Genomic DNA, 288,358 nt, shown 5'->3' with positions numbered 1-288,358 from the left:
TTAGTTTCTGTTTGTCCTGGAAGCTTTTTATCTCTGTTTTTATTTTCAATGGCAGCTTAGCTGGATATAATATTCTTTGCTGCATATTTTTCTCATTTAATGCTCTGGGTTACAGACCTCTTGTCCTGAGCTGCTTTCAGGATTTTCTCTTTGTCACTGAGACTTGTAAGTTTTACTATTAGATGATGGGGTATTGACCCATTTTTATTGATTTTGTGGGGGACTCTCTGTGTCTCCTGGATTTTGTTGCTTGTTCCCTTCCCCAAATTAGGGAAATCCCTGCTATAATTTTCTCCAATATACCTTCTACTCCCCCCCTTTTTTCTTCTGGGATCCCAATTATTATAATATTGTTTTGTCTTATGGTATCACTTCTCTCGAATTCTCCCCTCATGGTCCAGTAATTATTTATCTTGCTTTTTCCTCAGCTTCTTTATTCTCCATCTCTTGGTCTTCTATATCACTAATTCTTTCTTCTGATTCATTTAGCCTAACAGTAAGCACCTCCATTTTTTATTGCACCTCACTAATATCTTTTTTGTTTTCAACTTGGTTAGATTTTAGTTCTTTTATTTTTTCAGAAAGGGATTCTCTAGTATATTACATGCTTTTTTTGAGCACAGCTAGCACCTTGATAATCGTCATTCTGAACTCTAGTTCTGACATCTTACTAATGTCCCTAGCCATTACTGCCTCTTGTTTTTTTTTTTTGTTTGTTTGTTTGTTTTTGTGGTGAGTTTTTCTGCTTTGTCATTTTATTCCAATAAGAATAAATGAATGAGAGAACAAAATACTAAAAACGTAGCATCAACCCCAGAAAAATATACACTAACCAAATCAGAAGAGACCCAAAATCGGGAGGAGAAGAAAGGGGGAAAATATATCTAAATTTATACCTACACATATATATATGTGTATATATACTATAATATACAGTATGTAGTATTGTATATTATAATATTATAGAGTATATTTTATAATATAATATATGATATAATAAACATATACATATATTCATATATATATGTATATACGCGTGCATATATATATATATATATATGGGAAAGAATGTGATCAGACTGGAGATTAAACCAAAGCCATGCACTGGATTTATTGTATATTTTGATCTATTAGAAGAAATTATATCCCAAAATTTTAAAGAATAAAAAGAAACCTAAATGTATATAAAAATAAGGTTAAATAGAATGAAGGGATAAAATATGAATATAACAATGAAAATGGAAAAAGATTTTCCAAAAGGTATCGATAGGATAAGAAAGACTAAAATATCTTGGGGAAAAAGCTATGAATTGTATGTGTTGCTTTAGCCTAGCTCAGGAGCTCCACAGTTCTCATTGATTGGTGAGCTTGGTCTTAGCTGTATGTTCTTGCTGATCTTCTGGGTGAAGGGCCTGTTGCCATGATTCTCAAATGTTTGCCCAAGGCAGAATTGCAGTGCCCATGCCAGGGACCAGGCTAAGTAATCTGCTCAGTTTTGATCTTGCGAGCTTTTGTTCCCTGAATGTTTTCCGTAGAGCTTTGGAGGACGGGAATGAAGATGGCAGCCTGGCAATCTCCAGCCCAGAGGAGCTGAGAGCTCGAGGCCCCATTTCTCAGTGCACCCTCAGAGAAAAGCCGTCATTCCCTCCCGTCTCATTGGTCTCCGGCCATGCTCTGAGCTCACCCGGCCTGTGACCAAGCATTTCTATCTCTGGCGCATGGCCCTGTTTGGAGTCTTCAAACCCAGCAGATTCCTGCCACATGCTCCCACTCTTCTCCTCCCTGGAGGAGGAAGGTGAGTCTCCCTGGATCTACTGCTTGTTGGGTCCCTGCCCGAAGAACAGTGGCCCGACTGTGCCTTGGATCAGGGTTTAAGGTAACCCCAAGCTGAGAGCGCACTCCTTGGCCTTGGCTCTGCCTCCGGCTTCCCCGCTCTGGTACCTGTGAGGTCTGCCACACTTAGACACCCCTGTTCTTTCTGTGACCCAGTGGGTCCTGAGATCACAGTGTCCCCACAAAGGTTACACCCCCCCACTTAGCCTCTGGAATAACATCCCTCCATGGAGTGGATTACTATAAGTCCTGATTTTGTGCTCTGCTGCTCTACCAGTTGCTGGGAGCTGGCTCCTCTCCCGTGGTCTATCTTCCTGTGTATTACCTCAGTTTCACTTCTCTGCAAGTCCTACCTTCTGGCAAGTGGTTGATTTTCTGTTCCTAGAATTGCTGCTATTCTTCGATTTCAGTGTTCAGAATGGTTTCATAACTATCTGGCTGAACTCCTGGCACCTGATATTTCGGTCTCCTACTCCACCGCCATCTTGCTCCTCCCCCCATGATTTTTCTTTTTAAATGGTGAATAATATCCTTTATATGTATATTTTCTTTATCCGTTCATTTGTTGGTGAACAGTTGGGTTGTTTCCATACCTTGGCTATTGTGAATAATGCTGCAATGAACATGGGGGTGTAAATATGTCTTCAAGATCTGAATTTCAATTCATTTGCACATATACCCAGAAGTGGGATCATATGGTAGTTCAATTTTTAAGTCCCTCCATACTGTTATCCATAGTGAATGCACCATTCTACATTCCTACCAATAGTGTAAAATATTTTCAAATCCTTGCCAACATATTTTCTTGTTCTTGTTCTTCTCCTTCTCTCCTCCTTTCCCTCTGTCTTCTCCTTCCTCTCCTCCTTCTCCTTCTCTGCCTTTTCATTCTCTCTTCTCCCCCTCCCTCTTCTTCTGATAATAGACATCCCAAGAAGTGTGTGGTGAAATGTTATCCTCATTCTTTTGGTGATTAAAAGGAATGATCCTCATTCCTTTGGTGATTAGCAATGTTGAGTGCCTCTTCTTATACCTGATGGCATTTTTATTTCTTCTTTGAAGAAATGTTTATTCAACTTCTTTGTCCATTTTTAGTTTTTTTTGTTTGTTTGTTTTACTATTGAGTTGTAGTAGATTCTTACACATTTAAGATATTCTTACACATTTAAGATTAAACTCTTACTAGATAGATGGATTGCAATTTTTTCACCTATTCTGTCAGTCACCTTTTCACTTTGTTGATTGTTTCCTTTTGCTGTGCAGAACCTCTTTAATTTGATATAGTCACAGTTGTCTATTTTTAATTTTGTTTCCTGTGCTTTTGGTTTCAAATCCACAAATCATTGCAAAGACCAATGTCAAGAAACTTTCCCCCCATGTTTTTGTCAAGAAGTTTTGGAGTTTCAAATCTTATGTTTGTCTTTAAACCATTTTGAGCTGATTTTTGTATGTGATGTAAGAAAGGGGTCACATTTCATTCTTGTGCATGTGGGCTTCTAATTTTCTCAGCACTATTTTTTGAAGAGATTGTCCTTTCCCCATTGTGTATTCTTGGCACCTTTATCAAAGATCAGTTGACTGTATATGTGTGAATTTATTTCTGGGCTCTCTATTTTGTTCCATTGGTCTATATATCTGTTTTAATCTCAGTATCATACTGTTTTACTCACTGTAGCTTTGTAGTATGTTTTGAAATCAGGAAGTGTGATTCTTCCAGTATTACAGGCCAATATCCATAATGAAATAGATGCAGAATTTCTCAACAAAATTCTAGCAAAACAAATCCAATAGCACAGTAAAAGGGTCACATGGTATCATCAAATAAGATTTATCCGTGGAAAGCAGGATTGTTCAACATAAGGAAATCAGTGATAGACCACATTAATAGAAAGAAGGGTAAAACTTATATCATCATTTCAATAGATGCAGAAAAAGCATTTGACCAAATTTATTACCTTTTCATGATTAAAAAAAGACTAAAAAATTAGGGATGGTAGTAATGTACTTCAATGTAATAAAAGCTATATAAGATAAGCCTACAACTAATATCACACTTAATGAAAAACTGGAAGCTTTCCTTGTAAGATCAGGAGCAAGAGAAGGATTTCTACTCTTGTCACCTTTATTGAACATATTACTGGAAATCCTAGCCAGAGCAATTAGGCAAGAAAAGGAAATAAAGGGTATCTAAATCAGAAAAGAAGAACTAAAATTGTTCCTGTATTCAGATGACGTCATCTTATATATAGAACACCCTAAAGACTCCACAAAAAACTGTTAGAACTAATAAACAAATGCATCAAAATTGCATAACGTATGTTATTAATATATTAAAAATCAACATAAGTTTAGTTGTAGTATTATACACTAAAAATGAACTATCTAAAAAGGAAAGTAAGAAGACATTTTCTTTTACAGCAATATCAAAAGGATAAAATATTTAGAAATAAACTTAACTAAGGAGGTGAAAGACATACATTGAAAACTATAAAATATTGTGAAAGAAATTATGGCAGACACAAATAAATGGGAAGACATCTTGTGTTCCTGGGTTGGAAGAATTAATATTGTTAAAATGCCTGTACTACTCAAAGCCATCTATAGATTCAATGCAATCTCTATAAAAATTTCAATGACCTTTTTTACAGAAATAGAAAAACAATCCTAAAATTCATACACAACCACAAAGGACCCCAAATAGCCAAAGAAATCTTGAGAAAGAAGAACACCAAACTTATATTAAAAAATAGTATACCTTGACCAGTAAGACTTTATTCCAGCATTATAAGGATGGTTCCAAATTAGGATATATTTATTAAAAATTTATCACAACTGTAGTTCAGTGGAAAAAATGTATAATCATATGCCAGAAAGATATTTGCTCAAGTTTAACATCCAGTCCTGCCAAAATTTTGATTAAAATAGAAATAGACAGGTAATTCATGACATTAGCGGTTTTTAAGCAAGGATAATTTGCCACTCAGGAGGTGTTTAACAATGTCTCAATTCATTTTTGATTATCGTGGTGTGGGCAGCAGCACTGTTAGTATCTAGCAGGTACAAGTCAGGATGCCATTAAACATCCTACAATGCACAGGACAGCCCCCTCCCCCTCAACAAAGAATAACCTAGCTCAAAATATCAAGAGTGCCAAGATTGAGCAATCCTTGTTTACATGGATAAAAATAAGCTGTCTGAAATTTACAGCCTATACCATACTTAAAATGGAAAACTTGGAGAAATTCTTGTGATAGTAACAAAACAAAGTCAAATAATTACGTTATTATAATTAAAGTAATAAAAATAATTGTGACATAAATATTGGAATGGTCAAATAAAATTATTGCTATTTTATGATGATATGAAAAACCCTAGGAACATTTTCTAAAATATTCCTATACCATATAAAGGAGTGCATTAAGATGTCCAAGTATAAAACAGATCCAAAATCAATAGATGTTCTATATAATAAACCAGTAATAACAGAGATAAAAGGGAAAGAAAAATACTCTGTACAGATAATAAAAAATGAAATTATCTAAAAGAACCCACACAACTTAAGTAGGCTAGACACATATGAAAGAAATAATAATTTTCTGAGGTTTATGTAAAAAGACTTAAATACAGAGCTCTCCCCAAATTGATTTATAAATAGTTCTATTCTAGAACAGATTTTAAATTACATTTCTTGGGAATTTTACAAAATACATCTAAAGTAAATATGGATGAATTAATATGCTAGAGCAACCAATATTTATCTGCCTGATAGCAAATTGATTTATAAAGCCACAGTGGACAAAAGTGTGATACTGGCTCCAAAACAGTAAGTTAAATAAATGGAGAGAAATGGTGAGTCAAGAAATAAGCCTATCTGTGTTAAAATTTGTGATGTGATTCATATGATTCAGGTGTCATTTTAAGTCAGAGGGGATACATTAAAGAGTGCACAGAGGAATTCCTATTATTAAAAAAAAATCTACCAAGATGATGTAACAGTTGTGCCCTTAAAAATGTAGCATTGGAAAATATAAAACAAAAACAAAAAGAAGTACAAAGATAAAGTGACAAGTCTGCAGTTAAAGTAGGACAAATTTCACACTTTTAAAAGAGGTGATTATTTCAAGTAAACAAAAATAATGACACACAGATTTTAGATTACAGAATGAACACCTAGTACTAATAAACTTACAGAAACCACTCAAACTGATTACTAGATGACAAAGGAAATCTCAGCAAATTATACAAGATAGAGGTCTTATAGGCTTTATTTTCTGACCAAATGAGAAAATAACAATGAAGGGGGAGATGAAATAATTCTCTATACTCATAAATATAAGAACACTTATAAAAAGTCCTATGTTAATAAGGAAATAAAAAGTGGAAATTACCAACTATTTAGATATAAGCAATGGAGCATTAAGTATTAAAACCTGTGAATTGTGGCCAAAGCAGCCATCAGAGGAAAATTTATGAACTTAAATGCATAAATTAGAAAATGAGGGAAATGGAAACAAATGGACCAAGCATAATATTCAGAATCCTAAAAAAAGAACAAAAAAAGAAATCAAATCCCTGGAAAGTAGAAGGAAATAATAAAGATAAAAACTGACACTAAAAAAATAAACAAGAACAAAAAGCCATTAGTATTGATCAATAAAATCTCCTTCAAATTCTATTAAGAAAAAAGAGTATAAATAAACAGCATTATGAATGAGATAAGGACATTTAATTATGGATACAGGGAATTAAATTTTATAAGATACTTTATATTAATAACTTTGGAAAAGTAGATGAAATGCGTGATTTTATAAAAAAATAAATTACCAACATTAGCTCGAGAAGTCATAGAGAAATCTAAATATGCTAATTTCTATTGAAAAGATTTGAAAGCTAGTTAAAGATATACTCTTTTACAGAGAACATCAAATGCAGAGGATTTTACTGTTTAGTTCTTACCATATGTTCAGGAAATAGATAATTCTTATGTTATAAATTGGGAAGATACTCAACTAATTCTATAAACTTAGCGTATTTTTGCTATTAAAATCCTAGCAGAAGTCAATGTATTTAAAAAATTATTTTATGATAAACCAGCATCCATCTCCCAATATTCCTGTACATGAGAAGTGGAAGAGAACTTCCATTATCAAGGTAAAGATATTTTCTGCAAATATATAGCAGTGGTGAAATCATCAGAAATATTTCTGTTCAAAACATAAGAAAAAACATTTCCATATTCAATATTGTATTGGAGGTCCTATCCAATGCTATATAATAAGAAAAAAATTTAAAGGCATGTGAATATTGGAAGGGAAGAGATAGTAGTGCTTTTTTGTTTTGTTTTGTTTTTGTTTTTTGTTTTTTTTTTTGCAGCCAAGTTCTATAGGAAGTACAAGATAATCAATTGAGAAACCATTAGCACTAATAAGAAAGTACTACAAAGTGGCCTAATATAAAATAAACATGTAAAAACCAATTGCTTTTCTACACTGGTATAACAGAGTAATAGAAAAAATTACCCAATTCTCATAGGAATGGAAACTATAGAACTATAAAATATAGAAATAAACATCAGATATTTAAAGTGAATAATAAATAGAAATATGTATATTATTTTTTGGGTGAGAATGCTTAATATTGTGAAGGCATATATTGTCCCCAGATTAATCTATATAAATTCAATGCCCAACATTTTTATGGAACTTGTCAATTACAAAATTCATTTGAAAGACTAAGTGTGTGAGAGAAGCCAAGATAATATAGAAAAAAACATAAGAGGTGTACTTGCCTTATTAAATATCAAGACACACTGTAAAGCTATACTAATTAAAATGTAATGAGATTTGTGGCACCTGGGTTGCTCTGTCAGTTAAGTGTCTGCCCTCAGCTCAGGTCACCATCCCAGGGTCCTGGAATTGAGCCCCGATTTGGGCTCCCTGCTCAGTGGGGAGTCCGCTTCCTCCTCTCTCTTTGTCCTTCCCCTGCTTGTACCTTCTCTCTCTCTTTCTCAAATAAATAAAGTCTTTAAAAAAATGCAATGAGATCAGGGCCAAAGATTTAACTAGAAGAGTGGAATAAGAGTCCAACAACAGATCCCTGTATATATGGATATTCATTTGTGGAAATATTTGCATTTTATAATAGTGAGGGGAAAGACAGACTATTTGATCACTTGTGTGAAAAAAATTAGATACTACTTGGAAAAAATAAAATGATATATTTAATGTTACCTTACCCACTGAAATAAATTCCAGATATATTAAAGAGTTAAAGGTTATACAAAAACAACATGTAGAAATGTACTTAAATGAAAAAAAAGCACATAGGGGCACCTGGGTGGCTCAGTGGGTTAAAGCCTCTGCCTTCGGCTCAGGTCATGATCCCAGGGTCCTGGGATTGAGCCCCGCATCAGGCGCTCTGCTCAGCGGGAGCCTGCTTCCTCCTCTCGCTTTCTGCTTGCCTCTCTGCCTACTTGTGATCTCGGTCTGTCAAATAAATAAATAAAGTCTTTTTTTAAAAAAAGCACATAATATATGAAGAAAAATATCGCAAGTTTATATAGATACAATTAAAGGCTCTTAGACACCATAAACAAATGAAAAAAGAGTATGCTGGTGTAAAATATTTGCAACATTTGTAACAGACAAAGGATTAATATCCAAAATGAATGTAAAAATTTACAAATCAATAAGGAAAAAACCACTAAACCAAAAGGAAAAATATAAAAAGTATAAATAGAAAATTCACAGAAGGGGAACTGAAACGGAGAGTATAAAATGTACTCGTAATGAGTACTAGTAATGAGGGACATTCAAAATGATACACAAGAAGATATTATTTTTCACCCATTATATTGAAAAAAGGACTGATACTATCAACTCTGAGGTTAATAGGAGAGCCAAATATTCTCATGCTTTGCTTGAGTATAAATTGGTCCAGATATTTTGAAGGGCCATTTGGTAATATCTGTTGGCATTAAAAATGCACAGACCACATGACAAAGAAAAACAAAAAGAAACTCATAAAAATGTCTAGGGAATTGTATTTAAGATGTTCATTGCAATCTTGTCAATGATGAAAGGCTGGAAACAACCAAAATATACATTGACAGAAGAGTTAAATGAACTGTGATTAAATTATACTGTATAACAGTTTTTAAAAACTTGAGGTTGATTTATATGGATTAATTAATATGGAAAGACAACCAGGATATATTGATGTTTGGAAAAAAATAGGTTGCAGCTTAATATGTATTATATGATAGGAATCCCTCAAACCCTTTTTAAAAGAAAGTAATGCTGTGAATTTTTTTTACTGATGTGCATATAGGTGCATTGCGAGACAGCCTGGTCTCAAGTTTCTGTTTTTTGTTTTTGTTTTGGTGAAGTGGTAAGCTGGAGATAGCTGTTGAGCATATGTTGTAGCCTATGGAGATGATTATATAAATTAATACACATGAAGCACAGAGCACTGCCTGGCATGTGGCAAACACTGATAAGTGTTAACTATTTTTATTATGGAAAAAACTCTGGATTTCTACACATCAAACTGATAGTAACAGTTTTCTTCTGATGAGAGAATGCAGCTGGAGATTGAATGAATGTCTGGTCAAGGGGAATTTTTGCTTTGTCTGGATTGTTTGATTTTTACAATAAGGATGTATTTCAATATTTTTTTGTGGAATTAAATGGAAATCAGTGGGGGAAAGTAGAAATGGTATTGGGACAATCATTTAATCCTTTGAAAAAATAAAGGTAGAGCCTTCCTGTAAAACTAGGTAGTCTCAGGTGTATTAAAGATTCACTTGCAAAAGTGAAACCACAAAAGGATAGGAACAAAGGCAAATGCTGATGTAACAGTGAGGACAGCCTTTTAAAGCTGACACCAAAATCAGGGAACATAAGGGAAAAGACAGATGTATTAGATGGCATAAAAATAGAAACTGTTTTTCAAATAACATCACAAATGAAATTAAAGATTAAAGAAGTTGTGAAAATAATTTAAAATATACATACCAAATGATAATGCTATCCTTTATTAGTAGCTTTTACACACTAATAAGAAATAGAAAAATGATCAGGGAGAAAAAACACACAGTTACCAAAATTAGAAATGTAAATGGACAATAAATACATGTAAAGATTGCTTAACCCTCATAGTAATAAAGAATAGGCAAAAATTAAAAAATATTATCAGCGCTCAAGGAAATTTGACAAAGATAGTTTCACTCAGTAAGACAGTTTTACAATGAACATTAAATGTCTTAAAAATGTGTATATTCTTTGACCCAGTGAGGCATTTCCTAGCAATTAGTCAGATGAGATTAGCATGAGCACATAGATACATGCACAAAGGTGTTCATTCTGGTATGATTTAAATTAGTAAAAAATTAAAAGTTCCTTAAACACTAATACATTGTTCAATAAAAATGCATATAAAGTATGGAATATTACTCAACTATTAAAAATAATGCTGCTGAGAGGCGCCTGGGTGGCAAGGTCAGTTGAGTGTAGGACTCTAGGTTTCGGCTCTAGTTGTGATCTCAGGGTCACAAGATGAGCCCTACGTTGGGCTCCATGTGGCGTCTGCTTGGGATTCTCTCTCCCTCTCCCCCTGCCCTGCCTGCTTGTGCACTCTCTCTCTCAAATAAATGAATAAATAAATCTTTAAAAAAAATGCTGTTGAAGACTATCTACTGGTATGGAAATATGAGTGTGTAGGTTTTAGGGGGGAAAACCCCCAAGAAACCCCTCTGCATGTAAATACATAGAAAGCTAACCATATGTCTCTGTCTTTATCTCTTTATCTTATATGGATATATATGAGTAAATGCAACTACTCGAAATGAATTGTAGTGTTAAAATGTATTATCTCTGGGCAATGATGACATTTTTCATTCTCGCTGTACATTACATGCTTTACTTATGTTAGTTAAATATCATACCAATACATGAATACATTCTTGTAAAATTGAACATGTTAACAGATGAAACTGATGCCCCTCAGACCAACCCCTCACTCCTCCCCTGTGCCCTTCCTACAGGGATTCAGTTTTTTTCACTGTGGTGCGTGTCCCTCTAGAACTTTTCCTGCCTAAACATCTAGACACTTGTGTTTCCTCCACTTGTTTAGCAGTGAAAACAACTTTGAAAAATTTATTCATATTTGCTCTGAAAATCTTAATTACATTTTTTGTGTGTGTGTCTAGAATGAACTGAGATCTTCTCCTTACTACTTGCTTCCCTACTCCTTTTCTTACTGTTTCCTGCTACCTTCAGCATTGTTATCAATTGAGATTTAAAAAAAAGATTTTGAAGTTTATTTTAGAGAGATAGATAAAGATGGGCGGTCGTGGGGGCGGACAAAGGGAGAGGGACAGAGGCTCTTAAGCAGACTCGTGCTGAGTATGCCTGAGGTGGGGATTGATCTCACCACCCTGAGATTACCATCTGAACCAAAACCAAGAGTCAGCCACTTAACCAAGTGCACTACTCAGGCACCCATCAATTGAGGTTTTATTCCCAGTTTGTCATTTAATTTTCTTTCAATTATCTAGACTCAACTATAAATTTCACTCATTTCTTTGAGCACTATTGTTGACTCCCAAAAGTCTTGGATTCTTTTATTGTTTTTTTTTAATTTTAAAAAAATATATTTTATTTATCTTATTTTCAGCATTCCAAAATACGTTGTTTATGCACCACCCCCAGTGCTCCATGCAATATATGCCCTCCTTAATACCCACCACCAGCCTCACCCCAGCCCCCACCTTGCTGCAGTGCATCTTCATATAATTCTTCCAGGAAGGATTTGTGTGTGATAAACTTTGAATCTTGGAATGACTTAGAACAGTTTTTATTTTGCCTGAATGCTTGCCCGCTATTTTGGCTGGGTATAGGAATGTAAACTCAAGGGGTGCCTGCGTGGCACAGTAGGTTAAGTACCCGATGCTTGATTTTGTTTCGGGTCATGAGCTCAGGGTGGTGAGATCGAGCCCCATATACAACTCTGTGCTCAGTGAGGAGTCTGCTTGCTCAGGGTGGTGAGATCGAGCCCCACATACAACTCTGTGCTCAGCGAGGAGTCTGCTTGTCCCTCTCACTCCCTCACTGTCCCTTCCCCACTCTTTCTCTTAAAGAAATAAAATATTTTAAAAACTGTAAGTCTAATATAATTTTCTCTTAGAAATTTGACAGTACTGCTGTTCAGTATTCTGAGTTGCTGAAAAGAAGTCAGATGCCAGTGAGATCTTTGATCTTTTGCCGGTAACATTCTTTTTTTCTGGAGGTTTTTAGAGTTCTGTCTTTTACTTGATTCTCTGAATTTCACAAAATCTGTAATTTTTTCTTTCATTTTATTTATTTTTTTCAGCATAACAGTATTCATTGTTTTTGCACAACACCCAGTGCTCCATGCAAAACGTGCCCTCCCCATTACCCACCACCTGTTCCCCCAACCTCCCACCCCTGACCCTTCAAAACCCTCAGGTTGTTGTTCAGAGTCCATAGTCTCTTATGGTTCTGTAATTTTAATTACAATTTTTTCCTTTTATTTTGCTGAGTAGTTATGGATCCTTTTGCTCTAAATACTCAGTGTTTTTCTTCAGGTCTTGGACATTTTCATGTATTATTTCTCTCATTTTTTTTCTTCCATTCAATTCTCTGCTTCCTCTGCAGAATTAAATAGATTTTAGAACTTCTGGATCTACCTTCCAAGTTTCTTTCTCATTTGCTTCTGTCCTTCCTTGTCATTTTTGCCTGTGTTTTATTCTGAGAATCAGTAGTCTAGTGCATCCATGTGCTCTCCAATTGCCTATTCTCTATTTAACCCATTTCTAAGTTTTTTCGTTTACATTTTGGCTGTCATATTTTTCTCTGGAAGATCTTAAATTGATTGCTTGAAATAGCCACCTTCATAGTTACTCTGAAGACCTTACTGTTTGTGAATACTTCACTTGAAGTTGATCTCTACTTGTTCTATTAACTCATTTTACACTCTTCTTAGTTTTTTTCTATCTATTGCATTTGGTGTCCCTTATGGATTGGGATAGGTTTCCTCAAATGTTTGGTTGTTTTGGGACGCCTCGTTATTTTTCATAAATAGGATTCTCAGTTAATTTTTCATGTCTTTTAGATGTACAGTTTAATGAATTTTGTCAAGTATAGACAGTTGAGTGAATATCATCACAATCAATGTATGCATGGTTCCTGTAACCCCTCATCACTTCCCATGTTCCTTTGGAGTCATTCTGCTCCCCTACCCTAGCAACCACCAATTTATGTTTCTGTCCCTATGGTTTTGCCTTTCCAGATCGAATCATACAATATGTATCCTTTTGAGTCTGGCTTCATTCACTTAGCACACTGTCTTGAAGCTTTTCTGTCAGATAGAGTAATTCCTTATTTATCTTTTATTTCTTATCTATTTCTTTATCTTTATTCTTTTTTTCAGTAGTTTTTAAAAGTCATTCCAAGATTTGTGCCTTTCCATATAAATTTTAGAATCAGCTTGTCTATGTCTACAAAATTCCCTGCTGATAGCTTGATAGAAATTGCATTAAACCTATAAATCAGTTGGGAGAGAATTGACATCTTTACTATTTTGACTCTTAAAATCCATGAGTGTCATATGTCTTTCCATGTATTTAGGTATTTGATTTTGTTAGCATTTTGTAATTTTAAACATATGCATCATGGACATGTTTTGTTAAGTTCATACCTAAGTGTATCATTTTCCTTCCATTTTATGTGGAATTGTGTTTCCAGTTTTGGTTCTTACATGTTCATTGTTGATCTATAAAAATTCTATTGGTATATATGTCAATCTTTGATCCTGTGATCTTGGCAAACTCACTTATTTCTTGTAGGAATGTTTTTTTTACAGCCTTTGACATTTTCTATGTATATAATTGTATCATTTTCAAATAGAGGTGACTTTGTTTCTTCCTTTCCAAACTGTAGGTTTTCTGTGTCTTTTCATTTCCTTTTGCATTAGTGAGAATTCCCAGTATTATTTTCAGCTGACATGGTGAGAGTGACATCCTGATCTTAGAGAGAAAGCATTCAGTCTTTTGCCACTAAGTTTGATGTTAACTGTATTGTGTTTGTAGGTGCTGTTTATAATTTGAGATAGTTCCTTTCTATTCCTAACTTGGTGAGAATTTTTATCTGAGTGGGTTTTATATTTTGTCATATGTGTTTTCTTTGTCAATTGATAGGCTCATATAATTTTTATTCTTCAGCTTGTTGATGTTGTTGATTACTTTGATTTTTGAATGGTGAACCATTTTGTATATGTCCATCAAATGTCATTTTGTTGTGGTGTATAATTATTTTAATGCAGTGTTAGATTCAATTTTTTAAATGCACTGTTTAGCATTTTTGTGTCAGATTTCATAAGAGATATTAGTCTATAATTAGAGCCTGATGCGGGACTCGATCCCAGGACCCTGAGATCATGACCTGAGCCGAAGGCAGCGGCTTAACCCACTGAGCCACCCAGGCGCCCCTGTAAGTGCTGTTTATAATTTGAGATAGTTCCTTTATATTCCTAACTTGGTGAGAATTTTTATCTGAGTGGGTTTTATATTTTGTCAAATGTGTTTTCTTCGTCAATTGATAGGCTCATATAATTTTTATTCTTCAGCTTGTTGATGTTGTTGATTACTTTGACTGATTTTTGAATGGTGAACCATTTTGTATATGTCCATCAAATGTCATTTTGTTGTGGTGTATGATTATTTTAATGCAGTGTTAGATTCAATTTTTAAAATACACTGTTTAGCATTTTTGGGTCAGATTTCATAAGAGATATTAGTCTATAATTTTCCTTTTCTTCTCTCTTTCTTTTTATCTGATTTTGGTATCAGGGTAATAGTGGCCTTGTAAGATGGGTTTGGAAGTGTTCTCTCTTCCTTTTTTCTGGAGTAGATTGTGTAAAATTTATGTTATTGATGTTAATTATCCTTTGTATCTTTGGTGGAATTCTCCAGTGAAACCATCTGAGTCTGCAGATGGCTTCTTCCTTCCTTTTTTATTTTTATTTTTTGAAAGGAGGAAGATTTTAAAGTATGAACTCAGTTTTTATAATGTTTATAGGTCTATTCACATTATATATTTGATTTCATTGGATTTTGTTCATTGGTGGTTTTTAAGGAATTGATCCATTTTTTTCAGGTGTTGAATTTAGGGAAAAGTCATACATAGTGATCTCATGTTTTCCTTTAACTCCAGTATCTGAAGGGATATTCTTTCTTTCACTTCTGATATTAATGATATGATATGATATTCAGTTTTTTTATTTGTCATTCTTGCTAGAGTTTTATTAATTTTATTAATTTTTCAAAGAACCAACTTTTGCTTCATTGATTTTCTCTGTTGTTTTCCTGTTTCAATTTCATCAATTTCTGCTTTGATATTTATTATTTTTTCCCTTTGCTTGCTTTGGGTTTATTTTACTCTTTTTAAAATTTTTTGAGGCAGAAATTTAGATTTATTGATTTGAGACCTTTCCTCTGTTCTAATGTATGCATTTTCATGCTATAAATTTTCCTCTCAGCACTGCTTTGGCTGCATCTCATATATTTTGATATGCTGTATTTTCATTTTATTCAGTTCTATGTTTTTTAAAATGTATTTTCCTTTGAGGCTTCTTCATTGACCTATAGAATTATTAGAAGTATGTTATTTTAATTTCTAAATGGTTAGAGATTTTCACATTCTTTCTCCTTCCTTCTTTCCTTCTCTGTTTCTTTTTCATTTTTTGATTGCTAATTTGATTCTGTTATGATCAGAAAACATACTTTGTGCAATATAAATTTTTATATATATGGTATTATATATAGTATTTGTTGAGGATTGTTTAATGGCCCTGTTATGTGGTTTTTCTTGGTGAATCTTCCACAAGCCCTTGAAAAATATGTATATTCTGCTGTTGGTGTGTGGAGTATTATATATATGTCAATAAGAACTCATGTTGTTCACATCTTTGCCATCCTTGCTAATTTCCTGTCCAGTAGTTTTGTCAGTTGCTAAGTACATATTGAAGTCCCCAACTGTAATTGTGTATTTATCTATTTCTCTTTTTAGCTCTATCAATTTTTGTTTCATATATTGAAACTTTATTATTTGATATGCACACATTTAGGATTATTTTGTTTTTCTGGTGCGTGGATCCTTTTATCATTTTGTAATGTTCCCCTTTGTCTCTAATAATTTTCTTTGCCCTGAAGTTCACTTTATTGGATAGTAACATAGTCTTTCCTGATTTTTAGAAATTAATGTTTTTATGGTGTATCTTTCTCTATCCTGTTATTTCCAACCTATTTATGTCATTGAATTTGAAGTGCTTGTAAACTGCATATAGGTGGGTCATTATTTTTTAATTCTGTCTCCCAATCTCTGATTTTTGATCAGTTTATTTAAACCATTCATATTTAATCTTGTTGTTGATATACTAAGGCTTAAGCCTGACATTTTATTTTGTTTTGTTTTCTGTTTGTTTACTATTTCTGTTTTTCCATTCTTGCCCTATGAGTTACTTGAACATTATAAAAGATTTGATCTTGATTATAGTGTTTTTGAGTATATCATTTTGTATAACTTTTTTAGTTGTTACTATGGCTATCACAATATCAATATGTAACTTATAATGGTCTACTAATATCAACATTTTATGATTTTGAGTAAAGTGTAGAAACTGTACTTATTTTAGATCCTTCCTTTAAAAAATATCCCCACTTTAAAATATTTTAGAGCAGATGGTGTTATAGTATTTGCTTCAATCATCACACATGATTTAGAACACTCATGAGGAGGACAACCTATTGTATTTATCCATATTTCTACTCTTTCCATTGTTCTTTTTTCCTAGATGTTTTGATATTTCTTCTTTCAGTGTTTCCTTTCTATTAGAAAAACTTCATTTAGTGATTCTTTATGGGTAGGTGTACTAGTGTTAAGTTCTTTTAGTTTTCCTTTGTTTCTTTAATTCCCCTTCTTTCCAAAAGGATAATTTTGTTAGATACAGAATTCTCCGGTGATAATTCTTTTCTTTCAGCTACTTCCTGCTGGTCTCCATGGTTTTAGAGAAGAAATCTAATGTCATTTAATTTGATGTTCTCTTAGATAATGTGTTTTCTCTTGCTGCTTTAACATTTTCCGTCATCTTTGGTTTCAGAAATTTAATTGCAATGGGTCTTAGCATGGATTATTTATTTATTTGTTTATTTATAATTTTATTTATGGACTTTTTTAAGAAGAAAGATTGGGCTGGGGGGAGGGGCAGAGGGAGAGAGAGAATCTTAAGTATTGTCTACGCCCAGCATGGAGCCTTACATGGGGCTTGATCTCCTGATCTGAGCTCACGACCTGAACCAAAATCAAGAGTTGGACACTTAACTGACTGAACCACCCAGGTGCCCCAGCATGGAATTTGTTTTGGAGTAGGGCTTTTATTTTATCTGCTCACCTTTTTCAATTGGTGAGTTTGTATCTTTTGTCAGATCTGGAGAGTTTTCAGCCATATTTCTTTGAAAACTTTTTCAGTCCCACTCTTTCACCTCTTCTGGGACTACGGTGGCACATATTTTTGTATCTTAATTTTGTCTATAGGTCCCTGAATCTCAGTTCATTTTTTTTAGTTGGTTTTGTACCAGTTCTAATCAGGTAATTTCTCTTGGTCTGTACTCATGTTCATTGATTTTATTCTTGGTCATCTCCAATCAACATTGAGCCTATCCAGCTGTTTTTTTTTTTCTATTATTGACTTTTTTAGTTCTATAATTTTCTTTTTTAAAAAATTTTTATTTATTCTTTAAATTTCTTTTCAGTATTCCGGAATTCATTGTTTATGCACCACACCCTGTGCTCCATGCAATACATGCCCTCCACAATACCTACCATCAGGCCCACCCAACCTCCCACCCTCCCTCCCCTCCAAAACCTTCAGATTGTTTTTTTTTTTTTTTTTAACATATTTATTTATTTGACAGAGATCTCAAGTAGGTGGAGAGGCAGGCAGAGAGAGAAAGAGGAGGAAGCAGGCTCCCCACTGAGCAGAGATCCTGATGCGGGGCCCGATCCCAGGACCCTGAGATCATGACCTGAGCCGAAGGCAGAGGTTTAACCCACTGAGCCATCCAGGTGCCCCCACCCTCAGATTGTTTTTTAGAGTTCACAATCTCTCATGGTTCGTCTCCCCCTCCAATTTCCCCCAACTCCCTTCTCCTCTCCATCTCCCCATGTCCTCCATGTTTTTCTTTATGCTCCACAAATAAGCAAAAGCATATGATAATTGACTCTCTCTGCTTGACTTATTTCACTCAGCATAATCTCTTCCAGTCCCATCCATGTTGATACAAAAGTTAGTTCTATAATTTTCATTTAGTTCTTTTTAATAAGTTGTCTCTTTACTGAGATTTTTCTAATTTTTCATTTGTTTCAAGAGAATATTTACTTGCTTATTGAACCAATTCTATGACAGTAGCTTTAAAATCCTTGCTAGTTATCTCCACTATCGATTTATCTCAGAGTTGGCATGCGTTGATTGTCTTTCTTTCATTCAAGTTGTAATTTTTCTGGGTCTTGGTATGATGGGTGACTTCCAATTGTGTTCTGAACATTTTGGCTATTGTGTTAGAAGACTATGGGCCCCATTTAAAATTTTCATTTTAGCAGGCAGTTACCCTGTTTAGGCTTGGCATGCAGGCTCTGGCCTACTTTTGTGGGCTATGGTTCCAATGACAGTCTAATTTTCAGAGCCTCTGTGGTGTTATTTTGATCTGCTTGGTTTATCTCCTCCTACAGAGGCTCCCACTATCCCTGCTGCTTCTGTTTGAATGGGAAGACGCTTCCCCAGGCTGGGACATCTGGTAACTCTTGCTAGGAAACATCTTCCCCGTAGAGAAAGCACACCTTCTAGGATGTGTGCCTGTGTTCCAGGTGCCCCTGCCTGTGGGAGATGGAAAGTGTTTTTAGGGCCATATGATTGTGGTGGCAGAATTTCCTTTGCCAGTGGCCCTCTGAATTCATGGCATCTTTGAGTGAGTGAGGGGACTCATAGGCCATGTGGTGGCAGAGAGCACTTACTGGTCTGGGGCTGTATGTTATGGCGTGATGTCCCATGCCAGGATTCTGCTTGCATACTCTGATTGCATTATCTCTGGGTGGGGGACAGAAGTTTCCAGCTTGGTGCCTCAGTTAATTTTTAATCTTTTTCTGTAGCTTTCCTCCTTGTATTATGGATATGGAGAAGAGCTGGTCTACGCTTCTGGGTGAGGGCTCACCGTCTTGCCTTGCTGGAGGTGGTACTCATGCACATTACCTCTCCAACAGGCTATATTGTCAGTCCAGGATACTGTCTCACATACTGGCCACAGGTAGGAAATTATTGGTGGTGAGTCTGCCTGCTTCTCCTAATGTAGTTCTCAAAAACAGTGCTCTGCAGGTGTTCCAGGGAAACCCCTGGCCCCAAGCTCGGCACATCCCTGGTACCTGGGGTTCTTTTCTGAGTATATGTTTTCTTCTACCAGATCCTATCTTCCATTTATATTTCAGGGAATTCTCATGCCTTCTGATTTACTAAGAATATCCCTTCCTGTACTCAGGGCAGTTTAGAGGATATATACAATATTATATATATTATAAATTTTTCTAAATATTTTGAGAGTAGAAGTTTAGTTCATCATCTTCACAAATCTCTTTACCATCTCCCGTGTTTTCTTAAAATTTTAAAGTAAGTGTGCATTACTTTTATTTATTTATTATTTTTAAAAAGATTTTATTTATTTACTTGACAGAGAGTTCACAAGTAGGCAGAGGCAGGCAGAGAGAGAGGGAAGCAGGCTTCCTCCTGAGCAGAGAGCCCGATGCGGTGCTCCATCCCAGGACCCTGAGATCCATGATCTGAGCTGAAGGCAGAGGCTTAAACCACTGAGCCACCCAAGAGCCCTTGTGCATTACTTTGATAATCAGTAAAACCATGAATATGATTAAAAATATATATTTTTTTCATGAGTGTGTGTTGAATATTGTGCTGGGGGTAAGTGCTCAGACGCCTTGTCTTGGGAGAGATTGTGGGGAGTGAAAATGCGTACTTTTTGGAGAAGGTCTCCCAGTCAGTGGAAAGCCTCTTCACCCTTCTAGGGGTCCAAAGCCAGTACCCCCAGCTGCAGTGCTGGGTTTCGCTGCCACAAGGGCATATTCGACTGTGGAAGGTTGCTCCACGTCCTCACAGGAGGGGCGAATCCTTCCCCTTCTTCAAATTACCAGTGTGTGCAAAATGCTAACACTACACATTTAAGTGACGTATAGATCAGAACAGAATCATAGCTTGATGACATAAATTAAAGTAATTATATTCATTAGCATGATAAAAAATATGCAAACAAATGTTTATTAAATGCAACTATGCATCAACTCCAAAGGCTTTGGCGTTGTTTATGTCTTTGTTGCTCTAGCATTTTGTCAAAGGTGGCCTGTCAGGCTGAACTTAATTGACAGTAATGGCAGTGGGGCAGGATGGGCGGGTGGGGGGATGGAGAGAAGGAGCCAGCCCAGAATATCACTTGCTCCATGAGCACTGGAGGCTTGGGGATTCGCTATCAGGCCTCACTTTCTTTCCCCAACTGGCCCCAGAATAGGCCCTGGGAAAGGGAATGTAAAGTCTCCTTGCATTTCCTGGAGGGAGGGCTGTCTACCTTTTCAGGATATTTGTCACCAGGTGAGCCTGAGGAAGTTCCTAGAAGAGTACAGAGGCACCTTCTCTTACCAATATCTGATATAATACCTGCCCCGAAAAGTTTCCGTTTCCGCAGGGTTGGATGTGTCTTTCCAGCTGGTGGTGACTCTGGCAAGTGAAAGCACGTGCGTGTCCCGGAGCCCCCGGAGATGGGAAGTAGGCTCCTAATCGCGAGGCTGCTGTACGTTTGTGTTGGGTTCTTGCTGGGGAACCTGGCAGGCTGCTCTGATGAGGCATCTTATTTTTGCCAGAAAGCGTGTGAATTATACCCACAAGCACAGTCACAGAAAGAGCCAAGTTCCCTAGCTGGGATGCTCAGGCGTGTTGGGGCACCGTTTTGGCCTTGAGGGCTGATGTATCACAGGTGTGCTTCTGTGTGAGGCCCCTGCTTGTTGCACACGCAGCTAGCAATTATTAGCATTGTTTCCCATACCCAGAGTCGTTGTTTAGAACCCAGCCGGGCTGGGTACGATCGACGAGTCTGCTTGTCTGTCCATCAATCCATTATATTGGGTGTGATGCCAGGCAGAGAATGAGATGTCGAGAAGGGTGGGAGAAGGGTCGAGAAAGGGATGTGGAGGAGGAAGGAGCAAAGAGAGGTGGCCCTGAGCTTTGGATTGGAGCCAGCAGTTGCCCTCTCTGAAGCTGTTTTTCTGCTTCTTCCATCTGTTCCAAGTTCTAGGAGAACCACACTCCCAGGCAGGAGGGTCTGGCCCGGCTCTGGCTGTTGATGGGTTGGGCTATCATTCAGTCTCATCCATTCTTTGTTGAACCAAGTTTATCTCCTGATCAGAAGGGAGCTCTTCTCGTCCCTGGGTGCTGGCTGACATCAGAGTGGCTTTGGAGCAATGGCGACCTCCCGGGTGTCACCGGTGTGGGTCCCTCTGCCTTTTAAAGGGAATGAGAGGCTACGGAGTGGGAAAGTTCTCCTCTCAGGCGCTACACCATTCCGCCCCTCTTTGAAGGGAGTGGAAAGTGGAGATGCTGGAGTTTTTGTGGTCAGGGTCCGTGTGGCGCGAGGAGAAGACGGCCCGGAATGTGTCCAGTGCTACAGGGAGGGAGGCACGGAAAGGTCTGGGTGTTTGGTGGCTGCCCGGGTGCCTCGGGGATGGCCACTGCAAACCCTTTTTTCTCCTTCCCTAAAACAAGGAAGGCTGCGTAATTTATTTCTGTGGGGTGGTTTACGCTGGGAGGGAAAGAACAGATGTTAAGAAAACAAAGGAAGGCACACCACTTTTGTTTCCGAGCCAATGGTGATCAATTCTGTATACTTTACTGCCTTGTCCATGTTTTGGGGATGGATATTTCAGGCCATTTCAATCAAAAGTGGTGCCACTCTAGGCTCTAAACAAAGGCCTAGATTTATTTTTTTTCTGGCAGCACAATCCTCAAAGATTACACTTGCTGCGACATTTTTAGCCACGTCAACATTCCTTAGGAAATACAAATATGGGCATTATTTCATGGAGATGGCACTGGGTAATATAATAAAATGGATTTATTTCATCTTAATTTATTTAAAATGTGCATAGACAGAACTGGGATAAAATCCATGAGATGAAATATCTCGTTTGCATGAATATATTGAAGAATTCAGCCACCTTCTAAGCCAAAAAAAAGAGACAACTTTTTTTTTATCCTCAGAATAATAAGAAGAATAGGTGCTCTTTTTAAAACAAGAAAAATAGAACCTCGACAGAAAGAAGTGATTCATGCCCCACGTCGCTGCGAAGGTGTGAGGGGCGCGTGTAGACAGCCGCCAGCGCTCTGGGGCCAGCAGTCGGGCGAGAAACGAGATTCGTATGGCGGGTTGGAGCGGCGAAGGCAGAGTGGGGAGCTGGAGGGGTTTCCTGGTGTGGCGGTCGGCAGGGGCACAGTGTTAGCCACTGCTGCTCCTGCCTCTGAGTGCTCAACATCAGGGACAGACGCTGGCTGGTCTACATCCTGCCACCGGGGTGGCAGCTCTGCAAGCTTGTCACCACATGCCACCCCACGGCTCCTGCATTCACGAGACTGAACATCCAAGGGTCTGGCGCTCAGTCTGGACCCCAGGGTAGCAGCAACATGACCCAGAAACCATTTACACTCTCTGACCTTTATGTGAGGCAGCAGAAGGTAGAGGCTGAGCTTTATCACCTGTGAGCTGTGTGATCTTGAGCAAATGTCTTAACCTCTCTGGACTCTAGTCTCCTCATTTGCAAAATGCGCTAGAGAGTGGAACCTACCACGAACAATCTTATAAGATTTACAAGAAATGATCATGGCAAGTACTCAGGACTTGTCTGACTTATAATTAACATTTAATGGGTGTAATTTGTAAAAATTTTTTTTATCATTAGATTGGAAATCATTTTTTTTTTTAGATTTTATTTTATTTATTTTAGAAAGAGAGAGAGAATGCAGGGAGAGGGCCATAGGGGAAGGGAGGGAGAGGGACATGCAGACTCCCTGCCGAGGGCAGAGCCAATCCCAGGACACTGAGACCGTGACCTGAGCTGAAATTAAGAGTTGGATGCCTAACCCGCTGAGCCACTTGGGCACCCCTGGAAATAATCTTTTAATCTCACAGGGTAGATTAGTAGTGACTATTACTGTTTGATATTGATCATATTATTGTTTGATGTTAATAACTGCTATTAATTTATTTCTTCTATGCTTATAAACTTCTTGAGGGAAAGCATGACAAACGCTTGCAGGAAGTGTTGGCTCATGCCTCTGGGGTTGAGATTTGTGGGTTTTCAGTCTAGGGAAGGTTTGTGCCTGGGTGCACTCCAGGGGAGGCTGAGTGTGCCCTGAAGACAAGGTCAGTGGTGAATGCCTGGCTTTTCCCGAGAATTCTGAACCTGGCTTTGCCACCTGTGCCCTCAACTCTGAGCACCTGCTCGTCCTTGGGCTAATCTGCTGAGGGCTGCCTTTGGATACAGCACCTGAATGTCGAGTCTTCTCTTGGAAGACCCCTGCCCATGCTTCCCATTCCTCTTTCATATAGTTTCCACCCCGGGCTGGGAAGAAATCCAGGAGCAGCATTTTTAGCTTTTGAAAATGAAGTAAAGATCATAAATATTGGGCCCCCGTTGGATCCACATGTTAGCCAAAGCATTTGTGGGACAAAAATCAATGAAGGGAATTCCCCCAGCTCGGTATTGGGGTTTGGGAATGTTTGAGGGATGGTTGCAAGGCTAGTTGATTCAGAATCCCAGAGTGTCCATAGTCTGGGGAGTCAGAGAGCCTGTGGATTGAGTTCTCCCTGGCACCCACCTCCTCTACTGTTTGTGGGCAAAGCCCGCCGTGCCTGGGAGCAGTCCACATGCTGCCTCCTGGGACAGGTTCCATGCAGGTAATCAGGCCGTCTTCAGATGCCCGGGCTGGGCATGAGCACTGTTGACACAGAGTCCCTCCAACCCCAGGTAGGGAAGGTGGGATTTGACACGCTGACCCTGCTGAGAAGCTGGGGTTGCTCCTCACGGCACAGGTCCCATCAGATCACGGAGACAGCCAGGCCAGGACTCGGAGTGTACACATGGAGAAACTGAGGCCGAGAGAGGATAGAGCCCTGCCCACTCCAGCCTCACAACCGAGGAATGGCAGAGCCTTCTGGTCTGCTGGGGGTAGAAACCAGCAACACCAAGAACAAAGACTGTATTTAAAAAAATAAAAAGTCAAAATTTCCTGTAGTTTTGAGAATTATTATGCCATTCATCATTTGATCTTAGATATTCCATTTTTGCTGGGTCAGGATTTGTGCTTTGAGGCACGGAGTCAGCTTTTGCTAGAACGGAATTGGGCCCCCTCTGTGCGTTTCCCCACCAAAATCGAACCCGACCACAGCTAGGAGGCAAACACAATAAAAAAAAAAGCTAAAATGTTGACCTTGGCATGTGTCCAGGTTTGGGGGATATTTCTGACAGTTTTGGCTGGTGGGACTCCCTCCAGCGTCCAGGCAGGTGGAACTGACTATGGACCGTTTGGTCCCGTCTCATCCACACACTTGGGTGGGATTCTCATCTCCTCATGTTGGATACGAGGCTCTGGGGTTCTCCCCAGGGCATAGTCATGGTGAAGAGTGGGTGCAGATGGGGGGAGCTGGCCTTCCAGGATTATGTTGGCCGGGAAGGGACAGCAGGAGGACCCCTGAGCCACCCGATGAAGCCAGGATAGCTCTTCCAGTGCCTGGAGGCTCCTGAGTGGGCCTGGCTCCTGCTGGCCTGACACCTCCCTCTCCTTACCTTCCGCGGGCACGGTGTCTGCTCTCGGGTGCCAGAGCAGGTGTCTGTCTACCGGGTCCTGTTTGTCAGATGAATCTCCATATGACAAGGCCCCCATCACCTGTATTGGTGTCTCTGAGGAAAGCTTCTGTTGATGCCTATGATGCTGTTTTCCTACTGAGGTGACACGTGGGTGAGGCTTGGGGCTGCGCCAGGCTGCTGATGTGGGGTGATAGTGGGACAGGAGGTCCAGCAACCCAGAAAGTCCAGGGTTCTGGATGTGAATTCCTTGCTGGCTCGGGGTGAGCTGCTGCTAATGGGAGGCCTGCTCCTTTGACCTTGGGGGGCGAGGAGGGGGTACTCCCAAGATACGAGAAATCACAGCATTTTCGGTTCCAATCAGAGCCGCCCTTGGGCTTAGTCTAGTGTATGCTGAGCCGGGGTAGAGATTGGGTGACTATGCAATTCCTTGTGCAGGTCAGGGAACCCCTGGGAGTGAAAGGATATGAAATCAGAACTCCTAAGCGCAAAGGGGGTGTATTGCTAACTAAATGGGGAGTGTCCCTGTCCAACTGGGACATAAGGTTGCCTGGGGACTAGGCAGCTTGGGCACAGCTCAGTTCTTAAATTTGTTCAGTTCTGCTGCCCAGGTGAGTCCTGGTGTCAGCACGAGCATGGAGGGCCTGTGCAAACAGCCTGGGTCAGTGGGATGTGTATACAGGCTCCGAATGGACCAGCCCATGGCTTGTTCTGGGATGAACAGCTTGGGATCCTGTCTTCTGCTGTGTCCAGGGGAGTGGAATGGTGAGTCGGGAACGTGTGCTGGGTTGTTATTGATTTGCTTCCCTTTGACCAACTGCCTTAAGGGTGAGGTCTCACTCTCACCCCTGTAGTGCATGGGCTGGGGGGTCAGGCACTCCTAGGTTTTTATCCTAGCTCTGCCACGTACTGTGACACAGATGAATTTACTTACCTAGCTTCTGTTTTCTCAGCCACTTAATGGGGATGCCAACGGACTTAGAAGGGCTCCAGGGGGCATGATGGCAGTTGTTGTATGTCTAGAAGGAGCTGCTCTATTTTGATACTCGAATGAAATATAATCTATTAGTATTTGTTTTGCTTTATATTTAATTTTAACAAATTTTGGGTAGTTGAAATATGCATGATGTATTATTCATGTAGGATAATACATATGTAATTAACCAAAATATGAATAAATTATATGTGGGTTGGAGTGCATGGCCAAACTTTTTAACCGATTGGTTTGTGTGATCAGAAAAAGCTTGGGGACCTGCTTTATGATTAGGATGGGGCCACCCATCCAGATGAAAGTATCTAAAATTATAGGGAGACATTCATGGGACATGACAAAGCTTGCTCGCTCTTTCTTTCTTTTGTTCATTCATTCATTCATTGATTCAACAGATATTTATTGAGCACCTGCCACATTCTGAGCATTTGAGATGCATTAGTGAATGAAATAAATTAGACAGTGTATTGGAAAGTATAAATCCTGTTTCAGAGAAGCAGGGTTGGGGGAACTGGGAGCTGAGGCGTGTGGTGGAGTGCAGTTTAAAATTGGGTGGTCAAGATGATCCTTATTGGAAAGATGACATTTGAGCAAAGACCGAAGAAGGTGAAGTGTTTGTGTCCCTCTCACCCCAGAGCTGGCTCCTGTCTCAAGTCCTGTGTCAGTTCCCAGATCCTGATCTGCACTTTCCCTGAAATCTCGAACTTTTGTCAGTCAGAGCAGAGTTTCATCAGCACGTCAGTTCTATGAGACCACCACCATGTGCTAGGAGCACAAAAACAGACTTTAGTTAGCATGGAATCATTTTCTAGTTTAAAAAAAAAAAAATCCAACAAATCCGTGTTCTGGTTTTTTGTTCATTGCATTCAGACAGAGAGCAGGATGGTGAGTGTGGCTGATATGATAGACGCTGGGTCCTGAGTTGGTGTCCACCCACATGGTGGACCGGTGGCTTGTTCCCCGAGTGTGGAGAAGCACTTTTGAGGAGTTCATGTCCCCCTCCCATGTATTTTCCCCAGAGCTGACAGCTGTTGGGTGGTGTGGCCCTGAGGAGACTGGCTTTCCCTTGATCGGCTGTCGTGGTCACGCCAGGTGTCTGGAGGGGGCTGAGGCTCTGCATGGGTTTGCTCCCTGGACGTGAAAGAGCTTGGGAAGTAATCTGGACAGCTGGTCTTTACGTTCTCATCTTCACACTTCTGAGTTCTTCCATCTGTGAAAGGGGTTCCGTCTACTTCCTGAAGTTATTGTGGACCTCCAATATGATGGAAGCTTTATAAAATGGAAGTCATCACCGTAAGTCAGTGGTTTCTCTAGCCCCATCTGTGCCCACGCCCCTCTCTTGGCAGCTAGGTCCTGACCATCCCCCTCGAACCGCCTGGGCTACACTCTGTCCTTTGTCCCCCACCAAAAAGATAGAAGCCACAGGTCACAAATGACCTCATCTTCCTACCTCCAACCTGGTATAAAGTACTTGCTTAGGTACCCCCTGCCTCTGGCCTCTGTCTTCCTCCCCCTCCTCTTTAAACTTCTCAAGGAAGGATGCGGCTCGCTCACATTGACTTGACTCCTTCCTCCTCCCAAGCACTCGGTCTGCCTGGCTGTACCAGGTGAGTTTCTAAACTGGCTGAATTAGCTCCTGTATTTTTGAAAGGCTCGTTCTTGTCCTCCTATCTTCCCTACTCATTCCTTTAGTTTTTATCCCCTTAAAAAAGGTAAAAGCTTGTGAAAGCTTACAAAGAATTGTGTACACGAGCTATCTTCATATCTTTACTTCCCACTCTCTCTTTTTTTTTAAACTCCTGAGAACTGGCTCTGTTCCTGCCCCTCCTGGTGGCCACTATGTTGCCACACTTGGAAACTGTCAGCTGGTCGCTTCTAGTTTCTCCCTCCCCCTCCAGCCCCCTCCCTCCTCCTTATCTGAGCCCTGGATTCCCATCTCTAACTGCTTCCCTGGAAACCCCCTTCAGACATCTCCATGAGGCATGTCCAATATTGAAACTCTCTCCTTCTTTTTAAAAGATTTTATTTATTAATTTTAGAGAGAGAGAGAGAGAGAGAGCGCGCCAGCATGAGCAGGGTAGAGGGGCAGAGGGAGAAGGAGAAGCAGACGCCCCACTGAGCAGGGATCTTCCCCCACCCTGCCCCACCCCGCTCCCAATTCCAGGCTCCATCTTAAGACCCTGGGAATCAGGACCTGAGCCAAAGGCAGACGTTTAACTGACGGAGCCACGCAGGTGCTCTCAATCTTTCTTCCCAAATCTTTCCCTCCAGTCTTCCCCACCTTAGAAATGACACCCGTATCTCCCCCAGGGCTCAGTTCCCAAACCTGGTTGTTACTTTTTTTTGTTTTGTTTTGTTTTGTAATTAATTCATTGAGGTGTTATTCCCATAGCATAAAATTAACCATTTTAAAGTGAATCACTCAGCAGCACTTTGTGTTTACCGTGTTGTGGAACCACCACCTCTCTAGCCCCCAAACATTGCCATTCTCCAGAATAAAACTGCATACCCCCCCTGTTCCCTCTCCCAGCCCCTAGCAACTACCAGTCTGACTTTGTCTCTGTGGATTTACCCATCCCGGATATTGCATGTAACTGGGATCACAACCTGTGAACGTTTGTGTCTGGCTTCTTTCACTGAGCCTAGTGTTTCGGGGTTCATCCACTTGGTAGCGGGCATCGGTACTGTGTTCTTTTTTATAGCTGAATGATACTCCATGGGATGGATATGTGCCAATGTGTCTATCCATTTGTCCGTTACCGATGGACGTTTGGGTTGTTTTCACTTTCGGCTGTTGTGACCAGTGCTGCTAGGACCATGCATAGAACATGTCTTTTTCTGAGTTTTCAATGCTTTTGTGTGTATACCAGGAAGAGAAATTGCTGAGTCATAATTCTACCTTGAACTTTTTACAGAGGCTGCGTCATTTCACATCACCACCAGCGACGGACAAGGGTACATATCTTCACTGACCCTCGCCATTTATTTTTTTTTCCATTAAAAAAAATTTTACAAGAGCCGTCATAGTGGGTATGAAGTGGTACCTCATTATGGTTTTGATTTGCATTTCCCTAATACTGTTGAGCATCTTTTTGTGTGCCTGCCGGCCATTCTCAGATCTCCTTTGGAGACACGTGTCTGCAAGTTCTCTGCCGATTTTAAAATTGGGTTGTTTGTCTTTTGGTGTTGAGTTGTAAGGGTTCTTCATATATTCTGGATGCCAGCCCTGATCAGATATATGATTTGCAAATCATATCACTGAAACAGTCACACGTTGTTATTCTTAACCCCCCTCCCCTTCACCAGTGCTGCAGACTCACGCTTTCCCAGCCTGCAGGGTCTCCTTTAAGACATATCTATCCTAGGGTGCCTGCGTGACTCAGTCGGTTAAGTGTTTGCCTCAGCTCAGGTCCTGGGGTTGAGCCTTGCATTGGGCTCTCGGCTCAGCAAGGAGTCTACTTTTCCCTCCAGCCCTTCCCGCTGCTTGCCATCTTTCTGTCTTACACACACGCTCGCTCTCTCTCAAATAAATAAATAAAATCTTTAAAAAAAGAGTCATATCCTAATATAAGTGCCACAGAGACACCTCTCTGCCTCTTCACCATGCAACTTATTACCCCCCCACCCCTTTATTTCTTACTTGGATAATGCTTTTGCATATAATTTGTCTCTTTGCCTCTACTCTTGTCCCTTTATAGCCTGTTCTCTACCCAAATAGCCATAATGATCTCTTCTCCCACCCCAGACTTTATTTCGAGCTGTGTTAGGTTTACAGTAAGATCGGGAGAAAGTTACAGAGATTTCCCATATACTTTCTACCCCTACATGTGCATGGCCTCTAGTATCGACACCACTCACCAGAATGGTATACTTTTCACCAAAGATGAACTACACTGATACCTCACAGTCACCTGAAGTCTATAGCTTACCTTAGATTCACTCTCTGTGTTGTATATATTTTTTGGGCTTGGAAACGTGCATAATGACATGTACCCATCACTGTAGTATCACATAGAATACTGGCACTGCCCTAAAACACCCCCAACCCCCTGCTCCCCCAACCCCCAGCAACCACTGATCTCCTTAGTGTTTTCATGCTTTCTTCCCCCCAAATGTCATATAATTGAAATCACACAGTATATAGTCTTTTCAGATTAGCTTTCTTTCCCCCATTGAGTAAAATGACTTTAAGCTTTCTCCATATCATAGCTTGATGGATCATTGTGTTTTAGCAGTGAATGATGCTTTGTCATACACATGTAACATTCATACAGTTTATTTGTCAACAGTTTATCCATTCACCTGCTGTAGGACATCCTGCTTGCTTCCAAGTTTTGGTAATCATGAATAAAGCTGTTGTGAATATCAGTGTGCGGGTTTTTGGATGGACATATATATTTTTAAAGATTTAATTAATTATTTTTTTAAGAGAGAAAGAGCATGAGTGAGCAGGGTGAGGGGCAGAGGGAGAGAGAGAATCCTGAAGTAGACTCCCTGCTGAGTGGGGAGTCTAATGTGGGGCTCCATCCCAGGACTCTGAGACCATGACCTGAGCTGAAATCAAGAGTTGTCCACTTAACTGATCATCCACTTAACTGCTTGCCCCTCTCAACTCCACCCACCAGGGAGCCTGCCTTAGCACTCCTGGGTGGACACGTTTTCCACTCCTTTGGGTATATATCAAGGAGCATGATTGCGGGATCATATGCCGAGAGTATTTTTAGTTTTGCAAGAAACTACCCAACTGTATTGCAAAGTGGCTATACCATTTTGTTAACCAGCCATAAGTGAGAGTTCCTGATGCTCCACATCAGCATTTGGTGGTGTCAAACATTCTGGGTTGTGGCCCTTCTCATAGACACACACAGGTGTATCTTATCTTAATTTCCATTTGCCCGATGATGTGTGACGTGGAACAGTTTTTACACGCTTATTTCCCATCTGTATCTCTTCTTAAGCCTCTGAGCTATTTTTTAAAACAATTTTATTTATTTATTTGACAGAGAGAGCAGAAGCAAGGGGAGTGGAAAAGGGAGACGCAGGCTTCCCGTAGAGCAGGGAGCCCAATGCAGAGCTCGATCCCAGGACCCCCGGGATCATGACCTGAGCCAAAGGAAGATGCTTAACGAGCCACCCGGGTGCCCCTCTCTGAGCCATTTTAAAATCAGGTTGTTTTCTTACTATTTAGTCCTTTGCATATTTTTGGATAGCAGTGCTTTATCAGATGAGTCTTTTGCAAGTATTTACCTGCAGCCTATGGCTTGTCCTCTCATTCTCTTGACAAGTGTCTTTCCCAGAGCAGAGATTTTTAACTGTAATGAAGTCCAGCTTATCAGTAATTTCTTCAGCATTGTGCCTTTGGTATTTAAAGAGGCATCGCCATCCCAAGGTCATGTATGTTTTCTCCTCCTAATGATTCTTTAAAAATCTAAGTTAGACTCTATCTCAACATTTGCTTTAAACTCCCAGAGCCTTCCTGCTGCATGGAGAATAGGGTTAGAACTCCTTAACGCGTTCCTGCCTTCCTCTCCAGTCCACTGTCTGTGCTTTAGCTATGGTGCCTTTCCTTAGACGCCTTTCCAACACAGGGATTTCTCCCCGCCCTAAAACTTTTGTACACATGCACCCGATGAACCCCACCTTCCCTCTGGTCCTGGCTGACGTGTCACCTCTTCCGAGTGATCTTTCCCACCCACCCATTTAGATTAGACCCCCCCCCTTCATACGTTATCTCAGAAACTGAGTGTTGCTTTCATAGTTTTACAAAATCTTCTGATGCTACCATGTGCCAGGTACTCTGTGCTCACTAGGGCTTTAGGGATTTATGCGTCAGGTAAGTTTCCTGTCTCTGTGTCACTGGCAATCTGGCTCGAGAGACAGATAGTACAAATAAGGGTGTAAGACCTTCATGTGCTGCTTGAAGGAAATAAACAGGATCAACGGTGTCAACTGTGGGAGGGAGGAAGGTGGGGTTTTTGCAGGCATTGGGGTGGGCCCCCAAGGAGGTGACATTTGAGCTGAGAACTGAAATGTGAACAACTAGCTGAGCAAAGGCTAGAAGAAGGGCCTTCCAGAGAGAGGGACCTGTGGCTGTTGCCTGGCGAGGACGCTAGAGGACGAGGACAGAGGGGGCGGCTGCCGTGTGGAGTCAGTCCTGCGTTGTCTTGTGGGCCACGTCTGGTTTTGGCACTGTGCGCCACAGGGGACACTCACCTGCTTCAGCCACCACTGTTCAGCCACCGCTGTGCACCCAGCTCCAAGCAAGTGTCTGGCCCCAGAGTAGGGCTGAATGAATGTCCTTGTTATTAATGAGATTAAGTAAGTCTCCACCCCCCCCAGCCCTCTTTTGTTTACATTATCTATGTGCTTATCGAGGTTTTGCTTTCGGCCCACACCACAGGGACACTTCAGCTCAGCACTGGCTGAATTACAGCAAAGTTTGGTTTGGAACCGTCTGCATTTCATCAGTGAGTCATGGATGTGCCCCCTCTTCCCTGGGGATTGCTGGCTCTACAACAGAAACTTCCCCCTTCAGTTTTCGCTAGGCGTCCTCAGAATCTTCTAGAAGCTCATAACCGATTCCCACGAAAAGCATGAATACTATTTCTGAATCGCAACAGCAAAGGCCCTTCTTTGTCTGAAAGTGGAATCCACCCCGGTTTTGCTGGCTACGGGCACCTGGGGTTGGGAAAAGTTCTGCAGGGCTTACGTCTGTGTGCCCGAGGAGAAGGCTGTGTTTTTTGTATGCAGCAGGATGTCTAGACGGGGCCATCTTTTCTGCATTGGATGTGGAATCTTTGTTAGGCACAGGGGACCCGGGAGAAGCTGGAATCCAAAACAGCTTCAGCGGAGGAGAACCTTGCCAGGGAAGTCTGTTTTGTAATGAGATCTTTATGTCGGCAGGCTCTTTATTAACCCAGGGCCAACCCAGTTTTTTCCCACATGAAATTAATTTATTGGCTGGATTGCGCAGACGTCATTTGGCTCTCACTGCTGGTTCATGAGTGCTGGCCTCTTTTGGAAGAGACGTATTATTTTTAAGAACCAGGGTCTTATGATTCTTCCATGGTGTTTTGCTCTACGGATTCCTTTGGCTTCCTTAAGGAGCTTGTCCTCCTTGGAGTGTGCCTGTGGGTGTGTGTGTGTGCTTGCGTGTGTCTGTGTGAGCCCGTGAGCTGGACGATACCATGCAGGTATAAAGTAGAACTCAAAAGAGGTGGGGGTCTGGGTGCGGCGGGCAGGTGGAGCATGAAGGGATGCTCGGAAATCACAGGTCAGCTGTCTGTGTGGTTATAACCATGCAGATGGGACAGAAGCTCAGTGTATAGTGAAGATGGCGTGCTTAGTGCCAACTGCCTGGACCGAATGCCAGCTCCGCCCCTCACTCTGTGTGTGACCCCATGCACATTACTTCTTCTCTCTGCCTTGATTTTTCTCACTTGCAAAATGGGGGTAATAGAAGTGTCTCAAGTTCACGGGCGGGTTGAATGAGTCAACAGGGTCTGGCCTGTTGTGGGCATCCCGGAAATGTCAGCTCATGCAGTCCTTATGAACTCTCCTTGGTGTTTTTCCTATGATGGGCTATTTATAGTATTTTGTGAGCAAGCCTCTCCCCACCTTCTTCTACCACTTGAGCCAAGTAGGCTTAGATAATGGATATTTATTTACGTTCCATCTGGCTCCTCAACGAGCCATCACGGGATTCTAGGGGGTATGCCTTGCAAGTCTCCACCAGCGTGTGCAGTGTGTGGCCTCCCATTCGACACCCCCACCTCCACCTCCCTCCCAGAACGTCAGATAAGTGGAATCATACAGTAGGTAGCCCGCTGAGTTGACATCTTTCTCTTGGCATGGCGCATTTCAGATTCCCCCATGTTCTCGTGTATCCCAGGACTTGGTTCTTTTTTAATACTGAGCTGTACTCCATCATATGGGTGTTCTACACCCCGTATCTCCATTCACCGGTTAAAGGACATTTGGGTTGTTTCCAATTTTTTGGAGATAGTGCAATAAATTCACTATAAACATTTGGATTCAGGTTTTTACGGGAACATAAATTTCCATTTCTTTAGGATTATATTTTATAAGAAACTGCCTGTTTCCCAAGGTGGCCATAGCATTTCGAACCAGCAGAGGGTGAGAATTCGAGTGGCTCTGCAACCTCACCAGCATTTCGTATTCTTACTCTTGTCCTCCCTCTTTTGCGGGGGGAAGGGGCGCATTTCCGCTAATCTGACAGGGTTGTAGTGATATCCCATTGTTATTTAATTTGCATTTTCCTGATGGCTAATGATGCTGAATATCTTGTTATTTGTCTATCTTCGTTGGTGAAGCACCTGCTAGAAGTTTGGCCCATTTTAAAAAAAATTATTTCTATTAACATATAATGTATTATTTGCCCCAGGGGTACAGGTCTGTGAATCATCAGGCTTACACACTTCACAGCACTCACCATAGCACATACCCTCCCCAATGTCCATCACCCAGCCACCCTATCCCTACCCCCCACCCCCAGCAACCCTCAGTTTGTTTGGTGAGATTAAGAGTCTCTTATGGTTTGTCTCCCTCCCGATCCCATCTTGTTTCATTTTTTCCTTCCCCACCCCCCAAACCCCCCACCCTGCATCTCAAAATCCTCATATCAGGGAGATCATATGATAATTGTCTTTCTTTAATTGACTTACTTAGCTCAGCCTAATACCCTTTAGTTCCATCCACATCATTGCAAATGCCAAGATTTCATTTCTTTTGATGGCTGCCTAGTATTCCATTGTGTGTGTGTGTATGTGTGTGTATATATATATATAGAGAGAGAGAGAGAGAGAGAGAGAAGATGTGGTATATATATATATATATATATATATATATATATATATATTCATCTGTTGATGGATATCTAGGTTCTTTGCATAGTTTGGCTATTGTGGACATTGCTGCTATAAACATTTGGGTGCACGTGCCCCTTCGGATCACTACATTTGTATCTTTAGGGTAAATACCCAGTAGTGTGATTGCTGGATTGTAGGGTAGCTCTATTTTCAACTTTTTGAGGAACCTCCGTGCTGTTTTCCAGAGTGGCTGCACCAGCTTGCATTCCCACCAACAGTGTAGGAGGGTTCCCCTTTCTCTGCATCCTCATCAACATCTCTTGTTTCCTGACTTGTTGATTTTAGCCATTCTGACTGGTGTGAGGTGATATCTCATTGTGGTTTTGATTTGTATTTCCCTGATGCCGAGTGATGTGGAGCACTTTTTCACGTGTCTGCTTTTGGCCCATTTCTTTATTAGGTTGGTTGTTTTCTTATTATTGAGAGTTTGTAACCTGATTGGGGTTTGGGTCCTTCATGGGATATGGGACCTGCAGATATTCTCTCCCCATCTGTGCCTTGTGTTTTTACGCTCTTAACAATGCCTTGTGCAGAGCAGGAGTTTTTAATTTTGCTGACGTCCAACTTATCAATATCTTGTTTCATGGATTGTGTTTCTGATGTCAGTCCACCCGTTTTTAATTTATTTTAATTGTCTTCCTACTCTGGACAGCGTTGGGGTGTGGCTTCCAGGCAGCTGCTGTGCGGGGTGGCCCTGCTCTTCTGCTCCCTCCCCTCAGCGCCCTCACGGCGGTCACCAACCAGCACTCCTGTCCAGAGGAACGTAGGGCCACAAGTGTTGCCTCTCAAGAGCCCTGGTGAAAGGGGTCGTCAGAGAGAAAAGCCACTAAGGATGTCTCCTACAAACACTGGGTCTTTGCCAGGTCACCTGCCTACACCCCCACTTTCTCAAGATGTCTTCATTCCAGAAACTTCATTGCTCTTCCTGGCCCCAGTCTCGGTGGGAGCCCCTACAGTCCACCCTATGGATCTCCCTAACTTTGAATGTCAGGAAACAAGGTTGAACCCCTTATCTCCCCCAAAGGATTTGGAACTTAATGCAAATTTTCTAGGGAGTGGCAATCTTGAAAAAAGCTGCAAAAATCTCTTTCTCCTTCCCTGCAGGATACTGACTATCCACCCATCGCCACATTGCCTGGACAAGAAGGTCGGCTCCGGATGCCTTGCACTCTCTACTCTCAGAAATGGGGCTCCAAGTGTTCAGCTCAATGAACCTCTTACTGGACCCCTGCTCTGCCTGTGCTATGTTGTGCCAGCCTCAAGGAAAGACAGGGTCCTTGGGCATCAGTGGATTCTTTGTTTCCAGCTTTGCCAGAGTGGATCTGGAAGGCATCCATGTATCAGTGCTCAGGGAACCAGAGAGTTCTGGAGCCCCAAGGCTGGGCTATGAAGCATGTCTCTCCCATCTAAGGCAAAGTGGCCATTGCCTCTGTTTCTGCCGCTACTGTAGCAATAATACTCAAATATCCATGGGTCCCTCCAAGACTGCACGTGAGTCAGAACTCTGCAGCTCAATCGATGACTTTTTTCAAGTGGCGGGAGGCATTTTGGGATTGCGCCCCTATCAGTGCCTACACAAAGAAACCTCCTTCTTTGTGTGGTCTTGCCCATGCTGGGACTCCCTCACAGGATGCTTGGGGAGAGGGGTTTGCTTCAGACCTGGAGCATTCTTACCTCCCTCTGAGGCATTTTCTCCTGTTCCAGTCTCCAGAACAACACAGTGACTTGGAGGGGTTGGTAACCTTCAGCTGCACTAATTCCTTCCTTTGGGCATTGAAATTGATTTTCTTCCTTGTGGCATGTAAAGATTCAAAGCGTGCCCCTTGCTCCCTGTCCCAGGAGGGTTCCTCCATCAGCGGCTGAGTCGGGGACCAGGCAAGCGCCCGCCACCCGTGTAGGGGGAGGCCTCCCTGAGCATCTGCCTCGGCTCCTGAGCTCTGTCTGTGTGTCTCTGGGTATGCAAGCTGGCCACATGTTCTGCCAGGTCAGGACGGGCCGGGTTTGCAACGACTCTCTTGCCAGGCCGGATCTTAATAAAGGGGGCCAGTGGCCCTTTATGTTTCGCTGGTACCTTCTTGGAAATTCTGTATTTGTGGTAGCCTCCAGAGAACTCCCCATGGCCTCTCCACCCTGGGCTCCCCAGCAGGGTGAGGGGAGTGGCTGGCAGGTACATGGAGTTATGCCCCTGGGGAATCACTCGCTAGTCTCCATTCCCCACCAGCATCTGACTTAGGATGCCTCCCGATGCCTGTCTTTGCCATCCCCAGCCCTCTGCACTGACCTTCTGGCCTGGCCCTGCCTGTGGCCTGCTGCCCAGACCTGCCCCAGGCCCCACCCTTTCTCTCACAGGGGGACCAGAGGAAATCCAAGGTGCTGGGGGGAACAGGATGGAGGTAATTTAGAGGTGGCGGGTGTGTGTGGCATCTCGGTCCCCATGATACAAAGAGGGCAGCCCCAGCCATTCTTCTGCCCCCATTTGTGCCCCTCCACACCTTTTCCCTCTCTGCTCACAGAGATCTCTCTTCCTGCTCTGTCACGGACGTATTTCCATAAGGCACCTAGGATCCCAGCACTCTCTTGCTTCAGACAGCTTCTTCTTTTCTGGAGCATAAAGCCCAAATACCTTAATGTCCCTTGTCAGTGGGCCCTGGGTTAGGATGACTGTGTTAGGGTCATTTCTGTGTTCTCCAGACACACTGTCCACATGATAGCCACCTCCTTCTGGTTCTTCTTCACTTACTCCTCCTGCTTTCAGCCTCTGGGGCCTGCACTTGGTGGATCCCGCCCCTCTTCCCTTGCCCCTCCAGGTCAGTTCAGGGCTCAACTCCATAGATATTTCCTGCAGGCAGGAGGGACAGCGCCACCCTACCCCCTGGGCTTTCCATGCTGGTGGTAGGACACAGAAAATGAGAAAACAAATAATAAGGATCATATAAGACGGTGAGGCCTGCAGGGTGGAAACATGCAGACTGAGAGGTGTGCAGCAAGGTGACGTTTGAGCTGGGATGAGCCCAGTCCCTTGGTGATCTGGAAGAAGAGGTTCAGAGGCTCCGAGGGGAGCAGAGGCTTGCTGTGTCCCAAGCAGCCCAGGAACAGGGACGAGCCTGGTGCCTCAGGCACTCAGAAGGATGGATGGTTCCAACGCCCTCTGTCCTCTCTTCACCAACATGATCTTCAGCAACAAAGCAAATAATAGTAATGACAGAAAAGACATGGAGACAGTGAAATATCTTTTATTGAACTTCGTATATATAATCATGCCAGAAAAAAAAGTTTATGGGACAAACAAGAAAAATATGTCATAAATGAATCTTATTAAATTACATGAATGTGGAAAAACTTATTCCTACATATTGGTCTGCTGACATAGTAAACAAAAACATTATAGTTTCTCATTTCGAGGCTTGACCCCTGCAGACGTGCCCATGATTTTGCCAACGTTTTTCGTGTGTTCATGTTCGATATTCCCCACAGCTGGATTTGTCCATCTGTCTTCACCCACAGACGGCTGAAGAACACAGCCTTATTAATTCTAATCTCAAAGAGTTTCCTCCACATGAAGCGACGGATATATGAACAGTTGGGAAACGTCTTAAACACAGGGATCATTTGGGCACAGAGTTATAAAAATTCCATTTCAAATGTCTCTTCTGATAGAAAATCACTAAAATGTATCACCAGAAAATTCGTCACCAATTTCTATTTTATTCAGTAGAAACTCAGAGGTTTTCTTTTACGAAAATCAGAGCGACGGTTGAATGACGGTGAACAGGACGTGACTCGCTTTAGATCAAGTGATCGGTTCTTGGTGTGGAAGGATCAAGACTTTCAGGCGTTGCTCTTTTGAGCTTTTCTGGCATTTTTATAGCGGTGGCTTTTGTTATTTCTCCTGGCATTCTCCTGTAAAATTTGCTTCTTTTTCTATTTAATTGTCCATTTCCTTGCCTTTGTTTGCTGCAGTTAATGGCCTTCTGCACCATCTCTGGGCATAGATCTCAAGGAACAGCTTTAATGCTCGATGTTTCTCTGTACATAGTCCAAGACAGGTTTGGGCTGGTGGCAAATATTTTCCTGACCGATTAACCTCATTTATAAATTCGCGTGAGGATAAAACTCCTTAATCGTACCACAGCTGTAAGATGTTATTTTCTCGTTTCTCTTTCAGTTTTCAAACAAATGATCAACAATGGGAAATAATGAATTTCACTCTTAAAGACACTATTCAATTTCCAAAAATCATGTAGGAACTGAAATTTGCACTTATAAAACAAAAGGGTCATACCATGCCGTTCACGTGTTTTAAATCTGAAAAACATATGAACTTCCCAGTGATCATGTAGGAAGACAAAACTGAAGCCACTTAAGTTCTTTTTCTTCGTCGCTGCAATCATGGGGCTATCTCCATTTATTTCGAAGCTACTGTTTAAGTGCAGATTCTGTGTGTGTGTGTGTGTGTCCACAGGACTTGGAGACAGAATCTATGCCCAAAGTGAACCTGCACAACTTTGGACACTACAAACTTACTCTTAAAACACAAGCATATAGGGGCACCTGGGTGACTCAGTGGGTTAAAGCCTCTGCCTTTGGCTCAGGTCATGATCTCAGGGTCCTGGGATCCAGCCCCTTACCGGGCTCTCTGCTCAGCAGGGGGCCTGCTTCCTCCTGTCTCTCTGCCAGCTGCTCTGCCTACTTGTGATCTCTCTCTCTGTCAAATAAATAAATAAAATCATAAAAACAAACAAAACAAAACACAAGCATATAATCAAGTCCATGTGTCTCAGGGACCCCTATATGACCGGGAGTTACTGGAATTAGCCTCCGCATAGAACTCAGTGTGTATTAAAATGTTAAAATGTTAAGTATGTATTAGTTTGAAGTTTGCATATATATTCTTTTTAAAAAATGGTTTTATTTATTTAAATTTCAGAGAGAGAGAGAGAATAAGCAGAGGAAGGAGCAGGCAGGGAGAGAAGCAGGCTCCCCATTGAGCAAGGAGCCTGATGGCGGGACTCGATTCCAGAACTCCAGGATCATGACCTGAGCTGAAGGCCGATGTTTAATCGACTAAGCCCCCCAGGTGCCCCATCTACATATATATTTTTAAAGCTCAAAGTGATGGAAGTAGGCGTTTGGAACAAGACCAACAAAAGATTTTTTAGGGAAAGGAGTATTTTATCACTGACACCATTCAGAACTGCTGGCACATGGTGAGAAAACACTCCCCCACAATGCAACCCCTTTCTGCTTGCATCCATGGCGGCTGGTTTTCCATTGGCAGAATGGCTGGTGTGTTTGGAGAGCAGGTGAATGAGGGGAGGGTAGTGAGAAACGAGACCAAAGGCGCTGGCAAGAGCCAAGAACTGAGAGGGTCTTGCAGGTCATGGCGATGGTGTGTGGCTTTTATCTCGAGCACCATACACTCTTCCAGTGTCAGCTAGACGCCATCCCCCCCCCCCCCCTTGGAACATGAATAAGTCATCAGGAATTTACAAAATCGTGGGATGTCCTTCCTAAGGGCATGCAACATATTTCATGTATCTTTGTAAACCTGGGATTTTTCTCATTGCTTAGGAGAGATTGAATGTATGAAAATAGCCAGGCCGTATATAAACATTGAACTCTGACCCACAGTCTGCAGTGTCCACTTCAGCAAACTCATGCGTTATCTGTAGCAACCAGTTCAGGAAGCCAAACGATAACCCCCAACAACATTTGGCCTCAGGTGCTTAGGATTTGATGAATTACTGACAGCCTACCAAAGTTTCGCCCCTGCTTCTCATTTAGGACCGTATTGGAGAAAGCCACACTTGTACCCATAACCCATCATGCAGAATGCCCCCCTTCTAGCTAGCCCACGTCCAGCTTCTCCATGCCACCAGGCTAAACCCGGAGCCTTCCCTTTTCCCACTGCAAAACTTTCTCACTCACCTGCTTGCCTTTGAGTCTCTGCCAAACACAAGAGGGAATGGCTGACTCCCTTGCTGTCCGTACCAAGCTCTGAATACGTAACTGTGGTATTCTCATTTGGGTGGTTTTCCTTTATTTCCACACCTTACACAATACATGAGTGAATGAATGAGTTATATAGTCTTGCCATTCAGCAGCCAACAAAAGTGATGGGAGAGAGAAGGCTAAGGACAGGGAGATTAACAACTGGGATGGCCAACGACAGACACAGTAGGAGCACGTCTTCCTAAGTCTCTGAGTCTGGTCACCGGCTGCTTCCTCCAGAAGCCTGCTCCTTTGGACACACGGGATCCTACTCTGCAGAGTCAATCCTAACCTGCTCTTCTCACTTACTAGATTGTGAGCATCTCCCCACTTCATAGGAAATTCTTCAAGGATGCAGCTTTTAGATGGTTGCATAGTGTTCCCTGAGGATTGCTTCTGGTTTTAAACAGAGAATTCCGGAGTCAAAGTTAGCACGAAAATTTCAAGTTTTTTCTTACATGCTTCCAGACTTCCCTCCTTAAAAGTTTAGAGAAATTTGCCTTTGTATTCAAAGTGTATGGAGAGTATACAGTTCCTACTTCTTTGCATGCATTTTGTAGTCTTTTCCAATCTTGGTGCATTTTAAAGCCCCAAAGTGTTACATTGTGTGGATTTACATTTCTTTGGTAACTAATGGGCTAAACATCTTTTTTATGCAGTCATTAGTCATTTTATTTGTTTTATTTTTAACCCCCTGAGCCACCCAGGTGCCCCATATTTGTTTTATTTTTAGATAAATTTTCTTGTTCATGTCCTTTCACCTCTGTCATTTTCTGGGCCAATTCCATACAGTTTTAATACCGTGTTTCTATAATTTATTTTAATATCTGATAGGATAAATCACTTATAATTCCCATTTTTTCCCCAGAACATTGATGAGCATTTAACTTTCATGAGGGTTTTGACTGAAATTGCATTATGTTTACAACTCAATTGGAAAAGGGCTATCTTTAGCATCAATACTATCAAAACACAGTCTATTTATCCATTTATCCAGACATTTTTGTTTTGTTAATAGACATGCTTCTGTCTGTTAGTTTATTCTGATGTGTTCAGATTTTCAGTTGTAATGGTGGATGATATTATTTTGTATTATTAATTATGGTTAGTTTTTACCAGTCATGTGGGTAAATAGAAAGGAATATTTAAAAATATTTATCTAGGGGCGCCTGGGTGGCTAAGTGGGTTAAAGCCTCTGCCTTCGGCTCAGGTCATGAGCCCAGGGTCCTGGGATCGAGCCCCACATTGGGCTCTCTGCTCGGCAGGGAGCCTGCTTCCTCCTCTCTCTGCCTGCCTCTCTGCCTACTTGTGATCTCTCTCTGTCTGTCAAATAAATAAAATCTTAAAAAAAAAATTTATCTATTTACAACCGCCATGAGACTGATCTCTCTTAGTTGTTCTAATGTTTCTTTTCAGTTCATTTTCTTGGGTTTTCAAGGCCAACAAATATGTGGAGAAATACTAAGAAATTTGCCTGTATATCTCCAATAGTCATCAATTTCACATTTTGTCTTTGCCTTACTGAATTGCCTGGAACAGATAGAGCATTGCTAATGGCCATCATAAGCACCCTTGTCTCATTTCTCCCTTGGACAGAAATGATGCCAGTTTTCCACTGTCCTGGGTGATACTGACTGTGGTTTGAGGTAGATTCTGTATTGTTTTAAGATCAGATGCATTTATTCCAAATTCGTTGAGTTTTTAGCAAGAGGATATTGACGTCATACCATGCTTTTCCAGCTTCCATCTGTCAGCCTCCATGACTTTGTACAGTATGCGTTGTGGTTTCCCGATTCCATCATTCATTCCGTATGAGCAATTGGCATTTTACTGTAAGGACAAGTATTTTCTTTGCACCTTCTTAATTTAGAAAAAAATATTTATTGATTTATTTATTTCTGTATGGATCCATGGACTCGATTTATTCAGTGGCTTATAGTCTGTTATTATCCTTATATAAACAATATGTTGATACTCATATTGCCTCAGATTTGGCAGTTGGGAGCCCCTCCCATCTGGTTCCTGTCCCCATGACTCTTCAAGCATTTTTTTTTTTTTTTAATTTTGTGGTATTGAAAGACATTGGGTTCATCTTGTTCTTGCTCTGCCCTATTTCTAATTTCAGTTACTTCTCCAAGAAGCTCTGCCTAAAACAAAACAAACAAACAGATATACAATAAACAAATACGGATCCCTCGGTGGTGGTGCTACAGGATGGTTTCCTTTTTGCGGTGGTAGTGAATTAGAATTTTGGAGCCGACTCTGTGAGGTCTAGGTTTGAGCATATGAATACCTATACTGAGTGTAATATACTGAGAAACTCAACTGCCAGTTGAGTTTCTCACTGTGTAGCACATGTGGGAAGGAAGGGATGAGAAGTGTATTGTGTTGTGCTGGATTAGAATGGAAGGAAGCGGATGAATGCATGGTTTTTAATATTATCTATCTATCTACCTTCCTACCTGTCTCTCATCTATCAATTATCTCTCCTATCATCTCTCTATCATCTATCTATATCTATCTGTCATCTATCTACCTACATATTTATCATCTATAGATAGAGAAATAAGTAGTAATGCCTAGGTAATACGTGTGTGTGCCTCTGTGTATGTGTAAGTATATAGATGTGTGTCTGTGTATGATGTGCATGTGTGTTTGTATTTGTGTGTGTTTGTGTGTTTGCATGTTTATGTGTGTGTGGGCATGTGCGCATGTATATGTATGTGTATGTGTGCATGTGTATCTCTGTGTGTATACGTGTGTATTTATGTGTGTGTGTGCACGCATACGCATGTGTGTACGCGTGTGCACATACTTTTTTCCCAGCTGTCTGCCCAGAGGACTTAGAAGCAATGACACACTGGTAACAATGAACATGTCTTAATGCTAAGACCTTTATTTTTAATTATTAATCTCAATTAAATTTTTAAAAAGTTTATCCTTCTTTTGTGTGTTTTATATTATAGGGACATTTTGTAAATGTTCTGCAGCATTTTAAAAACTGCAGTCTGGACAGCAGCGCTATCCAATAGAACTTTCAGGGATGATGGAAATGCGACTTGTCTGCACGATGGTATCCACTAGACACATGAAACGTGGTTCGTTAAGACTGAAGAACTGATTCTTCATTTTCTTTTAGTTAAAGTTTAATTTTAAACAGCTACCCGTGGTTAGGGGAAAGCATATTAGACTTTTGGGTAGAAGGTTTGAAAGTTGTGTATATGCATTCAAGTTTTTTTTTTTTAAAGATTTTATTTATTTATTTGACAGAGACAGAGATCACAAGTAGGCAGAGAGACAGACAGAGAGAGAGGAGGAAGCAGGCTCCCTGCTGAGCAGAGAGCCCGATGTGGGGCTCGATCCCAGGACCCTGAGATCATGACCTGAGCCGAAGGCAGAGGCTTAACCCACTGAGCCACCCAGGCGCCCCTGCATTCAAGTTTTTTAATAAAATGGTTCAAATCCATTTGGTTCAAATGCCATGTTGGATCTTTGGGTATATGGTTTTGCCTCTTCCATACACACACACACATATGCAAGTTTATTAATATCGACCAGTCCTCTCTGTTTTTTGTTTGTCTGTCTGGCAAAGATGGAGAGAAAAATGTTCGCATTGACCATTTTGCTTCAGTCCTTCCTTTGTTAAATATTAATATTATCATCCCTGATTTATTTCTGTGTCTGCATGGTAAGTCTTCGCCCGTCGCCTTATTTGGCATGTAGAAAGAACTCAGTATTTATTTGTAGAATGAATAAATGCATGAATGCATTTTTTAAACTTTCTGGGACGTTTTATTGTAAGTGTGCTCCTTCACAACAGCACAGAACTGGGTTTGTTCGTGACCCAAACCAAGTCTTTTAATAGAGAAATTTAACTCATTTACATTTTCGTGTAAAATTAAAGCATATCCATGTTGTTCCTTCTGGGTAAGGATCCTGGTGATCCTCTTACCTTGAAGGGTTTCATATTCATGCAGCCTAGGGAAGAGGTTTCCTTTTTAATTATCGCTTCTCTCCTCCCTTTTTCCTTTCCTTTTGAACTACTTTTATATCCAGTTTAAGTGTCCTTTTTCTCTTATTTCTTTCTCATTTTTCATTTATTGACCCTTCTGGAGCCCTGGTAATATCTCTTGAGCTGGTCTTCTAATTCTCCGCTTAAAAAAATGTATCAATCATATTTTTCACCCCAAAAGTAATCCCCCACCCCCAGATTTTTCCTTTTAGGACTGCCTCCCATAGTCTCCTCATTGAAATGCTCTCTTGGAAGAACACCTAAAGACTACATTTTTCTCTTGTTCCTTGCACTAACTCTGCCATATAACGTGACATTTGCTCTAATTGCTCAGATGTATGCCTGCATCTTGAATGGCTAAATATTTCCATATGTCTCGTGATTTCTCTCTGTTTTCCCTCCCATCCAGGGGAGGTCAGAGGGTAATCTGACAGGGGATTCTGGAGAAGATGTCAGGGCTCCCGTTTAAATCTGTCAGGCTCTGTGGAAGGGAGGAGGGAAAAGTTTAGATTTACCGTGGGCTTCCTTTGCCAAATTAGCTTTAGGGATCTATAGCCAGAGCCCCCAGGCAGGCCTGTTCACCTCTCTGTTTGTGGTCGGTTGTGTCAGGCTCTGGTTCATGGAAACGGTGCCCCTCTTCACTGTTCGCCGTGATGGCAGAGGTTTAGAACTGTTTAATGACCTTCGCCATCCAGAACGTGTGTGCTTGGACAATACAGGAGAGAAACTGAGTTTAAAAACTAGCAGAGAGGGGCGCCTGGGTGGCTCAGTGGGTTAAAGCCTCTGCCTTTGGCTCAGGTCATGATCCCAGGGTCCTGGGATCGAGCCCCGCATCGGACTCTCTGCTCAGCAGGGAGCCTGCTTCCTCCTCTCTCTCTGCCTGCCTCTCTGCCTACTTGTGATCTCTGTCTGTCAAATAAATAAATAAAATCTTAAAAAAAGAAAGCTAGCAGAGAACCCTCTGGGATTGAAGGTAGCTCTACACAAAGAACTAGATGCCCCCACTGCCCCTGCCTGGCCACCAGCATGTCATGCCCGGATTACCTCCTCTGTGTGGATTGGGGTCATGCTGATTGAACCCAAAGGTGTCCTTTTGTTCCCTTCGCTCTTATTTGTGTCTTAAGTTCATGAAGTTCAAATCTGACAAACTCTGGGGTTGAGGGATACCAAGGCAAAAGGCTGAAGAGTGGTTTGAGTTGGAATATAGAAAGCCGACCTGCCCAAACTAAATTCTCAAAGCACCACGGCCCTTTCTAGGACCCTGTCCAACCTAATCCTGACTTGGGTGGTACAAAGTGGTGAAGGTGACCTTGCACCTCTCTGCCCTCCCACATAGGTAAGGGCGTCCTTGGAACCAGAGGTATTTTGCTTTGAGAAGAGTACCGGGGGTGCCTGGGTGGCTCAGTCAGGTTAAGCCTCTGCCTGTGGCTTAGGTCATGATCCCAGGGTCCTGGGATCAAGTCCTGTGTTGGGATCCCTGCTCTGCAGGGAGTCTGCTTCTCCCTCTGCCCCTCCCCCCATCCGTACTCCCTCTCCCTCCCTCTCTCAAATAAATAATAAAATCTTTAAAAAAAGAGAGTGAGAGAAGAGGTACGGTGGGTTGGAGGGGTGGTGGGGAGAAATGCTGGGTGTGCATCATGGTGATAAGTGACTACAGGCCAGACTCGGCTGGGATACTCCAAGGGCTCTGCTCCTCTCCTCCCAGCATCTGGCTGAGCAGATTTGCCTTCTGAGTCCAAGCCCTGCCCTAGTGACCATGATGCATATATACATCCTTGGGAAAAGAGGGGGGGCTCCGGGGCAGGTCCCAACTCTGCTGTTCGTTAGCAGTGGGATCTGGTCAAACTTCTGAGGTTTGGCTCCTCTCCCATAAGTGGGATAAACATCTCCATTTCAAAGGATCTGCATCATGAAGCTTCTTGCTAGATAGTGAAGGGTACCTGTTGAGTTCTCAATTCATTAACGCACACTGGTCCATGAACGCACATGGAAGAAGAATGGCACCATCGCTAGGATGGCAAGTGCTGGAGTTGGAGTTACCTGGTGTGAAAATTCCTGTTTTTTCCCTCACTGGCTGCAGGTCCTGAGCACACTTGGCCTCTTTGAGTCTTACGTATCTCCTTTGTAAATCAGGGATGAAGTCCTCCCTACTCTGTAGTTCTGGTAACAGCAGTTACATGAGATGTGTGCTTGAACGCCCCAGAACATTGCCTGACACGTAGTAACAATCCTATACAAGGTTGACATTTTATTTTATTTTTTAAAAGATTTTATTTATTTGACAGACAGAGGTCACAGGCAGAGAGGCAGGCAGAGAGAGAGAAAGAGGGAGAGAGGAGGAAGCAGGCTCCTTGCTGAGCAGAGAGCCCAATGCGGGGCTCAATCCCAAGACCCTGAGATCATGACCTGAGCCGAAGGCAGAGGCTTTAACCCACTGAGCCACCCAGGTGCCCCAAGGTCGACATTTTAAATAAATTTTTAAAAACCCCGCAATCCTAGCACTTACACTTTTTGGCATCAGAAGAAGCATTAACACAAATACACAAAGATGTTAATCGCAGAATTGTGGCAGTACAGTCGGAAACACTGGTACAGCCTAAATGTTCATCGTGAACAAACACTGGTGTATCTTTTTACCGGACCCTGTGCAACAGTTTGAAACACTCAGGCAGCTCTCTGTGTGCCAGTGTGGTCACAGCTCCGGGACCTCCCAGTGGCTGAACTTGCAGCCCTGCAGTAACGCACTGAATATGACGATATTCTGTAAGAAAACTGGAGACAGTCTACGTCTCCACACAGCGCTGCCCCCACAGGCACGTGTGAATGCCGGGCACGCAAATCTCTGCTGAAGTGTTCTCTAATCATTTTGAAATTTTGGAAAAATCGTGAGATTCTTAATAGTTGAATCTTTGAACTGCGTTTTGCAAGTGATGGGATGACGGATCATGCACGTGAGTGGGGAGATGTATCAGTAACAGCATGGACCAGGACCTGGAACCAGATTGGCAGTCGTGGTGGCAGCAGCCGTGGTGGGGTGGGGTGGAGGGGGTTCCACCTGGGAACAGAGGTGGGACCTGCCGCACAGAGCAGCTTACCTGTCCATCCCGGGAGCTGGTCCCTGTGGGGTCTGCACAGATACTAGCTTTTTGACCTGAGTGCCAAGATGGGAACTGTGAACGCTCAGGCAGTTATCTCTGTCAGTAAATGACCACAAAATAAAAACATACACGTGGATATTGTGGATGTTACAGTAAAGCATTATGGGAGTTATTAGAAGCTTCAAAGACATCAAAATCTCTGTTTTCATAAATTGTTACTGCATTACAAAGCAAACACCCACAGGCTTGGATTGAAAGATTGTCCCATTTGATGGAAAAGAATACGGCTTTAATATAAGGTTCAGGAGAACCAATTATCAATGAGGGGGGCAAATGTGAAATTAACTTTTCCTAGTAATTGAAGATATAGTGATAGAATGCCTAAACAGGCATTTTGACTTGTATACGAATGATGAAGCTACTTTCAGTTTCTTGTATGACCTCCACAAGTTACAGGAAATGTCAGAGGAAACATTAAAATGCCATTGTATAAATTTACATTGAAAATTAAATTCAGACTTACACAAAACTGATTCTTATGAAGAGTTAAATCTTTTTAGAAAAATTGTTCCGTGGGAATCATCAGCTCTAGATGTACTAAAATTTGTATTTCAAAATAATTTATCAGAAACATATCCCTGTGCTGTCACAGCCTGTAAAATACTCTTCAGAGCGCCACTAACAATTGTATCAGCAGCAAGATCATCCTCAAATTAAAAACGATCAAATATTATTTGCAATGTTGCAGCTGGCAAGGTTGATTGACATCACTTTCGGTTGTGTCAGTTGAAGATGAAGTTGCTAAAAGTATAATTTTTGATGACCTAATAAGTGATGTTGCAGACATTTGCAGAAAAGAGAGCCAGAAAGATCTTACGGTCAATCAAAAGATCATATTAAGAAAGTATTATTTATTGTATTATATAAAATTATGACACCAATTCTTTTTTGCAATTTATAACTTACGTAGTTACTCATGTAATCATTTGCCCCATTACATCTTACAAGTAACAGACATTTCCAAGGGCAAAAAAATGTATTTTATTATCTTCGTGTATCATATCAGGTGGTAAATGATACCTCTGCCATATTACAAGTTGTTATTTGGTTTGAAAACTTTGTTAAAGGGCTGTCTACCAAGTCTCTAATTCTTGTGGGAAGGCACTTTGTGGCTATGCAAATATCCTGTTTTTCACCACACTTCTGCTTGTCTAGTAATTTTAGCATCCATTGCCAATTCTTGCCTGCAACGATTATTACCATGGACCTAAATAACCAATATACTCTTCACAAAAGTAGAAGAAACAATTCTAAGATTTGTGCGGAACCATAAAGACCTCAAAGAGCCAAAGCAATCCTGAGAAAAAAGAACAAAGCTGGAGGCCTCGGGCTTCCTTATTTCGAACTATACTACAAAGTCACAGTAATAAAAACATTATAATACTGGCGCAAGACAGAGACATAGACCAGTGGAACAGAATAGAGAGCCCAGGATGCCCAAACTTGCATATCCAGTCAACTGATAGTAAGGGAACCAAGAACACCCAGTGGCGGACAGGACATTCTCTTCAACAAATGGTGCAGGGGAAACTGGAGAAACACATGTAGAACAATGAAATTGGACACCTACCTTAGCCCACTTACAAAAGCTAACTGAATGGATCAAAGGGTTAAACCTAAGACCTGATACCAGAAAACTCCTAAAAAAAATGTAGGGAAGCTCATTGGAATTGGTTTTGGCAATGATATTTGGACCCAGTGCCAACAGCACAAAAAACAAAAGCAAATATCAACAAACAGGACCACATAAAACTCAGAAGTTTCTGTACAGCAAAAGGAACAGTTAACAAAATGAAGACAACCTATGGAATGGGAGAATATTTTTGCAAACCACGTATCAGATAAAAGGTTAGGTTAAAAAGCATGCAAAAGAACTAAACAGACGGTTTTTCAGGGATGACATCAGAATGGCCAACAGGTACATGAGAAGATGCTCAGTGTCACTCATCATACGGGAACACAAATCAAAACCACAGTAAGATACTACCTCACACCTGTCAGAGTGACTGGGATCAAGAAGACAAGAAACAACAGTGCTGGTGAGGACATGGTGAAAAGGAAACCCATACATTGTTGGTGGGAATATATATTGGCCCAACCACTGTGGAAAACAATATGGAGAAATTAAAGATAGGTCTATTATAGGATCGCAATTCTACTTCGGGATAAATACACAAAGGAAATGAAAACAGGATTTCAATGAGATACACACATTCCCGTGTTAATTGCAGCATTACTTAAAATAGCCAGAATATGGGCATAACCCAAATGCCTAGCAATGGATGAGTGGATAATGTGGTATATATACACAATGGAATATTATTCAGTCATGAGAAAAGAAGCTATTCTGCCATTTGTGACAACCTTCGTGGACCTTGAGCACATTATACTCAGCGAGACAAGTCAGGGAAAGACAACAACCATATGATACCCTTTATACAAAAAAAAAAAATCTGTAAAAAAGAGTAAAATAGTGGTTACTAGGCCCCGGGGGCTTGGGGAATAAGATTGATGGTGTTTAAGGGTATAAGCTTGGATTGAGTAGTAAATAAGCCATAGAGACCTCATGCACAGACCATGCTATCCCGCTCTCTTGAGCTACAATTATGTAACATGATAAATATCGCTACAGTAGCAATCCTGTTTATAATATATAAATGTATCAAAGTAACATACTGTAAGACCTTAAATTCACGCAGTGGTGCATGTCAAATTTATTCAATAAAAAAATAAATAACAACAAAAAATAAGAGCACCTGTATTAAAGATGTTTATGAAAGTGGTACTTGTGGGATACATTGTGAGTTATATCATAGAATGGGAGTGAGAGCTCTTTGGTCATGCTTTTAGAGAAGAGTATATAAACACTTGTAATAAAGTTCGTAAATGTGGTCCCTGCTTGGGATGAATTAAAGTGTGTTTTTAAGTGAGGGATAAAAAAGAACTGTATTACCATGGTGTGTGCTAATGGTGACTTTCTATTTCCATCATTCCTTCTGTACATGTTAACTGAAATTTGTAGTAAGGAAGAGCTGTTCCTATTTGTGTGTTTGTTTTATTTATTTATTATGGATATCAGCATGGGCTTATGGATATATGTTTTATTCTAAGGGTTACGATATATTATTATTATTTATTTTCTTGCTTAAATAGTCCAACCTCCGTTGGGAGCTCCTCCAAGCTGACTTGAGGGCCTTTCCATGTGTCCCCTTTACTTGTGCCCTTTGTAACTCTCTGGCATTACAAAATTTTTCCCTACCCCAACCCTGAGATCTCCTTTCATGCTGCATTTTCAGAGTAAATGCAGAGGAACTCTTTAAAACTCTTAAGATGAACTGGACGTGTCTCACCATGTGCTAACATCAGCACACAGTCTGCTCATTGGGTGGCTGATGGGAGGGGCCTCATGACCACTGGAATCCCAGGGCGTGTGTGGACACAGGTGGGTTATCATTATGGACATGGGTGCTCTTCTTCTTAGCCCTGCCACCAGGAATGGCAAACTACTTTCTGGAGTAGCCCGAATGGAATGGAGAGCTTTTTTTAATTTTTAAAGAATTTTATTTAATTTTTGAGAGAGAGATAGAGAGCGAGCAGCAGGCAGAGGGAGAAGCAGACTCCCTGCTGAGTAGGAAGCCCGATGTGAGACTCGATCCCAGGACCGTGGGATCTTGAACTGAGCCAAAGGCAGACGCTTAACCTACTGAGCCGCCCAGGCATCCCTGGAATGGAGAGATTCTTAAGGGTCTGCTGGGACCTGGAAGCTGGGACTGGGCATTGCCTGTTGGTTTTCCTGACTCTGCCTGAATACCAAGTATGTCCAATTTTAGGGTTTCTCTGACTCTTGGCCCAGCCGGCCCACCTCTGATTTTAAGTAGAACTCTAACTGCCAACAAAGGATCCTCTGCCAGCACCATTTTCCAGAGAAATAAACGCGTTTTGCCAAAAAAGAAATCTCGTTCTCTAAGCAGAGACTTGGAGAATAAAATGTACATATTCCAAATGTTTTTAAATTAAAAGAAAAATATACCCGCCCCCACCTCCCCAAATTATCTTGGGGAGTGGTGGTGGTAGATGGAATTTTGGGAACAAAGTATGTATACTCTTTTCAAGGCACTGACTGTAAATTTCAAGTCTCATTGTTTAGAGTAATAGAACGCTTGTAACGCCTCCTAATTTTATGGTGTCTTATAGATGGGCTGCTTTAGTTTATGGCAAAATTCAACTAAATAGAAAAGAATCGTTTATTCAGAAAACACTTAAAATTTTTCCAATTAAGTGCTTTAAATTTTTAAAATCTTTTAAATTTTGTTAATAAAGGAACTAAACTTTGTTGCCTGGTAGAAACTCCAGCCTCTTTTACATTTCTGGCTATTCCAAGAAGCACACTTTAGAAGCTTAGCTGGTGTCAGAGGAAAGCAAAAGATGTGATTATGTTTTCAATACTTAGAGCCCTTCGTGTGGTTGAGAAGGAGCAGAGGGAGAACGGGGAGAGGAGGAGAGCCCCTCTCCCAACCCTTTGCCCACAGAGGGAGGGGATAAAGGCTGAGCAGAGCCAGGTGTGAGGGTCAAGGTCCGACATCTCAGTGACCAGAATATCTATTTTCTTTTTTTTTTTTTTAAGATTTTATTTATTTATTTGACAGAGATCACAAGTAGGCAGAGGGAGGAAGGGAAGCAGGCTCCCTGCTGAGCAGAGAACCCCATTTGGGGCTCTTTCCCAGGACCCTGGGATCATGACCTGAGCCGAAGGCAAAGGCTTTAACCCACTGAGACACCCAGGCGCCCCCAGAATATCTATTTCCTGTGATATTTGTTAATTGCCTTCATTTGGGGAAAGCCTTCCTTATACTTCCACGTTAGTTGATTTTTTTTTTTTTACCCCCAATTTTGGCCATTTTTACTCAGTCATTCGACAAAAGCCTATTGATTCAGGAGCCATTGGTGTGGTGAGAGCGGGAGGAACCACGGCGATCTGGGCGCCTGAACCCACCTGCCCGGCTGGATTTGTGTGGACCCGAGGGAGAAAGGACAAGCCCAGCTGATTCCTGGCACATCACACAGAGGACATCCCTCTGCTGTATCCACATCCCTATTTGTAGCTCTGCTTGGGAAAGCCGCAAAGACCAGGGCGGAGGAATCGGGGGCTTTTTGTGCTAAAATCTGTCTTTCACCTGCTTAAATTACAATACTGAATAATTATGTATGTGCAAAAACTGTCAAAAGTATACTTACATTTTGCCGTGTGCTAAAATTACTTTTCATTATGACCTATTTGTACATCATTTGAACCAACTATCTCAGCCTGGAAATGTAAATGTGTTTTTGTTTTTGTTCTGCGGGTGAGGTCAGCAGACGCCTGCAATAAATATGATGGCAAGGGTGAAGGTGCCATGATTTACTTAAATCAGGCAATTTCTCCATTAAAGCATCGAAGCCTCAACTCATAAAGACACTCTTTTGTAGATGAACTATAATGTTGCCCCGCATTTGTCATATTAGGTGATTTGAAAGGAAAGAACAATTATAAAAATGAATGTGCTTCTCCGTTGAAGGAAGAGGATCTAGTTTTTGCAGCAGGGGGTGGTTAATTTTCCACAGATAAAAACAGGTTTCACAGCAATTCGATAACTGTAACGTCCTACAATTAAAACATAGGAAGAAAAGGTTCCCCGGCCAAAGCCGACAGTCGTAGGAATGCGTTGTTCGGGACCAGCATTGAAGGTTATGCTGTTCCCCGTAGGAACAACTCCGTTGCCATAAGCTGTGTCGGTGTGTCCCCTGCCCCCCCCACCTCACCCCGTTTCTGAGCTGCTTTCAATTAGTAGGGATTATTAAACTGGAAACATTTTCGCTGCTGCCGAAGCTGCTTTCCTGCGTTATGAGCTGAGCTAGAGGCGTCACAATAAAAGCTGATGGATTGGCAAAGAATGTACTTACAGCAACTGATGCCCTGTGTCATTTTCCATGCACGTCGCCACCTCTCCTGCCCCCTGGATTTCGTGTTTCAGTTCAGAGATTACCTTGGTTTCTCTCTGTCGAACCTTCCGCAGGCTGGAGGCTCTAAACTTCCGTCTCGACTGCCTGCTTCAAGCCTCATCTCCCCCCACCCCGGACCCCAAACGTCCAGAGACCTCCCCCCACCCCACAAATTCCCAGAGGGAAGGTATTAGGTTCCTGTGTTATAGGCCTTTTTCTCTTTGGTGTTTAATTGCCAGCGCGTTAAAAGGACAGCAATGGTACAGCATGGCCGGGGTGGGATCAGGTGTCTGGGTCCTAGTGGAGGGTTGAAAACACTGCAGCCATGTACCTTGAAGCCTCATCTCATCCTCAGTAATCTTCTGTCTTCTCCTGAGCCTTCGAAAAATTTTCTCGGGTGGACCTTTTGTTTCTCCAACTCACTGAACTAATTTTCCAACACATGCTCCGAGTTAGCACCGTGTGAAGCCTTCACGTGTATTTATTGACGAGATGTTATGTGTTTATTTATTTACTATATGCTTACTACACGTTCACTATATATATTTATTTGCTACATATTTATTGACCTTGCATTTATTATACAAATATATGTGCTTGCATATATACATGTATTTAGAGATTACATGATATTTAGATAAAATACATGTTTATGTATTTTTTATGTGTAACATTTAATATGTTTATAGATCTCATTCAGTTCGGGCAACAATACTCCAGTTAGGCATAGTTCATACCCCCTTCCAGAGGAGCAAACTCAGTCTCGTGAGTGGCTGAGGCTGACTTCGAAAGGAGGCAGAACGCTTACCTACCACGTGGCTTCTTTGTCCAAACCGGTGGCTGCTCTCAGCTTCAGATTCCTCCTCTGTCCCAGGAGGGATTTGGAACAGAGCCTCTCTGTTCCTTTCCAGGTTGTTCACTTTTTAAAAATCCACTGGTTTATCCACCATCTGCTGGTTGTGTGCTCACTTGGTGCCTGGCACGTCCCCAGGCTCTGGGGACGGCGGTGCGCTAGTCAGAGCAGCTTCCTCCTCTCTTGGGATGGGGGCTCACGCCCCAGCTCTGACACTTTCTGACCAGTGTGTGAGGTTAAGGGCTATCCCTCCTCTGATTCTCCCATCAGGCTCACGGGCTCCATCCGGAGCAAGTTTGGCCGCCAAGAGAGTGTGGGTCCCGAGTCAGGGCTCGTTTACTGCTGGAGAGAGGATGCTGGGAAGGCACGTGCAACCACTCCGGGGGCAGCTGAGGGTCACCTGCCAGACTGGAATGAATGCCTATGTCCGCCTGGCCACTCACCACGCAAAAGGAAAAAGGAGGTCGGGCTTTTCCACTTTGCATAATTGCTCGAGATGTAAGGGCTCAGCCCATCGGCTGGGTCTTGGCTTCGGTTCCACGAGGCCTGCCTCCAGCCCCCTATGCGCTGGTCCTCGGCAGGCAGGGAGGGGCTGGGGTGGAGGCCTGGAGCAGGAGCCTGGGAGGGGGGCTGTTCCCCTGGAGGCGGGGCCTAGGGCGCGGCGACCACAGTTATTTCTGGATTATGACTCAAAGCACACAACAAGAAGCATTTATTACCTCCCAAGTAGTGCTGGCTCCGTAGTGCTGAATGGAGAGGTGAGCTATGGCAGTTGTTATCTCTTGAACTAACTGCTATTGCGTGTCCCATGACCAGCCGTGGCAGGGTTTTTGTTCCCATGAATGAATGGGCTATAAATCTGTCCGAGTTGACACAAGCAGCGGTACTAGAGGGTGTAAAGAGAAAATGTGCGGGAGAATCTTGTGGTCTTTGCTTGCCTGGAAAATGAGTTCAATAAAATGGAGGTGATCAGTGCTTATTTATAGGGCAGACGGATACATCCAGCATTGGCGCCAGAATCCAACTTCGTGTTTGCTCGTTTGCTCTCCTCTCTGAAACATAACCCCCGCACCGGGGCGGGCGCAGAGCGGCGTGCAGCTCAGCCGCAGAGGAAGAAAAGGGGCTGCCTGGAGAGAAGGAGTGTTTTCCCTGCTTCTGAGATTCAGAAGTCCGTGCTCACCGGCTGCAGGGGCGGGGTTTGGGGCTTTGCAAGGAGCAGGAATGCCGGAGCCCGAGACCCTGAACGGTTCTCTGTTTACATTTCACTTTTGAGGGTGAATGACAGGAAATGGGATAAAATTAATTGCCATTTTTCAGGCCCTCTGAAACAATAAATTCCAGCAACCATAAATTTGGAGCTGGGTTAAGTACTGAAAACAATTTATTGCTAATTTTTCCCTTAATTGCATTCCCAAGAAGAAGGTTTGGTGCTTACTGGAAATTATTATATAAAAATTATTCGTTAGAAAGCACAATGAACTGTAAATCAGAACCTTACCTGAAACAGGGTCAGGGTTCCTCACAATTCATCTGTCCTGGTGAGGGTCTCAGCAAATGGGACGGTCAGGGACAATGTGCCTACTGTCCCCTTGCCCCACCCCCAGTGCAACCTCAAGGAGGTTAGGTGTTGATTCAAGGAGATGCCTCACCTTCTTAAAGTGATAGCGTGACTCACTGTGGAAAGGGAGCAGAGAGGACATAATGGAATCATCCCACACACATGGCCTTCCTGCCTCGTTTAATTTGTTTTGAGGCTCAGGCCAACTGCAGTGGAGGCCAGGGGACAGCCTGAGGCTGTTGGTGGAGAAAGTTGGAAGACTGCAGCCTTGTGTCGAGATCTGTTGGGATGGAGTGCAAATCCATTCCTGTATCTCCTCAGGTACTGATCACTACATGCCAGGTGACTTTCCTCTCCTGGGAAGGGACAAAGCTCTGAACTGGCCCTGGGTGAGAGGGGAAGTGGCTTCTGGAGGCTTCTGGAGGTGATCTGTTCTCTCCCTGGCTCTTTGGAGCAAAGGCATGGCTCTGTAGGGAGGATGGAAGGCTGTCCTGTACCTGCCATGTGGGTTCCTTTGGGATTAGAGGAGGCCAGCGGGCGGAACTCAGCTGCTTGGATCAGTTTTCCTGGTATTTTGCAGGCAAAGAGGCTGATTGATGCGCCTGACCAAACCAGCCAGAGAGAGAGCCTGTGCCTGTGTGGGAGCTCCTGGAAGCCGAAATTGCAATTTTCAAAGCCCTTTGGGGAAGAGCCAGGGGGTGCAGAGAAGGTTTTGTTTTGTAACAAGTACCCATGTCCATGCCAGGGCAACTACAGTGATGATGGTGGGACCCTCCCCCTGTTTGGTGCAGGTGTGGGAGGTTGCTGTGCTACCATTCTTGGGAGGGGAAGGGAGGGCACTTGAGAGGCATGGTACCCAGGACTCTGAGAGTCTTCGCAGGGACGTGGCAAGATGGAGGCAGTGCACACTTTAGGGGATGGAACAATAGTGACTTGTCCTCACTGTACTCAGGACATAGAGCCGCATTCAGTGTGCTGTGCACGGTGAAATTCCTGAAAAGCCCCAGGTCCCTCGAAGCCAGCTGGGAAGCCCTGCATGAGAGAACGACCCCAAGAACCATGTAGCCTATTTTACTCCGGTGCTGGTAAAGAGTGCTGAATGTCTGCCCATCCTAGAATCGCACTCGGTCTAGTAACATGATCTGGGCCTCAGAAGAGCTGAGCCTCCAGCAGAAGGACCGGCAGATTCCAGTCTCCCTTCCGCGCCACCCCAGGTAGGGGCTCACAGATGGGATAGCAGGCCGCAGCATCCCCCCCCCCCACTCGCTCCCCACACCCTGTCTTATGACATGTGTCTATCAAGAAACTCCTGTAAATTCAACAGGCACATACAGTAAGTCCTCTGTAGTAACTGTCTGGCAGGACCAAGGAGAATTTCTCACACCTTGTACTTCCTTCCGTCCTCCTTCCACCACTTTCCTTCAATTTCCATTCCTGCCATGAGCAGATCGCTGAGAAGGAGCTTCTGGCGGCAGTTAGGGTTCAGTGTGGCTCTGGGTATGCTAGACGAGGCCAGTCTGCTCCCTGGGACACCGCAGAGCTGAAGGTGACCTTTTCCCATGGATGCCGTATGTGAGTGTTGGTTTCCTGCCCCAGGGAAGCAGGACACCTGGTCTGGGAGTTGCAGGTACGGGCTAGGCAGTCAGCTTGCGGGGAACTGAGGGCAAAGCACAGAAATAAGGAAAGGGATCCCGCAGACCCTGAGTGGAGAGCAGGGAAGGGGAGGAGGAGGAGGAGGAGGGCTGCTCCCTGGGCTGCTGGGGGCTCAGGCTGGAGGAGAAGCCGGAATGAGCTCACACAGAGGTGGGGTAACATGCAGATTGCTGTAAGTCATTCCGACAGCAAGTGCTGTGGGGGTTTGGCGCGTGTAAAGAACAAAAGCAAAACACTGCTTTCTGAATAGAGGAGGAATACAAATTTATTTTTGAACATTTGAAAATACAGGCAAGTTTCAAGAAGAAAATAAAAGCCGCCTATAATCCCACTACCCAGAGATAAACATTGTTAAATTTTTTATGCATTTCTTTACAGACCCGTGGGCATTTAGATGTATTATTATTTTTTCAGAATTGGGAATCTACTATACATACAGTTTTTATGTCCTGCTTTTTCCCCCTTAACATATTGTAAACATTTCCTATGTCCTTAATGGTTTCCACAAACTTTTTTTTTTTTTTAATTTTAAGAATTCGCAAAATTGCATTTGTAGGATGTGTCAGATCATTTAACTGTTTCCTTCTTGGTTTCTAATTCTTTGACTCTAATTCTTTGATGTTGCTAGGGAGGCTGTGACAATTACCTCCCTGGGTGCCCCTCCGGTCTTATCTGATCCTGAGTTCCCAGGAGAGGAAGTCCCATGTAGGGGAAGGCTCCTTTATTTTGTAAAGCTTGTCCCCAGGGAGGGTTGGTCCTGCGAGAGCTGGGTGGGAGAGGGGCGGCCTCGCTTTTCAAGCAGGAGATGGTCTTTACAGAGCTGCCTGTTTGATAGATGGAAATATTTAAAATTGGGATTTCTCTTATGATTGAGGCTGAATACATTTTCCTATGTCTGTTGCATATGTATATTTCTTCTCCTGTGGATTGTTTGATCGTGTGCCCATTCTTTTTCCTTGAGGAGCGAGTCTTTGAAAGGGCTCTTTCTAGCATAAAGATATCAACTGCTCAGCAGTTAATCATCTGTCTTCTGATGGGGCTGAGAAAGGAGGGACGGGGTGGGGGGTGCTGCGGTTTGAGGCAAGCCTTGAAGACTTGGGGCTGGTTTGGGGCTTGAGATCTGATATGGTCCAAAAGGTACCTGGTGGGTGAGTGATGGGAGGAACAGTGGCAAAACCTGCAATATCACTTTCTGTATTGAAGAGAGTAAGTTGAATGAGCAAGGGCAAAATATTTTTGGTCTTGGTCTCTGCTGAAAATAACATAAAGGGCCACAAGCACTTATTTAAGAGAAGAGGCGTGCCATCAACCTTCACGGAGAGGTAGTCCGTCAAACAGGACAACTCGGCTTCCTTCTGATTTTTCTCCTTGGACTGTCAGCTTGATCAGGGAGGCTGAGGGTTGGGGGTAAAAATGACAAGGCTTAGGACAACTTGTTTTTCACTGTTTGGCCTGTGTGTGTGCGTGTGCGAGAGCACGGAGGAGCGTTGGATCCCACAGCCCAACCGGTCAGACATTTTATGAGGCTGATGCTCTCTTCAATTTTGGGGGGGCAGGTTTGGTATTTCAGCACCCCTCCTCCCCGCCCCCTGCCAGAGCCCCTTTGCCTATGGCCACTGCCCTGTATTTTTTTTATAATTTTTAAAAAAATTTTTATTTTTTTAAAATTTATTTGACAGAGAGAAATCACAACTAGGCAGAGAGGCAGGCAGAGAGAGAGGAGGAAGCAGGCTCCCCGCTGAGCAGAGAGCCCGATGCGGGGCTCGAACCCAGGACCCCGGGATCATGACCCAAGCCGAAGGCAGAGGCCCTAACCCACTGAGCCACCCAGGCGCCCCTGCCCTGTGTTTTTTGTGTTTGCACAGACGTGGAATTGGGAAGTACTTCACTGGCTGGTTCCAAATTTGGGCCAACTCTGCATGGTAGGCTGCTAATGATCACAACAGCATTTCAGAGGGTGTTGGCAAGGCGATAATGCAATTTACATCTCTTTCTTTGATATAGAGTGAGGTGAAGACAAGCTGACTTTTTGGAACCTGATGATCACTGATAATTAGGGAAAACCCTTGAGGGTCACTTTGAACAGTTGTGCCCAAATGGGCACACAGTGAGTCCACCTCTGGAACAATGGGCAAGGCAGACAAATGCCTACTGGTCCCATCCCTTTGGGGTTGGGGTGGGCACAGCCACTCTGCGCTTTATTTTTAGTAAATGTGTGTAGCTAATGTGGCTAGAACCACTGGTGATGTTTCAGGAAATTTATTTAAAATTCAATTTGTACATCGTGACTTTAAGCACTACTTTTGGGGAAGTGTGTTTTGCATTATGCCATATCAGTTCAGGATTATGGACTCCGAGGGAATATGTATAATTTTTATGCACTATGTTTATTGGCACATTTGTGTTAATAGCCAATAAGATGATATTGCCATCTTAATACCTTGCGAGTCTCTGTGACTCTGTGGCTAATGAGTGGGGCCTCTGAGTGCCTGACTGAGGGGAGAAGGAGGCTCTGTGGGCTCCAGGGTGTGGGGAATGATGTTGGAAATCCAGATACTGGCTTGGCAGGTTGTGTCCCTGTAATGCAGAAGAGGAACCTATAACGCAGAGGGGAGATCGGGGCTTAATCAGGGGACAGACCACCAAGGAGGCATTGACATGCTTGTACGGCAAAGTGACCTTCCTTTGGAGAGAGAACACAATCCCAAAGATATTTAGTTCTCAATTAAATAAAGCCACGTGCTCCTGACTTGCTTCCAGCGACCCTTTTGCTCCCGGGAACTGGGATCCTGCTTTTTGCACTGAATTTACGGCTGCTTCTGGACAGATAACAAGAAGTCGGACAGCTGACCCTCCAACTTTGCTCTGGCTCCTTCGTCACTGTGGATTGTGCGTGATGATTTTCCAAGACATACCTCCCATGTTGAATTATTCATGGAAATAGCACTAAGAAACAGTGTAATATGTGTGTGTGCGTGTGTGTGTGTGTGTGTATTCAGCACAAACATCGCATTAGTGCAAACCATGTTCATTTGAAAATTAAAAAAAAAAAAAAAAAGAAAAAGAAAAACCAAAACAGGACATGAGCATTTTCTGCTCCAAGAAGCATATGTTGGTGATGAGGGCTCTGTGTTCTCCTTATAGGAGCCCAATAGCGATTTTGGGTTGCAAGCTGGCCGCAGAAATCCTGGCCTTTATTGGAGCACCGGAGTGGAACACAGCAGTCAAACAGATTATAGGTATTTTTTACCTACATTGCCCAGGTCTTGTTGTGAGTCCCTTTTGTACTGAGCTCGGCCATCTGATTGAATTAAAATGTGGAGAAGTCATCGACAGGCAGCTTCTGTGAAGAAGGGTCAAAGAGTGAAGCTGGTGGGCTGAGTGGCTTCAGAGGCCCCTGTCCCTGGAATGCCACAGTACCCTCTTGGCTAGGACACTGCTTACTTTGTGGCTAACTGGATCAAAGGAACTTAGGTCTCTGTCTAGCCTTTGCTTCTAGGCATTGATCCTTAGGCAAGTAGCACATCCTTATTCTCAATGGTCTTCACATTACCTGTAACACAGGGCTTGGTACCCACTAGGACTTTAGCAAAGATTTGTGGATTTATAGAATCTGGGTAGAGAACGGTAGGAAAATGCCTCCGTAGCCTGGAAGTCAGGAGGGCTGCTCTCCCTCCTCAGGAGTCCAAGGATAACTTCTCTGCCTCAGCTCCCTCCCCAGTCCCCACCCAAAGCAAGATGGTTTGCCCAAGTCCCATCCCTTCTGTGTGCTGTTGTGTTGGAAAGAAAGCCAGTATTACTTCTGTGGAAGGTGACCCCCCCCTTTCAGGGAGAATCTGCATCTTAAAAAAGAAGGCTTGAAGACCAAGCTCTTCCCGCCAAAGGGAGAGGCAGGCAACAGTGATAATTTGAGCAGAAGGTCTAGTCGTATTTGGGGATATTTTGCAAATCCATTCCCACCCCAACATTTAAAAAACGTTCGTCTAATGTTCACTGGGATTTTATGATTTTATTTTGCCACATTTATATCTTGAATCTGCCTGGGCTCCCCCCGCCCCCACTTTTTATGGTGTCAAATATGGGTAAGAACGTATTTTACTTTTTGCAAACAGCCCGTCCAGAATGATTTTGGTTCAGCAGACCATGAAGCCCGCGGTTTCTGCCCTGGTAGTCACTTCTTTCCTCGTTGTGTACAGAGAAGCTGGGATGAAAAGAAATACGGTTAAGAGAAGAAGCCTTGGAGCTGGGTGAGGTCTGGGTTTGAATTCAAAGTACCACACTAATCAGCTGTGTAGTGGGATGATCACCTACCCTCTCTGAGCCTTGGTCTCCTCATCAGGAATTGGGTAACACCCCCTCCCCGGCTGGGGTGAGGCCCGCATGAGGTCATGGGTGTCTGGTGGGCGTCCTTGTACTTGCCCAGCCCAGAGTTCCCAGCGAATGTGGGTTGCTCTTGTTACTAGAGATCCCTTTGCATTTTCATTCAGTTTTGAAAGACCGACTGTAGGACCTGCACTGCCATTTCCCTCAATTGCATTACCTCCTCCAACTTGGCTTCCCTTCCCCTTGCTGGTGCCAGCCATCCAGGCATCAAAGGAACACGAGAAATCAAGAAACTAAGTCATCCAGTCCCTTCCTTCTGGTCCCTCCCTCCATTTCCGGTCTGTCTTGTCATACACGCACGGGGCTCCCCTGCCCCAGGTCACCCCACTCCCCACCACACCTGGAGCTCTGTCCACCTGCTCATTTTGCCAGAACGCCTTTGCCACCTTCTGCGTCCGTTAAATCCTGAGCCATCATGTTGCCTCCTGGAGAAGCCTCCCTTATTTTCCTCCGTTCCTTCCTGACACTTGGTTTCTTTTTTTTTTTTTTTAAGATTTTATTTATTTATTTGACAGACAGAGATCACGAGTAGGCAGAGGCAGGCAGAGAGAGAGGAAGAGAGGCAGACTCCCCACTGAGCAGAGAGCCTGATGTGGGGCTCGATCCCAGGACCCTGGGATCATGACCTGAGCAGAAGGCAGAGGCTTTAACCCACTGAGCCACCCAGGTGCCCCCTGACACTTGGTTTCTGCTTCCCTGATTGCTGTAGCTCCCCCACCGGCTGCAGGTGAGGACCCCCCATGTGGGCCTGGGCCCTTCTCACACCTGAGCGCTGTGCCTGAAACAGGATGTATTGGTTATAAGGGTGAGAATAAGGATGCCTTCCGTTTTTGAGGCCAGTGGATATGGTTGAGCCAAGATTGCATCCTTGGGCTGGCTCGTTGGGACCCTCACTGATGCAGACTCGAGGGGGCGGCTCTCAGCATGGTGGCCCTTGGGGGAACCGCATTCACGCTGCTAATGACGATACATTTAATACCCAGCACTGTGCTCAGCCCGTTCCATGAAACAGCCTTCTTTGTTCCCATTATACAGATGGGACAAATGGGCCAGCAGCTCAAGAGAGAGGAAGAGGAGGAGGAGGGCCAAAGGCTGGGGATGCGGAAAGTGACTGGCACACTTCCCTGCAAATCTCACTGTTCACGGAGTGATTGCAAAGACACGACTGTGTCTTCCGCTTGGCTCTCTGGGTATGTGCCCGTCCTGCATGACTGTGATGCGCAGTGCGAGGGGTCTGCTGCTCTGATGACCAGAGGGAGTGGCCAAAGGGGAGGCGGCACCGGCCACTTTCCCTGTTCCCACGGGCAGCCATCATCTTGCAGACACTCCAGATTTCTCCCTTTTAAAAATTTCCGATTTAATAACCCTACTTAGGTGTTTTTTAGACCCCATAGTGTTTGCAACAACCGTTATGGCTCTATTATGATAATCCAAGAAAGTTACATTACGAAATAAATGCATTTTTAGGTTTTTCCCTGGCAACATAATGTAAGGACCATTCTGCATGTTGGTACTAAAGAATCAAAAACAGTTTAGTCAGTGGATGTGAACACTGTTTCTTGTCATCCAGTTAATGGATCTACTGTAGTATTTGTGTTCCTTCCAGCCCTGCCGCCGTACATCAATGAAAAATTATGTTTTTTTCCTCAGTGCTACAACACCCGTCATCTTTATAGGCAACGCATTCCCCTTCAAGTCGTGCAGTATAAAATGCCTACCATTTCTCGGCCCCTCTCCCTCCCCGTCATTTACCTGGTTCTCGGCAACAGAGGGTCAGCGCCTCCTCTTATTAATGTTCTGTGTAATAGAAATCAGCGTGCCCGTGTTACTCATGTGGGAGCCTCAGCAAACAGCGGCTGTTAGTGTGCAAAGGGCAGACAGGAAGCCTGGCTTTATTTTTTTAACCCTCTTTGTTTACTGGATCCTGGCAGTCAATCACAGCCCCTCCCTGCATTGAAGGCAAGACTGCTTGCCTCCCGGAAACAGCCGCCGGCTGAGGACCCACCTGTAGTCTAGATGGGGCACGCCAGGACACCGGTCTCATTTCGAAGATGCTGACAAAGATCTGGTCTTGCCTCCCTGAAAAGGTTACTCCCCCAATCTCTAAAGGCCCAGGAGAACCTCTTTGGAAGGCAACTTGGCTCTCCAAGGTCCCCTTCTTTTGGGGCCACGTGGGTGGGGATTGCTATGGCCAAGCAAACCCCAGGGGCCCTGCGGTTTCCTCGTCATGTGCTGATCTGTGGTCACCATCCATTCAGAGTGACAAAGCAGGCACCTGCAGGGGCCAGGCGGAGGGCTGGCATCAGGGACATCGGGACATGCCTCTGCTGCCCATGTTGCCAGGGGGGAATGTGACCCAGTCTGTCAGGTCCTCTGCTGGGTTTGCTTAGAAGTGGTAACACAGACTGAAGTACTTAAAAAAAAAAAGTATGACCTTCTCAATTTTCAGTGTTGGGTAAGTAAAGTGAAAGATAATTTGTGTGTGCCAATCCAGGCTGGACCACGGACTGGCTGCCGCTTTTCACTCCCTGACCACCGCTTTTCACTCCCTGACCGCTTCCATCTCCTGGATGTGCTGCGTGACCTCAGTCCAGGCTTCAGGGAAGAGGATGGGGATGACATCGTCCGGACACTGGCTCACCCCACCTGCCTTGCTTGGGTTCTCGTGGCTTGGAGCAGTCTGGGGTTGTGCGCTGCGAAGTGTCCCAGTTCCCCGTAGGAGGGGAGCATTCCCGTGATGTCACCTGGGCACCTTTGTGCCCCTCCAGCTGCACGGTTCAGTTCTGTGCAAACACCTCACTGAGCAGGGGCTTTCCAGACCCAAGCTTTGCCAGGGGCTTGTCAGAGCCTGCGTGAGCCCCAAGCAAGAGACATTTGGAAGTTTGGGAAGGGGACTTTGGGGGAATCTCACTTGACATTCTGTGTACCCCTGCAATTCCTGATAAGGCGCTTTTGGGATTGGGGCCCGGAGTTTGGTTTCTTGGTTTTACTTGACTCTATGGCCGCACGGCTCTCTCCCCAGCCTCTTTGGAAATCCTTAAGGATGGAATGAGGGTTTTCTTCCTTCTTTCTCTATCCTCTGCACCAGTAGACATTTGATTTCAGCTCCTGCTTTTCTAGGGAGGTGTGGACTGGTGAGCTGCTGTCATTAGAGAGAGAGAGGAGAGAGATTAGCCCATCCTGAGCAAGCCAGCTGAGCAAACTGGCAGCACAGCTCCAGGGCGGGAGGCGAGGGATGCCCAGGGAAAGGAGGGCAGGTGGAAACCTCCTGTCCAAGGTCCTGAGAAGAACCCATTGAGCAACATCCCATTTGATTCTCAGGGCTGCAGGCAGCAAACATAACCTATTTTAAAAGCAATATCCTTCTACAGAGAGACGACTAGAATCTGCTGGCACAGTGGCTCCCAGGCTCCCCGAGCCCGTCTCAGGGCTGGTCGGCGCCACCTCTCGGGTGCCGCAAAGTCCGATTCCGCTGCTCTGTCAGCTGTCTTGGACTTGACCCAGAGCAAGAGGGCCTGCGCTGCCAGCCTCCAAGGGACAGTGGCTGCTGTCCTGGAAGCACGTGTGGGCGCCGGAGGGGCTCGGCTGGGCAGTGTGGGCAGTGGGAGGAGCAGGGCATCCATCCGGGTCAAGGAGAGAGACCGATGCTGAGCCCATGGTGTGCTCTGTGCCAGCGAAACCCCAGTGGAGCCCCAGAGCATGGTGGTCTGTCCCATTTCTGCAGCTTCTTCTTCCAAAGGTGATGCAAGTCGCCGCGTCGCCAGGGTGTGCTGAATTGCTCTCTGGTTCTGCGCGGGTGTCAACCCTCGGCGGCTGATGACAGCATGGGGACCTGGCCTGATGTCTTTCTCCGGAACACTGCGCAGCACTGCTGTGCGTTGGCTTGGCCATTACCAGCTCCCAGTGCAATCGCGCAGGACTCACAGAGGGGTCCTCACAGGGAGAGCGCCATCTAGGCCATGGGATGGGATGGCCGTGGGGCTTGGTGCTCAGGCCAGGGCTCTGCCACGCATACGTCCTTGCAATATGGTGGGATTCCTTGGAAACGGTCGTCGTCTTCCTCCCCAGACCTTCCTCTGCTTCTGCCTGTCTGTGTGTGGTCTCCCCTCTTTCAGGGGCCCTTGTGATTTCGGATTCTCCTTCTCTCAGGCACACCCTTGGAACTGCATTGGTTCCATGAGGAAGGGCCTGTCCTTGGTGCCTCTGTCCTCGAGCCCCAGCAGGGCCTGGCTGCCCAGGATGAATTCCTTCCTGAACGGTGGCAGGATGGCACAGGGCTGGGCTGGGTCAGTCTTCAGACATTGGTCCTCTCTTGAAGTCAGCTGGACTCCGGGCCGCCACCACCTTTGGTCATCGTGACCTTGGCCTCTAGGGACTCAAGAGGACAAAATGGCCCCTGCATGAGTGCTGCGCAAGCAGATATTTCGAGGCTCAGGAAGGAGGGATGGGGGAGATGTCACACAACATCCGCCACTCCCCTGGAATTCCTGGAGAGGAGGTGCTCCCGAGCAAGGGCCTGGTGGTTGGGTTTCTAGTCTGCCCGATGGCACGGTCTCACAGCTCTCCTCCCACACTGCGCTCTGTGGGGCCTGAAGGGCAGGAACCAGAGCTCTGTGTTCTGTCACTCCCTCACTTCCTCCTCCCCTCCTGCTCTCCCCTCCTGACCACCAGCCGTCCTCGTCATCCACACTTGTCTTCCTCAGCTGGAAACAGAAGCCGCCACTGCTCTTTCTTCCCCATAGGCAGACGTGTGATGTGGCCCCAGAGGAGGGTCCCATGTCCAGGTGATGCTGTGGGGAGCCTCAGGGCAGGGGTGAACTGGGAACGGCCCCCCACACCTGGCTTGACCTCCAAGAGCCACGCACAGGTGGAGATCGGCCGTCGGTCCTGGGAGAATTGCATGTCGCATGCCTGGCTGGCCCAGCCTGACCCCTTGGTCTGTGCTTTTCCAGACTGGAACTGTCTCTTGCCCCCCAGAGGACCCTGTTCAGCTGAGCGAGGCCTCGGTCAGAGCCACTATAGTGTTTCTGCTTCGTCTCCTGGATGCGGGGTGAGCTGCCTTTCTTGGAAAGTCTCGAGCCAAGTGGAAAGCGCTGTTCTTGGTGGGTTTTTGTTGTTGTTGTTTTCTTTTTCTTTTCTTTCTTTCTTTCTTTTTTTTTCTTGCTGAGGCCTTCTCCAAGCTGAGGAAAAGGGAAGAACTCACTCTCTGCCGCCTGGGAGACATACAGGCGCCCCCTCCCCACTCAGACCATCAAGGCAGCCATGTAGGGACCCTTCCAAGGAGACCAGGGCTGCAGATGCTTGGGCCTGGCAGGAGGGCAGGGGCACTCACTGGCGTAGCTGGGCTGGCGGGGTGGTGGGTGGTTGTGAGGAGTCTTGGCGGGGCGGTCATGAGGTGGGAGGTGTGGTTTAGACCAGACAGGAAACAAGTTTCTTCCCTTTCAGTAGATCTTCTATGTGAAGCCTGGCTCAGCGATCCCACACAAATCCTGCATCCCTGGCTGGGGATCCCAGGTGTCTCCCCGGCTCCGTAAGGGTGAGAACCCTCTCTGGCACCACGGGTAGCAGGATGAGGAGATGTTCTGCACTTTGTGAAGGAAGGCGAGCCTCCCGGTGTGGTCTGTCATCAGAAGGTCCTTGCCCTGCCACGGCCATGGAAGTGGTATACTCTTGAGTTCTTGTCCTACTTGGTTTAGAGGCATCCACCGACCTGTCCGCCTGCCCATCGATCCACTTCCATTCATCCACCCATCTGCCCGCCAGTCTACCCATCCGGCAGCCCACCCATCCGCCCATCTGTCATCCACTTCCATCTGTCCATCCATCCGCCCACCAAGACTGGAGAGAGGGCAGTTGGAGGGTTCTTGAGTGGATCAGAGAGGTGACACCCTGAGCGCACCCTTCCCGGGCAAGCTTTTGGGTTAGCCGGGGAAAACTTTGCCCAACTTAATGAGAGCAGCAAACAAAGTTGCAGGGCTGAGTGATTGGTATGCATTGTTTTGTTTCTTTCATTAATTCCTGCTGCCATTCGGGATGCAGGGATGAACAATAGCAGGGCCCTGTTCGGATCAATACCAGATTGCTGATAGTGCCTATCTGCTCTTGGAGCAGATTATTTGATAAATGGCGCGGTCCATATGTTTTGACAGGTGTTCGCCGTACAGCCCAGCCTGAGCTGGTTTGCTGGAGCCCCATCCCAGGAAGCCAGGAGAGCAAAGAGGATATTTCCTTTTGGGTACAAACTCATATAGAAATTGTTGCTTTTAAGCTATAGATAATGAATCTCTAGCAAGAGAGGGAGGGAGGAAGGTCAGGAGGGACCTGGGTTTTACCTCCCCCATAAATTGCTTCCCCCACACCTTGGGGTTTACTGGGTCCTGGCTGTGATAGGGAAGAGTGGGAGGGGTTCTATTTGGATGGCAAGGCAGCCCCCCACGGGATGACTGGGTTACAGGTGGGTGAAGCTACTGGTCTGAGGAGCCATTTGTTGATGGACCCTTGAGGGAGCCCTGATGGTTGGAACCAGGGCCCAAAGCGGGTGGTGCTAGTCCTGGGTGGGATTTTAAGGAGGAACAAGGGACAGACAGAGCAGTGGTGCAAGGCAAGGAGCAGCCAGGGCTCAGGTGAGCTCTGCTGATGGACGGTTGTCACATCTCGTGGCTCTGCACGGGCATGGCGGTAGACACCCTCTTTCTTTCTCTTTTTCTTTGTTAAATTATATTTATTTATTTGAGAGAGAACAAGCAGGGGGAGCAGCAGGCACAGGGAGAAGCAGGCTCCCCACTGAGCAAGGAGCCCAATGTGGGACTCGATCCCAGGACCATGGGATGGTGACCCGAGCTGAAGGCTGGTGCTTATCTGACTGAACCACCCAGGTGTCCCAGACACCCTCTTTCCATTTCTCCTGTATCCAGTTGAACTGGCTTCCTCTTGTCCTCTGCATAATGGGCACACGCTTCGTGTCACACAGGTGTCAGGCTCTGTGATTTGTCCCCTGCTTCCCCCATCTTTCTCATCATCCTCGTCCGGGGCTGGCCGCGCAGAGTGAGCGAAGGAGGGACCTAAGGGGCCCCTTGGACCAAATTCTGGTGTATGGACAGGAACAAGGTGGGCAGGGCCACACCTGGATGTTGGAGAAGCACCTGGAACTCAGAGCCGCCTTGGAGAAAAAGGAGGGCATTGTATATGGGGTACTGAGGAAAATGAAGTATTCCCACAACATTACTGTGTCTGAGCCTCCTGGGTGTTCCTGTGAGGTGAGCTGAACTTTCCACCTGCCCCAATTAACAGAAGGGAATTCGAGGCCCCTGCTTTGCAACCAGCAGGGATGAGGCTCCGTGAGCCTGTCCCTGCCCACCCTTCTTCCGGGGTGAGCAGCGGCTCATGGACAGCAGTGGGGTGTGTGTGTGTGTGTGTGTGTGTGTGTGTGTGTGTGTGTGTGCGCGCGTGCGCGCCAGTGATGGACACTGCCTTCTTGGCTGCCCTGAAATCCAACCCCCCCCCAAAAAAGGGGGGAACCCAGAGGCCCCTGTGGAGCCGTCCTTCCTGTAGTGCCGAATCCTTTTCCAAGGACTTATTGCTGAACGAGAGGCAATTACATGGGGAATGGTGACCCTCCTCTCACAGAGAATGTTGGGGAGGCAGGGGTTATGATATATGGGATGTCAGGCGTTATATTTTAGACTTTGCTTTTAAAAATCTCTAACAACCTCCTAAGGAATGATTTGACATCCTTAAGTTCAACACCGGGCACAAATAAAGCTTATGGCAAAATTAACATAAATCATTAGCATTAATCATGCAGGATTATTGATAGCCGTATGCAGGCATGTATCACAATCCTGGCCGGGGATTCGGGTCGGGCGATATTTCTTCCAGCTGTCCCGGCCAGCCTCGCTGCGTATGGCGGTGGCGGAGGCTTTCTTTTCTAATTTTCCTCCTCAGCTTGAGCTGTCAGAGACACCCTTGTTCCCATTCCCTTCTCCTCACGCTGGGCCGCTAACTTCATCGCCTCGTTCTCCCTTGTCCGCTCTCTCGTTTTTAGAAACCAGAATTCTCGTCAGGGTCAGAATCCATCAACGTCCGTGGCTGTCACCCACCACATGACTAGTGGAAGCAAAATAGCTGGGTGACAATTAGCCATGGGTGGCCTACATAGATCAGTTTCAATTTGGTAACCTTCACTTTTACTTACACATTCATCTCCGGAGCTCAGCAATGCGCCACCCCCCACCACCCCATGGGGGCTGGTGGGCTTGCACCTCACCACCAGGAGGAGGACGTGTGTGCCCTCACCAGCCTGAGGTGGGGGATGCTATAAAAGTAGAATAAAGCGAGAAACAAGATGTTATGGTCATTGATGGCATTGTGAAACATACTGGCAGGGCATGTTACAATGGTAACAACCTTTGTTGAAAAACAAGGGAATATCCATGGGTCTGACCTCTCCATAGGTCTGTCCAACTATAATGCAACTGTGGTTGCATTAATGGGAGTATAGTATAAAGAACAATGGAGGTGATAGGAAGGAGCTCTATCCTGCTATGCTGACCATACCACACTGAAAAGTATTGTGCTCCGTGAAGACTGGGTAAATATAGATACATAGACCAAGGGTCTATGAGAAGTGAACGAAAAATATTTAGTGCAGACATATGAACCTGGGACAGTGATTTCTAGCATTGCATGTTTGAAGAGCTTCCAGGGGAAGAGGGACCAATGAGTTCTGAGCAGCCTTGAGGGTTGGGAACTTCAGAGATATGGATACCTTCCCAGAACAAGGAAAAACTTGAGAGTTGGCACTGACTAAAAACGGTATAATTGCCAAGGAAGTGGGGAGTGAGTTCTCCATTCCCAGACATAATCAACACAAGTTATGTGGCTATTTGTAGGAGAGGTTGTGGAGGAAATAAACATTAAATCAGAGGTCCAAGAATATGACATTTAGGGTTCTTTCTCCCCATGCAGAGTGGGATTCTGGAATTCTTCAAAATTCCAAGAATATCTTGAATAACGTGGAATTTCATGGTTGTACCCAGACTTGAGTAACAGAAACAACAGAGCAGTATTCTTTGACCTCTCTCTCCTGCCCTGCAGGATATGGACTCCTCTCTCACATCCTTCTCCTTCCCCTTTCTGTAAGCCTTTGGCTTCACAAGATTGCATTGGCCTCAAAGTGCTTGACTAAATTCAGACAGAGCTACGTAGCTCCTATATGGAGAACTTGGGTGGGAGCATTTTGAGCATGTTTCTTCCACACACTCCCCCCAGCAGAGTCCCAGAGAAGTGAGCAAGCCTGGTTGGCAGGGATCGGTTAATCAACAACAGGCTTGGACAGTTCAGAGAAGGGGTCATTTCCAACTATCAAAGACTGGAACAGTCTGGAGTTTGATGAATAACGGAGGTCAGTTGCAAACAGTGGGTGAGGGGTTAGCCTGGATGGTCATCATCCCTGACCCCTGGCTCTCTCGAAAGCCATGGGATCCCTATCCTTGCTACCAACACAGCTGCCTTCCTTTGCTGTTGTTTCCAGCTCTTGTGGAACACTTGCATGGAGTCTAGCCATCTTTAGGTGTTGGTGGGAGGATGCAGAAAGCCCCTGTGTACTCTAGGACACAGGATTCTAGAAAGAACATTCAACATTTTGGAAACACTACATGTCATGAAAAATGTCCAGTGTTACTGGGTTAAGTAAGAGGGAAATGTTTTGGCCTTTGTGAACAAAAAGTTTCAAGGAAGTCCTGCTTCAGGTGAAGTCTGATCCAGCAGATTATAGGATATCACTGAGGGTGCTCTTGATATTGGCTTCACCATCAGCTTCCATGGAATATTACCTCTTCCACCCAATATCTGTAAGCCGTCCTTGCATGAATGTAATGTCTCTGGCATTGCAAGATTTGTATTTATCCACAATCACCAATGGTCAGAGTGGGTCATTAATTCCTGTGGTCAGTGTGGACGCATATATTGATTGATTTAGGACAAGTTAATGTCCAACTTTGATGCTTTATGTGGGATCAACCCTACCCAAACTTCATGGCTGAGAATGGGGGGGGGGGATTCTTTACCACAAAAATTTGGAATATTGTTTTTTCCCCCCTAAGATTTTATTTATTTATTTGTGAGAGAGACAGAAAGAGCGCATCAGAGGGGAGAAGGTCAGAGGGAGAAGAAGACTCTACAAGGAGCTGGGAGCCTGATGTAGGACTCGATCCCGGGACTCCAGTATCATGACTGAGACCCCGAGGCGCTCTGGAATATTGTTTTACCAGATGAATGAAGCTGACCTTAGGGTGCAGAAACTAAAACATGGCCACCCTAACCTGAATGTGTCAAGTCCTTAGAAGAGAGGTCCCCATCAGAACTTTTCTTGTCTCAGGTTTGCTGGTGGGTCATCTCTTACTTTTTTCTCTACTGTCTTTCACCCAAACTTTTGCAGAGTTTGGGCTTTGAGGCATCTTAATTTTATTGGAGAAATTAAAGGAGATGAGTGCAGCTGGAAAAGAACCGTTCTGTTGAAGCACACCTTGTGTGGGCCGCCATTTTGGAAACACCAAAGAAGCCCAGGCCCCACCTTCCATTCGTGATAAATTTACAAGATGCTCCTTGGATTGGAGCTGGCCTGGCATGAGACCAGCAATGCCCTTCATCAGATACATGCAAAGAGTTCATAGACTTGCAGAACCTGGGCCACAGGTCAGCAAAGGTTTCTTCATCTGGATCATGTGATGGTTTGCCCAGGACTTGGTCTGCCTCTTGTGGAACTGCCCACTATTCCCCAGTGCTCACAGGCAGCCTCCCAAGGCATCATAATGACTGGGAGTGGCACCGTGGGCAGGCATGAATTGGTCCCTTAATTTCATGGTTTAAAAATACGTTGGTTGACCTCAGTATAATTCCTATATTTTAGTCATTTACGTGTCATGACTCAGTACTCATTCATTAAATATAGTGCTTTTCAAATAAAGAATGGAGATGAAGATTTTTCTTAATGATGACAAGTGATATAATTTAGTTTTATTTCTGTCGTATCATGGTGCCCGTGAGCCTGGCCGTAGCTAAGGGTCTGTCTGTGGCGCCATGGTGAGCTCCTTTTAGCGAAAGTCTCCATTGGACTTGTCAAGCTAGCCAAGTCCGGTCATGTGGCTCTGAGCCTCCCCCCATTTTGGTCCCGCTTGGTGGGATTCATTTGGCTCCATCGGAGCGGAGGATCCTATCAATGAAGACACACCTGCTCCCAGGTGGGAGGCGTGACTGGGGCGGGAGGAGGAAAGGTGACCTCGGGAGAGGGAAGGATGTTGTTCAGCATCTTGAGTTTTGTTGCCATGAGGGCACTAGGCAGAGGGCTGGAGCGAGGCCTGGGGATGCATGAAGCCCTCTTTTCCCCAACAACGCCTCTTCCAGGCTTTGCTGCATCAGATGCTGTTCCCAGACGAAGTTTAGTGGCTCTTCAGAGTGATTGGTTTGGGATGCCGTGATTTGCTCTGTGCTTCCAGTGGGAGTCTCCTTGATGAAGGTGGTTTTTGTGTTTTTGGTGGTGGTGGTGGTTGTCAAATTTTATTTTATTTTTTCAGTGTTCCAAGATTCATTGTTTATGAATGTTATGAATGTTTATGAATGTTATACACCCAGTGCTCCATGCTCCACGTGCCCTCCTTAATACCCACCATCCAACCCCCAAACCCCCTCCCCTCCAAAACCCTTAATTAGTTTCTCAGAGTCTGTAGTCTCTCATGGTTCGCCATCCCCCGCAATTTCCCCCAACTTCCTTCTCCTCTCCATCTCCCCATGTCCTCTGTGTTATTCCTTATGCTCCTCAAGTAAGTGAAACCATAGGATAATTGACTCTCTCTGCTTGACTAATTTCACTCAGCATAATCTCTTCCAGTCCCGTCCATGTTGATACAGAAGTTGGCTATTCATCCTTTCTGATGGAGGCATAATACTCCATAGTATATATGGACCACATCTTCCTTATCCATTCGTTGTTGAAGGGCATCTTGGTTCTTTCCACAGGTTGGCAGCTATGGCTATTGCTGCTATGAACATTGGGGTTCAAGTGGCCCTTCTTTTCACTCCATCTGTTATCTTCGGGGTAAATACCCAGTAGTGCAATTGCACGGTCATAGGGTAGCTCTGTATTTAATTTCTTAAGGAATCTCCACACTGTTCTCCAAAGTGGCTGCACCACCTTGCGTTCCCACCAGCAGTGTAGGAGGGTTCCCCTTTCTCCACATCCTCTCCAACACACGGTGTTTCCTGTCTTGTTAATTTTGGCCATTCTAACTGGTGTCAGGTGGTATCTCCATGTGGTTTTGATTTGAATCTATGGAGGTGGTTTTTGTAAAACCCTGAAACGGAAGGTCTCATTTTGAAAAGTGGAAAGCCACCCCATCCCAATAGCCCCGCCAATGTCTTTTCCCTGAGACCAGGGACGCCCTGTAGCTACCAGAACTTCTGCCCTCAGGACTCGCTACTCCATTGCCCCATTTTGTTAGTTTCTTTGGGCGTGGTTCCATGCTGCTTTGATGTGATTGTTTTATTCTAGGTTAGTCTGTAGGGGTCTTAGCGCACTTTATTGAGACAAGGTTTGATAGAGTGAAAGGAGGAATCTACTCATTTGCCATCAAACTCCTAGGAGGTTTTAATTTTTACCAGATGCTTTTAAAAGTGAACTATCATTTACATTTAGCACCTTACCAATGTGTTCGGACCTTCTGGCTTTGCATCCAAGGTTGTCCCTGTGCATCAGTTTTTCCATGTGTAAAATGACCTAGATGGTCTCTGATGTCCCTTACAGCCCCACTAACCAGCAATTTTCTTTGTTTTGGCTGCTACTTGGAACACCCAGCGAGTGTTTCTAGAGTGTGAGCTGTATCCAGTCCAGGCCTGCAAGCGTTAGGAGTAGGGATGGGTGTACCTGAGACCATGAAGCCCAAGGCTTGTCCTTCATGGAGCTTCTGCTGGGTAGAGGATGCAGAAGGGGCATCTTAGCACGTTGGAGTAGACTCAGCAAGGACTCCCTTGGCTCAGCCCCTGGAGCAAAGGAATTTGACCTGGGTCCTTAAGGATGCCCAGATTTTATGTCCACCTGAAGATGAGTGGGGTTGGTGCTGGGGTGATGGAGAGAGAAGCAAAGATACAAGGACATGACATGGTGTCCCTCCCATCCTATTTCTCCTGTCCTGTGACCTCAGGGACCTCACTCAAGACAATGCCATCCTCATGAGTTTCAGAGCAGGGCTTTACCCCCATGGACCCCATGGACCTCAGCGGTCTGCTGAGGGGTAGGAAGAAGTGGCCTCTCCTCCTGCAGGCCCAGCTCCCAACCACCATCCTAGGCCTGGTGTGACCAGGGCCACACTCAGCTGGGGACTTAGAGGCTCCTGCTGAAGAGTCAGCCAGCTTCCTTGCTGATGGGGTTCTAGGAAGGCCTTGCTGGGGAGGTCTTCCTCTGCTCTGGGGTTTTGGGTCTCTCTTATCCTCTGCACATGCTCAGTATTCTTTCTGGGCCACACAGCTTATCCCAGGGCTGAGCGGAGGTTCTGGAACCATCTCTGACCGCATTTGAATAGCCAGCGACACGCTGGTGTCCGCGGCCCCTGGAGTCGATGTTGGTGATCATGGGGGCTCCTCTGTGGCCCCCAACCATCTATCAGCAAGCTGAATGAAGTCTGGTTAAAGGGCTTAGAAGGTTAAGGCCTTTCTTGTCTTCTTAATAAGCCTCATAAATTAAAAAAAATGCACAGATGATCCCTCTCCCCACAGACAAAAGTCTTGTTTTCTGGGGCTCAGGACACAGGCAGTGTTGACTAGTGCATACAGATGGGGGAGTCTGGGGCCCAGCAGGAGGCAGATGGCACTCCCAAAGCGTCCCCTGGAGGGGAGTTTAATGAGAGCACCATTTATGAAGGAGCATGGGGGTGCTTAGGGGGTCCATAGAGGTGTAGGGGGGAGGGGAAGCCCAGACCTGAATGTTGGGGGACAGCAGCTTGGAGCTGGAAGACAGAGAAGGCTGTGTGGAGGGAGTCACCAGCCAGCAGCATCCCTGCCAGTAGGAGCTGATGGAATGACCATCCCCGCTCCTCTCTCCTCTTCCCTCTGACCCCTCACAGGTGCTCCCACTGCTGAACCTAACTGGAAATCCATGGACCATGCAGGGCAGCCTCGCGGTGTGCAGAGAGCACCCGGAGAGGTGTAAGAGGTGTGAACCCCCAGGCTGGGGCAAACTGTCCCCCCGGAAATCTTGCTTCAGCTTCCTTATCTGTAAATGGGGAGTAATACTGGTTACTGTCTCACAGTTGCGAATAAATGATGAAATATGGGCAAATCACTGACGTAAATTTACAAGGATTTTGGGTGTATGTAGGGCCCCCAAGGTCTGTGCTGTACACCAAATTATTTGAGTCCACACCTGCGAACACCTGGTGAGTGTCGTGGTCAGTGTTTGAGTCCAGGCAACTGGATACCAGAGGGCTTGGCTCTCAGCCCCTGCCTTTTTCCTTCTGACCTTGGAAGTGGCTTGTGAAAGGGAGTGAAGTGGTGGTGAGTTGTTGAGGATGAGAGAGAGCCATCAGTGTAGTTGAGGGACCCCATCTGGATGTCCAAGGCAGCTCCATTAATGGTTTTATGCTAGGGTGGTCTGGAGGGCAGGATCTCATGCAGGCTTATGTTAGGGAGTACCCTGCGGGGACAAGGGATTTGGGAGAGGTGGGGACACTCAGCTCTTGGGAGCGAGAGGCCTCCTTACCCAGGATGGGAGAACTTCAGCTCTCATACTGCCTCTTGTATGTGGTGGCGGGGCGGGGCGGGGGGGGGGGGAGGCAGTTTGCAGGACAAGCCCCCAACCTTCATAATGGTCCCAGACGCAGACGCAGGGTCCTGTTCTCTCTCCAGAAAGAAAGTTCCACATAACAGGGCATGGAGCCTCTCTTAGCCGGGCAGGCACACGTCTACCTTCGAAAACGTGGGGCCAGAAAGTCCCAAAGCCAAGCGCGGAGAGAGCTCACGGCTGCGTTGGTCTGGGCATCACTGGAACCCCTTATTTATGTTTCCCTAAAAAAAACAACCAACATGTTTTGATGATTTCTGAAGAGTTTAAAAACAATATAGTTAATTGCTATGAGTGATTTCAGAGCTCATTAATGTAATAAATCTCTGGAGGGAGATATTCTTAGTTAACGATCAGCATAAAATCAGCAAGTCTTTCAGCGACGATGGAAGCTTCAGTTCGCTGTGCAGTGGAGACAGGAGGTGGATGCAGTGGATGGAGCCCACGATGTCTGTTAAGTGACAAACACCCATGACCGTTCAGCTCACGGTGCCAGCTTGGCACTGGGCAGGAGCAGTTCTCTGCCACCTTGTTGCCCCTCAAAGCAGGCTCATTGGTGTCATCAAGAGCTTTTGTGGCTCTGGGACTTTGGAACCCCAGCTTGATGAATTTTGTTTAAAATGAGCAAAGAAGGACCCATCAGGTTTCGGGCAGCTCCCGTGGGCCCTCATGAGCAATTTCCCAAGCCTCCAGCTGCCTTGTACATCCCTAAGCAAAACGCATTCCTGATTCTTGAAATCTCCCATGGTTCCTCCGCTGTCTGCTCTGTGTCAGCAAAAGGCAGCTCGCTCTGCCCAGTCGTGCAAGCCACAGGTCAGGACCATGCATGGTGGGTTGACTGCGTGAGCGGCCTGCGTCCTTACCCTTGGCCCTCTCTGTTTGCAGTGCTGCTCCAGGGTCTGTCCTGTGACTTGCTGTCACCAAACAGTGTTAACAACAGGACGGAAGCAGAGGCAGGAAAACACTTCCTGAGTGGGCTCGTGCCCTCCTCTGCCTTGGTCTTCACCGTGGGAGCACGCCTGCTGGTCTGTGGAGGATGAGAGCCAGCTAGCCCATTTGCCACCATCCCAGCCAGACGTGCAAGGGAGCCCCCAACAAGATCGGAACTGTCAGCCCAAATTGTCCAGCTTGGGCTTCTGGGCTAAATAAATGTTTACCATCTGAAGCCGCTGAGTCTGGGGTCTCCGCCCCCAGTCTTAAGGCAGTAGATGGACACACCACCCTTGACTCTTACTCTGCAAGGCCCGCCTCCTGTCCCGTGCAGGTGTCTTGTTCCCCAGACACATGCCTATGACCCCCGCTTCCATTCCACTTCCTACGGTCCCCAGGCTGCTGTCATTGCCTGCAACTGGCCACCCACACCCACTCTTTCCCACTCATGGTCCCTTTGCCCATTCGTAGCCCGAGGGGTCTTTTTGGCAACAGATCACATTCCTCATCTGCTCAACACCTTGTGAAGGTTTTTGATTCACTTAAAACACCATCTCTTGACCTTGGCCTACAAGGTCACAAGTGGCCTGGTTTGTCTCTTCCTGTGATCCCAGCTTTCTCGCCCTTACTCCACTCTAGCCCCAGGGTCTTCCTTCTGTGTCTTGAACATACAGCTCTTGGTCCTGCCTCAGGACCCTTGCACTGGCTCATGCCTTTGCTCAGAGGAGGCAGGCTGCCCCTTGGCACTGGTGTCTCTGTCCAAATGTCTCCCGCTCAGAGAGGCCTGGGGGGCTCAGGAGATTGGGATCGGGGGGTACCTCGAGCCTCAGAGGTACGCTGGTTCTAACACCTGTCTCATAGCTCAAACTTCTGATGAAACCCCCTGCTGAGACAGGAGCAGGCTCCAGGAGGATGCACCGAATACCCAGGGTAAAAATCCAAATCACAGCCATGCATGAGGAGAAATCCCACAGAAGCCAGAGCATTCTCTGGGGAACATGGAGTGCTTGCTCTCTATGGAACCAGTGGTCTGATCCAGGCATCTGGCTGGCCGAGGGGTGGGGTGCGGTGGGGGTGGTGTCCTAAGGCTCCTAAAGCAGGTGTCTTGTTCCTAAAGCCCTGGCGAGATTCTGAAGTCCTGGCCTGGGTGTGTATTTTCTTTTACAGATCACCCCCCAACACCCCGGCTCTAGGTTTAGTGCCGCTGGTTTCCGGTCACCTTTCTCAGGCCCCTGAGAGCCAGGTGATGCCCTGCAGCAATGCTCCTTGGAGTTCAGCTCTGAGCAGTGCCCTCCTCCCAGCATGCGTGGCCTGGCCGCGTGACCGGCCGTGCCATCAGCGCTGTGCTGGTGGGAAGCCGCCCTCCACCCATCATCACGGAGACCGTGTCATTCTGGGCACGCTGCAATTTGGGGACCTAGCTGTAAACACCCCAGGCAGGGCGTCAGACTTTGTGTCTCTTCCTTTACCACTTGCTGGGAGGTGAGCTTCCTGCAGAGAAAGATCCTATTTCTGCAGTCAGTGGTGGCAGAGTCCTGGGCCTTGAGAAGCATCGGCGCATGGAGGCCTGGTAGAGAAGACGTGGGGGGTGGCGTAGGTGTGAACGGCTCAGGGCCAGCAGCCTGGGGTTCGAGTCCTGACTACACATGTGAACTTGAGCAGATCTTTCGAACCCGTGGTTCTCAAGGGAGGGTCATTTAGGCACCCGCCCCCTACTTGCCACTGGACATCATCTGGCGGTATTTGGGATTGTCACAGTTGGGAATTGGTGCTAGAAGCAACTAGAGGCCAGAGATGCTGCCGAACAGTACGATGCACAGAAGGGCTCCCCCGGAGTGGAATTATCTGGGCCAGAATGTCAGTAGGGCTGAGGTCGAGCAAAGAGCTCTCCCCGTCCCGGTGGCATGTCCCTCACCCACAAGGCCCTCCAGGGGGAGGTGAGGAGGGGGCTTTGTGAAGCACAAAAAGCTACACCTTGCACCCCACCAACTCGGCACACTCTGGCCACAGAAATGTCCCATACAAGCAAACAAAACACGAAAGAAAAGGAAGAAGGCAAAAAGTCAAATACGGGATGGTGCTCCTGGTTCTGTGTGGCTGCGGAACGAGCTTTCCGGAGGGAAGGGGTCAGAGCGTGCAGGGCCCTTGGTCTCGGGTCCGGCTGCCCGGCAGAGTCAGCTCCTTGGCACGCGAAGGGAGGTTCCAGTGATTTTAAACATTCAGTTTCCATGCTTCCTGGATGCCTCCATCTGGGAGGCGCATCATCTGGGGCGCAAGGGAGGAAAACGAGATTCATTCCAAGGTTGGATGGGACACCTGCCTGATGGGGTGTAAGTGAGAGGCGGGGGGCTTTTCTGTGTTCCAGGGAATTCCTAAGGGCTTCCAGTTCAGCCACGATCCCATGAGGGACGTCAGAGTTGGAGCCTGTCCACCTGAACCCATGCAAGGGATGGGTCCACCAGTCAAAGTGGGGCTGGCCCGGCCAGGGTGGGCATGGGCTCCAGGGAGCTGACTGTGTGCCCAAGAAGGGTGACCCATGGCGCTCAATGGGGGATGTGTGTGTGCTTTGTCCTTACGGGCATTTGAGTTCGGTTGCGCTCCATAACTTCAGGATCTCGTGAAGCAGCAGCAATTTTGCAAGCAGATGAGTGCCCTTGGGCTGCTGCCCACCTCTCCCCGTCTTCTGGGGCTTCTCCTGAGCTCAGAGGCACGAGGCGTCCTGTCAGCCACCTCCCTTTTCTTTCCCTGCTGCTCCCGTGGCTCCAGGAGCTACTGTAGGGCTCTGGGAGTGGATGGCACGTCGCCTCCCCATGAGGCAAGCTGCACCTGTACAGAGAAGGTGGGAGGAGGGATCCTGTGAACAGGGACGACCCCCGCCCCAAGCCTGTAAAGCCGGCATCTCCATTTGCTCCAGCTCCTGGGGCAGCAGGATGTCTGACCTCATCAGGGGACCCGAGAGAAGCAGGACTACCCCAGGACCAGCCCCCCCCACCCCACCCCAAGTGCCATTCTCAAACAGCTCCAGATTGGCGGGATGAAGCCAGCACTGTGGCTCACAGGCCCATCCCGGTGAGGCTGTCTAACAAGATTTCCGCAAGATTCCTTTTTGTGTATCTTAGTATAAAGAGGAAAGACTCCCATCAGTGCCTGTGGTTCTAGGAGGTACCATCCGGATACTTTCTATTTTTACTGACTATTCGGTAAGACCAAGGCAAAGAAGGAGGGGTGGCGTGGAGAAAGCATTAAGCTCCCGGTTGGAGAAAATGCCCTGTCTGGGTTTGCCCCAGACCTCTTCCGTCCACGATAACTCCAGGCGATGCAGAGATAGGCTTCGGAACAGACGGATCGGATGTGGATGGTGTAATGAATGTGGGGAAAAACCCGAGTGATTTGAAAAGTGTGTTTGTGCTTTCTCTGGTTTCCTGCTTGGAGCCAGCAAATGCTCTCTCCCTGATAGTGCTGGGGGTTTCATCAGAGGCCAGGAGCAGGGACGCATGACATTGCCCTGTGTGCCTGATCCGAGCATAGGGGAGGTGTGTTGCTTTACTTTCTCCAGTTGAAGAAAACTTATTCTTTCCTCTCGTAAGTCTAGCGAAAATACCCGAACCCCTCAGACAATGACACTACTGTCAATTACTGTCACCTGCTTAAAAGAGTCTGACGCTCTTCAAGTCTTAGAACCTTCTCCAGGGCTCTCTGCTTTCGATGAAAGCATTTATTTCAGTCACAATCCTTCGTGCTTTTCTCTACTCCGACACTTCACCAAAAAGAGAAGATAGCCACTCAAAAAACCACCATGTCAGTTTTCAAGGAACTCTCTCCCTTCTCGAGAAATAAACCTTTCCTGTCTCCGTGGGCACTGCCGGGGGGCAGGTGTGGCCCCACGGAAGAGACGGCCTCCCTGCTTCCCCGGGTGGCCACACAGGGCTTTGGGGGGGGGGGCAGAGCTGGCCTAGGAGGGGTTCTAGAAGCCCGCTGGGCTGGCACTACCTCCCCTCCCCCTGCCCTGCCCAGGGTCACCATCACTGCCCCGCTCCACCCGTGCTTTCCCTCTCCCTGATGGAGGACAAGTCCAGGTGCTCGTCCCCGACCCCCCTGCTGCCTGCCCCCCTGCTGCCTGCCGCTGGCCTCATCCTGGGAGGCTGAGGGGCTGCCTTCATCACCCGCATGATGAACCTTTTGAATATTCGGACGTGGGCTCCTGGCTGGAGATGTCATGTCTTCCCTTCTGTTGTTAAGTCCGGAGACAACACGGACTCCCCTGGTTTACCTGTGTAGTCCCAGGGCGTCTCAGGTGCCAGGAGCCGCTGCCGTGATGGCCTCGTCTCCTGTCAGATGTGGTTGGCGAGAGACGAGGACAGCATGACCACTGGGCACCGCACACTACAGAGGTCAGCTTGCAAGGACAGCTGGACGGCAGTGATGTGGCCGTGACTACTTGTCAAGTGAGTGGAGAGAAAATCGGGACAGAGGGGTGAGGGGGGGCGGACGTGGCAGGCAGGGCGATGGAGGAAGGGTGGGTTGGTGGGGGGGGAGCGCGGGAAAAGAAAAGTCCTGTCATCCCTGATGAAATATTCAGTGTTGTCGGTGGTGTTCCAGAGGCCGTTTCCCCCAAGGGGGTGGATTTCTAGATCATTCTTCAGGCCCCTTACAGGCAACTGGAACACTCTGTTTAATAGATTGGCGGTGCTCATCAGAGACATCTGTAAGGCATTAGCAGCGGTTTCATGTTGGGGGACGCTGGAAGGTCCGAGTGGGGTTTTCGTGCGTCAGCAGCACACGCATGTGCGCATGTGCGCAAGCGGGCTCTCGCACCCGGGCCAGACGGGTTCGCGGCCCCAAATGACTTTTGCCTCCGGCACGCCACCTTTTTAAGCCTATAGAACTCCGAAACTGCTGTATAGTAACAAGTTTGTGAGATTTTGGAAAGGAAAGCACAGTAATGATGCCAGTTCTTATGATCATAAATAATCATAATTAACAGGACTGCTGTATATTTATGTTGGTTTGTTTTCAGACACTTTTCATTTTATTTTGAATTTTTTCATATTGTGTTGACTTGAAACACTTCTGTCTATAGCGTGGCGTGCTCTGCAGAACACTGGGGAGCAGCATACTTTATTTGTCCTCGGAAACAGACCACAATAATGTGGTAACTTCTATCTGCTGGCAGGTTCACAGAAGGGAGATATTAGTCTCAGTGAAACCGTGATGTATTAGCGAGAGAGGATCAAAAAGCCCAGGGTTCCGCGTTCGCTCTTGGACCAGGAACGTTCGTCTGACTCTGACTCTCCCCGCGTACCCAGGAAGCTACCACGGGAAGGCACATCTACATATTTTTCAGTTTAAGTTCTTGATAAGCTCTGGTAGGATAACTTGACGATGAGTAATTGCTCTATGCCCCAAACCATGGGATGACTCATGGTTAAAAGCCTGGCGAGGGAAACAATAGCTTTTGCTCTGACTCTGAAGGAGAGGCGGTGGTCTGGGTCCTTAGTGATCCATAATCTATAACCCATACATCTATTCTTTGGCAGGGGGGAGGGGCGGCTGGGGAAACTCTCAGCGGCTAGCATGTCCTGTGAGAGTGTGGAAATGCTCCGCAGGGTTAGAAATTAGACCTGGCTCCCATCAATCTGGTGTCAATAAACATTTGACTTTCTTTTTTTTTTTTTTTTTTCCTGGGGATTTTTTCCTGGGGAACATTCACCGCAGATGTTTCAGGTGGTGAGTTTATGGCTGGGTCTCTCTCTCTTTCCATTTCCCCCTCTGCCCCTCTGAGGAGGGACTGTCATCTGGACACTTCATCTGTGGTAGTCACCCCCTTGCTGGGCGGGAGCAGCGGGCTCCGGCTGGGGGGACCGCAGACGGCTTCGGAACGAAATGATCTTGCCAGCTAGAAGAAATGAAACAAAAGTTTGTTTTTCCTTCTTTCCCTCTCCGCTTTCCCTGGGTTGTGATTTCAAACTTTTAATATGTGCATACTGGTGAAACATTGTCCCTACTTAAATTATTTGTCTCCCTGTATGGCAGTTTTGTTGGGAAATGAACTATTCATGTAGCTTTTAGAGCCACCATGGGTTTAAATTTAAGCCTTAGGCCAGGTCTACACAGGCAAAGACCACAGATGATTATGATTATGGTTGCAGGCTCTCCTTTCTTGGGATTATCAGGATATTTCATCCAGAAGCAATAGCAATTTTATTCTTTTTGTTTAATTTTTTAATTCTGCCTCCTCTGGCCAGTGGGGACTCCCTAGCCATGGCCTCAGTGGATGTTGGGATGCCTTACTCCGTAATGACTCGTCAACTCCAGGCACCCGGGTCTGTTCTACTCTTTGGGGTGGGAATGGATCCCAGCGTGCTGCTGGAGAGTGGGGACCCTGAAGGAAGCCTTTGAGGGCAGGACTGGGGTTGGGGGGGGCAGTAGAGAGGGTTGTTGAAAGACGAGGAGTGGCAAGGAGCTCCTCAAGGGTCTGATGAGAGAGTGGCTGACACCCAGTGTCCCCTCCCTCAACATGGCAACAGACTCTGCTCTGGCGCCCCCTGGAGGTCTGGGGAGACAGCACCAGGTGGTTACCATGGAAACACATCAGCCAGGGGACTCAAAGAGCGCGGAGTCGTGGGGCGCTGTATGGTGTCTGCAGTTGGGTGATGGAATGATGTGTGAGTGTTGGAAAAGCTTCCATTGAAGACTTCTAGGGATAACTCTGTGTGTGTGTGTGTGAGTGAGTGATTGGGACGGGGCATGGAGGAAAAACTGGGATCCAGAATCGAGGCGGAGGGAACTACAGGTCATTATCGTTTTGGTATTTAAAGTTAGCATGGCCCCATGTCAGCCTCCAAGACTCTGGTGACGTGTGGATGGACCAGTTTCCCAGCCTCCCCCAAGCCCACTCCAGTCACTGGGGCAGCCCATCTGTGTCCCGCTCATCATCCTGCCCCTGGCGGCGTGGCTCGGCCCCTCCCCAGGGCAGTGCCAGAATGCATTTGCACTCTTCATGAAGTGATGGAAGGACCTTTGCTCTCAGCTGACTCACTAATTCTCTAATCTACTGGGATCCCGAGTCCCAGGGATGGCTGGGTGTGTGGTCTCCCTGAGAAGATGCTGTTATCGTTACTATGGATATTCTGATGAACTGGCAATGGTGGAAATGTTCTTACTGCTCACTGTTTCAAGCACTTGACGTGCTCTGTTTCATCCTCCTCAGACCTCTCTGACGTAGGGAAGTTTTTTGTACCCATTTTACAGACGGAGACATTGAGGCTTAGAAAGATGAACTATCCCACAGCAGGTGGAACAGGGGCTTTCTGGAGCCTGTGCTCCCAGCCTCCTTACAGCACGACAAAGACCTCATCGCCATGTATTTTCACACGGTGCCCGCTTTGCTGGGGGAGAAGGAGCACTGGATGAGGAGGTGGGAAGGCGGAGTTCTTCCATCTCTGGCTTGCTCTGGGGTCTTAAGTCACACAGCGTAAGGCTCTTTGGCTCTCAACTTCCGGATCTGTCAAACAGAGGCTTGGACTGAATTCACCCTCAGATCCACCCCGTTTCCAGGACAGGATGTTCTCCTAAAAAGGATGTGACCAGGGCACTTATGGAGAACTCCCAGGACTAAGCAAGCATTCGGGGGCCTGGTTGCTGTGTTCCTGTGAAAACTGCCCCAGAAGTTACAGTTCTTCATTGATGCTGGAGTGTCAGAGGGCGGGAGCCAGCTGTGGTGGGGACTGGAGTAGGGGGTGGGGTGGGGTCTGGGGGGGGATGGGCAGGTGGGTGGCAAGTGCCTTCCCTCCCTGCGGATCTGCTGGCCTCTGACCTCCGATGAGAGGTGCCGAGAGCTGCTTAAAGAGCCCAGGGAGGGGTCCTTGTGCAAAGTACTTGGAGAAGCCTTTGAGAGCAAATAATGTGTTCTTTACGCTAACATTGAATGCTCTGCTTTCTTGGGTAGTGAACTTCGTCATGGTAAGGTTTATTAATCAACACTCCGACGAGAACTGCATGTTCCCTTTTACTGAGCATCAGGGGCTTCAGTAGCTGAGGGGACCTGAATTCTGAGGCGCTCTGAAAACTCCCTGCAAGGACGTACCACGTTTTTTCATACCTGGGACTAAATGGAAATTTTGACCCCGCATAAGACCTCTGAGCTGGTTATTGCCCCCAGCCCTATCCATCCATGTCGAGCTGTCTCGGCCCTTCCCTGTGCCCCCGGAGGCTGGCAGGGTGGGCTGCCCTTCCTTGCTGGCTGCCCTTCCTCCAGCAGGACTTGGCAACTGGTAGCCTTGAAAGGAAATCAGAGGCAGGAGAACGAAGGAGGTGAGCATGCTCAGTCCTCCCTGTTTTGGGGCGCCCCACCCAACCTCAGCTCTTACTACGGGGTCCTTCCTCCGAGGTTCCCAAGTGCACTGGCTCTGGAACTGTTTCCTCCCAGGTCCCTCGGGTGCCCTCCTGTCCCTGGTCTCCTCCCCTGACTGAGCCAACACTCTTCTGGGATGACTTCCGTTTCCTGCTGAGGCCCCCTCCCTGTCCCCCAATGCAGCCTCTCAAGTGGTTCACCTGCTGATACTCCCCAGACCGCCTCGAGGTAGGTGGGCAGGTAAGGGTGTTCCTGATCCACGCAGGCAACTAAAACCCAGGGACGGGCTGGTGGCCAAGTTACAAGAAGTCAGTTTTATGTGACACAAACCAAAGTCTCCTGATTCCAAATTTGGTATTATTTCCACAATTCTTCTTACTGAATGGTTAAACTAACTAAAAACTTTCGCGTGTTCATGACAGAAGGGCTTTCTTAAATATTAAGCTTGGCAAATAGAAGCCAACCAGGCATATAATTCACAAATTTTCCAATTGTTTCCACTGCCAAAGGCAATGGCCCTCATTCAGTCTTAAGTGAGAACCTATAATTTTTAAAGAATATTAATGATAGTGAGATACACAGGAAGATGGTTATTTACCCTGTTGACCAACACGAGAATATAAAGTAAATGATTAGCGAAAGACAAGTGGAATGTGTATTTACATGTTATGATATATGCAGGGGTAAAATGAGTGGTACAAATGTATTTTTAATTTGAGTGTATTTATTACTTGTGAAAGTGAAGACTAATTATGCTGTCTCGATCCTGGCATTAGGAGAAAGGTTCCTGGGGAAGCTTACCCCCCTGCCCTTGCTTTGCTTCAAATACTGCAGGCTGCAACTCTGCTGGGGAGGGTGCCGGCATGGGTTTCCAGAAGGGTACTTGAAGGACAAAGGGGAGACTGATTTAGCTTCCCTTCCAAATTGCCCAGCCAGGTCCGTGCATAATTGTGACTTCCTCTCGCAACTTCTCAGTCTTGCATCTGAAGCCATAATTCAATTTCTGCTTGGAGGCCATCAGAGGGGGCGGCCCACCAGGAGATGCATGTTAGGTGTGGTGAATCTGTCCACTGAGGTTTTAAATCACTGGGCTAGTGCTGATGTCGTTGAAGGTCCGGGGTGTGGGTAGGCCCTGTGTTATTGGAATCATGGTGAATTCTAATCAGAGGCTCCAACTGGCATCCAAAGGCAGTTGCAAACTTCAGCCAGGGCAGGCAGTTCCTCCTGCTGGCGACACAGATAACCCCATGAGGAGAAGAACTCAGAAAACAGGTGAAGGAGGATGAAGTAGCATATTCCCTTGGTGGCAGTCATTCCCTCATCTCTAGAGGCTTATACTCAGGCCTCTAGTGAAATGATCCTCCTCTCTACCCTCTGGTCTTTATCAGATTGGAGATGTCTACAGAGAGGTGCGAACTGAGGGCTTCCAAGTGCTAGTCAGGGTTTGCGCAGTGCACAGCAGAACCATCTGTCCCACTTTGGAAATGCCCAATGCCGGAGTGGCACCCTGGACCATTTATATCAGAATCTCTGGGGTAAGATTTAGCTGATTCCACTGTAGCAGCCAGGGTTGAGAATCACTGTCCTAGGTTGCTGTTGATGTGCACTCTTGCCTGCTTTCTCCCCTCAAGGGGGAGTTTTACTGGGACCTGGTGGGGGAGGAGGGGCACTTACCAAAGGCAGCGTCTCTAAGGTGGCATTTGTGAGTTGACAACTTTATCACAGCTTGAGGTTTGATTTTCAGCCTCACAAATCCAGAATCTAGATTTTATTCAGATTCAGAGAGTGGATCTATCTTTTGGGTATAGACTCACATTAGTCAAGGTCATGAGACTGATGTATAAACCCAGAAACCCGATGTGTTACATAACAGTGACAAAGATAATGGTACGAGAACTAGGCTTCTTATATCAATACGAGACTGTCTTTATTGGAGTCAAACTATTTTCTTGCAACAGTGTTTTCTACCTTCCCCTCAGGCAGCTCATTGTACCAGTACGTGAAGTGGGTCAAGCCATTCTTCTCAAACAGCATATTTGTTCAGGCAGGGCCTCTCCAAAATAGTTTGATTTTCAGCTCTGATTTCCTACCTGCCTGAAAAACTAAAATTTGCTTGAGAAAAATAAAGCGTGCTGGTTTCCATGGCTTTCCAGGATGCTAGGAGCCTTGATGTCTCATGGATACCTCTTTGAACAAATGGCAGAGGAAGGAGAAGCGGTCATAAAATGGAAGAAGGGTAGTTTCCTGGTTTATGTGGATATTTCCCAGGCACAGCTGTTTCTCAGTGTGGGGAACCTCATGGAAACTGAAAGCAGCAAAGAACCAGTGGGGATGGATGGGAGGTCACGACAAGGGACGTCACAGGAAGCAGGAACTTAGGGGAAGCAGAAGCTAGGAGGCAAAGAAAACATGCCAACACCCCGAGCAGCACTGAAGAGAGAGGGGGTCTTGTGAGGACAGAGCTGATGTGTAGAATGGCAGGCACGCTCTGCTGGGTGGGACCTCCATGCTCCCGCCCCCAACGGGTCAATGTATCTTGGACTTCAATCTGGAGAGTTCGCTCAGAGCACCAGAACAAGTGTCTCAGGGACAAGTGGGTGGCTTTGCACGCTTCACCCAGGCCCTCTCCTGTCGCATTGGCAGCTCTTTCCCCAGAATCTGCATTCTGCTTTCATGCATTCTACGGGGACTGCCTGTGTTTCCCACGGTTCCTCCTCTGAACATGGGTGTGAGTGTGGTCCCCAGGCAGGGCTGACAGGGGCCAGGCTAGGCATGTCCGGGCCACCCAGGGATCTAAGCTGCTTCCTGGGGGATCCCTGTCTGAGGTGCCCCCTGCCGGCAGCTCCCCATGGAACCATGCTGGCACGAATGGGGTATGCTGGCTGCTTTAGAAAAACTAACGAGAACAGCTATCTCTGCATTGCCTACACCCATCCTCTTCAATAATAGCGATTACTACTAGAATAAATGATAAATGCATTCCTTTAACACCGTCCTCTCACGGTGATACGCATCTTGAGCTGATTTGCAAATGCGAGGTTCTAAGTGGCGCGTGGTCGGAAGCAGTTAGCCCCTAATGGTATGCTGCGGCATGGGCAGCAGCCGAACCTATTAATGAACTAATCCTAGACTCTCCAGTGGAGGCCGTCGGGGCTCCTCTGTGCTGCACTTTGCATTTCAGCTAAAATCAACAATGTTAAAGAAAGAAGAATTTAAATGGATTAGGCAGCTGAGCTCCTGAATCAGACACTGTGCTCCGCAGCTGCGGGAGAGGGGGACGCATGTGGAGGATCTCTGGACCCTGGGAGGGAGATGACATTTTTGCTGGCCACGCACTGGGGATTCTGCCTAATCGCTGAGCAGCTGTGGGGTCAGAGGCTCTGACTCCAGAGCCAGACGTCCCCGTCCTACCATCCCCTAGCTGTGTGATCCTAGCTAGGCAAGTGACTTAGCCTCTCTGGGCCTCAGTTTCCTCCTCTGGGAAATGGATCAGGGATAAAACTTACATATGTTTGGTAAGTGCTTAGCAGTGCTTCGCACATGGAACATAACTCTATGAAGGGTTGCTCTGCCCATTCCTTTATTCCACAAATATTTAGCAAATACCTGTCTACCATGTGCCAGGCAGAATTCTTAGTGCTTGGAGTTTAACCTGAGCAAGTGTTAAGTGCTTGCCCACATGGAGTATGCATTCCCGTTGGGAGGATAAGAAAGAGGTCATTTCAGATTATAATGGACACTAGGAAGGAACTCTCGGCTCTAGACAGACAGATGGCAGGGAGCCTCCTGAACGGGGACATTTGAGAGGAAGCCTGGCTCACGCCCCACTGGGGACTGTGACCATCTGGGGAGTGGCAGAAAATTAGCGTGGAGGGAAAGCACAGGCATCAAGACACAGACGTGCCGGAGAGGCTGGTGGGGCCCGGGAGGCCACGGCCAGGGGTGTGTGTGTGTATGTGTGTGTGTGACTGCCCCTGTGTTCTCTTCTCTTCTGCCTCATCTCAGAGTAGAAATACCCCAGCAGATCAGCACACTGAGAGCTACGCACACATCCAACTCTGGCTTGGGGCCAGGGAACTGCCTGGTAAAATTGTCTTTTCAAATTATCCATGGGCTTCCATGGGGCAACGTTTCCGGAAGTGACCTCCCAAACGCATAATTTAGAATCGGCTGTAGTTCCAGAGTGAGGACACTGTCCACTCCACTGTCTGTTCCCTGGGAGGGGACCCACCAGAGAAAGTTCTCTGAGGCTTCAGGTGCAGAAGAAGCAGGGCCAGTGCCTTTTTAGTTTTATGGACAAGTTCTCCTTGATGGCTTCTGGCCCCATGGGAAGTTCAGAGCGACGTTTTCTCTGTCCCAGGGGCTCTGCGTCCGTGTGACTGTGTATGAACCTTATTTCTGGCTCTAGCCCTGACTTCCTTACTCTTGAATAACCCAGTCCCTTCCTCTGTTGACTTCACTCTTTCGTTATGTGGGCTTCCTTTGGAGAAGGGAGTGAGGCACAAAGGACGGAAGAAATAGGTCCCCGAGGATGAGGTCCTAAGATGCTCCTGCCATAATGTGGAAACCAGGCGGAGGCGTTCATCTGCCAGGGACGCTGCCTGGCGTGCGGGTGAAGACAGCAGGGAGCTTCTGCCCCTGTTGGCCCTACAGCTGCGAGAGCCTTGGCTGTGGGTACCAGGGCTTCTGACCAGTGCCTCTGTGTTTAATGGATTGTTCTATGTTTAAAGATGCACATTAAAAAAAAAAAATACAATGGGGCGCCTGGGTGGCTCAGTGGGTTAAAGCCTCTGCCTTCGGCTCAGGTCATGGTCCTGGGGTCCTGGGATCGAGCCCCCACATCAGGCTCTCTGCTCATCAGGGAGCCTGCTTCCCTTCCTCTCTCTCTACCTGCCTCTCTGCCTACCTGTGATCTCTGTCAAATAAATAAATAAAATCTTTAAAAAAAAACACAATATGGCCCCCAAAGTCAACTGAGGAAAGAATGTCCACCAAAGACAGAAGAGAGGCTGGCTCTGTGGCACTTACTGGGAGGAGGTTGGTCCCCAGTGCTGTGCTGACTTAGGGACTTCCAAGGGTATTTTTGGCCCTACTCCAGTTTCCCGGTATGTGCTGCTGCTTTGGAAGCTAAGGGCACATGAGTGCTGATCCATTGCCTGGGTAGACGGAGGTCCGGGGAGGATGGTGGGAAGGTGGAAGGGACTGTTGAGTGTGACACAGGCCCCAGGGTTTCTCCCCTGCTCAGAGGCGGGGGCCGGATGGGTTGTCTTGGCTAGAAGTTGTGGATCTGATATGGCTTCCTTGTACTGAAGAGGCGGGGGTGTCAGTCCGGGGATTCCTGTTCCTTTGCCGTGAGTCATTTCAGCAACATCCCTTGTGTTGTCCTTGCTCTGGCTCACCCGATGGCAGCGGAGAAATGGCTAACAGGGGCATGTTCCCACTGCCGGAGGCTCGGTCTTTCTTCCCGAAGGAAGGAGAGGTCACCCCTTGGGTCCTGGAGCCAGTGAATGCAGCGGAGGCCCTGGAAAGCCCAGAAGTTTGAATGTCTGAAGATGGGCCCATCAGCCTTAATTTGCACTGCATCACATTTGCAAGTTGCAAAATGGAATTTGCAATTGCTTTTTGGCAATGTTCAAATTAGCACTTCTTAGCATATTAATGAACTACTTTTTTTTTTTTTCTATTATCTGACCAATTTTAATGTAAATAGCAGTCTCCATGCAAGGGTTAGGTCAGTGTTTCAGGAGAATTAAGTTCCAAAGCTTCCCGTGGTGGCTAGGAATCTGGCTTTTGGATGGCCCTGGCTTCTGCAAAGAACACATGGGTTTTTCAGACCCCTTGGCCTGGCAGAGGTAGGTCCCAGATGAGCTCTGCGGCTCCGGGCTCAAGAGATCGGATGACCACGAGGGTTACAGGCCCCGTGCCTGAAGAGGCCGGTGACTCAGCCAGGGCAGGACAGCATGCTCATCTCCGTGTCTCAATCAGGGGTTAAAGGTAGGCCCCGAGCCCCAGATCACTTTCACCTCTACAAAGTGAACAACTGTCTTCAAAACTGACAATCAGCTATGATGGGGTTCTATGTGAACTTCCCTTTCTGAGATGTTCCATATTGCTGCTCCTCTGGGATGTGCTTCAAGGAGCAGGTCCCAGTCTTGGGAGCACACGGTCCATCATTCTCCTGAGTGTTTTCTGGAACCACGTCAGGAAGAACAGGGAAGAAGTCCTCCCTCCAAGGATCTGGTGGCTCCCGGGACAAGAGCAGTCCAGGGATGGGACCCAATGCCCAGAGGACAAGAAAACAGCAAATGGGGCTCTTCCGCAGGTCCGGAGACCCCAGAGCTGTTTTCTGCCGGGCCAGCTGTCAGAGACATGGGAGGTCTCAGTATGAACTCCCAAAACACTAGAGGCAGAGGGAGACTGGAGCCTGAGAAGTCTGCCTGGGTGGTCCCCAACCAGCTGCTCGGCTGCCTAGAGACCATGGTCTGGGCCCCCTGGGAGGGATGGTGACCTTCTGCATCAGAGTGACACAGCCACACCAGGCTTTCAAAGACAAGAATGGAACCCAAGTTTCCTAAATGGCACTGCTTTCCTGGTTCATTATTCAAAATGAACTGATTATTCATCCCCAGCTTGAATTACCAGCTAAATAGTATTTTCCTGCTGAGTGTACATTTGCAATGCTATCCATTTCATCCTACGTGATAGCATTACATTCCAGGGGCTTCAGATACCTATTCTTTACTATCTATAGATGGGTGCGTGGGTGTGCTGATTGCATTTTAAAAACAAGAGTTTGTGTATCTGATGGCTCTGGAAATAATCAGTAACTAAGGTAGCAGAGGGGAAAAAAAATCCAGCTCCTGATGAGTAATTTTAAAACTGTGAACACTTCACAGCTTGATAGATTCTCAGAGAATCTATCCTTCAGTCACTGTGCCTCCCAAAATGTAACCCGGGACAGTAGGTGCTTTTTTTTTTTCTTTCCACCTGGAGGCCTTGAGCACAGGGTAGACATTGTGTTACCCGGGAGAATCAATCCTTCTGCCTCCTGTCATTCTGGGGACTTGATAGTAGAGTTTACGTGTTTGTCAGTCTGCCAGAGAACAATTGACCTCAGCCGAATCTCCTCCAGGAAAGCCCAGGGTCAGATGGGGTTGTCAAATGGCAGGTTGTCTTGATTCTTGTAAGTGAAAATCCCAAGGGGGCAGAGCTTCAGGTAGGGCTGGATCCAGGGGCAAGAACACTGTCAGGCCAAGGGGGTCAGTTTGACTTCCTCTGCTTTGGCTCCATTTATAGGCAGCCTGGACTCTCTTTGTGGTGACAAGATGGCTACCAGCAGCCCCAGACATTTATCTGTCCTCTCCAGAGCTCCGGTGGAAAGATTCTCTTTTTTACACCAAGACCTATTATGGAATCCGGCTGGCCCTGAGTGGGTCCTACACCCACCCCTGAGCCAGTCACAGTGGCCAGTGGAATGCAATGTCCCTAGTTGTGGCAGTCTGGGTCACCTGTCCCTCCATCCCTGAAGCTGCAGGCAGGTTCGGCTCTACCCAAGACCACATGGATTAAGCAAGGGGGAGGGGAGGAGGAGTGAGTCCTCAAGGAAAATTGGGATGCTATTTCCAGCAAAAGGAGGAAAGCGGCTGGGCAGGCAAAAACAACAGATGCCCACCCCAACAGCTTTTCAGTTAACTATTCACAGAAGTCCAGGAGCAAGTTATATCCAGAGAACAGAAAAGGAGTCTGATTCTACTGATTTAACTATATTTTCTCAGTGAGTGGTTGGCCCACAGTCTGTGGGTTTCCTTTTATATGGAGGCTAGTAACTTTCACTCTTATTTGCAAGCCCATGGCTTACCTGGGAGAGGCTCCAAGCTCCCCGGGCTGGGGACAGATTGTACAGGGAGACTTGCTCTGTTCCTGGTTGGGGGGTGGGGTGGGATTGGGGAGTGGGGAGAGGGGGGTGGGTGGATCATGCCTGGTGCCTTCATGGGCTCCTTCCACTCCTGTTTTCTGAGTATGGAGTCAGAAGCAGGCTCTAGGAAGAGTAAGGACTCCACCAGTTTTTTGGAACCTTCTTTTTCTGGGATGTGGCTCTACTCCCTGGTCCTCCTGTCCCAGACGGCGGCTCCTGGGATGATTTCTGAAACATGTGGCTCATTCGGTGGCCGTGGAGCTAAGCTTTTCTTTGACTCTGGAAGCTTTAGCCATTTGGGCCCCAGAGATGCTGGAGGAAACCACACTTCAGATCTCTCCATCCCGGCGTGGGGGGTTCGTCTACTGGTGGGAGACTGTCTCTCTGTCTCTCTGTGTCTCTTCTTCTGCTCCCACCTTCTCTTCTCTTTCTCCTTCCCACACTCCCTTCTTCTCTCCACCCTTGTCTCCTAAGCACCCCCTTCTGACAGGTCCTGGAAGCTATTGCCGGTGGCCTGTCAGTCCCTTAGTTGGGACCACTGCTCCATTTTCCCCGGCGGCCCTGGGTTGGGGTGCAGCACCATTTGGGCTGGGGTGCGGGTAGAAGGAAGAGCTGGGAGAAGCAGGTCAGAGGCCCCCCTCCCACTCCTGGAGTGCCACAGTCCCAACCTGCCACCTTGGGACTCCTGGAAGGACCAGGGACAGCTTTTGGCCGCACTCTGATGGTCTCGTTGGCTGCTGGTTTGGCCTGGAAATGACCTGCCAGGTGTTCGACCTCTCCCCCACTGCCCTTTCGGGGTTCACATCCCCTCAGAGGCTGGACTGAATCCCAGGAGGGCGATTCACAGGCAGGGGGCCGTGGACACCTCCTTCCCACTTATTAGGGCCGAATCGCTCTGATGAAGCAGCGAGGGCCCGCCAGAGCCTCATTATTTTGGGCTTCATTGAAATGCGCAGAGAGCCATCCCTAGTACTTTATGTACTAAACTTAACCACAGTAATGTATTCAAATCATTCTGAATTTATCTAGACTGAGCATCCTTTCTATCGTCGTCGTCCTCCTCCTCCACATTTTTTTTTTTTTTAAAAGATAGCAAATGTGCTTTTTGAGACAACAGATTAGGGCTACCTATGCTGCATGGGAGGGACAGGTGGCCCCTCCCAACTCCCCTCTCTCAGCAGTGGCCGATCCGGGCTTACCTGATGTCGGTGTCTCCTGGGGACCCGGGGTGCCCTGTCCAGGGCCCCGTCGGACCCCAGTCACTCCTTCCTCGCATCCAGAACACTGCCTGTGAGGGAAGGCTGTGCAGAGGACAGAAGAGCCCAGAGGAAGGACTCTGCTTAAGAGGTATGGACCGGTTCTCACCCCAGTTTGGATGCTGATATTTGGGGGAGGAGTTGGGGACACTCTGTCCTCTTCCCTGGGCCTCAGTTTCCTTGCTATGAAAACTCATGGTGGTGAGGGTGGTCTTTGAACCGGCTCAGGGGCTCTTAGGCTGGGGTCCCTGCATGAGCCTGGGGCAGCCCACGGACCTCTTGGAATTATAAGGCACTTTGCGCTTTTTTTTTTTTTTTCCTGGGGGAGAAAAGTGCGTAACTTTCACTGGATTTTCAAAGGGCTCTTACCTAGCAAGGGGCTAAGATGTCAAACATTTGCAGGCACTCAGGACCAGGCACCTTTGTGTGCCTCTGTCCAATACCGTGGTTTTACAAAAAGCGCCACGGAGGCCTGGAGAGGGGATGGGTGGGAAGAAGCTGGGCACGGTTCTGGGACAACCGCAGGAGACTGATCGTGGTGGAGACCCAGCGAGGCCCCACTGGACTCCCTCCTAGAGCCTGGACTTCCAGAGGGGCTCTGGGAGTCCCAGGGGAGAGGACGCATGAGACGAGTGAGGTGGGAACCACGTCCACACCAAAGCTTTTGACCCAAGTGACCAGAACTGCGTGGAATCGGTCTGTGACCATCGTGCGTCATGGGTTTCCATCTTGACATCTGCCTCCTGGCTATACAGTGAAGGCTGTGGTCCAGCAGGGCGCTTGGACCCAGCAGAGGACATGCGGCTGCTCCTGGGCCTTCTCTCTCTGGATGGAGCCTGGATCCTTCCATTTCTGTTGCCACAGCCCCTCCACAGCTCTGACCCACGTCAGTGTCCCCGTGTCGTGGCCGCAGGAGTCAGTGAGCCGCCTCGAGTGTGGGGGAGGGAAGGCCTGCTCTTCTTCTGGTGGACTCTGGAACATTTCTCCTGTCCTCTGTTGGACCGCATCACTCTGGCTGCAGAGACAACACCATGGGCCATGCCCCGAGTCATCCTGCAGCTTTTTTGGATGTGAAGCCGCAGAGCCTTCGGCCGTCTTGCGTGGGCACCTCCTGACCTGAATTTGTAAGTGGCCCCGCTTACAAATACCCCACGGCCATCGGCACAGCTGCAGGGCAGTCTGGCCCCAACCAGGAGACCCTGCCCCGCTCTGCATGCCTGCCTGCCAGGAAACTAGGCTTCCCTGCAGCCTTCGCCGACCAGAAAGGCCTTTCTGAGGCGCCTTGGCTTAGTATTTTCCTCTAGTCCTCGAGCTAACTCACACCTTCACTCTCCAGTCATGGAGGGAATAGGAACATAGAGTTGTTGTTGTTGTTGTTGTTTTTTAATTTAGTTGAAAGATACGGGGCTGCTGTCTTCCCAAAGCCAAAGGCGGGCTTCCGCTCTGGAGGCGCCATCTTCTGCGGCTGAGGAAGAAGTTCTGTGCGTTCACCATTAAATAAAATTTTATAATGAAAATTTTGTCTTATGAAGGTGAAACTTTGAGAACATATTAGAATTCTCATTTTTCTATGCACAGCAATCAAATGACCTTCCTATATTGCCACATAAAGTATGGATTTAAAGTTCAATGATCCAGTCAGTCATTGAACATTTTCTTAAAGAGTAATTTCTTCTGTAACTATGGATGTTTACATATGGTTTTCTTTTTGGTATTTACCTTTTAAGAATTGAAGAAACACTGACATTCCTTTTTGGAACTGTATCTTAATAGCCTTTGTTTATTTTTAATATGTGGCGTTCCAGGCCCTTGCTCTAATGATTTTTTTCACACTGCATTGATAATTAAATTCATTCATTTTCCCAGCTGCACAATTCCTTTAAATAAAAAGTTATGGGTAATAACACCTCTTACGCTCAAAGTACAGAGGAGAAAAGGGCATAGCGGGCTCTCCGTCGAGGGGAGTCGCGCACGCCGGGCAGGTCACAGGTCAAGGCCAAAGGGAATGAGCCTGGGGTTCCCAGGTATTCAGGACTTTATCATTCACAGACGATGACCCACGGGGTTTGGCTTTCTACGCCTGGAAACCATGAATTCCACCCCCCCCCCCCCCCCGTTCACAAAAATGTAATTTATCTCCATGTATCCTGTGGAGATTTTTAGTTCATAATGTGTATTAATGGCGTCATCAAGAACACCAGAAACGTTGGTTTCCCTTAAATGATTGGAGAGACGCTTTGCCTGCTGTTACCAAGTAGCGTCTACGGAAGGAGGGCAGTAAAAGTGAGCTGAGATATTTAGTGACATAAAAAGAACCATGTAGATTTGTGAAAATGTAAAACTGTGATCATGCAAGAGGTTCTTGAAGTAATGAGAGAAATGCTTCGTCCCTGGGCTAGTGATTCACTTGTAGCTTCTGTAATTTCATGGATGCTATAAGGATTTGGTTTTTACACATTTTAATTTAGTCCAGAGATGTTCCTATTTTAATTATCCATACACAAGGGCACAGTATCTTTCTACGGTTATTGCTATATGTTACATTTATATATAGCAGTAGCAATTTGAAAAAAAACCCAACAAAATGCTTTCACCTAGATGACCAAAGGGTTATACTCATTTGTTTTAATGACACTGTATGGACCTTTGCATTCTTAAATAGGATTTTTAAATACACGGGATGCAAACACTCATGGAGGTTCACGCAGACGGTTTCACACAAGAGAACAGAAAAAGAATTTGTTCAACGTCCCTTTTGTGAAGGGTTGGGAGATGCAGCCCCTGAATTGGGAGGGATGCCTGGAGCGCCTGGCTTTCCTTGTTGAAACCAAAGGGCATGGGATCTGGGAACTTGAGAACAAATTGATTCCCACTGAGCCTCCCGCTATCACATTTCAATAGAGAAAAAAGCCATTTGGAGAAATGTGATATTTTAACTATTGTATTGGGCTCAATCTGTAGACGCAAGGAAAGATAAGAGACAAAAAAAATAGATATAATATATAAAATAAATACATGTATAAATTGATACCCAAATATATTTGTGTTTATGTATATTTATAGCACACAATAAATTATATATATATAAATTTTATGTATCATCTATAAAAAGAACAATCGGATGGAAGCAAATGTTGACAAAAGCAAAAATTCAAACCACCCAGCTCACATGCTATCGTGCTGCTCTGAATCAGTGATTCCCTTACAACCAAGGGGCATTTCTGCCTCCTTCCAGGGAGAAACAGCAAGCAGAAATGGGTCACATTTAAGCGAAGCCCCAGTCAGCCCTTCTGTCTTGAGAGGTTGTGGAGTATCATGCTGAGCTACAAGGGGATGCTTCCTTTTCTGGTAATTCTGCAGGAATTTCTTCCCAGAAACAGTGCCTCCCCACACCCCTGCCCCATGTCCCATGCCCCGAGGAAAGCCTTGGAGCTCTGCCAAACGGCCAGGTCCCCACAGACAAGTCCCAGAGCCCTGTGGCAAGCATGGTTCAGGACATCACCTAGCCCCACCCTGCTGGAGACCATGCTGACCTTTAGCTCAGCTAGCAAAACCCATCTGTTTAATGGGGCGACACCTGACTCGGGGCAAGGGGAAGAATAAAAGAGTTCTTCCAGGATCCTTGGGCGAAGAGCCTAAGGCAGAGTTGCAAAATGGGTGTCTGGGGGTCCTACTGTACCCACAAATGTGCTCCTCTGGGTTCTCAGATTATTTGAAACCAAGATGACTTTGTTGCTAACATTGGATATTTGGAGATTTTACATAATTATGTGGAGTTTGGGCTTCATTTGAATGTTCGAAAGTGCCGGGAACCTTGGGTCCTTGCATCCATGCAGAACAATCCATCAGAGCTGACCCTCTGCCCCGTTACATGGTTTGGAACGCCCCCCCCCCCCCCCCGCCCCGACCCCGACCCCAGGCATCCTCGGGCTTCCCCACCTGGCTTATCCGTCTGGCCCTCCTGCCACTGCAGGCTTTTATAAAACACTGGTGTCTGCATGGGGACAGTTGGCCACTGCCTTGCACGGCCCTGCCTCCCCTCCCTGGGCGGCCAGCTGGGGTTTGTAACAAGTGACAGCTAGCCTAAGAGTGTCAGCCACGTTGCTCAGAGGTGGGATCTCTCAGATTATCCACGGAGACGATACCCTTTCAGCCCAGACACAGCCATGCTTCTGAGAACATGATCCCCCCGCCTTCTGGAAGGACCACAGAGGCTGATGTGTATGGGGTTTCCCGCCCAGCTCCCTTGCAATCTGAGGCAGCTGGGGTGTAAGGTTAGCTCCACACACCTGCCCGTCTGGCGCAAGGGGAGGAGTGCCAGTGATGACTGTGCACAAGGCCACTCTGATAGAGAGTATATAGCTTGAAGGTCCTGTTCATGGTCATTCTTCCCTGCTGGCCTGGGAGTTCCTGGAGGATGGAGGCTATGTCATTTTCATCTTTGTGTCTCCAGCACAGACTCAGTAGCTGGTGTGGACTAACGGCCTGAATAGATAGGTTAATGGTGAGTTGGTTCTTTGGTTCTGTGCTCTCTCTGCACACCGGGGATGGGGAGTTGCTAGATTACCATGGCGGTTGCAAGACATCAGGCTTGTGAAGAAGGTGGAGAAGCAGCCTGGGCTGGGGAAGGTGTGCCAAAATGGCCCTGGGGCCAGGGACCTCGCTTTGACTCTGCCACTTCTCAGCCATGGCCTTTTCCAAAAGGACAATCCAATTCAATCTTTAAGGCTCTCCTGCCTGTTGAACCTCTCTGTTCCCCTCACCTCTCCCCCCAGGCTCTGCACTGTCTGCCCAACATAACAGCCAGGTCTGGCCCTGGAACACAGTTTTCTTGAGGGCCTCTGAGGCATCACACTGACCTGGGCTGGAGGGCCCATCACACCTCCGTCAGCAGGGGTTGGGTGCGACAAACTTTCACGACCGACAAAGACTCGTAATCCCGAAACTGGACACATGCCTCCTTTCCCTGCTTTCTCCAAGAAGCATCCGTACCTGGATCTTGCTACATCCATTGCTGGCACTGGGACCTGGCTCCTGGGCAGAGAAGGCAGGACTCCAAGCACCCCCAGGCAAGTGTGCTGTAAGAAGGTGTCTGCTGAGATGGTAGTCACCTGAGAGGAGTATCTGATCCAAGCGGGTTTGGTTTGCCCGGAAATCCACATTCAAAACTTTGGGGTTTTTTTGCTCATTGTGTCTAAGGGGAAATGAAGGCTAACTCAGGGTTTGAAACCCAGTAAGGTCAGAGGCTGTGTCCTATCAAGCCCCAAAGGGGCTCCATTCAGGCTACCAAAGGACAGGATTTGGAGTGGGTTTTGGAGGGATGCACAGAGCAAATGAAAATAACTCTCTGGCCAAGGAGCTTTAGGTATAAGAAGTATAGATTCCCTAACTCTGAAAGCACAGGCTTTCTGAGAAAAGGGAATTGGAAAAATCCAAGTGCAGAATGCGTAGGTTAGTGAAGTGATTCTTGGGCTAAAGGTCTTGCAGGAGGGAAATCTTTTCCTTGTGTTGGGACTGGAGGCTTCCTGAAAAGGTGTCAGAATAGAAGGTGGAGGGTTACAAACTCAAGTGCCTGCCTGGGGCTGGATGGGATGTGGGGAGGGCTCCAGGCTGGTGATCTACCGGTGGGGGCGGGGGGAAAGGGGTGTTGGTGCGGGGGGGTGCTCTGTCCTTGTCGCTGTTGGCTGAACTCTTCCAGAATGGTCGGAGAGGGAGTAACTGAGGGAGGAAGGACCGAGCATGGGTTAACCTCTGTGTGTCCTGGGAGGCTTACTCATACTCACTCATACCCACATCTCTGCCACACTCGCCCCTACCATGCCTCTCCCAAGCTTTTGCTGCTTAACTGTGCCCAGCCTCCCCCAACCCCTATAGTTAACTTGGGCTTGTGTCCAGCTGGCTATCCGGGTTTTCTTGCCTTGTGCGCTCAAGAATTTTTGCACACTTTATTCCCCACACTTCTTCCTGCACCCCCCCCCCCCCCACATGCACACACACGCCACATGCACGTGACATCTCCACGGAGAGGCTGAGTATCACTGTCCCCGTGCAGTCCCCAGGACCCGAGTGTCTCTCCTTGCGGGTGGACTGGCGGGGTCGATGAACCTGTGACCTCTGAGGTTTTACTATCGAAGACAAACGAGCAACTGTTTCAAACATACTGGCCTGAATTGGAAGCAAATACTGAGTCAAATTGTCTAAAGGTGGTTGGAGCTCCAGGCTTTCCAAATCCGGCTGGAGAGTTCCGATGTACGGAAACATAAGAATGTTCTGCTTTTACTGCTCAGAGCTCTCCATTCCCATCTATTGGTTTTACACATTTTCCCCATTAGAAAATGAAGCAATTAGAAGACAACCCAGATTGTTTTGCGCTTAGGGGTTTTCACATATCTGCTGGGTCATTTCATATGGGTAGCAGCTTGGGCTTAGCATCTTTAAAGAGCCTTGTTTAGATTTGTCTGCATAATGTTTTCCAGTTCAAAGTAATGTTAGAGCAGTAAGCAAATGCTTGGCAAAACTCAGATCTATTAGCCCTGCCGTTCACACCTGCAGTCTCTCTCCATCCAGGTGTGGGGTTAACGTAAGCATCTCAGGTATTTGCGAAGATTCTTTAGGAAAAAAGAAAACAACCACAACACAACCCAAGATGCTTCATCAGAAATTACTTTACTGGTACTAAAACCTCAGTTCACAAGAATTTATAAAAAGAGATGTCTTTTAAATGCCAGGCAAGAGATTTGGAAGCATTTTGGCAGATTGGGACGTGCGGGATCAACCTGCTCCAGGTTCTTCTTACGTTAATAAATATTCATTTTGTTGGGGGGCGGGGATTCCAAGTCCTTCGGCAGAGGGTCCTTTTTGTAGAAGGAAGATCTATTTCTATGGCAAAAATCATGGGTTCTTCACTATCAGGTGTTCTTTTCCAAAAATGTGACTCTTTCCTAACAATTCAAGCCTCTGGTGGGATGGATTCAGCTACGGCCTTTTCTTCCCGGGAGCAGATAAGCAAAGCCAGGTGTGAAAACGGTGCGCTCTTCCCTTCTCAGCCACCTTTGTTTCTTGGAGGTGCACGCAGAGAAAGCTTCATTCAATATTGATAGCGTTTCGATATGTTAAAATCAACAGCAAGTCAGGAATCTTAGATAAAATGTGTATAGATGGCATTTTCCCCCCAGTTTCACCTTTTTGGACCAGAAGAGTCAATATTTTAAAGGGATTTTCTTCTCTCCTCAAAGCCTGCGAACAGCCTAGCTATCACAGGGAGCATGTCCAATTGGTACCGGAATGGTTCCTCCTGAAACGTCGGTAAAAATGACATTATTATTATCATTAAAAAAAAAATCTCTTTCCCACTTGTGTTCAATTTAGCAAATTTGGGGGTTGAAAAAAAACCCCTTAAAATAAAATTTTCCTTCGTCTGGCAGAGAGTAACAATGATCGTAATAGGTAAAAATAAACGCTTTGTCATTCTAACAAATATCCTAAACCCAACCAGCAGATATATTCTAAATATATTTCACTTAAATTTATTTGAAAGACAGAGAGAGAGACAGAGAGAAAGGGAGGGAGAGACAGAGAGTGTGCCTTAGTTGCAGCTGTCTCCAGAGTTTGGGCACAAATATTCTTTCATTCCTTTGCATGATTTCGATAAAATTAGGTCAAAGAAATGTTCATTTGAAAACAGTGCTTTGTCATATTATCTACAACACATGTCTAGCAAATTTATGAATCCAGCATTCATCGGCGCGAAGTTCCAAATCCTAATGAATGGTTTAGACAGCATTGTCATCAATTTTCCGCAGGTGCAGCTGAGGCAATCAGTCACTTCAATCAAAAGCCTCCGTCAACTTGCGTGGCGCTGTCATTTTTTACACTCGGATTGCTGAAATTAACAAAAACGATCCCTCCCTGGATGCCTGTACCCTCGTCCCGCCTTTGGGTGGCGCTTTTGAGCAGCGCTTTCCAGCAAGCCGAGCCCGCAGATTTCACAGCATTCTTTTTTCCTTTTTTTTCTTTTACTTTATACTAACATAATATTTCTTTTGTGATATTATGGAGATAAAATTGCACTGTGTGTTTTAGCACACATTACAACAACCTCTTAAGGCAAAAAAGTAAATTTATGCAAATGAGTTATAGAAAGTGGAAGGATTTGTGGCTGGTGCCTTGCCTGCCCGGTAGACCCGGAGACCGCGCTGGGAAGGCTCCCGTTACCTCTGCGATTTTGTCAGGGTCTGGACTTCATGGCCCCTTCCCCTGCCAGGCCGCCTGGTAGACTGCAGTCTGGGCTCTCAACTTCGGAGCGGTTGCTTTAAGAGTTAAGATTTAGGAGCCTTTCCTTTGCTTCCAGAGAGGGTCTCTGGAAATCTTCTCCAGGGCAGACTTTATTGGTACCGGGAGAGGCACGTTTTATGACAGTATAGGCGATGAGAATTCTATTCCTACCTTCTCAGCTATCGAGCTGCCTCTCCTCAAAGGGTTAATAGCAAATTCTGCAGCTCCTCTCACTTACCTTGAAGGACTCCAAAAGGATCCAAAGAAGCAGAAAGCTTTGGCTTTTTATATCATTGAAAAATAATATTGTTTCCAAAAGTCTCTAGTCCAGAAAGGATCTCAGTAGTTCCGGCAATATAAAGAGAAAACTGCAAGGGATACTCGCCACCTGCCCAAGACCAGCACTCCTGTCTTTATCCCGAGAACGGCACCAGGTGCCTTCTAAATCTTTAAAATATATGGACAGACAGAAAGCACTTAGCATCCACTCCTCCATGATGAATAGAGTTAACCTTTGTAGTTTGCCAAAAGTCAGTAAGTTTTTCTTTCCCATTTATTTCAGGAGAATCAGGAGTACAAAGGCAGGTAGGACCAGATCAACTCACATTGTCTTGGCCTTTTTTGCTTAACGACAGCAGTCAGATTGCTCACAGCAGCCGGCAGGAGAGATGTACTAATATTAACTTATTTAAATCATCGGGTTACCCTTATTGGCAGAAGCACTTGTACTTATTAAACCGGCTTGAAAAATATTTAGGCATCTCTCCCTTGCAGATGTCACTAATGGTCAATTACCCCAACATTTCTGTGGCCGTGCTGAAAAATACACGTGGTTTCTGAAGAATGCAAATTCTAAGGAATATAATAAAAATGTACTTTTTAATAACTAGTTGTGTCACTTTGCAAATAGCTTTGATGTAGGATTCCTGCCTGCATAAAATTGAAGCTACATCTGTGTCATCCATACCTGCGTTTATGACACCTTCCCTGAGAGAGCAATTAGGGGCTGGCGGAGGCTGGAGTCTTAGCTAATATTTGAAACTACATGTGCGTCTGCAGCTAAAGGGGGGAAAAAGGGCTGTGATCATCTGTGAATAGAGAAGAGAATTCTAACAGCTCCCACCTTCTAGACGCTTGATAAAAATGCAGGTGGGGGCTGCCTGGAGAGTCTCAAGGGGGTGGCTTTTCCGCTGAGAAATGAGGAGTGGCACACGGCAGCCAGCCAGGCTTGCTGGAGGGAGCCTACCTCTTGGCTCCTTTTGGTAGAGTTTGAAGTTAAATGGTCCTGTCTGCTTCTCCTCTGGTCTTGTCGCTTATTAAAGATCACTCGAAATGCACCATTCCTTTTAGTTGATTAGCACTAATCCGCGTGCATTTTGGATATCCCTACTTTCTTATAAGAGCCTATGGAAGAGATCTTTTCTTGATATTTTCATCACCAAAATACAAAATACATCTGACCGGCTATCACTCTTTTTTTTTTTTTTTTTTTTTAAAGATTTTATTTATTTATTTGACAGAGAGATCACAAGTAAGCAGAGAGACAGGCAGAGAGAGGGGAGGAAGCCGGCTTGCTGCAGGGCAGAAAGCCCGATGTGGGGCTTGATCCCAGGACTCCGGGATCATGACCTGGGCCGAAGGCAGAGGCTTTAACCCACTGAGCCACCCAGGTGTCCCCCGGCTATCACTCTTAACGAAACTGCAGATCTTGTCACAAAAGGTGACGTGAAATCAAGTGTCCATAAATTAAACAAGTTGATGCATAAGAAAGGATCAACCACACAGAGAGTGACAGAGATGTGGAGTCTTCAAGGAGACGCTTTGTACTGTGTGTGTGTGTGTGTGTGTGTGTGTTTTAATACTCTGCTTTCCGTTAGGATGTTCTCTGCTCTACAGAGAAGGCAAATGTTTCCATATTTGATTTTTTTTTCTCTTATAATTCAAAAGAGAATTTCTGTGTTGTTGTTGTTGTTGTTGTTTTCTTTATAAAAGGAAGGAAATTAACATTGTTTCTTTCTCCCCCCTCGAATACATGCGGTGAAGAGATTTCCAGCGCGTTTTGTCTAAGCATGCAAAATGTTTTATTAATCAGAGCAATAGAAAGAGTAGAAATGAGAGCACTACGTCTTTAAAAGTGCCCGGGCGTCCAGGTACACGGGGAGATGGGTAAAACCGTTGACCAAGCACAATGTACGTAGACAAATGTCTTCTCATTGTGTGATGCATGAAGGCCATGATAGATGGCTTCTAACAACAAAGCGTGGCCACCGAGACAAAATTAGTGTTGTTTTAATTACCAGTGTCTGTAACGTTATCTATCCATAACTGCCTGAAATAGACCGGCACCAGGGTCAGAAAAGGCCTGAACGGATCCTTCCACGCTGAGTTTTACCCGCCCACCAGTCGCTGCCGTGCACGTAAAGAAAAAAAAAAAGAAGAAGAAGAAGAAAAAAGAAAAAGTTTAACGCTTCCCTCGAAACATTTACTTATGGCAAAAAATTGTTTCTTGTTTAAGAGAAGTGCCTTTATCTTTTTCTTTCAAAGCGAAAAAACAAGCAGATCTTATTAAATGCTGTTTGGAGGTCAGAGTAATGGGCAGAAAATGGTACTGGCCTTGACATTCTTCAATGAAAGTTTATACTCTTGGAGCGGTGTTTTTTGTCAGTCACAAATAGCATGATGACACTAATAGGACGGAAGATTCTTTATTTTTGAAACCTCCTTGAGAGGAGATGGGCCGCTCTTCAGACATTAGTAAGTATGTATATTGTGAAGATGAAGTATCCCTTAGTTTCTGAGCTTGCGGGAGATGAAAGATAGGCCAGCTTTTGAAAATGGCCTGCGTGGCACATGCTATAAATGAGCAGGGAAAGCAATCGAGCTAATAGATTACAGTAATTATCCAATCTTTGGCTAGTTTGTATTGGCAAACTATAAATACAGTACACATTAGAACAAGGTGCTTACAGAATGTACATGAAAGGTCATTGTAATTTGCAAGTCGCTAGTCATTAGAATATGCTAAAAACCATTGCTTCGGGGCTCAGATTTTAATGATGAATACATTGATTATTAAGTAGCAGAGGAAAAATGTACAAGAGCTGCTGTGGTGTAATGATAGGTCGCTTTATTTTGGGAAGGAAATCAACTCAGCTTCAGAATGCATGCATTGAGGAATATAATTGCAGTGAGGAAAATTCCTCAGAGGAGCTTGGCACATATTAAAAGCAAAAACTTGAGACATGTTTGTGATAAGATTACTAATAAATCTCTGGTAAGTCTTAGACTCCTGACAATAATACAGCAACAGAGTACTTCATCTTCTCCAAGCTTTAGAATTTAAGATCAGTCACAAACAATCTAAATTACGACGGATGCTAGGCAGATGCAGTACCCGACGAGGTGGCTCGTCGTAAATCTCTCGTTCCTTATATGCAAATTAAACTCCATTTTAAAAGATAATTTTTCACATGGTGATCGCCTTTATTTGCAAAATGCTGGTGATTTTTAATGGGCAGAGGTGAAAGCCAGGCTCCAGATCTGGGAATGATTTCGCGCGACAGGGGCGGCGGGAGCGCGTCATCTGGACCCTTCAGGTGGGGCGCCGCCGGCGACTTTGGGGGAGAAGGTACGGGGGCCAGTGGGCCTTAGACAACGCCTCGCTGTGCGCCCAGCTGGCTTGGAAGCTGCCGGCTCGGGTTCCCTGGGTTCCACCCACGCTGCAAGGCTTTCTGACTTTCTTTTTCTTTCTTTCTTTCTTTTTTTTTTTTTTAAATTGCAGAGTGGGGTGCCAATTCCCACGTGTTCTGGCATGGGGGCCTTGTCTCCGCCAGCCCCCTCCTCCCCCTGCGCGAGCTCCGCCCCGCACCCCAGCCTCGGTTCCCCAGCTGGCACGTAATCCCTCACGTGGCTTTCGTCAGCACCGTTTCCACAAAGAGAAGTCAGCGTGGAAATGGGCCTGTAGTCCTGAGCCCTGTGCCAACAGCCATCACTTTCTGGTTTGGTTTCTTTCTTTTCTTTCTTTTTTCCTCTTCTTCTTTTTTTTTTTTTTTTTTTTGCATTTTTAGGGGTAAAGCCGCTTACATCTGGGTCTGGATAGGTAATGGGGGAATGGCTTGTTTCTCCAAGTCACAGCCTGTACTCTTGAAATGTCTCTCAAGCCCTGACTTTTTACTGTGGGGCCATTGAGGGGAAACTTGAAAAGAATAAAAATGATTTTGGGAGAGTGGGGAGTATCTGCCTTTTGTGAGATCTCTCATTCCGCTGCATCACCCCTCGATGCCTGCGGTTTATAGGACATGCTTTGGCTGTCCGTGGAGCCAGGGGGCAGTGGGACCCGGGGAGTGGGGGGCGTGTGTGGAGGCCTCTCCAGATCCCCAGGGACGATGATGCTATCTGGTGCCCCTCTGGCAAAAGAGCCAAGCCGGGGGCTTTCACATCCCACCAGGGCTGCCTGGCAGTGGGGTGCTCGGGACAGATCCATTCTTCACGGGCCTCCAAGGAAATGTGACCCAGGGAACGAGGTGTCCAGGATGTTCCTTTCCAGGCAGCCACCCCAGACCGGGAGGCTGGGCAGGCGCCTGTCTTTCCCTGGTGCCATGGGGAGGAGGGTCCTACTTACTCTTCCATTGTTTTCTTGGATATCTACTGGCAGGTCCCAGGGAAGTGTTGTGAAGTCTTTGTGCATCTCTTTGTTTATCTGTCATTCTACCCCACACCCTGAGCGTACACACACACACACACACACACACACACACACATTCTTCAAATTAACTGACTTAAAAACCAAGTGCTGTTGATCAGTGCTGATAAAAAGCCTTGCCAGGGAGGAAAGGACCAGCGGCTCCTCGGGGGTGGCTGCTGTGAGAACCAGGGGGCGCAGCACAGCTGTCTGGGTCCTGTGTAGCCCGTGATCTCATCAGCCTGAGCATTACGCGGCAACACCGCACGGGGGTAAGAATATAAATATGCTTTACAATTCTCAGCTCCCTATCATAAGAATACTTCCTGAGTGGATGTAAATTTACAACAGGTGCTTATCAAATGTGAAAATGCTTGCAAATCAGAAACAAACTTTAGGGCTGTGAACATATTTCAGTGACGGCTTTTGCAAGGGCTGTGCTTGACGCCGAGCAATAATGTTGTTCCTCTTTAGTTTCTACATGAAGTGTCTTTCCATGGTTTGCCACAGGGAAAATTATGATGGCTGAGCCTCAGATTCTGGTGTTAAGATGCAGATTTGTTTAATGAAATCCGTATTTACACTGGGGCACAAATACAGCCAATATGTCCTAAATTCACAGGAGAGAAATTTACTTTGGGGACTAATAGTTTCATTAATTGCATGTTTCTACCAGAAGACAGGCATCCTCTAACCGTCTCTACAGAGTCCATGATAGAAATGTTTTTCAACTGTCCCATTCTTGATGACAAAAATGTGTTGTCTCCATAAAACGAGGGGATGGCTTCTTTTCCTGGTTTGCCTGCCCTGAGCATTGAATTCCTCAGTATAATTGGGCTTTGCATGTTTTTTTTTTTCTGAATTGCACTTTTTTTTGTAGCTTTAAAGTATTCCCCCCTCCCTGTCCCCCCCAAATCTTTAAGGTTTGCTTGCAAGATGTGCTTGTTGTGCACAGAGTAATTAGCCTGTTACAGAGATATTAATTAACATGTTGGAAATGTTTCCTTTATTAATGAGAAATTCACACATTCTATTTAAATTAATTTGTATAGTTTAAAATTAATTTATTGTGGCCTTCGATGACCTCCAATCTACTAAGACAAAACTGGAGTATTGTACTAACTGTTAAACCATTCATTAAACATTTTATGCAAATAGTGTTTGTTTATAAACAAATTAACTGCAAGGATTTTCAAAACAGGTGCTGTGTTGTGAATGCGTACTAAATGATGTGGTACTGAAAGAATTAATTAGACCTTCAGATGTAATTAGTTGCAATAATTTGCGTGATTAGCGGCTTGGTTAAGAAGTAAGACACACACATTGTGATGCATGGGAGAGTCTCTGCAGTGGTTTTGTCTTTCATATGGTGAGGATGAGCCTTCTCCATGTTTAGGAGATTTTTCAAAAAATTGCTGACATCGCTGGAGTTAATTGCCAAGTGTCCTGTGGGGGAAAATGTTTCCCCCCACCCCCCCTTTCTTCCTTGGCTTCTTCCAGTGTGAGTCACTGGCTGCACCGCTGTTTGTTCGCACCTTTATGAATTTTTAAAAGAGAAAGTTGTTAACCCCAGATCTTTCCAGCCCCAGAGGAAATGACGACACTTAACACTTTGAGGGTTAAAAGATAGAGCACAATAATTATAAGCAAATGAAACATGTCCTGCATTTCAAGATCGGCTGTTGTCGCTCCGGGAATAGCTCTAGTCATTTTTCTGATGCCGCCGTGGAAGCATCTTGCCTGTTCCTCCAAAAGATGGGCTGCCACGGAGAACAGTTTAGTCTGAGGGGCTGTGGAAACTGGTAATCGTCACTGCTGATGGCTTGCTTACAGGATATTGGTGCTCAAGAGGCAAAGCCACGGGGATGCCTGGACCACAGCATGCAGCTGGTTTTATGCTCTGGGGCGTGTTGCTGGGGGATGGTTTTCCAGGTCTGGGGGACCTTCAGACCCCTGTCCTTTCTGCTGGCAGTCTTTGCATAGTATGATCTTGCTTTGGAGAATCGTGGCGAAAAATAGACCGAGATGATTTCATTCGTTCAAAAATCTTGTTTTGAATGCCCTGGGATGTAGTCGTAATTGATACAGGTGAGGTTCTTTTCTGATGGAGCTTGGTGGAGGGCAGAGACAAACAAACAGGCAATGTTTCAGCTAAGTTCAGCTGGGAGAGAAATACGAAGAAAAGAAAACACGATCATCCCGTTGGAGAAGGACTGGGAAGGAGTAAGACTTAGTCTACATGGTTTCTCAGGGCTTCTGAGTGGGTCCTGCTTGCTTGTAAGGTTTGCTCCATTCTATTTCCATAGGAAATCTCTATAACCATAATACATGGTAATTTACTGGTGTGTGGGTGTATTAAATGACACCATATATGCATAAATACCCAGCGTGGGGCCTCCCGGAACGTAGTAGGTGCTCAGTGAGTGACTGGTGGATATGAATTTGAATCTTTCTTGGTCAGACTCATGGGCACTTTGCTATGATTTCCCACGAGTTCTGTAGAAGAGCTTGGCCGCTGCTTTCTTTCAATCATGCAATTCCTTTTGCAGTCCCTCTGAGCAGCTGTCCCTCTTGTGCCCTTCCCTAGACACTAGTGACATCCTATGCTGAAGGAGACAGGACAAGAGGTAGGGGTGATTAGTGAAGGTGTAGGCCTGGGGTTTAAAACATACCCACTGTTAAATGTGTGTGTGTGTGGTATGCATACACACAAACGTGCATCATGTGAAAGGCATGCCCTGCTGTTCTTAGACCCTGTTGAGTGGCAGAAGGACTTTGACACTTTACAGAAGGCTTTTTTACCAAGGGAGACTTGGGTTAGCTGGCCCCTCCCCTACCAGGCTGAATGGCCTTCAGCAGGGCTAGGTTGATGTCTGAGTTCCCTTCCAGCTATAAGGATCAATGATTCTACCTTTGACCTTGGAGACATTGAGGATTTAGGGACAAAAACGTAGGAGTTTCCGTAAGACCAAAGCTTTCCCTCCTCTGAATTTCTTGGTGGGGTTCGATTCCGTTCATCTTCATTTTCAGCTGGTGTTTGCGAAGCAGTCTTTAAAATAGGCCCTTTTCGGATGATGTTTGAACTTGAACAAAATTAGCATTTGTGTGTCATCCGTAGCTGCCGTGCATCATTCAGGGCAGTGAAGGATGAAAAGTCAAAGAATGTGGGCCTCTTGATTAAAATGAACAATCAAGGAAAGTTCTGGAAGATGGATACCTATAGCTGGCCTGTTAATTTATGTGGACTCGATTCCAATTGCAAAGGGACATTTTTTTTCCCCTCTGAAACTTTTAAGAAATTAGGTTTTAAAGCTGAACCCGTACACCACTCAACTTAAAATAGAAGAGAATTTGATTTTATGCAGTGCCTTTCCTATTCCGGCACTCTGTAATATTACACAGCAAGAGCTCCTGGTTGTAGGGTGTAAGGGAGGCAGGGCATGGCTCCTGAGAAGGTGATGCACTACCTTTTCTCAACACTTGGAGAAGCCCTTCCTGTGGGGTTTTAGCCTCTCTGCTCTGGACCTCTGCCCCTCTGCACCTCTGTCCTACCCTTGCACTGTGATCACTGACAAGCATTTATTGAGGTCTTTGGAGCACTGCCCGCCAATTGTCTTCTGTCCACAAATCCCACTGCATCCCGTAAAATTCAACCGGCACGTTGTCTCTTTCTCCCCCAGGTATCATTAGTAGTTCTGGCCTCTGAAATAATCTCCTTGCCAGTCTTTGCGTATGAATCACCCTCTGTTCCTGTGTGTCCTTGGGAAGGTAACTGGCCTTTACCGCACCCGGACAGCACCTCTGCTATGGGGCCACTCACAGGATTGCCTGAAGGTAGAGAGACGGAGAGCACCAACCAAGTGTCCGGCACACAGCCTCTTGCCTTCGTGTCTTTCTCCTCCGGACTGGAGGAGGGCTTGGTGACGGTCCTGGAGTATCAGATGTTCTCGAGAATGCACTGATTACAAGAGTGACTGTCTTTGGAGAACAGACACGTTGTTGGCATGCTACCAGGGAAGACCCAAATACCGATCCAAGCTATTCTCCGTAGTGATATGTCACTTCTCTGTTCTGAGCCTCAGTTCTCCCTCTTGTAGGATGAGCAGTTCCGTGCATTAGAATTCCTGCCCATTCTCTGATGCTTTATGAGCCCATATTTGTCTTGAAACAATTATAGAACTGGTGGATAAATTAGCTCAAGGTATTTCCTTTGCCCTCCTTACGTCCTCTCTAATTTGGGGTTACACATTTATTTTGGGTCATTCTCTCTCTCTTTACCCCTAAGTGTGATGTATGAAAAAAAAAAACCCTGGGATTTAAAATAGACTGTGTAGAATAATATTTGGTCTTGAGCAGAATTCTATTCCAATATGTGCTCCAAAATTCCTGCTTACGCATGTTTGGGGTGAAAAAGATTTGAAAGGGGATATTCCCTTAGACTTGACACACCTCTAGGTCTGGAGAGAGGCTGCAGTGAAAAAGGAAGGAAGTGGCCAGAGAAATCCTATGCATCATCTAAAGTCTAGCTGCTTAGGACACAGAAGTGGTGACTCTTTGGTGGGAGGGCTTGAGCGATGCTAAAAATGAGGAAATAATCTGAAAAACTACAGTGATTAATACGAAAGCTCGTCTTCAAAGAGCCATGAGATCTGTAGTCGCTACAAAATATACGAGGCTTTGGTTGAAGTTTTTATCGGAGAGATGCATCTTGGGCTCTATTTCATCCTTGCTCAGCTGAAGGCAACCTTGAGGGCTGGATGGAAGGGGATTGAGGTGGGCGGAGAGAGGTCTGATGATAGAGAAACAATATTCTCGCACGGGTGCCTCGGAAAACTTGGTGTCCTGACTTGGCTTAAGGAAAATACAGTAGGTGAGGCCACCAGCTTGAATGACACCAGTCGTGGCTGTTCGTCTCACCTGGACCCCTTACCTGCCGTCCCTGGGTCTTAATCTGCACACCCATCAAGTAGGAATGACGAGCTCTACTTTGCAAGACGACGAGCTCTACTTTGCAAGGTTGTTGCAAGAATGGAGAGATTATATGGAGCAGGTGTTTGACAAGTGCATTGTTCCTAAACAGATTGTTATCATCCCCTCTGGTTTTCAAATGCCCATCCCAGCTACGGTTTGTCCTTCGCCTCTCCTCACACTCTTTTTTTTTTTTTAAGATTTTATTTATTTATTTGACAGAGAGAGATCACAAGTAGGCAGAGAGAGAGAGAGAGAGAGAGAGAGAGAGAGAGAGGAAGAAGCAGGCTCCCCGCCGAGCAAAGAGCCCGATGCAGGACTGGATCCCAGGACCCCGGGATCATGACCTGAGCTGAAGGCAGAGGCCCAACCCACTGAGCCACCCAGGCGCCCCTCACACTCTTTTTTTGAAGAGTTAGTTGCTTTTCAAGGTAGCTATGGGTGGACCGTGGTTCTAGTCCATATTGTAGGCCCCAGCCTGAACGTCTCCAGGTTGACATTTTGGAAAAGCAAAGAGAAGGAGTTAGAGGTGTGTCAAGTCTAGCCTTGAAAGAAGGCTCCATGAAGAGGCCAAGTTATCTGTTCAATAGGAATTCACACAGTCATACATCAAAGATGGGGTTACGGACAACGTCCAGACAGTGCCCTAACCAAGTGGTTTGCTTCTGCTTTTGTACTTGGAAATTCCTTTCCGCACTGGAAGCACGAGGATGACTGCCCTGATCACCCCCTTTTGTCCGATGTCCTTTGGAACAGCTCTATCTGGAGCTCATGGCGGATGTTTCCTCCCCTTGGTAAGATGGAAGGGATGCTAGAGGAAAAGTTTCTCTGGTTCCTAAGCATCAGCAAATTCAAGTATGTGTCCAAGGTAATTGTATTAGGCAACATGCTTGTCCTTCGCTAATGGTCTTTATGAGCCCTGATGATAAAGTGTGTATGTTCCAATGATTATAGGAATTTTATTTTCATCTTTTTTTTTATTGCTATAAATATTTTGCATTTACCAAATAAAGTGGTTGCTATGTAGAGATCATAACTTCTGGGACCTAAATTTGCTTCAGATGATAGGCAAATTATAGACTACAATATGTGATCAAACAGCAGTATGGGGAACTTAAATAGAGTGAGCCCTGAGGACGGAGGCTGCTTAAAACTATGGGGGATGGAATAAATGGGAGTTTTAGCAAAGCTATCGCTGATTCCAGCAGATAAATTATGCTCTGCCTTTTTGTATCTCTTTGGGACTGTACTACATAAATTATGACCAAATATAATTTAGGCTATCAGCCTATATTTCTGAACATCCATCTTGTACATTTTAAGTACAAAATTACCATTTTGCAGAAGTATAAAATTGAGACAAATTTTTTTCCATCTGTGCATTTAACTTCTGCATGCTTTATAGCAGCGAAAGGGTTCGAGAGGACCTCATTACCATCCAGAGGGGACGTTAGCCCTGCGACTATGTAACTGTATTAAGATCTACATAAACGGGAATAAAGTTCGAGGGACAGTGGAATGTGGAATTATATATTCTTTCTTAAATGGAGATGTAACTTTTATATAAAATGGCTCATCTCTGCTTTCCTGAATAAGGGTATCTGTTTATAAATTCAAACTTGCTGATGAAGGAGTCTGTGTTTATGAAAAGCATTTTCAGAACATGCAGAAAAGGGCAGGCTCTCAGTAGCGAATGGGACACCCATGGGGGCCTTCCAGGGACCTTCAGGCTATTGGTCTGGGCTTGAACTCTGGCGTGGTGCACAGAGATGACAGCAGCCACCATGGAGCCCTGTTCTATTGTCACTAGAGCACTGCCTAGTGCTCTAATTATCTCAGATTTCTCAGCGATGTCAAGTGGGGACTGTGGATAACTTTTGTGTCCACCCATCGGAGATGAGGCCCTGGGCTCCTTGCTATGACTTCAGGTCACTGACTTCTCAGGAGGTCCCAGTGGGGCTGGAGAGTTGTACTTGACTAACAGCAATGGGAAGGCGGGGGTGGGGGCTTGGGCAAAGATGTTGCTTTCTGTCCTGATAACTGCAGGTCTCCCAAGGGTGCCAGGGCCAGGACAGCCTTCAGCTTGATGTCCTCAAAATGCTGGGCGACACAGCTCAGATGTGGAGAACTCCATTGCCCTGGAGGATGATTTTTCTGGTGTTGGACTGCTGGTGGTCTGAGTTGGAAGGGAGCTTCTCATGGTGTGCACCATGGATGGTGGCAGACGGAGGTGAAGTCAGACTGTAGAGCCTCAGGCCAGGTGGACAGCACTGTTTCACCTTCAACGCATTGTTCTTCACTTCCTCGCACACCACAGATAGTTCTCTTTGAGAGATCACCGTGAAGTTTCTCCCTGAATCTTTCTATGCTTCTACATAGGACTCCTTGATGTCCCCCTCTCTTTCAAAGTAGTTTTTCTATTTTCCTGGGTCTTTCCTCTCTTCTTGGGAGTGTGTGTCTCTTCAGTCCCACTTTGTCATCTTCCTGTCTGCCTCTTTCTTGGCTTCTTTTCTTTTCCACTCTTCCCCCCAATGGCCAAGCTGCAGAATGAACGTATGTTTCAGCCAAATAAGTGGCTCACTGGTCTACTCCGCACTCTATGGGTGCACTCTGTTCGAGGAGCTGAGAGAGGTGCCCCAGCATCAGCCCTCGGGGGGCTGCAGTGCAGGTGGAAAGGAAGGATGGCCAGGGGCACAGAGAACAAACAGTAAATGGCTCTCGTTCAGCTGGAGGCTTGGGTGGAACTCCTAAGGAATGTTCCAATATAGGAACAATGACCCTGGGCACTGGTAGGATTGGTTGCACATTTCAAATAAATATTAGATTCCTGTTTCCTCATGATTTTGGGGAGAATCAAGTGAGATCAAAGGGAAGAAAGACTTTGAGAAGGGGCATGCACTTGGCTCTGCTTTGTAGTGTGGTTTCAGAAGGGTAAAAATTCTAGCTTCATTTGTTAGTGAGCACAACTGCTTCAAGAAGGCATCCACAGAAAATTCTTCAAGGATAAAGTCTGATCATACCTAACATAAAGGATTTCTCATTTTCCATAGGGGATATAAGTTTACAGAGGCACCCATGGGACCGGATCTGGGATGGCTCTTCTGAAGGGCCTATGGGCCTATTGTAGGAGCCGAACATGGTGTCACGTTCTCAGAATTCAAAGTAGAGATGCATTCAGCAGAGGAGCCCCAGGTTTGACATCATTGGCAAAGTGGTTGGAGGAACAAGTGACAAAAAGCAGAACCCACCAAACCCTGATAATCAGGCTCCTAAGAGCCTGGAGAGGGTCCCAGGCTCAGGCCGAGGAGGCCGACTTCACCATTCCTTTATTCCCTGTTGAATGAATGTTTTTGGGGGACTTTGTGTGAACCAGACATGTTCTACCTCAGTGGCTGGGTTAGGTCCCACAGCTTTCAGACCACCAGAGAGTAACTAAGAGATGGAATAAGTAAACTAAAAATGCCACTTGGTGAAAATGGTTGTTCATATTTCCTTCAGAAAATGATGCAGAGAAATCATTTAGGAAGTGACAAGGATTGGTAACACCACTCAAGTGGGTGGCAGGAAGTCCTCTCTGAGGACTTCAGGAGGTCACCTGCAGCCTGAAGATGAGAAGGAGCCAGTCATGGGTGGGTGACCAGCAGAGGGTGCCTATAAGAAGGGCCCAGGTAAGGACTGTGAAGATCTGTCCCACTAGTGACACCCTATCTTCACTTCTTCAATAGTTCCGCTGATTACCACATTAGGGTCTTGGAGGAACCCTAGTTTCCCCAAGTCATACAGATAATGAGCGGCAGAGGGGGCATCTGAAGGCAAGCATCCTCGTTCCAACATCCTTTGACTGCTCCCTCTGTATGTTTAGGCCCAGACAGAGCTTCTAAGAGGCGTGACAGAGAAAACATCAATTTCATGACAGCTAAGTGACATCACACCCCTTAAGGAGGGTACTCCTTGCAGTGGCTACCTCTCAGCACTTTCCCAGGGCTGTGACATTGTGTAGCTACAGGGGCTGCCCCATCCCCAGTGGAGTCTATGTGAATGGGGGCCTTCCCTGTGCCCCAGGGTGGAGTCACTCCATAGCTCACATGTGCCCTAGAAACACCGAGTGCAGAAGACCTGGAGGCCAGCTCTGCTCATCTGTCAACACTCCGTGGCTCAGATTCTCTAAACCAATGGCTCAGATTCAGAATCAGTGCAAGTGGAGATCAGTCTGGAGAAGGACAATGGACATGGCCATGCTTATCATGGAGAGGAGGATGACAGACTCTGATCATCCCTCAAATGCTGGAGTCTTGCATTGAGAATGGCAGAGGCTAGGAGTATCAGAGCTGAGATGGGCTTTCTCCTCTTACAGGTACTGGGGGAACTATCCATTAATTTGACATGAAGCATGTAATGACCCTGACCCAGAAATGCACCCATTGGTGCTATCAGCACACTTTATTTTTCTATGGTCAGTCTCCCCAGGAAACCAGGCTATAATCCAAAACCAAAATTTTGAAATCACCATGGAAAAAAAAAATCATAGACACTGGGTTCTTATCGTGAGCACGTTCTTTTGTTGAAGGCAACTGGAGATGTCTGGCTGGTTTGGACCTTTGTCTAAAGTCTGTGGGAAGAGTTTGGGCTGGCAACTGGGGTGGTAGGGGAGAGGAGTGGGGGAAGCAGGGCAAATTGTCAATGGAGGCCTGGGGAGCACCAACACTCAGGGGTAGGTTGAGAAATAGGAAGCCATGGATAGAACTGAGCCCAGCAGTCAGGGGAAACTCCAGGCATGTGGCCCAGGTGGGGGCGTAGTCCAGCTTGAATCCTGGCTCTCCTGTGTGAGCTTGAGCAACATACTTTGCACCCCGGTTCCCCCGTGCAAACGGGAGTAGAGACAGGGCAGTTCCATTGATGGGACTGCAATTGCCATAATGAACAACAGAAACCCAGCAGGACTGAATGAAGTGACCCATGGGATGGCCTCAGGATAGGGAGTGGATGTGCAATGCTCAAGAAATGGCTACTGCTGGTGTCACCGCCATGATGACATGGAACCAGGGTTCTAGAAGGATCTGTGGCAAGGACCGAGAGGGTACTTAACACTGGGAGAATGAGGAATGGGAGGTACGAGGCAGGTTGGGTACAGAAGCACGTTTAGGGGCTGGGGTGTGGGGATGAGGACTTACAGGTGCCTCGCTGGGTGTAACAGAGATGGGAGCTTGCACAATCTGGTCAAGATCCAGCTGAGGGTCTCTTGTAGAACCTGGCCAGGTCTTAGGGAGATGAGAGTGCTCCTGCTGGGCAGAGCTCCATGCTGGGTGTGTCTGGAGCAGAGATGGGTACCTGCCTGAGCAGGTTGTGAGGCAGGGGTGGGCCATGGGGGGGATTTACTGTCTCTAAAGTCCCGGGCTTTTCTTCCTTCCTTGTCTGGTGCCTCTGTTTCCCCATATGTGGGATAAAGTTGACTTCTTAGTACCCTCCAGTCCTGCCAGCCTCTGATTCTGTCTTTGGGTCCTGATGTTTTGCTGAAATGCTACTCTGCCTGTCCTTCCTGTGGGGTAAGCAGCTCCCGTTGATGAAGTCACGTGGTTCCAGAGCGGTCTTAGTTCCCCCTAACCGCAGGCTGGTGCTTTGTGGTCAGCCATAATTAAACTCTTTGCCCAGATCAAGGATGCTGCAGTAGAAAGTGCAAACATTTTGCGTGGAAATAGGTCTTGTCCCTGAAAGAGCAATAAGTTTATGGTGACTTAGATCCACAGGACGGAATGTTATATAGATTTGCTGAGGTCTCCCAGAGCAGTGTCTGTGTGTTGGTGTTCTCACCTGACCAAACCAAGGGCACTGGGTGGGGGTGAGGGGCAGAGGGCCAAGACAGGGTTCAGCCTCAGTGTTCAGGCTTTTCCTATCAGTGTTCAAGACCCTGGCCTCTGCTGTGGATGGCAAACTTGATCCTGTGTTTGCTTATCAAGTAGGGTGTTGTCCTCCCTGTGTATTTGGAGACAGTGTGGAGCACTGGGAGGTCAGTCCTGGAACCTCCAGGCAAGGAGCAGGGAAGTGAAATAGAAATTGAAAATACCAACTGCCGAAGCCAAATTCTTCAGGGGGCAGTGCGGCCTCTGCCCAAAGGTCCTACCTCTGGCGGTGAGAGCACGGAGGGCCAGCATGTGCACTGCATCCAGAAACCAAAGCCCTTGTGCTGAGGACGAGTACAGCCCGCCTCTTTCTCAGGCCACACGGCATTGTGATTTTTGTCTCCCGGCCTATGCTTTGTTGTAGGAAGAGGGAGCAGAGCGGGGGGTGGTGTGGGGGGGGGGCCCACAGAGGAATGCAATCTTGTTCTTGTTTGTCCGGGACCCTGTTTGTTTCCCACACAGAACAATGACCTCTCGGAAGCCCGTGCTTTCCAACTTCACCGAGGGTTACTTTGCAGCCCTGATTCCTCCCCTGATTATCTTGAAGCCTGTCAAGCTGTAAGGTTCTCCCTCTCCTCTTTGCTCTTTCTTCCTAATAGACATGAAACAGTCCAGTCAATAATATTTTACTTGTCTTCCCCCTGCGTGTCTCTTCTTCTGATCAGTTTAGGCGGCTTTGACTGCAGAAAGTCAGAAGGGAGGTTAAGATCTGAAAAGTTCAGCCAAATGTTATCAGCCTCAGAGATGTTGCTAAGGGAAAGGCCCCCCAGCCCTTGGCGACCGGAGCCAATAATAGCCGCGATTCACTGATAGCATCAACGCCTGTCAAAGAGCCAGGCGTTTGCGGTTCGTCTGTAAACGCAAACACCTGTATCCAGTCAAGCTATGATGGTTATCCGCTCTTTCCCTGTCATTCCCATTGGTTCCTTGAAGGGGCTGCCAGGATGTTCTAAGCTGTGAGTTGATTTATAAAGTGAAGGGTCTTTGTGAAACTTTGGCACGGATGGGGAAATTGACTCACGCGCGCCTCTCCTTCAGCGGGTGACAAGGCGTTTTGACAACGGTTAAATCGACGGTCTTCTTTTAATTGCATTTTTGAACCCGTGGCACCAACCGCCCGAGCTGTGGGAAATGGGGGCTTGGGCAGTGTTTATTGCCTCAACATGCCTTTTCCTCCTCCCCACCCCATAAAGGACACTTGGTACTCTTTGGAGATTTTTGTGTGTGATGAATTAGATCAAAGTGACTTCCAGTGTGTGGAAGCTCTTCGGATCCCAGTATGGACATAGCTGAGATCGATGATTGGGTCACCAGCCATGGTGACCTGGAGCAGAAGGAGGCCTCAAGGTCGTGTCATGTCCTCCCCAGGCTCCTCCCTCAACCCCTGCATGTGGAGGCTCTGCCCGCCTCAGCTGGGAGGGCCTGTGTGAGCTCAGGTTCCGCTGGGGGGAAGGCACGGTGTCCCTTGCGCATGACTGTCAGTCCACGTCAGTCACCCGTGTGGTCACTTGCATGCGACTATTCATTTGGCTTTTCTCGTTGCCTGTGTTTGCTCATCGTGGGTTGTCAGCAGCTGGCAGCTGGGGGTTGGGGGATTGGGTCGGAGAGGAGCACCCAAGGGTAGTGGCTGAATTAGGCAAGTATCTTGAATTGGACCCAGAATAGGCTGGGCTCTATCTACCATGTCCTTCTCACACCCTGGCTAGCTCCTGCAAAAATGGGTAAAGACAGTGTCATTGGGCTTGTTGTGAGGGTTGTATTAGGATGAATAATATAAAATAATATATATTAAATATATATTTATATATAATATATATATTTATATAATATATAATATCATCTATAATAATAATATATTAAATATATATTAAATATATAATATAAAAATTGGACTTGCAAAAAAGGTGGTTTCTTCGGTCGGTAATGCAAGAAGCACTTGGCAAGATACCCGGCCTGTAGAAAGCTCTTGGTATTAGCGGCTTCTCCTCCTGATTACTGTTATTCTCCATCTGCCAGCCCAGGCCTCGAAGATGTGGAAAGTCTAATTTAGACCTGAAATTAATGAAAGAACTCAGATATCCAGCTGATATCAACTTAAAGCAAAAAGAAAAAAAACCCAACAGTGGTTTGACCAAGAACATCCAAGTTCAGCTTGCTTGTATAATACCCATGGAGGCGTCTCAGGCTCCCCTTGAAAGCCCAGGTGGGCAGGCAGGGGATGAGGCCACTCTCAAGGCCAGTTTCCATGCTGTAGGTCCTTTGGATTAGTGTGAAGGTGCTCACAATCTAGTTTAGAGGATTATAAACAGGATGCTCGTCAGGGCTATTGAGATGAAAAAAGCCAAAACTTTGATTTTGAATTTTGTCCTCCAAAGGTCGAGGTATACTGGTTCTATACTTGAATTGCTCCTCTCTATATATTTTTTTAAAGATTTATTTATTTGACAGAGAGATCACGAGTAAGCAGAGAGGCAGGCAGAGAGAGAGGAGGATGCAGGCTCCCCGCTGAGCAGAGAGCCTGATGTGGGGCTCGATCCCAGGACCCTGAGATCATGACCTGAGCTGAAGGCAGAGGCTTAACTCACTGAGCCACCCAGGTGCCCCAACTCCTCTATATTTCAATTTAAAATAAAAGGACTGCAAGGGGACGGTCCTCTGCCGACATGAGCAGGGAGGAGGATGCCATCCCATGCTGGAGACTCAGGTGAAACCCTGTTTTTGAGGCTGACTGAGGCTGACTGGCAAAACAGGTACGAGTGGCTGGCATGGAAGCATCTACAAGACTTCAGTGGAGAAGGGTTTGCTCTCTCTGCCCATTGTTCTTTGATCTCCTCCCTCAGGCTCTCATTCCCATGTTAGCATCATCATCAGAAAGCCCTCAGCCTCCTTCTAGGACAAGGTGGATTCATTCTCAGCAATGATTGACTTGGGTCTCACCTCTGCTCAGAAACCCAGTAGGACCTATGTTCGTAGTCTGATGGACACGCTGTCGTATGGGCCACCACAAAGCTTTGAGACTGCGTTGGATTTGCATGTTTTGCTAGGCTTACACCAAGACCGCTGTGTCTATTTAACGCAGGTGACAAGCTCCCCTGCCTGCCTGGGACTGTCCTGGTTTGAGCACTGAAGATGCTGTGTCCTGAAACCACTCGTTCCAGGCAAACCACGAGGGTTGGCCACTGCATGTTAAAGAGAAAAGCATCTCAATCCTTTCTATGTGAAAGAAAAAAAAAAACAGCAGGAAACAAGAGGATGAGATAATCATATGGCAAAGTGCAAGGAGTTCAAGAGCTTCGGTGTAATTGGTTATTTTGGGGTGGAGTGTGGGCGTGAAGTGGAGGGAAACTTCACTCTGATGCTGAACTCAGTGATCAGGGAGATTGTGGTCCATCCCTTCCCCCACCAACTACTCTAACACGCACTTTCATTTCATCATCCTTTATGGAAACATGATTTGAGATGGAAGGACCAGGGACGTTTTAAGTTTTGGTCTTGCCACAAGAAGGTGGATGGGCTTGGGAGCAGCTTGGAAAGTCAGGTCTCCAGGGACTGGAGAAGGCGGCTTTTTGCCAAGGCAGGTGTCCCCACTGAGATGTCCGAGCGAGTCAGCTTCTGCAGGAGGGACTGCTTCCCAGTGGCACGACACTCCTTGCCATAAGCTGGGACACCCCGGCCTTAGATTAGAGAATAAGGAAGTCACAGGGTACAGCGAGAAGAACCCAGCTCATACCTAGACTTTTATTTTTCAACACTACCAGTTAAAATCAGCTTCTAAACCTACAGATATATCTATAGATTTATATATATCCACATATAGGGATATACCTAGATATAAGTAATTAATACAACATTAATACTTATTCTGCGGTTGATAAAAAAATCTTTTAAAAAAAGCTGGTTCTTGGGGGGAATTTTGAACCCAACCCATAGATATTTGCCCTACAAGTGAGGGGACATGCAAGGGCGGCCACCTGGAGCCTCAGGGCCACGGTTCCTTCTCTGTCACCTGGTGCTAGGGCCCCACCCCAAGACCTCCTGTGACAAAGTGCAGTTCACAGCGGCTGCACACCGGGGATCCTTCCACAGCTGTAGAAAGAACACGACTCCCCTTCCCAGAACTGGTCTCCTCAAGAATGGACCTTTGGTGACCACATGCCCAGTGGCCTCTCAGTTTTCCTTGGTTCATCATGGGAACACATTCCTTTGAAGAGAACCAGTTCCCTGTGGATCTCTGCGCACGCTGCCTCTGATGTAGGGCCGCATTTCGTGGGGAGTGATGCCCACTGGTGCGCAGGGCACCGCCTACCTGACCCCTAGGAAGGGGCGCCACACCCCTGCGAGGCTCCCCAGCATCTGTTGGGAAACAGCTTCCTTTGTGTCCGACGAAGGAGCCTTCTCTCTAATTCTCACAAAGGGAAAAGGGTTACACGACGGAGGTTAACATAACAATCTTCTCTTATTATAGTGATTTATGTGTGCATAACTTCAGCAGTGGAATGTCACCTAGGGGGTCTTAAATTGGCAGACTTCAGGGACCACAGAGGGAGATGACAGAGAGAGCTTCAGGGACAGGAGAGTGTCGGCTGCCATTCCTGGCTCATCCCCACAGAGAGGCCCAAATAAATCTCAGGGGGAAGGCAGTCAACTTTTCAACTTTTTATTAACCTGATCCCTGTTAATGAAATACAAAGAGGAGGAGATGATCTTCAACTTCAGATGATTTGAGTCTCGTGATGCAGCAAATGACTGCCTAGGGTTCTCGAGACAACGGAACATGAGTCCTTTGGCAATTTTCATTCAAAGACAACAATACTGCCGTTTGCTATGATTATGACTTCAATGAGTCACTTGGTCTCATCTTGCCACATAGGATATGATCATGTATTTTTAGGCATGTCAAAAATTCATTTTCTCCGGTGAATCTGTTCTAAGCCCTGGGAAAAAAGGTGGTGTCTTAAAATGGAATACTTGCTGCCTTCAGCTCTGTGGGGCGTGTGCGGCGGGCAAGGGCTTGGCCCTGGGGTTGCTGACTTTCTGGCAGGTGGGGAGCTGGGAGCACATGGAGGGTCTTTGTGGACAGCATGTTCCTAGTTTCCATGTCACTTTGAGGAATGCTGCGGTCTTTCTGAAATCATGATTGGTGACTTTGGAAACATCTGTGTTGACATGGCCTCCGACCAGTCTCTACCACCTTGATACGGTATGTCCCACACTGCACCATGCTCCTTCATGGAACACCGGGCTTCTGAAAGAGGACTGGAAATTTGTAAATGGGCATTTATTTTCTAAACCGTACATCGGTGAAAATACGACATCTTGAAAAAGTGGATTTTCCCAGAAGCTGATCTCATTAACAAGAATGGGAATGCAGTACAGTATTTGACAGGTGAGCCCAGGACACACGGGTAGGTACGGGTGGGAAGGGAGGTATGATGGTTAATTTCATGTGTTCCCTTGGCTGGGGCGCTGTGCCCAGATATTTGCTCAAACATTATTCTGGATGTTTCTCTGAGGGTGTTTTCAGGTGAGATTAATATTTAAATGGGTGGACTTGGAGAAAAGCAGACTACCATTCATAGTGTGCCTGGGTTTCATCCAGTCAACTGAAAGCCTCAGTAGAACAAAAGACTGAGCTCCCCCAAGCAAGAGAGAATTTTGCCAGCAGATGACATTTGAACTTGAACTGTAACGCTGGGTCTTCCCTGAGTCTCCAGGCTGCCAGCCCCCATAACATGAGTGGATGAATTTCTCTCTCTGCATATACATACATATCCTATTGTTTCTGTTTCTCTGGAGAACCCGGGCTGATAGAGGAGGTCATTAGGGTCTGCTGGTCTCATCTAGTCTGGAAAGGGAAGAGAAGGAAACTGATATGGACTATGTTAATGTGTAGGTTTCTGCAGAGGACTTGGGGGTTCAGTTGGATGGGAACTCCTTAGAGAGTGTAACACAAAGCTCAGACTCATTCCAACTGCCTGGGGAAGTGACTGGGGTATTAACCCATTGACTTCCATGCCTTTGGAAGAGGGCTGTCCTGGGAATATTAACACTCTGGCACCTGCTTGCAGCAAAACACCCTTGGTGCCCGTATTAGAAACTGTGACCACCAAGAAACATGGCAGACCCCGGAGAGCTCCATACCATGTTAGGTCTATAAAACGTTATCCTTCAAAATGATAGACTTACACATTTGGTGGTGGTGGTTGTTGTTGGGATCCACAGTTTAGGATGGCAAGGACTATATTACAGGCTATATCTTCATGATGGGAGTGATTCCACGTGTTACCGTTCTTACCTTAGTTGTGCCTTGGTTTGGCATGGTGGTCAGCACATTTTGGATGCAAGCGAGTGGGACAGAGAGAAAGATGGAACCTGTTGATGGTTCATCCACGTGCCTGGCACAGGTGTGGATCAGAGAAGAGTTAAATCCAGTTTGCTCATGTCTGCAGGCACTGGGGTGCACCTCGTGAAGGCTATAATCCTTGGTTGAGGGCAGTACTTAGTTTCTTCTCTTTTAGGGAAACTATTTTCATGTTAATCTCCAAATACCTGCAAGGTAAAGAACTCAGGCTATCCAGTCTTTCAAACTGACTCCATTTCTTAGTCCGTGTTGCTAGCCGGGGCTCTTGATCCTTCCCTCCTCCCAGACAGAACCCTGGGGCCAGCTGTATTCCCTGCTGCTCTTCTAGTCAAGTGGTCATACAATCCCATTCTTTCTTCCTTTGAAAGAGTGGGATTTTCTTCCTTTCTTTTCTCTCCATCCCTTAGAGCCTTGACTGTCCTTATTCTTTGAGAGGAAGATGCGCTTGCTAGCCCACATTGTACATCAAAAAAAAATTTTTCTTGGCCCGTAGCTCAGATGTTTTAGGGGTCTACCATGCTGAAGGTGGGCTGTTTGCCTGCCGGTATCTCTGAGGCAATGGCCATGTTGTGCCTACCTGTGCTGTGAAATATTTGAAATAACTCCTACATAATAGTGGGTAAAATGCACCCAGAGTAATCATTTCACATGTTTAATCACCAATGTGCAAACAGGGCTGCCAATCTCTGCCTCAACAAGTTCCGAAGGGTGCCATGTTTTCCTAATCTTGTGGGCTGGGGGAACGAGCCCTTTAAAGCTCAAAGTGGTTTAGGTGTTCTAATGGTCCTTGCTTGCCTTTTGTAAAAACCATGTGTCTGTGGGGCTTGTGGACCACTACTCACATAGTGACAGCAGTGATCAGAAACATAATTTTCAATATTTATGATTGAAAATGTAATTTAGAAATGAAAGAAAGGGCACTTGTTCCTCCTTAGCTTGAAGTGAAATCATTGTTTTGAGACGTGTTCTCTATACAGTTAATCTGGCCGGTATAATTTACCACACCACGGCTGAATTGTAAGTCTGGTGCTCTATTCATCAAATAAGACTTATTTGCGCAAAATGCATATGGATTAGTAGGCGTGGTGTGGTGCCGTGCCACTCGATTTCAGAAATCTGGAGAAGGCTCCACGGGAGGGAGGTTAGTGGGCTAAGCCTGTGACAGGGTCCACCAGGGGGTCAACAGGTTAGTTGGCCATAAGTGGGGCTCACGTACCCGGTCTTCAGGTCCTCTCCCACCTGCCTGTGAGGCACGGCTGCCACTAGTCAGTCCAGACTTGATCAAGGCATGGAAGCAAACCTAAAGGAGAAAAACCTATGGCATGCCGAGCTGCGCTCTTCCGATGGCCTTCTGTGTGTGTTTCGCTTTTTATTCTGAAATAATTTAAGTTGCACAAAAAGCGGTAAAATAGAGCATGGAGAGCCCCCATGCCTCCAGCTTCCCCCAGCGATGCTATCTTATGTGACCACAGTACATTGTCAAATCCAGGAGTGAAAATGGCACACCACCATCGATGTTATGTGAATTACCCGTGTGAGCTCTTATTCGGCGGGAGGTCAGCATTTCACACCTGCGTGATGTCACATGGAAGTCAGATTTGTTCACATAGAGCCTGTGTTCTGCAGGGAAACAGCCAGCATGAGCTGAGTCACAGTGGCCCTTCCTGGAGGAGAACGTGCTCCCTACTTTGCTGGGGACTCATTGCTGGGAATATACACCACCCTGTTTGAGGCTGTGACCCCTGCAAGCATAGCAACAAGCCCCCCAGCGGTGGAATAGATGTGGAGGCAGACAGACCTGGTCACGTTTTCCTTGTGGTGGGGTTTAATCCATAAGCAGAATAGGCATTGGATTTTGGTTCCAAGTACACTTTCCCGTCCTTGGGAACAGGGAAAGTGGAGGATTGGATGGAGTTGCCTCTGAAATGCTATCCTAGGAGAGGTGTCAACTCAGCAGGGACAATTGTCTCCTCCCCAAACTCATTTCAGCCAACACCTGTGGATGCCCATGGTGTAGAAGGCACCGTGGTAGGTGCTGGCATTGTCACAGATGGATAAGGCACGGCCACTGTCTTGGAGGGGCTCTTGGTGCTCCAGGAAAGCCCTGCCTCCATCACGAATTAGACCAACAGCCGGGTGCAGTGGGCATTTTTGACCAGCACATGAGGAATACTGATCGGCGTCCAAGGCTGGGGCTCCGTATCCAACTAGCGCTTGGCATGCAGGCACCATCTCTACCACAAAGAGGGGCAACAAAAGCAGCAGGTGTTTTCTAGCAAGCTGTGGGGGGAAGAGGCCAGGTGGACGCGGTGGTGGAAGTGGAGAAGGAAATGAAATGACATCAGCAAAGCACGACAAACAGCATTTCCTTAAGAGTGCGCCCTTCTCAGCAGAGCTGCTGTTCCTCCCTGGCCTCACAGTGTTAGAGGATTAGTTCTGGATTCTCTTAGTAATTAATAGCATTTAAGTTCCAGGGCAGTCAGTTTTGATTAAGCAAACATTAAATTAATCCAATCTGCAAACACTTACTCTCCAAGCACTACTTGGGGAAAGAGGCAGCTGGATGGACAGAAGGATGCGTCCTCATTGGATTGCCGGCCACCTCCGAGTAGTTACAGCCGGATCAATACGGCTCCTAGAGCTATAATAAAATGGCTTCGACATGCTCATCTGTAGCTGAGAACACAGTATACACATTGATTTCCTGGCCTGATATAACCCATTTACCTATTCAGCTACTCCGTTCAGGAAAGTGGAGGGGTCCCATGGCCCAAGGGAGCAATGATGCCTATAGGTAGGTTAGCAGATGCTTGGAAAATGTCTTAATCGGCTGCACGGCTCCTTCTCAAGGAAGACGTGTTTCCTTGAAAGGAAAAGGCCCCCTTAGAATCTTATCGGCGTCATCTGGGGAAACACTGGGAGTTCGGGCGTCACCTTTCCTGTTCATCAGGATGGGCCCTTCTCATCATTTAAACCTGGTTGTTGAACCACTGCCTTTGCTTTGTGGGGTGTCAGGGGCTCACGCAGGAGCTCATTCCAGGCACGTCTTCGGCTCTCACTTAGGTGAATCTGGGAGATCTCATAGAAAGTGCGCCAGCATTGCTCAGACCAGAAGTATGTCTTCCTGTATCTATTTTTGCTTTCCAGTATGATTTTTTTAAAGATTTTATTTATTTATTTGACAGAGAGAGATCATAAGCAGGCAGAGAGGCAGGTAGAGAGAGGAGGAAGCAGGCTCCCTGCTGAGCAGAGAGAGCCCGACATGGGGCTCGATCCCAGGGTCCCGGGATCATGACCTGAGCCGAAGGCAGAGGCTTTAACCCACTGAGCCACCCAGGTGCCCCTCCAGTATGATTTTTAAAGTAATAGAGGCCGTTTCATATAAATTAGTGAGATGGTGTGGTGTATCACATCTAGGAGTCTCTGCAGTTTTGTTAAATAGACTTAACACTTTAAATCTGATCATTGGGCTCCTACAAATAGTCCTATTATCCATAATACTCAATAAAACAAAGTTATTATTGTCAGAAACATATTTAGACAGTCAGGAATATGCCTGCTTTTTTTTTTTTTTTTAAAAAAAAAAGATTTATTTATTTGGGGTACCTGGGTGCCTCAGTGGGTTAAGCCTCTGGCTTGGCCTCAGGTTATGATCTCAGGGTCCTAGGATCGAACCCAGTATCAGGGTCTTTGCTCAGCAGGGAGCCTGCTTCCTCCCCTCTCTCTGCCTGCCTCTCTGCCTACTTGTGATCTCTCTCTCTCTGTCAAATAAATAAATAATGGGGGTTGGATGAGCCTGGTGGTGGGTATTATGGAGGGCACGTATTGCATGGAGGACTGGGTGTGGTGCATAAACAATTCTGGAACGCTGAAAAGAAATTTAAAAAAATAAATAAAAATTTTAAAAAATCTTTAAAAAAAAGATTTATGTATTTATTTGAGGGTAAGCATGTGAGCATGAGTGTGAGGGAAGGACAGTGGGAGAGAGAATTTCAAGCAGACTTCCCTCTGAGCACAGAACCTGACACGGGGCTCTATCCCAGGACCCTGAGATCATGACCTAAGCTGAAATCAAGAGTCAGACACTCAACCAACAGAGCCACACAGGTGCCCCAGGAATATGCCTGCTTTTAAGTGGCTGCCTTTGGGCTGGTATGATTTTATGCTTTGAAAGTGTTCAGGTGGATTTCAGAATGATCAGAAGTCATTCTGAGCCTCATGTGGCAGTCAAGTCGATTCGGTCACTTTTCGTAAGAAACTATTTCCTGGAGAAGAGGATGAGATGGTCTGTGGGCCAGAGCATTTTCCTTCTGCCTATCGCAGAGTCTGGCAAGGGTTGTAGGATTTCAACTTAGCCAGACTGGCTGATGTCTAAGGCCTGAAGGTGGCGGAGGAGGCTCAGTCATTGCACCAAAGACCCAATCCCTGGGGTCCCCGTTTGGGATTTTGCACAGGTTTCCTGAGTGTTGGGAGCGAGCATGAGGATTCTGCTTAGGAAATGGAGCTTAGGGGAAGAGCGTTGTAGGAAAATCACAGCTGAAAAAAAAATCATTGCTGGCTACTATTTCCTTCAAAACCATGCTCCCCTTGAGAGATCAAAACAAATGTCAAGTTTGCCCCATTTCCATTCCTCCCGAGACATCCTGAGCAATCTTCGAGGCTGTTTTGCTTCTGGTCTAGCTTCCTTTTTGAGTCTGTTTTATCATCTAAGCAGAACCCTGCACTTGACCACTTTTGGGATTTGGAGGTGACTTCAGGGTCATCCTAGACATGTTCCTGCTTCTGCTTTGGCTGCATGCTAGAGTTCTTGACCAAAATCCAGCCCTAGAAGGTTCTTGAATGTGGTGGACATCTCCAGTTCTTGTTTAGCTCATCATTTCCGAATTGTGTTCAGGGGGTCTTGATCAGTTGTGAGATACTCATGAACTTCAACTTGTTACTGCTGGGGAGAAGGAGAGACCAGGTCAACCTGCTTTACCTCCCTTAACTACTGTTTTCATTCCCTCTGTGAAACACCTGTGAATATCCCGATTATTCCCTGAAATAGAGCTTGGGAAATGGTGATTTTTAAGTTGATGTACAACTTATTCTTTGTTCTTATCATGAAGCTGATCATGTGAGGATTTGTATAGTCTAACTCCTTGAATCCTCACAAAACTCCTAGGTGGCAGGGGCTTTCCCCTATCACAATGAGGGAAGTGGGACATGCAGAAGTTGGTACTGTGCCCAAGGTCACATGGCAAGGGCACAGTAGAGCTAGGGTTTGGTTCCCCTGGGAGTTCTGCTGCAGAACCCAAGCACATGGCCACCATGCTCGTTAGCCTCCAAAAAGGGCAGTCCCAGCTTATTTCCACATGGTCCTCCCACCTAGGTTCTGCTTAATGGGCTCAGGACTTGAGGTTGAATGGCTGACTTAGGAATGCTATTAAAACATATCCCCAACACCATGATTCTCCTTCACTTCTAGAGGCCACCCAAGATATACTGAGTGCCTTCCATCACTGTGTGCATTTGTTCACATTCTCAGAAACAGCCAGGCCAAGTGAGGACAACCACAGAGGCTTCACATCTTCCTGGCTCCGGGCATCCTGCCATTGTCCATGGCTGTTTAGCCTTGCCCCCAGGGACAGAGGTGGTGAGTGTGAAGCCTGTGTGGTGGTGTCACACTTACACCCGTTCCTATAATCTCTTAAATGATTATAGTACCTGTTAGATGTTAACTCTGGCTTTTGATATGGTATCCTTTTTATTAGGCTGTATGGAAAACAGCTTTTAATATCAGTGTGCGTCTTACATATATGTTCCGAGAGCACATTACGTTAGAAGGTGCTGGAAAGGAAAAAGATGCGAGCGATCTTAAATGTGTCTAAGTGCCTTTATGAGATGCAATCAACCATGTCTTAATTCCCTCTATCCGTCATTAGTTGAGAGGTGAAAATATATGCAAAAGAGAATGGAACCTGGGTAGTAAGGTAGTGAAGAGGTTTTATAAATTAGATTATTTGAGTATATGATTCCTCAGACTAAGGATATTGTCCAAAGGGCTCTTTAATTAGTATTCACTTCCTTTGGTGCACGAGAGAATATTGTCAGGGCCACAAGAGCTCTTCACAGCAGTTCAGTTGAAAGGATGACCATCAGACCTAGGGCTGCGTCCACACCGGGTAAAGTAGGTACAGGCAAGGCATTTCTGCCATTCAGTGCTGGGTGGGTACTTTCAAAGGAAAGTGTTTGCTGATGTGGTTACTTTGGTCAGTGCCCACTAATGTCTGGGTGACAGTCCTGAACATTCTCCTTCCATAGGTGGCCAAGCTGCCCCCAAATCCCAATCTGCCTCATCTTTAAGGGCATGTGCTCTGGCCAAGTGAGCTACATAACATTTTCCACCTAACATGTAGCCCGAAAGAGCCCAGCCATCGGAGACAATTTGCCATTCTTAAGAACATACGCGTTCTAAGACTAAAACCAAGAGAAAACAGTAACAAACAAGAACAATCTGATTTCTAGTCCTTGGGTTCCTTCAGCAGGTGACTCTACTTCTTGTGTTCACTTAAATGCAAATGCTTTGGTGACCCAGTGCCATGCTGGGGTGCCTGGGCTCCCTTACCTGGAAATATTTTTGGAATGTGCCCACTTTTTCTGGTGAGTTTCCAGAATGATGGAGGTCATTGTATTTTGAAGGAAAGCTGAACTCGGAGGTTTTCTCAAAAGAGCAGTGGGAGACAAGACCATCTCCGTGTCACAAAGAGAGTGATGAAGTTTCTGAGAGTGGTTTTTAGATGATCTAGACTCACCATATGGTTGTAATAACTACCCAATTGTGCCTTTCCACTGAGTGCCTTGGAGTGGAGGACTTGAGCAGAGGTCTTCATTACCTCTGCCCAAGAGGGGTGTGTGGTGGTGCATAGCCGTGGTCACCCATGCCTGGGAAGTGTCCTAATGTGGCAGGGGCTTAGCTGTGTCCTTTCACCTTGGAGGTGGCTCTGACAGCAGTCTCTGTTCACTTTCTGGTGTTAATAGAATTAAAATTAAAAAAAATATATTGATGCACCAGGAGGATGTAATCCTAAGTAAAATAAGCTGTCGGAGAAAGACAAATACCATACGGCTTCACTCATAGATGGAATTTACGAAACAAAACAAATGACCAAACAAAGACAAAAGAGACCAAAAAAATCAGACTTCTAAATACAGAGAACAAACTGGTGGTTTCCAGAGGGGAGGCAGGGAGGAGGGCATGGGTAAAACAGTTGAACGGGGTTAAGAGTGCACGTGTTGTGAGGAGCTCTGAGTCATGTACAGAACTCTTGCTTCACTATATTGTATACCTGAAACTAATATAACACCATATATTAATTGATACTTTAATAATAAAAAAAATCTGATCAGTGGCCAAAAAATAAGAATAATGAAATACCTGAGATTTTACTTATTTTAAATAAACTGCCTCCGCACCACCTTTGTTCCACATTTTAAGCTGCCATGTTGACTGACCCCATCCACAAGGGTGTGCACATTTTCATTTATGGAAATCCTCACTGCGTTCCTACTGGCTTTCTGTGCTGGCCTGGGGGCTCCAGTGGAGGTCTCCATGTCTGCTGCTTGCCTGAGCCTGTGATTGGGACAAGGAATCATCTCTTTGATTAACCATATTTTCCAGCCAGACAGGTGAGATGCTAATTGATTTTACTTATTTAACAAGGATGGTCCCTGCTGACAGGAACCCTGTAGGGTCCCTGTAGGGTAAATGGGTATTGGATGAGGTGGGGCAGGAAACAACATCCACCTTCCCCATCCTTCTGTGCCCCCACAGCTTCTCTGCTGAGGTTCTGTGATTCTAAGCCTCTCATTAAAAATCAACATTCTTTTTCTCCATGTTTCTAACTAATACATGCTTACTGTGAAAAATATAGAACATACACATAAAGGAAATTATAAAATTAAAATAATCTGTAATCTCAGCACTCAGAGATGGGAACTCAACCTTTGAAATACATCATTCTGTTGTTTCCAATGCATAGACATAAATACATATCCATGTATAAATTTCTGTTTAGAAATGGATCACAGTCTATATTCAGTTTTAAAATGTAGACTTTGGGTCACCTGGGTGGCTCAGTCAGTTAAGCATCTGCCTTGAGCTCAGGTCATGATCCCAGGGTCCTGGGATCAGCCCCACACTCTCTGCTCAGTGGGGAGGCTGCTTCTCCCTCTCCTTCTGCCTGCCTCTCTCTCTCTCTCTGTTAAATAAATAAATAAAATTTTAAAAAATGTGGACTTTTCATTTAATATATCAATGGCTTCTCTCACCAGGCTCAGATAATTCTAAAGCCTATACTATATTTTCGTTTACTGTGTCATGACTATGATTCTGGTCACAAAGAGCATTCTGATAATTATAACATCATTTTAATGTTAATAGTTGCTTATTACATGGAAATTCCCCTATTGCTGGACATTTTTATTGTATAAAATACTAGATTTCTTTGATTTTGAACTGAGATTGAATGTTTAAAAGTGTTCATTGGAGAGATCATATGATAGTTGTCATTCTCTGATTGACTGACTTAGTTCACTTGGCATAATACCTTCTAGTTCCATCCACGTCATTGCAAATGGCAAGATTTCCATTTTTGATGGCTGCATAGTATTCCATTGTGTATATATACCACATCTTCTTTATCCATTCATCTGTTGATGGACATCTAGGTTTTTTCCACAGTTTGGCTATTGTGGACACTGCTGCTATAAACGTTTGGGTGCACATGCCCCTTAGGATCACTACATTTATATCCTTAGGGTAAATACCCAGTAGGGCGATTGCTGGGTCATAGGGTAGCTCTATTTTCAACTTGTTGAGGAACCTCCATGCTGTTTTCCAGAGTGGCTGCATCAGTTTGCATTCCCACCAACAGTGTAGGAGGGTTACCCTTTCTCCACATCCTCGCCAACATCTGTCGTTTCCTGACTTGTTAATTTTAGCCATTCTGACCGGTGTGAGGTGGTATCTCATTGTGGTTTTGATTTGTATTTCCTTGAGGCTGAGTAACGTGGAGCACTTTTTCATATGTCTGTTGGCCATCTTCTTTGCAGAAATGTCTGTTCATGTCTTCTTCCCATTTCTGGATTGGATTATTTGTCCTTTGAGTGTTGAGTTTGATAAGTTCTTTATAGATTTTGGATACTAGCCTTTTTTGTGATATGTTGTTTGCAAATATCTTCTCCCATTCTGTCAGTTGTCTTTTGGTTTTGTTGACTGTTTCCTTTGCTGTGCAAAAGCTTTTGATCTTGACAAAGTCCCAAGAGTTCATTTTTGCCCTCACTTCCCTTGTCTTTGGCGATGTTTCTAGGAAGAAGTTGCTGCAGCTGAGGTCGAAGAGGTTGTTGCCTGTGTTCTCCTCAGGGATTTTGATGGATTCCTGCCTCACATTGAGGTCTTTCATCCATTTGGAGTCTATTTTTGTGTGTGATGTAAGGAAATGGTCCAGTTTCATTCTTCTGCATGTGGCTGTCCAGTTTTCCCAGCACCATTTGTTGAAGGGACTGTCTTTTTTCCATTGGACATTCTTTCCTGCTTTGTCAAAGATTAGTTGACCATAGAATTGAGGGTCCATTTCTGGGCCCTCTCTTCTGTCCCATTGATCTGTGTGTCTGTTTTTGTGCCAGAATCATTCTGTTTTGATGATGACAGATTTGTAATTAATAGAGCTTAAAGTCTGGAATTGTGATGCCACCAACTTTGGTTTTCTTTTTCAACATTCCTCTGGCTAATCAGGGTCTTTTCTGGTTCCATATAAATTTTAGGATTATTTGTTCCATTTCTTGGAAAAAGATTGATAGTATTTTGCTAGAGATTGCATTAAATGTGTAGATTGCTTTAGGTAGCATAGACATTTTCACAATATTTTCTCTTCTAATCAATGAGCATGGAACATTTTCCATTTCTTTGTGTCTTCCTCCATTTCTTTCATGAGTACTTTAAAGTTTTCTGAGTACAGGTTCTTTGCCTCTTTGGTTAAGTTTATTCCTAGGTATCTTATGGTTTTGGGTGCAATTGTAAATGGGACCAACTCCTTAATTTATCTTTCTTCTGTCTTGCTGTTGGTATATAGAAATGCAACTGATTTCTGTGCATTGATTTTATATCCTGCCACTTTACTGAATTCCTGTATGAGTTCTAGCAGTTTGGAGTGGAGTCTTTTGGGTTTTCCACATAAAGTATCATATCATCTGCAAAGAGTGAGAGTCTGACTTCTTCTTTGCTGATTCAGATGCATTTTATTTCTTTTTGTTGTCTGAGTGATGAGGTTAGGACTTCTGGTACTATGTTGAATAGCAGTGGTGATAGCGGACATCCCTGCCATGTTCCTGACCTTAGGGGAAAAGCTCTGTTTTTCCCCATTGAGAATGGTATTCACTGTGTGTTATTCATAGATGGCTTTGATGATATGAGGTGTGTACCCTCTACTACTACACTGTGAAGAGTTTTGACTAAGAAAGAATGTTGTACTTTGTCAAATGCTTTTTAAAAAATTATTTATTTATTTTAAAATTTCTTTTCTGTGTTCCAGAATTCATTGTTTATGCAGCACACCCAGTGCTCCATGCAGTACATGCCCTCCACAATACCCACTACCAGGCTCACCCAACATCCCACCCTCCTCCCCTCCAAAACCCTCAGTTAGTTCCTCAGAGTCCACAGTCTCTCATGGTTCATCTCCCCCTCCAATTTCCTCCAACTCTTTTCTCCTTTCCATCTTCCCATGTCCTCCATGTTATTCCTTATGCTCCACAAATAAGTGAATCCATAGGATAATTGACTCTCTCTGCTTGATTTATCACTCAGCATAATCTCTCGCAGTCCCGTCCATGTTGATACAAAACTTGGATATTCATCCTTTCTGATGGAGGCATTGTACTCCATCGTATATATGGACCACATCTTCAGCATCTATCAAGAGTATCATATGATTCTTGTTCTTTTTTAATTAAAGTATTGTATCACATTGATTAATTTGTGGATGTTGAACCAACCTTGAAGCCCAGGAATAAATCCCACTTGGTCATGGTGAATAATCCTTTTAATGTACTATTGGATCCTATTGGCTAGTATTTTGGTGAGAATTTTTGCATCCATGTTCATCAGGGATATTGGTCTGTAATTCTCTTTTTTGATGGGGTCTTTGCCTGGCTTTGGGATCAAGGTAATGCTGGCCTTATAAAATGAGTTTGGAAGTTTTCCTTCCATTTCTATTTTTTGGAACAGTTTCAGGAGAATAGGTATTAATTCTTTAAATGTTTGATAGGAGACTGGTGGTGGGTATTATGGAGGGTACTTTTTATGGAGCACTGGGTGTGGTGCATAAACAATGAATTCTGGTACACTGAAAAGAAATTAAAAAAATAAAAAATTAAAAAAAAAAAGAATTCCCCTGGGAAGCCACCTGGCCCTGGGCTCTTGTTTGTTGGGAGATTTTTGATGACTGCTTCAATCTCCTTACTGGTTATGGGTCTGTTTAGGTTTTCTATTTCTCCTGGTTCAGTTTCAGTAGTTTGTATGTCTCCAGGAATGCACCAATTTGTTCCAGATTATCAAATTTGCTGGTGTACAGTTGCTTGTAATAAGTTCTTATAATTGGTCTTATTTCTTTGGTGTTGGTTGTGATCTTTCCTCTTTCATGATTTTATTAATTTGAGTCCTTTCTCTTCCAGGGGTTTATCAATCTTATTAATTCTTTCAAAGAACCAACTCCTAGTTCCATCAATCTGTTCTTTTGGTTTCTATTTCATTGATGTCTGCTCTGATCTTTATTATTTCTCTTCTCCAGCTGGGTTTAGGCTTTCGTTGCTGTTCTTTCTCTAGCTCCTTTAGGTGTAGTGTTAGGTTCTGTATTTGAGAACTTTCTTGTTTCTTGAGATAGGCTTGTATTGCTATATACTTTTCTCCTGGGACTGCCTTTGCTGTATCCCAAACACTTTGAACAGCTGTGTTTTCATTTTCATGTTTTGTGAATTTTAAAAATTCTTCTTTAATTTCCTGGTTGACCCCTTCATTCTTTAGTAGAATGTTCTTTAGACTCCATGTGTATGAGTTCTTTCCAACTTGCCTCTTGTGGTTGAGTTTTAGTTTCAAAGCTTTGTGGTCTCAAAATATGCAGGGAATGATCCCAATCTTTTGGTATTGGTTGAGACCTGATTTGTGACCCAGGATGTGATCTATCCTGGAGAATGTTCCATGTACACTAGAGAAGAATGTGTGTTCTGTTGCCTTGGGATGGAATGTTCTGAATATATCTGTGATATCTGTCTGGTCCAGTGTGTCATTTAAAGCCCTTATTTCCTTGTTGATCTTTGCTTAGATGATCTGTCCATTTCAGTGAGGGGGCATTAAAGTCCCGAACTATTATTGTATTATTATCAATGTGTTTCTTTGATTTTGTTATTAATTGGTTTATATAATTGGCTGATCCTATGTTAGGGACGTAGATATTTAAAATTGTTAGAGCTTCTTGTTGGATGGGCCATTAAATATGATATAATGTCCTTCCTTATCTCTTATTAGAGTCTTTGGCCCAAAATTGAATTTATGTGGTATAAGGATTTCCACCCTAGCTTTCTTTTGATGTCCATTACCATGGTAAATTGTTTTCCACCCCCTCACTTTAAATCTGGAGGTGTCTTTGGGTCTAAAATGTTTCTTGCAGACAGCATATCAATGGGTCTTTTTTTGTTTTATCCTTTCAGATGTCCTATGTCTTTTGATTGGGGTGTTTAGCCTATTTACATTCAGGGTAACTATTGAAAGATATGAATTTAGTGCCATTGTATTGTCTGTAAGGTGACTGTTTCTGTTTATTGTCTTTATTCCTTTCTGTTCTATTACTTTTTGGCTCTCTCTTTGCTTAGAGGACCCCTTTTAACATTTCTTGTAGGACTGGTTTGGTGTTTGCAAATTCTTTTAGTTTCTGTTGTCCTGGAAGTTTTTTATCTCTCTTTCTATTTTCAATGGAAGCTTAGCTGGATATGGTATTCTTGGCTGCATGTTTTTCTCATTTAGTGCTCTGAATATATCTTGCCAGTTTTTCTGGCCTGCCAGGTCTCTGTGGATAGTTCTGCTGTCAATCTAATATTTCTACTATTGTAGGTTACAGATCTCTTGTCCGTAGCTGCTTTCAGGATTTTCTCTTTGTTACTGAGACTTGTAAGTTTTACCATTAGATAACACAGTGTTGACCTATTTTAATTGATTTTGAGGGACGTTCTCTGTGCCTTCTGAATTTTGATGCTGATTCCCTTCCCCAAATTAGGGAAATTCTCTGCTATAATTTGCTCCAATATACTTCTGTTTCCGCCCCGCTTCCTTTTCCTCTTCTGGGATCCCAATTATTCTAATAGTGTTTTGTCTTATGGTATTACTTATCTCTTGAATTCTCCCCTCATGGTCCAGTAGTTGTTTATGTTTCTTTTTCTCAACTTCTTTATTCTCCATCACTTGGTTTTCTATATCACTAATTCTTTCTTCTGCTTTATTTATCCTAGCAGTAAGAACCTCCATTTTTTATTGTACCTCATTAATAGCTTTTTTTTATATCAACTTGGTTAGATTTTAGTTCTTTTATTTCCCCAGAAATGGATTCTCTAGTATATTCCATGTTTTTTTCTAGTCCAGCTAGCACCTTGATAATCATCAGTCCGAACTCTAGTTCTGACATCTTACTAGTGTCTATATTGATTAGGTCCCTAGCCATTGGACTGCCTCTTGTTCTTTTTCTTTGAGGTGAGTTTTTTCACCTTGTTGTTTTATCCAGATAAGAAGAGATGAATGAGAGAACAAAATACTAAGAGTGTAGGAACAACCCCAGAAAAAAAAAAAAAAATATATATATATATATATATATATATATATATATATAAAACAGAGCCACACTCTTGATTTTGGGTGTAATTTGGTCTGTTAGAAGAAACTACGTCCCAAAGTTTTAAAGAAAGAAAAATATATATATATATACACACAAAAATAAGGTAAACATGATAAAGGGATGGGATGTGACTAGAAAGATGAAAATTTAAAAAGATTCTAAAAAAATGAATTGATAAGAAGTTGGTTGATAAAATAAAAAAGGAAAAAAAAGGAGAGAATTTGATCAGGCTGGATTCTAGAATAAAGCCATATGCTGGATTTAGGGTATATTTTGATCTGTTAGAAGAAACTGTATCCCAAATAAAGAAAGAGAAATTTATATGTATACAAAAATTAGGTTAAATATAATGAAGGTATAGAGTAAGACTGTAACAATGAAAATTTAAGAAGATTTTTAAAAAGGTATTGATAAGATAAAATAGTTAAACAAGGTTAAAATAGGAAAAAGGAAAAATTAAAAGAAATAGCATAAAAAATAAAATTAAAAAAAATTTAACTTTCAAAGATTAAGGAATCATGGGAAAAAAAACCATGACTTCTGTGCTATATTCCTGTAGCTCTGAAGTTTTGCAGTTCTTATTGACTGGTGAACTTGGTCTTGTCTGGATGTTCTTGCTGATCTTATCAGGAGTGGTCTGTTGTAGTGATTCTCAAGTGTCTTTGTCTGAGGCAGAATTGTACCACCCTTGCCAGGGGCCAGGCTAAGTGGCCTGGTTCACAGAGAGCAAATCTACTCAGGTTTGCTCTTGGGAGCTTTTGTTCCCTGAACGCTTTCTGTAGAGCTCTGGAGGAGGAGAATGAAGATGGTGGCCTCCCAGTCTCCCACCCCTTGGGAACTGAGAGCTCAGGGCTCTGCTCCTCAGTGTGCCCTCAGAGAAAAGCAGTCAATCCCTCCCATCTCCCTGGTCTCCAGCCGCACCCAGAGCTCACTTAGCCAGTGATTGAGCATTCCTATCTCTGGTGCATAGCCCCATTTGGAGTCTCTAAACCCAGCTGATTCCTGCCACCTGCTTCTGCACTGCTCCTCCCAGAGGATGAAGGTGAGTCTCCCCAGATCTGCCACTTGTGGTGTCCCTGCTCAAACAGCAGTGGCCTGACGGTGCCTCAGATCATGGTTTAAGGTAAGTCTGAGCTGAGAGCCCACTGCTCATCTCCATCTCTGCTGCAAGCTTCCTTGCTCCAATACCTGGGAGCTCTGTCACACTCAGACACCCCTGGTCTTTCTGTGACCCCATGGGTCCTGAGACCACACTGTCCCTGTGAGGGGTCCACCCCCTCCACTTAGCCTCTGGAGTGAGGTCCTGTAGTGGAGCAGACCTCCAAAATTCCAATTTTGTGCTCTGGGCTTTACTGCTTGCTGGGAGCTGGCCCCTCTCTCCCACATCTCTATCTTCCCATATATTACCTGGGATCCACTTCACACATCCTACCTTCCAGAAGGTGGTCGATTTTCTGTTCCTAGAATTGCTGTTTGTCTTCTTTTTGTTCTCCTGCTGAGTTTGTAGGTGTTCAGAATGGTTTGATAACTATCTACTGAATTCCTGGAACCCAACAAAACTCAGGTCACCTACTTCTCTGCCATCTTGCTCCTTCCCCCCAAAAAGAATGTATTCTTCTGTTGTTGGAGTGTTCTATCAATGTCAGGCCCATATAGTTGATAGTATTGTTCAAATGGTTAATTATCTTTATTGTTTTCTGTCTAGTTATTATAGAATAATTAAAGTCATTTAGAGTGAATTATCAAAATCCCCAACTATAATTCATGAATTCTCTATTTCTTCTTTCAATTCTATCAGGTTTTTCTTCTTGTGTTTTGGGGCTCCATTACTATATTCATACACATTTATAACTTTTATACTTTCCTGATGTAGTAATCCTTTTTTATCATTATGAAATATTTCTTTTTCTCTAGAAAAATTTCTTGTCTTAATGTGATTTTGCCTGAATTAATATAGCCACTCTAACTATAGTAATGTTTACAGATTATACCTTTTGCTATTCTTTTACTTCGATATATTTTTATTTTTGAGTCTAAAGTATGTCTCTGGTAGATAGAATGTACTAGAATCTTGCTTTAAAAAAAGCCAGAGATAATCTCTGCCTTTTGTTTAGAATTTAGCCCTTCCATATTAATATGATTATTGATGTAATTGGATTTATATCTGCTATTTGTTACTAGTTTTCAATATGTCTTATTTATATTTTGTCCCTCTTTTATTGCATTTTTTTGTGTTAAATTAGCATTGTAGTATATGTATAATTTTTTTTTTTAAAGATTTATTTATTTGACAGATAGAGACCACAAGTAGGCAGAGAGGCAGGCAGAGAGAGAGGAGGAAGCAGGCTCCCAGCTAAGCAAAGAGCCCGATGCGGGGCTCGATCCCAGCACCCCGGGATCATGACCTGAGCCGAAGGCAGAGGCTTTAACCCGCTGAATTCCTCTGTTTTTTAAACTATGGATTTTTTTCAGTAGTGACTGGTCTGTGGTTTTAAAATATACACATTGAGGTATCACAATTTATTTCAGGCTGATATTGACCTTTTTGAAGTAAAATATGGCCATTTCACTTCAATATTCCTCCATTTTCATTTATTTAGCTATTTCATTCATTGATGGACATTTGGGTTGTTTCCACCTTTTTATTATCATGAGTATTGTTATTAATGCCATGCATGTATGTGTTTTTGTTTGTGTACGTGCTTTCAGTTCTTTGAAGTATATTCCAAAGAGTCAAAATGCTGGGACCATGGGGAAGTTCTATGTGTAGCCTTTTGGGGAATCACCAAACTGTTTTCCACAATGTCTGTACCAGACTACATTACCATCAGCAATGTATGAGTATCCCAAATTCTCTATAACCTCTCCAATTCTTATTACTTTCTCTGTGAAATGTGAAGTGTTACCTCATTGTGCCTTTGACTTCTGTTTCCCTCAAAACTAATGCTGTTGAACATATGCTTGTGGCTATTTGTATATTTTCTTTGCAAAAAGACATATTCAAGTAATTTGTCCATTTTTTAAAAAAAGATTTTATTTATTTATTTGACAGAGACCACCAGTAGGCAGAGAAGCAGGCAGAGAGAGAGGAGGAATCAGGCTCCCTGCTGAGCAGAGAGCCTGATGCAGGGCTTGATCCTAGGACCCTGGGATCATGACCTGAGCTGAAGGCAGAGGCTTAACCCACTGAGCCACCCAGGTGCCCCTAATTTGTCCATTTTTAAGTTGGGTGTTTATCTTTTTGTTGTTGAGTTGTAAGAGTTCTTTGTATATTCTGAATGCTAGAGTATTATTAGATGTATGATTTGCAAATATTTTCTCTCATTTTGTACGTTGTCTACCTTCTTGATACTCTTTGATGCACAAAAATATTTAATTTTTATGAAGTCTAGTTTATTTTTTTCCAGGGGAGAACACAAATATAGTCCTCCACAACCCCAATTTATGCAGTCAAGTTTTCTCACATTTGGGAAAAATCATAGGGGTCTGCATATCTAGAGTGCAGTGGGTAAAACTTGCCCTGAAAAAAACCACTTTCCTGATCATGGTATCCCCACTACCAGGTAAATGTATATATCTTTTTTTTTTTTTTCTTGTTCAAGCTTTTGGTGTCTATCTAAGAATTCATTCTAGGTCCATGATCATGATGATTTACCCTAATGTTTTCTTCTAAGCTTTTTATGGTTTTGCTGTTATTTGGGCTGCTGAGCTATTCTGAACTAATATTTGCATATGGTGTGAAACAGGATTTTTTTTTTTAAATTCTTTGAACGTAGTTTTTTTTTTTTTTAATTCTCTGAACATGCTTATTATAATAGCTACTTTGAAGTCTCAATCTGCTAAATCCAAATTCAACATCTGGGCCAACTCAGCATTAGTTTGTAATGATTCCTTTTTTCCCTGAGTATAGTTCATACTTTCCTATGTATTTATATGTCTTATGACTTCTTTAATTGAAAACTGGTCATATTGTAGCAACTCTGGATTGGGGTTTTTCTCCTGAAGGGTTTTTTCTTTAATAATTTGCCTGAGCTTAATCTATAGAATCTGTCTTCTAATCATGTGTAGCTAGATGTATTTGCTTAGTTTTTGAATTCTTATCTTTTTTTTTTAAACTGGGCTTAAGAGTTTCCACTGTATCTGTGTAGATCTGTAGTCACACGATTGGGAAGATGTTGTGCTCATATATCTTGGGTTCTTCCATGCACCACAGGCGCTAATTGATTTGTACTTAGGTTGGGGAGTGCAGAGCATATTTAGGCAGTTTTCAATTTTGCCTTAAGGTTTAGTTCTAGTTTCTTCTGTGATCTCTTGAGTCCCACCTGCACCTACCTGCCAAAAGCTCTCTGGATATGCTCTCTGGATTATCTCTCATGGATAAGCTCTCCATGATGTGTGAGTAGCTTTTTTACCTCTTTTAATACCTCCCTATTAAATTTCTAGCTGTTTCACCACTCCCCTCAAGTGGGGCTGCAAACTTATATTAACAAATCCGTGGGTTGTCCCTCATTAATTTTCTTCTGAGTTTGCACATTTACTGACACTATCATCAGTTACATGTTTGCCTTCCACTCCAAAACAGGTCAGCTCCCTTTGGCAATAGAGATGATGTTTTTCACAGTTAGCTTTGCCCTGACAAAATTATGGTGCCAACTCATGTGGGAAAGTGGACAGAGAAAGCCCTAGGAAGAAAGCCACTGACTCAAACATCTAGCAGTTTTTCATGCATAACCACTTCCAATTAGTCATTTACCTTTGGTCAATTCCCAGAATCCTTAAATGTTTGTATTTGATGACTTTATCCAGTTTTATTTTTGTTTTATGGGGCAAAAGATGACAGATCTCTTTTCTCCATTATGGCTGGACGTCCCACTACCACAATTATTATTTGTAAGTTTGATTTATTCATTTTTACACCATCAAATATATCAGTGTTTTCCCTAGTGTCCTACTTAGGATTTATTTATCCCAAGATTACATTGTAATGAACAGAAATTTTATTCTATAATATCATGGCTTAATTACTTTTTCAAAGATTTTATTTATTTATTTGACAAATAGTGAGAGAGAGCAAGCATGAGCAGGGGGAAGGGCAGAAGGAGAGGGAGAAGCAGACTCCCTGCTGAGCAAGGAGCATGATGTGGGACTCCATGTGGGACTTGATAGCTTGACCCTGGGATCATGACCTCAGCCGAAAGCAGACACTTAAAGGAGTGTCTGAGGGGCGCCTGGGTGGCTCAGTGGGTTAAGGCCTCTGCCTTCGGCTCAGGTCATGATCCCAGGGTTCTGGGATCGAGCCCTGCATCGGGCTCTCTGCTTGGCTGGGAGCCTGCTTCCTCCTCTCTCTCTTTCTGCCTGCCTTTCTGCCTACTTGTAATCTCTATCTGTCAAATAAATAAATCTAAAAAAAAAAAAAAAAGGAGTGTCTGAGACACCCAGGTGCCCCCTGGATTAATTTTCTATTGAAATTTTTAGTCATTTCAAGTTTATTTCTTCATAACGAGGTAGGGCTCTGGCTTATTTTCTTTCTCTTTGTTGTCAGCTAGTTAGCTGTCCCACCCTATTTTTAAAATAATCTCTTTTTCCCCTGCTGATTAAAAAAAACCTGTTTAAATATTTGAGTGATATGTTTACTTACTTGACTCTTCATTCTGTTCCATTCATTTGTTTCTGTTTTTCCTTTTCATTGAAAATGCCACAGTTTTAATTATTATACCTTTAGAACAGAGTTGAACATGAAGTATGACAAGACCCTCCCTCCTGCCTCCTACATTTTGAATCACACGATGGATTTGCATTTTTCACACCACAAAGTTAGCATGCATTCACTCACTCATGCATCCAGCCTTTCATCACACAGATGTTTTTTGAGCTTCTACTGCACGATGAACCTGCCAAGGTGCCAGGCAAAGCAATGACTGGGGATGTGATGGCCAGCCATAGCCACATGGTCTCCTCCTTGCTGGAATCTGCATTCCAACATGGCAGCAGGGTGAAAAGTAAACAGACAAATTAATAAAATCCCTGAAAATGACAACGCTGACTATGAAACAATCAAGGTGGTGAGGTGGAGAATAGCAGAGAGATCCTGTGTTAGCTCGTGTGTTTGATGGTAAATCAAAGCTTACAGGTAGGCAACAGCCATGTAGGAACTAAACATTGCTTTTTGTTTCCATTGGTCCCAATGCCATTCATTCTAAAATTTACCATTTTCCCACGTGGGTGGGACGAAATAGTCCGTGCAAAGAGAATAGCATATCCATGAGTCCCCGGCCGTGGAAAAGAACCTGAAGAACTAAAAGAAAGCCTGTGTGGCCTGTGCGTGACACGTGAGAGGGCCTGCGAAGGGGCAAGATTTGGTAATGATGTAACAGGTCTTTCCGTGCTTTGAAGACCAGAGAAGGAAGTTTGGGTTGCATTCTTAGTGCAGTGGGAAGCCCCTTAAGGGTCGACTGCAGGATGGTGATGCCTTATGTTTTCAGAAAACCTCTCCTGCTGTGCTGTGGAGATAGGCCTGGAGAAGCCAAGTGGAGGAAGGCGGAACACGAGTTAGCAAGCGTTTGCATGGTTGGGGAGGGCTGCTGGTGGTGGTGGTGGTCCAAACTGGAGGGCAAGTGGGGTGGTGGCCAGGGGACAGATAGCAGGTCCTGCTGATGAGCCAGACGTGGGGCAGATGGAAAGGCAGGTGAAAAGCCTGGGGACAGTTCTTTCCACCTGCAGGTTCTGGAAACAGGCCTTTAGTTATAAACTGGAAAAGGACACAGAAGGAGTTTCTGCTTAGGCGGGCTGTGTTTTTTGCAGGCAGCTTCCACCCTGAGCCTGGAGCATAAGCTGTGAGTGTCTTGGGAGATGATTGACATGGGGGTTGTGGCACACCTCACTGGTGGTCCAGTGGTGTGGACAGTGAGGGAGTGACTCCAAACCGCTCAGTAAGCCTCATGCACCAAGACTGGGAAGGGCCAGGAATGCAGCTGAAAAGCCAATCGGTGTGAGAGGAAGATGTAAACAATTGACAGAATGTTATGGGCTGAACAGAAATGTCAGGGTATTAAAGTGGGTGTCTGAGAAAACAGTAAGTTGCAATCTGAAATGATGAATAAGCCACTGACAGTTGTCACAGAATGTGTGAGAGCATGTGTGAGCGGAGAGGAGGAGGCAGTGCTGCACTCTGGGTGGCAGGCAGTGGTGGGCATGGCACCCAGCCAGGTCCCCTTGCCGCCAGGGATGGAGCCAAGATGCTAGCCCATGGTGCCCTGGTTCAGTTGTCACCTTTCCAGTCACGTATTGAGGTTTGCCTTCCTGGCTGGAATGGGAATTCTGTGAGGGCGGTGTGCCAGGTGGCCCTGAGTTTCCCGCTCTCTGGTGTGTGGTGCCCTGTATAACCCCTCCCCGTGGACATAGGGGATACATGTGAATATGACGTGGCACATGGCAAAGGTGAAGGGACTTTGCAAGTACAATGAAGATCCCACAGGAGTTGATTTGGAGTTAATCAAAAGGGAGATGATCCTGGGTGGGCCTGACCTAATCAGGTGGACCCTTTAAAAGAGGGTCTAGGGGCACCTGAGTGGCTCAGTGGGTTAAAGCCTCTGCCTTCAGCTCAGGCTGATCCCAGAATCCTGGGATCGAGCCCCACATCGGGCTCTCTGCTCAAAAGCGAGCCTGCTTCCCTTCCTCTCTCTCTGCCTGCTTCTCTGCCTACTTGTGATCTCTATCTGTCAAATAAATAATAAATAAAATCTTAAAAAAAAAGAGGGTCTAGAAGTCAGGGCCTTGAAGCAGCAGAAATGCTCCCCTGTTGGTCTTGAAGAAGCAAGCTGCTGTGTTGAGGAAGGGGACTGAGGGGGTATCTAGGAGCTGAGGGCCTCATTCTTACAACTATGGGGAACTCTGTTCTGCCTATACTCAGTGAGTTTGGAAGAAGACCCTGTGTCTCAGCTGAGATCATAACCCTGGCCAACATCTTAATTGCAGTCCAGTGAGACCCTCCATAGAAGACTCAACTGAGCTGTGCCCAGACCCCTGACCTGGAGAAACTTTGAGCTAATAAACAGGTACTTTAATTGCTAAGTTTGTGCTACTATGTATGAAGCAACAGAGAATTTATACAGGCAGGGGCGCCTATGACCACCTTGTTCATTGCCATGTCCTCATAGCAGGTAGATGGCCTGGCCCGTCATGGATATTCAGTACATGTTTGTTTGATGAATAAATGAATAAACAGATTTTGGATAGACAGGAAGTTGAGTGTGCTCTCATAAACCATGGGGGTTTGTGTGTATATCTTAATGATCCATGGGGCTCTAGCTGCCTGTGAGCTCAGTGGGAGGCTCACTGTAGTGGGATTCCTAACAGAGACCAAGATATCCTGAGGTTGCTTTTGCATGGGTTCTGGGTGAGGAAGGTTACACTCTGTAATGTGCCTGCAGTGAATGTGCCTGCTGTGGTCATATTCTGTGTGTGGTGATTTACAAGGCCTGGGTTGATCTGAGGGTGTGGTGAGAGGTACACCAGACTGGCTTCAGGCTTGGAGACTTTATCTCAAGGTGTGGTGAAGGGGACCCAAGGTTGGGAGACGTGGGGGTGGGTGCATGACACGGTGGCACTGGGCTTGATCGGTAGAGTCGGTCTGCTGGTAAGAATCTTGTGTATGGGGAGACGTTACCAAGCCCGACTGCCAGGAGGTGTTTAAAATCTTCAGATGGCTTCCCAGTGCCTTGGAATAAAGTCTACTCCTTCCACATATCGGTCAAGCCTGACATGCTTCCACCTGGCCTTTTGTTCTAGCCTCATTTTCTCCCACTAGCCCCTTCCCTCACTCTGCTTTGGCCTTTCTCTTTGTCCCCCAACATGCCAGGTCCCTCCCCGCCTGGCTGTCCCCTCTGCCTGGGTGCTGCCCTCTGGCTTTTCTATGAGGTGGCTCCTTGCACATGATCTCCTCAGGGAGGCCTTTTAGACCCGTGTCTGAAGACATAGTTACCCACTTGCGCATTCACCACGGGTCACTCTTTATCACATCAACTGTTTTGTGTCCTGCATGACAGTTATCCCTGGTTGAAATGATCTGGCTTTCTCCTGTATGTATGTGCTTCTCGGCTGTGTCACCTGCTAAGAACGGGAATGGTGAGCTAGTCTTATCCACTGCGGTCCTCCAGCAATTTGACATGGTATACCCCTGCCTTTTGTCTTCACTTCTCTGCATCTAAACAACTTGGCTTGTCCTCGATGACCTCAAAGAGAGAATCCTTTCATGGACACATTTTCAAAAGTGGACGGTGGATGGGGCACCTGGGTGGCTCATTCGGTTAAGCATCTGACTCTTGATTTCCGGTTAGCTCATGATCTCAGGGTCGTGAGATCCAGCCCCATGTTGGGCTCCACACTGAGTGTGAAGCCTGTTTGGGACTTTCTCTCCCTCTGTACTGCCCACCCTTCACCCACTGCTGCTCTCTCTTAAAAAAAAAGTGGACTATGGCCATCATTTTAAAGAAGACTGAATGAAGTCTGCTTTATTAGCAACAGGGCAAAGTGTGATGGAGCTGAATTTTCCCCAGGGCACTGAGTACCAGCTCCGATGCCCCTGACCTGCAGTGAGTCTCCAGCTCCTGGGGAGGCCTTGGAAACACCAGCCTGAATCCCTTCTGGTGGTCACCTTCATATGAAATGATCTCAGATTCTCAGAGAGCTAAATGTGTTTGCCAGCAATATTTAATACTCTAACGTATTAGAGGACAACCAATGGTTTGGATAGTTGTGTGGAGTTTATTACACAAGAATGTAATTGAACAAAAACAAAATCTCTCTTCCTGACCTCTGGGGCCTTGTGATATAACGTGGTGACATGCGACAGGTGACAAAACATTTCAAAATCCTTGCAGTTGAAGTGATTGGAAACACAGGAGTGCACCTGTGGCTGATCCTGTCAGTCACTCCCCGGACCAAGAGTCCTCAAGGGAAAGCTATACCTTGTTTTATGCCAATATTCTCTGATAGTCCCACGGAAGTCAGCATTTCACGTTGAGTTCAATACACAAGTGCTGCTTGGTATTTTTTGGTGACCGGATACATTACAAGGGAAACAGAATAACTTTGGCTATCTCAAGGAGGAAGAGATTTAATACAGGAGGTGTGGTGCTTCTAAAACCTGGAAAGACTGGCAGAAAGAGCGTCCGGGGACAGCTCTGGCTGTTGGAGAGTCGAGACTTTGCTGGGTACCATGGACAGTGCCTCCAGCTGCCTCCGTTGTACCGCCGGGTACTCTGCACACTGCAGGAGAAGTTCTTTATCTGCAGGGCCCACGCGCCTGCCCACTGCTGTCACACGAGCGGTGATAAGGCTTCTGCCTTCATACTGGGCAAGTTTTTCTCATTGGCAGTATCCAGGAGGTTCCAGAAAATGTAGTTTCTAGCTCCCGTGTTGCAAAGAACAGCATAGAAGTGGGGATAATGGTGCTGTGTTGCCAATGGACAGCACGGGGTCCGAGAGACCCAGGAACTCTGTCACACCCAGTGTGTGCCTTGTCGCAGAGAATGCACTTAACTCCAATCATCGTTAGGCTCACAGATTATAAAGTACCCATTAATTTTTCTGGTCTCATAACCACGAGAAATAAATGCCAGGGAAACCAATGTCAACTCCACTGAAACATCAAGGAACTCAGGAGGGCATGTGATTCCTTTGAAGCATTAGATCAAATCTTCTGGCTTCAGTCTTGCCCAGTTTCCTGAGTGCCACAGAACTACCCCCCCGCCCCGTTACATACAACAGGAGGAGGAAAGGTAGCAGCTACAGAAAGCAAGAAGTGGTGATGGAACTGAGAAACGTGTTCACATGGAGACTGTCGGCACCATAGACAGTGGCCATGCGGATTTACATGGCAACCGGGGAGATCCAGAGGAAGTGATTCTCAAAGGAATCTTGGGGCAACCCTGTGAAGTTTCAGAGATGTGTGTGTGTACTGTGTGCACGTTTTAAGCAAAATAACATGCAGAGTGAGATAAAGGGAGATTTTTATCCTGGTGGCCAAGCCCTGTCCTCCAGCCAACAAAGAGACCTGTTCCTGAAGATCAGCCTCTCTTGTATGTTCACTCCTAACTGGGGGGGTCTGCCTGCTTCCTGAGAGCCTGTGAGATGGGGCGGGTGGGTGTCCGGGAGGAATGCCATGTTCTGACTAAGTCCATGTCGTGCAGCCCTGGCTTCTGCAGAGCAGGTGACCCTCCCTCGGGGAGGGCTTGAAACACCTCGAACCTGAGTTCAGGTTGGATCACATATGGCAGCTGGCTTTCTCCTTGCCCAGACACACAAGCTTGAGTTTCTGTTTTCATTTCAGGGGCTGGGCCAGGTGAGGGGCACAGAAGCTATGTGTGTCACCCAGACCATGGGGATGGGGGTGGTCCACGGGATCAAGGCTGAAGTGGGGAGCAAAGCAAACCCAGAGGGTCATCCCTTGGGGTCTAAGAGGAGCTTCCAGGATCTCTCCCGTTGACCTACCTTCTTCTCCAGAGCAAAGTTGCAGGGATGGAGCACAGGGCTATGTGCTGGCAGAGAAGAGAATCTTTCTGCCTGAGGGTCAAAGCCGTGTCCCAGGTTTTGGGGTCCTTGCATGTGAATTTGACTTTGGGACAGAAAGGTGGTCAGAGAGACTGACCAGTCCCCCATGGCCCTGTCACCCTGAGTTCCTCCCACTGGGTACAGCCCATGTCAGGGAAAAGGGAATCTTAAAGGCAGAGTCCGTGGCACTTACTGCCGTTGAGAACTTTAGCATCTTGTGACTTATTTTTTTTTTAAGTCATGTGAAGTTAGTATTCTATTTATTTATTTATTTTTAAAGAGTTTATTTATTTATTTGACAGACAGATCACAAGTAGGCAGAGAGCCAGGCAGAGAGAGAGGAGGAAGCAGGCTCCCTGCTGAGCAGAGAGCCCGATGCGGTGCTTAATCCCAGGACCCTGAGATCATGACCTGAGCTGAAGGCAGAGGCTTTAACCTACTGAGCCTCCCAGGCACCCCCTATTTATTAATATCTACATCTGATTTAAAGTGAAAGAGAATGTCTGAGGCTGACTACATCATACAAAGTGAACCCGAGGAAGACATGCCCCTCTCAGTCTGTGGTTTCGTCCTTTGCTTCTCTCACAGCTCCACACATGTCTGCAACCCCGTGAGACAAGTCCTGTGGTTTGAGAGACTCTGCTGAGAGGGACCTGACCCTGCCTGCCTCTCTCCCTCCAGCAGGGGCAGCCTTTTCGTTCTAGTCAGGCTCTCGCCAGATTGGATGAGACCCACCCACGCTAGGGCGTGCCATCTGCTTTACTCAATTTATTTATTTATTTATTATTATTTTTAAAAGATTTTATTTATTTATTTGACAGAGAGAGACACAGCAAGAGAGGGAACACAAGCAGGGGGAGTGGGAGAGGGAGAAGCAGGCTTCCTGCTGAGTAGGGACCCTGATGTGGGGCTCGATCCCAGGACCCTGGGATCATAACCTGAGGCAAAGGCATATACATAACGACTGAGCCAACCAGGCGCCCCTCGGTCTATTGATTTAAATGTTATGCTCATCCCCAGACACCCTCTCAGACACACCCAGAATAATGACTGACTGAATATTTGGGTACTCTGTGGCCCAGTCATGTTGGCAAAGATTAACCATCCCAGTGGTGTTTAGGGTCAGGAGTTAGAGATGTTCAGAGATTTCTCCGGATGGCCATTGGGGTTTCTTTTACTGGGGCACCAGAGCCTCGGCCTCTCAGCTGTATGGGTAGGAGGTGTCATTAAGTGACATAGATCTAAAGCCCCCACCTCCCCGCCAGATCCACGGCTGCTCTGGGAGCTGAGACATGGCTGTACCAGCTGGGCCGGGTCCACACAGGGCAAGAACCAGGCTCGGGAGCCCAGCCTGAGAGGTGGACTCAAGTAGGCAAGTACCCGAGTCACGGGCGCCAACAAACAAAATCTAATCAAATGGGTTCTTTCTTTTCCTCCTTCTTTGCAGCAAGAGAAGATGTTTCTTTCAGCCTCGACTGGTAAGTTTTCAGCCACACACAGAGCTGGATTTTCAATTCCTCCTCACACTCCATCTAGCAGCTGCTTGGGAAATAAAACCTCTTCCACTTAGATAAATAAACAACAATAACAAAAAAGTCAGAAAATTAATAACCAGAAAGATACACTCATTTTACTGCCCTGTTTCGGAAACAAAACGAGGCGCAGGCTCTGTACAAGCCAGGCCTGTGCGTAGAACGTGGAGGAACCCTGCTGGGTTGAGCTGGGCAGTCCCCTGGGCGGGTGTGGCAGGGGCAAGGCTGCTTGCTGGGGGGGGGGGGTACAGGACCCGCACCTCAGCAGCTGCCCCTGAGGGCTCAATGCCAGCCGACCAGGTGGGGAACCGTCTGTGAAATGGGCTGCACCCACCCTCCCTGCCCGCGGAGCCAGCCTTCCAGACCACTGTGACCTCCTCCTACCCTAGGACTGTTTTCTCCTCCCATGTGGTCCCTCTGAGGCTGATCTTGTTCGGACGACTTCTGAGGTTCTCAGCTCCCACGCATCCAGCCACCTTTCCTGCCCCTGGGTCTGGCACCATTTCCCAGGCGCATCTTCTGCCCAGGGGGCATCACTGACGCTCACAAGGGCTTTCTAGGCACCGGGGTCTGTGAACCGCAGTTCACACGTGTGGGCTCATTTAAACCTCATGGCAGCTACACCAGGTGGATGCTGGTAGGATTATCCTCATTTTGCAGATGAGGACAGGGAGGCTCAGAAGTTCAACCTCTAGGTGAGAATTTGGGAATCAGCAGCCTAGGAGAAGTCAAGCGTACCCCTTGGCCCTTCTTGGCCTGCCCTCTCCCGCCCAGCCCCAGGGGCTCTGGGCTTGGGCAGGGACAGTGGGGACAGCTGTGATCAGCTGGGGGCTGTGCAACAGGGCAGCCAGGCGGGAGCATCCTTGGAGAACAGCCTGGCAAGAGGCCATGGGTCACTGTGTGTCATGGGGTCCACAGAACTGCCACTGAGCTACTGTGGTGCTGAATTTCCTTTTCTCTGCTCAGTGGTGGGCATGGGCACGAGCTTCACAAAACAGAGGATGCTTCCTGATCCTACTCACCCCCCCCACCCCCATCACGCAGACCACAAGTCAAGGCCCCGGGGCAGGTAGGATGGTGTTGATTAGAGTGACTCCCAACTCTAATGCCATGTCCCTTGGGGTGTTGGAGACACTTACCTTGAGGATGGGGATGTCAGATTCAAAAGGGTCCAGGCTCTAGGAAACCAGCGAGTGAAGGACATGTAGAGGAAGGACAAGGTCATCTTGGTTTGGTTCTTCTCATTTTTAAAAAAAAAATATTTTTTATTTTGGGATAATTGTAGATGTACAGAAAGACTGCAAAGATAATACATGGCGTCCCCACATGCCCTTCCCCTAGGGTCCCCTAACATCAGCAGATGACATTCCCAGGGCACAGTGGTCAGAACCACTGTGGATGTGGTCAGTACCAACATGGATCTGCTGCCATGATTAAACCCTGAACTTCATTGGGATTCCACCAGTTTCCCCACCAACGTCCTTTTCTTTTTCCGGGATCTGGTCTAGGATCCCACATTAAACGTGGTCATCATGTCACCTGTGATGGCTTCTGATTTTCCCAGGACCGTCTTGATGAAACTTGGCTGGATATGGAGAATGTTCTTCCTGTTTTTGATAGAAGCAAGAGTAGGTCCAGAAATATTTTTCCAAAAGATGGTATATCTTCATGGGGAGTTTCCTCATTTTTAAATGTTACTGGTTTATAAATGCTGTTAGTTACCACTTGTTGGAAGGTCGCACTGATTTCAAGCTTACAGGAATGTTGCCTTTCTAAGGTTGTGTGTGGTCTTCGGTGAAGCTCTGCAATAACGAATTAATACTTTTCTCTTTAATTTTAAAAATTTAATTTTTAATTATTTTTATTATTTTAAAATTTTAATTGTAGTACAGTCAAAACACAGTGTTATATTGGTTTCAGGTGCATTATAGTGATTCAACAGTGCTCATCACGAGAGGTGCACTCCCTTAAAGATCTTTTTTTAAAAAAATTTATTTGAGAGAGAGCACGAGGCAGGGGAGGGGCAGAGGGAAAGGGAGAAGCAGACTCCCCCACTGAGCAGGGAGCCGGACAAACTTGGGGCTCGATCCCAGGACCATGGGATCATGACCTCAGCCAAAGGCAGACACGTAGCTGACTGAGCCCCCAGGTGCCACTCCCTAATTAAGCATTTTAAAGCACGTATGCCATACAAATCAAACCACGGATGTCTGCAAGTCCTCCCCAGCTGCGTGGCTGTGGCCTGTGTGGTTTCTTTGCTGGAGGATGTTTGCTGGCTACCCAGGACAACGGATTTGCAAAGAAGCAATATTTTTAGGCTTTGTCTTGTTCCCCCTCACTCTCAGGGAGGCTGACTGTTTAATCACATTGTTTGATTTGCAACCATTTTCCCGCAGAATTCCCTGCTTTACCTGACCCCGGCGACCTTGATCGGGAAAACTTCTACCGAGATTCTTTTCCCCAGACGTGGACTGAGCAGGTGAGTACCCACCAGTTTTATAATGAACTTCAGTCCCTCAGGGCAGGAGTCTATTTGGAAAACAATCCTGTCTTTGGCTACTTTAAAAGAGACTTACTTCTAGAAAATACCAGTGGAACAGGAGGGATAGGTTTCTGCGCAGCGTCTGCAGGGTGGAGCGTGCCCTCAGCGGCCAGAGCTGGGGGGAAGATCCCCCCAACCCCAGGCATCGCCAGCCCCTGTCACCAGGGCATTCGGGATGGCGCCTGGTGAGTCTGCCGTGCTGACGCGGTCTTCCCCTTGTCTTTACAGATGAGGGCGTTGGCCCATGACCATGCTGCTTCCCAGCCTTCGTCCTGAGATTTGCCCCCGTCTGTGGAGGTGAGGACTCAGACTCCTCTCCTCTGTGCTCTGCCGGGGATCTTTGTCACCGTAGTGGGAGAATGGTGAGTCTGCCTAGGCAGCCGCGCATGGGGTCTAACGGAAGGCGGTATTGGGATGACACCTGGTAGCGGCTTACCAGGAGTTGTAGGTCCTCACCCAGAATGTCTCACAAGACCTGCCCCAGGGAAGGGTGGGCAGGGCTCCCGGAGTTTGGATTCCCACCTCTGCCGTCCCCGGGACCAGCCAAAGTGCAGAGAAAACAGCGAGACTCTGTGTTTCCTTGAAAAACCAGATTGTGAAAGGCCTCTCCCCTGGCAGCTTTCCACGTTCCCCACTGCAGCTTCTTGGGGCGCATGCTGGGGGAGAGGACTTTTTGCCCTCGTGGATCAGTCATGCGGACACTCCCGGGGGCCGGGGTGGGGGTCTGGGGGCTGTTTGCAAACGCTCGGCTGCTTGAGAGCAGGAAGGCGGGTGATGCGCGATCTGTTCTGAAGCCTGGAGGTGATGTTCTGTTGCTGGGCTGCGTTCGGCGTGCCTTGCAGATAGTTTACAGTTGAAGTCACATTTCCAGTCCTTATGGCATGCTGTAGAAATGTTACAGTTGTTTTCCCCCTTATCTACATAAACAACATAACTTTGTCAGAAAATTGAAAATGTGCACTTTGTCCCATCAGCTAAAATGGGCTGTCAGATAAGGGTGTTTTTTTTTTCTTTCTTTCTTTTTTTTCCCCCTCTTCCTCTGTTGCATCCCATGAGTGATGTAAATGGTTTTTGGCTTTGGAGTTTTTTTTTTGTTTTTTTTTTTTTTTTTTTTTTTTTTTTGCCTGGCACTTGAGTAAATGATCAGAATAGTAACATTTTTAACCTTATCTATCATACTGAAACATTTTTTCTGCCTCCAATAAAACATGTCAGAGTCGATTAAGGACATTTTTCAATGAGGTATAATTCACGGATTTTAGTAGCAAATCCAAGAGCACTGAAGTATTAAAAGAGGCTGTGAATACTTAATTAGGGGTAGGTGCCCATCCTACCTTTTGCTTGAATTCCCTTAACGCTTTGGAGCGCCGTGCCAGGGACGCGCGCTCCGTCTGATGGCCGGGGTTGGGGGAGCGGCAGGTGGGATGGCTGGGGATGTGTCACGTCGTATCTGGTGACAGGGCCGTGAAAGATACGGCGGCTCAGTACTTTCGGCGGTGCTTATCTGGTACATGAGCGCACATTACTTCCCAAAGACCGGGATCACTTTGGACAGTATCATTAAATGCCACGTCATTACCTGTTATGGAGCAGAGCCTTAGCTTTCAAGGCCTCTCGGGACACGTGCAACAGTCGGAAGAATGATGGGCCAAGATGGAGCCGGCATTAAATTTTCAATGGAAGCGGTATTGGCTTTGACTTTTCAGAAGCCTTATCTGTTAGATGGTGTTTGTCACTGGGCCGCGGAGCCGTGGATGTTCGTCAGTCGGAAGTTGCAGGCAGTTGAACGATATGGACAGGTGAAGGCTCCGTGGGGACCGGCCCGGCTCGCAGAGAGCTGGAGGGGGTAAATTGAAGGTTTATTTATCCCATTCGCTGTCAAGGTCAGCTTGCTAGAGAGCTGTCCTATGGATGCTTACAAATGCCAAAATCCTGGCAAATTGTCGGAAAGAGCCTCCAAATCACTGACCTTTGTACAGCTCCCATCAACGTGCCTGTGTGTCTGAGCGGGGTCCTTAGAGGGAGTTAAATGGTTGGGTAAAATGAGGCGTAGGCTGTTGCTGTAATGTCAACCAGGCTGCTATGTATTTTTTTGTTTTTGTGTTTTCAGCAACAAAGATGAAGTTAAAGGTAGGACTGATGAAAGGTGTGTGTGTGTGTGTGTGTGTGTGCAGAGTAATTATGCCGGTGTGGGTTTCAGCGAGCGGGTCGGTGTGTGATCCTGCATTTGACGGTATTTCAGGCTTTGAGCCAGCAGCATTTCAGTGTCTCCGTTGTTATGCTCCTGGTCGAGAAGGGGTGTTTGGAAGTTGCTCGTGTCGTCCCTCCTCCCCACCCGGGGCCCCATGATGTAGCCGTCAGGGATCACGGGGCCAGCTGTTCTGAGTGATGTGTTCTCCCGCTGAGGACTTCTGACCTGACTTGGCTGTGACAGCTAATTTTAAGGAGGCAGGACAGGGCCAATCATGTTGTCTTCTCTCCCTTTGGCCGACGGTGTTCCGGAATTTACTAAAGCAACATTGCCGTCATGTAACCAGTTAACCAAATGGAGAGGTAATCGCCTGGGGACGGAGGAACAGCCCCGCCATGGAATAGCATGCACCCACTAAAAGGAATGTGCGAGGGCTAGCCCCGCTGACTTGGAGATGGGTGAACACTACAGTCAGATTTTACAAAAGGAAAAGAAACCACCCTCTGTCCACAGGGGCTAGATAAAAGGTGCACAGCAAATCTGAATTTGAATTTCAGACAAACAAGACATAATTTTAAAATAGTTAAAAAAAAATGACTTGGTTGTCTGAAATTCAAATTGCCTGAGATGTCTGGAATTTTTATTTGCTAAATTTGGCAATAATTGCCAATAATTGACCGTTGCCTCGGCCCCCAGCCCCAACATGTCATGTGGGTGTACACAGTGTATTTGTACATGGTTATAGAGGCATGAGTAAAGAAACACACATCTGAGATCATTCACAAGGAGAATTTCACAAAGAAGGGGCTGGGTGGAGCTTGATGGGAGAATGTGAGGGGGAAGACATAGGTGGGGGGCAGAAGGAGAGCATGAGGCAGAACAGGAAGAGTTTTCTAGATTTCCTGTGTCGGGGCCTGGGCTTGGAGAGGATGTGGCAGGGGCCCTGGCCCGATGAGCTCATCTCCTGGAGGGGAAGGCAGACAGGGGGCCGGCTGGCATCGGGCATGGGTGAGAGCTTGGAGTTCACAGGAGGGCTCTCTGTTCAGACTGGACAGTCAGCAATGCTCATGTTGCTGCTTTGGGATAAAAAATTAAAGGTTGCATCTCATCAAGTCTGCTTCCCCTCCCTGGGAATCCCTCCTGGTCTGATCTCCCTCCTTTGTTCCCAGGAGCCCAGCAGTGATGACGAGGTCCTCCCAGGGCATGTTCTGGTCCTGGTGGCGGGTCAGAGGGGGTCACCACTGGGAGGGATGCCACAGCCCATCTCTCTGTGTATAGGCCCGTCTGTGCATCCACTATTTACAAGATTGTTCAAAACTCTCCTTCTTATTTCCAAATTCAATTAAAGAGCCGTTAATATGTCCCAGGTTTGTTGTAATGAGCCCATAACCGAAACTGACATCATTATCAATTCAAACAAAACACAGACACTTCATCTTCTGCTTCCACAGGGAAACCCCCAACTTCCCTGAGCCTCCCTGGTGGGGGGCAGGGGATGCCCGAGCGTCGCCTGCCTACTGTCCTGCATGTACCAAGGGAGGGCCCTCTCACCATACCACACCCTACCTCCTCTGGTCAAAGGAGACTTACAAAATTGTCATTCTGGAATGTTCTTTCTATAGATGACATCCCTTTTCAGACTCCTTTTGGGAGAGGAGCAGCTGCACAAAGCCTGGTGAGTGGGAATTTTCTGTGTCCTTATGTGGCCCAAATCTCTGATGTTCTGATGTGGCCTCGAATATCAGCTTCTCATGATGCAAGCTTTTTGGGGCTCTGACAATCCACTCCCTGGAATGAGGAAGAAATGGGCCAAGAATCCCATCTGGGTAGTAATGCAGAAAGAGAGAAGAGGAGCACGGCATAGGGGTGGTGAGAGGGGATGAGGACAGGACAGGGGCAGAGTGGGTGACATGGGGGGGTCTCGGACCTCCAGCCGGGCTCCCCTGTCTGACCCAAGGACTCACAGGGTTTCTGCTGGACGGGGTACTGATAGAGAGGCAGCCGAGGTGTTGGGAAGAAGGAACATGAATGGCACTGAGCACAGACTGGGGGCTGGGAGCTGCTGAGCCCCCAAGGTAGGTGACATTGACCTTATCTTCTCTCAACCATCCGTGTATAGGGAGTGACAGTCTCAGTATCTTAGGTTAGGACATCGGCTCATGGGGAGGTCATATCATTTGCCCAGCATCACGAGAAAGCTGGGAAATAGTTTAACCTGATCTGTGTTTCACACTTTCTCAGCATCCAAGAGGTGTGAGTACTGGCAGACTCCCCCTGACAGGTATTCCTGGGACTCATGAACCCCCTCAGCGGTGACCCTCCCTCATGCACAAGCCAACCCCTCTTCTGGCCTCCCGGGTCGTTGGCAGCTTAAACACAAGAGCTGCGGTCTCTCTTGTGAGTTCTTCCTCTGTGTCCTGAATTCCTTCCTCTGCTGCACGGGCCCTGTGTTCCAGAGTCTGGCAGAAGCTCTCATGGGCACTGGGGATCTGTCCCTTGGTGCTCAGACTGAGCTGGGGGAGAATGCCGGTTCCGTGAGGCTAGAGACAGAGTCCTGCCAGGCCGACAGCCAGCACTTGCTATGTCCTGGGGTTGATGCCGGGGCCGGGCAGCATGCCTTGGCCCTGGCTGAGGGGCTTTTCAGCCTGCTCTTGGAAGCCAAGACACAGCCTGTTTTCCACAAAGGTCTAGTGCCTGGAGCCCCAGCTGAAAGAACCCATGGAGCCTGGGCAGAACACTCTGTAGCACTTGTAATGGAGTGAGTGCCCAAGTGCCCATTTCTTCTCGTCGCCACCAGCTGCCCTCCTCCAGCCTCTCAGGGCCCCTCTGTGTGAGTAAGTCTGGGGGCCTGCATTGCACTGACCATCCCTACTGGAAAAATGACTAGTGCCTTCTGCCCAGACCCCAGGGGCTAGCTTGGCCTTGGCTGGCTCCCAGCTACTTGAGCTATGTTTCTCATGCTGCTTCACGAGCTCCGAGGAAGGATGGACAGCCACGGATTCCAGTGATCGGTGCCCAGACTACGGAGAGGCTGAGCTGTGCCTCTCCCTCATCACCCACCGAGTACTCTTTAGCTGGTGAGGGTTTATTGTTAGCTGACATCGTCCTCATCTCTGGAGTCAGTGGACAAAACAGACATGGTGCCTGCGTTCATGGAGGTGATGGGGTTTGAGGCAGCAGATGATAAATAAACAGAAAAATAAGAGAATTTCAGAGAGCAGGAAGTGCTCTCTGAAGAGAAAATTCCAGAGGTGAATGTGAGGAGCAGCTTTATTTAGGTTTTTGGGATCTGAAAGTCTGAGGAGAGCCCACCAAGGGAAGGCCTAACAAAAGATGCTGGGCAAGTCACATGCAAAGGCCCTGGGGTCAGAGGAGCTAGTGTGATGGAAGCTTAGAGAGAACACAGAAGCAATGGTTGGAGAAGATTCAGACAGGCAGGTAGAACCGACTTGTGCAGGGCCTTGCTCTCAGAGCCAACGTGCAGTTGCATTCTTAGTTCAGCCTCTCACAGGGCCCAGACAGTGCGGCTTCCTGTCATCCCTGTGGCTTTGCTCCTGCTGCTCCCTCCCTGGGAAAGTCTTCTCTGCCTATTGGAATCTTCCTTTTTCTGAGATGTGCCCTCTCCTGCACAGGCTCCAGAGCTGTCATTAAATAGCCACAGCCAGGGTGTGTCTTTCTCACCTTGGGCAATAAAAAATTCTTTAGTCCCTGAGCAGGAGTTGCTGATGGGGGAAACTTCTTGCAGATGAGCACTGTGTGGAGCCCTTTGTCAGTACTGACCCCGGGATCCTGGCACCCTGAGCAGGCCCTTGGCCTCTGGTGGGATTTCTGCAGGGTGGAGAAATCTGTTTGAGTGGTGGCTGGTCTGAGTCCTCTTGAAGCTGGGAGATGTCCCACAGGGGCCCACGCCATGCGGTGTTTCTATGAGAGTCACTCCCATTTACCAGCTGACCCGCCCAAGACAGCATCTGGCTGGGATTTCCCTTCTGTACCCGACCTCCCCACCTCTAATGTCCTGGCTGGGGACAAGCTCAGCTCCTGCCCTGAAGAGGTGGCGCATGCATTCACCCAGGGGCATTTTTCCTACCAGAAACCTGAGCACCTGCTCTGCTCTGACTGCCCAGACCTGATGGGGACTAGGAGGCAGCACAGTCAGTCCCATGGAGTCTGACAGCATGTGTCCTCCTGGTACCTGCACCATTTCAGCTCGGGTCCATGGTCCCCGCTTTGCCTGCTCTAAATCCTCAGCTCTGTGTCCTCTGGGTAGGATGCCAGGACCCAGGGGGACCCTCGCTCTACCTTGTTCTGCTACTGTCCTTGGAGAGATGGAGAGGCCTGACTTCTTCTCCTGGGGTGGACCAGCCTCTTTCCCCTGCTCCTGTTTTTGGGGTCAGATGTGATTTAATCCAATGGCAGAGAAACCATGATGGTTGCTCATTTGGACCAATAGGTACCAAACTGCCCTTACTCATGATGGAGAGTGGGGGGATGTTTCAGGCCTGGCGTGGAATGGTCTTGACACATTCTTCCTCTGCCCCAGCCACGGACTCCTTGTGATGGCCAAGCACCAGCACCAGGGACAAGCACACTCCAGCCTTCTCTGAAACCCCAAGCCCAGCACTGAACCCGGCACTGAATCACTGCTGGAAACATGATTCTGTGGCTTTTGCAGTCAAATGCTCTACCCCTGAGCTATAACCCCTGTTTCTGTGGCTTTGAGAGGAGATGTTCTTTATCAGTAGCCAAAAACTCTGCTAAAGGAGGTAAAACTGTGACCTTGACCTTGAGGCAGTGCCATCATTAACAGAGCCTCAAGGCTGTGCTCAGGGCCTCCTACCTATGACACACCAAGTTGCAAAAAGTCTTAGGAATATTTACAGTTGGTCTTTAAACAGCAGTGGGTATGAATAAAAGAGCAATATCTCACATCATTAGTCCATAAATATGCAGTTTAGTTTTATTTGTCAAATAAAATAACCTGAGATTGAACTGTCTGGTTGAAAGACACAGACATACATACACCTGTCTCCTTGCTCTGCCCCCTTCCCTGTCTTCATGTCTGCTGCCCTTCAGGAATGTTCTTTGCCCAAGGATGTCCTCCTCTCTCCCATTGTAGCATTCCTGGGGGTAGTCATTCTGGCAGTTTCCTTCCCCCCACCCCATTTTGAAGGAAGTCAGCTGAATGCCCAGACTGTTAGAGCGGCCACCGGCCCAAGCTCTTCAGGGAAGGGACAGTTGGAGTCCCCTCACCCATTTTCCTTATTTAAGGGTGACTCATTTTCATTCTATAAAAGGCTTGGAGCCTGTGCTGGGCTGGAAGTTGGCTCTGCTGGTTGTGGGAAACTGTGCTGTATTCCCCTTGCGGGAACGGAGTGGGGAGGGCTCCATGGCACCGCAGGCTGGGGTTCAAGCTGTCTCCCCAAGCCCAGATGGGAGTGTGTCACTGGCAACGGTCCCGAAATGTGAGCAGGCAGGCAGGAACACATCTCCCTGGGGATCTGGGACTCCGGGTCAAAGAGTGCACGTGTGCCAGCCTTGTGTGTCCTGTCTCTGTCCGGCTCTGGGTATGAGAGACGTGGGATGCAGGTGTGGACTGGGTGTTGCTGCAGGGTAGGAGCCGTGCACAGAGTTAGGTGTCACAGCGAAACAAGGAGGGGCTCCTGCTGAGTGGGAGTGGCTGGGTGACCCACCCCCTTGCCTCTCAAACAAGGCCACCTGCATGTCATGACTCTCCAAAGAGGAAGCTTGAACTTGATCTAACGTGGCTACTCCCAAGACAGAACAAAACACGTTCTGATCTGAACTTTAACAGTTGCCGGTCATGTTTAAAGCAGGAATATTAAAGAGAGCTTATTCTGTCAACATACAATGTCACTAAGACTCAGTATATTAAATCTGAAATTTTCTCCTAGAGTGTCTGTTCTTTTGCAAGAAGGACTTTGACTTTCAGCTGAACGTCCAACTTCTCGGCTCAGAGACTGAGCTCCATCAGGGAGACTGAAGGGCGCGATAGCGATGTGGGTTTTGGTTGGACAATCTGGTGCCCAGTTGCCACATGCCAGGGGGTGCTAGGTCCAGCACTGGAAGCTTTTGGTTAGCCTGGGGCTCCCCGTACAGGCTCAGTTTTGGCTTCTCCTTGTCTTCTGATGGCGACTGTGATAAACAGTCATGCATTGTAGACCGGCGGTTATCGGCACCCTGTAACATGAGGGGCTCTGATGCATAAATAAACTCCGGTTTTCAGTTGATGTGACTTTTTCTTATGGCTCCTCTTTAAGAGATATATTTTTCAAGATTTAAAAAAATTTTTTTAAGATTTTGTTTTTTAAATACTCTCTCCACTCAGCGGGGGACTTGAATTCACGACCCCACGATCAAGAGTGGCATGTTCCACCTACTAAGCCAGCCAGGAGCCCCTGAGCCTCCTTAAGATATTATGCTCAGAGATGCCGTGTGTATTAAACCAACTTGTGTTATATTTCTAAGAAGGAAGTTGGCCATGTGTTTTTGTGTGTTTTTTTCCCCATCAAAATGCTCTCTCTGGGGATGCCTGGGTGGCTCAGTGGGTTAAGCCTCTGCCTTCGGCTCAGGTCATGATCTCAGGATCCTGGGATCGCATCCTGCACTGGGCTCTCTGCTCAGCAGGGAGCCAGCTTCCCCCCTCTCTCTCCCTGCCTCTCTGCCTGCTTGTGATCTCTCTCTGTCAAATAAATAAATAAAATCTTAAAAAAAAAAAAAACCCAAAAAACGCTCTCTCTGAAAGGTATACCAGAGGCGTAGGTCTTCTGTGATCCAAACCGAGATGTGATTCCCCGACTGAGAATTCATTCTTCTGCAGGACGCAGAAGGAAAACAGAATTAAATTAATTATGGAAGACAGAAGAAGGAAGAAGGTCGTTCCTGGTCTGGCTTTCCAGTAGGTTCCCTGTGACCTCAGAACGTGAGGTGGTCAGACCTGTGAAAATGCCGTGTTCCCTGGGCCGTGTGGTGGGTTTGAACCCGGAGAGTTTGCTGAGAGCAAAACCCTTCTGCCTTGATTTGGAGGGTGGTCTTCGGGATGCGGGAAGGGCTGGCTTTTTTTGACTGCATATCTCATGCAATCTTACCCTTTTGGTGTCCTTGGAATTTCATCTTTTAAAGTGATGGTCATTTTCCTGGTGCCAAGATACTGTTTTTGTGCCGGAATGCTTGTCAGAAATTGTGACATAAGACAGAGACGTGCACTCCTTGCCACGAACAAAAAGGAATGTGTCTTGTTAGCGGCAGAGGCAGGATACACAGCCCAGGCCAGTGGCTTTTATTGCTTTGGCACAAGAGAGGAGAATTTCATCCAGTTCAGTGATGCTCTCTCCTTGAAGAAACAGGCAGGGTTTAACCCGGAGCACCAGAATGATGGGTTTCTGATGGGCCACCCCTGCCGACCCCCAGACGTGCGTTGTGGGGGAGCGTGCTCCGACGTTTAGCGTGAGATAAACAGCTCACAGCACTCTGCCGGACCACGTGTCAGATCCGGGGCCAGTGGCCCTTCAGGGTACAGGCAAATGCATCCCAGTGAAGCTGCTTCTGAGGCCAGGGCTACCCACCATGAGATCTTTCTTCTTGGCTGAAACAGGCCTTGTGCCATGAGGCATTGAGGAGGGGGGCTGCCACTGTTGGTCAGACAAACCGGCCGGACAGAAAGGGTCTGACGTTCATTTCCTTGCTTCTCATAGATGCAGCTGAGAACGTGTTCCCCCTGGTGCTTAGTTTGAGCTCCCCCAAAGCATGGTGGGGTTTTTTGTCACAAAACAGCTCGCTAGAAGTCCCATGAAAAGGATTCTCAAAGGTCGTGATTGACAGTAAAAGCGTGGTAAAAGGTTTAAAACATAAAACCCCCATAGCGTGGGTGCGTGGTCTGTGAGGTGCCTCTGGGGCGAGCTGACCCGTGTTGCCCCCCGACCCCCCATTCCCGTGAGCACAGGAGCAAGGAGTCATAACCGGCCCTGCTCCCCCCACGGGCTGAAATCCAGGCCCGATGTCTCCAGAGAGAACAGAGGGACAGACTCCACTACGAAGGGGGCAGGTTAGGCCTCTGCACTGTGCATTTAAGACATTTATAAAACATCCTTAAACTTCTTCCAGGAACAAAAGTTTTAAATGAGGGAACGAGCCTCAGCTATATCAAGGTCTTGGATCCTCTCCCTCCTGGCAAATGTGAGGAGCCATGCAGATTTTGAAGTTCCCTCCAGAAATGGAGGAAGACAGATTTAGCAAGTATGCAAAGAGCCCACTGGTGTGAAACCCCTTGATCCTCTTTGAGGTGAAGCCCTCCTTCTCGCGGGGAGAACAGGCCCGGGTCTGGGCGGGACTGCCTGGCTCCTGGCTAGTTCGAGATCCTTCGCTGAGTCAGTTGTTGGTGGGGCAATCAGACGTGGGCATTTAGGAAGGAGACACGTGGAAACATGGCGGCCCCCATCTTTGGCGCCTTTGCTGTGACCCTCGGGTGCTTGTTACCGGTTTCTGCGAGCCCGCGGTGCTTCCAGAATGACTTCCAGTTGCTGGCATGAGCTTCCAGGGCTTCCAGTTAAGGCCTCTTGCTCTCACCGAGCTCCTAGGGAGAAGGATGATATCTCCTCTTTACATCTCCAGCCAAAGGCTGCCATGCTTCGTTATAAAAGTTGATTAAGGCATGCTGATTGATGATCTGATTTGCTTTTATTTTTTTATTTTAATTTTTTAAAAAAGATTTTATTTACTTATTTGACAGGCAGAGTTCACAAGTAGGCAGAGAAGCAGGCAGAGAGAGAGAGAGAGGAGGAAGCAGGCTCCCTGCTGAGCAGAGAGCCCGATGCAGGGCTTGATCCCAGGACCCTCAGATCATGACCTGAGCCGAAGGCAGAGGCTTTAACCCACTGAGCCACCCAGGCACCCTCTGGTTTGCTTTTAATTGGCTACCCTCTCCCACACTCCCAATAAGACCCATGAGAAGGTTTGATAGGAGATGTACGGACGGTCAGGTTTTAAGAACATGACGTCTAGTCTTCGTGAGAACATCTGTGCTGTCTCTCTTACGTTTTCTGGACAAGTGTCCCCTCCCCCGCCCCCGTGACTGCAGTGCTATGCCCGCCTTAATCCAGAGACTGAATTCAACCACCACCCGCTCTGGGAAGTCTTCCCTGTGTCCTGCGGAGTGGACGTGGACCCACGTGGACACCTGGGGCAGGCTGGAACAGGCTGCAACACCTGGGGCATCAGCAGGAAGGGCACTGGGAGGACAGGTCTGGTAAGGGAGGTGTGGGCAGCTGGAGGAACCGGGCAGGGCTGGAGCCGCTTGTGTCTGTGGCAGAGGAAAGGGGGCCCTTCAGTTTGCAAAGACAAGTGGCATGAAGTCAAGGGCAGCCCAGTGACAGGGAAACCCTATCTGATGACTGAGTTCCGGGATTACAGCCCCAACCTTCCGTGACAGGGCCAGCCGAGGCTGCAGACTTATGTGTGTCGGTCAGTGAAACCAGGAGCGAAGCTTCAAAAGAAAGTCATTCCAGTAAAAATTTAACAAGCTCAGGGCTGACTTTGACAATGTGAGTGCTATCACAGCAAAACCATTTGTTTGTTCCGGGGCTAAATGATTTCAGTTTTCGGTGGGTAAGTGTTTGGAGGTGGGCTGGTTTTTGCTGTTTCCCCTAAAGATGAGCCTGGAGGTCCAGAGTCTCTCTTGAAGAGAGCGAGCCTCTGAATAATCAGATGGGAGCAGGCAGGAAGGAGAGGTCAGGAGAGAAGGTCACAGCCACGGTGAGTTAGGGGGTGTGCAAGAGATCCAGTTCCCCCCCAGAGTCCCCCGCCTCCATGATAGACGGACGACGTCACCACGCGCACACAGGTTAGGACAGAGAGGGCTGGGAACCTCTCTGACCGTCAAGTGCCGTTATGTCTCAGTGATCCTTAGCAGGCTTCAGGGAAGAACCAAGTAATCAAAGCAAAAATGTCAAATAATAATAACAATAACAAAAATAATAATACCAGAGGAAAGTTCAACATCATTGACTGGATTCCCAGGGGGGACAGCATCAGCTGACACCATCAACCACACGGTGCCAGTCTTTTGTTCCGGGGACAGATAAAAAAGAAGAAAGCGAATCCCAAACTGCCCATCCCCTGATAACGCAAACACAACCACAAATAAACATGTCAATGTCTCCACACAATGCACATTTATGCACAATCCATACTCCTGGCGATTCTGTAGTTATCAAAGCAAATGTCCTTTGGAGCCTAAGAAATGACGCTGTTATTCAGTCTTGGGGTTTGGGGTAAAGTTTGACTGTCTGCATAAAAAGGTGAGGCTGATTAAGCGGTGTTCATTGGGGATTGGGGAAAGAAGCAGCTTTTTGTGGGAAGAAGGTAATTATATCTTCATTGACCCTCACATGGCTCCCCCAGCCCGGCGTCAGGGGCTCTCTGCCTGGCCGTGTGACATCTCCTTTCGAGATGCGCTCCCGTCACCTTGCTGAGGCCCCCCTCCCCGGATGCATTTTCTAATCAGTTCACATGATTGAGCTCCCACCAAGTGATGCTTTACTTAATTCCTTTCCGCCTGTAGGGGTGTGAGCTTGGAGGGCCTCTCGTCAAAACTTTGGAGGGTTCTGTCAGTTTGAAAAGAACATGACCTTTAAATTGTATCAGTATGTTTGCTGGTGCATAAGGGAAAGGAAAAGGTTTGTCCTGATGGAAAACCACTCGGAGACCAGGGAGTAATTCAGAAGGAACCGGCCCAGGAAGTTAATTTGTTTATACATAATTTGCTAAGTGGGGCGAGAATGGGGTCCATGCACCTGCTGGCTACAAAGAACCCACGGCCCGGGTCTGGGGACAGTTGGCCTGTTGAGGCTGTTTTTCCTCCCATTGCAGTTCCCCTCTGAGTCACCACGGTTGCAGAACAGGTAAACCGACAGAGTCCTGTCACTCTGATGGAGGGACAGATTTTAAGGAACCATTTTCTCCTATAAGACTGGAACTGAGCCATCAACTTCCAGTGGGATTAGCAAGAGCTGTCCGATGCTCTTTGGTGGAAACCAGAAGGTGAGGACCCCTTTGGAGAAAGTTCCTGAAGACTGCTTCTTTGAAATCAAGGCGTATATTCTGATTTTATTTTAAAAATGTTATTAGAATAGAAAGTGTTCAGGAAGCCCATCTGTTTTGCACACACACACACACACGCCGATACTTTTTGGACCATGTGTACACGTTTTGTTGTTTATCTGGGCACTTTGCTTCTATCTAAGTCACGTGACTTCGAATTTAGAAAACCTTCAAGTGGGACCCTTGGCAGCAGGGTTTGCTACTACTGTTTTCTTTATTCGCCCAGTTACAATATTTTGATGTGATGCAGAAAAAAACGAGAGGTTAAGAAAATGGGCACTTCCTGCTTTAAAGAGGTGACCAAAAAAACAAAACAACAACCACCACCTAGCAAGATTTGAGGGGAGCAGGTGTATACTCATTTTTAGTTTTTTCATTTGAAACATGTTTATCTTTCAGAATCAAGCAAGCTGCCCACATCGCCATTGCTATCTGCTCAGGGAGAGTACAAACATCTGGTTTGCTTGGTTCTGATGCTGGGATAGAGCACCTTGCTTTCTGGGGGAGGGTTCTGCGATTTCTGGAGATTAACAATTCTGGAGGAGGAAAAGGTGGCTTCTTCAAGAGGCACTCACATTAGGAGCCAGATGCGTGGTGGTTTCTCTGTGTAAAAACATTGTGTCGAGACAATGTATTTGCTCTTTGCAGAGAGAAAGAGCGGTGAGCGGGCTCCTGACTTGGAGCCCCGTTTATCCTCGTGCCGTGAAGCAGAAGCATTTGTCAGGTTAGGTGAAGCCCCTATACCTGACCGCAAGCAGCCGTGCTGTGAAATATTGACTGAGTCTAGGTTCCTAATGCAAAATGCAAAATGGGAATTGAAACATACTTGATGGAATTAAAACATTAGTATTGGCTTTCAGCTCTTGCCTCTCTGGCTCCCGTAATAAATGCAGGGCATCTTAAAAATAAAAGCCAACAAACCAAGAGAAAACAGCCAGACGCCTTTGCAAGACAGAGGAGGCACAAAACCTCTCTGCGAGATTTGAGAATTGATTTTCTCCAGTGTGAACTCTGGCAACTGTTTCATCTCCAAGTTTGACATACACTTTTCATTTATTTTAAGTAGAATGCTTTTATTGTTACGACGGGTATATGAAGACACTGACATGTTGATAAATGAAATAATCCTGATTGCCACGTTAAGCCATAGATAGGTTCAAAAGAAAATGCCACAACCCCCCCCCCCCAACGTGTATACATTTGCCCTCACGTCGGTGTTCAAGCGTGTGTGTCCCCTGGGTCTCCCCACAGTGGAACAGCCTGAGGTTCGGTATCTGGTCCCTTCCACGAAGGCTCAGAGAAGCTTTCATCTGAGAGAGCCTCCTCTTGTCCACGGATTAGGTGTGGTGTCCTTTACTGAACAGGCTTGGTATCCACCCATCCAAACGGCAGGAACCAACAGGTGTGGTTCTCTGCCCCTGAAGGAGGTTCAGGTCTGTGTTTGATCCCAAATCTTGGGACTCTAATTAAACTGTAACAAGCGAGCTCCTTGAATCCTGGCGAACCCAGGTCCAAGGCTTTCATTCTAGTTGCTCAAGCCTTTGAGGAAATCTGTGTTTGGGGTGAACAGCCTGATGTTCACCAGGGGGTAGTGTGCTTGGACCAAGGAAGCAAAAGGCCCCAGAGGGCCCTGTCTGGGCTCCAGACGTATCCGTTCACTTAGGCTCATGACATTTCCAGTAATCCTAATTGAAAGTAAAGAAAGCCACGGTAGTCTTTTCTAACGGGTTTCTTTTCCCCCACCAGCTCAAAACCCGGCGCTCGAGACAGCCATCTGGTTTGCAGACACTGGTCCACAGACGACTCCTGCTCATCCAAGCAAGCCCTCAGCCCTGGGGGTGGTGAGAGGGTAAAGCGGGGAGGCTTAGGAAACAGAGGGGACCTTCCTCAGACCCTAGTTTATCCACATAACCAGTCGCTCTTGATAGAAGCCTCCAGGAGCCCCCCACTTACCCAGTCCCCACCTCCCGTGAATCCCCGGCTGGCGTGGGGATGGCTTATCCTGATGCGACCCAAAGGTTTCAGGTTCCTTTTCATGTCCCAAGCAGGCTGGGCCTCAAGGAGCTGCAGAGCTAAGCTGCAAGACTTGCTCTTTTTAATCAGGAAGATTTGCTTGGACCTTGCTGTCTCAGTCCAGGCTCTGGACCCCCAGGTTTCTGGAATTGTGTCTACACCCCGGCCCTCTCTCCAGAGGATTTTTTCAAGGGTACTGCAGGGCAAAGCCTTTGACTTTGTCTGAAGAGCTCGGGATAATTTCTGACCATTTCCCCGAGGGCTGTAAAGGGGTGGGCTCCCTGGGGGGGCACCTGCGGTGGGGAATATCCTTCTCTGGGTTAAGAGTGAGCAGCTTGGCCTGTGAAGTGCGGAATATTGTCCCGGGGTCTGAAACTTTCCTGAGACTTGGTTCTGTCTAGGCGAGGTAAATCTATGACTCTCCAGACACATTTTGAGTGAATTGGTTTCAGCTTTCACAAAATGCTAATGTTGATATTGTTTACGTCTGGTTGCATTGTTTTTCACTTTAAAATTACAGCTTTAGTACATTAAGCTAATTTCATAATACTGTATTAACTTAATATTCCATAAATCACACATGTCAGATTGCATTGTTACGGATGCACAAAAGCCAAATTTACTACTCAAGCTCTCCAAACACATGTATTCATAATTTGCTTCGGCGAGCCCCGTGCCGCCATATAGGGTTAAGGAATTACACATTCCAATGCCAGGCACAGATCACGCTGCTCTCTCTCTCTCTGCAATTGTTCTCCATACAAATTGAAACAATATATTTCCAGCCATTTTCATAGTTGTAATTACTAGCAAAAATCGTAATACCGCGAACATATTTTAAACACCTGCACTTTGGGTCCAACTCATTTTTTTCTTTTAAGCTGAGTGTTTCCATTTGAATAAGGTTGAGAGAGCTTACTGGTGCAGTAGTCGCTGGGGATGTTTTTCCTGCTGGGGGGAAGATGGTAACTTTTGACTTGGAAGGAAGAGGTAGAGAGAAAATGGCAGAAGAGCACAGCCTGCACCCTCTCTCGGCAGTCCCCTCCCTGCTCGCTCTCTCTCTCTCTCTCTCTCTTCACCTTGGCAAAAGGAACTTAATTGCAGCCGGATTGGCTTTACGTGCCGCGGGGCCCTGTTGCAAGGGTGCAAAGTTCTGTGCCTGTGCCCAGGCTCGCTGGTTCCGGGAACAAAGGGATGGTGCTCTCTGTGGGGGACATGGTGGTGGGCTGGGGCACAGAGGAGCCTCTGTAGGTTTTTTAAGCACACACTGTCTAATCGGGCTCTGACAAGTCCATTGTAAATCAAAGGTCTGGTAAGTGGGGATGCCAGAAATGTTTGATCTCCTTCCAAGCCTTGAAACAACTTGCTTATTTTTTCTGCAGTTTGGCTCCTCACTAAAATAAAACATTGCGAGATGAATGTTCTGACGGGTCATTGTGTGTCAAACTGTCACTCTGTAATGGTTACATATTTCAGCTGGATTGAGGTGGTGCCGGTTGGGGGAGGTCTGTGAGAAAGAGAGAGGCAGAGAGATAGGGTAAGGAAGGAGACAAAGAGTAACAAGATTTCTGCTTTCTCCTTGTGGCTGATCTTCATTTAAACCAAACACTTGTCATGTTCAGGGGAAGTTTTATAAATTTTTAATGATATTGGGTACAACTGGTGCTTTGAAATTTGCTGTACTTTAATTTTTTCTTCGTTAGCAAAGGTTCACTAATGCATTGAAGTGCTAAGAGCGTATCCTAGGGATGCCACGATAATTGTGTTGTTAATAATATTGTGGCACTAGTAATGTTCTCCTGGTAATCAAGGCATGAGATTTTTTTTTAATATATTCAGTTATTACACTGCATCTCGTACAAATCATGTCAATTACAATTGCCAGCCTGTGACAGTTAAAATAATTGTATACGTTTTCTAGAATTTTCCATTGGCTTGGCTAATCAAGCTAAAAAAAAATCAACACATTATTTGCATTAATTTTATTTCTAGTCTATTCCCACTCCTAAATCATTTGTCCATCTACTTCAAAAGGCAGAACAGTAAGTATTTTAATAATAAATATACGCACACATTCACACCAACCTAATTTAAGAATACTTCTATAGGTCTAGCAAGACGGAATCATCTGGTAGGGGATGTTTTGTGTGACTGGGTTTACGACTTTCAGTGGTCTGCATGCATGCTGATATTGAGTTCACATTGTATACACTTGGGATATGTGGAGTCTATGTTTATAGAGACAAACCTTGTAAGAACATTCACTTTAGCATTTTCTATTTCTGTATGCAGTCTGTAGTTCTGTCTAGGTCAGGGAAATTACATGATTTTGGTCTTTCCTTTTTGGCTTCACTGAACTAGCTCAATATTCCTCTGCACCAGGAAATGATGTATGTAATACTTTGCAGAACGGCACTGCAAATCTGCAGCTCAAACACTAGTCTTCCAATTCTATGAGCTCTGCCTCCTGACCGGCGCTGAAGCTTTCTTTATTTGGAACTAAAATAGCTAAACACTCAGAAAGTACTGAACATGTGAGACCGGCTGCACACGGAGTCCCCTGCGGTGTCTCAGCAAATTCCCCCAAAGGCTGGCCTCTCTCTCCATCACCCAGAAGTCCCTCCCCGTCACTGCCAAGAACCGGGAGGGGTTCTGGGAACACGGAGGCGGTTTTGAATGAGGACCCCAGGATGCACAGGAGAGTGGGAGGAGGGGCTGGGAGGCTGGCGGGGGAGCCCTTTGCTGCACACCACGCACGGGGACAGTGGGTCAAGGACGGGGTTAGGTGTGTGCCTGAGGACGGCTCTCGGGCAGACCCCGAAGAGTGAGTCAGCCTGGCCTGTTCCATCTGTGGAAAAAAAGAGGGTCAGGAAGTGTGTGGGAGGAGAGTAATGACACAAGGGGCCCTCCAACAAGGAAGAATGGCATCTTTTGCAAAGGAACAGTGGCAGAAGGAGGATCTGAGGGACGACAGGTGGACAGATAGGATCATTTGAGCCATTTTTGGGCAGCTCGGTGATATTACTTGGAGACTCATAAATAAGATCCTCAATTTCTGAGGTCCTCTACAACCGTCCCTCGTTCTCTGCACCCTTCCAGGCCATGGCTGCGGTGTCCAGATTTTGCATGAGGGTCAGTGGCTACAGGTTATGTGGGCCAGGGAAACAAAATATTTTTTCCCCTTTTTAATGCAATCATATTCTCTTAAACATGGCTTGAACAAATCATCTCTCCAAACGTAGAATTTATTTCTCAACTTTGCCTGGAGGTACAGCGGAGAGAACAGATTTTTTTCCTCTCTCTGGCCCTTTGAGTCCTGACCAGGCAGAATGGATGGCTTTAGAACTGTACACGGACAGGAAAATCAATGCGTCATACCAGGAGGCTTCAGGGGTTAGGTTCCCATGTCCATGTCAACAAGGCTATTGGTTTTTTTAATGCTCCAAAGTTATCACTTCCCGCCTGCAAGAGCCACGACTGTGACTTGTGTGGTCAAACCTTAACAAAAGAATTTCCCTTTGCCCACCGCTCGGTGGCACGGAATTTAATTACTGCGCAGGGAGAATTTTTCCAAGAATGACAATCGAAAACAGACAGGCGGACCCCCAACGGCAGACTTTCCCAAGGCACCTGGCCGGTGTGTTTTGGAGGGGATTGTGATCTTGGGGGCCCGGGCACCTCGTCTGCTGCTGGCCTCAGCTCTAGGAAGCGATGGTGGGGGGTGGTGGTTAGGGGGACCCTGTGGGTCTCTGCCGTCTCCTGGAATGGAGCTTGCAGAGAGTGAGGACGACTGACTGACCGGCCTTCTGTGGGTGGGTCATCTTGGTGTCTGTTGGGATTTGGGATGTAGAGAGTGGGGACCGTGGGCATCTCTCCTGCTTTAAATGCCACTGTTCCGGGAAGGAGGCTTCGATCTGTCAATGGAATTATGTGCCACCAGGTGAAGATCCCGTTGCTTCCAATAATACTCGCTGTCATTAGATTTTAAACTGAGCATCCGAAAATGAGGCCTTGGTTAAACCTCTGTCAGTTTCATCAGTCCAAAGACTGCATTGGGTTTATCGAGCCCGGAGGAGTCCCGGGCCCCCGACAGTAGCCAGCCTCGCGTGCAGACCTAGAATTTTTCAGATTCACAGATCCTGCAGCCGCCCGGGGTCCTGATCCCTCCCGGATGGTTGCGGATGCGGGACCAGGCTCGCTGCCCCGTGCTCTCCTCCAACTGGCCCTTTGATCTGGCTTCCATTCAGGCCGCCCCCTCCCCCACCGCTTTTCCCCAGGCTGTCCTGTCGGCGGTGACACAGTGCTAACGCCAGAGTACTGGAGGCCACGGTGAGCATTGCTCACTCGCAGCAGGCGGATGAAAAGGCAGTGCAGATGTAATTTGTTTTCAATGGCTGTTTCAAAAGAATAATTGTGGTGACATTGCGGGATCAATATTATAGATTTTTGTTTTCAAGTACACTGTATGTGTGGCGCTAAGAGGAGGCAGGAAATACAACACTGCAGCCTGAATACAATAAAAATGGATTGAGGTCTGCGGGCTTTTGTCGGCTGCTAGCCATCACGGCTTTGGAACATCATTGGTGGGATTACCGAGTCTGTCCTTTGGGTTGGCATTTCATGGCGAACGTGTGCACATTTCCTGTAGCGTTCGGCCCCGGGCTTCTTTTGGGACCTGTTTCCTGAATTCGTGTAGAGTAACTGGAGGTGAATTTCCATAACCCGAGGCTGGGTTTTGCTCGCTACTGAGGGCGGGTGGCCGGGGCCGGTGTGCCCGCGTGTGCCCGCGTGTGCCCGCGCGTGCTGCGGAGGCGGTGTTAGGATCTATGGAAGACCCCGGACTTTTCCCCAAGAAGACGTCAGCTTCCCACCCCGGGCAAGAGTCCGATGGGTTTGGCGGCTGCAGCGGAACCCTGCTGTTTGTGTGGGTGTTCGAACGGACGGGTCTCCTGACCGTGCTGGTGGGTCCTGGGGGGACCTGTGATGGTGGGAGCATGTCCCTGGGCTCTCCTTCAGAATGCTGACGGCTGCACCTTCATCCTTGGACAGCTCTTTGGAGAAGCCCTTGGCTCAGGAGGCTTGTCTGAGCCTCATGACGGTCGCTTGAAAATCCGCAAACACCGAAGGAGGTGAGCAGGGCCTCCTGAGTTCAGGCAGGTTTCCTGACTTGGGGTAACCAGACAAAAGGGGAGATCCCAGGGTGAACATTATATGAACCAAGAAATTAGTAATAAAGCTGAATAAACGTAATGAGATGTGAAAGGGAGCATGGTGCCTGGTTTTCCCCCTGTCTTTTGTAATTAGCCCTTCAAAGAAATGGAAATCCCGGCAACATACCTTTCTAGCTGCTGGCTTCAGATTGCAAATGAACATGACTTGTTTAGAGGTGAGAGAAAGAGAGCAGGATGCAGAAGGATACCCAGGAGAGGACAGCTGGGACCTCTGGCCCGATCGACTCGTTTGACAGATGGGGAAACCGAGGCACACGCGTTCCTGGAGCCCCACCTGCCCTTCCAGTGAGATCAGAGAGGCTGCCTCGTCTGACTTCCAACCCAAAGCTTGCCAAAGCCCGTCCATGAACTTGGCTCTTTTGTGGGCTTATTTTATCTGGATAGCGCAATGTCTTTTTTTGTCTTCTTCTTTTTTGAAATTGAGGATAAATATAAAATGGAGAGAGTCCCATAAAAACCCAGTTTTGCATTCTTTTGAAAAATCCGAATATCTAGCAGCACCGGACCCATGTCCTGTGTGGTGGCATCTGCCTGGCGTGAGTCCCTGCTGTCTCTTTGGATGGGGTCTCCCCTCTCAGTCCCACTCAGCCCAGAGAGCATTGGGGCTCATTGGCCCTGTTGCAGGGGTCCTGCAGCATCCATGGGAGCTGAGACCCATCTGGGAAATTCATTAATTTGGCAGAGTGAATGCCAGGGCACATTTCCCTCTGAGCTGGGATTTCCTCAGTTTTCCTAAGAAAGAATAGTATTAGTAAATATGAACTGATTAGCACCCTCTGACCCTCTGTTAGCAACATAAGTGTCTCTGGGATACCAACTGCCTAGAAGAAATAAAAATCAAGAATCATCTCAAAAAGAGCCAGATGTTTACATTCACACTTCCTGAGGATGTCATTCAATAAGCATTCGCCAAACTCCTTGCTTTGAGTTCAGACTAGAGGGAACTCCTTCTCTCAAGGAGCTCACAGTCTAACAGGAAAAAAACCCCAAAAGAACAGAAATATGTACTAACTACTTATGGTGTAAAAGTAAACTCAGGTATTATTTACTGAGCACTGACAGTGTACCAGGGCCTGTGATTATCTTTTGAGTCACCAGACAAGGAAAATACCCTCAAAAGACAGATTATAGTGAACAAGGCTCTATTTATGTTGGGTTTGAATCTTGTTTACGGTGGAATTAGAGTCTTAATTTAATAGTATTTATTGTCAGCTGTGAGTTTGGCATTGTGCTAGGTGCTGGAGCTATCATCGTGAGCAAAAGAAACATTAATCAGATGATGACACAAATATATGATTCAAACTAATAAGTCTCAGGAAAGAGGAGTGCCTGGTGCTACAAGCACATGTAAGGGTCATCTGATCCAGACAAGGGAAGACCAAGGACTTCCCTGGTGTCAAGTTTGAAGCATGTGACCGAAGACACTTCAGTGCAAAGGAATCAGCATATGCAAAGGCTCTGGGGCAAGAGAAAGCATGGCATAACTCAGGAAGCCAAGGAAGGCCAGTCCTTCTCTGTCTTTTAAAATAAGAATTGATCTTAAGCTGGGTTTCCCCGGAAGCATATTCTGAGATTCTGAGATTTTCTTGTAGACAGTTCACTGGGGGAACCTCTTAGGAATAACACCTGTGAAGAGTAAGGAGAGTAAGGTTGGGTAGAGGGACAAGTTAAGCCATAACGGAGCTGCAAGAGAGGCCTCAGCAAATCTTCTGGAGCATTCTGGAGCTGGAGTGGCTCTGTAGGAATGTCCTTGTACCTCTTACTCCTAACTTAGCAACCGGCCATTGGATATAGGCTGCCTCTGGGAAGGGGGTGCGATCTTGGATAAGGCTTGCATAAGTCCCATCATCTGAGGACAGCTTCCAGAGGGGAACTCGGCTGAGAGCTCTCAGCCACAAATACGCTCAGGAGTTGGTAAATCACACGCAGACAGCAACAGTCCACGCTTTGCACAATGTAGATTAACTTGTTTTGTATAATATATTTTGTAAACAGCTCTTCCAGGATCCTGGTTGTTCCTTTTCCAGGGGAGACTTACAAGAGGACAGTTAGTGGGACCAGCCACAATCCCCACCACTGAAGCTGCTCTTTGGCCACTTCTGTTACTCATCATTTCTGTCTTCTACTATACATTATTCTTATCCTTAGCTAACAGTTCTGTTAGTCTGAGCAACTCACCTGGTGTAGTGATCATCTCTAAAGGGAATGGCCCTCTGGTCACTATGCCCTTTTCCAGCCACCACTGATGCATTCATCTGTCTGTTTCCGAGATAGGGCTCTGGTGACAAGAGAGGTTCTCTGGAACAGATGGCTGCCTGCATTTAGAACAATCCTATCTCCTCCTTTCCTTTCTCGCTAGACTTTTAGCATAGGAGCTGTAAATGAACAGGTGACAATTACAGCGAAAAATGTAATGGGACTCTTGCTGAGTCCCCTGGTGGAAGGGTTCTTAGTCTGGGAATTAGGACCTCTAGAAACACTGGGCTCAGAGTCATAGGGACAGCAAGCCCAAATTCTCCAAGCAGATCATTAGGAGGGATGGTAAGTGGGGGATCAACCAACTTCCACCTTCAGCTCTTGACCCCATGTATCCTACTTGTTGGAGAAACAGAATCATCTAATTTTCATTGCTTCAGAGTGGATAGAGTCCTGGAGAAGGATATCCTGTTCTTTCAGGATGTCATCTTAAAGTTGGTGTTTGGACTGAAACTTCAAATGAAGGACCATTCAATTCCTCTAAGAAGCTGGAAGTTTCCTTTGTGGTGTAATAAGGGAAAGGACCAGTGGATCTCATGGTCAATAGTTCCATGTTATAAAGTGGGCCCCTTGATCCAAGGCAACTTTATGTGAGATCCAGCGTTGGTATAAACCCTTGGACACAAGCGCTAGCTAAAGCCTGATGGACAGAAAAGGCAAACTCTTATCCAAAGTATGTGTCAATTCCAGTCCAATGGAATCACTACCTTTTCTAGGGTAGGAGCGGTACAATGTAATCCAGTTTACCCCCAAGTGGATGATTAACTCTCTTGTGGTATGCTGCCATGTCAAGGATTCAACATTGGCCTCTGTTGCTGGCAAGTTGGACATTTGGCAATGGTAGTAGCTAGATTAATCTTAGATTAATCCCATAATACTGGATCCATACATAACTTTCGTGCGACTGTGTCTTTGCTCCATTCAGAGGCTGGCAGATACCTCCTGGTTCAGTCACTCATTCTGCTTGTTGGTTTCGTGCTTCCTCCATGCTTCCTACTGGGCATTATCAAGTCATACACATATCTTCATATTTTGTGCCCTCCCATAGATCCTTCCATAGACCTCTTTCCCTTATCTCTCTGTGTGCAGTCTTCCACTTACTTTCCTCCGAAACTTCTTTTTTTTAAAAAAAAAAAAGATTTTATTTATTTATTTAACAGACAGAGATCACAAGTAGGCAGAGAGAGAGAGAGAGAGAGAGAGAGAGAGAAGAAGGGAAGCAGGCTCCCCGCTGAGCAGAGAGCCTGATGCGGGGCTCGATCCCAGAACCTTGGGATCATGACCTGAGCTGAAGGCAGAGGCTTTAACTCACTGAGCCGCCCAGGGGCCCCACTCCTAAGCCTCTTGATCAATCAACTAAACAATGTGCCACTGCCCAGGATTCTCTCTCTATATATATATTAGTACATCAAGCCACTTTTTCCCCCTTCCATCTACAGAGTGAATTACCAGGTTCACTACCCCAAAGCTCAGGCTATTGGGAGGCTCTTCCCTCCCTGCTGTCTTTGAAGGCCACTGCTGTGTGGAACCATGGTCTCTTTGAAGCTTATATTCACATACTGATCTGAGAACCGAGCTCAGCCTTTTTCCTTCTCCATTAGCTGGTCATAAGCGCACTTATGATATTGGCGGTGTTAGCCGGGGGGTGGGGAAGGGGCACATGCTACAGTAGTGGAAGACACAGGGTCTGGGAAACCAGCTTGTGCCAGATGGCCCTACTTATGCCAACCCTTCATGAAATTCTCTCATAGGACCATGGGTTGCTGCTGGATTTACTTGATCTTACTATTTGGTCGGTCTGATGAAACCCAGTTCACCATGGGCAGCTCTGCCTGCATGGTAACTTAATATTCCACGGGGAGACACTTTGTCTCTACCAGGGCTCAGGAGTACACTTCAGTTGTTGTTCATATGGTGTATAATTTCTTGCTGCATAAACTCTGCATAGTCTTTTCCCACCACAATCACTTCTAATAAGACTGTGAGAAGGATTGGCTGCATCCTGGACCTGCTGCAGAGCCCTGTCCTGATCTGGGGCCCCCTCTCAAAGTCAGAAGGCAGACTCATCACTCATCACTGATTTGATGGGTCTCTGAATTTTCTTAGGGTTTATCTCCCACCCTTTGGAGTGCATGCATTTTATGAAGCTTGCCCGTTGTCATCTTTCAGGATCTGTTTGATTTCTGCGGGGATCAGACTGGTGAATTAAATGACATATATGACGGGAGCCACACCCTTTTATCACAAACATTTTTACTCTCTTGGCTGGGCACAGGAGCAGTTTCAGAGACTTCCACTGGTTCTCTGTCCTATGAAAGTTCTTACTCCAAGGCCCAAGGAGCCAATTTGGAGATTTAACAACTTCCAAAGATGTCCATTTCAATTACACATCTCGGGGACTTGGAGATTGCCACCAAGTGGACATACCCAGATCTAGATCTGGACCAAGATTCCATCTTTCACCTGGACCCCATGTATGCAAGCTCAGGTCATTTTGCTAGGAAACAGAGAGGGTGATTGTAGAGAAAGGGTGAAGACATTGAGTGGTGGGGGCTGACTCTGGTTTGGGTCCCAGTCTGAGAAGGCTGGAGGAAGGCTTGGTGAAGTAGCTTGGGTAGGGCATGTGAATGGTGTTAAATAGTACTAGGGCGTGGCATTTAGTTAGAGTGAGTCACAAGGTAGGTCAGTTATTCCTTTTTCAGTTCAACATGTCGGAATATTTGTTCCAAAATGGACAGGTTGAAGCCTCTTGGGAGTTGGGAGAAGAATAAGTTTCACCTACAAAGATGGCCCAGCAAGTGGTTGATTTTTGTAGCATTGTCTTCCCCCAGCTCTGGAATAGAACTTGTTCCCTTATTCCAAGACAAGAAATATTAGGACAGCTTCCTGCAGAGGAACAAATGAGCTTAGCCTGTTTCAGTACCCAGGTCCCCACCTTGGAGACCATGTGCCCACCTTCTGGGTCTTAAACCCACGTGTGACTCTGTGAGCTGGGAATTCAACAGAACCACCTAGATTCCTCCAGTCTAAACAGTAGGGAAAAGGGTTCACCTTCTGGTTCTGAAAATTTTAATTTATGTGTAGTAGAGAATGATTTCTAGAGTTTAAATGGACTAAATATTGAACTTTCTTGGTCCAGACTATCCCTTTTAAACTTGGCATGTCCTCTCTGCTATCTTTAGTTACTGGGCTTAGCTTAGGGTAAAGACCCACCTCCCTGGAACTCATTTATCTCATGCTGGAGATCAAAAGGGGCAATGACCTTGGAACTCAGGGCTTTCCGGTCAATAATTTTTCCTTTATTTGGGCAAGACATCATAAGACCGTGTATTAGTTTCCTATCGCTACTCTGCCAGATCACCACGAACCCAGTGGCTAACCAATACGAATGTATTATCTCGCAGTTCTGGTGGTCAGAAGCCTGACACAGGTCTCGTTGGACTGAAATCAAGGCATTCCTTTTGGAGGCTCGAGGGACGAGTTCACTCCCTTGCATTTTTCTAGCTCCTAGAGGCGGCCCTTACGCTCTGGTTCATGGCGGCAAAGTTGCCTCTCTGACACTGTTTTCCCCTTCATTCCCCTTCTCTGACCAAAGCCAGGAAAGGTTTCCTTTTTTTTTCCTTTTTCCCCTTAAGACTTGAAGTGGTTAGTTTAGGCCCACCGGGATAATCCAGGATAATCTCCCCACCTTCAGGATTTGTATCCTTACTCCCATCTGCAAAGTGCCTTTGCCATGTAAGGGTAGCGTGTTCCGAGGCTGTGGGCTTCGCATGTGGACATTTTTGGAGGTCATTATTCTGTCTACTATGAACCCGTAACAGTTAAGAAGGAATCTTAGATTCTAATCTCTGACCTCCCACTGGCTTGGAATTCCTTCTGAAGCATTCCTTTTAGCTGTGCCTCACCCTCGAATTGCACTCCCAGTCGGAGGGAGCCCAGTGCCGCTCGGAGGAGTGGACTCTCTTCCTTCTTCCCTTCAGCAGCTCCTTAGGCTGTTTGTTGGTTTGTTTCAATCAGGCTTAGCTCTGGAATTTTGTAGCATGAGGTCAGTAGAGGGCTGCCTCCACAGGACTTGTGACTGGCTGCCCGGAGCCGCGTCACCAGCCATGGTGTGTGTGCCAGCAGGTTCTGGGTGTGAATTTGCTTTCTTCCCTCCAGACACAGAATGAATGCAGATGTCTTTCGGCTATGAGCATCAGCTTCGAGGATCCCCTTTGTCTCGTGAGAGCCTGGGAGTTGACAGGGTCCTGTTCACATGGCCCAGCCATTTATTTACTCACAAATGTTCATCGAGCCAATGCCCTGCGCCCAGCATTGTTCTGGATACTGAGAATGAGCCGTGAACAAGGCCAAGTCCTTTCTCTCCTGTGGCTTCCATCGTGGTGTTGAGGGTGGGATGAGAAATAATAAACCATTAAGTCCATATTGTCCTGTCTTAGGGAAACAGACGCTAAGAAGAAAAAATACAGCAGACGAAGGGGAAGGGGAGAGATTGATGGGGCTGTTCTGATGACGTGATCAGGAAGCCCTTTCTGGGGAGGAGGAATTGAACAAAGTAGCGAATGGAGTCAGGGATACCTAGAACTAGGAAGACTTGCGGAGTGACATTCTGAGACTTTAATCAAGGTCTGTTTCCACCCCTCGTGTCCCTTACATGTCCCTTACATTACCATGCCCCCCAGCCCGGTCCTCCCTCCAGCTCAGGACCTGTGTCATCCCGACACCCTGCTTCCAGAAAAGGTTGCCAGGGCAGAACGCAAGGACAAGGAAAACAATACTTTCAAAAAGTTTCCAAAATGGGTTTTCAAACTCATGGCAAAGTTTTTGCTCTGTCAGAGCCAGGCTTTGTGGACAACAGAGCCCTTAGGACCTCGGGGTTTGAAGTTTATGTCATAAATGGAAGGACAGGCAAGCAGCAGGTCAGGTCGCCTGGGTTCCAGAGAACATTCCATGGGTTCTGTGGGAGGGTAGGGAGGAGCCGGGAGGGGTTGGAGTATGTCCCCTGCAGTCCTCGACAATGACGCATTGTAGGGATTTCTAGCTACAATTCTGGGTGGAACCGAGAAAGAAAATCTCTTGCTGAAGACGATGTAGCTAGTACCTTGAGTAGGTGAGACACTGGGTCTGTCCTCTTGGCCCTAAGTCTCTGAGCCCAGATTCCAGTACCTTAACTTACTTCATTGGTATTCATAAAGTGCTTTGTTCCCAACCTTGACTCCTAAGGACCCCATGCACCCCCAGTGCCCTAAGAGAAACATCAGGATTGATTTGAGCCAGTGGAGTCTAGCCAACAAGGAGGATGGGCTGGTGTCATTTGTAAGCTCATTGCCTTGTAAATACTTCGGAGACATTTCCTTTGGGCTGGTTAATTTTAAAAACCAAGGGGCTCATTGGATAGAAATATTTGAATAATTCCAATTTGGTACGATCCCCCCTGCTCTAGCCCAGGAACCCCAAAGCATGGAGGCTGAGCGCCCTGGGCACCCCTTCCTGGTCCCTCTTTCGTCCCTGCTTCTCTCAGTGCAAGGACTTGGGTGCGAGGAGAGCTCGGCTGGGAGCAGACTGAGCCAGCCTTGGGGCGAGTGCTTGAGAACCAGTCTCGAGGTCAGGGCCGTGCAAGACTTTGCTTCCCGGGGCAAGTTTCAAATATGAGCAGCCGGCAAAGGCTGGGAAAGGCTTCAGCTGCCCTGACTAATAAGGACCGAATCCCAGCGTGGCTGTCAAAGCAGTTGGAAAAGCTGCAACCCCTGTTAAGCCAGAATTCGGGCAGATATCTTGACGCAGAAAAACTGCGGTGTGCGCCCTGGTAGAAATTATACTTTTATGGTTATTTTTACATCCAAACATTACTCTTGGAGTGCCGTCATATTTTATGAAAACTTTTATTAACATCTCAAAATGACCTTACCCTCATGGTGAGGCTATCAGTCCCGGGAGCCACGACCTATTTAAAACATTTTCATCTTTACAAACACAATAAAGTAAGCTGTCTTCAACGTAGATTTGTAGATCTCATTAGAGATACTTTTTTAAAAAGGTAGTGTGTCTCTGGGGAACGTAATGACAGGTTCTAATCTTTGCATGCAAAGTTTTCAAACACGAACACTCTGTTGCAAAGGGATTGTTTCATCTCTGGGCCACGGGTGTGACCGGATCTGCTTTGTAATAGCTCGGGGTATTCAGTGGGGATGGCGAGGGCTCCGGCTGCCCAGGCAAGGCAAGGAGCATTGAGTGCGGTGGTGCTGGCCGTCCCCACAGGGTAACCCCAGACTCGGCTTGGCCCTCTGAGGTGTGGTAAGGGGCTGGGGACCCCGGGGGTGCCAGGGAGCTCAGGCAGAGACCAAAGACAAACGAAGGCTCTCCTTTGATTAAATCCTGCTTGGTTTTCTCGGTTGTAAATGAGGCTTCCCCCTTGGGTAGTGACTGGCTTAGGTGGCAGTCGAGGGGGTAATTTTTCAGAAATGCTGCCTCCAGCGGGCCAGTGTTCTAGAGGCTGCGCTGCTTAAATGGTCTTTTTATGCAGCAAGATAATGGCAGCTCGCACACTGCTAAATCAGGCCTATTTTCTGAGGAATGGTTGCATTCGGCGCACTTCTAATTTGTCAGAAGAAATGCAGACCATCTCTCCAGGAGTCTGCTGAAGAGGACATCATTTCTCTGCGAGCTCTGCCTTGGGTCAATGTGCGGCTCGCCTAGCATGCCATCCCCTGTTGCTTCTACCTCCCGGGGACACCCTGATTTATTAGGATTAAACAAGCCATGTCCTCCTCCTGACTCAATCCACAGGATGAACATTCCCTCTCTTCCCCCTGCTCTCTTGCCCCTTCCCTCCGGAGCCACAAGGCAAGAAAAGGGTCATTTTTACAAATGCTCCCCATGTTTTGTGGGAAATGGTGCCAAGGAAGTGCCAGTCTGCTGGGGCTGTGCTTGGGGCTTAGGGGTACAACTGGTCTGCAAGGAGGGCCAGGCCACCAGGCAGTGGGCTCCGGGAGTGGCTGTACGTCTGGTTTTCTAACCGTGAGATGACAATGAGACCACAGGCCTTCATAGGCTGGAGAGATGAAGCCAGAGCCGTTGGTAATTGAATACAATTATTTTCTCTAGTGTCCGACTGGGGAGCAGATCCCAAGGGAATCACATTGCTGATGCCCCCGAATGCTCATCTTGTAACCACATTAATTGCATTTCCATTTGTGCCCCCATGAAGCTCACTTACTGAGGCACCGCTCTGGCTCGGCGTCAATGGTAAAGCATTTTGTCTGGCATGCATTTATTACATTGTCATTATTGTCATTCTGTAGGTCATGCTGGTGAGGTCTGATTCCCAGCTGGGGTCCCCTCCCTGTCATCTCACCTCCTTGTGGCCTTGAGCCCCCAGAAGCCCCCTTTAGCCGCAGAGCATGATGTGTCTCCCCTGCAGACCGCACAGGTGAGACCCTGCTCTGTTGCACCCAAATGACTTAACTCTGCTGTGGGACCACAGAGGCTGGCTCCCACGGGGCAGTGGTCAGGATTCAATGAGCTGACACACGTCCGACCCCGAGGATGGTGCTTGGCAGATGGTAAACCCACTAGAAGCAGCATCTGCCCATTACTGTTGTTTCCCGGATGCTTTCTGACCCCATCGACTTCTCTGTCCCGGCGGCCCTGCCTTGCTCTCCTGCCTGTAGCAGGCTGCCCTCTGTGGAGGCCCCAGGATCTTTCTCCATCACCTGGGCTATCTTACAGTGGTCCCTGTGCATGAAGCCCCCAGCCATGGGAGTGGGTCAGGTGAGAACCATGGAGGTGGGACTTGAGTCTGGAGAAGTCCCTGCCTCCCCATCATCAGGAGGCATGCTGTGTCCCTGCAAGCCTGCTCTCCATTCTGCCGGGGGCTACGGAGCTGCTGGCCTTTGCCCTCAAGGCAGATTTGGGTCTGCAGCCTCTGTCCCAGGCCCTGGTGCACGGAGCAGCCCAGTGCGCCGAGGGCGGGGCCTGCCAGTCTGTAGGCTGTGGGGTTCTGAGACTCACATCCCCCTTGATCTCTCCATTTGAATGATGATGCGTTACCTCTTCTTGAGTCTGTGTCCAACTTCGCTGTTTCCCCGGTTCATCCATCCAGGTATCATTGGCTTATCCGACCTATGAGTCTCTTTTGAGGTCCTGCTGTGCGTATAAAGATTTGGGAGGTACTACGTGCCTGTTTTCCATTGTTTTAGGTGGAGGCTGGCAAAGAGCAAGGATTTGTTCATTTAAATCTCTCTTCCTCAAACTGAAGACATTGCTTAGTAGTAGGAGGGTAAAGTAAGTGTAGCTTTTAAAAGGCAACAGGAGGGATGTTTGTGGTGTTGGAAATGTGAAGTATCTTGACTGTGCTGGTAGATACATGAACCAAGACAATGTGATAAAACTGTACAAGAGGTAAACACACACACACACACACATGAGTATAAGTAATATTGGAGAAATCTGAAAAAGATTGGTGGATTGTATTAATCAATATCCCAATTGTGACATTAAGCTATAATTTTGCAAAATGTTATCATTGCAGGAAAATGAGCAGTGTACACGAATCTTCCTATTTCTTATAACTGCATGTGAATCTACAGTTATGTCAATAAAAATTTCAATTAAAGAAAAAAAAATCTCTCTTCCTCTGACTTTCTTCATTTTGGCTAAATAATGAGTTTGGCAGAGGCTTCAGCCTTGTTAGCAAGGTTTGGTCCAGTTAAAGAACAAGGGCGTGCGACCCAATGCCTAGGTTAAGTTGATGAGAAAGAATATTGGAAAAGAACTCCCCTACCCACCTTTTTATTTGCCTAAGAGCGTTTCCAGTGGAGAAGCTGGATTGAAAGTTTTTGACTTGGTTTTCTGGTCCAGCAGCTAGAACTGTTGGCTCTTCTCAACCCAGACTCATTTTTAGCTCCTGCATTCTGGACGCTTCTCCAGCATACCAGCCCCAATGCTGCCCAGGCATAGGGTGGCCAGGACAGCTCTGTCATGGGCTTGGAGACAAAGATTGGTCCTTGTCCCCAGTTGTGTGAGCGCAGAAACCATGTTTTTGGTACAGAAGGCAAGAGGCTGTCATTGCTCACAACAGAAAGACCAGAGACACCTTTCTTGGGAAGAGAACTGACAAATGGTCCCTGGTAAGGGGAGGGACATCCTTGGGAAGCCAAAGGATGCAAGGCACAAGTTTGCATTGATCACAACCCGTACGATGCTCCCCGAACTGCACTGTCTAGGAAACCATTTAAACTGGTGAGCAAAGAATACAGCATTTGACAATGGTTGTTTTGTTTTAAGACACATACATTAAAAATACATCTAAAATCCAGGACACAAAGAATCCAAATAATGTTATTAAATTTCTTGTTGAAGACGGTCCCTTGGGACAGCTGGCTCTGCTCTTTTGAAAAAAATAAATAAAAAAATAAAACAAAACAAAAAAACAACTTGCAGAACTCAACTTGTTGCATGAACAAAGCATCTTCATTTCTTTCTGCTTCTCTCCCTTTCTCTCTCTCTCTCTTTTTTCTTTTTTTTTTCTTTTTTTTTTTTTTTTTTGCATTTTCCACTTTCCTATTTCTCCTGAGGAGACAAACAAATCTCCAAGGGACTATTAAGCTGCAAATACACCGGAGCCAAAAATAGAAGATGCGGCCTTATAAACATTTTGCATATTTTGGTGTAATTTGTTGAAAATAGTACAAAATATGCTCACAGTTGGCATCTAGAATGCAAATATTAGGAATCCGGTCCCCTGTTACATTATGGTTTTTCAGCAGTATGGTGCGGGCTCGTCCAATAGCTACTGTGTGGCTTTGTAGTTTGTTGGAGGGTGAATAATAGTGGCGACTTGTTCATACAGTCTATGAGCGAGATACATGTTGCCAAGTGATTTGAGAGGTTCCAAGGGACAGAAGCCGAGAGTGGAACTCAGGGAAAACCGGATACAGATATTTGTAACATCACTGATGCTGTTTGTTTTCCTGTGCTATTTCCTTAGAATAAAACCCCAGGGTGGGGATCCAAGCGTGCAGGGGGGCTGGCGGACACATGACCCTCTTCTGTCGTGTTCCAGAACACGGGGGTTAAGTGGCAGGGCTTTCGGGAAGGAAACCTGCCGTTGGTGTGCGAGCCGGTGGAAGCCTCTCCCTACCCAGGGCTTAAATGAGGCTGACTGGTTTTACGGCCGCCAGTAAATCCGTCTTCCCTCTCCTCTGACAGGTGAGAAAGCCGTCCCGCTTTGCATGGGGGCTCCCACTGCACATCTGGCACCCACCTCACAGGTGAACCTTCCCGCTCCTAAATGATGACTGGTAAGAAAAACAAGACGTCTTTCTTGGTTATAAATTTAACTCTTCTATGATTAGTCTGGGCAATTAGGACACCCCTGGGGTTGAGTCTATGGCTGAGGCACAAGCTGGAAGTCTGATTAGCTCAGGTCTCTTGATGCTTGTTCCTGGTAGTAAACGCCTGGCACATATAGTATTGATTTTCATTTAGATATCTTAATGTTTCCAGACAATCCCGGCAGATGTGGGCTGAACTCAGATCTGCGGGAGCGCCGGTCTGCAATCTGCAAACATTTTTCTTGCCACTTTGTTTCATTTTTCCTAAACTTAACTGATTTGGAATCGGGAGATATAAATGAAAAATGCCGAGTTGCCCTATCAATCACGGCATGCACAAACATGGCCACTGCCCTTTCCTAACATCCTATTACCACCGGGTAGTTGGCTAGTCAAACAGGAATAAAAATTACACTGCAAACATCATAAGTTAGGCTTGATTTGTTGAGCAAGTAGCCTGACAATTCGGTAAGAGTTATATACCTCAGCTTCGCTGAAAATCAGGCTTGTTATGGCTCTGGTACGTCTATAAAGATTGTTCATTTCATATAAAACAGCTACCTGCACTGAACGCTCTGGAAGGAAGAATGATGCTGGTTATAAATATAGAGGAAAATCTATTTGTCTGCCCCTTCATGCTGTTAGCGAGTCACATGGAACGGCCCTTTGGTGTTTGTCGGCAGTAGGGGGAGTCTCTGCCAGCCTGGCCCGGATTGAAGTGTCTCATCTCTCTTTGTCATATGAGATGAAGCAGTGAAGTGTGACCGGTGCCACCGTCTTGCTCTCTGCCCACCAGGGGGACGCTAATGATGGTGAAAAACTAGACGGCGTTGCATTGAAACCGAATGTGAGGGGAAGGCTGTCTGTTGGCCGGCCGGGCTGGATAACAGTTAACGTCAGAAAAGATAAATAGAAATTATTAGAATGGGTTTGGAAGGGATATTTTATAGGGCAGGGTTGTGTTCGTTTAAAGATACATTATTGGACTGTTCTATCTGATTTCAAGCTGCTGGGTAATTAAAATGATTAACATCCCTTACTCATAGGGTTCAATTCATTAAAGTTTTAAGCACCCATTGTGCTCAGAACGGAAGGAGAGGACATCCGTGTTGACTCGCACCAGGGATCCCCTGGGCCGGCCCCATGCTTATTTTCCCGGATCTCTCAAGCCACTAGGTCCATTTCTCGGCTGTGGGAGCATCCTGGGGAGAAAGAATCGGTGAAGGCTCACCCCTCGGGCTCTTGCTCTGAGAGGAGGAAGGCAGAGAAACCAGAGAAGCTGGAAAATCCTACCAAGGGGGCTCTTCTCCCACGTTCCAGCTCCTTCTAGCTGCTGGTGTTGGGAACCGGTGCCTTTGGGGTTCAGCAGCGGTACCCCAAGCGCACGTCTAGACCTCAGGTCCACAGCATCCGCAGAGGGGCTGAGCTGGGCGGCTGCATGGGGCGAATGTCATGTATGCGGCAGACAGAACTGTCAACTTAAATGCACCCAAAATACTGTTTCTGGTGTTCTAGTTCTTAATTTTTGCATTTATAAGGTATCCAGCAATGTGTTGATAGAAAATTTAAGACCAGTCAAGTGACGGCAGAATAAAAATGGCCTGGTCTTTAGGGTCCACTCATTTTTTGCCACCTTGCTCCCCAGCGTTCAGGGAGAGAGAATGACATAACCCTCGCTACTAGTCTCCGATGTAAACCTTAACCAGCAGTGGTAGTGATTTACAAGACCGCTTGAGACACAAACTTATTTTTTAAGGTGAAGATATGGCTTGGAATTTATCACCCTTTGGCAGATTCTGGGGGAAGTCAATACCGGCACTGCCCAGCTGTGTGACCTTGAGCAAGACAGTTAACCTCTCTGAGCCTCAGTGTCTTTATCTGTAGGATGGAGATAAATATATCTTCTTTATAGGCTTGTAAGGATTAGAGAGTGTCGTAAGTGAGTGCCTAGTATAATACTTGGCCCAGAACAGGTGTTTAATGTATGATAACTAATATTCTTAACATCCATTATGATGTGAATAACAGTATTATTATTTTATACATGTCTGAATATTGTAGATACTGACAACCCAAGGAGATGCAAAACGGAACCAGGTGTTCCTAGCCAGGGGCCTCAGGATGTGGCCCATGTGTGGTGAGCTGTCATTTTCTTAGCTGGTTAAGAGTTCCCCAGCCATCTCTTTGCCCAGATCACTTGTTGACTTGGGAACTTCTGGAGAAATGAGATACAGTCTCATTTAATTGATGTCCAAAAGCACACATGTGTCTCTGTGAGAGAGACAGGGAGACAGAGAGAGACAGAGTGACATCATAAACATTGCTGCAGAAGTGGATTTCAGGTCACTGTGCAGTGAGACTGGCCGAGAAAGGGGTACCAGGGAGGATGAAGTGGGTCCTCCCTTCGTTTTGGGGTCCCAAGCACAGTCACCATGACTCTCCCATGACCCTGCTCTCCCTAGAGTGGGTACTGAAGGCCACTGTCAGCCCACTCATGACCAAACATTCCCTGCCTTCTTCCCTGCATGGTGGCTGCAAGGAAAGAGATCTCCACCAGCTTGGCAGAAAGACGCCACACTCATGATGAGTCCATCTTGTTTTCAGGGAGGATGGCCATACACCAGTAACTGGCCCAGGTCAGTCACGGTTCATGCTCGTTCCCCAGGTGTAATAACACCTCTTTTAATCTGCAAAGTGGCCCTGTTGGTATGGTAAGTTATATAATCACTCTAGGCCGTAGGATATTTAGAGCAGGAGGCATTTGAGATGCTGCCCCAAGGTACTTGGAAGGCCTACAAAGCTATAGAGCCAGAGTAATGAAACAAGGAATCCGTCCCAAGGTCATCCCTGTGAAGGCAGGGACATGATCAGCAAGTTGCTCAGAGGGCAGGAACAGTGATGCATTTGCTTCTGGGTGTGGAATCTATGCTTATCACAAGGAAAAAAGGAATGTTACACACAAAATGTCATTTTAAGTGTTTATGACAAGAGTGTATTTTTAGAGAAAAGCTCATTTTAACCCTTGAGACCAAATTATTGGTAAAGTTTTTTTTTTTTGAAAAGTCAAGGCTCCCATCCATTTCATGACTTGTTACTCTAGTGGTTCTGTTCTGAAATTCTTCACAGTAGGCTTTGGTGAATGTCGGATCAAAGTCTATTGTTACTGTATCAGAATAACTGTCTTCATTTGGACTTGGCAGGAGTCTGAAAGAGCATCAGAAATTAAGAAGAAGGGAGCATAAGTAAATAATGATTTTTCTTTCACCCTTTGGAGGCATGCTTTTTTTGTTTGTTGGTTTTGTTTTTCGTTTTGGGAAAAATACGGCTGTCCCATATTGATGTCGTTCTAATCAAAATCACAGAGTCTCACATGTTGTGCTTCCAAAATTAGGTTTCCAAATCGGGACACAGTTGGGCCAAGACTGCATGGGTGGTTGGCCACGAGGAGGTTTGTTACCAGCAGAATGAGGAATAGTTTCCCACGATATGTTATTTCTACCTCTCTTTAGATGTCTTTCCCCCCAGTTTCTAGTGGAGCTACTTGTGGGTTGCAGGGTCCTTTCCCGTTTTGTGCTATCTTCCCTGGTTCCCTGAGCATCAGGGGGTGTGAACTGGTGCCCCCCAGGTCAGTTTCAATCAAAAAACGCATTTGGTTGTCCACCACACAAACGCACGCATGCGCGCACGTGCAGGCACACATTTAAATGGAATGAGCTGCCTGCATTTAAAAAAAGACTTCAGATCAAGCTAGAAATCTGTCTTTTTAGGAAAAGAAGAAGAAAGGAAGAGGAGGAGATAGTAGAGCTGGACCTGTGTTTCTGCAGAGCAACTGTCAGCTACCATGGCTGCAACTGCCTTCTTTAAAGTGGGATTCACTCTTCCTTTGGCCATGGCCCCACCACTTCCTCCTTATACCAGGGCAGCTGCTGCTGTTTTTCTTCCCTGCCCCGGCCCTACAGGTTCCATGGGTTTAAAATCCTTTCTATACACAGTAGGTGCTTAATGAATGCTTAACAAACGAATGAGCACATTAATGCACAAATGAACGAATGCAAGAACAAACGGAGCGCCTCGCTGGGTGCTGGTATTCCCTAGTGTTAGGTAAGGATGCTGGCGTCCCACCGCTCAGGAGGCATTACAGATAACATCAGCCTGGGACTTAATATTGGGATGACCAGTGTATGTGGTGGGATGCATCTGTCGGAGCCTCACCTGCATCCTTCAATCAGTACCACTGGTCACCAAAAAGGGAGTGAAGATGGCCCAGGCTAACCCTTCCCAGCGCCAGAACAGGACGCCAGATGAGTTATATCATGTGCTGTTCCCTGAATCAACACGACGTCACTGAGTACAGAGGACACAGAGGTTATGGGTAGATATTGGGGTGCAGAGATGCAGAGAAATGTACTACTATCGGGAGCTGGTGGGCCAGCTAAGACACACATGATTACTCTAAACAATGAAAGTGGTAGAATTGGCGGTTATGTCTTCGTTTGCCCTTTCACATGCATTCTCCCCCTTCCACCCTATTCTTAGCCTCAGGAGGCTGGTGTGTGTGCATTATATCAAGGGGTCTTGTGTCATCTGGATTCTGGTTGGGTTCTGACGAAGGGGAGCCCTGGCCGGAGATTGGAGGGAAGGGCTGGCAGGGAAACTGAGGTCAAAGTATTTAGGCTGCTGGGTCCCTCCTCCTGTGGATGCTCCCTTGACTGAAGATCTCAGCCATTCTCCAGACAGTGCAGGACTCTCTCTTTCCAGGCACAGGAACCTCCCCTCTTCCCATTCCTTTAGGTCTAGACACTGGTTCCTACACTGTCTCTTGAGGCTTCTCTACAGCTACTTCCTACTTTTTGATTTGCTTCTTTGTAAATAAATCTTCCTTAGAGCATCCTCAGTGGAGTGTGCCCACTGCTCTGTGATGGGACCCCAACTGAGAGATGGTCGCAAGGGAGGTGGGGAGGTAAAATGCACATGAGCCATATGAGGAAGGAGAGGGGACGGAATGAGAGAAAGAGCATTCCACTCGGAGGAGGCAGTATGGTGCCTAGACACGGGGCAGGGGCAGGGAGAGTGGAAGCATCGAGTTTTCTCCAAGGATAAAGAGAATGAGCGAAGTGATGGGGATTATGATTGGAAAGTCAGGCTGGGCTTGTTCTTGGAGGGACTGGTTTCTAAGTTAAGGACATTGTTCACTACGAGTTGGGGACGCCCAGAAGGTTTTTGATCACGGAGATGAAATGACTGGAGCTCACATTTTTGATAGAGATATAAGAAACAGAAATCTCTAAATGTGCATTTGGCATGAGGTTTTCCATGGAAATAGCCAAAAGAATGTAAATATAGGGGAAAATCTGTGTTCATACTGGAAACCAGGGAAGGCAGCCAGCCATATCACAACATTCTGAGAAAATTTCTGGGAAATATACAGCCAAGAGCACCAGTCCAAGGGGAGGACTTGTCCACACCTGGCTACATGCAAATGAGCACTTTACCTGGAAGGAGTTTAGGAGGATCCCAAAGGGAGTTCTTTAACAGAGAGGGTGCCATGGGACTGAGAGGCAGGGAGTCTGGGGCCAATCTGGGTTCCCAGCAGTGGAGAGAATAAGACAAGAAGCTCGTACTTGGATACTGGTTTGACCACTTATTATCCATGGGGTTGGCTAAGTTATATATCTAATTTGGTGTCTTATTTTCATCATTCCTAAAATGGTGTTAGTCATCATCCCAGCCTAAGAGGTTTGATCTGAGACTGATGGATGTGATCCTTGTAGAGCATGTGGGACAGAAGTTGCCCCAGGGCAAGAACTCAACAAATGCTGGGTGGGGTTGATCCTCTCTGTGCTCTGGACCTCCGCCAAGACCAAGAATCCCATCCTAGACTCGACTCCCAAATCCATGAGTGAAAAGTCAGTTTCTTATGAAAAGATCAGCAGGTGAGAATGTTTGAAAGGATGGTCGGGAAACAAAACCAGGAGATATGGTCCAGGAGATTCAAATCACATATGACAGAAATTCCAGAAGGAAATTGCATGGTGACAATGAAAGGAAACAGTCTTTGAGTTCAATAAAAGCTTAAGATTTTAGACGGAAACATCCACTGGAGTACCACTCATAATTAATGAATAGAGTCCCATGGAAATAAAACCTCAAGACATTTTTGAATTTCAGGGGTAGACAGAATAAGTTAGGAAGCAGTAGGAAGGAAGAAGGGGAAGTCACGCTGCTATTTGAATTTTCTCCTGCCGAAGAAGATGACGGGAACTCGACAGTGATGTTTACAGAGATTTGGAGAAAGATGGTTGGGCCTCCATCGTGACACATGAGTGGGCAAGGAGACAAATCCGTAAGACGGAGAATTTGTCCCAATCCATGCAACAACCATCCTCATGAAAAGGGGCCATTTCTAGACTGGAAGTAATTCAAAGAAATGACCATTGGAATTACATCTAGTTGGGCCAAGTGAAGGGCAATTGGGGAAATTTGAGTATAGTCTGGGTACTATGTGACATTACAGTTCAAGGCTATGAAAAGGTGGACATTTATTTATGGAATAAAAGCATGTTACCAAGCAGTGTATACAGCAGGATCTTACTTGAACAAACAGACATATACACATAAGTGTACAGAAAAAGATCCAGGAGGTTTTGGTCTAGGGTATTCACAGGAGGAAAATGAAGATTTTATTTTCTTACCTTTACTTATCTAAATTTTCTGATTTTCTACAGTGTATGTATACTGCCTTAGCAATAATAAAAGGTTATTTTTAATTCACAACACAATTCTGCATTCTCTCAACCTTTCATTCCTGAGACAATCTTGCAGATTTAGAAATATGGGAGTAACTTAGGAAGTATACCACCTATACGCTCTTCATTAAAAAAACAAAACAAAACTCAAAGAATTGCTCCAGCTGAAAGAAGGGCATATAAACAACAAGGAACTCAAGAAATGGGAAGACGTAGTGTAAAAGAAATGGCACAGAGCACTGAAAAGAAAACATTTATTCAAATTAGTTGTTTAAAATGTGGCTACAGAGTTTATGGCAAAGGCAAACATAAGATTTTTAATGGGTTTTGATTTGTATTTCCCTGATGCCGAGTGAATAAAATGGAAAAAAAAAAAAAAAAGGCAACAAGAAAAAAAAATGTTATGGAAAGTGAAAAAAAAAAAAGATTTTTAATGGGAAATATTTAAGTTTCCTATTATATTAGCTGCAATTGGGAGATGAGAGGCATAGAAGGTACAAGAAGAAAGAGGACAATAGAATTTATCCTTTTACACAAGGGATAGAAATAGACATTATATCATTTTCTGTATTGGTAGAGAAAAATAAACTCAAACATATTTTTCTCAAAATTTCAGCCCAATCAAATAGGTGTAAATAGTAAGATATTTAAACTCCATATCACTAATTATTTAAAAAAAGAGCCAAGAAAGCTAGGTCCTCAAACAAAAGATAAAAAACAAAACACAAAAATAATTGAGAAACAGTTAAATAAGATGACGGGAAAAAAGACCAGTATTAGACATGACAAAAACCATGAACTGGTTATTCTTTCTCGAAGAATCTCTCGAAGATGTTTCCCAGTCAAATGAGAAGCAAATCAAAATCTGTGAGCCAGAAACAGAGAATATAAGCTATAAATTCTAGAATAAGAATTGAGATCCAGTGAAATATTTAAGTAAGTCAATATAATTGTGGTAAATGTAGCTGTAAAACAGAGGACAATAATGCTCAAAACATAAAATAATTTAACAGTTGCTAAAAACTGCAACAATAGTTTGAGACCAAGTATTTCTCATTGCATTAGTAAAATTAGAAAATTAGTAAAATTAGTAAAGTTAGAAAATTAGGGGAATAATATTAATATTCTCATTTTACAAAGAGGTAGTGACAGTTATAAACATAAAGGGGGGTACATTGTCTTTTCATTTCTTTTTTTGGTTTGTTTGAATTATTATTGACGTGCTTACTTATTGAAGTATCACATACGTGCAGAGAAGTGTTCTACGTTTAGCTTGGTAAATTTTTACAAACACCAAGATCAGTCTGAAGACCACAGCTCGACCCCAGAGGATACTTCCTGCTTCTTTCCAGTTACTGACATGTCCCCAAGCGTTGTGACTCTCCGGAATTCTACTCCAGATAAATTGAATCACACCGCGTGCTTTCTTCCTACTGGCTTCTACTTCTCAGTATTACATTTCTGAGATATACTCAAGTGTGATTGAGTAAGTGGAGGTTGTCTCTTTTTTTTAAGTGAGTAGCATTTTGTTGTGTGAATGATCACAATCTACTTATTGATCACACTGTTGACGGCATTTGAGGAGTTTCCAGTTCTCGGCTAGTATGAATGGCATTGCTGTGGATAATCCAATACATGGGTTTTTTTAAAAAGATGTATGAGGGTATGTGAGATGGTGAGTGCTGTGAAGTGTGTAAACCTGGCGATTCACAGACCTGTACCCCTGGGGTAATAATACATTATATGTTTATAAAAAAATTAAAAAAAAGATGTGTGGATTTTAGTCAAGTCTGTATTTAGGAGTGGAATTACTGGATCAAAGAAAAATACATGTGCTAGTTTATGAGCTATTGCCAAGCCGTTTTCCAAACTGTTTGTACCAGTCTACACCACCAAGAGACGTGCATGAGAATTTCTGTTGTCCTCTATCCACTGGTATTTTCCATCTTTTTTCATTTTAGTCATTCCAATGGCTAGTGCATTGAATAGCACTCTTAACCTGCATTTCACAAATGATGAGTTAGATCCCTTTTCATATGTTTAGTGGCCATTTTGAGATCTCTTTTATGAAGTATCTGTCTGTTCCTGTCTTTGAAACATTTTTAATAAAAATCTTGTTCTTATTAATTTGTAGGAGTTCTATGTATATGTTTCAATAAGAGACCTTTGCTGGAGATGGGATGTATGTGTGTGTGTGTGTGTGTGTGTGTGTGTGTGTGTGTATGTTTTCTACCATGCTGTGGTTGACCTTTTTACTTTTTTTTTTTGTGGTTTGTTTAAGAATCTTTATGGACTCCCCATGTTTATATGATGCTCTAGTACATCTGGAACTGATTTTTGTGTATGGTGTGAGAGAGGGGTCAAGATGTATTTTTTCTCATGTGGATATTCAGTTGACCTGGCATCATTTATTGAAAAGACTGCACTATGGAGTCAACTTTTTATAAATTAGGTGACAGAACATTATATGGTTTTTAGGCTCTTTATTATGCTGAGATTTTTGGTCTATCCTTGCACTAATATCACACAGTCTTATTATTTAAATTTCAAGGGTAGACAAAATAAGGATATTATAAAGACTTATAATAAATATTATAAAGACTTATAATAAGTCTTTATACCTGGCAGTGTGAGTCCCTCAGTATTGTTTTTCTTTTTCTTTTTTTTATATTTTGTTTATTTATTTGACAGAGAGAGAGATCACAAGTAGGCAGAGAGACAGGGAGGAAGCAGGGCCCCTGCTGAGCGGAGAGCCCGATGCGGCGCTCGATCCCAGGACCCTGAGATCATGACCTGAGCTGAAGGCAGAGGCCTTAACCCACTGAGCCACCCAGGTGCCCCAGCATTGTTTTTCTTTACAATTGCCTCTACTCTTCAGATTTTCACAAAAATTTAAGAATCAGCTTGTAAATTCACACACACACACACACACACACACACACACACACCATGCTTGGATTTTGATTGGGATTATGGAAAATTTTTAGAGCAATCTGGGAAAATTTGATATTACAAATCATCTTCCATTTATTTAGAGCATGTTTTTTTGTTTGTTTGTTTGTTTGTTTCTCTTGACAGTATTTTGTAGTTTTCAGTATAAGGTCTTACACATTTTCCTATTTTCCCTTAGATTCATTTCTACATATTTGTTGCTCTTTGATACTAATATAAATGTTAACGATTTTTAAGATTTTATTTTCTGTGTGTTTGTTGCTGGTATATAGAAATAAAATTTATTTTTACATATTTTCTGGTATCCTGCACCTTTTGCTGAGTTCTCTATTAATTCTAATTGTCTGTATATTCTTTTGGATTTTCTTTGTACATAATCATGTCATCAGAAAATATTAGTTTTTTTTTCCTTTCTCATGTAGATGTCTTCTCTTTATTTTTCTTGCTTTATTGCACTGGCTAGAACCTCCAGTAAAATGTTAAATAGAAGGGATGTAATTGTACATCCTTCTCTTATTTCTGATTTCAAGGGGAAAAGTTTTCAGCATGTTTTTATTTATATTACCTTATATTTTACCTTTTCCAGCTTTATTGAGCTATAATTGACATATAATATATGCAAGCTTAAGATATACAATGTGATGATTTGGTGCACATATCTATTGCAAAATGATTACTACAATAAGATTAGTTAATAAATCCATTCCTTCACATAACTATCATTTTCTATTTGTGGTGATGACATTTAAGACCTACTCTTTTAACAACGGTCAAGTATACAAAACAGTATTGTTAATTATAGTCACCATGCTATACCTTAGATCCCCAGAACATATTCATTTTTTAAGTGGAAGTTTATACCCATTGACCTCTAGCCCACCCTAACCCCTGGTAACCACCATTCTATTCTATTTCTATGGGTTCAGCTTTCTTAGATTCTATATGTAAGTGACAACATGTAATATTTATATTTCTCTGTCTGAATTATTTCACTTAGCAGAATGCCCTTGTGTTCTGTCCATGTTGTTGCCAAAGGCAGAATTTCTTTCTTTTTTTATAGCTGAGTAAGATTCCTTTGTGATATGTGTTTATCTATATCCATATATTTCATATTTTCTTTTTCCTTTCACCTCTCCAAGGATACTCAGATTCTTCCCATATCTTGGCTATTGTGAATGATGCTGCAATGAATGTGAGGGTACAGATATCTCCTCGTGGCAGTGATTTCATTTCCTTCGGATAGAAGGAGAATTGTTGGATCATATGGTAGTTCTGTTTTTAATTTTTTGAGGAACCTCCACACTATCTTCCATAGTGACCATCCCAAGTTGCAGGCCCCCAATAGTATATAAGTGTTCCCTTTTCTCCACAGCCTCAGCACCACTTGCTGTCTTTTGTCTTTTTGATAATAGTCATGCTAGTGGATGTCAAGTGTTATCTCATAGGGATTCTGATTTGTATTCCCTGGTGATCAATGATGATGTTGGACATCTTTTCACATACCTATTGGCCATTTGTATGTCTTCTGAAGGAAAATGTCTCTCAAGTCTTCTGCCTACTTTTAAACTTTTTTTTTTGTTGTTTATTGAGTCAATTGAGTTTCTTATTTTGTATATTAAACCTTATCAGAGAGATGGTTTACAAGTGTTTTCTCCCATTCCATAGATTGTCTTTTCATTTTGTTTATTGTTTCTTTTGCAGTGCAGAAGCTTTTTATTTTGGCATAGTCCCACTTGTTTATTTGTGTATTTTTGTTGTCATATCCAAAAAATTTTTACCGAGAGCAATGTCAAGGAACTTTTCCCCTATTTTTTTTCTGTTAGTTTTATTGGGTCTTATATTTAAGTCTTTAATCTAATCTGAGTTAATTTTTGTGAGTGGTGTAAAATACCAGTCCAGTTTCATTCTTTTGCACGTGGTTATTAGCTTCCCAGCTCCATTTGCTGAAGGGACTGTCTCTTCCCTATTGCATCTCTTGTCTTCCTTGTCAAATATTAGTTGACTGTACATGCGTGAATTCATCTCTGGTTCTCAGTTCTGTTCTATGTTCTATGTGTCTGTTTTTATGCCAATACCAAGCTGTTTTGATTAAGATTTTTGATAATTAAGGCCATATCATCTTCAAATAGAAATACTTTTGCTTCTTCCTTTCTGATTTGAATGCTATTTCTTTCTTTTTCTTGCCTAATTGCTCTAGCTAGAACTTCCAGTATCCTGTTGCACACATGTGGTGAGAATGATCACCCTTGTTTTGTTAGAAAATAAGCTTTCAACATTTCATCATTTATAGGCAGGTATTTCAATCAATATTCTTTATCAGTTTAAGGAAAATCTGGTTTAAGTTTGCTAAGAGTATTTTAAAAAAAATCATGAATAAATATTGAATCCTTATCTTCCAATTTTCTTCCTCTTTTGATTCAAAGGTAGGGGTTCATAGAATAAGCAAAAAAGCAAACAGGTTGTATACCTAAACAGAGAAAATAAGATGCAAAAGATTTATAGTGTCTTGAACCATGTTTGTTCTGTTTTGAATATCAGCTCTAATATATAGTATTTCTTCAACAATTATTGGTCAAATGAATGAATGAGGTTAAACTCAATGGTTCAAGAAATAATTTGAAACTGAGGCCTTTTACTGTTTAAGAGAAATGTTAAAGTAAATTTTCAAAGAAAGTATTAGAATAAAGGGATTTTTACGGATATGTTAACAATATATAAACTAAAAGAAAGCTGCATTGACCATATTTGTATCAGAAAAAGTAAAATGTAAGACAAAATAATTAAATAGAACATAAATATCTTACTTTGATAAAAAGTTCACTTTATTATGAAGCTAGAGTAGTCATAAACTTTTTGTCTTAAATAACAACATCTAAGTATATATGTATATAACAATTATTAAAGTTGTTATTATAAAACTAAAATTGTAGTGCAAGGTTTAAACAAACCATTCAGTCTTTAACCAATCAAAAAGCATATTAAATAAGGATATAGAAAAATTCATCTTAATTACATAAATTCATCTTTGTTATTATAAAATTAATCTTGATTAACTTAACAAATGTGTAGAACTTGTGAAAAATAAACAAATGGTTATTGTGTCTTTAAAACAGTCATAGGACAGGGGCCCCTGGGTGGCTCAGTGGGTTAAGCCGCTGCCTTCGGCTCAGGTCATGATCTCAGGGTCCTGGGATCGAGCCCCGCATCGGGCTCTCTGCTCAGCAGGGAGCCTGCTTCCCTCTCTCTCTCTCTCTCTGCCTGCCTCTCTATCTACTTGTGATCTCTCTCTGTCAAATAAATAAATAAAATCTTTAAAAAAACAACAACAACAAAAAAAACAGTCATAGGACAGTTAAGGACATCTTACCACAGTGATCTAATCCAGGGCTTTGATGGCAGATTCTGTTAGCAGAGGTGGTGTTTGATGGACAAAGGATGAAAAGTGAAGAGGACTTTTATTTTGTTTTATCTTTTAAAAAATTTTATTTATTTATTCGATAGACAGAGATTATAAGTAGACAGAGAGGCAGGCAGAGAGAGAGGAAGGGAAGCAGGCTCCCCGCTGAGCACAGAGCCCGATGCGGGGCTCGATCCCAGGACCCTGGGATCATGACCTGAGCTGAAGGCAGAGGCTTTATCCCACTGAGCCACCCAGGCGCCCGAGGACTTTTATTTTTGAAGAGAGTGGTATAGAGGTGTTTACACTCCGTACTTTCTAAGATGCTGTGATGATGGCAGATAGAGGTACAAACAAACACATGAAAAACAAACCCAAACCTCATATAAAAAGAAGAATCTGTGAAAGAGACCAGGGAGCAGGTTTCCAATGCAGAAAAACAAACAGCAAATGATTGAGAGTGGACAGCAGTTGTCTTGAGGATGACATAATTCGAGGACAGCACAGACCAGAAGATGCACCAAGAAGGCCGCTGAGGAGGTGGTGGATGGGTGCCCTTAGAGATTCCTGGTTCAGCACAGCCAGGCAGGGTAAGCTGGTCCAGAAGAAGGTGGAGCAGTAGGAGTTCAGGGCACGGCATAACAATCTTGGTTGAAGACATGATCCTTTTCCCACTTCCGCACGCTGAGTTGCATTAGGTTGCTGGAATTTTATTCTTAAAGAGGGGAGATGGGGACACTTATACCAAACAAACAAACAAACAAACAAACAACAAATGTATGATCTGGGAAATGCTGTCTTCTGCCTTGAAAGATAATACCTGGAAATGACTAGCCTCTCTTCTTTTGGGGAGGTAGTAGGGTCTTCTTCTCTTCAACACCCTCCCTCATCTAATTCAAACTGTCACTCAAAGTTCTCTGCCATTTTCTGCCTCTGAAAGAACTCTAGTTGGAACACAGCAGTGAGGCAAGGGAGAAGTTGTGAGGGAATTATACTGTCCTTCTTATATACAAATAGACAGCCAGGGGTCACCAGGTAGAGGGTGTGCGTGCGCATGAGAAAGCGTGCATGTGTGTGTGTGTGTGTGTGTGTGTAGCAGAGAAGAGAAAAACCAAAATAAAAAGCAAGACAAAAATATATCCTAAAAGTACCTTCTGTTACATCTGAGATGTTATATTCGAAGAACAAGAACAGTAGTTGAGGGAAAAGGATCACTCAGAAAACAGAAAAAGGCTCAGAGATTTAAAATGTGATTGCCAAAATAAAAGAAGCAATAAAAGGTCTGGAATGAGGAGAAATTAGAAGATAAGAGATAAGAGAAATGCAGGATCAATCCCCAAAAGGTCTAGTCCCTATTATTGGGAGAACTAATAGCAGAGAACAGAGGATATGGAGAGAGAAAACATGGCTAGGAAACAACAGAAGAAACTTCCCCCAAAGGATAGAAGTCTGTATATTGAAACAGTTCTCTGAGTTTTTATAATAGTAATGAAAAAGACACCACAACTGGATTTATCACCGAGAGGTTCCAAGGCACTGGGAACGTTGTACGTAGAACAGGACTTGGAACACCATATGCCTTTAGTAATGGTATGTTAATATCATTATCATAAAAAATTAAAAAAGAAAAAAGTCACCCTATAGGAAAGAGAATCAGATTGTTATTTGCTTTTTCATAAGCAGCACCGGATTCTAGAAGTAATGCTTTCAACATTCAGATTGCATTCAGAAATGCATTAATTGCATTTCCCTAATGACTAATGACATTGAGCATTAGAAAAGCCAGTATGACCTGGAAACCCATACTCAGTTGAACCATCCTTTTGTTAGTATATGTGCTGCCGAAGCGAGCACTGAACCATCCTTTGAAAGTGGAGGTCGGTTTCAGGGCTTAAGAAAGCTTATCTGTTTCATTTACTCTTCTCCTATCCCCCTACCCCCCCATGTTGCTTCTCCATGTCCTCATATCAGGGAGATCATATGATAGTTGTCTTTCTCCGATTGACTTATTTCACTAAGCATGATACGCTCTAGTTCCATCCACGTCGTCGCAAATGACATGATTTCATTTCTTTTGATGGCTGCATAGTATTCCATTGTGTATATATACCACATCTTCTTTATCCATTCATCTGTTGATGGACATCTAGGTTCTTTCCATAGTCTGGCTATTGTAGACATTGCTGCTATAAACATTCGGGTACACGTGCCCCTTTGGATCACTATGTTTGTATCTTTAGGGTAAATACCCAGTAGTGCAATTGCTGGGTCATAGGGTAGTTCTATTTTCAACATTTTGAGGAACCTCCATGCTGTTTTCCAGAGTAGTTGCACCAGCTTGCATTCCCACCAACAGTGGAGGAGGGTTCCCCTTTCTCCACATCCTCGCCAGCATCTGTCATTTCCTGACTTGTTAATTTTAGCCATTCTGACTGGTGTGAGGTGATATCTCATCGTGGTTTTGATTTGTATTTCCCTGATGCCGAGTGACGTGGAGCACTTTTTCATGTGTCTGTTGGCCATCTGGATGTCTTCTTTGCAGAAATGTCTGTTCATGTCCTCTGCCCATTTCTTGATTGGATTGTTTGTTCTTTGGGTGTTGAGTTTGCTAAGTTCCTTATAGATTTTGGACACTAGCCCTTTATCTGATATGTCGTTTGCAAATATCTTCTCCCATTCTGTCAGTTGTCTTTTGGTTTTGTTAACTGTTTCCTTTGCTGTGCAAAAGCTTTTGATCTTGATGAAATCCCAATAGTTCATTTTTGCCTTTGCTTCCCTTGCCTTTGCCGTGGTGCCTAGGAAGATGTTGCTAAACAAGATGGGATTGGGAGGGAGACAAACCATAAATGACTCTTAATCTCACAAAACAAACTGGGGGTTGCTGGGGGGAGGTGGGATTGGGAGAGGGGGAGCGGGCTATGGACATTGGGGAGGGGAGGCGAACCATAAGAGACTATGGACTCTGAAAAACAACCTGAGGGTTTTGAAGGGTCAGGGATGGGAGGTTGGGGCAACCTGAGGGTTTTGAAGGGTCAGGGGTGGGAGGTTGGGGGAACAGGTGGTGGGTAATGGGGAGGGCACGTTTTGCATGGAGCACTGGGTGTTGTGCAAAAAGAATGAATACTGTTACACTGAAAAAATAAATAAAATGAAAAAAAAAAAAAGAAAGCTTATCTGCTGGGCACGATTTTAGAAAATTAGCATTATTGAAGTAAAATTTCCATATAATCCAAATTTCCATATTTAATCCTATAATTCAATGAGTTTGATACATGGATGATCATGGTGTTGAGCATTTCTGTCATTCCAGAAAGCTCTCTCCTGCCCCTTTCCAGTCACTACAGTTCCCTCCACTCCTTTTCTTTTCTAGAATTTCATGGATATGGAATCACACAACATGTAGTCTTTTGTGGCTTCTTTCCCTACATACAAAACTTTTGAGATTCATCCATACTGTTTAGTGTATAAGCAAGTCATCCTTTACATTTCTGCATAGTATTTCACTGTATGAAAACAGCTTATTGTGTTTATCTACTCACTAGAACAGGGACATGTGGATTACTTCCAGGGTTTGGATATTAAGAATACAGCTTCTCAAACATTTGTGTTCTAGTCTTTGTAAATGAATGTCTTCATTTCTCTTCTGTTGATACCTAGGAGTAGTACCGCTGCATCAGACAGTGAGTGTATGGTTAACTTTACAAGATCCTGCCAGACTAGTTTCCAAAGTGGTGTGCCATTTTGGTACCCCCATCAGCAATATGCAGGGATTTCAGCTGCTTCTCATTCTTGGCAGCACATTCTAATAGATGCATAATAGTATCTCACTGTGGTTTTAATTGCATTTCCCTAATGACTAATGACATTGAGCATCTTTTCACGTTCTTATTTGCCATCTGTATATCTTCTTTTGTGAAATAGTTATTCAAACCTTGTGTGCATTTTTATTTTTTATTGCAGCGTATGGGTTCTTTATATATTCTGGATACAAGTTTTCTCAGATGCTGTTTCGCAATTTTCTCCCAGTCTGTGCTTGGTCTTTTCATGTTCACAATGGGGACTTTAAAACACAAAAGTTTTTAATTAGAATGAAATCCAATTTATTATTTCTATCTTTTCTAGGTCTTTTTTGTGTCTTAACTAAGGAATTTTTGCCTAACTGAGGGTCATCCTGGCTTTCTTTTAAAATGGGCCTTCTTCCAGAAGCATATAGAATTAGTTGCATTTGGGTCTTTAATTAATTTTGAGTTAATGTTCATGTCTGATGTGAGGTCAAGATTCTTCTTTTTTTTTCCTTTTTCTTTGCATATAGGTATTCAATTTTTGCAGCACATTATTGAAAGGACTATCTTTTCTACATTGGATTGTCTGGGTACTTTTGTCAGAAATCAGTTGATCATGTTTTTGGGGTGTATTTCTGAACTCTATTCCATTCTATTGGGCAATAGGTTCATCTTTTCACCAATACCCACAGTCTTGGATGCTGCAAATTTAGAGTAAGTTTTGAAATTGGATAATGTAAATTGTGAAACTTTGTTCTCCTTTTCCAAATTGTGTTAATTAATCTAGCCATTCCAATTTCCATATAAATCAATACATATTTCCATATATAAACATTAAAGACCTATCAATTTCTACAAAAACTCTGTTGGGATTTTGATAACCATTGCATTGAACCTATTGATTGATTTAGCGAGAATGGACAACACTGTTATATTAACATGGAATGTTATGGACACAGATTCTCTCTCTATGTATTCTCTCTCTATGTAAAGATTTTCTTTACCTTCATAGCAATATTCTGTAGTTTTTAGCCTGTAGGTCTTGCACATATTATGTTAAATTTATCCCACCATAAATTTTGGATGCTATTGTATTTGATAGCCTTTCCATTTTAATTTTGAATTGTTTATAACAAGAACATGGAAATCCAATTTGTTTTATATACTGAACTTCCATGTTGTGGCTTCGTTAGACTTCCATATTAGCTCTGGTTCCTTCTTTGTAGATTCCTTAAAGTTTTCTACATAGATGATCATATCATCTTCAGATAGACACAGTTATATGTTCCTCCCAACATGGATGACTCCCTCTCTCCCCCTTTTCTTGTTATAGCTCACTGGTTAAAACCAATGTTGAATAAATGTGATGATATTCAGCACACCTGCCTTTTCTTTCTCTTTATCTTAGCAAAAAATGTTTGCTACTGAGAGGTTGAGGAAATTTCTGTCCTCATTTGCTAAGATATTTTTATTGTTGTTGTTATTTGTTTTTAGCATGAACAGGTGTTGGGGTTTGTCATTTTTTGCACGTATTAAGGCCATCATATGATTTTTCTTTTTCAGTTTGTTGTGAATTACATTGATTGCTTTTTCCAAAATTGGTTAAATTTTGCATTTCTGGGATGAATCCCACTTTGTCATGATACATTATATATACATTTTTTGTATATTGCTGGATTCTATTTGCTAAAGCATTTGTCATTTTTGAGTCTGTCTTCATGAAGAAAATTGGCCTTAGTGTTCTTTTCTTATAATGGTTAGGAATTGCCCCTTCCCTTTTGTAGAAAATATTTGGATATGTTCTTTAGGAATGTGAGGGACTAAACCAAGAAGAGGAAAACAAAGGTTCAGGGAACATTGACGCTCAGTAGGAAGGCACAGATCTGAAGTCCCAAGGTGAGAGAGCTATAAAGTAGTCCAAGTCAGCAAGTGATTTATTAAAGAGACAGAACAGAGGGATCTGGGAGAGAAATGTTAGAGTATGAAAGTAGAAAGTGTGATCAAGAGTTAAAAAAAAAAAAAGATTTGATAAAAGTAAAAGGTGCCTCAAGAGAAAAACAAAAACCACAATTATAAACTCCAGGAGATGGAGCAAATAATCCTAAAATTTGTATGGAATCAGAAGAGACCCCAAATTGCTAAGGAAATGTTGAAAAACAAAAACAAAACTGGCAGCATCATGTTACCTCATTTCAAGCTTTACTACAAAGCTGTGATCACCAAGACAGCATGGTACTGGCATAAAAACAGACACATAGACCAGTGGAACAGAGTAGAGAGCCCAGATATGGACCCTCAACTCTATGGTCAAATAATCTTCGACAAAACAAGAAAAAATATACAGTGGAAAAAAGACAGTCTCTTCAATAAATGGTGCTGGGAAAACTGGACAGCAATATGTAGAAGAATGAAACTCGACCATTCTCTTACACCGTACACAAAGAGAAACTCGAAATGGATAAAAGACCTCAACGTGAGACAGGAATCCATCAGAATCCTAGAGGAGAACATAGGCAGTAACCTCTTTGATATCAGCCACAGCAACTTCTTTCAAGATATGTCTCCAAAGGCAAAGGAAACAAAAGCAAAAATGAACTTTCGGGACTTCATCAAGATCAAAAGCTTCTGCACAGCAAAGGAAACAGTCAACAAAACAAAAAGGCGACCCACAGAATGGGAGAAGATATTTTCAAATGACAGTACAGACAAAGGGTTGATATCCAGGATCTATAAAGAACTCCTCAAACTCAACATACACAAAACAGATAATCATATCAAAAAATGGGCAGAAGATATGAACAGACACTTCTCCAATGAAGACATACAAATGACTATCAGACACATGAAAAAATGCTCATCATCACTAGCCATCAGGGAGACTCAAATTAAAACAACATTGAGATACCACCTTACACCAGTTAGAATGGCCAAAATTAGCAAGACAGGAAACAACATGTGTTGGAGAGGATGTGGAGAAAGAGAAACCCTCTTACACTGTTGGTGGGAATGCAAGTTGGTGTAGCCACTTTGGAGAACAGTGTGGAGATTCCTTAAGAAATTAAAAATAGAGCTTCCCTATGACCCTGCAATTACACTACTGGGTATTTACCCCAAAGATACAGATGTAGTGAAAAGAAGAGCCATCTGTACCCCAATGTTTATAGCAGCAATGGCCACGGTCGCCAAACTGTGGAAAGAACCAAGATGCCCTTCAACGGACGAATGGATAAGGAAGATGTGGTCCATCAGAAAGGATGAATACCCAATTTTTGTAGCAACATGGACAGGACTGGAAGAGATTATGCTGAGCGAAATAAGTCAAGCAGAGAGAGTCAAGTATCATATGGTTTCACTTATTTGTGGAGCATAACAAATAACATGGAAGACACGGGGAGATGGAGAGGAGAAGGGAGTTGAGGGAAATTGGAAGGGAGGTGAACCATGAGAGACTATGGCCTCTGAAAAACAACCTGAGGGTTTTGAAGGGGCGGGGGGTGGGAGTTTGGGGAACCAGGTGGTGGGTAATAGGGAAGGCACATATTGCATGGAGCACTGGGTGTGGTGCAAAAACAGTGAATACTGTTACGCTGAAAAGAAATAAAAAAAAAGTTGGAAAAAAAAATAAACTCCAGGAGGAAAAAAAAAATCAGACTTAGATAAAACAACAAAAACAAAACTTTGCACAATTGTCACGTATACAATATGAACCAAATTGCTGCATTATTTTAAAGAAGTGATGCAAATAAATGAGACTCCACCTGAATTTAATGCCAAGCACATTCTTCTCTGAGTGGTCCAGGAGTCATGACACTGATGTTCTGAAAAGGAAATAGAATCCTAGCATATGGTGTGGGCATCCCTGGAGAATTCTACAGGAATGATCCTGATTAATAATTTTTAGGTTTTGGAGTCAACCTAAGGACAAAGGGTGGAAGGCTTGCCTGATTGCAGGATGACAACGTTAAGTTACAGAATAGTTGACCAAAGTTGGGTGGTGGAGGTGTGTGTTGCGGTGGAGGGGTTTGGGAAAGAAGATACAGAAAGAAAAGTTAGGCCATGGCATCTTGACTTTGTGAGGTAGGGACTCAAGAGACACCACCATGCATTGGCAAAACAGAAGTAGAACTTTTATATTATTTAAGTTTCTAAAGATAACTAATAAAAAAACCCAAGAGTGATATAATTAAAAATATGGGAAGGAGAGTAAGAATTCATGTTAAATGCTGATTGGTAACAAAGAACTGCCTTTAACAACACAGATTCTTCCTCATATATTGCTAGTGGGTATGTAAAATATTGCAGCCACCGTGGAACGCAGTTTGGTGATTCTCCACAATATGGTGATTCTACCATATCATCCAGCAATTTTACTCCAAAGTATATATCCAAGAGAATGGAAAACATATGTTCACCTAAAAATACGTACGCAAATGTTCGCAGAAGTGTTACTCGTAATAGCGTTGCAGTGTAAACAACCCAAATGCCCATCAACTGATAAGCAGATAAATAAAATATGGTATATGCCTACAATGGGCTATTATTCAGTCAGCAAGGAAGGACGTGCAGATGACATGCTACAACATGCATGAATCTTAAAAACATTATGCTAAGTGAAAGAAGCTGGACACATATTGGAGGATTCCATTTATATGAAATGTCCAGAAAGGGGAAATCCACAAGGAAGGGGGTTTGGAAGTGGGGGTTAAGACCGACGCCTGCCGGGTGTGTGGTTTCTGTTTAAGGCAGTGGAAATGTTCTAGAATTGGAGGGGTGATGGTTGCTCCACAATGTGAAGATACTTAGACTCACACATTCTATGATTTAAAGTGGCAAATTTCATGTTCTATGAATTTTATCTCAATTAAAAAAAGGAATTAAATGTAGGACAGAAACTCTGGAACCTGGGTCGAAGAGTGTTTCTGGGTTTACTTCCTGTGTGGCCTGGGACAGGTTGATCAATTTCTCTGTCCCTTAGTTCCTAATTTGTATAATAGGGATAATACCATTGCTTTTTGCAGGGATTAAATGACTTACTATTTGTAAGAAGTCTGGCACAGATAGCACTATACATAGGGTTTTACATAAAGATTTAAAAGATAAATGGGGCATACCTATTAGAGTAACCCAAATCTGGAGCTCTGACAATACCAAAGGCTGGTAGGAATAAAAAAAATGGTACAGCCACTTTGGAGAACATTTGGTGGTTTCTTAAAAATCTAAACTTCCTCCTGCCACTTAATCCAGCAATTGCTCTCCTTGGTATATACTCAAAGGAGTTGAAAACTTAGGTCCACACCAAACTCTGCGAACTGATGCTTATAGATACTTTATTTATTTATTTATTTTTTTTGCTTTATTCATTCTTGCCAAAACTTGGAAGCAATCTAGATACCCTTCAGTTAGTAATGGACATCTAGACCATGGAAAATTATTTGGTACTGGAAAGAAAGGAGCTGTTAACGTGCCTGGGTGGTTCAGTCAGTTAAGTATTGCGTCCAGCTCTTGGTTTTGGCTCAGGTTGCAATCTCAGGGTTATGAGATTGAGCCCCATATCAGGCTCCAAGCTCAGTTGGTAGTTGGCTTGAAGATTCTCTCCCTGTGTCCCTCCCCCTATTCTCTCTCCTTCTTCTCTCTTGAAAATACAGAAAATAAATCCTAAAAAAAAAAGAAAGAAAAGAAAAGAACTGAATTATCAAGTCCTGAGAAGACGTAGGAGGAGCTTAAATGCATATCACCACATGAAAAGACAATGCGAAAAAGCTGCCTGCTGTATTATTCCAACTATATGACATTCTAGAAAAGCCAAAGCTATTGAGATGGTAAAAAGATCAGCGGAGAACACTGTGGATTTTTATAGTGGTGAAAATACTCTGTAGGATACCATAATGATGGATACACGTCATGACACATTTGCCCAAACCCAGAGAAGGTACAAAACCAAGAGTGAACAGAGGTGGAAACTGTAAGCATAGGTGGTAATGACATGTCACTGTGGGTTCATCAATAGTACCGTCTCTAGTGGTGGAGGCTGGCCCCTCGTGGGGGCAGGGAGTACACAGTAAATCTTTGTACCTTTGCTCAATTTTTCTGGGAACCCAAACCTGCTCTAAAACAATAAAGTCATAAGAAAAAAGCTTAAAGAAGGGTGCAAGGGATGCCCAAATGATGAAAATCACAATTTAAAAGAAATGAGGTATACTTAAAACTAACAAGCTGTATGGGGCATGTGTACCCGAATGTTTATAGCAGAAATGTCTACAATAGCCAAACTATGGAAAGAACCTAGATGTCCATCAACAGATGAATGGATAAAGAAGATGTGGTACATATAAACAATGGAATACTATGCAGCCATCAAAAGAAATGAAATCTTGCCATTTGCGATGACGTGGATGGAACTAGAGGGTATCATGCTTAGTGAAATAAGTCAATCGGAGAAAGACAACTATCATATGATCTCCCTGATATGAGTACATGGAGAAGCAACATGGGGGGGTTAGGGGGATAGGAGAAGAATAAATGAAACAAGATGGGATTGGGAGGGAGACAAACCATAAATGACTCTTAATCTCACAAAACAAACTGGGGGTTGCTGGGGGGAGGTGGGATTGGGAGAAGGGGAGGGGGTTATGGACATCGGGGAGGGTATATGCTATCGTGAGTGCTGTGAAGTGTGTAAACCTGGCGATTCACAGACCTGTACCCCTGGGGATAAAAATACATTATATGTTTATAAAAAAAAATTGGAAGGGGAGGCGAACCATAAGAGACTATGGACTCTGAAAAACAACCTGAGGGTTTTGAAGGGTCAGGGGTGGGAGGTTGGGGGAACAGGTAGTGGGTAATAGGGAGGGCACGTTTTGCATGGAGCACTGGGTGTTGTGCAAAAACAATGAATACTGTTACGCTGAAAAAATAAATAAATTAAAGTGGAAAAAAAACTAACAAGCTGCAGTGGGTGAATTATATTTCAACAAAAATGATGACATCAAAGCCCTCCCCTCCCCCACGGCCCTGAGTCACTTTCATGGATGGTATGCACAAAATCACAAAGCACTAAATTGTACAAAGGAATCAAGAGAAATGAATGAAGGCACAGTTGTAATGAGGCGTCCTAATGCAAATCTCTCAGCCCTTGACCCACCAAGCAAACCAAAGCAGCATTAGGTCTGTGCTTTGAGAGCCACACCACTGCCTTGACCTCTAAGGGGAGTCCACTGTCTTCTCTTAGAACACAATTAAGCCATCAAAATGTCAGTAGATTAAAAAAGTAGATATGCTACAAATTACATTCTTTGACCACCTAATAATAGTATCTGATAGCAATAGAAAAATGCCCTCTTTACCTAACTAACCATTTAGAAATTAAGACAATAATAAGTGTCATCGGAAAGAAGACAAAACTGAACCACACCCCAGGGCTGAAGATAGACTCAAAACTAGAATTATAAAATATCTTCCTCTCAGTATTGTACTTAGAGGAAAATTCCTAGTTTTTAACCTTTTAAGTTAAAAAGATGGAAACAAATTAAGGATTCAACTCAAAACCTTGATTAAAAAGCAACACGTTAAACCCAAGCAAACTAGAAAGTCACATTAATAATAATAAAAGCTGAAATTTGATAAATTGGGAAATGGAAGAACAATTGAGCCATAAAATAAAACAAGGAGCTGGATAGAGTAGAATGGTATAAATAGGTAAACTTCTAGAAAACCCAATAAGAAAAAAAATGCTAAAGTGCAGTCATTAACAAGGAGAAAGCAGAAGAAATGCAGAGAATTGAAAGATGGAATAGACCACTTTGTAAAATCCTGATATAAAAGTTTTGATCACCTGGATGAAATTGATAATTTTATATGGAAATATGAAGATTGATCTTGATACAAAATCAAAAACTATTAGACAATACAAATGGAAAACTTTGCTAAAGAGCCACCCTCAAAGAGTTGTAGGACCAGACATTCCTTTTTTAAATTTTTTTCACCCTTCAAGGAATACCTGTGAAATCAAGAATAGTCTTGGTAACACAATTAAAATAAATATATGCATCAAAATCCATAACTGGCATTGGACTTAATGGCAAAACAATCAAAACATTTACAATAAAAGGAGCAAGAATTCAAGACCACCCTCTATCACTGCTACTATTTAACCTTAACCAAAATTTGAAATGCTCCTCCTGAATTTTCTCGGTCACCTGGACAAAGGCGCATCCTTCCTTAACATGATTAGCAAATGTCTCTATTTTTTTTTTAAGATTTTATTTATTTGGTAGGCAAAGATCACAAGTAGGCAGAGAGGCAGGCAGAGAGAGAGGGGAAGCAGGCTCCCTGCTGAGCAGAGAGCCCAATGTGGGACTCCATCCCAGGACCTGGGATCATGACCTGAGCCGAAGGCAGTGCCTTAACCCACTGAACCACCCAGGCGCCCCAACTGTCTCTATCTTATAAGCAGCACCAGGTGAAATACTACAAAATTCTTTAAAATCAGTTATACAAGGAATGTGTTTGCCACCACTGCTATTATTTCGTATAATTCTGGAATTGTTAAGCTGTGTAATTAGGGAAATGATGTTAGAATAAAAGTCGATAAGGAAGAAGTATGCATCACTCCTTGGAGATGGTAAGATTATGCTGACATCATGAGCTCTTTGCTTTATAGTTTTTGAGTCGATTCCCTTTGAGTTGAGTGTTTCCAAGTACATCATCGTATCACCTGTCAAGCACTTGTTTAAAGGAATATTTGTTAAGTTCATACCGTATGCCTGGCCCTGAAGATGCAGTGATGAGCAGGACAGAATCCCTGCCTTCATGGAGCATATGTCCCAGCTGGGGGGATGGACAGTAACATACAAACAGATGTTTTTAACTTATAAACAGAGGCAACATACAAAACAGTATGTAATAGACAGTGTAGAACAGTATATAAACATTGTATAATAGAATGTCAGACGTTGAAAGGTGTGACAAGGAAACCCAACAGTGGTCAAAGCACGAATGATGGGGACACCGTGCTAGGTAAAGAAGGCAGGGAAGGCTGTTTCCCCCAAAGTATCTTCAACATCAACACAACGCTGATCAAAGCCCTGATGTGATTTCTTCTTTCCCCGTTTCACCCCTCCCCTCCTTACTTCTTTTTGAGATAGACACCATAATCCTAAAGTTTATCTGGAGAAATAAAAGTGAAGAATAACCCAAAACTTGGACCAACGACTAATAGGGATGGGAGCGAAGGGATATAAAGGTCTCACATTGACATATTTCAGAAATTATATTATTGACAGATATCACAGGGGTGTGGCAGGCTTTCCATAAATTCAAAGTGAGACCAATGAGATTAAAAATGAGACCCCAGTTTATAAATGAGCTGAGTATGTAAAAACCTTGGTGTATCAATTGTACATGTATAACATGCTTCATGTTGTTTCAGGAGACTGAAAAATATTAATACGTGTGAACACATTTTATTTATTCACATTTCATTTTAAGTGGAATTGTTCGTTTCTATTTCTTTTTGAAGTACAATTAACATACAGTGTTATATTAGTTTCAGGTTACAATGTAATCATTCTACAATTCCATGGCTAAATAATAACCTCATTATCGCATTAACTTACTCGTTCAACCTTTGCTCTCTAGTAATACAGGTCCCAGTCACTAAGTTTATCTGTCTACTTGCAGTGTTGAGTGTAGGTTCAGCTGATAGTTGAAGTGTTGCTCATAAGACTTCTTGTAACCAATGAGAGTTAATCGTATGTAGAAGCACTATGTAGTTTAAATTTTTGTTATTTGAGACTTAAAATATGGCCAAATACAGTTTTCGAGAATTTGCAATTCTTTAAAGAAACAGTGCTCATTAATCCCCTTTATCTATTCCACAACCCAGCTAGTAATTCCATATTTCTCAAATATTGCACTAAATGAATCCAGGATCTAAGCCTTGAATGAACAACACAGTGCTCTTTGGAATTATATGCAAGTTTTAGGAGGCATAAACTCATTTTTTAAGAAGTTTGTCCTCAGAAGAACATACAGATTGTAGAATAGAATGTCAGGTATTGATAGAGACAGATGTAATTCTCATAAGCATGGTTATGTATTATTTTAAGGTAAATTTGGTGACACGTGCTTAATAATGCCTACTGTAGAAATTGCAAAGTTCATTTGAAAATTCTAAATAAGGGGTGCCTGGCTAGCTCAGCTAATAGAGTGGGTGACCCTTGAGCTTGGGGTCATGAGTTCAAGCCCCACATTGGGCATGAAGCCCACATTAAAATAAAATTTAAAAAAAAATTCTAAATAAATAACTAGAGAAATTGTGATGATGCTTTTAAAGAGAAACCTTATGTTGTACACTGCTAAAGTCAACATGTATTAATGAACAGAATTTTCAAGAAGCCTTTGGGTCCTTAGGGTTTCTGTGGTTAAAATAATTTAATGAAAACTATACTGAGCCAAAGCTTGTGGGGGAGGGGAAATACTTAGTGTTTTCTATGGATTAGACTGATAGGTTTGACTACCTAGTTTTTACAAAGGTTATGGTAAATTGCACTTAAAATTAAAACAAATGACAAACCATGAACAAAAAAATTTTCATATACAGAATAAAACATTAATAAAATTACTATGTAAAATTTTTCATTGATGAGAATAAGACAACTCTAATACAAAGAAATCATGACCTGAGCCGAAATCAAGAGTTGGATGCTCAACCGAGTCACCCAGGAACCACATAAATTGTTTTTTTTTAAGAGAAAAACAAAACAAAACAAAACAAAACCAAAAATGACCAAAGACTATAGAATTCTTGTACAAATAAGTAAGAAGGAAATGTTTAAAACTTATTGAAAGTTTACTTCCAACGGAAGAGCAAACATATTTTTATCAGAAGTGTATTTTTAAAAAAATTTATGCGGTTTTAGAGCATGGTAACCCTTAAACGCACGACGTAATTCATTTTATGAAACTATGATGATTCTAATACCATATCCAGACAAAAGTAGTTCATAAAAGGGCAACTCATTTTTGAACATAATATGAAAGTATAAATAAAATATGATACATAATCTGTCAGGAGAATAAAAAATAACATTCTCTGACTAAGTAAGTTTCTTTTTTCCATTGAGGGTTTCAGGATAATTAATATATTTAAAAATATTTATACAGAAGAGAGAAAATTTACACCCATCTCCTATAGAAATGGTTTATAATAATATTCAGCATCCATTTTCAAGACACAAAATTCAAAACCTAATATTTGTCAGTGTAATAGAAATTACACTTTCTTTAATTATGAAAGATGTTTGGGACAACGGGGTGGCTCAGTCAGTTAAGCGTCTGGCTCATGATTTCAGCTTAAGTCATGATCTCAGGGTTGTGAGATCAGGTTCTGTGCTCAGCAGGGAGTCTTCTTCTCCCCCCCTCCATACTCTCTCTCTCTCTCAAAGAAATAAATATATCTTTTTTTTTTTTTTTTTTTTTTTTTTTTTTTTTTCCCTTTTTATTTATTTATTTTTTTCAGCGTAACAGTATTCATTCTTTTTGCACAACACCCAGTGCTCCATGCAAAACGTGCCCTCCCCATCACCCACCACCTGTTCCCCCAACCTCCCACCCCTGACCCTTCAAAACCCTCAGGTTGTTTTTCAGAGTCCATAGTCTCTTATGGTTCGCCTCCCCTCCCCAATGTCCTTAGCCCGCTCCCCCTCTCCCAATCCCACCTCCCCCCAGCAACCCCCAGTTTGTTTTGTGAGATTAAGAGTCATTTATGGTTTGTCTCCCTCCCAATCCCATCTTGTTTCATTTATTCTTCTCCTATCCCCCTACCCCCCCATGTTGCTTCTCCATGTCCTTATATCAGGGAGATCATATGATAGTTGTCTTTCTCCGATTGACTTATTTCACTAAGCATGATACGCTCTAGTTCCATCCACGTCGTCGCAAATGGCAAGATTTCATTTCTTTTGATGGCTGCATAGTATTCCATTGTGTATATATACCACATCTTCTTGATCCATTCATCTGTTGATGGACATCTAGGTTCTTTCCATAGTCTGGCTATTGTAGACATTGCTGCTATAAACATTCGGGTACACGTGCCCCTTTGGATCACTATGTTTGTATCTTTAGGGTAAATACCCAGTAGTGCAATTGCTGGGTCATAGGGTAGTTCTATTTTCAACATTTTGAGGAACCTCCATGCTGTTTTCCAGAGTGGTTGGACCAGCTTGCATTCCCACCAACAGTGGAGGAGGGTTCCCCTTTCTCCACATCCTCTCCAGCATCTGTCATTTCCTGACTTGTTAATTTTAGCCATTCTGACTGGTGTGAGGTGATATCTCATTGTGGTTTTGATTTGTATTTCCCTGATGCCGAGTGACGTGGAGCACTTTTTCATGTGTCTGTTGGCCATCTGGATGTCTTCTTTGCAGAAATGTCTGTTCATGTCCTCTGCCCATTTCTTGATTGGATTGTTTGTTCTTTGGGTGTTGAGTTTGCTAAGTTCCTTATAGATTTTGGATACTAGCCCTTTATCTGATATGTCGTTTGCAAATATCTTCTCCCATTCTGTCAGCTGTCTTTTGGTTTTGTTAACTGTTTCCTTTGCTGTGCAAAAGCTTTTGATCTTGATGAAATCCCAATAGTTCATTTTCGCCCTTGCTTCCCTTGCCTTTGCCGTTGTTCCTAGGAAGATGTTGCTGCGGCTGAGGTCGAAGAGGTTGCTGCCTGCGTTCTCCTCAAGGATTTTGATGGATTCCTTTCTCACATTGAGGTCCTTCATCCATTTGGAGTCTATTTTCGTGTGTGGTGTAAGGAAGTGGTCCAATTTCATTTTTCTGCATGTGGCTGTCCAATTTTCCCAGCACCATTTATTGAAGAGGCTGTCTTTTTTCCATTGGACATTCTTTCCTGCTTTGTCGAAGATTAGTTGACCATAGAGTTGAGGGTCAATTTCTGGGCTCTCTATTCTGTTCCACTGATCTAGTTGGTGGCATCACAATTCCGGACTTCAAGCTCTATTACAAAGCTGTCATCATCAAGACAGCATGGTACTGAAATAAATATATCTTTTAAAAAATTTAAAAAAATAAGATGCTTTCATTTCCAAAACAGTAGCTGAATCACACCTTAGAATGAAAAACTAGAGGCATTTCTATTTAAGTAAGAAAGGATTCTCCTAATCCATGCCACATTTAACACAGTTCTTTAAATTCTGGCCAGTGGAATAGAGCATGAATAAAAATTAGAAGAGGTGACAATTTCAAAGTGGATGAGACTGTTGTCATTTACATGGGATGGAATTCTCTACCTGGAGAATCCAAATGAGTACACTGAATAATTACTATGCTATTAAGTGAGCTCAGTAACAGAGTTTGGTTAAGAGAAACACATGGACAAAATGTTCTCGTCTTTCTACGTGCCAGTGATAGGATGACCTTAAAAAATACCTTTCTCGGGGCACCTGGGTGGCTCAGCGGGTTAAAGCCTTTGCCTTCAGCTCAGGTCATGATCCCAGGGTCCTGGGATCAAGCCCCACATCGGGCTCTCCGCTCAGCAGGGAGCCTGCTTCCTCCTCTCTCTCTCTCTCTGCCTGCCTCTGCCTACTTGTGATCTCTATCTGTCAAATAAATAAATAAAATCTTAAAAAAATACCTTTCTCAATAGCAACAAAACTGTAAGATATCTGAGATGGTAGAGCTTATGATGAGCAAACATGAGGACTGTAAACAGAATAAGGTGTATGGTATTGAATTAAAATTAAAAAGAAATATAAAGTTATCAATTCTCTTGATAGTACCCGGAAGTTGAATTAAAAAAAAAAAAAGAAAGAAAGAAAACAGTGGGACTTTGGAGGGCATAGTGTTTCATAAAATTACTGGGAAATTTATCTAGAAATTTAGAATTGCCAAGACCATTTGCCAAACTGGAAAGATGACAAGGACTTCCACTACCCAGCAAGCAATGCGGAAATACGTGCTTGTAGCTTTGTGGTTATCCAGTCTGGTTTAATTGCAGGAATAGACAGATTAATCAATGAAACAGTACAAAGAGAGCAGAAGCAGACCCATGTAAATATGAATTTCATGTAAGGCAAATGTGGCATTTCAAATCAGTGGGGAAAAGATGAAGAATTCAGTAAGTCAAATTGAGTCAATTTGCTGACCCTGTGAGGAAAAAAAAGAGAGACCTTTACAGCTGAACATACGCTAACAAATTTCAGGTTGATAAAATATTTAAATATGAAATTTGAAACCATAGAAAGATTTTTTAAAAAATATATGAATATTTATCTGATGTCATGTGTGCAAGTACTTTCTAAGAGTACAGGTAAAGGAATAATCCGTAAAATAAGAGACTGGTAGACAAAATTCTCTGTGTCAAAGTGATCATGAACAAAGCCTAAAGGTTAGACCCCCACATTGGGGTAAACATCTCTTAATATAAGTGTTCACAAACCAGTAATTAAGTGACAAACATGCAGGAGAAAATGGGCAAAGAAAATGAGCAGAAACTTATAATGAAGTGGCAAATAAATGTAAGAAAAAAAATTCAACCTCACTGTATATTAAGGAATTACCATTAAAAGTAATAATGAATGTAATGCATTTAGCTCAGTGCCAGAAGCATAGAAAGTTCTAGACAAGTATCAGATCTTTGTAACCTGATGATGATGATGATTGTCATGGAGATAATAATGAAGATGTTTCCTTCAAAAGATTATATTATCAGCATATGGAATAGTGGCATAGGGATTTTTTTTTTGATAGAAGAATAAAATAATACATTTCTAAAGTGTGACTTTGCAATGCCTAACTGAAGTGTTGAAAACATTGCTTTGGATAGAAGATTCTTATTCATATATTTATTCTAATGACATCTAATGAAAACCTCCTCAAGGATTTATTTCCAGGAGGTCCACAGCAATATTTATTCTAATAGTCTCCATAAATGTGGGTGCAACAGAAGGTCAGTTGAAGCAGAGGGACATGTAGGTGACAGAAAATGATACGGTGGTTCACAGTGCGGGAGAAGACAGTTTGCAGACATGAACTCAGACCCAGTACGTTAGGTGAGGATGGACGTTACAATTACAGCGTGTGTGTGGGGACCCAGAAGAAACATGCACATGGATTTAAAGATTATCAGTGTTTATGTCCGGTGCAGGGACCATGATGATTTTTGATTTTCTCCTGTGCTGTGTGCATGTTTTGCAAAACTCAAAATGAGCAGGTAGGAATTTGTAAGCAGAAAGATAAAAATCCCACTGGTAGATAGGGCTTTTCCCGTTTTTAGAAGACGACTCCTAGGAATCTAAGAGCAGAGATTTGGGGCCAGTATTTAGGATTGGCTCTGTAAACTCACCCTCCTGTAGTCTGTCATTCATTCATTCATTCATTCATTCATTCATTCATTCATTTCTTTATGGATCAGGGGATAAACTGAAGAGCAATTTTATTTTATTTTTTATTAACATATAATGCATTCTTTGTTTCAGGGGTACAGGTCTGTGCATCATCAGTCTTACACAATACTCAGTTCTCACCATAGCACATTCCCTCCCCAATGTCCATCATCCCATAGTCCTTTATTAACAAGGTGATGGGAAGGGGCTCACAGGGCAGAATGATCATGCGGCTGTCAGGCGCTGAAGGGGGTTAGGAGCCATAGTTGGTCTTGGATGCAGGATGAGCTGGGGGGCGGAGGAGCCCAGTGCATTCCTCTTTATTGGCATTGTGTCCATAAAAGTAGGGCATTAGCTGTATCACTACAGGGCTTGAGTGGCAGCACCCTAAATGCTTAGCCCATAGATCGGAAATTAAAGAGAGGCAAAAACTAGAGCTAGAAGGCTCTGTGTCGAGCATCTGGTCCAGCTCCCACATCTGGAGGAGGCTTCTCTGTGACCTGAAGTTTGTGCTACCCTCTGTGGAGGGCAGACCAACCCTTCCTGTCATCTTGATGATCCGCTCCTGGATGGAAGGTGTGGAGCCCAACGCATCCCATTCTGCACTGGGGTGTTGCTGTCTCAGAGGGTGAGGAAGTTCCGTGGAGAGATGTGAAGGAAATGGATTCTCTGTGAAGGCTGTCCAGAGACGTGTTACCCAAGACAGGTGCCTGTGAGGTTAACCCGAACCCTGGAAGGTACCACCTGGGTACCTGCCCACTGTACTTTCACCTCCTTTAGTTTAGTTCTACAAAGAGCAGACTTATGCCAGGCTCTGTACTAAGAATGGACATACCACCTGCTTCCTGGCTCCTGTCCTTGCTCCATTCTCTGGCATAAAGCCATCAGGGACTTCCTGTAGCCTCTCAGACAAAAGTCTGCAAAGCCGCTTGTAATTCACAAATATTAGTCTCTTCCACAGCTTACCCACTCACAGTCAATTAAGTTTTCACTTCTCTAATACCTACGTATACTTCCTCCAGGAAGCCTTCCCTGATTTCTTAAGACTTCATCGGTCTCCTCACAGTGTTACAGCACTTTACATGTGGACTGAGCTCCAAGGGTTTCTCTCTGTAATTTCTCTTTTAGTTGTCTTTTTCTCTTTAATTGACTCAGTCCTGGGATGTGGGGTCTATCCTGGGCCAGTACCTAGTGGTTCATGGCTGATATATGAATGATTCCCCTATAATTGAGTGATGGAATTAAAATGAGAAAGATGCACCTTCTCTTTGCCAGAAACTGAATAGGGGAGATGGACTTACAGAAGGGCCTTGAATAGATGTGCATGCAAGGGGCCGTCCCAGGAGAGGAGAGGCCAGTGGTTAATGCGGACTGAAAAGCAGGCACGTTCCATTACCATGGGCCCAGTGTGGAAAGGCAGGAGTGAGTTCTGGAACATATGGCTGCTGTTTCAGACTGAGTGACAGTTGCAGAGCTCCTGCCATGTGTGTGTGTGGCCTTGGGCACCAGGGCACCTGGGTGAGGCCCCAGCTCATCCCGCCCCGGTGCCTGCACCCATGCATCTCTTGCATGGTTTCCTGACAGTCAGGCATGAGGATGCGGGCTGTGTTTGCCGAGGAGGGAGGGGCAGGCTGGCCATGCCCACCAGCGGCACCATATGCCCATGCCTTAGCCTATTCCGGTCATGTCCCTGAGCTGCCCAGCTGTCACCATCATAATTACTACAGCCACGACCGAGGGAAGTGTGTGGTTGTGGGGACCCTCTGGTCTCCTTAGAACTTTACTACTGTTGTTATAGCTTATCAGGACACAGCCTGCCTTCTGTTGGTCTCTTGAAAACGGCTGTAATTCCCATCCATCACGGGGGCAAGCCAGCTGCTGCAGGGGCAGCTGTCAGAGAGAGGGCTCTGCACGCTCCCTGACATGCTGGCCTTGACCTTGGGGAGGTGGTAGCTCTAAACCAAACTCCTTTCTTGGGATGGCATTTGGGCCGTCTCTTTTCTCTTAACCCTGGGTGACTGCCTGCGCTGTGTGCTGTGGCCCTGACCTACTGGCCCTTTGCCTGGTGCCTGCCCTGGACCATGAACTTCCCAAATGAAGAGGCCACAGGCAATCTTCTGCTCTGAATGGCTTTGGCTTACATTTAAAATACTGTTTCTCATGTTATCAAAGGGATATACAATGAGGATAACTATAGAACTACATAACACGTATTGACTATTAGTGTTCCAAACATTATAATTTTACAGGGATGTTCTAATTTATTAATCAGAACAACACCGTGGGGTGGGCATATGATTATCATTATTCAGGTGAGGAACCCTGCCCAGAGAGGTTATGTAACTTGTGTAGTGTCACACAGCTAACAAGTGGGGGTTCTGGGATTCAAGACAACCGAATTCTCCTTTCGTGGTCCACACATATGCCTCATTCTAGGAAATTTGGAAGTCGAAAAAATAGAAAAAATAGTCACCATTAATATCACTTCCTAAGTGCAACTCCTTATGATCCTGATATATTTCTTTTCTTGATTTTTTTCTATTCATTTCCCCCCCATAATTGTGATTATATTGTGTAATTGATTTTGTCTTATTCTTTTAGAATTAATATCACATAAACATTTTCTCATGATTGTATAATACCCATTTTGTGGGTTTACTATCCTTTGCTATTCCCTGTTTGTTGCTCATGGCTTGCATCCAATTTCCCAATGTAACAAACAGTGATACTGTGTGTGTGTGTGTGTGTGTGTGTGTGTGTGTGTGTGTTACTTACTATATACTTAGCTTCTTGTTAAGACTTGTAAGTTCAGGGGTGCCTGGGTGGCTCAATGGGTTAAAGCCTCTGCCTTTGGCTCTGGTTGTGATCCCAGGGTCCTGGGATCAAGCCCTGCATTGGGCTCTCTGCTCAGTGGGGTGCCTGCTTCCCTTCCTCTCTCTCTGCCTGCCCCTCTGCCTACTTGTGATCTCTGTCAAATAAATAAATTTTTTAAAAAAGATTTGTACGTTCAGTATCTAGTTTATTCTCCAGGCAACCCCATTAGGTAAGGCAATATTAACTCTACCATCTTACAGATTGAGAAACTAAGGTTTAGGCAGTTAAATCAACCACCAAGATTACACAGTGGACAAGGGTCCATGCCAGAATTAAAACTGATGTCAGTTTGACAAAGGCCATGCTTTCAGCCATTAGTCTGTACTTAGACTATAACACTTTCTCCATATGATGTTTTTATTTAAAAACATGTTGAGGCATACCACCACAAGTGGAAGGGGGTAACCATTTTTGAAACAAGTTAGAGGAATTTGTGTTCTGTTCCTGTTTTATCTTTTTCTTGCTGTCATTGCATATTATCGTTGAGCCCGTTGGTAGGGTTATTAACAGTCCCAGCTCTTAATGGTTTGTGACAACTCAAGTTTACTTCTTGCTCATGCTCCATGTCCGTCCTGTATAGGCTGGGCTCTGCTCCAGGTGTCCTCACTCTGGGGCGACTAATTGAATGATTGCCATCTGGAATGCTACTTGGTCACTGCTGCAGATGGAAAGAGAGCTCTGGGCGTCTCCCACTGACAGGGAATGGATCTGGTCCCAACGTGACAAACGTCTCTTCTGCTCAAAGCTCATTGGCCAAGGCCAGTCACGTGGCCCACCCACACAGACCTGGCGAGTGCAGTCCTTCATGTGTCCTGAGGGGAAAGGGGGCTGGGATAGCTGCTGAGGGACCAATGATGAACACAGTCATAAAAGTTGCTCATTTGATAGTTGAAAATAGTAACACAGTGTTGCTGTATTTGACATTGTTTTTCTTGGTCGTTCTTGGGATTTCTTCATATTTTCTTGGCCAGTTGGACTTTCTCTTTTGTAACTTGTTTGTCCTGTTCTTTGCCCATTTATCTGCGCTATCTTAATGCTTCCCACAAATGGTTTCCTGATGTGTTGATGTCCCTAAATGGGTCTTTGATGAGTGAAAACACATGGTGTCTCAAAAGCCAATTTCCCGTAGATATTTTTAAACCTATATGTGTAAATTACCCTATTAATTTCCTTCTGTTTTCTCAAAGAAGGGACCCAGAATTTATGTTAATTTTGGGTTAAGAGTTAATGTAGGTTCCGCTTTTCAGTTACTCTGAGGGAGTTTCCAGAGTTTCAGTGGGTTTTAGCAACTGAGTTTTAAAACCTTGGTGTCCTCTTAGGTGCCTTCTTCTCTCTGGCCCCACTCAACCCACCGGACACCTGGCTCCAAGCATCCATTCCACAGCCATTTTGGTCAATGCTTCCACCTTCTCCTCCCCACTCCCACACCACTGTCCCCAGGGAAGGGAGGACACCAGACAGTTGAAATAGCTCCCTAACTGGCATCTTAGATGTTCTACCAGAGGAAGAGCCATTCTAATTTATCATCTCCCCTCCAAAAGCTCTTCACAGCACTTCCTTTGCCCGGTGGGACCCATTTACTATGGTTGCGCACAACAGATTTTTAGATGGGACACAAAGGAACAGTTTATATAGATATAAGTAAATTTTCATGTGGATTGTAAAGGTAATTTAGTAAATCTGTGCATTGACAGATATTATTGCTTATGAGTACAAATGAGTAAAGTGTAAAAACTTAAAGGAAACTGATAAGTTTGTAATAGAATAGGGAGCACATGGATTTGGCAAGGATGGTGGGATAGTGTACAAGGGACAGAAGTTTGGGGAAGACTGCCCTACAGTCTAACATCCAAACTAGAGGGTTCCACAAACCAACTCCAGTCCAGCTTTCTAGCCCTGTACCCTATCCCCACCATTTTCTATTTTTAGAATTCACCAGTACTCGTCCTCCTTCAATGTTCCTTGACAACGAAGACCTCCCCTTTGTTTCTGGAAAAGGTAGAGTTCTTCTATGCCTTTTTTGGGGGGAGAGAGAAGGGTCCTGGCTCATTTTTTAACTCGTATTTTCCTTAATTGGAATATTTGCTCAACGTCTTATTTTCCCTTCTAGGTATTTATTTGAAAACACAGCCTGGGCTTTCTTTCAGTGGCCAGCTTTGGCCTTCAGAAGGTGCCTTACTACTTAGATAGTTTATCTGTGATCTAACGACTCTTCACAACAACTTCCTTTTAGAAATGGATTAACCAAGGCTCAGACATTGTCAAACGCCAGTCAGCTAGTTCATTGCAGGGATTAAAACTCAGGACTATGACCTAACATCATGACTTTCCTACTTTATCACCTGGCACTTCTTCCTTGCAATGCACATTGACTGCATATGATAGGTACTCAATAAAGGTTTTTGGAGTGAAGGAACCATGCTATCATTCTTATTTCTAGGACTCTGGTTCACATGACACATGGCAATACTCCCACAAACTGATTTTTGAGACACTTCGCACACCGAGGACTGGGGATTCCTGGATTGTTTCCTAAAGGCTAAAATCCATGCATTTTCTGATGTCCTCACCAGGAAACTTTGTGTTACTACTGAGCAGTGATATTCTTTCCCCTTCCTCAATTACTTTTTGGTGAGTGGAGACAAAACCATCCCCATCAAAGTAAATATGGCTTGAGTAGAGATTAAGGAAGGAGCAGAATAATGCATTAAAGAAAGTATTCCGAACTATGGCTCGATAAATCCTTGAATGGGTTTAGCTACACTATCAGAGATATCCAGGAGCACCTTGCAAACTTACATGGAAGATGGAACATTGGAGAATTGACCAATATTTTTTTTCTATGTAAATATCATTACCATGGAAACCTATCAAATCAACAGAAAAATGCCAAATCCTTAGAATCAGTGGGTTAGGGCACTCTCTTTTTGGGCAGCAACAATGTGCCAGAGAGAGCAAGGGATGAAGGCAATGTGGATCCTGCTCTGAGCTTTACTACTCACTCCTGTGAGGTTTTGTATAGGCAACACAGATGGGATGTGCTTGGGGGGAGGATAGGGCCCATGTACCCCAGAACCTAGGTAGCAGTTCTGGACCAGGACCAATGCAGATTGAAAGAGGACAACAAGACTGGATTCTGTGGGGGTGCTGAAGGGACCATATTAGTAGGTTTGATAAGGGAGAGTTTATTCAACATTGGAACACTCTCCTAAGCATGCCGAAATGCCTCGCTTGGACAAAGGCCCCAGGAGACGGAAAAAGTGAGGTTGATATGCCAGAATTTTCAAAAGAGTGATGATAGAGACTATTAGAGAATTCAGAGATGTGGGCATGCTGAGTATGTGGACCATGAAGGATGGAAGCCTTCTGTGGGATTCTATTTCATGGGAACACCCAGGAGGCACACAGTTTTCTCAGGCCTTCAGGAAGGTGTTGATGGGGAGGGGATCACCATCACTAGGAAGTTCAGTGGTGGCACATCTGTGTTGGCCAGGGCTGACTGTAGGAGAGGTATTGTAGAATAGGTCTAATTGATAGTAATGGGGATGATAGGATCCCTGAAAACAATAGAGACCAGATGACCATGCTCAACGACCAGAAGCCAAGTAGACATAATTATCCTAATGAGTAGCCACGATGGTGGGGCAGGCCAAGTTGGCCTGAGATATGGAGATGGGTAACAGAACAGACCTGTCCTTAGGAGCAGCCAACATGGGTAGTACTCAATAGCACAGCTCTGTTTTTCTTGATTTCAAAAGAAATCAAGAATAATTATCAAGAGACTATAGGAAATTACGCCCAAATAAAATGACAAAATACCATGCCTGGCTTTTGGACCAGAGCTATTTTTTTTTTCAGCCTGACTAAAGAAAAGCCCATATATATACCCAGGGCAAGGACCCTTTAGACCAAGGTTATGGTTATGAGTCCATAGTCCTTTCCTAAAGAGAACTCCAGCTTATACTTGGGTAATTATATCCTGGGAAAAGAGAAATAACCAAACATTTGGAGTCTTGGACATAGCATCTGAGGTGCCATTGATATCTGGAGGCTTAAAATGTCATCATGGCCCTTTGGTACATGTAGGGGTGCATGGGAGTAGGTAGCAAATGGAGTCCTGGTCAAAGATCATCTATTTGCCTGATTCCTGAATGTCTAATCAGAAGAGATGATGCAACTCCCATGCTGCATCTTTGGACTGTAGACTGAGAGCTGCCGGGGTGAGGAAACCAAGGAAGACTCTACAGTGGCCCCCAGCCAAGATAGTAAAAATATATTATTCCAGGATAAGGGAGACAGTGAAAATTATTTCACTAATTTTCACTAATTCATCAGTCTTAAAGATCTAAAGCGTACATGTCATGTGGCCATCTAGTTCACCAGGATAGCCCCTGTTAAACACAGATGGATCCTGAGAAATGACAGTGACTACCACACACTCAACCATGTAGTGACCCTGATCACGGCTGTCATGCCAGATGCGATATCTTTGTTACAAAAGATTAACATGGCCTGAAGTTCATGAGATGAGCATTGATTTGGCAAATGTGTTCTTTTCCATCCCTATCAGAAATAACCAGAGAGTTTTTATTCACATGGAGCAGACAACTGTTTACATTTATAGTTTTCTCCCCAGGGCTGTGTTAAGTTTCTCACCCTCGGTCATGATATGGTCCACATTAATCCGCCCCACGTGGACATCCAGCAGAATATCACATTGATTCACTATATTGAGAACAAACTAATTGGGCCAAATTAACAAAATGTACATAGCAGGTGTTTGGGGATAATGCCCCATTGAGATTCCTCAATGACAGAAGATGAACACGGACCAGAGAGAAGTCTCGAGGTCCAGAGAAGAGTCCATCCCAACAAGGACCCAGGGATGAGAAAGATGAGCAGCCCAGAGTACCATGTTGCCATGTGGGATGTGTGGATGCCGTGTGGATGCCATGTGGAGGGTCAGTGACATGCCCCCGCTGATCCGAGCCCCTCCGGCACGCAGGTGGGAAGGAGAAGAGAGTCAAGAAAAGGGGCCTCCTGAGGCACATGGAGGCAGTGTCAGCAGTGACTGAGAGCTGACCACACAGAACAGTGTACCTGATAGGCTGAACCAGCTCTTCTGGCCCATGGTCAGGGAGGCCAGGTCCTTAGTGGGATGGGCAGGGGCCGGGGATCTTCCTAGTTATTGCTGGCGGTCCCCTCCCACTGCTGCATCCACATTTTTGTTTTCAACGCCTTGTAAGGTGCAGATTTTTGAAGCAGACCAGCTAGACGATGCCAAGACTCTATTTATGCAAATCCAGAAGGTTCTGAGTTTGAGTAATTGATGACACTTTGTAAAGCAACACCACGGCTTTGGCCAGTAAGAAATTCATGCAAGACTGTCCACCCAACTCTGCTCAGCATTCACCCACCTCGGGAAACTCTGCTCTTTTAATTGGCAGTGTGTGTGAATATACCTGGTTTGCAGATGCAGTTAATAACCGAGCTGGTTCAGACGACTGGGCGAGACTTGCATAAGGGCCTTAAAATATGGAATGTTGCTGCTAAAGACCTTCCCAGATCTTGGCCGCGTGAGGACGGAGATTGGGTTGTGCTCACAATGTGTGGTGATGCATAAATATTAGCCTTAAATAACTGTGAATACCTTGTTTCCTAAAAAGATTAGTGGCTCTTCCCTGTGTGATAAATTGTGTGAGTTACAGTGCAGACCTGTCTTCCCACTGTATTATCCCAGAGCCCTTTAAATAACCAAATCCAAATTATGCTCAGTGGGCTGTGGGGAACGCTTGGGCAAGCTTGAGGCAGAAAAGTGTAATTTGGGTTCATTCTTCTTCGTTTCTCCCTCTTTGTCTCGAATCTTTCTTTCACCCTCAACTTCGTCTTTCTCTGCCGTTGGTTTCCTTTCTCTTTCTTACTACCCCTCTCCCTCCCTCTGAATCTCTGACTTCTCCTTCCTTGCTTCTGTGGGATGACAGTGATAGCTAACTTTTCTGAGTTTGTGCAAGACATGTTAAAGTTAGTGAAGTTTGAAGCCCTTTACGTCTACTGCCTCATCTCCTAGTAAACAAGCTTGAGAGGTAGGCACAGGGACTCTACCTGCTGTGGAGATAAGTTAACTGAGGCACAGAAAGGTTAAGGAACTCACTGGAGGTCACACAGCCAATGAGGGGGAGAGCCAAGACTTGCACCCAGATATGTCTGACCTCTGAACCAGGGCTCTTAGCCTCTGTGGGCTCTGCTGCCGTGGTGCAGGAAGCTGTCAGGGCCCCAGACACTGGTGGATACAGTGTTTCTTGCTCTTTGTGGTTTTTCTAAGGCACCTTGTGTGTCAGGGACCAAAATGGCAGCTTCATTGAAGGCACTGAGACATCTGGGCTCTTCGCCTGAAGTGACGGGGTCCCAGGTGCCAAGCCCTCCTCTCCCTGCAGGGCGGAAGAAGTAGGGGAATCGACACTGAGGAAAGGGGTGTCAACTTAGAGTCAGCCCCGGTTGTTGCCAGGGAACCTTTCAGCAGGAGGCTCCCCACTCTTCTTTCTTTTTGCATGAACTGAATTTCTTGGAGCTTGAGTAACAGACGGGACTAAAGGACACCTGCCTACCGGGGGCCTGGGTATACCCAGGGAATGAGGGGGCCACATACTCCACCTTAAAGGGACCCATCACTGAGTTCTCAATACTGTGGTTCCCAGCATGCCATGGGGCACCTCTTGCCAAAGTGCCCATGATCAAAGGTGTGGAGGGGCATTTTTAAACTTTTTTCCTTTTTTCCCCCATTTACAACTGACTTTTAAAGAATAGATTTATGTGTCGTAAAATGCACAGATTTTACGTGTACAGTATGGTAGGTTTTGACCAGTGTACACATTCAGGTATCTGCCTCCCCTCTGAAACTCTCAGTTTCCTGGAGTTCATAGTCTCTCGCGGTTCATCTACCCCTCTGATTTTCACCCCTTCAGTTTTCCCTTCCTTCCCTTAAAGTCCTCCATGCTATTTCTTACGTTCTACATATGAATGAAACCATATAATAATTGTCTTTCCCTGCTTGACTTATTTCATTTACCATAATCCCCTCCAGTCCCATCCATGTTGATGCAAATGGTTGGTATCTATCCTTTCTGATGGCCGAGTAATATTCCATTGTGTATATGGACCACATCTTCTTTATCCATTCATCTGTTGAAGGACATCTCAGCTCTTTCCATAGTTGGGCTATTGTGCACATTGCTGCTATGGACATTGGGGAGCATGTGCCCATCTTTTCACTACATCTGTATCTTGAGTGTAAATACCCAGTAGTGCGATTGGTGGGTCATAGGGTAGCTCTATTTTTAACTTTTTGTGGAATCCACACTGTTTTCCAGAGTGGCTTTGCCACCTTGCATTCCCACCAACAGTGTAGGAGGGTTGCCCTTTCTCCGCATCCTCTCCAGCACTTGTTGTTTCTTGTCTTGTTAATTCTTGTCATTCTAACTGGTGTAAGGTGATACCTCAGTGCAGTTTTGATTTGAATTTCCCTGATGGCTAATGACGCTGAACATTTTTTCATATCTCTGTTAGCCATTCATATGTCTTCTTTAGAGAAGTGTCTCTTCATCTCTTTTGCCCATTTTTTGACTTGGTTATCTGTTTTTTGGAAACAAAAGTGAAATTGAAGTTTGGGGACTTCATCAAGATCAAAAGCTTCTGCACAGCAAAGGAAAGAGTCAACAAAACAAAGAGGCAACCCAGGAAATGGGAGATGATATTTTCAAATGACACTACAGACAAAGGCTGGCATCAAGATCTATAAATAACTCAAACTCAGCACCCAAAAAACAAATAATCAAGTCAACAAGTGGGCAGAAGACATGAACATACACTTCTCCAAGGTAATTATAATTTTTAAAAAAAATTTATTTATTTTTAAAATGTCTTTTCAGTGTTCCAGCATTCATTGTTTATGCATCACACCCAGTGCTCCATGCAATACATGGCTTCCATAATACCCACCATCAGGCTCACCCCAATCCCCCACTCCCTGCCCCTCCAAAACCCTCAGATTGTTTTTCAGAGTCCACAGTCTCTCATGGTTTGTCTCCCCCTCCAAATTTCTGAATAGTTTCATTGTATCACTATAACACCCCACAATTTTTCATTCCTCAGTTGGTGGACATGGAGTTGTTTCCAGTTTGGGGCTATAATGTGATTAATGCTGCTATGAATATTTGTTTATATGTCTTTTTTTTAAAAGATTTTATTTATTTATTTGGCAGATAGAGATCACAAGTAGGCAGAGAGGCAGGCAGAGAGAGAGAGAGAGAGAGGAGGAAGCAGGCTCCCCGCTGAGCAGAGAGCCCGATGCAGGACTCGATCCCAGGACCCTGAGATCATGACCTAAGCCGAAGGCAGAAGCTTAACCCACAGAGCCACCCAAGTGCCCCAATGTTTATATGTCTTTTAAACAATTAAAAAAAATAAATGGTGAGGAGTGGAATTTTCTGGGTCAAATTATGTTTTCTTAACTTTATATGGCAGTTTTTCATTGTGATTGTTTCATTTTGCATTCCCACAAGCAAGGTCTAAGACTTATAATTTTTCTGCAACTAGTTTACATTTGGGGTTCTTAGTCTCTTCAGTTTTAGCCATTATACAAGTTATGAATGGTACATCTTGTGGTTTTGTTTTACATTCCCCAGATGAGCAATGATGAATATCTTTTCATATTCATATGGTCGATTTCTGTATCTTTTTTTTTTTTTTGGGTTAACTTTCCATTCAAGTCTTTTGCTCATTTTGTACTTTAGAACCTTGGATTTTTAAAAAGAAATATTATTAATTTGTCAGAACTCTTTACATATTATGGATTCAAATGCTTGGTCAGATATATGTACTATGCTTATTAATGGTATTTTTAGGGGAAGGAAACTTTGATCCCTGGCTTTCTACAGGCTGTTCCTACAGCATGGATATTAAGAACTTCAGTAACTAGAATGAATGTCTGGGCTGACTTCCACTTACTCCAGTTACCTGGGGCCAAGTGGACTCAAAGTGACCAAGGCCAACAGTGACAGGCTGACAATTCTTCAGGACAGGGAAGATAGACCATTGGTGAATCCCAAACATGTTTGACAGATTGGGACAGGGAACGGTTCAATTTTGCCAAAACCTAGAGTTACAGCATGAGCTGCTGAGGAATTAGAAGTCCAGATGTTCTGCATTTAATCTTGATGGAATTTCACTTCTTCCTACAAGTATAAGGTGTGGGACATGTTTATTTTCTCTCTTTAACATCTGAAGGCTAGATACTTTGCAAACATTTCACTAAATGCTTTCAACAAGGCATTGGGCTGAATCACAGCAAAATGGTGTCATTGCCCAGCCTCCCACTAGGGAGCCAGTGGTGGGGCTAGGATTGGGCCCATGGCTGTTTTGCTCTGGGGCCTGCCTGGCTCTTTCTACCATCTGTACTTGTATGGCATAGGTGAATTCTCTGCAGTTGTACCCACCAATTGAAATCCTCCTTCTTCCAGATTCTCAAATAATTGCTCTAATACCATTCAGCCATGTTTCTCTTCCAGGCTCAATATTCTTAGTCCTTTAACCCAAGTCTTGGGTGGCTTCATTTCCAAAGCCCCTGCTATACTCATGGTTCTTCTCTGGCCCATCTCATTGCTCAGCCCAGTTGCCCAGAGATGCATGTAAGGGGTATGTATACAGTGACGTGAGATCTGCTGCAGGATTGCTGTGAGGCCCCTGAAAGAGGCATAGACCTTGCCTGCATTCTGAGCTGGTAACCAAATGACGTTGCTCCCCAGTTATTCACCGAGAACCCACTCTTAGCCAGCAAAAGGCCAGAGGCAGCAGGCCAAGCAGTAGCATGGCAGAGAGGTCCTCTGTCCTCCCCCAGCGCTGTCCACCCCAGCCTCTCTTAGTGGGTCCCACAGACAACAGAAAATAAAGAGCAGAATGAAAAGAACATAAATTGTGCACGTTTCTTAGAAGTCAATAAAGGAGCACGAGACAAAGAAATGAGGGAGGCTCCGTCCAGGTGATAGGGTGATTAGAGAAAACGGACATCTGAGCCATGACCCAGGGTCTGAGAATGATCTAGGGTGGGAGCAGAACATCGCAGGTGGGGGTGCTCCACCAGGACCTGGTCGTTCTTGGTCATCAGGAGTAGACATTGAAGTTGTCAGCTGTGTATGTCTGAATATGTCTGGGTTGGAGATTTCAATCCAGGAGACCCCAGTGCTCTGTTGTTTAGTATTCTGGACTGGATGAAATGGTGAGAGGGTAGAGGAAGAGAAGGAAAAGGCCTCGGACAGAGCTTGAAGAGCATCAGCATTTTTCTTCCTTCCCTTCGCCCTCCTGTCCTTCCTTCCTCCCTCCCTCCCCTCCTTTCCTCCCTCCCTCCTCCCTCCCTCCCTCTCCTTCCTTTCTTTCTTTCTTTCTTTCCTTCTTAGGTTGAACAGACAAGAAGCCAGAGAAGGCAGGGGATGAGGGCAGCCAGTGAAGCAGGAGGAGAGGCAGGAGTGAGCATTGTCATGACAGTAGACATTTGCCCGCCCAGTGCTGAGCACTAGAAAGAGAAGGCCTTCCTGGGTCAGCTGGGCTCCGATCCCAAGCCCAAGAGCGGGGTTTCACCCTTCACCGTTCTCTCCCTGGGCCAGTTCCACGTGTGCACTGCCACCACCCAGCCCTTCTGCCCTTGCCTGGTCCATTCTTGGTCAGCTGTTTACTGAGGGACATGAGATGGGATTCCATAGAATTTGTTTTCAACCTCAGAGGCAGAGGCAACCAACGTCCCATCTGTGCAGTATTTGCTTCTCTGAGCTGGACACTTGGGGGGTTATCGGAGGACCAGTCTGCTTTCCCCCTGACCTGCACTCCTCCCCGCTTTGCCTAAGCCCTCCTCCGCCCCTTCTTCCTGGTTCTCTCCAAGAACTTTCTTGATGAGAGCCAAGTGTCATGTTTGCTTGATCTGAGAACTTCTCCCTTCGCACTTCAAAGTCTTCGCACTTCAGAGTTTCTAGGCATCCATCATGTGTCAGTTACCTGCAGTCAAGTGTGATCTAGAAGCAGGCGGTCCTCCTTCTAAAGTGTGCTCACAAGATCAGCGGAGCCTAACTTACATCACCATGCCTACACCGCTCTCCTCACTTCATCACAAGAAGGGTGGGCACAGGATGAGAAGATAATTTGAGAGAGAGAGGGAGACCACATTCACCTAACTTTTATTACATCATACCATTACACTTCTTCTATTTTATTATTATTGTTGTTAATTTCTTATGGCACCTAACATCTAAATTAAACTTTATCATAGATATGTAAGGATCACTGAAAAGCATAACATCCCTAGGGTTCAGTACTACCTGTGGTTTCAGGCATCCCCTGGGGGTCTTGGAACACATCCCTTGTGGATAAGGGCGGCCTCTGTATACAGAATGTGCCCACCATTTCCGTTAAAGGGATGTGAGAGGTTTTCTTCAGCAGGTAGGAGAGAGCTAAACAGGAAGCTCTCATATCAGTCACATTGTTTCCAACATCATAAAGAAATCACTACTGGAGCCAGAAGTTACTTTTTTGACAAAATAACTGGCCGACCAGTTGCTTGGATCCTCCACACCCAACACAGAGTCAGGACCCATGGAAGGGGGTTCTCCAGGTAATGTCCTGTCTACACTCGGATTCTGACTCTGGACCTGGAAACAAGTGATTTAATGGTAGGAGATTAAAATATTTTTATGCAATCAGTAAATTCTGTTATTAAACATTACAGCAGCTAAATTAAATGATAAGAATAAGTAGTATTTTGAAATTCTGAACATCTTATAATTAGACCAGCCTTTAAAAAAATATTCCAAGTTAAGGCCCATTAGAATGTATTCCACAACATGGAGACAGCCTGACAAAGAAACATTATTCTTAGATTTATAATTAATTACCCTTATGTCTATACCTTGCATTCAATTTGCATATCTTAAAAGTGCTGTAAATTTCACAGGACTCCCTGTTATTTAAGATCATACCGCTTAGTAAAAGTTTCTTCAGTGATAACTTTCTCTTGATTATGTAGTTGTGAGGTCAGTAAATCTGGCTCTACTTTGCTCTCCAGTGTTATAATTTTTCTTTTTTTGTGTGTTTTTCATTATTTGGCTCCTTGTTCCTTCTGCCCTCTCATTTATTATTCCCCAAAGAACCACCAGATAGAGAAGCTGGCTGGAAGACTAAGTGAGTGGTCAGAGCCTGAGATGTTATCTTTCCCCCACTACGCATTGGTACTGGGTGTCTGACATGTTCTATACATCTTTCTGGTGCCAACCTCATTAAACAAATACAACTTGATGTATAGCTCTCAAGAAATGAAATTTCATGCAACAGATTTGTTCTTGCACTGATTGGATGCTCTATCCCCTCAACTTGTCCCCCCATCTCTCCCTCTTCCCCTTCCTTAGCCCCGCGTCCCTAAAGTGAGTTGATGTGTTGTGATTTCTTGTTGCATTTTCATACGGTGACCACTAAGTACCATAACCTTTCATGTGGCTGGATTTTTATGCTCACCATGAATGCTATATTTTAAAAAGACCACTGGATTTTCTAAATTATTCATAAGGAGCCATTAGCATAGTAAAAAAATATTGTATATTATGGAGAATGCCACTAAAAATGTTAACCTTGAGCTGAGACCCATGTAGCCCATGCTTTAATCCCCACCCACCTGCTGTCCTGTTTTGTGCCTTAAGAAGTGACCCCATGTAGAGTTGTGGGAAATTGGAAGGGGAGATGAACCATGAGAGACTATGGACTCTGAAAAACAACCTGAGGGTTTTGAAGGGGTGGGAGGTGGGAGGTTGGGGAACCAGGTGGAGGGTAATAGAGAGGGCACGTATTGCATGGAGCACTGGGTGTGGTGCAAAAACAATGAGTACTGTTACGCTGAAAATAAACAAATAAATTTAAAAAAATTAAAAAAAAAATGAAGTGACCCCATGTAAAAGTGCTCTAGGAGGGACTCCATTGAGAGGGACTGTACCAGCCTCTCAGGAGAGGGGTGTGGAATACTTGCAGAATTGTAAATATCAACTAGACTATTGTGAACAATTAAACGATTTAAAAAGATAAAATATTTCAACAAAAGGCAACTGATCATTTAATAAGATGATTTTCTGCTTTTAAAAGAAAAGTCACAAACAAAATTAGACCTGGTATCACCACTAAGTAAAATTTTGAGCTGCTCCCCCTTTTTTTGGTTTTGCCTTGTTTTCTCCAAATATATAAATATATATATTTTTTACAGTCATTGAGCAAACCTAATATTCCACTTTGAAACCTAGTGTGACTTGAAACAGAGATGAACATGTGGTGTGCCATGCTATATGGATTTTGTCTTAGGAGGGTTTGGTTCAGAATATTGCAACCCGGCATATGAGAGCACGATCCCTGGGCTTTTGGAAAAACGAAGAGGAAAAAAATTCCCCCTCCCCCTTTAATTTTATTTTAAGCACGATCAGATAATTTCCCATGGCTTCCTCTTCTCGCTTATTAATTGGCAGTTTATTAAAGCAATTTTTAAAAAGTGAATACCATTGCCATTTGTCCACTAAAACTACCAGAGCCCTGAGTGGTACGGGATGTCAGGGAAGGAAGAGAGGGCTGGCCAGGAAGGGGGTGGTTCCTGGCAGATATGCAGGTATACCTCCAGCAGCCTGGTTCCCCTCCACGCTTGGAGAGGTTGACATTGGCCGAGCATTATAGCTCCCCGAGAAGGTGTTCCTCTTCCTCCTTTTGCCTGCCTTCTCTCCCTTCCTCACTCCTGGGTGTCTCCTTACTCCTCCTGGGAGGTGGGTGAATGAAAGACTTTTTACAAATTTATTAATTTCTGACAGTGACATTCTTCATGACAATTCAATATGTAAGTGAGTTCCTGTGATTTCTGAAAGCCCATTTATCCTGGCTTTTGATGGGTTGAATGCAAGTACATGGGGCACGTGGTTCTCTCCTCGTTGATTATACTATAATATTTCTCTTAAAATCATTTTTAAAAGCCTCCCGAAAATTTGAATAATACTTTTGCAGAGAACATAAAGCTACACCTCAGATTAGCCGTCCTAGAATACCTTGGCAAAAGTATCCAAGTAGCAAGAGTTTTCCTAGTCTTATGTCCTATATACATCTGTTAAATTACTCTGAGATCTCATTAAATAAAGCTAATGTACTTGTAAAACAGTAGGGAGAGACAGTTTATCATTGTAACTGTTAGAGAGAGCCATTCGGGTAGGGAGGGAGCCAAGAAGACTAGGTATATGCTGGTCAGTGTAGATGTTTCTAAGTCATAAATCTTGGCTCTTTCCCGCCTAGTTATTGTGTATTTCTTTAGGTGAGAGATTGATTGTAGCAGCTGAAGATGAATTTGCCCATAGTCCCTTTCTTCTTCTTCTTCTTCTCCTTTTTTTTTTTTTTTAATACTCCTGATGCTTCGCCAAGGTGATAATGCTTTTTCTGCCCCCCCCTGCAATCATTTGTTTCAGATTAAAAGCATGAAATGGCACAGAGCAACACGGGGAGGCCGGTCTCTGTGGTCGGGCGAACATGAGGGCATGAAGATGTATAATGTCCCACGCGGGAAGAAGCCCTCGCCGGGCCCCGCAGGATTTATATATAACAGGCTCACCTGAAGGAGAAACAGGGGCACTTCCACCATCAGATACCTGGAAAGGCGCTGTCATTTCCTCACTGAGGACTTTTCAAGCAGATGGTAAAAGGGGTTTAATTTGAAAACACTGAAACATTGTGTACGCTCAAAACCATGACAATTGCAGTTTTCTTGTCTGCACTCAGGGAAATGTGTGTCTGGATCATCTCGTGGCCCGAATGGGGAGAAAAGGTACTTTTCATGAATATATATAGATGCTGAATTTATAAGGATCAATATAGTCGCCAAATGTTGTACAACATGTCAGGATATCATAAAAAGCAGGCAGTTCTACATAAAATACCAGCTTAATCTTGGAGATTTTAAAGCCTCATTAAAATGTGGATAAAGTCCATATATGGAAAGGCAGCCTTCAAAAGGTTGAAGTTATATATCTGTAGGGCAGGCATGGTAACGGCCACTTGTGAATGTCAGTGGCCTTGTGGGTTGCAGCGGGTGGTGGCCAGGGACTTCAGGCTGGGGTGTGTCCTCGCCTGGAGGTGGGGGGCGGCACTGTGGGACCGCGCCCAGGTGCCTCCTCATGTTCCCTTCTAGGACAGTGGGGTTAGTTGGAGAATCCATAGTGGACAGTCAGGTCTTGCCATCTTTGGCAAGCAGGTACATCTCTTTGTTGAATTGTAGGTCAGCTCCCTCGGCAGCAGATCAGAGGCCAAGAGGACCACATCGGGTTTGGGGGATGCGATGGGGTGACATGGAGACTCAGGACGATCGCCTGGGGGTTGGAGGAAGAATTGACTGCCTGAGCGGTTCCTGCTTTCTGTCCCCAGGAGCCCAGGGGTGAAGTGGTGAAGTTACCCATTGGGAAATAGTCATGCCCAGAAAACAAGGCTCCTGCTCCCCGGTGTCTGGCTTCCCAGTCCCATCGAAGTCACAGCTTCTGATCAAGGCTGCTGGTTCTTCTGGTCCTGAGAACGAGCCAGACCTCCCGGGGTCATGCTGGCATTTGCACCCTTGTTGGAAGTCTCCGTGGTTTGGGCTCGTTTCCTTGTTGTTTTTTTTTTCCGGAGAAACTTTGAAAGTCACGCAAGTACTTTGATCCTGACCTTTCTGCAACACTGGCCCACATTCACTGCTTGTCAGCAGCACAAGATGGCCAGAAGTCATCCGTCACTGCCAGCCGTCACTCTGTCGCCTTTCCCATCAGCCCCATTACCCGGGATCAGGAGAGAGTGGAGCCTCGCATCGGAAGGATCATTAAACTTGAGGCTCCCAGGTAGCACAGGTAGGCCAGGTGGCCTGTTGTTATTTATAATAAAGGAAAGCACAGCAGAAGTGCCTGCCGGTGGCCCAGGAGGCTGGCAGAGGACGCCTGAGCAGTGTCATCGCTGAAGGACAGTTAAAAGTGGACTCTCCCCCCCTCACTGTAAGCAAAGAGGATTTATTGAACATCTGTTCTGTACATGGCTGGGAAGATTGATTAATTTAATTGCTCACACTTTGCTTAAGTAACATTTGAATACTTAATGTCAAGTTTGAAGGATATTCCAACGTTTGCCTGCACACCTTCTCCTTAAGGTTGCAGAGGGAGCTCCGGAAGGGGGTGGGAGAGTGTGGCCGTCTGGAGCCCCTTCTAAATCCTTCTTCTGTGAGAGCCTGCAGGAGTTGCCAGTGGGAAAAGCTGCCTCTTTTCATAAAAGCAACTAGTTACTTTTCACATTTTCCCATTGTGATAAATCATTAATGTAATGAGGTTGGATCTTCTTCACTGAGTGGTGGTAATTTTCCCTCTGGTATCAACCGTGGAGACAGTTGAGCACATTATATATTTCTGTACCCTTTAACATAATACCGTAATCGTATGAAAGTACCAGATGAGTTAAAGCTGTAATAATTTATTGCAGGTTACAGTTAGGCAGTGTATTTAGAAGGAACTCCTGAAGGTTCTCCGGAAAACCAGGCTTGAAAACGCTTCTCAGCTCATCAACATCTGCCTTTCCCTTATTGGCTGGTTTTTCCCTCCTGTCAAGCGTCAGTCTGATCCATTTTTGAGGAAGAGGTGCCTCAGAAATGCCAGATGTCCCTTTAATAAAACTTTATTTGGAGAGGGCCAGGAAAACCCGCGCTTCACACGCATCAAAACACTCACTTCTAGACCTCACGTCCAGAATCAGTCCAGACCTCACACACCCAGACAGGAGCACGGAGGCGAATATTGTTGATACATCCCACAAACACTTCCCTTCCACCCTGCAAAGTCAGTAAACATTGGGGGGGGGGGGTTCCTTTTACATATTAAAGGAAGCACACCCAAGTTTTCACGGACGTGTCTGCAGTGGGAATGAGGCTTTCTGGTCTAGAACAATGGCCAGCACCTGAACTTGGCTTGAAAAACGACTCGGAAGGATTTTTCTTTATTTACACAAATAAAATATGCCCGTCTCTGTTTCGCTCTCTTTAGGATTACCACTTTGCATGACATCATCCATTAATTTCCCCGCTCAACAACCCTGTCTTGGACTCTCAAATCCTTCAAAAGCAGAGAACATGGCTATTTTGCCGGAGACGTCTTTCAGGATTTTATACTGAGACAGCCTTTTCAGTTTAAATGTTTAAGAAAATGTATAAATGATTTTTTTTTGAGACGAGGGAAGATGAGGCAGGGTAACGAGAAGGGAGGTGAATATTTAAGCCAATTGGAAATCGGCACCAACCCTTGCCTTTCTATCGTCAGAGACGCTGTGTACGTACCATGCTCACAAAAAATGCTCACATCTGGAAAGTCTGGGACCTGGGAGGCTGCACTCCGGATTTATTGCCCAGAACCAGAGACAGGAAGAAAAATCAGAGAACTGGAGGCTGGGAAGGACTTTACCAACCGAGCTCTGTGCTCCAGGATGAGTCCTTAATAGGAGCCTGGGTATGTTTTTAGGGACGCTACAAGCAGAGATAATTTTTAGCAAAGGATGGTCTTCGGTCACGTCTGATTGAAGGCAGGTGTGGCGCTGACCAATTCTTCGAGAGATGCCCGTCTGTCCCCTGCTCTGACCGCGTACAATACATCCCATGCCGGGCCTTAGACTGTCAAGGCCAGAGCTAGGTGCCTGGGCTACGCGTATCCTTCTCCATCAGTCATACTGCAGGGAGCAGACAATTAATTCTGGAGCAAAATTGAAAGTCAGAGGCAGAGTCTGAAAGAACAGAATGACAATTATAAAGTGCCCCAGCCTCGCATTAATCTCCCTCACTTCAGGCCTGTCACAGCCGGCCTGGCTGTGACTAATGCCAAGCTTTGCATACAGTGGTCACAGACACGAGCAGCATGCTCCCTTTACAGCGCCCGCGATGCGCTTTGTTGGGTTTTTGACTCCTGTGGAATCGTTGAAAAAACATCGCCGCTGGTCATAGGTAAGGGGACAGAGTTTCTCCATCAGGCACCTGGTGATGGATCCCCGATCTGGGACCCACTGCGGGAGCAGTGGAAAGCTGTTCTCTCTCCCTCACGAAATATGCATTTCCCTCTCCTCTTTCCACTTCTCCATCCCACCTCTCCTTCCTAACATCTTGGACTCAGTTCTCACTGGCTCACTGGAGGCGCCCACCTCTTCTTGTTGGTCCTGGTGGGCTCTCTCTCCCTTCTTTCCCCAAAGAGTCTCCTTCCTCCCATTCTGCTTGAGAAGGGCAGGTGGGAGGGATTAGTTCAAGTGTGGCTGGGTGTGCAGGTTGTGTGGGGCAGGCATGTTCGCAAAGGAGTCTGAAACAAGGATTTGGGACCAGTTCGTTCTTACTGGGGAGCTTTGGAGAAATACAAATGGGAAATGGTGGCGTGCGGCTCCAAAGGTGTGGCGGGCCCCCACGTGGCCATGGGACTAGAGGACCCTCAGGACTTTCTAGAGCCTAGCGAGTTCCATGGCCCCACTGGAGTGTTGAGAAAAGGCAGTAGGGGTGGTTAATCAAGTACGGCGTCAGTGAACACCTGAACAAATCTAACCCACTTGAGGAAAGGAGACATGATTTCTCTAACAGGAATCAGGAATCTGTGATTCAATTGAGTTGTTCTGAGTAAAGAGAAGGGAACCTAGGGAGCAGGCATCATGACCGATTTCAGCAAGCTGTGTGAAGGTTTCCCTTCAACAATGGTTAAACACGGGGCGCCTGGGTGGCTCAGTGGGTTAAAGCCTCTGCCTTCAGCTCAGGTCATGATCCCAGGGTCCTGGGATCGAGCCCCGCATCAGGCTATGGGCTCAGCGGGGAGTCTGCTTCCTCCTCTCTCTGCCTGCCCCTCTGCCTACTTGTGATCTCTGTCTGTCATATAAATAAATAAAATATTAAAAAAAATGGTTAAACTCCCCAGCATTGGGGGACTTTGCATCCGTGTACATTGCTTGAGGGACATTAAGCAAAAGGTGGGGTTCAACAGTGATTTCTTAGATGTGGAATCACACTTCCCAGGGAGCGTCCACAGAGCCAGCTTATGGGAAAGGCTGCTGGAAGACCCACAGCCAAGGCGAGTGAGCAGAAAAATGGCAAGTGGACTTATTGTGGTGGGGGGGAAGGTCCACGGGTGTGGGTAAGGGGAACGTCAGGGCATGTCCTGGGAAAGAGACTCCTTCTGAAAGTCGCCAGCCTGTTCCCTTGATGCAGCTACAAGAGGCATCAAACTGCTCACACAGAAAACAAACTAAAAGCACAACGTCACCTCCACGAGACCCCAGGTGTGTCCATCCTCCCAAGAGGTTGGCCTCTGTGTGTGAATTTATATTTGCTTTTTAAAATTTTTATTATTTTTTAAAAAAACTTATCTATTTGCTTCTCAGAGAGCAAGAGAGTGCACAGACAGGGAGATCAGCAGGCAGATGGAGAAGCAGGCTCCCCACTGAGCAGGGAGTTAGATGGGGGACTGAATCCTAGGACCCTGGGATCATGACCTGAGCCAAAGGCAGTTGCTTAACTGACTGAGCCACTCAGGTGTCCCTCGGTGTGTTAATTTAGTGCCTAGTAGGTGCATTCCGTTGGCACACAACCTGCTGCACAGTGGCCAACCCCTGGCCCTCCAGCCCCCGTAAGCAGTTTGGTCACAACAGGGGCCATTAGGGCCTCTGCATCAACAGAGCTACCTCCAAACCAGCCCTACAGGGGTGCTCAGACTGGCTACTGCACCTGTACCAGGGAGGGGGGCAGTGCTGGTCTTTTGTGCCCCATCCTCTGCTTTCTACTGTCCCTTTGATGCCTCTTGAATTGATGGGACCCTACACAGGATAGACCAGGGGACGCTCTGCCACAGTTCATGCTGTGTCTCTCTCCCCACTCCTTGTCCTTTCTCCTAGCTTCCATACAGCCTACTCTCGCCCCATCCACCCACTGGGATAAGACAGCCCCTGCTGCCCTGGGCCCCCGTGGTAGCCTCCAATGACTCTGTGAGGTCTCTTCATACCACTATCACACCACTCTTCACACCACTCTCCACCTGACTTAGTTCCACAGAGCCTTTCCCATACCAGTTCCTGCCGCTCCACTCCATCACGATCCCAGTGTGATGCTGGTGAATAGTGATTCTGCAATGCGCATGGAGGTGAATTCTCCAACAATTCACTTTTTTTTGCAAAATTTTTTTGAATTGTTGCAATTCAAAACATTTCAACAATGCAAAGCTCAGCACCTGCCCCCTCACCAAAATACCTTGCTCATGGACACTCTCAACTCACTGTTGATTAAAAGACTTCTTAGAAGCTTTAATCTACCAGCACATACTGGACACGAGGGAAATTTGTAGAGAGCTTCCCTGAAATATCTCTGAGCATGGAAGCCTTGCCTGGACCTGTATGACCAGGAGACATAGTAGAGCCTGCCCCCTGGCTTAAGGGGTCTCATTGCTCTAGACATGCCATGCTTTTTTTTTTTTCTTTTTACGTTTCTTTATTTATTTGAGAGAGAGAGAGAGAGAGAGAGAGACAGAGAGAGAGAGAGAGACAGAGAGAGAGAATGCGAGCAGGGGAAGGGCAGAGGGAGAGGGAGAGGGAGAATTTCAAGCAGACTCCAGACTGAGTGCAGAGCCTTACACGGGGCTCGATCTCTTGACCTTGAGATCATGACCTGAGCCAAAACCAAGAGTTGGACATTTAACTGAGCCATGTCTGTGTTCTAAGAGGGGATGCTACAAGACAAAGAAATGATTCCACTCCAAGAACAGAGTAGTGGATGTAATTTCTGACCGGGAACCTGAGGACATGGTTCTGGGTCTGACTTCACAGGTCTTTAGCTGTAGGACCTTGGGTGGACCATGCCCCCTCTCTAGATCTGTGTCCTGGTCTCTAGAGAATGGGGTTGGACCTGTCAGTCCCTGTAAGTGCCTGTCAGCTCATAGGCTTGTGATATTGTGTACTTGTCAATCTGCTCTCACCAGTTCTGTCCACATCCCACCCCTGCTCTCACCCCAGGGTCTGAGCCAGCTTTTTAGAATGAATGAATTTGGCAGATGCGGATGATGGGGGTAAGCAGGCCAATAAAGGAAAGAACATTCCCTCGCTGGAGCCGAGCATCTACTCAGGCCAGCATGAGCTCACACCTCTTAGCCCCACAGATCCATTAACATTGCAAAAGACTTTGATGGACTTCAGGGAATTGTGCAACATTGATTTTATTGTCATCTTTTTTGCACAAGCAGTAAATAGGCCAGCATTGTAGGTACAGAGTAATTATTCCCGAAAAGCAAGACATCAAAATAAAGTTTAATAGTTAGCAGCCCGACATTTTGACAGGAGCCTTTTGGAAGTTTCAGACATGTCTCCAAGCTAGCAAAAAGGTTAAAGACCAGTGTGCTGCATGGGAGATACAAGAGTGGCCTGCCGTGGGGTGCAGAGATCCTGGGCCGGCTCCCACAGACTGGTGTGGAGGAGACTCTAGGGGGATCACTGCAAGTCCGTGATTGAGCTTGTCCCTTCCATTAACCCACATGTCTCCTAAAGACCACAGGTGGCAGGACAACAGCTATTGTTGTTCCAAACCTTGGATTTTTGCTCACCTGGAAGCAGAATGTACAGGTATAGGAAGGGTATCTATTCCAGCCAGGAAGTGGGGTGGGTGGGACGTGGGGGCTTTACCGTAGATTCTCCAGAACAGTGGGGGAATCAGAAGACTTTCACCCCTGGCAAGGGGAGTTCTTTTGTTTTGATATCTGACTTAAAATGAATCCTAAGGTATTAGTTAGGTTTTCATTAAATCAAGCAATAGCTTTGCCTTCCCTGCTGCCACCTTGGCCAATGGGGCCCCGTCTTGGCCTTGGTGGATGGCTGGTGTCCCTCTTCACCTGTGTTGGTGAAGAAGGGCTTTACCTGGCATGGAACTTACAAGGCAGGCTGAGAGAGGGTGGCCCCTGCATCCTGGGGAGACTGCTGTCTTTGGCCTCTGGACAGACTTGTCCTCTTGGTCTGGCTGCCCTTCCTGACTCCTCAGTGACCCCTAATTCCTTGCCTTTTCTTCTAGATCTGGAGCATGTGTGTTTGTATGTAGTGGTGGATGCTTGAAGGCTCGTCTGAGTGGACTTGAACACAATCCCTGAGCACATTTCTTTAGAGTACATGTCCTTCTCCTTCCCAGAGTCAATTATTTAGGGATTATTTGTTTTTCCAGGCCACCTTTTGATTTTCTTCCCCAGTGTACTTCTGTGTTGGTTGTAGGTCCATGCAGGGTCTGGCCTCCTTCCAGTCCAAGTATAGAAAATTTTACCTCTGTATGGTAGCTGGTAGCATCATTTCTATTTGGATGCTGGCATGGGGCAGTTACTTAAAGTCTTATTGAGTGAAAGAGTCATTCCAGGAACACATGTGAAGAAAGAAAGCTTCTGATCTTGCTTCTATGTCTGAATGAATCAGCTCAGAATTTTCCTTCGCTTTGCCCCGTTCCTTCAATGAGCCCTGGGGAGAAATGGTGGCAAGTTGATTGTCAAGGAAGAGTGGAAAAGGACTTCCTCTGTAGGTATCCTAAGGCTCTGCATTTTGGAAGAGTCTCTCCAATGGCAGAAGGGAGCCTGAGAACTTTGCGATGGCCCTTAGCTTTCCAAGGGCCACGGGCTGACCTCTGTTACATGCAATGCTCTGGTTTCTCCGATCATTCAATGCACACACTTATCTCTGGTTCTTTGCACCTGCTCCTCCCTCTGCCTGGAAGCGTCCCCTGTTCTTTCTGTTCCATTCAGACATCTTTTTGTACAGGGAGCCTTCTCTGTTTGATGTAGACTGATGTAAGTTCCTGAGTTTGTTTTGCCAAGAACTTGTCTCATTGCTGCGAGTAGCCCCTTTCTTGTACCTGTGTGTATTTTGCTCTGCAATGGCTGGGATCACCTTGCTCGGCTCCCATCCCAGCACTGAGGAGAGGTCATGGCACCAGGAAGGCACATGAGCACTTCCTGAAGGAATGTCAGTCCTGTACATCCAACTAATTACTCTTGACGATATTTATGGGTGCAGAGAACTATTTTGTCAGTTTACAGGGATCCTTGTTATTTCTGTGGCTCCTTCTCTGAAGGTCCTCTTAGGTAATCTTTTATCTCCATCCCTAGCAATTCCAAGGAGAAGCAACAAAAATAGAGACTTTGACTATAATAACAGAGTAACTTGTATGATTTAAAAATCAGCAAAGAGAGAAAATTGAGGTGTAATTGACATATAACATTGTGTAAGTTTAAGATGTACATCATGTTGATTTAATACATGTACATATTGTGAAATGATGACCTCCATAGCCTTAGCTAACCTCTCTATCCCATCACACAGTTGACATTTCTTTTTTTTTGTGGTGAGAACAATTAAGATCTACTCTCTTACGAACTATCAAGTATATAATACACTATTAATTAGCTATAATCACCATGTTGTATGTTAGCTCCTCAAAAGTTTGTTAAAAATGATTTATTTACTTATTTGAGAGAGAGAAGGTGGGGAAGGGACAAAGGGATATGGAGAGAGAGAGAATCTCAAGCAAATTCTCTGCTGGGCATGGGGTCCAATAAGGAAATTGATATCACAATTCTGAGATCATGACCTGAGCCCAGGAGTTGGACACTTAACCAAATGACTCACCCAGGTGCCCCAGCTCCTCAGAATTGTTAATCTTCTATCTGGAATTTTGGATCCTTTGACCAATATCTCCTTATTCCCCATTCCCTGTACCTAGCCTCTGGCAACCACCACTTTACTCTCTGTTGCTCTGAGTTCTGGTTTGTTAGATTCTACATGTAGGTGAGATCCTATAGTGTTTGTCCTTCTCTGTCTGACTTATCTCATTCAGCATAATGCCCTCCCCGTCCATCCATGTTGTAGCAAATGAAAGGATTCCCTCTTTTTTATAGCTGAATAATATTTCATTGTATGTGTATGCCTATATCACGTGTTCTTTATCTGTCCATCAGTTGACCAATGTTTCGGTTGTTGCCACATCTTGTCTACTGTGAACAATGCTTCAGTGAATGCGGGGGTGTTCATACCTCCTTGAGATCCTGTTTTCACTTCCTTTGACTATATACCCAGGAGTGGAGTTGCTAGATTGTATGGTGGTTTTATTTTTAATTTTTTGAGGAAGGTTCATGCTGTTTAGCATGGAGTTTTTTCAAAACAAGTGTTTGGAATCCCCATCAGGGATGCTAAGGAGAACAGGAGGAATACACCAGGAGAGCCTCTTGCCCCTGAGTCACCTGCAAGGTTAAGGAATTCTAACCAAGGGATCATTTTTAGCAAATTGCATCCTGGGCTGAGGAGGTCCCAACTGTCTTGCTTGTGCCCTGAAGTAGAGTGGCAGCTTCCTATGCTGGGAGTTTCTACTTCCCTCTGTCTGGCAACCAGGGAAGACCTCCACCCCAATGTCACTTTTGACTCTCCTTGGACTCCAGAGAAATCATCCCTCCTGCCAGTATGGACATTATAGTTCTTCGTTCTAGTTGAACCACCAGGGGTGGCATTTAAGACCATGAAGAGAGTCTGAAGGCCTGACTCCTCAGTCTGTCAGGGGGCGTGTTTCCAAACCCAAATGTCAAATACCCAACTAGATGTTTTGCCTCTACAAGGCTAACCTATCGAATGAGATGCAATTCTTAGATATTATTTCCTTTTTAATTCATTATTTTTTCATTCATATTTCATTTCATAATTTTTATCATCATAGTCATTACTCCCATGATCTATTTTTGGTATTCAGAGGGTCAACTAGGCCATGAAGAGTCAGTGGCTGGTTTTCAGCTCCTGCTCTGCCGCCTGCTCACATGTGACATTCATCTTCCCAGCCTCAGTTCCACCATTTGTAAATAATGAAAATACTAACCCCAATTTCCTTGGGTGGCTGCAAGCATTAAATGGGCAAATGCATGGGAAACACTGTTGGGGGGAGGCTGCACCCTTCCGCCGGGCTGACTGGAGGCACGGCTCTGAGGGAGCTCAGAAATTTCCTAGCACAACTTGACCTGGGGGGTCTTATTTTTGGGATTGAGGACAGGGTTTCTGGTATTTTTCTGTGTCTTGATTTTCCAGAAAAGTCTCAAAGAAAGGCCTGGATCAGCACTCTCTTTGGGTGTGAGTACCATTCAGCCATCTTCCCAAGGCCAAGGAAAATCAAAGTCAGGACATTCAAATGGAAACACCCCGTGGTTGTACTCCTTCCTTTGGAAAAAAAAAAAAAAGAAAAGAAAAAACCCACATCGCTCTCCTTTTGTGCCACTACAAACATTGCGACGTTTTTGGCGGGAAGGGGAAGTTATTTTGTGTATGTGTGAACGAGAATTTTGATAGACAGGGCAAGTTGCAATCCAATTCCAAACTATAGATTTTCAAGCAGATTGATGCAACAAATTGTTAGCAAATAGCAGTTTGCAATTTGATGCTAATTAGACATAAGGCAAATATGTGCCATGACAAATTAGCAGCGAACCATACTGCAGAGGATTAGCGAGAGCTGGCACAGCCCGAGCCCAGCTCCGCACACCTCCCTGTTGCCGTCATAGGCGTCACCGTCGGGGCCTGAGCCAGCCTCGCCTCTCTGTGAGCAGAAGCTGGAGAGGAGACCAGGAACATCCCAGGCCAATGCTCAGAGTGATGCTTATGTCTTTGTCTTCCACCTGTGCCTGTCTGCTGGTCAGCATGGCCTTTCCCAAGAGCTGCAGAAGGTTCTGGGAAGCTCATATGATATACATATATTTATGGTATAAATTGAAAAATAATCCTGGAAACATTTAAAAATACTGACAGACAAAAAATCAGAGCAAGGCAGAGCAGAAGGAAGGAAGGAAGGAAGGAGAAAAGGGAAGAAAGGAAGGAAGGAAAAGAAGAAAGAAAGAAAGAAAGAAAGAAAGGCAACCTAAAGACAACCATTATTACCACTATTAGTAGTTTGGTATTCCCCCACTTAAATCTTTGCTTCCATTAATTATGTGTGTGTGTTATATTATATATATTATAATCACACAATATATATTTTATTATTATATAATACATATCATATATATTATTATATTACTAATATAAATAATATAATATATATTATTTAATTATTTAAAGCAAAACAATATGTAATTATTTAAAATACATGTAATGATGGAAAACAAAAAAGACCCATCTAAATGTTGTTTGCAACATTATCTCACTTAATTTTACATTATGTTCATTTTTTTCAAGTTCATGGACACAGGTCCTCATCTTCTTAAATAGTTCCACAGTGTGTCCTTCTGTGAATTCTCTCAGCAGTTTAGTCTCCCTGTCCTCTGCTAAGGGACAGCTGGATTGCTTGTAGCTTTCTGCTACTGTCAACACTGCAGCATTAGATGGGTTGAAAATTCACTTCTGTGCACTTGTGTGATTATTCCTGAGGATACCCACCAAGAGGAGAAATGACTGATTCACTGAAGAAAGTTGAATGAATTTTTCTCTTCCTTCAAGGTGGCCATTTCCTAAGCTCTGACCAACGGCAGTTTCAGGCTACTGTTAATTAGATATGCCCCCCTCCTCAGAGTTACTCTGGTGACATTTGGTTGTCTTTGTTTATTGAGTTCAATAATTCCTCAGGAATCTTAGATCACATGTTACTGGCCTCCTCAGGGTGTGTCTCAGGTCCTCACTCCCTACAAACAATCACTGAAAATTGAGTCTCATATTACTCTGCTAATTTCTCTGTTATGTGGATTTCTATGAGATTTCGAAATCATGAATTCTATGGAGATAGTGTTAATGGTGTGGCTGTGAGAATCAAATGAAACAATGAAGTATTTCTTGAATTTACCTCATCAGAAGTACCTGTGGAGAGTCTTTAAAATAGTAGTTCTCCTTCTTGCTTTGAGTTTCTAGTTCAGTGGGACTTGGAGGGGCTGGGTGGCTCCCAAGGTAATTCTCATCCTTGGGGCATCTTTGGTAAGTTCCACTAGAAGGTGAGAAATGCATGCCGTATAGTCCTTTCCTCTGCCATGGCAACTCCTGGGAGGTGAGGGTACCACATCCTAGAGTCATGTGGGATGAAGGAGACTTCAAGGCTGGACTTACTGTGGCAAGAAAACCAGGAGCTCTCCCTCTGGGCCCTGGGGCTGCCCCTCTTGGCATGCAATCTAGAGACCTCATTTCAAACCCCAGGTCTTGACACTGCTATTTTTATTATTTTTTAAATTTTTTTATTTATTTCATATTTTTTATAAACATATAATGTATTTTTATCCCCAGGGGTACAGGTCTGTGAATCGCCAGGTTTACGCACTTCACAGCACTCTCCATAGCACATACCCTCCCCAATGTCCATAACCCCCCTCCCCCTCTTCCAACCCCCCTCCCCCCAGCAACCCTCAGTTTGTTTTGTGAGATTAAGAGTCAATTATGGTTTGTCTCCTTCCCAATCCCATCTTGTTTAATTTATTCTTCTCCTATCCCCCTAAACCCCCATGTTGCATCTCCATGTCCTCATATCAGGGAGATCATATGATAGTTGTCTTTCTCCGATTGACTTATTTCACTAAGCATGATACCCTCTAGTTCCATCCATTTCGTCGCAAATGGCAAGATTTCATTTCTTTTGATGGCTGCATAGTATTTCATTGTGTATATATACCACCTCTTCTTTATCCATTCATCTGTTGATGGACATCTAGGTTCTTTCCATAGTTTGGCTATTGTAGACATTGCTGCTATAAACATTTGGGTGCATGTGCCCTTTGGATCACTAAGTTTGTATCTTTAGGGTAAATGCCTAGTAGTGCAATTGCTGGGTCATAGGGTAGTTCTATTTTCAACATTTTGAGGAACCTCCATGCTGTTTTCCAGAGTGGTTGCACCAGCTTTCATTCCCACCAACAGTGTAGGAGGGTTCCCCTTTCTCCACATCCTCGCCAGCATCTGTCATTTCCTGATTTGTTAATTTTAGCCATTCTGACTGGTGTGAGGTGATATCTCATTGTGGTTTTGATTTGTATTTCCCTGATGCCAAGTGATGTGGAGCACTTTTTCATGTGTCTGTTGGCCATCTGGATGTCTTCTTTGCAGAAATATCTGTTCATGTCCTCTGCCCATTTCTTGATTGGATTGTTTGTTCTTTGGGTGTTGAGTTTGCTAAGTTCCTTATAGATTTTGGACACTAGCCTTTATCTGATATGTCGTTTGCAAATATCTTCTCCCATTCTGTCAGTTGTCTTTTGGTTTTGTTAACTGTTTACTTTGCTGTGCAAAAACTTTTGATATTGATGAAATCCTGATAGTTCATTCTTGCCCTTTTTCCCTTGCCTTTGGCGATGTTCCTAGGAAGACGTTGCTGCGGCTGAGGTCGAAGAGGTTGCTGCCGGTGTTCTCCTCAAGGATTTTCATAGATTCCTTTCTCACATTGAGGTCCTTCATCCATTTGGAGTCTATTTTCGTGTGTGGTGTAAGGAAGTGGTCCAATTTCATTTTTCTGCATGTGGCTGTCCAATTTTCCCAGCACCATTTATTGAAGAGGCTGTCTTTTTTCCATTGGACATTCTTTCCTGCTTTGTTGAAGATTAGTTGACCATAGAGTTGAGGGTCAATTCCTGGGCTCTCTATTCTGTTCCACTGATCTTTGCGTCTGTTTTTGTGCCAGTACCATGCTGTCTTGATGATGACAGCTTTGTAATAGAGCTTGAAGTCCGGAATTGTGATGCCACCAACTTTGGCTTTCTTTTTCAATATTCCTTTGGCTATTCGAGGTCTTTTCTGGTTCCATATAAATTTTAGGATTATTTGTTCCATTTCTTTGAAATAAATGGATGGGATTTTGATAGGGATTGCATTAAATGTGTAGATTGCTTTAGGTAGCATAGACATTTTCACAATATTTATTCTTCTAATCTAGGAGCATGGAATATTTTTCCATTTCTTTGTGTCTTCCTCAATTTCTTTCATGAGTACTTTATAGTTTTCTGCATATAGATTCGTACCTCTTTGGTTAGGATTATTCCTAGGTATCTTATAGTTTTGGGTGCAATTGTAAATGGGATTGACTCCTTAATTTCTCTTTCTTCTGTCTTGTTGTTGGTGTACAGAAGTGCAACTGATTTCTGTGCATTGATTTTATATCCTGACACTTTACTGAATTCCTGTACAAGTTCTAGCAGTTTTGGAGTGGAGTCTTTTGGGTTTTCCACATATAGTATCATATCATCTGCAAAGAGTGATAGTTTGACTTCTTCTTTGCCGATTTGGATGCCTTTAATTTCTTTTTGTTGTCTGATTGCTGAGGCTAGGACTTCTAGTACTATGTTGAATAGCAGTGGTGATAATGGACATCCCTGCCATGATCCTGACCTTAACGGAAAAGCTTTCATTTTTTCTCCATTGAGAATGATATTTGCAGTGGGTTTTTCATAGATGGCTTTGATAATATTGAGGTATGTGCCCTCTATCCCTACACTTTGAAGAGTTTTGATCAGGAAGGGATGCTGTACTTTGTCAAATGCTTTTTCAGCATCTATTGAGAGTATCATATGGTTCTTGTTCTTTCTTTTATTAACGTGTTGTATCACGTTAATGATACACGTTTGGGGATGTTGAACCAACCTTGCAGCCCTGGAATAAATCCCACTTGGTCGTGGTGAATAATCCTTTTAATGTACTGTTGAATCCTATTGGCCAGTATTTTGGTGAGATTTTTTGCATCTATGTTCCTCAAGGATATTGGTCTGTAGTTCTCTTTTTTGGTGGGATCCTTGTCTGGTTTTGGGATCAAGGTGATGCTGGCCTCATAAAATGAGTTTGGAAGTTTTCCTTCCATTTCCATTTTTTGGAACAATTTCAGGAGAATAGGAATGAGTTCTTCTTTAAATGTTTGGTAGAATTCCCCTGGGAAGCCATCTGGCCCTGGGCTTTTGTTTGTTTGGAGATTCTTGATGACTGTTTCAATTTCCTTACTGGTTATGGGCCTGTTCAGGTTTTCTATTTCTTCCTGGTTCAGTTGTGGTAGTTTATATGTCTCTAGGAATGCATCCATTTCTTCCAGATTGTCCAATTTGTTGGCGTAGAGTTGCTCATAGTATGTTCTTATAATTGTCTGTATTTCTTTGGTGTTAGTTGTGATCTCTCCTCTTTCATTCATGATTGTATTTATTTGGGTCCTTTCTCTTTTCTTTTTGATGAGTCTGGCCAGGGGTTTATCAATCTTATTGATTCTTTCAAAGAACCAGCTCCCAGTTTCATTGATTTGTTCTATTGTTTTTTTCTTGGTTTCTATTTCATTGATTTCTGCTCTGATCTTTATGATTTCTGTTCTCCTGCTGGGTTTAGGGTTTCTTTCTTGTTCTTTCTCCAGCTCCTTTAGGTGTAGGGTTAGGTTGTGTACTTGAGACCTTTCTTATTTCTTGAGAAAGGCTTGTACTGCTGTATATTTTCCTCTCAGGACTGCCTTTGTTGCATCCCACAGATTTTGAACCATTGTGTTTTCATTATCATTTGTTTCCATGAATTTTTTCAATTCTTCTTTAATTTCCTGGTTGACCCATTCATTCTTTAGAAGGATGCTGTTTAGTCTCCATGTATTTGGCTTCTTTCTAAATTTCCTCTTGTGATTGAGTTCTAACTTCAGAGCATTGTGGTCTGAAAATATGCAAGGAATGATCTTAATCTTTTGATACCAGTTGAGACCTGATTTGTGACCCAGGATGTGATCTATTCTGGAGAATGTTCCATGTGCACTTGAGAAGAATGTGTATTCTGTTGCTTTGGGATGAAATGTTCTGAATATATCTGTGATGTCCGTCTGGTCCAGTGTGTCATTTAAAGCCTTTATTTCCTTGTTGATCTTTGGCTTGGATGATCTGTCCATTTCAGTGAGGGGAGTGTTAAATTCCCCTACTATTATTGTATTATTATTGATGTGTTTCTTTGATTTTGTTATTAATTGGTTTATATAGTTGGTTGCTCCCACGTTAGGGGCATAGATATTTAAAATTGTTAGATCTTCTTGTTTGACAGACCCTTTGAGTATGATATAGTGTCCTTCCTCATCTCTTATTATAGTCTTTGGCTTAAAATCTAATTGATCTGATAGAAGGATTGCCACCCCAGCTTTCTTCTGGTGCCCATTAGCATGATAAATTGTTTTCCACCCCCTCACTTTAAATCTGGAGGTGTCTTGGCGCCTAAAATGAGTTTCTTGTAGGCAACATATAGATGGTTTTTTTTTTTTTTTTTTATCCATTCTGATACCCTGTGTCTTTTGATTGGGGCATTTAGCCCATTAACATTCATGGTAACTATTGAGAGATATGAATTTAGTGTCATTATATTACCTGTAAGGTGATTGTTACTGTATATTGCCTCTGTACCTTTCTGATCTACTACTTTTATGCTCTCTCTTTGCTTAGAGGACCCCTTTCAATATTTTCTGTAGAGCTGGTTTGGTGTTTGCAAATTCTTTCAGTTTTTGTTTGTCCTAGAAGCTTTTTATCTCTCCTTCTATTTTCAATGTTAGCCTAGCTGGATAGAGTATTCTTGGCTGCATGTTTTTCTCATTTAGTGCTCTGAATATATCATGCCAACTCTTTCTGGCCTGCCAGGTCTCTGTGGATCAGTCCACTGCCAATCTATTATTTTTACCATTGTATGTTACAGACTTCTTTTCCCGGGCTGCTTTCAGGATTTTCTCTTTGCCACTAAGACTTGTAAATTTTACTATTAGGTGATGGAGTGTGGACCTATTCTTGTTGATTTTGAGGGGGGTTCTCTGCACCTCCTGGATTTTGATGCTTGTTCCCTTTGCCATATTAGGGAAATTCTCTCCAATAATTCTCTCTAATATATCTTCTGCTCCCCTCTCTCTTTCTTCTTCTTCTGGAATCCCAACTATTCTAAAGTTGTTTCATCTTATGGTGTCACTTATCTCTTGAATTCTCCCCTCATGGTCCAGTAGCTGTTTGTCCCTCTTTTGCTCAGCTTCTTTATTCTCTGTCATTTGGTCTTCTATATCACTAATTCTTTCTTCTGCCTCATTTATCCTAGCAGTGAGAGCCTCCATTTTTGATTGCACCTCATTAATAGCTTTTTTGATTTCAACTTGGTTAGATTTTAGTTCTTTTATTTCTCCAGAAAGGGCTTTTATATCTTCAGATAGAGTTTCTCTAATATCTTCCATGCCTTTTTTGAGCCCAGCTAGAACCTTCAGAATCGTCATTCTGAACTCTTGATCTGACATATTACCAATGTCTGTATTGATTAGGTCCCTAGCCTTTGGTACTGCCTCTTGTTCTTTTTTTGTGGTGAATTTTTCCACCTTGTCATTTTGTCTAAATAAGAGTATATGAAGGAGCAAGTAAAATACTAAAAGGGTGGCAAAGTCCCCAGAAAAAAGCGCTGTAACCAAATCAGAAGAGACCCCAAATCGTGGGGGGGGGGGGGTGGGTGGAGAAAGGAGATAAAAAGAGGTTCAGAAAAAAAAATTTAAAAAAGAAAACATAGAAAAAATATAAAAAAGAAAGAAAAAATATATATTAGATAAACTAGTTAAAAAAACGTTAAAAAAGAAAAGGGTAAAAGTTTAAAAAAATTTAGCCGAAGAAGGAAAAAGAAAGAAAAAAAATTGAAAAAAAATTAAATTAACCACAAGACTAAAGAATCATGGGGAGAAAGTCATTAGTTCCGTGCCTTGCTTTCTCCTCCTCTGGAATTCCGCTGCTGTCCTAGGTATTGAACCTGCTTTCCTTGGTAGATGAACTTCGTCCTGGCTGGATTTTTTGTTGATCTTCTGGGGGGGGGCTGTTGTAGTGACTCTCAAGTGTCTTTGCCGAGGCGGAATTGCACCACCCTTACTGGGGCCGGACTAAGTAATCCCCTCGGGTTTGCTTTCGGGAACTTTTGTTCCCTGAACACTTTCCATAGAGTTCCGGAAGACGGGAATGAAAATGGCGGCCTCACAGTTTCCGGCCTGGAGGAGCTGAGAGCCCGGGGCCCCACTCCTCAGTGCACCCCCAGAGAACAGTGCCCAATCACTCCTGTATCCCTGGCCTCCAGCCACGCTCCAAGCTCACCCAGCCTGCGACCGGTTCAAGGTAACCCCGAGCTGAGAGCTCAGTCCTCGGCTCTGTCTCTGTAGCTGGCTTCCCCGTTCTAATACCTGCAAGCTCTGGGACACTCTGACACCCGATCCTTCTGTGACCCTGCAGGACTTGGGGCCACGCTGACCCCGCATGGACTTCACCCTTGTTTAGACTCTGGAGCAATGTCCCTCAGTGGAACAGACTTTTAAAAGTCCTGATTTTGTGCTCCGTTGCTCTGCTGCTTGCCTAGAGCTGGCCCCTCCCCCCGTGGTCTATCTTCCCGTCATTTTGGAGTCACTTCTCCGCCAGTCTTACCTTTCAGAAAGTGGTTGATTTTCTGTTTCTGGCATTGCTGTTCTTCTCTTTGATCTCCCGTTGGATTTGTAGGTGTTTTCAATGTTTAGATAAGCTATCTAGCTGATCTCCTGCTACCTGATGTAGTCTCAGCCTGCTACTTCTCTGCCATCTTCGACACTGCTATTATTATGAAATTGGAAACATCCTTTACCTTCTCAGAGTCTATGTTCCCTGGTCTGCAAAATGGGACAAGCCATAAATAATGCACTACCAGGATAAAGAGTAATGGTACTAGTGTGCACCTTCCCATTCCAATGAGTATGGCATGGAAACATGTGTGATGAAGATACAGAAGAAGTTATAAAGTGATCTGGAATTCCACCAGGCACCATGGAATGTTGTAAGGAAGTTGAAGTTCTCCTGATATTCAGTAATGAATTTGGAAGCTGTGTTATTATGGTTTATATATGTGAAACAGTGTGTTGATGTTTGTGTTTCCACACAGACACATTAAAAAAACATGTAAAGGAAAGCATAATCCTGTGTCAGGGAGAGTTGTCACTTCTCTAAAGGCATTACTGTTTTAAATTTTTATTGAGATACAATTAATATATCATAAATTAACTCTTGTAAAATATATAATTCATTAGTTTTAAATTTGTCATGTAACCTAAAACAGGTGTCATTTTCTCATCAGAATAAACCCTTTTAATGCAAAACATTTTTGAAACTCCTTGACAATTTATTGCATTTTTAATTAAAAAATTGTAATAATAATGTAAATAAATAAATGGAGAAGCAATCATAGTATGAATATCTTTATATCTGAGTAAATGGGAGTTCTATGTTTATATGTTTGTGTTTGGAATTTTCTTTTTACCCTAATGGATCCAGGCAATTTTGTATATTATTGGTTATTTTTTCTAAATGATCATTGTTTTACTTTAGAAAAGTGATTAATTCTTAATTTTTATTATTTGAGTAATTCACTAACGTCTATTATTAGCTATAATAGATTTTCAGATTTTTTTTTTAGGGAGACAATCATAAAATATGTATATAATAATCTTTTTTCTTCTCCTTTACTTAATTTGTATTTTGTATCTTTTTCTTGTCTTATTGCTTTGGATAGAATGTTCAGAAAAAAAGGTGAAATAATGATGATAATATTGGGCATTTTTAAAAAGATTTTACCTTTAAAGTGATGATTCAAATGTTTGATTATGATGTATGATGTATGATGTATGATTATGATGTATGATTGGTTTGTGGTGGTGTTTTTGTTTTTAATCATTTAAAGCAGTTAGCATTTTATTTTTAGTGTTCTATGCATTTTAAAAATCAGGAATGACTTAAATTTGATCAAATGTATTTTCTTCAAATATGTTTCCTTTGTCATACTTGATATCCAAAATTATATTAATATTATATTTCCTTACGTTGAACCATCCTGAGTTTCCTTGAATAATGGACCATTTGTCATTTAATATATATTGCTGGATATGATCCACTGAAGCACTTTGGGTGGAAGGGCTAGTAGGTGAAAACTATGGATATAAGAGAGCATCTGGAATATTGGCTGAACCATGCTTATAGCAGCTGGTTTGGAACATAGGGTGTGTGGGAGAGTAATGGGAAAAAAACACTAGAAAAATAAACTGGGAATATGGGGGCATGACACCTGGATTCCTGTAGCAAAGATCTATATTCTAGTTATATACATTGATGATATTTTAAACTATGAAAGGAGGTGAGAGGCTCAGGACAGTCTTTGGAATGAGATAAGAAAACTCTGATTAGAACTCTGAGAAATATCTGACTTTCAGAACTCATGAAAATGGTGACAAGGGCCTGTGAGGTCAGAGAAGTAGGAAGAAAAACAGAAGAGAGCAACAGTAAGAAAAGCAAAAGGGGAAAGATCTTCAAAGTTGAGGCAGTGGTTGACATTGGTCAAACAAAATGAGAAATGGGAAATGGATTTGGATTTAGTTATCTGAAGGTTTTGATGCAGCATTATATCAAATTAAAAGGAGTTAAAGAATTGAGAGATATTGATAAAAAGAAGACATTAAGGATATAGTCTTATCTTTATTATTTTAATATCATATTATTATAGTTATTTACATCCATATTGTTGATATATGATCCCAAAGTTGTACACAATAATTCAGCTATATTAAAACATTATGTGGCTATAGGAACACACACAATTATGGGAGCAAAACCAATGAAGTGGAAAAACAGCAGGAAACAACTCAGGAAAACAATGTTTAATTTCTTTCTTAAGCCCTCTGGGGGAATTCTCCAGACAGTTTTGAGAATGATCAATAATGAATGTTGCTGTGAATTTATTTTCCTTGCAAATCTTTATTTAAACAGTATGTAATAGGCTGTAGCCTGCAAGTACTCTGGCCTTCCGGGGCCAGTGGGAAGCCCTGGCATTTGGGGAGTGGGTTATGATCACAGAATATCCTTGTCTGCACAACAAATAGTCCAGTATCTGGCTGTTGTGAGCTTAAACGATGGTATCATGATTAGCTGGTGTATCACTGTTTTCAAAGTTTTGAAAATCACTGGCATGGAAGTCAAATAGATTCATGAGTGATTTACATAAAAAATATTAAGATTTCATATTTATCCTATATCATAATATTGCTCTTATTTCCTTGCTTTCAATTGTTCTCTAAGTAGAAGGGAAAGGTTTCAAAGCTAGAGATCTAGAAATCAGGCAGAACTCAGAAAATGTCCTGTAGATATTTATTACTGGAATGTGTCATTGTGGATTTGCAGATGAATTTAGACTTTTCTTTGGGATATGGGCATGGGAAGATGTCACCCATAGGGTTTAGGATGTAAACCTAACCCTTAGCATATGTGTCACATAAAGAAAAAAATGGAGGGAATTTTGAATTTGTGGGTGTACATTTGCACCTCCCATTAAATGCCCCTTTACAAAGTGCCTGACAAATCATTTCCAGAAAGTATAGATCTAGACTTCTCATTTAAGAGAGTAGAACACAACTTCCTTCCTCACCTTCCCAAGTTATAAAGCTTGGAGACTAGCTGGTCCTACTTTTAAGCAATGCACCTTGGACTTTACTTTGCATTAGTCATCTGAATTGTTTGCAAAAAGACAAAACCCTAGCAATCCCTCCCTCACATATTAACTCTAAGACTCTTACTTACTATGATTGGGATAGGGTCTAGGAATCTAAATTACTGACAAACCCCCTGCAGTTTCAGACATAGATGATTCTCAGATTACTTTTTATTATCCTGCGATTTCTATAGTCTGTAGTGATGCCCCCTCTCATTCCTGATATAGGTGATTTTTTACACTTTATTTCTTTTTCTTAGTACATCTGGTGAGAGATTTATTGGTTTTATTGTTACTTACAAAGGATGAGTCTTGGTATCATTAATTTTCTCTATTATTGTTCTGTTTACAAATTCATTGATTTCTGCCCTTATTTCTTTTCTTCTGTTTCCTTTGGGTGTACTTCGTTCTTTTCCCTGGTTTCCTAGAGTGGAAGCTTAGGTTATTTTTTTCAGATATTACTTTTTTCTGTATAAACATTTAATGCTATACATTTCCCTCTAAGCACTGCTATAGTTGTATCCCACAAATTTCAATATGCTCTATTTTCCTTCCCAAGCAGCTCAAAGTATTTTTTAATTTCCTGGACTATTATTTAAGTTTAACTCATTCGTGGCTTTACATTTAAAGTAGGGTTCTTTGAGACAGAATATAGTTGGGTATTGTTTCATTTTTTAAATCTACTCTGACAATCTTTGTCTTCTAATTGGGGTGTTTAGGCCATTTATGATTAATGTAATTATTAATACATTCATGTTTAAATTTACCATCTTGATAATTGTTTTCTATTAGTCCCATCTGTTCTTAACTTTTCTCTTTTTCTGCCTTCATTTAGAGTAATTGAGTACATATTATGATTCTATTTTATCTATTTTGTTGACATATTAACTATAACTCTTCATTGTGTTATTTTAGTAGCTGCCTTAGGGTTTATAGTATGTATCTGTCACTTATAAGTCAGTCCTCAATAATATTATGACACTTATTATATGGCAAAGAAACCTACAACTGCTTACTTCCAATTCTCCTTCTCCTAGCCTTTTTACTATCATCATAACACATTTTACTCCTATGTGTGTTATAATACCACAATATATTTTTTTGCTTTAATCAGTGAATTATCTTCTAAAGAGATTATAAAATAAGAAAAAAATCTTTCATTTTACCCATTTGTTTACCATTCTCTTCTTCATTCTCTTGTATTGATTCAGATTTCTATTTGGTATCATTTTACTTCTTTCTGAAGGATTGCCTTTATCATTTCTTATAGCGCTGGTCTGCTGGTGATGAATTATTTCAGTTTTTGTATGTCTCAAAGGCCTTTATTTTACCTTCATTTTTCACAAATAACTTTGCTTGATATAGAAAGGTAGGTTAGATTCCCCCCCAGTACTTTAAAGATGTTTCACTGTCTTCTGGATTATATTTTTGTTTCTTTTTTTAAAAATGGCTATGTTCTACATTTTATTTTTTGCATGATTTTTTAGTATAACTCTGCTGTCATTCTATTTATTTTTCTGTGTATAATGTGTCTTCTGTTCTATGGCTTATTTTAAGATTATCTCTTTATCAATGTCTCTAAGCAATTTGATTACATTATATCTTGTTTTTCCTCATGCTTCCTGTGTTTGGGATTTGTTAAATTTATTTGATCTGTGAGTTCACAGTTTTTGTGAAATTTGGAAAAGATTCAGCCACTATGTATTCAAATATTTTTTTCACCATTCCTTCTTCTGGGACTCCAATATTAATTCACTTAAAGTTTTCATGCATCTCAATGTTCATTTTTACAATCTTTTTATTTTTCTGTGTTTCATTTTGGGTAGTACACTTATTTTTCTTCTTTAGTCAAATCTGTTAATCACACCCTCTATATTTTTCCTCTCACACATTGTATTTTTTTATCTCCAGATGTTCAGTTTTGGTCTTTAACATCTCCCATGTCTCTTCTTACCATACTCATTTCATTCTTTTATCTTATTGAACACATATAATATAATGATAATAGCTGTTTTAATATCCTTTCACTTAAACTTTGTTAGACAGGGCAGGAGGAGCCTTTAGTCTGGGGCTACTATTGCCCAAATAATAAGTAGATACTCTTTCGAGTACTCAATCCAGTGTACTATGTATTATGAAGCTTCTCCACTCAGGCGGTATGAATGGGTACAATTTCTAGCCATTTACAACCTTCAACAATTTTACATCCATTTCTTTCTGCTGGTGTTCCATAGCCTTGGGTAATTTCCTCACACAAATGTGTCAAGTTGAAGAATTGAGGGAAACCTCCAGATCTCAAGAACTCTCTCTGTACTGAAATTCTTCCCCCCTACATTCTACCCTGTGAATTCTGGCTTCCTTGGCTTTCTTAAATTCAAAATGTTGTCTTTGTAACTCAGGGAGTTCACCAGGCTCCACTTGGATTTTTCTTCCTTGCACTATATTCTGGAAACTCTCCAGGAAGTAACTTCAGTGACTGTAGGCATTGCCTCATTTGTCTTTATCTCTTCAGGATTGCTATCTTGAGCTGCTGATGGTCCAGTGTCTGAAATCCATAATTTCATACAAATTTGTCCAGTTTAAAGAAATGTTAAGGTAGGAAAGCAAATTTGGTTCCTCATTACTCCAACATCTTTCTCCATCATGGTCATAGGTGGAAGCTACCTTTATTTTTTATTTTTTAAAAGATTTTATTTATTTATTTTACAGAGAGAGAAAGCTCAAGCAGGGGGAGCAGCAGAGGGAGAGGGAGAAGCAGGATCCCTGTTGAGTAGGGACTCCATCCTAGGACCCTGGGATCATGACCTGAGCTGAAGGCAGTTGCTTTGCCAACTGAGACACCCACACATCCAGAAGTTGCCTTTATTTTTTAAAAGATATCTTCAGTAATTATATAATTCAAGGTTGCTGATTACTTTCTTTCTGATTTTTAAAAATAGTTTACTATTTTGTCCTGGATTCCATTATCTATAGAGTTAGATGTTAGTCTTATTTTTGTTCCTTTTCAGGTAATACATCTTTTCTTCTTTAGACACTTTTAAGACTTGTCTTTTATATGCAACTAATGAATCATTGAAAACTACATCAAAAACTAATAATATACTATATGTTGGCTAACTGAATATAATAATGAAAAAAAGAAAAAAAAAGATTTGTCTTTTTCTTTTATAGTAGCAATTGGCCTATGATTTTCTGGGGTGTAATTTGCTTTGTAATTAGCATGTATAAGGTTTGCAAAGCTTCTTGAATCTTGTTTGGATATCTGTTATCAGTATTTGCTCTTATCTTGGGAAATTATTTCCTCAGATTATTCTTGGCCATTTTCTCTTCAAATGTTGCTCTTGTCCCTTTCCACCTCTTCTCCCTTCACTGTCTTCAATAACATGTGTATTCAACCTTTTCACTGTACTTCATATGCCCTTTATATTTCCTTCTGTATTTTTCTTACATTTTAATCTGTGTGTTTTTTTGGTGAATGTCTACTGTTCTATATTCCAGATCACTTATCTCTCTTCAAATGCATTTAATTTGCTTCTACATACATGTACTGAGTCCTTAATATCAATTACTAAGTTTTTTCAGATCTAGAATTTACATTTTATTCTTTAAAATATATTCAGCTCTAGGAAGAACTTCATTTAGTTATTTTCCTGAACATGTTACTCATAGTTATTTTAGAACCAATGTCTAAACCTATGAGGTTGTTCTACTTGAATACATTTCCCCCCTCTTGTTCTTGTTTCTTTCTGCACTTGATAATTTTTTATTTTATGATAGACGGACTTTCTAAAATATTATAGAATCTTTGAGTGATGATCATTTTCTGGAAGACAGAGTGTAAGCATATCACCTCAATCCAGTCTAGAATTGAACAAAATATTGTCTGGGTTTCAGAATTTGTAAGGCTGATTCTATTTCTGGCTTATTCTCTAGATGTCCCAACTTAAGCCTGAATATTTACTGGTGTCCTGCCTCATTGGTCAGTTATTTTTATTTTTAAGATTTTACTTATTTGTTTATTTGAGGGAGAGAGAATGAGCAGGGGTGAAGCAGAGTGAGAAAGAGAGAGAATCTGAAGCAGACTCTGTGCTGAGCATGAAGCCTGAGGCAGGGCTTAATCTCATGACTCCAAGATCATGACCTGAGCCAAAACCAAGAGTCACCCAGGTGCCCCTCTTTGGTCAGTTTGAACTTCAATTTTTATATTTCCAGGATAGTAAGATTATCAAAAGATCCTTTCAGCTTTCTTCCTACTTTTTGCTTGGTTTCAGAGAACATAGTCCTACGAGGTTTTGGAATCAACAAATATCTCAAGGAGAAAACTGGTAGTGCTAGGTACATGTAACCCTAATTCCCTACTTTCCATGAACTTGGCCAGTTTGGTGTAGCTGCGGTTTGGTCTTTCTTTTTGTAGCCTAGAATTGGTAATTTTTTCAAGGGGAAAATCAGTAAATGGAATGCTGGGCTCACTTTTATAGCCCTCCTCCCTTTTCCAGGATCATGGCTCCTCAATCCTGACTGCTTCAAAAGCTCTTTGATTATTTAGGCAGATATATTTTTCTGTTTTTTTACTTAGATTTTTCTAGCCAATGGGAGAATCAATGTGCTAGAATCTTCTATATCATAGTCAAAAGGGGACATCTCCTTGATGCCCCATAGTACACTTTGGACTCTAATTTCTTTTCATTTGAAACAATGAATGTGATGTCATGTAGTAAACTCCTAGCAGCTGGACCTATGTGTAGAAAGGTCACTCAATCAATCCTATTCATTTCTATAAGCAGGATTTGTGTGCACCACCCATCTGAGATTGAATTTTAGGTAATTTAAAACTATAAGAAAGGAGAGATGGCTGTCATTTAAATAGTTATTTCTCTTTTCCATTATTGTACCTAACCTCTTCGAAATATTTGCTCATCATATCCTGATTTGTTATTATTATACAGTCTGTTTGTGATTGCCTAAAAAGCAATTTTTGTTTTATTTTTTTCTTTCAGAATTTTATCAATATTGCTCCATTGTACCTGGGATTGAATGATACTTCAGTAAAATTTAGGGACAAGTTCATCCACTCCTTTGCCATGAACTATCATAAATGTCCTTTTTTGGTGATCACTAATAACTGTACACTCTTCTATCCCAGAACCAATCATTCTATATCAATATTCCTGTCTGAAATACAGCTGCAGTTTTTACTTCTTTGCCTCATATAAGTCTTCTGGGCCAGTATTTTCTGGATCCATAGAAGTCTTTAAAAATAGAAGCTAGGACTTTTACAAATATTTTGACTATTTTAAAATCTTTAATGGAAAATAATGAATTTTCTCATTAATTAAGATTTCTCTCAAGAGGTGTCTGAAGGATAAAGAAATCATCAGGTGCCTAGTTCTTGTCTTAATGTATATTAATTCAGCTAATGACCTGCAGGTTTGATTGGCAGCCACACCCCTTTGATTATTGAAAGAGTGGGAAAATGAATTAATTGTTGTTTTGTGTGGTGTCATAGACACAGTGTTTTAAGGTATGGGATTCATTTAAAAAATAAAAATAAATAAAATGTTACTGGTGATGTAAACTTTGGCATTCACATTTTCTTCCAAGAGGAACAACCATTTTTCCCTCTCTGAACTATATCCATTGTCAGGAATTATCCTGAATCCATAGTGATCTTGAGGAAGTCCCTCATTCTTCCTGTAACATGGATATTCTAATTGAATTATGTCACTTGGTCACATGGCTCTCCTTTGGGATTACAGGTTAGCTTTGTAATGCTCTTTGATGGTAAAAAGAACATCTGAGGGTAAAAGATGATAATGAAACATGGATTTTATTTATTAATAACTCCTCATATCTGCATTGGCATCAAGAGTTTCTTTGAATGAAGGAATCTTTTCTTGTGAACGCACTGGCATAATGATACACATAGGACCCAGGCATTTAACAAAGACGGTTTAAGGCCTTGGTTTCAAACTCATTTTGCATTCCTTTAAACCAGAAAAATCTGTTGAATATCCATGATGATTCCCCACGTACAAGAGACAATAAAGGGACTGAGATCAACATGTAAAATAATCACATACATAGAAAGTCTTTCTTTCTCTTTCTTTCTTTCTTTCTTTCTTTCTTTCTTTCTTTCTTTCTTTCTTTCTTTCTTTCTCTTTCTTGTCTTCTCCAGAGTTAGAATTATTTCAGGCTGATGCTGGTTTATTATTTTATTTTACTTTTTTATTAACATATAATGCATTATTTGCTTCAGAGGTACAGGTCTGTGAATCATCAGTCTTACACAATTCACAGTACTCACCATAGCACATACCCTCCCCAATGTCCAGCCACCCTATCCCTCCCCACCACCACCCCCCCCCAGCAACTCTTGGTTCATTTCCTGAGATTAAGTCTCTTATGGTTTGTCTCCCTCCCTGGTCCCATCTTGTTTCATTTTTTCCCTCCTTACTCCCCATGACCCCCAGCCCCACCTCTCAAATTCCTCATAGCCGAGATATCATAAGATAATTGTCTTTTTCTGATTGACTTATTTCACTTAGCATAATACTCTGTAGTTCCATCCACATCATTGCAAATGACAAGATTTCATTTTTTTGATGGCTGTGTAGTATTTCATTAGAGATTGATCTATCTATCTCTCTATCTGTAATGGAATATAGAATATATAGAATATAAAGAAGATGTGAAGATGTGACATATATCACATCTTCTTTATCTACTCATCTGTTGATGGACATCTAGGCTCTTTCCATAGTTTGGCTATTGTGGACATTGCTGCTATAAACACTGGGGTGCATGTGCCCTGTCAGATCACTACATTTGTATTAGGCTGTATTGAGATGGTATCTCACTGTGGTTTTGATTTGTATTTCCCTGATGCCAAGTGAGGTTGACCAGTTTTTTATTTGTCCGTTGGCCATCTGGATGTCTTATTTGCAGAAATGTCTGTTCATGTCTTCTGCCCATTTCTGGATTGGATTATTTGTTCTTTGGGTGTTGTGTTTGATAAGTTCTTTATAGATTTTTGGATACCAGCCCTTTATCTGATATGTTGTTTGCAAATATCTTCTCCCATTCTGTCAGTTGTCTTTTGGTTTTGCTGACTGTTTCCTTTGCTGTGCAAAAGCTTTTGATCTTGATGAAGTCCCAAGAGTTCATTTTTACCCTCGCTTCCCTTGCCTTTGGCGATGCTTCTGGGAAGAAGTTGCTGCAGCTGAGGCCGAAGAAGTTGCTGCCTGTGTTCTCCTCAAGGATTTTGATGGATTCCTGTCTCACATTGTGGTCTTTCATCCATTTGAAGTCTATTTTTGTGTGTGATGTAAGGAAATGGTCCAGTTTCATTCTTCTGCATGTGGATGTCCCATTTTCCCAACACCAATTGTTGAAGAGACTGTCTTTTTCCCATTGGACATTCTTTCCTGCTTTGTCGAAGATTAGTTGACCATAGAGTTGAGGGTCCATTTCTGGGCTTTCTGTTCTGTTCCATTGATCTATGTGTCTGTTTTTGTGCCAGAACCATTCTGTTTTGATGATGACAGCTTTGTAATAGAGCTTGAAGTCTGGAATTGTGATGCTGCCAACTTTGGTTTTCTTTTTCAACATTCCTCTGGCTATTCAGTGTCTTTTCTGGTTCCATATAAATTTTAGGATTATTTGTTCCTTTTATTTGAAAAATATTGATGGTATTTTGATAGAGACTGCATTAAACTGCTTTAGGTAGCAGAAACATTTTCACAATATTTATTCTTCCAATCCATGAGCTTGGAATATTTTCCATTTCTTTGTGTCTTCCTCCATTTCTTTCATGAGTACTTTAAAGTTTTTTGAGCACAGGTTCTTTGCCTCTTAGGTTAAGTTTATTCCCAGGCATCTTATGGTTTTGGGTGCAATTGTAAATGGGATTGACTCCTAATTTCTCTTTCTTCTGTCTTGCTGTTGGTGTATAGAAATTCAACTGATTTCTGTACATTGATTTTATATCTTGCCACTTCATTGAATTCCTGTATGAGTTCTAGCAGTTTTGGAGTGGAGTCTTTTGGGTGTTCCACATAAAGTATCATATCATCTGCAAAGAGTGAGAGTCTGACTTCTTCTTTGTCAATTCAGATGCCTTTTATTTCTTTTTTTTTTTTTTCTAGGACTTCTAGTACTATGTTGAATAGCAGTGGTGATAGTGGACAGCCCTGCTGTGTTCCTGACCTTAAGGAAAAAGCTCTCAGCTTTTCTCCAGTGAGAATGATATTTTCTGTGGGGTTTTCTCCTTTTTTTTTAATTTCTTTTCAACAACTTCTTATATTATCAATTCCTTTTTTAGAAGTTGGTTGAAAAAAGAAAAAAAAGAGAAAAGAATGTGATCAGGCTGGAGACTAGAACAAAGTCATGCACTAGATTTAGGGTATATTTTGATCTATTAGAAGAAACTGTATCCCAAAATTTTAAAGAAAGAAAAACCTATGTGTGTGTATATATATATATATATATATATATATATGTATGTGTGTGTGTGTATATATATATATGTATATATATATATAAAATAAAGTCAAATAAATGAAGGGATAAAGTATGACTATAACAATAAAAATAAAAAAAGGTTTTTTAAAAAGGTATTTATAAGATAAAATAGTTTAAAAAACATTAAAATAGGAAAGAAGAAAAATTAAAAAATAGAACAAAAAAAAATAAAATTAAAAAAATTTAACTTTGAAAGACTAAAGAATCATGGGGAAAAAAAAGACATGAATTCTATAGCCTGTATTCCCAGAGCTTTGAAATTTTGCAGTTCTCATTGATCGGTAAACTTGGTCTTGGCTGGATTTTCTTGCTGATCTTCTAGGGGAGGAAGGAGCCTGTTGCAGTGATTCTCAAATGTCTTTGCCCAAGGTGGAATTGCACTGCCCTTTCCAGGGACCTGGTTAAGTGTCCTGGCAAGGAGAGCAAATCTGCTCAGGTTCACTCTGGGGAGCTTTTGTTCCCTGAGCTCTGGAAGAGGAGAGCCAAGAGCTCAGGGCCCTGCTCCTCAGTGCGCGCTCAGAGAAAAGCAGTCAATCCCTCCTGTCTCCCTGGTCTCTGGCCACGCTCCGAGCTCACCTGGCCTGTGACTGAGCATTTCTATCTCTGGCACATGGCCCTGTTTGGAGTTTCCAAACCCAGCTGATTCCTGCTGCCTGCTTCTGTGCCACTCCTGCCAGAGGAGGAAGGTGTGTCTCCCTGGATCTGCCACCTGCAGGATCCCTGCTCAAAGACCAGTGGCCCGACTGTGCTTTGGATCGCAGTTTAAGGTAACCCTGAGCTGAGAGCCCAATGTTTGGCTCTATTTCTGCCTCCAGCTTCCCAGCTCCAATACCTGGGAGCTCTGTTATACTCAGACACTCCTGGTCTTTTTGTGACCCTGCAGGTCCTGAGATGACACTGTTCCCGTGAGAGCTCCCCACCATCCAACCCCAGCCTCTGGAGTGACATCCCTCAGTGGAGCAGACTTCTAAAAGTTCTGATTTTGTGCTCTCTGCTCTACCACTTGCCTGGAGCCAGCCTCTCCTCCCTCCCCACTGCAGTCTACTTTCCCGTATATCACCTGGATTCACTTCCCTACACATCCTATCTTCCAGAAAGTGGTTGTTTTTCTGTTCCTAGAATTGCTGCTCTTCTCTTTGATCTCCTATGGAGTCAGTAGGTGTTCAGAATGGTTGGATAACTATCTAGCTGAGCTCCTGGGACATGATGATATTTAGATGTCCTAATCCTCTGCCATCTTGCTCCTCCAAGACTGACGCTGTTCTAATGTGAATCATTTTGGTGCAAAAGGGGTAAGTTAAAGCATTCAAGATTCCAGACTAGACCATCATCATATAAAGATTTCTTTTGGGTTTGATTGCTTGTATGTCAAGAAAACAATTGAGTTTTCATTTAATGTGTACTTAGTAACAGTGTCTCATACTTGCACTATCTTTTCCCAGACTTTTTGTTTATCTCTCCTGAAATAATTCAAAACAAAATGTTTCTTTCTAGTTAGACCTCCTGAATGAGGTGATTGAAGCAGGAGTTGCTTAATTGAAGCAGGAGTTGCTTAATTATGACCTTTGTGTACCTTTGTGTAAGCTATAACACAAGCATCTATTACTTTAGATAATAATTATGAAAACTGATATTTGTTGCCAAAGAGATTACAAAATTGTAAAGGAATGTTAAATTAATGCAGGTAGTGAATTTGGATTTTATATTGGCTTGTATACGTAAGACATGTTTAACTTTGTCTATTATCTGTACAGTGGTTTTGTTCAATCATCTGGATGTTCCTCCCTGTTCATGTCTCTGTTCTTGACTACAAGTTACTGGAGGTCAAGTAGACCTGTGAATTATTGTAAACATTACTTTCTGCAAAGTTGAGTACCTCTGAAACTTCTTCCTTTTAATTTTAGGTGATATTGTCTAGAAAGTAAGTAAGTTTCCACTGCCACTGAAAATCCTATCAAGAGATCTAATGGATTTCATTCCGATGATACAACTGGTTGTTTATCTAAATTGTTTAGCTTGAGATTGAAGTGATCAGACCACTAAATTAGGAAGTCTTTGGAAGTCAGGGTAAGGCCTAGGAATAAGAGGTATGTAAACAGAGGTTTGTAGCACTTGTAGGACATGTGGATATTTTTTGCTTTTAAAACAATTTAAAAAAATTGTACTAATATCTCATTAATAAAATGAAATCCTGACTGTTCCATTTGAGTCTTCTGTGATTCTTCAGAACACTTCATAGACCATGCCAATGAGGTTAGCCTTTGATGGCTCATAAAACTCTATTATCATTGGTCTGATAGTGAGATTGTCATGTTCATTAATCCATCCATCCAACCAGTCAGAATGTATTGTGTTCCAGGTGCCAAAGAATATAGTAGAGAGCAAATGAAAAAGGAGGCTGTGTGATAATGTGTGAGGCTGAAGGACTCATACACACAAAGTCCCTGAACGGAGTGGGAGTGGAGTGTTAGTGGAACAGGGAGTACACCAATATGGCTGGATAGTAGTGTATGAAGGTTTACAAAGGCAATAAGATGATGTCCTCAAGGTAGTTGAGATTTGAGAAGATTTAGAGCATTTGGGTGATATGAAATGACTACATTTTAAAAAATAGAATTTATTTTTTTAGAACAACTTTAGACTTACAGGAAAATTGAGAAGATAGTTCCCAAATACAGAGTTCCCATATATCCTACATCCAATTTCCCCTATAATTAACATCTTACATTAGTATGGCAAATTTGTTACAATAAGTGAATTGCTATTAATAAAATATTACTTCATACTAATTATATACTTTATACCTGATGCTTATTCTCTTTTCCAGCATTCTATCTAAGATGCCATGTTACATTTAGTTGTCGTGTCTCCTTAGGCTCTTCTAGAATATAATAGTTTCTCAGACTTTTCTTGGTTTTGATGAACTTGACTGTTAGTAGGAGTATTATTTGTCAAGCATTTTGTAGAATGGGCTTCTACTGGAATTTGTCTTGTGTTTTTATCATTAGACTAGGACTAGATTGGGTTTTGGGGAAGAGGACCACAGGGGTAAATACTATTTCATCACATCATGTCAAGGGTACATTCTAGCAACATGAGTTATCACTGTTGATGTTGACATTCATCACCTGGTTGATGTAGTGTGTCAAGTTTCTCCATTATAAAGAACTCATTTTTGCTTCTTTTCATACTGTCAAAAAGACTCACTATGCACTACCTATGTTTAAGGAATGGGGGTTATGCTCCCTTTCTCTGAGGGCAGAATACATAATTTATTTAGAATTCTTCTGCATGAAAAATTTGCCTTTTCTCCTCATTTGTTTATTTATTTAATCATTACTTAGTATTCCAATCTGTAAATGTACCACAGTTTATCTATTCATCTACTGAAGGATACCTTGGTTCCTGCAAGTTTTCGGTAATTAAGAATAAACTCACTATAAACATTCATGGGCAAGTTTTGTATGGAGATAAATTTTCAGATAAGTTGTGTAGATAGCCAAGAGTGCAATTGCTGGATTATATGGTAAGATCATGTGTTACTTTGTAAGAAACTGCCAAACTGTCTTCCAAAGTGGCTATACCACTTTGTGTTCCTGCTAGTAATGAATGATTTGCTTGCATTCTTTTTTTTTTAATATTTTATTTATTTATTTGAGAGAGACTGAGAGAGAGCATGAGCGACGAGAAGGTCAGAGAGAGAAGCAGACTCCCTGTGGAGCTGGGAGCCCGATGCGGGACTCGATCCCGGGACTCTGGGATCATGACCTGAGCCAAAGGCAGTCGTCCAACCAACTGAGCCACCCAGGTGTCCCGATTTGCTTGCATTCTTGTCAGCAATTGGTGTTGTTGGTTTTTTTCCTGTTTAAAGTTATTCTAATAGATGTGTAGTGGTATCTCTTTGTTTTAATTTATAATTCCTTAATGAATACATGATGTTGAACACCTTTTTGTATACTTATTTGCCATTTCTATAGCTTCTTTTGTGAGCTGTCTGTTCAGATTTTTTGCCCATTTTTGAGTTGTTTGTTCTCTTACTTTTGAGGTTTTGTGTATCTGGGATGCAATTCTTTTAACAGATGTGTGTTTTTTAAGTATTTTCTCTCAGTGTATGGTTTGTCTTTTCATCCTCTTAACAAGGTGTTTCATAGAGCAGAAGTTTTTAATTTGAATACAGCCCAACTTAGTGATTTTTTCATTTTTGGATCATGATTTCAGTGTTGTATCTAAACATTCATTTCCAAACCCAAGGTCACCTAGATTTTCTCCTGTATTTTCTTCTAGAAGTTATACAGATTTTCATTTCAGTTTATGATCCATTTTGAGTTAATTTTGGTAAAAATATATAATATCTGTGTTAGATTAATATATATATTATACATGTAGTATAAATATATATTTGAAAATGAGCATCCATTTTATTCAGGACCATTTGTGGAAAAGACTATCTTTCGTCCACTCACCTTTTGTCAAAGATAAACTGATAATATTTGTGTGGGTCTATTTCTGGGCCTCTACTTTATTTGGTTGATCTCTATATTTATTCTTACATCAGTACCATGGTGTCTTGGTTTCTGTAGCTTTGTAATAATCTTGAAATCAAGTAATGTGAATTTTCTAACTTTGTCATTGTTTAGTGTTTTGTTGGCTCATGTAGATTTTTTTACCTCTCCATACAAATATTAGAATAAGTCTGTCAATATCTACAAAATAGCTTCTTGCAATTTTGATTTGGATTTCATTGAATCAACTTGGGAAGAACTGACATTTCAACAATATTGAGTCTTCCAATCCATGAACATGGAATGTGTTTCCATTTCTTTAGATCTTTGATTTCTTTCATTAAAGTTTTATAGTTTTTCTGCATATAGATCCTATAATATATTTTATTAAATTTATACCTATGTATTTCATCTTTTAGATGTTATCATAAATGACATATTTTAAAAATTACAAATTTCAATTGTTTATTGTTGGAATATAGAAAAGCAGTTGAATTTTGTGTATTAGCATTGTATCCTGTGCCCCTGTATACTCACTTAGTTCCAGGAGTCTGTTTGTTCACTTGTTTTGTCAATTCTTTGGGATTTTCTGCATAGATAACCATGTCATCTGTGAACAAAGACAGTTTTACTTCTTTCCAAAGCTTACACATTTTATTTCCTTTTCATTTCTTATTTCACTAGATAGGACTTCCAGCACAATGTTGAATCAGAATGGTCAGAAAGCATATCCTTGTTTTATTTTTTGTTTTGTTTTGTTTTGTTTTTGCCAGTCATAAGGGGAAAGTATTTGGCTTCTCACCTTTAAGTATGATATTAGCTGCTACTTTTTGTAGGTGTTATTTATCATATTGAGGATTTCTTACTATGGTGAATATCTTATCTGTGACTGGGTGTTAGATTTTTTCAAGTGCTATGATGGCCTGATAGAATAAGTTAGAAAGTGCTCCATCTGCTTTTATCTTCTGGAAGAGATTATAGAAAATATGTCTAATTTCAACCTACATGTTTGATAGAATTCACCAATGAACACATCTGGGCCTGATACTTTCTTTTTTTTTTAGGGAAAGTTGTTAATTATTGATTCATTTTCCTTATTAGAGATAAGCTTATGCATAGTATCTTTTTCTCCGTATGTGAGTTTTGATAATTTGATCCTTTAAGGAATTAGTTCATTTCATCTCAGTTATCAAATTTATGGCCATAGAGTGAGTATTTCTTAATTATCCTTTTAATTTCTGTGGGATCAGTAGTGATGAGCCCTATCTCACTTTTGATATTGGTGATTTGTGTCCTTTAAAAAAAAATTCTTGGTTAACCCATTTTCAGTTTATTAATTTTATTGATTTTTTCCCCTAAAGAATTAGTTTTTTGTTTCATTAATTTCCCTCATTTTCTTGTTCCCATTTTATTGGTTTCTGCTTTTAATTTTATTATTTCCTCCCTCCTGGTTGCATTAGGTTTATTTTGTTCTCTTTGTTTCTTGAGGTAGGCACTTAGGTTATTGACTTGAGATATTCCCTCTCCTTTTTTTTTTTTTTTTTTTGGTATTATTGTGTTATGTTAATCACCATACAGTGTACATCATTAGTTGTTTTTTTTTTAATTTCTTTTCAGCATAACAGTATTCATTGTTTTTGCACCACACCCAGTGCTCCATGCAATATGTGCCCTCCCTATTACCCACCACCTGGTTCCCCCAACCTCCCACCCCCTCCTCCTTCAAAACCCTCAGGTCGTTTTTCAGAGTCCATAGTCTCTCATGGTTCACCTCCCCTTCCAATTTCCCTCAACTCCCTTCTCCTCTCCATCTCCCCGTGTCCTCCATGTTATTTGTTATCCTCCACAAATAAGTGAAACCATATGATACTTGACTCTCTCTGCTTGACTTATTTCACTCAGCATAATCTTTTCCAGTCCCGTCCATGTTGCTACAAAAGTTGGGTATTCATCCTTTCTGATGGAGGCATAATACTCCATTGTGTATATGGACCACATCTTCCTTATCCATTCATCCGTTGAAGGGCATCTTGGTTCCTTCCACAGTTTGGCGACCGTGGCCATTACTGCTATAAACATTGGGGTACAGATGGCCCTTCTTTTCACTACATCTGTATCTTTGGGGTAAATACCCAGTAGTGCAATTGCAGGGTCATAGGGAAGCTCTATTTTTAATTTCTTGAGGAATCTCCACACTGTTCTCCAAAGTCATTGCTCCAACTTGCATCCTGACCAACAGTGTAAGAGGGTTCCCCTTTCTCCACATCCTCTCCAACTCATGTTGTTTCCTGTCTTGCTAATTTTGGCCATTCTAACTGGTGTAAGGTGGTATCTCAATGTAGTTTTTGATACAGTGTTCCATGATTCATTGTTTGTATATAGCACCCCGTGCTCCATGTAATATGTGCCCTCCTTAATACCCATCACCAGCTTCACCCATCTCCCCATCATCCATCTTCTGATTTAAGTATTTACTAATATAAATTTCCTCTCAGCACCCTTTAGCTTTATCTCACAAATTTTAGTATTGTCTGCTTTTATTCTCATATATTCTTTCTCTGTCTTTTAAAAGGAAATGTCCTTGACTCATAGATTATTTAGAAGTGTGTTACTTAATTTCTAAGTATTTGATGTTTTCCTGTTGTCTTTTAATAACTGATTTCTATTTTGATCCATTATGGTCAGAGAACATTCTGTCTGAGTTCAATTCTTTTAAATGTGTTGAGGTTGGTTTTATGACTCAAGATATGTTCTACTGTAGTGAATTTTCCAAAGATGCTTGAAAAGTACATGCATTCTGTTGCTACTGTTGGAATGTTGTATAAGTGTCAATTAGACCATGATGGTTGATCAGTTCTACATCCTTGCTGATGTGCTGTCTAGTAGTTTTATCAATTGCCAATAGTTGGGCATTGAAGTTCTAACATAAATGTCCATTTACCTATTTCTTCCTTTAGCTCTTCTAAGGAGCTCTACTGGTTTTTGCTTCATGTATTTTGATGCTCTGTTATCTGGTGCGTGCACATTTAGGATTGGTAGATAATCTTATGGATTTATACATTTATCATTATGCAATATCCCTCTTTGTTCTGAATAATTTTCTTTGTTCTGAAGTTGACTTTATCTCATATTAGTGTAGTTGGAGGTGCATTTTTTACATCAATGTTTCCATGATACATCATTTTTTTTTCTCTTTCTACATTTAACCTATTTAGTTGCTATATTTGAAGTGAGTTTCTTGTAGACAGCATATAGTTGAGTGGCCTTTTAAAAATTTACTCCGCTGAATATCTATCTTTTAGGTGTTGAATTTAGACCACTTATATTTAAAGTACTTATTAATATAGTAAGATTTAGGTCTGCCAATTTTATTGTTTATTTTGTATTTTCCCCTCAGTTTCTTCTCTTTCTCTCTCTTGCTTTCCTATGGGATAATTGAATATTTTTAGTGTTCCATTTTGATTTACTTACAATGTTAGTGAGTATATCACTTTGTGTAGTTTTCTCTGTGGTTACTCTAAATCTTAGCATATACATAATGTTTTCACACTCCAAGAGAAGTGTTATGACTTTATTTATGAGTTTATTCCCCCATTTAAAAAAATATAATTGTTTAAAGTAATTCCTACATGTGCTGAGTGCCAATCAGATGGTGTTACAACTTTTGCTTCAACCATAAAGAAATTCATGACTGAAAGATAATCTGTTATGCTTACTTCTATTTTGCTTCTGGAGATTCCAGCCTTCTGTTATCTATTTTTTTTTTTCTGTCTGGAGAGTTTCTTTTTGCCATTCTAGGGTAGGTACATTAACATCAAATTCTCTTAGCCTTTTTTTGGTAATTAATTAATTAAAATTTTAATTTAAATTCAATTTAATTAACACATAGTATATTATTAGTTTCACGGTTGGGGTTTAGTGGATCATCAGTTGCATATAACACCCAAGGCTCATTACATTATATGCCCTCCTTAGTGCCCATTACCCAAGTACACCATGCCCTGACATGCTCCTCCCTGCCAACAACACTCACTTTGTTCTGTGTAGTTAAGGTTCTCTTATGGTTTGCCTCCCTCTCTATTTTTATCTTATTTTATTTTTCCTTCCCTTCTCCTATGTCCATCTGTTTTGTCTCTTAAATTCCATGTATGAGGGGCGCCTGGGTAGCTCAGTGGGTTAAAGCCTCTGCCTTTGGCTCAGGTCATGATCCTAGGGTCCTGGGATCGAGCCCTGCATCAGGCTCTCTGCTCAGCTGGGAGCCTGCTTCCCTCTCTCTCTCTGCCTACTTGTGATCTGTCTGTCAAATAAATAAATAAAATCTTTAAAAAAAATTTCCATGTATGAGTGAAATCATATGGTAGTTTTCTTTCTCTGATTGGCTTATTTCACTTAGCATAATACCCTCTAGTTCTATCCATGTCATTGCAAATGGCAAGATTTCATTCTTTTTGATGGCTGAGTAATATTCTGTTATATATATATTTCATTATATATACTGTATCTTCTTTATCCATTCATCTGTCTAGTAGTGGAATTGTTGGGTTGTCTTTTACTTGTCCAAAAATGTCTTTATTTGCCTTCATTTATGAAAGGTAGTTTTGCAAGATATAGGATTCAAAGTTAAGAGTCTTTTCTCCCAGCCCTTGAAAAATATTTTGCCACTTCTTTCTGGCTTCCATAGTTTCATGAAAAATCCACTGTTTTCCAAATTGGTATTTCTTTATATTAATGCATCATTTCTTTCTGAACCCTTTTCAAAGTTTTTTTGGTCATCTTTAGTTTTCAGTATTTTAATTATAACTTTCCCCTTCTGTTAGTAGAATGAACCTATGAAAAATTTTTTTGTTAATAAAAATGGCATAAACCAATAAGCAATTACCATTAATTTATACGGAATTTTTGACCATTCCTTGACCCCCCCCCAAGTTAATTCCCTTATCGTTTTCTGATACCTTAAAACACATCTTGCTAACAAAGGCATAAAGTAAAACAAGAAAAAATGCAGATGCTCACAGATAGTTCAAATATGGTGGCTTGATGCTGTGATGCTGAGATTCCCAGGGAAGAAGATTGGCAGTACCACTTTTGCTGCTTAGTTTCTGTGATGCCTCTATAATGGCTTGCTGCAAAACAAGCTGAATACTATTTCCAATTTTTGCCTTTTTTTGGGAAAAGCTAAAATCTTCATCAGATTTCCTTCAGATAGCAAAAATAGGTAGAAATGTAAGTCTTTTATAAAGGTGAAGTGGCTTTGAATTTTTGAAAAGCAGGAGTTACCTGTCTTGGTGTGCGTGTTTTGCATTTATTCCCAATTTGATTGTTCAGTTTCATTAATTTGCATATTTGTGTTTTTCACCAAAATTTGGGAAGTTTTCAGCTAGTGTTTCTTTGGATACTTCTTCAGTTCCACTATCTCTTTCTTTTCCTAGGGAACTCTGACAATATGAATATTAGGTCTTTTGTTACTGTTCTATAGATCCCTGAAGCTCTTTTAATTTTTTCTCCCTATTGTCCCAATTGAGTAAATTCTACTGATTTGTCTTCAAGTTCATTGCTTCTATTTTCTGTCATCTCCAATTTATTACTGAGCCCATAAGTAGATTTATATTTGGATTATGTGGTTTTCAGTTCTACAATTTCTATTCAGTTATTTTTTGATAATTTCTGTTTCTTTGTTTTTATTTTCTTTCTTTCTTTTTTTAAAAAAAGATTTTATTTATTTATTTGACAGAGAGAGAGATCATAAGTAGGCAGAGAGGCAGGCAGAGAGAGAGGGGGAAGCAGGCTCCCTGCTGAGCAGAGAGCCCGATGTGGGGCTCAATCCTAGGACCCTGTGATCATGACCTGAGCCGAAGTCTTTGCTTCTATTTTCTATTTTCCTGTTTCATGAGAAATTGCAGTTGATCACTGAAACATTTCTACAATTGTTGCTCTAAAATCCTTGTCAGATAAATCAACATCTGATTCAACTTGGTACTGACATGAGTTAATCATCTTTCCTCATTCAAACTTGGGTTTCCTCATTCTTGGTATGGGGAGTGAATTCAGATAGCATCCTATATATTTTGGTCATGTTAGAGGATACTCAATACTGTTTAATTCTGTTTTAGCAGACAGTCACTCTATTTTGGTTAGTGTCCAGTTTCTGGCCTAATTTTGTGGACTTAAGTTCCAATGACAGTTTACTTCTCAGACTTTGCGATGCTGTTCTGGCCCGCTTCATTCTTCTGGTGCTTCTGGGCTTCCCATCAATCTTTGCTTTCATCTGTGGGGACCAGACATGTTTCCCAGGGATGTCTGCTGCTGCTGAGATGAGGCCTGCATCTCATTCCTCTGGTTGGGGGTTGTGGGGCAAGTGGACTTTGCCACTGCTGGTGCTTCTTATAGACTGGACTGCCTATGGATACCTGGTTATGGAGTGGAGTGTGGCATATCCTGGAGCTTTGCTGCTGCTCAAGACAGATCAGATCATCCTTCTGGACTCTGGTTGTAAAACAAGGGTTGGGACACCTGGTTTTACCACTGCCACTCCTACCTTCAGACTGTTTCTTGGGGCCTAAGCTGTGGAGGGGTTGGGATTTCCCACTATGCCTTTGTTGGGTTTTCCCCTTCCCCATCCTTTGGCATTGTGTATGCACATGTGTGTGTATGCATATGCTTATTGGCCTGTTGACAGTTCCAGGTTGTAGGCTTCCCTGAAACCTTGTTTAGAAATACATGGGAGATACAAAGCAAATATGAGGGAGCTCACCATGTTGTCAGCCAAGTTCTGAGGTTCCTGACCAATCCACCCTCTTCTTTCCAGCTTTTGGAGTCCTTTTATAATTGTTGAATTGTTTCCATGGCATTTAGTTGCATTTAGAGAGCAAGGGCAGGGAAAATCTTGTTCCTGAAATGGAATTCTGATCTATATTTTTAACATCAAAATTAAAAAAATGAATGTTCACCTTTAATCTTTTAATCCAGTGGATATGATGTTCCATTGGATAAGGAGGCCTTTTAGGGATCCAAATGGAAGAATTGTTTCTCACTCATATAAGACCCTCTTGTTCTACTAGTTGTCCCTACTAGAATTTTCTGACCCTTCTGCCTGCATTTAATGTAAATACTTTGTAGCTTTGCCTTTTGGCATAATGCCTGCCTTAACTAGCTCATCGGCTTTAATACTGTCTGTCCCTAATGGACCCTCACCTCTGTGATGGGGACCTTTTGTCTGCTGAACTCACTCTGCCCCAGGCCTAAATTGGAGCTCTGTGCAGATGGAGTGCTTCCTAAATTGTTTTGATGGTGGTAGGGTGGGATAACAGACATGACAGTAGCAAGAAGAGAGTTGCTAAATCCTGAAGCTCTTCTCTTTGGCCACAGTCTCTGTCTTGATAGCTTTTGACAGTAAAATCCACGCTTGTCTGGCTGTGAGCCAACTCCAGCCAGTGTCCCAGTTAACCCGTGGAAGGAACCAGGGCTTCCAGCCCAGCCGAAGGAGGAATATTTAGGGATTGTTCCTTATTCTTGAGAGCTTTCCTTCAAGAGGGTTACCCTCCACTGTAAACTTCTTAAGGGAACCCTTCAAGGAGTGCATTGATGGCCCCAGTTTCAGGGGTCAAGGACTTCACCTGTTATTTTCCCACCCCAGAGAGGGTAAGTTGACAGGATAAGCAAGAACCAACAGGTCAGGGTATGTGTGCTGTTGGTAGCAATGCACCAGTCCCCAATTTGGGGGGCGGTTCTTGGTGGGTCTCCTTGATGTCTCAATCCCAAAGATATAGTGAACACTGAAACTATCCTCCTGGCCCAGTCCTTTGTGGTGGCATCCAGGCCCCACCTGGAGCTGGATCACATTTATCGTGGGCTGGCCAAGCTTTAGACAGGGTAGCCCTATTCTTAGGAAGCCAAGATGTTTGAGAAGGAAATGAATCCCAATCCCAAGCCTAAGGATCTAGGAGAAGACAGGGAATGGGAGCTGCGTTGGGGGAGGCTCAGAAGTCACAGCACTGTTGATAGAAGGTATCATGTGAAATAGAAGCTTGGGGGTGAAGGCTTGTGCAGGAAAGCCAGGTGAAACAGAAGAAAACCTCTCTTTCCTCTGAATGGTCCCTGGGGTGCTGCCCATTCGGAGGAGCCAATTCTTTAGCTGTTACCTCTCTGGTCTCCTCTCCTTTCTTTTTACCTCTCTAATATTCAACAGGCTGCTCCAGTCTCAAGGCCTTGTCATGTGCTCTCCTGTCTGTCTGAAACAGCCTTTCTCTAGATGTGTTTGTCCTGGCTTCTTCTGGTCCCCCTAGGTACAACTCAAATGCTACCTCCTCATGGAGGCTTCCTCTCATGATCCACCATACTTGTTACTCTCTATCCCATCACCCTACATTGTTTCCCAGTCTGTTTATCTTTCTGTATTCTTTACCTGTCTCCCACCCCAAGAATATGAGACCCCGGGGGTGGAAACTTGGTCCACGGCCTTTACTCCATGTCTCCCCAGGACCGAGACCCAATTCTGGTGTTCTCAGTCAAATGTTTGAAGGTGCCCACCATTCACCAGGTTATTTATTTATTTTTTTTCCAGACACTGTTTGACACAGTAGGAGCACTGCAGATAAAAATCTCAACCCTGTCAGAAAGCAGAGGGATTTGTTTGGGAAAATGAAACAAAATATATTTTTAAGCTCCATAAACATATGATGAATGCTAACAAGGTATTTTCAAAATAAGAAGCACATAGAAACAGCTTATGTTTCTGGTCAGATGAAGTTGTAATCAAATCGTTATCAAAGTGAAAAAAAAAAGGAAATCAAAATGAGTCAGAGAAGAGTTTGTCGAGAAGATTCGGCAACATAACTGAAACAAAGAGCTTTTCCTTTTGAACTCTTGCTGCCTCTCCTAGGAGGGACACGATTTCTTGGTGGAAGCAAGGTGATGTCCCAGCCCTCTGGCACTCTAGAGTGACAAAGAAACATCACCCATGACTCGCTGTGTTCTCAGGCCAAAAGTACTTCCACACAAAGGTTTGTCTGCAAGGCTGTGCTTTCCTGTCCAAGCCAGCAGAAACAGCTTACCAGCAGAAATGCTTAATGACTAAGCCCATACTGGTGGAGTCACGCGGCTACAGCTTTGTTCTTAAGAAGCCAGCCAATTAGCAGTCCTGGTTATTATTTACATTTCATGCAATATATCACTAAAACTGTGTTGATGATTTATCATTTATATTATGGTATTGTCAGCATAATTTATTCAGATCATGCTGAGATACCTGGAAAATTAAGTAAAAGAAAAAGAAATGGCATTGAATCTATTGGTTCTCCAAGAGACTTCTGAGCTCTTCTCTCTCTCTCTCTCCCTTAATGAGGGAGGATATATGTTAAGAAAAATCATGGGTCACTTAGCTATTAAATTGTTCCAGGATCATCTGCATTAAAAGTTTGCTTGGTATTCTTTTTTGGAGAAGGTCTTGGGCTTTCATTTGATTTTCTTCTTTATCATTTGCTTTCAGTCTACTGTTTCAAAACAAAAAATAAAATAAAATAAAATAAATCAATGCAATTGTCTTGGAGTAAAGTTGTGTGGATTAATATGAGACTGGAGGCTTCTCTTCCAATTTATAAAACATCCTTATCTACTTATATTCTATTTGCCCCGCCCTCTGGGAAATAATTATTGCTTATCAGAATTAGAGATAAAATATTCTTGTTGTGAAGTCATTAATCATCTAGACTATAGAAAAGCAGTTCCAGAGGTAGAGGCAAGGTTTGGGGCATCAAAGCCCTGGGTTCTAGTCCAGACTCTGCCTAGCCTGCGTGCAACTCTGGAAGTCCCTGAGGGTCTCATAGTTCTTTTTTCTAAGTGGTGGGCACAGTGTTTCTCCAAGTGTGATCCTTGGCTCTCCAGCATCATTCTTATTTTGTCTGCCCCAGGCCTGTGGAGTCAGAATGTCAGGGAAGGCACATGGGGGTCATTCTGACAAGTATCACAGGGGATACTTCAATTTAAATCTCAGTGAGCTGGGATATTCTGATGGCACCTTTCAGCTCCAGTCTTCCTGGAGTCCAAAATATTCTGATTGTATGGTGTGTCTAGCATATTCCTGAAACTCTGTAAGAGAAACAAGCTTTTGGTAACTGATTCTTATTTTAAAAGCTGCATGGGATCTTGGTATTGAAGGGGACTCTGAAAGAAATTATTTATGGCATGATCCATATTGCATAAAATGAGTACCTCCCTCACCTGTCACTGATTAGCCAATTTTGGGTTTCCTTCAAAGGAGGTCCGTGTGTCACCCAGCACCCCTGGCATGCATGTGTAAGGAAAAGGACAGTTTTCACAAAGCAGCCCTTTCAGTTTCTTGATGCTGAGCTGGTGATGGGCACCTGGGAAAAATCTGGGACTCGTAGTGACGATGGTTTGAAAACCTTAAGATTTCCAAGGCTATGTCTTTGGACAGGAATATTTGCTTCTCTGAACCTCCCCCAAATTCCAAGTCCAGTTACATCATTTCTCTGGGAGGTTATATAAGGAAATATCCAAGGTCTCAAGGGAAATAGTATTATGTACACTTGCCAGAAGGCCTGTAGAGGGGCAGTACCTTTTCATCAGGGATTTTAGGTGACATGTGGGCCCCCTCACTAGACCATTAACGCCAGGAGATCTGCAGGCAGGAACTCCCCTGTCCCCCTCCCTTTCACTCCACCCCTGAGCCCCTGTTCTGAGAGCAGCACATACAAATCCTCTCTGATACCATCTGCTATCTCTCCACCCTCTGGCCAGGCTCAATTATGTGGCTCTTATTCCCAACTAACACCAAAAACGTGCCAATTAAATCCATTCTGTCTCTAGCAGTGATAGGTGGGAATCTCTCTCTCTACCCAGAGACCCCAACCTCCATGAGTTCAGGAGCCATGATTTACCTCTCCTGCTGGTCTATGCTGTAAGGGTTTGGCAAAGCCTTGCTGACTGTCCAAAACTCCAGTGTAGGTTGCCCTGTTGCTGATCAACTAAAGCTGCTCATGGATAATTGACAGATAGACAGGATGACTACCGGTGAAGTCCTCCTGTGTGTAGAGAATACTCCTTGTTTTCTCTGCTTATCCCACTCTCCCTCTTGCAGATTCTGTTCCATCCTTTCTCTTGCCCTACATTCTATGACCCTGTGGCCAGCTATGATTCTAATGACCACAGTGCTGATAGATTCATGGGTAGGCACAGGAAAACTGGAGGGTTTTTTGGTTTGTTTGTTTGTTTGTTTTTTCTTTTTTGTTTTTGTTTTTGTTTTTGATTTGGGATCCAGGGAGACAAGTTTCTTTCTCTCCAGCAGCAGAAACATGGGTGTGCTTGGCAGCTATGGTGCCCACTTTGGCAGAGAAAGGGAGAGTGAAGCAGTGAGCAGTGAGAGGGCAGGAATAACAATGAGACGGTGAGGGTCCAGAATGCTCTGCCTCCCAGGGCTCTGGAGACCCAGACCATTCCTGGATGATTCCATGAGACACCCAGAGGGTGTTCTTGGGAAATTCACTCCCCCTCCTTTGGTAAACCCACTTTTTAACTTAAACTATCTTGGCACTGGTTTCTGACTCTTGAAAGAAAGACTCAGAAGTGCAATGAACTTTCCAGTTGGCAAGCTTTCTTCATTTCCTCTCTCTCTCTTTCTCACTCTTTTTCTTTCTCTTTTTTCTCCAAATCTCCAAATTTTAGTGGAACCCTCTGCATAAATTTGAGCACCTAGAGTTGATAGATAGGAAAGGTATGACATTTATTCCTTCTGTTAAAACAGTGGGACCATATAAAGCGTAAGCACTTTATTACATTACGGTTTCAGAGTCTTTTCCCAATTGAATGATAACTGTCACAATCTCATCTAAACTAGTCCTGTATATATTTTCTCATTTGTCTCCCAGGCTGGATATATTTATTTTCTTTTGCTTTTAAAGGTATTTTAGAATAATCACTAACCATTAGTATTTCAGAAGTTGTCAAATAGAAGAGGAAAACATTCTGGAGGTGGGGAACAACACACATGGAAAACAGGAGTCAATTAAGTGGTGTTGCACCAGACTGCTCGGCTCGACCGGGTGCTGGAACCACCAAGGCCTGAGGACCTCCAGCATGTTGTCACCATTGAGCAAGTTGAAGGGCCTGCTCTGCACTGGCCATGCCGGGGACGATGTGATCCCTGATAGACATCATCTGAGGCTTCCCCCCTCCACATGCCTGAAAAAGGTTTAGCACCTAGAATGCTTGAGGACTAGTCTCTGGGCAACTAGCCTTCCTAATTCCTTGGAGGATCACCTTTCAAACCTTTGTATTTCTGCCTTTAAGTTTTGAAAATACTTTTTAACATTTGTAGGTATTTCCTGCTTCGGTGGACGGCGGAATCCACGTGAGGGTTGTGTGTGCATCAAGTTCTCACTCCCATTTGGGAAGACAGATCTTATTGTCTAAGACAAATGGACACAGTCACAAAAGGGGAGGGGGGCAAGACAAAATCACCGTATTGAGCTTCAGTGCCTAACCCAGACATTGGCTTTTTGTATAAATCCCCAACACCAGCTTTTTTTTTTTTTTAAGGTAGGAAAGGAAATCATTTTTATTTGTCATGTTCAGGAAGTCTTGTTAATTTTTTTTTAAAAGATTTTTATTTATTTATTTGACAGAGAGAGATCACAAGTAGATAGAGAGGCAGGCAGAGAGAGAGAGGGAAGCAGGCTCCCTGCTGGGCAGAGAACCCCATGCGGGACTCGATCCCAGGACCCCGAGATCATGACCTGAGCCGAAGGCAGCGGCTTAACCCACTGAGCCACCCAGGCGCCCCAAGTCTTGTTAATTTTGAACTCTTTTTTTAGCAATGTCCAGTTCAGTGAGATTTTGGAAGGTATACATTAAAATGAGTGTGAGATAATGTTTGCCTGATTGATGAATGCTCTCTTTAGGTTCAGTGGCTTATGGAGATTGGTCGTGGTTCTTTCATAGTTCTTTATTGGACAGAGATGAGGATTGGATGGACATTTTTGCTAGCCGTTCATTTGAGGCAGGCAAGCCTCATACCCAGTGCACTGTGGGCATGCTAGCCTTACTTGTGGAGGATAGCGTTGCCGGTGTTGGGCACCATAACTTCTGTGTTTCCTTACTCAAGATACTGACTCAATCTGATAACTGGGAGGTGTTATGAATTGTCTTTAAAGAGTGACCAAGACTTTTTAATTTTTGTTTTGCCAAATTCTACACATACTGCTGAACCCCTGACATGCAAGGCAATCCATTTTGGCTGACAACTTGGTCAGGGACTGTCTAACCCAAGCAATGAAGGGTATGAAGTGGTCCTGGGGAGGAGTAGGAGCAAAAAAAAAATTGGGAACCATATGGAACAATGAAGGAAGGGGCTGTAGTGGGTCTGGGGCTCAGAGAACAGGTAGATGTGGGAACTTAGAAAGGAAAACATATCAAGAGCAGGGAATGGACATTTTGATCTAAGGAGCCACTACTGAACCCTAGCAGACTCAGGTCAGCCCTGCGCCATCTTGTGCCTCAGTTTACCTCAAGTGTACATGAAAATATGTCTCTGGGAAGATATCAAGTTGGCTCCCAAAAAGACTCTGTGCTCCTAGGAATTTCAGTTCACAAAACTCTACTTACAAGCAGAGAGTGAACTTATGAATCTGCCACCCAGTCCTGGGAAGATTTGTTCTGTACATAGCCAGGGTCTAAGTCCGTCTTCCACTAGCTATAATCTGCAAAGGAAAAAGGTCTCATGGAATACACTCTCTTAACATGTTGGTCTTTCCCAGTCATGAAAAAGTGGAAAAAGTCTTTTATAAATTAGCATTATGTTTTGCAAAGCCAAATTTTCTGCTGCATAGGCATAATTACCTGTCATTTTGTAATATGAAGTGAGGTAATAAAAAATGCACACACCCACAGCTCCCCTCTATACACATGCATGTACACACACATGCACGCTCACGCACACGTGCGTGCACGTGCATGTGCGTGTGTACCACCCCCTCAGAGATGTGGTTAGTTGTTGCAACTTGGTCAGGTTGGAACAAAAGCAACAGACGTCTCTCTGTCACCAAGCAGACACCCAGGGCTTGTGCCTGCCCATCAGCCCCGCTAGCAGCAATTACACAGACCATGGGTGTGATGAGCTGCAAACTAAACATTTGTAAAAAGGCTGTAATTAATGCAATTAGCTATTTACACGATAGCCCATAATGAATCCAAAGGCATCGTTATTGACTATTGAGTAAATAATCTGACATTAAAAAGTCAATGATCTGCAAATGAAAAATTCTCTCTCTTTTTTTTTAAAGGAGGGAAGATGAAGGAAAGAAAATTAAGGAAAAGAGGAAAACAAGCAAAAAAAACTCAGCAGAGATGTCATTGCATAATAGTCCATTATGCCTCCAATTGAGCCGTCATGAACTATCAAAGAAATAATTGCACAATAGACCATAATGGCTTAATAGTGTCAACATCTTTGCATTTACATATTTTTTTAATCAATGGAAATTAAGTACAAAAATGGGGCTTTGGGTTTCCATCCTGATTTTACCATTGTGACTGGGGGTGGCGTGAGGGTCATGTTCCCTCTGCCACCTTCAAGGGAGGGAGCAGTGCCTGAAAGTCTCCCAGATGTGTCTGTTGCTACTTGGTTTGTGGGCACTGGTAGGGTGCTGGAGGGACCCAGAAAACGATGGGGCTGAGGCGGGAGGATGCTCTACAGTGTCTGTCTTGCTGGCCATTGCAGCAGGAACCAGCAATGGTGACCTTGGGTGTTGGTCCAGGGCCTGAAGGCACTGAGTGCTCACCTGCAGGAACATGGACTTGCCTGCCCCCTCTGCCCCATGCCTTTCTAGTTCCAGCCACTTGTTGTTCTTGGACAAAGGCCCGTAGGCAATGTGCTTCTCTCCAAAGAGAGATCAATCGCTTAAGTAACTTGAGTCCTGAGCCATTTACAATTACTGTGGCCCAACTTTGATTTTGCTATGGCGCTTCTACTCAGCATTTGGCTAGTGTAGCTTGATGGCTTGCTGGGATCGGAAATAGTGATACCAACTGACCCTCCTCTTCACCGTTTTCTTCTCTGTAGCCTCTTTTAAGGGCAAGATTAGTTCAGTTTAGATGTGTAGAGCATTCAACACCCTAGGGCTTTTCTTGAAGAGCCTTTACTGTAGATAAGAGATCATGGATTTTTATCTATCATCTAACTGTCTATCTATCATTTATCATCATCTGTCTGTC

At 44.2% G+C, this 288,358-nt stretch overlaps 1 non-coding gene across 1 annotated transcript; it reads right to left on the bottom strand.

The window, feature by feature from the left end:
- Positions 1-143,066: 143,066 nt before the first annotated feature.
- On the bottom strand, positions 143,067-143,233 carry LOC123931962. The gene has a single exon (XR_006816380.1). It is a non-coding gene; the product is annotated as a U1 spliceosomal RNA (small nuclear RNA).
- Between the last annotated feature and the right edge of the window lie 145,125 nt (positions 143,234-288,358).

This window comes from Meles meles, chromosome 19, assembly GCF_922984935.1.
Source record: "Meles meles chromosome 19, mMelMel3.1 paternal haplotype, whole genome shotgun sequence".
Taxonomy (NCBI): domain Eukaryota; kingdom Metazoa; phylum Chordata; class Mammalia; order Carnivora; family Mustelidae; genus Meles; species Meles meles.
The sequence above is the reverse complement of the archived record's forward strand: the minus strand, read 5'-3'. Positions and strand labels throughout refer to the sequence as shown.